The sequence below is a fragment of the Elephantulus edwardii genome, unplaced genomic scaffold (assembly GCF_000299155.1).
Source record: "Elephantulus edwardii isolate Elephantulus edwardi_28Jun2011 unplaced genomic scaffold, EleEdw1.0 scaffold00106, whole genome shotgun sequence".
In the NCBI taxonomy this organism is placed as follows: domain Eukaryota; kingdom Metazoa; phylum Chordata; class Mammalia; order Macroscelidea; family Macroscelididae; genus Elephantulus; species Elephantulus edwardii.
The window spans coordinates 1,234,253-1,456,010 of record NW_006399856.1 but is presented as its reverse complement, the minus strand read 5'-3'; the positions used below and the strand labels follow the sequence as shown (position 1 = coordinate 1,456,010).

At 49.1% G+C, this 221,758-nt stretch overlaps 1 protein-coding gene across 1 annotated transcript; it reads right to left on the bottom strand.

The window, feature by feature from the left end:
- Nucleotides 1-47,631: 47,631 nt before the first annotated feature.
- Nucleotides 47,632-168,140, bottom strand: TNS1 (tensin 1). Its single transcript, XM_006891909.1, has 31 exons — nucleotides 168,111-168,140; nucleotides 161,956-162,005; nucleotides 159,822-159,993; nucleotides 154,815-154,865; nucleotides 153,622-153,744; nucleotides 153,182-153,246; nucleotides 151,271-151,354; nucleotides 145,520-145,632; nucleotides 145,022-145,082; nucleotides 144,726-144,801; nucleotides 144,014-144,143; nucleotides 141,121-141,186; nucleotides 139,890-140,006; nucleotides 97,956-99,527; nucleotides 84,142-84,338; nucleotides 82,549-82,624; nucleotides 76,897-76,989; nucleotides 75,722-75,745; nucleotides 75,215-75,253; nucleotides 67,103-67,301; nucleotides 62,075-62,562; nucleotides 61,325-61,918; nucleotides 58,397-58,483; nucleotides 57,300-57,431; nucleotides 56,826-56,918; nucleotides 55,401-55,478; nucleotides 54,180-54,251; nucleotides 53,761-53,929; nucleotides 52,844-52,912; nucleotides 52,437-52,469; nucleotides 47,632-47,776 (listed from the first exon to the last, which is right to left on the bottom strand). Exons 3-31 carry the CDS (start codon nucleotides 159,987-159,989, stop codon nucleotides 47,632-47,634), a joined length of 5,214 nt encoding a protein of 1,737 aa, XP_006891971.1. The 5' UTR covers nucleotides 159,990-159,993; nucleotides 161,956-162,005; nucleotides 168,111-168,140.
- Between the last annotated feature and the right edge of the window lie 53,618 nt (nucleotides 168,141-221,758).

Below are 221,758 nucleotides of genomic sequence, written 5' to 3'. Positions count from 1 at the left end.
TGGGTTTGGTTGGGTTTGGGTTGGGTTTGGGTTTGGGTTTGGTTTGGGTTTGGGTTTGGTTTGGTTTGGTTTGGTTTGGTTTGGCTTGGTTTGAAGTACCTTTGACATGGCAATGTAACTCCTTATCATTAAGTCACTAGAGCTTCTTACAGTGTTGTTGTTGTATGTTGTCAAGTCAGAACGGACTCGTAGCTGACCCTCCAGCAGGTTTTCTGGGGCAGTAAATCATGTGGAAGGAGAATGCTCCTCTTCCTCCTGCAGAGCAGCGGGCGGATTTGAACAGTGTGCCTTTGGGTTGGCAGCGTAGCTCCTAACCACTAGACCCCCAGAACTCCTATGAGTCGGACTCAACTCAACAACACCTAAGAATAAAAATAGTCTGGACGCCTGGCCCTGGAATCTCCTAGTCGGGGCTGTCTCCTCCTCAAACTACAGGAAAAGGTGGGCAGTGGTTGGCAGCGGAAGCAGAGGATGTGGGTATTCGCTGTGTACCAGCTTCTGTGTGGAGCTCTGCTGACCGAGTCCGGAGGGAGCTGCCTGCTAACCTGAAGGCTATATCTCTCTGGCAGTTCAAAACAACCAGCAGTTCTGTGAGAGAAAGATGGGCAATCTCTTCCCTCAACAGTTACACACCCTGAAACCCAATGGAGGGTCAGCTGTGGAGTCTGTTCTGATTCAGCAGCAATGTGTGAATGAGGAGCTGCTGGTGCTCCATGGGGAGCTCAGAAGTGGCAATTTTAAATTCTCCTCCACATTGTAGGTGATCAAGAAACATCATTTTTTAAAAATTCCTTAGAGCAAACAAAATCTGTCTCTGGACTCCTCTGCACTTAGAGGCAGGAGGTTGTGTCTCAGTCATTAGAGGAAATCTTCCCAGCATCCCCATCAGCGGGGTCATCAAAGGGGCACCACTCCCTCATGGTCATTGGTGCCTGGTCCCCACCAGTTATTGCTAAGATGTCCTGTCCAAGAACACCGAGTCCCCAGGAGCACATGGCTCTGAGGCTTCTGTGCCCACTAGTGACCACAGGGCCAGATCCTTGACACACGCCATGGTAAGTGCCCTTGGTTGTCCTGCCCATCCTCGTGCACCATCAGAGAAGGGGGTACCAGGGCAAAGGGGCACTTCTCCAGCCAGTGCCCACACACACAGCTGGTAACACTCACATCTCAAAGGGCTTAGGCTTCCAGGAAACAAAAGCCAGCACAGCCTGCAAGCGGTTCCTCCCCAGCTGCAGTGCCAGACTGCCCAGAGCCAGGCTCCTAAAGGAACCACCTCTGCTCCTCGGAAGTTGGGGACAGTGGAGGGCACAGCCGAAAATGGATCACTCTCCCCCATGCAGATGGATGCCTGGTCAAAGAGATGACTTCTAAGGGACACAGTATCACCTCCATCAAGTCTCCCTCATCCACAGCAAAGGAAGCAGCCAATCGCTTGGTCCAGGAGAGAAAACAGAAATTTGCTTCATTCACTCAACAACTTCTAGTAACCATGCAGAATGAGGGCCGTCATTCTCTATGGTAAGGACAAGACACTGAGATCCCTGGAGAAGAAAGAGTCACACAGCCACGTTGTGAGAAAATACTCAAGCAGCATGTGATGATAATAATATCAGGGCCTGTATTACCACTACTATTCCCATTTAATAGACGAAAAGCTGAGGCACTGAAGATAAACAGCCTCTGAGGAGGAGGAGACCACCTCTGCAGCCTGAGCTCTCCAGAGCTTCATTTTTCCACCTCTCCTGATGGGCAAGTGATAGGAAAATCCTATCAGCTCTGAGAATGAATTATCCGACTGGATTCCTGTGGAGCAAAGAAGCATTACGAAAGAACTCCAGTGGCTTAGTGGTAAGGAATTGTGCTGCCAACATAAAGCTACGTTGTTCAAATCCACCAGCTGCTCCACAGGAGAGAAAGATGGGCAGTCTCCTCCCATACACTTTAAATGCGTCTAAAAACCCACAGGAGGGTTGATTATGACTCGATGGTACACAACCACCACCACCACCACTGAAGAATAGTGATGACATTTTAGAGAATTTAAAGACTCAGATTATTTTGAAATAAAATCATGACAAAAAAATGAAAACAATTACATGTGTATGAAGGAGCCCTGGTAGCATATTGCATCCATGTCGGCCTAACTTGTGAGATCAGAAGTTCAAATCCAGGAGCTGCTGTCCAGGAACAAGATGGACAGTGTCCTGTCGGAAAAGAGTCACAGCCTCAGGAATCCTGCCTGAGGGTTGCTAGCCTCTGAACTGACTCAGTGGGCGCAGCCTTGGGGTTTGAGGGGGCTTATGTGGTTTGGTTTTGCTTTGAGAAGATAAAACTTCTCCATCGCTGTTTCCTTCCTCCAAGCCATAGGCACCCCACCTGAAATCAAAGGTCTGCAATCCTTTACTCTTTAATAAACAGGGATATTTCTAAAAAGAGGGCCCAACGCTATGGAGCTTCACAAAAGACCACAGATTAAACAATGGGAAAATGCCTCCATTGGACGGAGAAGCAAGCTGAGACTCTGATGACAGAAAGGACTAGCGCACGATCTAGCAGACACGTGCACACCTGGGCACCTGCACGTGCGCGCGCGCACACACACACACACACACACACACACACACACACCAGAGCACGCTCCGCTCTGGAGTACAGGCACGTGCCCTCCTGCACGTACACACACCGGTGAGTGTTCCTCAGACAAGCACTTCCCAGCCCACCCCTTACAAGCCCCAGCTGTCAACTCACACACGGGTAAAGAGCACACCCTGCTGGACACGGGAGGCATCTCGGGCCTGCAGACGCAACGCTCTGAACTCCTCCTACCCATCAGGGCTCCCCTAAAATAAATACCATCCCTGGTACCCAGAGGATGGCTACTCTGAGAATTGGGCTATGATTCATAGGGCCAGGACTTCCGGGGGAACCGTAGGAACAGGGAAAGAACAAACAGGAAAGATGATGTTGAGACCCCGCTCCCTGAAAAACCCACTCCGAGGTGGAGATTAGCCAGCAGGAAGTTTAACTTTCTAGGGATCTACACCTGAGCAAGGAAGGGGCAAAACCAGACTGGGCAGAGGGAGGTGGAGCTGGAGCTGGAGCTGGTCACCAGAATGCCTCTCTGCCTGGATATGGCAAACAAAATTAGAAGATGCCCCATTAAATAAGCATTTCTAACAGATGATACATCGTATCTTTAGTATAAGTATGTCCCAGGTAAGATGTGAGATGGCTTTGCAAGAGTGTAGGGGGCAGGAAGAACCATTGATGGAAGTTGGTTACAGACAGTAGTTAGACAAATACATAAAATTATTAAGGTTGGTAAAAACCACGTTTCTTGCTATTGGACATGGGAATAGGAAATAAGGAAAGAGAAACAAAAGTCTTTGGTATTGGTTGGCATTAGAAATATTGGAATAAACTCATGGGTTTAAGTACACAGATAAGAAGTGTGTGTGTGTGTGTGTGTGTGTGTGTGTGTGTGTATGTCTAGAGTTTACTGTTGGTTGTAAGGAGCCACTGAGTCGACTCCTCCGCAGAGATCTCACGTACAATGAATGAACCCTGCCCCATTGTGTGTCACATTCATAAACCCTGCTGTGCTTAAACCTGCTGTGCCGGTCGCTGTGTCTATTCATTGACCACCATGGGTCTTCCTCTTTGTTGCTGACCCTCTGCTTTTCCAAGCATGATATCCTTCTCCAAGTACTGGAACCTCCTGGTAACATGTCCAGAGGATGTGAGTTCAAGTCTCACTTACATCCTTACATCTAAGTTTTCTGGCTTCACACCTTCCAAGGCATATCTGTTTGTTCTTTTTGAAGTCTATGGTGTATGCACTATGCTTTACCAATACCACAATTCAAAGGCATTAATTCTTCCTTCTTGTCACTGTTCTTATGTGCTGTCAAGTCGCCTGTGACTCATAGCGACCCTGTGTACAACAGCCCTAAACCCTGCTCTATCCTGTGCTAATCTTTTTGTCTCTGACACACCTATCCCCATTACCCCAGTGAGGAAATCAATCTGTCTCATTGAGGGTCTCCCTCCCTGCTCTGTCCCTCCATCCTCCCAAGCATGACATCCCTCTCCAAGGACTGGTCCCTCCTTGCAACATATCCATATATGTCAGACGAAGCTTCATAATCCTTGCCTCCAAGGAGCAGTCCGGCTTCACCCTCTCCAGGACAGACCTGTTTGTTTTGCCAGCAGTCCATGGTCTATTCAACACTCTTCTCCAGCACCACAGCTCAAAGGCATCAATTCTCCTTCTATCATCATTAGTCGTTGTCCAGCTCTCTGATGCATAGCAAGTAATTGCAAAGACCATGGCCTGTATCAGTCGCACCTTAGTCTCTAGACTGACATTGTTACTCTTCAGTACTTTGGAGCGATCTCTGACAGCAGACTTATCCAATGCAAATCGTCTTTTGATTTCCTGGCTGCTGGTACCAAGAGTGTTGACTGTAGAGCCAAGCAAACTGAAGCTGTCAACAATCTCAATCTCTTCACCATCTGTCATGATGCTGCCAGTCAGTCCAGTTTTCTTTATTCATTGTTCAGCTTTCACGTACACTTGAACCAGTTGAAAATAGCATGCCCCTTAATCTTTAAATGGACATCCTTGCTCGTAAGCACTTTCAAGAGGTCCTTAGCAGCAGATAATGCCTAGTGCAGTAAGTTCTTTGATTGCTTTACAGCTGTTTCCATGGGTGTTGATTAGGAATCCAAATAAAATTAAATCACTGACAACTTCAATCTTCATCTGATATGATGTTGCTTTTGACAGGCTAGTTTTCAGAATCTTTGTTGCCTTAATGTTAATGTACAATCCACACTGAAATCTAGAGTCTTTGCTTTCACTCCATACTTCAAATCCTCTTCACTTTTAGCAAACACGGTGTGTCAAGTGCATATCACAAGTTCTTGATGAGTCTCCTTCCCATCCTGGTGCCACATTCATCTTCATATTATCCACCTTCTTGGATTATTTGTTCACCACACAGATTGAGTGTTGTTGTTGTTGTTGTTGTTGTTATGTGCCGTCGAGTCGCTTGGGACTCATAGAGACCCTACATAAAACAGCCCTAAACTCTGCTCTGTCCAGTGCCAATCACACTGTCTCCAACACACCCATCCCAACTACCCCAGTCACTGAATCAATCCACCTCATAGAGGGCCTTCCCCTCCTTTGCTGTCCTCCACCCTCCCAAGCATGATGTCCTTCTCCAAGGACTGGTCCCTCCTTACAACATGACCAAAATATGTCAGACAAAGCCTCAGAATCCTTGCCTCCAAGGAGCAGCCTGGTTTAACCCTCTCAAGGATAAATCTGTTTGTTTTTCTAGCAGTCCATGGTACCCTCAGTACTCTTCTCCAGCACCACAGCTCAAAGGCTTCAATTCTCCTTCTATCCTCCTTAGTCACTGTCCAACTCTGATGCATCACAAGTGATTGCAAAGACCATGTCCTGTATCAGATGCACCTTAGTCTCCAGAGAGACACCATTGCTCTTTAGTACTTTGTTATTGTTAGATGATGCTATCTAATTGTATCAGATCATTGCAATTCGGTTTAAAACATGGCCCTCTCCTGCCATCCTCATAATCTTCATTGTGCTCAAACTCATTGTTGTGATTACTGCATCCATCTTTTTTGTTGAGAGTTTCGTTGAGACTCTTCCTCTCTTTCACTGAACTTTGACCTCCCCAGCATGTCCTTTCCCAAGAACTGCCTTCTTCTCAATGTTATGCACCATTTATTATGATCTACCCAGTCAATTGCCTTTGCATGGTCAATAAAATATATGTTAGCATCTTTCTGTATTCTCTGCTTTAAGCCATTTTTTTTCCTTCTTGTGTACTATCGAATTGCGTCTGACTGGCATGGGAGGAAGTTGAACCGTCTTCTCCAGAGGAGCATCTGGTGGATTCAAACCACAGAACTGTTTTTCTTAGGGTCGCTATTGAGTCACGGTCAACAAAGGCCTCTGACAACAGTAACGCCAATGCCTAGGGTATTAATCCTTATGATTTCCTTTTCATTTTTTTGACAACTTGCAATTCTTCTAAATGTTCCAATTACTAATGTATGTTCACAGCTCTTTCTCTTCATATTTCTGTAAACAGATATCCAATTTTGCCAGCATCATTTGCTGAAGGGACTATCTCTTCCCCATTTAATGCATTTTGAAGCTTTGTGAAAGATTAGCTGTTCAAAGGTGGATAGATTTACCCTGGTTTTAATTCTGTTTCGTCTGTCCATGTGTCCATTACAGCACTAATACCAAGCTGTTTTCACTACTATGGCTGCCTAACAGGTCAAGAACTGTGAGGCCTCCTACTTTATTCTTTAGTGGTACTCTCCTTATTAGGGGTATTTTTCCTTTCTACATAAAATTGGTAATTAGTTTTTCCATTTATTTAAAGAATGATGATGGAATACAGGTCGGGACTGTGTTAATAGCTGAAAATCACTTTTGGTTGTTGCTGTTGTTAGGTACCATCCCACTGAGCACGAGTCATAGCGACCCTATGAAAAACAGACCCCTGTCCTCTCCTCTTGCCATCCTCATCAGCTCTGACACACCGGAGCCCACTGCAGCAATCACCGTGTCAACTTCATCTCTTTTCTAATCCTCCACTTTCCCATCATGATGTCCCTTTCCAAGCAATAGCCTTTCCTAGCAACATGCCCTAAGTGTGAGAGGTGAAACTTTGCCATCCTTGCCTCCAGGGAGCACTCAGGCAACACTCATTCCAAGACATATCTATTTGTTCTTTTGACTGTCCATTGGATATTCAGTACTCTTTTTCAACATCACAATTCTTAACACATTGATTCTTCTGTCATCTTTATTTGTTGTCCTGCTCTCAGATGCATAGCAGGTAGTTGAAAGATACTGTGACTTGAATCAGGCACACCTTAGTTTTCAAACTGACATCATTGCTCTTCAGTATTTTTGCGTGATCCCTGACATCAGACTTTCCCAATGCAATATATCTCCTGACTGTTGGTACCAACGGTGTTGATCATCTATCCAAGCAAGATTAAATCACTGACAACTTCTCCATCAATTACAATTTTGCATATTGGCCCAGTGGTAAGGACTTCTATTTTCTTGATGTTGAGATGTAATCCACACTTAAGGCTGTAGTCCTTGATCTTCTGCTGCAAGCATTTCAAGCCCTCCTTACTTTCAGCAAGCAAAGTTGTGATATCTTCGTAATGCATGTCACTGGTAAGTCTTCCTCCAATCCTGATTCCACTCCATTTTTCATAGAGTGCAGCTTCTAAAATTATTCACTCAGCATACAGGTTGAATGGATATGGAGAAAGGATTCTCACTGCTGGCATCTTTTCTGATATGAAACCATACCGTGTTCTCTTGTTTTGTATAGATATCAGCTTCTTGTTCTTTGTAGATATTTTAAATGAGAATAACTGCATGCTCTGGGGTTCCATTTTTAGCCATAATTTGTTATAATCCACAACATCAAATGCCTTTGCATAGTCAATAAAACACAAATCATCTTTATGGTATTCTCTGCTTTCAGCCTAGATTCTTCTAACTTCAGCAATAATATATCTCATTCCACAGCCTCTTCTGAATCCATCTAGAATTTCTAGCAGTTTCCTGTTGATGTAATCCTCAACCATTTTTAAATCATCTTCAGCACGATTTTACTTGCACGTGAAATTAATGGCATTTGAGTCACCTGTGACTCGACGGCACTTAACAACAATAACATCAACAGAGAGAGAAAGAGAGAGAGAGAGAGATCAGCTGGCCCAGCGAAGAGAAAACGATGTGACCAAGACAAAGGTGGGTGACTTTTCGTTCGCAGCCCTCAGGCAAGTCTTTCATTGTTTTTGTTCGGACATTCCTCTGGGTCATATAGCCCTGGTGTACAAGTTGCAGTCCATGGCCACTTGTGGTTGCTGTGAGGCTGAACACTGTGACACTGATGTGTCAAATGCGTTAATGGTTGGCTACCCAATGCATACTGAGAGTGGGGTGGAGCTCCCCGATTAAACAAGCGTGGAAGGAGGAGTGGCATCCACTTCCATAATAGCTTGCCTCCGGAAACCCTATGAACTTGGAGAGAGGATGAAAGGCACCCAAGCGTCAAGGACTCTCCTTTATAGGGTCGCTATGAGTCGCCTGCGACTCGACGGCACTTAACAACATTTATAAGGCAAAAGAACCCAGGACAGCAGCAGCAGTGCAAAATCCACACAGTTGAAAAGGCCCAATCTCTCCCTGCCCCGACTCCTACTACTCACTAGGTGGTGCCCCACAACCCTGCCACTCCTTCATCTTCCTACCCAACCCCCACCATCCTATTACCCCATTCCCACCCTATCAGAACCTTGCTTGGTTTTGTACTGTTGTTGTTTGGTGCTGTCAAGGGGAGGTATGACTCATAACAACTCTATGAACCTTGTTTTATCCTGTGCCATCTCATTATCTCTGACACACTTGAGTCCATTGCAAAAACAACACGTCAATACACATAGAAGGTCTTCCTTTCCTTCGCCATCCCTCTGCCTTTCCAGGCATGGTGTCCCTCTCCAAGCCTCTCCTTACAGCATGTCCAGAGTACGGGAGAGGAAGCTTTGTCATCTTTGCCTCCAAAGAGCATTCTGACTATACTTTCTTGAAGACATATCTGTTTGTTCTTTTGGCAATCTGGTTTTTGTATGTTGTTTTAGTTGTTAGAGGCTGTTGAGTAAAACTCATAGTGACCCTATGAACAACGGATCTGAGCTCTGTCCTAACTTGTGCCACCCTCACAATCTCTGACACTCTCAAGCCCATAGCCGCACTGACTGTGTGGATCTGCTTGGCTGAGGATTCACTTCTGAAGTAATCGACCTCGGAAAACCCTATGAACTAGCAGAACATGGTTCCTTATAAGTTGCTTTATGTTGAAGAATTTGCCTTTCTATTCTTATTTTATTGACTTTTTTATCATAAATTGGTGTTTCAACTTGTCAAATGCCTTTTCTGCATCAATAGGATCGGCTGAGGTAGGGATTTCCCCTCCCCCCCTTTGTGTTATTCATGTGGTGGATTTTTTTTTCTATACAGGCCATGGTCTTTGCAATCACTTGTTATGCATCAGAGAGTTGGACAATGACTAGGGAGGATAGAAGGAGAATTGACGCCTTTGAGCTGTGGTGCTGGAGAAGAGTATTGAATGTTCCATGGACTGCCAAGAAAACAAACAGATTCATCCTGGAGAGGGTTAAAACAGGCTACTCCTTGGAGGCAAGGATTCTGGGGCTTCGTCTGACATACTTTGGACATGTCATAAGGAGAGACAGGTCCTTGGAGAGGGATGTCATGCTTGGCAGGGTAGAGGGACAGCGCAGGAGGGGAAGACCCTCTATGAGGTGGATTGATTCAGTGCCTGGGGTAATTGGGATGGGTGTGTCAGGGGCAGTGCGGTTGGCACAGGATAGAGCAGGGTTTAGGGCTGTTGTACATAGGGTCGCTATGAGTCACAAGCGACTCGACGGCACATAATAACAACAACAACAACGCTGAACCATTTTACATATGCTTAGTCTTGATAGGTTATTGGATTCACCTGGCTAGAATTTTGCTGAGCACTCTTATGGCTCGATTGGTGAAAGATATTGGTCTGTAGTTTTCTTTTCCAGTACTTGCTTCCTGGAATGAATTCAGGAATACTCTGTTCATTTCTGTTTTAGAATAGTGTTGGGTTATAGTTGATGTCTGTTTTTCTCTGAATGTTTGGTAGAATTTCTCAGTTGTCTGGGTGGGACTTTTTTTTTTTTATAAACTGTCCAGGTTCCTCCTTTGTAATAGATCTGTTCAAATTTTGTACCCCAGTATATATTATTTTGGGTAGGTGTTTTTATAATTTGTCCTGCTAAGATGAATAGCTGACTATTTATGAGATGTCTCAGGTCAACATAGTCCCAAATGCTTAACCAGCTGTATTGTTATGTGTCGTTGAGTTACCTGAGACTCGGAGCAACCCTATGTACAACAGCTCTGAACCTTGCTCTATCCTGAGCCAAGCTTATTGTCTCTGACACACCTACTCCCATCTCCCCAGTCACTGAGTCAATCAATCTCATTCAGGGTGTTCCTTTCTTACACTGTCCCTTCACCCTCCCAAGCATGATGTTCCTCTCCAAGGTCCCTCCTTGCAACATGCCCAAAGTATGTCAGAGGGAGCTTTAGAATCCTCAGCTCCAAGGGGCAGCCTCTTTTTTCACCCTCTTTAGAACGAGCCTATTTGTTCTCTTAGCAGTCCATGGTATATTCAATACTCTTATTCAGTATACCACAGCTCAAAGGCATCAATTCATGTATCACCCCTAATCATTGTCCAGCTTTCTGACGCATAGCAAGTCATTGCAGACTTTCCCAATGCAATTTGTCTTTTGATTTCCTGGCTGCTGGTACCAAGAGTATTGATTGTGGAGCCAACCAGCTGTATGTGTCCATAGTTTCTAACATGAACAGCTCCACCCATGGCTCAGTTCCCCAATTTCACTATGGGCCTTCACATGATTCACATGGCCGTAGGTATGTGGGCTGGTTTAGGAGAAACTGGTAGGCAGTGGGCCAAGACCCTGTTGACTGCCACTTGTGACCCAGCTAGATGGTAACTGTGGGTGAGGCAGGCTGGTGGTATAGAGACTGGTGAACAGCTGGAAGCCGTGTCCCAGGAAAGCAAACTGTTCCAAAGGGAAAAAGCATCTGACACTGAGATCCCCATGAGTTTACATAAGCATCTAGGGGGGGTGGGGCTTATATCCCATCCTAATCCTCTCTCCTTAATGCAGTAATTACTTCAGCACAAAATAAACAGTTAATCATTGGCTAGAAAAGACATCTGAATGTTAAACCTTAGCCACCTAGAGTAGGTCATGTATCTCTAGAAAAGTGTCTGTTTCTTCCAGGTTTTCAAATTTGTTGGTGTCGTCAACAGTACAGGTTGGCACAGTGACTGCAACAACGGACTTAACACAGCTGAAGTGATGAGGAAGGCACAGGGTCAGTCAAATGCCAATGTCCTGTGCATATGCTATCGGTGGGAACTGACTGACTGCACCAAATAAAACCGACACTTCTTCATAGCACTGATTTTACCGTTTTCATTTCCATTGACTCTCTTGTCTTAGTGCCATTTCCTTTCTTGTTCCTATCATTTTCTATAGGGATTATGTTGGCCGAGGCAGAAGCCGCCTGGGTTAAAAGAAAGTAAACTAAACACTATAATTAGGGCAAAAGAAAATACCCTGGGATGTGCAAAACCTTAATTCTCCCACTGTCACTGCCTTCTGATAAAGACATAGTTACAGAAACACGGAAGGTCAGCAAATAAGAAAAGAGACAGTACAAAGCATCTTGAAGTTCAGTTAACATGTATTACTGCTTATGTAATAAGGAAAACTTCTCAGTAAAAGGTATGAAGACGTACAGGTCAGGAGGACCCTCAACCATGAGTTCCTCTCCCTTCACCCCTCAACAGGAAAATCTTGAGTAGTTCATTCTGTCATCTAGAACGTTCCTGCTAGTCAGAGAACTGTGACATTTTCCTTTTCCCCTACTCTTTTGTTTAATTTACCAGTGTTTTGTTAATTTTATCAATCCTTCAAAGAACCAACTTCTAGTCTTACTATTTTTATCGGATTTTTAGTTTTCAGTGCAGTTGTTTCTATTTGAAATTTTATTCTTAAAAAGGTATCACAGGACTCAGGATTAAAGCGCAAAACCATAAAGATCGTAAGAGACAAAAAGGAAGCAGACTTAGAAGCCCTAGCCTGTGGAAATAGGTCAGAAATGTACAATCAGGAGAAGATAACATCAATGAAAGAGACCTTCTAAAAATTAAGTCCCTGTGTGCATAAAATACTTTTCCCAAGGGTGAAAGAAAATCCACATACTGGGGAATAAACATTTGGCAATGACATCTCAGACAAAGGTTTCATAACGAAAGTCTACAGAATCCTACAGGGGTTCCACAAGGAAAATCCTGATAATCCAATCACAAAGTGGGCAAAATACATGGAAAGACTTTTCACAGAGAAGACATTCAGATGGCTAACAACACATGAAGAAATGCTCAAAATCACTGGCCATAGAGGGATGCAAATCAAAACCACAATGAGATACCATCTCGCTCCAGAAGCAGTGGCAAAGTTTAACAGGACACAGGTACTAAATGTTGGAGCGGATGTGGAGAGATTGGAACTCTCATGCACTGCTGGTGGGATTGTAAGATGGTACAACCACTCTGGAAGGGAAATTAACATTTCCTCAAAAAGCTGGACATAGCAAGTCCATGTGACCCAGCTATTCTGTGAAATACCCCAAGGAAAATAGAGCTGAGACACAGAGATTTGTACACTGATATTCATAGCAGACACAATAGCAAGAACATGGAAACAGCCCAAATGTCCATCAATTAAATGAATGTGAAAGTATGGTCATTCACACAATAGAATACTATGCTATACGAAGGATCAACGAGTGAGTAAAATACTGTATAACATAGGAGAGTCTAAAGAGCATTATACTGAGTGAACTAAGTCTCATAAGAACAAATACTACTAAGACCATTATTATAAAAATAGGAGGGTAACTAGAAAGATGTGTATGAAATCCCCAAAAGGGGAAGGAGAGGAGGGACAAGGGGCAGAGCATGACGGGGGGTAAATCACTAAGATAAGAGACTTTGGTGAGGGAAAGGAGAGGATGAAGAAGTTAGGAAAGATTCAATGGGGACCTGAAAAGTCAAGGCAGTGGTGGGCAGAGATCAAAGGTGATGAAGTTTTATAAAACACAATGTATATGAATGGCTGCATGAAACACAATGTGAATGAAAGAATGTGTGAAGCACAACATACATGAATGAAACACAATGCAGATTTAGTATGCAAACCAATATAAATTTAAAAAACAAAAACATAAAAAGTATGACAGACCATACCAATTATCATTAACACATCTTGATTGCAAGTCTGGTCAATTTCAGACCGCAAAATTTGGTAAAAATCTTCAATCTCCTCCTCTTTGACTTTAGGTGTTAGGGCATAAATTTGAATAATAGTCGTATTAACAGGTCTTCCTTGTATGCATATGGATTATATCTTGTCACTCACAACATTGTTGTTGCTGTTGTTGATTGCCATTGACTTGAGCACAACTCATCGTGACCTTATGAACAAAGGACCTGAAGCCTTTCTCTAACTATTATGGTTTCTCAAAGTTCATAGTTTCCAAAGGCATGCGGTTTAGGAAGTGGATGCCACTCCTACTTCCAGCTGTCTTTTTAACTATAAATGCAACACCATTCTTCCTCTGGTTTTCATTCCCAGCTAGTATATCATGTGATTGTCTGATTCAAAGCTGTCAAAGCCAGTTTATCTCATTAGCAACTATGCACTAATTCCTAGAATGTCTATGTTCATATATTCCATTTCATTTTTCACAAATTCTAGTTTTTCCACATTCATACTTCATATACTTCACGTTCCAACTATTAAAGGATGTTTTCACCTCTTCTCACTTGGATTGACTTTCTATCTGGACTCAGCCTCTAATACTATAACTATCCATGTTCCTCTATTGTTTATAGGGTTTTGGAGGCCTGCTATTTAAGATGCGGATGGCCAGTGCTGCTTAGGAAATGGTCAGTGTTAATCTGGGAGCTCTGCTAAACCCTATCTACTAAGGGTGACCAATCCTGACGCTTGGCACACCTGTAGCACAGCTTTCAGCAACTCACAAGTTAACTCAGTACAGCGAACTGACAGACAAGTGGTATGTAAATAAAAGCAAGAATAAATAAGAATATAGATACGTGTGAATAGAACATGGACACTGCATTAAAACAGATGAGGGGAGAACCATCTGAAAGAATATATGATTATGCATTATATGTACGGAACAATCTGGAACAATGAGTGCATTGTGAGGTTGTAGTAGCAGCTTAAATGTTAAGCATTAGAGAAACCATTTTATATGTTAGTGTTAGAAAATCCATTTTGTTCTGATAGCCACTTTAAGAAATGTATGACTTAATAATTCTGGCAATAATATGTGTCACTAAGGTTTATGTTTCCTGGTACATGCTGACCCAACTGGGTTACTACTCCCTGACTACATCCTGTACTGGCCTGGGGCCTGGACGTCCACGAAAATCAGAAACAATAATTACTTCCAAAAGTGAAGAAATTTCAACTGCCAACCCCAAAGAACTTCGTGTAACCCCATGCACAATCTCTGTATGTAAACCCAAGCTTTGCTTTTCCTCTGGGTCACACGGTTTGGGCAAGAGCTGACATTCTTAACTTGTGCATAATAAAAGGTTTGTTAATCTTCAATATTGGCTGAGTGTTTAAATTTCGCATTTTCTGCCATAACAGGGTGAGCTGGAGAGGGGGAGGGGAGATGGAGGAAATATGCAACAATGAATAAATAAAAGAAGGGAGAAAGAATATAGATACTTAACGCTATAAAGTAGGGAGCGCTGGTGGCCTAGAGGCAAGAAGCTGAGCTGCAACCTCAAAGGTATGCAGTTTAAATCCACCACCTGCTCTGCAAGAGAAGGAAGGACAATCTCCTCGTGCAATTAACTGCCTCTGAAAACCCGCTGGAGAGTCAGCTATGGGCGGGTTCCTACTCTAAGGTTCACAGCAACAAGCTAGAGGTAATTAGCAAATGTAGACTATTCTCCCGATACAATAAACTGACAGATAATCTTGTATCTCCAACAGCAAATCAGCATACAAATATCATGTTGCTGGATCCACTTGAGGCCTGTGGCAGTGTGGCAGGGAAGGGACACTGGAGGGTGTTGACCATTCCAGCTGAGTCACAGCTGGCAGGTGGAGTAACGTCCTGGATGTGGATGGTGGGTCATAGTATTGTCTCTGTTGGTTCTCCAATGCTGGTCTAGAGGGGCGGTCAAATACGCTTCTGGGTCTACCATGCTTGAACCTAAAAGGATGAGCAAGGAGAGGTATTATTGAAAAAGCGGACTGAAAGAGCTAATGAACATTGGTGACTGGAATGCAAAAGTTAGGAACAATGAAGAAAGAGTTGCAGTCAGAAAATACAGACTTAGTGATCAAAATGAGGCTGGGAATAGAATTATATTTAATTTTGTACATTCAATGATTTGTTCATTGCAAAAACTTTTTTAAAGAACACAGTGGCTCTACACATGGACCTCACCGAGTAGGCTGCATAGGAATCAGATTGACTACATCTGTGGAAGGAATAATTGGAGAAGCTTAATACCATCTGTCAAAACCAGGCCACGTGCTTTTACTGTAGAACAAACCATCAATTAATTACTCATGTGCAATTTCAAATTGAGGCCAAAGAAAATTAAAACAAGTCCTTGAAAACAAAAATACAATCTTGAGTACATCCCACCTGAATTTAAAAATAAGAATACATCTGAAGCATTGAATACCAATTGCATACCAATGATTGGAGACCATATGAGTTGTGAAATGATATAAAGGATATCCTCCATGAAAAGAGCAAAAGGTCATTACAGAGAGAGAGGAAAAACCAAAATAAACTTCAGAAAAGACTCTGAAAATTTCACTACAATGTAGATAAGTCAAAACAAAGGGAAGATATGCTGAAGTAAAAGAACTGTACAGAAGACTTCAAAGGACAGCTCTAGAAGACAAAGCCAAGGATTAAAACAGAATGTGCAGCGAACTGGAATTGAAGGATAAAAAGGGAAGAGTTACTCCATGTTTCTCAAGCTAAAAGAACTGAAAAATAAATTTAAGCCTGGAGTTGCCATGCTAACAAGCGATATGGCAAAATATTGAATGATAGTGGAACCATCAAAAGAAGATAGAGGGGAATACACAGAATCACTGTGCCAAAAAGAATTGGCCAGGAAGAATAATATGATCAAGAGCCAGTAGTAATGAAGGAAGAAGTTCAAGGTGCACTGAAGACATTGGCAAAACAACAAAACCCCAGGAATCAATGGGATAGCAATTGAAATGTTTCAGATGACACGTGCAGCCTTGGATATGCTCACCAGTTTATGCTAGGAAATTTGGAGGACAACTGTTTGGCCAACTGACCAGAAGATATTCATATTTGTTCCCATTCCCAAAAAAAGTGTTAACAGAATGTAGAAATTATCAAACAATATCAACTTTCCTGAAAATCAATTTAAAATTTTTTTTAAAAGAAGTTAAAAAAACGAAATCAGAATTTAATCTATTTGGGGGTTTTTTGCTTTTTAATTTTTTAAAGACTTTATTGTTATTATTAAAAATAATAATACTTTTAATGAAAATTTACAGAGACTTTGGATTTCCATTCATCCATTATTGCACTTTTCTCCCCGCCCCCCAGTACACTCTTCTCTTTGAAAAGTAAAAGAAAAATTCTTTCATTTTTACCCAATCCCTCCCCCCAGGTCCACTCCACTGTGCAGCCTTCTTTCTGGACTCCTGTCATGACAATAACGCCTGATCACATATCCCTTTAAACAGTTTTCTCCCTCATCTGTTTCAATGCAGTATACATTATTTCTCCCATCTTTCTTAGTCTCCCCCCACCCCCAATCCCAATGTCAGTCCTGTTTTACAACAGTGGCACTATGCAGTATTTGTCTTTTTGTAACTGAGATATTTCACTCAGCATAATGTCCTCCAGGGTCACCCATTTTGAATAATATTACATGAGTTTCTTGTTTTTCAATGCAGTGTAGTATTCCATTGTGTGAATATACTACAGCTTCTCTAGCTTGTTTCCAACTCTTTGCTATTGTGAACAAAGCAGACATAAACATGGGTGTGCATATACCTGCTTGGGTGGCAGTTATGGTTTCTTTGGGGTATATTTCCAGTAGTGGAATAGCGGGGTCAGATGGTATTTCTATTTACAACTTTTTGAGAAAGCACCATATTGCCTTCCATAGTGGTTGCACCATTTTACGCTCCCACTAACAGTGAATAAGGGTTCCAGTTTCTCCACAATCTCGCCAGCGTTTGTTGCTTGCTATTCTGTTAAGTTTTGCTATTCTGACTGGGGTGAGATGATATCTCATAGTTGTTTTAAAACTTAATCCTAATTGTTAAGCAGTAAAAAAAGAATAAAAACAGAAAAGAGAGGAAAAAGTCCTCCATTCAAAATGAGACTACAAATAAAAAACCTATGATGATAGTTGGACAAATAACCAGAAAGATCTATGATTAAAATGTTAATTCACATTGTGTAAGACTAAAATTAGCAAAATATCAGTAAAAATCACTAAAATTAGTAAAAAATCAGTAACTAACATATTAAGGTATTTAAATAAATGAAAGACTATGTGGGTGGGAAATAAGAGGAATCTTTTGTGAAAAACAATGTATTCAAACTTAGTAAATAAATCAGAGTAAAATAAATTTTTTTTAAAAAAACCTGACAGAACAATACATAGAAAGCTACCCAAAGTTTATGAGACAAAGCTGTGTTAGTTTTGCCTCCAAGAAGCACTCTGGCTGCACCTTCTCCAAGAAACATCTGTTTATTCTTTTGGCAGTCCTCACCACTCCAAATTGTAGAGGAGTAATGATGTCAGTTTGAGGACTAAGGTACACCTGATGCTGGCTGTAGTCTTTCCAATCACTTACTACGCATGCAAGAGCTATGCTTCTGTGCACTGGACAATGAATAAAGATGACAGAAGAATTGATGTCTTTAAGCTGCAGTGTTGGAAAAAAGTACTGAATATCCCATGGGCTATCAAAAAACCAAACATGAATTTTAGGGAAAACAATTCAGTCCAGTGGTGTATCCTTTCTCCATACCTATTCATCATGATAGATGGAGAAGAGGTTTATATTGTCAACAATTTCATCTTACTTAGACCCACAATCAACAGACACGATCACAGTAGTCAACAAATCGGAAGACCGGTAACATCAGGCAAATCTGCTGTCAAGAACCTCTCCAAGGTGCTAAGGTGCAACAATGTCAGTTTGAAGACTAAGGTGCACCTGGTCCAGGCCATGGGTTTTTAGTTACTTGCATCTGGAAGTTAGACAATGAATAAGGATGACAGAAAAAGTATCAATGACTTTGAATTGTGGTGTTGGAAATTGTTGTTGTTATGAACTGTCGAGTCAAATCAATTCACAGTTGATTCTCCAGACGGTTTTTCACGGGCAGTAAACACACTGGAGGAGACTGTCCTCCTCTTAGTGGATTCTAACCACATGCCTTCTTCAGCCTAGCAGTGTAACTAACGCCTTACCTCTAAGTCCGCAGATACACTGCCGAAGGAAGAAACAAATACATCTTGAAGAAAATGCAACCAGGGTGCACCTTAGAGGAGGAGGATGAAATTTCCTCTCATACTTTGGGCATGTTGTTAGGAAAGACCAGTCCTTGGGAAAAGCCATCATAATTGGAACGGTGGAGGGTCAATGACAGAGAAGGCGACCCACAACAAGACGGACTGACACCGTAACAAAGGGCTCAGGAACGTCAGAGGTGGTGAGAATGGCACAGCATCGGACAAGGTTCAGACCCGCTGTTCATAGAGTCTCTTTGTGCCATAGTTGGCTCAAGGGTACTTTATAGCAACAACAGTTCAATCCATGACAGTATTTCTGTCCATTTCATTCTAGTTATTCTGCCTTTCCTCAAAAGTGATGAATTAAACTTTTCTACTATTTTTCAAAAATACTTAAGAGCAATGATGTCAGCTTGAAGACCAAAGTGTGCCTACTTCATGCCACGGTCCTCTCAATCACCTGCTATTCCTCAGAGAGTCAGACAATGAATAAAGATGGCAGAAGAATTCATGTCTTTAAGCTGGTGGTGCTGAAATAGAGAATTGACTGTCCATGAAATGCCAAAGAATAACAAAATAATCTTGGAGAAATTGCAGCCAGAATGTTCCTTGGAGGCAAAGACAATGAAGCTTCATCTCACATACATCAGCATGTTGCTAGATGAGGCTATTCCTTGGGAAGGGACACCATGCTCAGGAAAACAGAGGGTCAAAAAATGAGAGAAAGGCCCCCGAAGAGATGGAATGACACAGTGACTGAGTCACTCAAGTGTGTCAGAGATAATAAGGATGACACCGCAAAAGACAGGGTTCAGGTCTGTTATTCACAGTCACTACAAGTCATACTCAACGACACCTAAGAGCTCAACAACAGCTATTATTATTATTGCTGAGTTGTCCATTTTCTCATTAAAGTCTCATTTCTGTATTTTGGGACTCTGTTTTTAAATGCATAGGGCGCATTATAGGCCTAGTAGTTAACCCAAAGGCCACCCCAAAGGTAAGCAGTTCAAATCCATCAGTTACTCCATAGGAGAAAGATGGGAAATCTCTGAAAATTCTCTGGAGGATCAGCTACGAGTTGGTTCTGACTTGACTGCAATCAATAACAAAAGCATGGCACGTGTAGATGTCCATTATGGTTACGTCCTCACTGATTTAACCATGTAATCGCTACGTAACTTCCCTCCTTGTCTTTTTTGCTGGTTTTTGGTTATAACTTACTGATGCATATTTTTTTCCAGCCTTTGATTTGTTTTTAGCTTATCTTTGTCTTTGTGTTTTTGTAGGTGAACAGTGATGAGTCATGTTTCTAATCCATTCTGCTCCCATCAGTCTCTTAACTGAGGTGGTTATTGCTGTTGTGTTGTTGTTGTCAACTGCCATCGAGTCGTAGATGTCTCACAGTGACCCTATGAACAAAAGGCCTGAACACTAGTATAACTTTCATCCTTTCTCCAAGTTCATAGCGTTTCCAGAGGCAAGCTATTTTGGAAGTGAATGCCACTCCTGCTTCCAAGCTTGTTTTAATTCTGGAGCTCCAACAAACACTGTCCACCATGAGTGACCACTATCAGATTTGACACATCAGTGTCACAGTGTTTTGTTCTTAGGTATATTCAATTCATTTCTATTTGGTGTTTACTGTCAGGCATGAATTTACCACTGTTTTTTGCCGGAAATTTGTTTTGTGTTTGTGTTTCTGTTGGTTTCTTTTTGTTCTAGATATGTCTCTGTATTAAGTGAATTTTTTTTTACATATTTTCTTAACATTTCTTTCATTGTTGTTTTAGTGTTTGCTGAATCTTTGTAATTGTCTTGTTTAATGTTAATTTGGTGGGAAAGTTTCTTCTTTTTCTCTGAGGTTTCTCTGTAATTTACTTTCATGTTCCCCAGTTTAAAACTGTCTGTTGTATCCTGATGTCATTGTGACTTCGTCTCTACTTGGAAACTCTGTAATTACACCGTTTATCCCTTTTTTGTTGTTGTTGTTGTTGTTGTTGTTGTTATGTGCCGTCGAGTCGCTTGCGACTCATAGCGACCCTATGTACAACAGCCCTAAACTCCACTCTGTCCTGTGCCAATCGCATTGCCTCTGACACACCCATCCCAATTATCCCAGTCACTGAATCAATCCACCTCATAGGGAGCCTTCCCCTCCTGCGCTGTCCCTCCACCCTCCCAAGCATGATGTCCCTCTCCAAGGACCAGTCTCTCCTCACAACATGTCCAAACTATGTTAGACGGAGCTTCAGAATCCTTGCCTCCAAGGAGCCACCCGGTTTAACCCTTTCCAGGACAAATCTGTTTGTTTTCCTAGCAGTCCATGGTATTCTCAATACTCTTCTCCAGCACCACAGCTCAAAGGCATCAATTCTCCTTCTATCCTCCTTGGTCATTGTCCAACTCTCTGATGCATAACAAGTGATTGCGAAGACCATGGCCTGTATCAGACGCACCTTAGTCTCCAAAGAGATACCATTGCTCTTCAGTACTTTGGAGAGGTCCCTAACAGCAGACTTTCCCATGGCAATGCGCCTTTTAATTTCCTGGCTGCTGGTGCCAAGACTGTTGACTACAGAGCCAAGCAAACTAAAGCTGTGTACAATCTCAATCTCTTCACCATCCATCCTGATGCTGCCAATTGGTCCAGTGGTGAGAATCTTTGTCTTCTTGACATTGAGCCTCAATCCATATTGTAGGCTGCAGTCCTTGACACTCTGCAGCAGGCGCTTCAGGTCCTCTTCAGTTTCAGCAAGCAGAGTTGTGTCATCCACATAACGCAGATTGTTGATAAATCGTCCACCAAACTTGACCCCACATTTCTCCTCATAGAGCCCAGCCTCCCGGATAATCTGTTCTGCATATAGGTTGAAAAGGTATGGAGATAGGTGTTTATACTTATCATAATGTACAAATGAACATCTCTGGTTCCCTAGTAAAGAAAATCTCTTCTTGGAAGTACAGATAACAGGAAAGTGAATAATTACTGAGAAGAGATTCAGCAGAGGGAGCTGTGGTGGCATAGCTCACAGGAAGTTACGCTGCAACCAAAAGGCCAATCCTGTCTACGGGTTCGAATCCACCAGCAGCTCTACAGAAGAGGCGGAAAAATCTCTTCCTGCTGGAGGGTCAGCTGTGGGTTGCTTCCAACTCAATGGCAATGAGTGAGATTCAGAAGAGGACAAAGACTTAAGGAGATCCAGACCTCATGTTTGAAAACATATTTCCTTGAAGGATTTTCCATTTTTAGAGGAGTTTGATGAGAGACTGTTGGCTCTTTTGGCAGCATCTTGGAACCTGTGGAGCAGACATTATCAGAAGAGTCCTGGGAAGCTGAGTATGGATCCAAAACCTGCTCCTCCATAAATGCAGTGGAAACTCTGTCTAATATTATAAAATGCAGAAACAAAGAAGGATGTTTGAAATGGTCAAAGGGTTAACCCAATAAAAAGACACAACCGTAACGTGAAAATCAACTAAAGATTTGTAACTATTTGAAGAACATGTATCACATGGATTAAAAAAAAATAATAAATGGAACCCTCCCCCCAATAAATAGATGGACATCAGAGATGATGAGAATGGCTAAGGATAGAATAGGATTCAGATCTGTTCACAAAATAGCTTATAGGTCATACTGGACTCAATGGCACCTAACAAAAAATATGCATATATGTATATATATGTATATATGCAATAAATCATTTAATTGGGGACATTTTAAGAGCATCATTGCTAAACTGGAGTCCATTCAGGTAAGCAGAATCAATGTAATATGCAAATTCTTAACCATAGCCCTCTTCTAAATCTTGCTTTAATGTCTTTCATTGAATTTGCAAATGTCAAATTGCTTGAAACAGTATAATTTTTGCTACGTGTTTTGTTTTCCAAAAAGTAAATAATTAAAATATGAGAAAGTCATACGTACAGAATCATTTTAAAGCTGGGAGGACAAGCAGGAGTTGAAAATTAGTTACTAGATAATATTTATTAAGATGGGTAAAAGTAAATATTATATGTAATTAATGATGAAATGACACTGTGGGCATTGTAATAGATGTTTTGGACAGAATGTGCAAAAATAATTGACAAAAATTTATTTTGTAAGCTATAAGTCAAATTACAATAAAATGTTGAAAGTAAAAACAACAACAGCATCAACCAACAAGCAACATCAAGTCCATGGGGAAGAACTACTGGAAAGAGCCGAGAATGAATCATCTTGCAAATGGTGCTCCAAAGAAAAGCAAGGGAAGAATTAACTCCTTCCATGGAGTCCTCAGCTCCAACTTGATAAGTACATTGAGTTGTGTGGCATTAACCTTGCACTATTCTTATCACCCTCTCCCCAGCTCTATCAAAACCTTGAAAACCAAAAACTTTGTTGTGCCCACGAAATGCCCCTCAAAGAAATCCAGAAACACATCTGAAACTTCAAGAGCGTTTATTAATTTTTCCACGCATGGAGGCTCTTTCACCTTCCTCAGAAAGGTGGTGAAAGGAAAAAGCCTCGAGTTTTCCCTCCCACTTGCTTTTATAGCTTTTTCTTGGGTGCCCCTGCTAAGGCAAAGAGATTGGTGGGCCAGGGGGTCAGTCATTTGGTCGGCTTTTGATGAGCTGGTTACTTTCCCCACCTTTACTCTTTTTGTGTCATGTAGACACTAGTTAATTCCTTACTTTTTCAAGGACAGACTGGGTTTTACCCGAGGCTCTCGTGTTTGCCCTAAGCCAAGAATTTTTATGGCCCACTTCTGCTTCCAGTGCTAATGGGGTTTATAAAAAAAAAATGGGGTTTCTGCTGACCCTTCAACTTCACAACCAAGCATCTAAAGGAAAACACCATTCCTTTACAAAATCTTTTTAAAAAGTCATTCTGTGAAATCCACTGCCAAGACCAGACAAAGTCATCCCAAGAAAGCCTTAGACAAGCCTTGAGTCAGATCCTTTCTGACTCAAGATGCAAAAATTCTCAACAATATACTAGCACGCTATGTCCAGCAACACAAAAACAAGATTACATTACAGAATATAAGTGGATTTGTCCCAACAATGCAAGGGCAGCTTAACATAAAAATCCATCGATGGGAGAACAGGTGAGGCAGGAACATGAGGAACCACATACTCACATTCCCCTAAGCAAAACTGGGAAGCATCTAGCAGGTCGGGTACCATCAATGGCCTCAGAACTCTGGCAGCCAGTCAAAGCGTTACCTCACCTAAAGACTGCTAAATCCAAGAAAAGATGTCTTTCAAATGGTAGGCAAACTTTTCCTGCAACCACACATGTGTGTCCCTGCCCACCTCCCAACCCTTAGCTCCATGGCAATATGAATGTAGACTGAAGAAAGTCAGACATACATGCAAAGATGCCTTTCATTTGATGCTATCTGTATAAATTCCAAAATCTCAGCTCTAACAGTCAAAATGTAAATAGTGGTTATCACTGGAGGGAAAAGAGTAGTGATTGGGTAGGTCCTGCAGGGATCTCCTACAGCAATAATACTCCATTTCTTGACTTGAGTAATAAACATATATATGTTTGTTTTGCAGTAAACCCATTGCATTCTATACATCTCTGTTCAGTGCACTTAACTGAATGTTACACTCTTCCTTACAAAAATAGACTTCATGTATTGGTCCCTGTCCACATCCACAGCCTAATCTCCTTGCTTACAACCCCCACTCATGACATATGTATCTAGATCCACCATGGTTTCTCACACCTCCGTACCTGTGTTTCCTTTGTCCTGCGTCTGCATGTTCTTCCATACTTCCACCTTTGACACTCTCCATCTCCATTTCAGTTTAGACTTCAAATCTCAAGTTAGACTTCAAATCTCAAGTCAGATAGTTATTTCTCCTCTTGGGACCATCTCTGAACTCCTAACTCCACATTACTGTGCCCCCTAAGGCTCAGTTACCTGTTTCTCTTTTGATTTCTCATAACACAGTGTGTCTTAGCCAGGGTTTATCAACCTCAACGCTGCTGACCACTGGGCTGGACCATTCTTGCCGAGGCAGCTCTGGTGGCAGAGCCTGTAGGAGCTGCATCATTTGCCCACAGCTGACACTTCGCTGGAAGTCTGAATTTGCCAACCACTCCATACGCTTCCGGAAACTCTATGAACTTTGATAAATGGCCATAGGTGCAGAGTGGCTTCAGGCCTTTTGTTCATAGGGTCGCTAAGAGTCGTACTCAACTCAAGGGCAATCAACAACAACAACCAAGGGAGGAAAATGAGCAATATTCTCCCATGCAGTTTACAACCTCTACAAGCACATGAGAGGATCAGCAATGAGTCAGTCCCAACACGACAGCAAGGAGAGGAAGAATTCTTGTTGCGTTAAATCTATTCTTGAGATGATCTCTAAATTAAGGTAAGATATACAATTACTTGCTATGCAACAGAGAGCTGGACAATGACTAGGGTTGATAGAAGGAGAGTTGATGCCTTTGTGCTGTGGTGCTGGAGAAGAGTGTTGAAAATACTGTATATATTGAATATACTGGCTGCGCCAGTGGGCTCACACACAGCATTGCTTGTAGGGAAGATGCTGGAAGAGACTACACTTCACTCTGTTGTACCCAGGACCGTTAAGAGCTGGAGGTGACTTGACAATATCTAGAAGAAACATCAATTCTTTTTGTGAGGGGCTGTCATTTTTATTTTAGGGTTTGTGTGGGGGGTTTTTCTTTCCAAATCCTTGGCCTTTATCCATTAGATGCTAATAGCATCACACCTCACCCTTCCACCCAATTGTGACCCACGTCCTCTTGTGAGGATGAAATTACTGGCCACTGAGGACCTTTACTCTAGAGATTCGTTGTGACTTGTAGGTGCCATTGACTTGGTTCTGACTCACCACAACACAATGTATGACAGAGTGAAGCGCGCTGCCCTGGGCCAGCCTCACAACTCTGTTGTGTGTGAGCAGTACCCATGTGTCAGTCTGGGTCAGTGAGGGTCTTCCTCTTTGGTTTTTTTAGACCTTCTACTTTATGATAGGAAGCTCTGGTGACGTAGTGGTAAGGAGTTGTGCTGCCAAGCCAAAGGCAGGCTGTTCGAACCCACAAGCCTCTCCAAGAGAGAAAGATGGGCAATCTCTCCTCAGACTATTTACAGCCTCTGAAAAACTGCTGAGGGGTCATTTTGGACTTGAGGACTCATAACAACTACCACCTCTGGGGACAACTTGTTGCTGTCAAGTCAGAACCAATTCACCTAACCCTCCAGCAGGTTTTCAGAAGCTGTAAATTGCGTGGGAGAAGATGGCCCACCTTTCTCCTGAGAAGCTGCTGGAGAATGAGATGTCAGAGAATCTTGGTTTATCAGCACATTTCCCTGTGGACTCTGCCCCAGAGCTCTCCAGAGACAGGGCCCTCCTAATAACACGTCCGAATTACATGAGACAAAGTCTTCTATCCTTGCCTCCAAGGAACAGCCTGGCTATAATTCTTTCAGGACGATTCCTTTGTTCTTTTCTTCTTTTATTTGTTCTCTAAATCTAGAGATTTAGCAGATCAATAAATAGCATGTCCCTTCCACATTTGAGTTCAGCTGTCAATGGAGAAATTGCCCAAAGTCAGAAAGATGAAAATCAAAATGTCAGTGACATAATACAGCTGGCTGGATATGACGGCTTTGAGGTTGTGACCATGATCGCTTGCTCTTACATCAACCAAAATAAAGCCCTCACATCTCAGAGATGAGCAGCACTGAAGAGACACAGGACACAGGCACAAGACAGCCCCTCCTGTACTTGACCAAGGACACGCTTGCTGTTAGGGGCTGTTAGGAAGAGCTGGAGTTTTTGCATGATTTCTCCTCAAACTCCTCAATCACTAAGTCTCCTTGACATAGCAACACTGAACAACCCTCAGCCATAAAAACAAAGTCTTGATGATGTGATAAGGATGCAATTTAAAAACATTAAGTTGAGTGACATAAGGTAGTCACAACAGGACAAATACTATATGTGTTCCCTTATATTAAAATACCAAGACTAGGTGAGTGAATAGAGACCAAAAGTCCATTAGTTGTGCAAAGAACTGGTGTTGGAGGACAACAAGAAGAAAACTCGCTTGGCCTTTCGCACACTGAAGGAACCGAAAACAAATTCAGATCTTGAGTTATAACACTGAGAGTCACTATGGGCAAATCTTGAATGATAGAGAAGTATCAAAAGAACACGCAAGGACTTGTGGCCTAGTGGCAAGAAGCTGCCCTGCAATCGCAAAATCTCGCGGTTCAAATACACCAGATACTCTGCTGGAGAAGGAGGGGCAATCTCCTACTATGCCGGTCAGATCCGACTGAACGATACACAACTGGGGGGGGGGGGAAGAACATGGAAGGAACGCAGAGTCAATGTACTAAAAATAATTGGTTGACACTAAAAATGTTCCAGAACCATATGAGCAAGCAGCAATGACAATGAAGGAAGAAGTTCAAGCTGCACTAAAGGCATTGGTAAAAAATAAGGCCTCAGGAATGGAGGGGCTGTCAATATGTTTCAACTAACTGATGCAGCCCTGGACATGCTCATATCCAATGCCAGAAATTTTGGAAGACAACTACCTGGCCAACTGTCTGGAAGAGATCCATATTTATTCCCATTCCCAAGAAAGGTGATCTAGCAGAATGTGCAAATGATCAAACAATATCATTAATATCACTTGCAAGCAAAATATCACTGAGGATCATCCAAAAATGGCTAGGACAGAGAACTGCCAGATGTTCAGGCTGGGTTTAGAAAAAATGGTGGCAACGAGGATATCAATGCTGATGTCAGATGGGTCTTGGCTGAAAGCAAATACTGGAGGAATGTAAATTTGTGTTTTATTGACTATAGCTTTACATTTGACTGTGTGGATCATAACAAACTATAGCTAACATTTAGAAGCTAACATGGGAATCTCAGAATACTTAATCATGTTCATCTATAACCTGTACCTAGACCAAGAAGCTATTGCCTGAATTAAGGAAGGGAACTGTTAGGTTAGGTTAGGTTAGGTTAGGCTAGGCTAGGCTAGGCTAGGCTAGGCTAGGCTAGGTTAGTAGACTTAAGATTTCAGAGAGAATGGGAGAAAGCTTAATGCAGCTTTATTAAAGGGGGGAAGGGGAGCTCCTGGGTGAGTTCCTCATCCTGGAGAGGCAGAATGGAAAGTCACACTGTGCACTTATTGGGGAGGATTTTTATAAACAGAGTCGTTAGGGAGGGACATTCCACTCTGATTTACGAGCCACCTGCTAGCTCAGTCAGACAAGCAAGGCCATTTGCTCTTCTTATCAGCAGCAGACAAGGCCATCAGCATTTGAGTTCTGAATTCTTCATTCTTCTCTTTGGCCCTCTTTGCCCAGACTGACAGGAACTTTTAAACTGCATGGTTTAAAATCAGAAAAAGTGTGTGTCAGGATTGTGTCCTATCCTCATACCTATTCACTCTGTATACTGAGAAAGAATTTGAGAAGCTGAACTCTATGAAGAAGGCTCACAACAACCTGTGTTATGCTGATGACATAACCCCGCTTACTCAAAGTGAGGAGGATTTTAAACACTTTCTGCAGAAGAGCTAAGACTAGAGCCTTCAATATGGATTGCGTGTCAGCATCAAGAAGATAAAAATCCTTATCAATGGACCAATAAGCAACAACATGATAGATGGAGAGAAGATTGAAATTGTCAACTATTTCATCTTACTCGTATCCACAATCAACATCCTCGGTACAGAAGCCAGGAGACGTATTGCATTGGTCAAGCCATCTGTCTGAGACCTCTCCAAATTACTGAGGAACAATGATGCCCATTTGAAGACTAAGGTGTGCCTGATTCATGCCATGGTCTTTCCATCACTTGCTGTGCATATGAGAGCTGGACAGTGAATAAGGATTACAGAAGAATTGATGCCTTTGAATTGTGGTTTTGAAGAAGAGCACTGTTTTTCCCATGTTTGTGGGTGGAATTGTAAAATGGTGTAAAAGGCAGTTTGGCTCTTTCTTAAAACGCTGAACATAGAAATTCCATATGACTCAGCTATTTCACTACTTAGAATATACCCTGATAACATGAGAACTGAGGCACAGATGGAGATTTGTACACCAGTGTTCATAGCAGCATTATTCACCATCACAAGAACATTGGAAACAGCCCAAATGTCCAACCACAAATGAGTGGATTGAGAAATTATGGTACATTCACACAATGGAATACTATGCAGCACGCAGTAGCAATAACTTTGTAAATTGTTACCTAACTTGGAAGGGACTGGAGAACATTATGCTGAGTGAACTAACTCAGTCCCACGAGGATAAATATTGTATAAAACCGTTATTGTAGAGTGAGTATAAGGATCCAGGAGGGGTGGGAGAGGCTGGAAGCAGAGGGATGTGGACGTGCACGGGGAAGAGGGGATTAATCATTGGGTTGTACAATTTGATGGGGGTTGTGAGGGAAATTGAAAGAATTTATTCAAAGTTGTATTTGAATTTTTAAATAAAGTAGTAGAAAAATTTTTTAAAAAAACAAAAAAATTTTAAAAAAGAAGTGTGTCTTGGAGAAAGTCCAGCCGAGTGCTCCTTGGAGGTAAGGATAATGAAGCTTCGTCTTACACATGTAGAGTATGTCGCTAGGAGAGGCTATTCTTTGGAGAGGGACATGATGATCGGAAAGGTAGAAAGGGTCAGCAAAAGAGAGGAGGACTCTCAATGAGATGGACTGACCCAGTGACTGCAGCAATGGGCTCAAATGTGTCAGAGAGAGTGAGGCTGGCACAGGATAGGACAGGGTTCAGATGTGTCGTCCATAGGGTCGCTGTGGGTCCTACTTGACTCAATAGTACCTAACAACAACAATAGGGAGGGTGGGAGGGAGAGGAAAGGGGGAAGGGAATCATTGGTAGGGAACACTGAACTTCCGTTAAGGGTGATAGAGACTCTGGAAGCAGACAGTGATGATGGTTAAACATGCGAAAACATAATGTCATTGGATCATACAATTGAAAAGTGTTGAAAGGGAAAATTGGTTTTTTGTGTTATATATATATATATATATATATATATTCATCACAACATAATTTAAAAAAAAAAGATGTTGGGAATGGAGGAGGGAGAAAGGAAGGAGAATTGCTCAGGAATTCTTTCCCAAGGAAAAATGGCGAAGCCCCTCTCTACACTGGGTGGTCCCACTGTAGTCATGGCTGGCTCCTTGTCAGCAAATCTCTTGTCCTCCTTCGCCCTAGAGAAAGGAGAACATGACCAAGTGCTACTCATTTCTGCTCCTCCTGTGCCTGACTCTGGCCAGGAGCTCAGCCACATTCCCTCACTCCTCCAGTTTCCACTGTTGTGGTGAACCTGGAATTCTTAGGTCCTTAAATTACCCTGATGGCAACTCTGCTGTTTCGAATCCACCAGTGCATCACAGCAGAAAGACGGGTATTCCTCTCATGTGCGGTTTACAACCTCCAAAAACAGCCTTGCTGTTCAGCTATGAGTTTGAGGGATTAGTAGGTTTTGGGGGGTTTTTTTTGGGTGGGGGTGGAGGGTGGGGGGAGGTGTCAAAGTATCTGCAGAGTATCTACACACTCGTTCTGTTGCATCTGGAAAGCTGCCTGTGTTGCCTCGTGGACAGGCGGGAGGGAAGAGCTGGAGATGTTTGCACACCTGCTCACAGCGTGGTGGCCTCTGCACATCCTCTCGCCTCGCCTGTGCAGCACCACGGGGATGCGGCCACAAGGGGGCGGCGTTTCCTTTCCGATGCCTTTGCAGCCTCCACTCAAACCCAAATCCTTTCTGAGGATGAGCAGAGGCCGCTGGATTGCTCTCTTGCTCTTCTGAAGAGGGGGAGTCTGGGCCAAGTGACTGGCCTTGATGAGCAGCGGCTCAAACCCCAAATCCACTGCTGATTGGGCATAGGCTGCCTCTCTGTGCACCAAGACAGTCTTTTCTTGACATAGTGTCTTCTTGGCTTCCATACCTCCTCTGGGGGTTCTCTCCTGTGGAGCCCAGCAACATGCCCAACCCCTGCAGAGTCACATGAGGGGGGTAACTCCACTCCTCAGTGCTGTGTCAGGGCTGCCCAAGTTCTGGGTCAAGCAGGAAGGTCTAAGTTGACCCTCATTGGGCTTCCAGCACCACTGCTCTTGTTAAGGGTGGTACCGTGGCCTCCAGGGTCCTGCCTCCAGCCTGTTCTTTCTCTGCAACCTGTGAGCAGACTTTGGAGTTTTCGTAAATGCATCCTAGAGACATCATCGGCCCTATCGGCCTCTTTATTCCTGCTCTAACATTCAATCCTTGAGCCGGTGGCCAAATGACTGCAGGAAAGTCCCTCTCTGGATGTAGCTGCCTCCTCGCAAAGAGATGTGACGTCACCGGGGTTTCATGCACTCTGACCACCCTCTCCTCTCTAAAGTCGGCCTCCCACCTTAGCCACCTTTTTCTCATTTCACAAGAAATTATGACATTTCTCAGCTTGCCCTTGCCTCTTGTCTGCGTACTTCTAGGTAAGCCCAGTCTTCAGAGTCAGGCAATTTCAATCTTTGTGCCAATACTTAATAACTTAAGTGTCAAGCCTTGCTTTTCATTATCTGTAAAACGGGTGCGGTAGAATCCACCTGGTTGAGTTCCCACACACCTGACATAAAGCCTGGCAAATTATAGGCTCTCAGGCGATGTTATTTCCCTCCTCGGTAATTCTTCTAAAGCACCAGGTGAGACTTTCTACGTATACAATCTGTTAGTCCCATGTTGTAGCCCTGATGGCATGAAGGATGATCACTCAGTTGCTAACTAAAAGGTCAGTAGTTCAAACCTACTAGTTTCTCCACGAGAGAAAGATATGGCAAGACACAAAGAATTCCAGCCTTGGAAACTTTATGGCACGAGGGTGCTCTGTCCTCAGGGCAACTAAGAGCAACCTGGCATTAATATTCACACACAGTGAGTGGTCGGGGAGCTAGTACTATCCCGTTTCAGAGACAGGGAAACAAAGGCACGGGGAAGTGAAATGTCTGGTTGAGGACACATAGATCGGAAGGAGCAGAGCTAAACTTGACCCAAACTGGATGAACCTTGAAGACTAATCTTTCTCCAGCCTCGCCCTCTGCCTGCACCCATTATAGGTGGACAGAAAGTATAATGTGTTCTTCCCTTTGCTTTCCAGTCCATTCAGGGATGCATTGATCCTGCCTCTGTACCACTCCTTTCCAGTTCTGTTTTATTTGAATCAGATTCTAGTTCTTACTCTCGGAACCACAAGGTAGACCAGTGGCCCAAGAGTCCTCAAGGGAAAGGAAGATGTTGATTCCAACCCCTCCTTAATACCACCATCATTCAAATACATGCACCCACAACCAGGGCCAAAGAGGAGGAAATGGAAGATTCCTACCAGCTTTTGCAGTCAGAAATTGATCAAAGGTGCAACCAAGATGCATTAATAATAATGGGTGACTGGGATGCAAAAGTTGGAAACAGGAAAGAAGGATCAGGAGCTGGAAAACATGGTCTTGGTGACAGAAATGAGGCTGGAGAGAGAATGAATTTAGAATGATAGAATTTTGTACCATCAGTGATATATTCATGGCAAATACCTTTCATAAGAAACACAAATGATGGCTATACACATGGACCTCCCCTGATGGTCTACACAGGAGTCAAATTGCTTACATCTGTGCGAAGAGTCATTGGAGAAGCTTAGCATCAGCTGTGAAAACTAAGCCAAGTGTTGATTATGGAACAGACCATCAAGTATTCATATGGAAGTTCAAACTGAAGCTGAAGAAAAGTCAATCAAATCCACTAGAACCAAAATTTGACTTTGAGTCTGTCCCACTGGAATTTCAAAGCCATTTCAAGAACTGGTTTGAGCAAATACTAATGACCAGATAAACTGTGAGAGGAAATCAAGAATGTGATCCATGATGAATAAAAGGTCATCACAGAGAGAGGAAGAAGAAAAGATCATGATGGATGTCAGGAGAGACTCTGAATATTGCATGAGAGTACCGATAGCCAAAGCAAAGGGAAGAAATCAAAAAGTTAAGGAGCTGAACAGAAGATTTCAAAGGGTGAGGTAGCTCAGGAAGAGAAGCAGAGTACTATAACAAAACGTGCAAAGAGCTGGAATCAGAAAATCAAAAGGGACGAACTCATTTGGCATTTCTTTAGCTGAAGGAACTGAAAAACAAATTTAAGCCTCCAGTTACAATACTAAAGATGCTATGGGAAGAATATTATATGATCCAGGATGCATCAAAAGAAGATGGAAGGAGTACACAGGGTCACTGTCGCAAAAGGAATTGGCTAACACAGAAGACTTTCATGAGACAGCGTACAACCAAGAGGCAATGGTGATGAAGAAGACAGTTCAGGCTGCTCTGAAGGAACTGGCAAAAAAACAAGGCCACAGGAAATGATGGATTACCAGTTGACTTATCTCAGCAAAGAGATGCTGCCCTGGATATGCTCACCAAGTTGTGCCAAGAAATCTGGAGGATGGTCAGCTGACCAGCTACTGGGAGAGATCCCTATTTATTCTCAGTTTTAAAAAGGTGATCTAACAGAGTATGGAAATTATCAAACAATAGCACTAATATCGCATGCAAGTAAAATTTGCTGAAGATTATCCCAAAACTACTGAACATCAACAGAGACCTATCAGAAGTACAGCCTGGGCTTATAGTAGGCTGCAGCACTAGGGACATCACTGCCAATGTCAGATGGATCTAGCCTGAAAGCAGAAAGTACCAGAAGAATGTCTATTGGTGTATCACTCACTATAAAAAGACATTTGACTATGTGGATTACAGCAAATTGTAGCTAATCTTGAAGAAAACGGGAATCCCAGACACCTGATTATGCTCAAGCGAAACCTGTGCTTGGACCAGGAGGCAGTCGTCAGAACAGCGCAAGGAGACACTGCACGGTTCAAAATCAGGAAAGGAGGGTGTCAGGGATGAATCCTGTCTCCATACATTTTCAGATCGTTCAGGAGGCTGTATTTTATGAAGATAAATCAGAATTAGAGGATAATTCACCAATAATTTTAGCACTATTTTGCTTGCTGAAACTGAAGAGAACCTGACACACCTGCTGCAGAAAGTCAAGGACTGCAGTCTTCAATACGGATTGAAGCTCAACATCAAGAAAGAGTCTCACCATTGGGCCATTTGGCAGCACCATGACAGATGGAGAAGAGATTGAGATTGTCCACAATTTCAGCTTGATTGAGTCCACAATAAACTGTCTTGGAACCAGCAGCCAGGAAAGCAAAAGAAAAATTGGATTAGGAAGGTCTGCTGTCAGGGTCTCTCCAGACTGCTGAAGTGCAAAGATGTCAGTCAAGAGACCAAGGTGTGCCTGATGCAGGGCCATGATCTTCACAATGACATGCTATATATAAGAGAGCTGGGCAATGAGTAAGTATGACAGAAATAGTGATGCCTTTGAATTGTGGTGTTGGAGAAGAGTATTGAACATGTCATGGACAGCCAAAAGAACAAACAAGTCTGTCCTAGAGAGGATGAAACCAAGTTGTTCCTTGGAGGCAAGGATTTTGAAGCTCCTTCTCACATACTGTGGGCATGTTTCCAGGAGGGACCAGTCCTTGGAGATGGACATCACACCTGGGAGAGTGGAAGGACAACTCAGAAGACCCTGGATGAGATGGATTGACACAATGACTGGGGACATAGGGGCATGTATGTCAAAGCCAGTAGGACTGGCATAGGTGCATGTATGTCAGAGCCAGTGAGATTGGCACAGGATAGGACAGGGTTCAGGGTTATTGTACAGAGTGTTGCTATGAGCTGCAGGCGACTTGATGGCACATAGCAACACCACCAACATAGTGATCACTGACTCTAAAGAGGCAGAAGGACAATGTCAAGCCCAGAGAATAAAGAGTTCACACGTCAAGTTCTCAGACCCTGATCCCCAAGGCAGGAAGCCACTGGTTTCTATCTCCATAAGGCCTGGGGCTGCCAGAGATGTGTTCACACAGAAAGGAAGGAACAAGGGTGAATGGAGAAGAACGCCCTGGGGGCTAAGTCATTCAAAAGGCAAATGGAGCCAGCCGCTACCCCATAGCTTGACAGTGAATGGTGGGCCCACTACAGGGGGGTGGTCAGACTGGATTTACAGATGCAGGGAACCAGAGCATAAGCTGTCCTTGCAGAGTAGGGATCTGTGAGCCTCTGTCCCTACATCCTGTGTCTCCACAATCCCAACATGACAGAGAGGACACAGAAGATGTGAGTGGGGGAAGATCAGGTCCCAGCCACTAAGGTCTAGTGGCTCAGACAGGACGAAAACCCACTCAGAGCTCCTGAACGGTGGCTCCTGCCATCACCCACCACCTTTCTGGTTAGTGACCCGGCTCCAGGCAACCTTATCAGCAGGAACTCTGGTCTGGCTCCCATCAACCAGGAGTGGGATTGATGGTAAGAACAGGGATCATGGGGTCTCTGTCTTCACCACTCCTCTACAGCTTTTAATACATAGCCTGCTTCTAAGTGTTCAATTAGTCCCAGCGTCCAGCCCTCAATGAATCGTATCTCTCAGGCCCTCAGAAAGTTGGCTCAGCCAGCTACCCACCATGACCTCTTCTAAGAAGGGCACCTAGTAGCCACAGTTCCTGCGTTGGCCGCTGGAGGGAGTCTTGTCCATGTGACTGCACGGGAAGCCCTCCCTGCAAACTGGAAAAACCAAATCCCTGCCCAGAGGTTGGATTCTGGCCCATTGCAGTCTTCCATCAGATTTCAGAGGCTTCATTGGACCACTTGGTGGATTCAAACCACTGACCTTTCAGTTAGCAGCACAAATAATGCAGAGACATCATCAGAGTTCCTCAGACCTTCCTTGCTGAGGAATAAACAGAGTGAAGATGAAAACCGGAGGTTCTCTGAGTCCTGGCCCTGTCTGTGCATTCCAAAGTCCTCCTATTGCTGTCCACAAGCCATGCCTAGGCCCCTCCTGGTCTCTGAGGTCCCTGAAAAGGGAGGTTCCTCAATCTCCACCCATTGAAGAGTATTGTCAGCACTTCCATGTTCTCTCACTTGTGGTGGGGAGGGGTTGCCTGGGAGACAGAAGGAGAGAGATGAGATGGGACAGGAAACAGGAGAGAAAAGGAGGTGAGCAAATGGAAGGGAGAGGTGGTTCTTGTGAGCCATCAAGTCAGAACCAACTCATAACTCCAGTGGGTTTTCAGAGACAGTTAAAAGTAGCCCATCTCTCTCTCATGGAGCAGCTGGTGAATTTGAACTGCATGGCTTCAAGAAGTAGGGGGTCAATAAGAGGGGACAGAAAAGATTGAAAAAAGGAGGGAGAGAGAAAGGGAGAGGGGGAGAGGGAGAGGGGGAAGAGAGAGAGGGAGGAAACAGAATGAAAACTCTACCCTTCCAACAAGCTACAAAACGCAGCCAGTTGAGAGCTCCAGCTCCTCCCACGGTCGGTGTCCGCAGCTTCTAGGCCTGCCCTGTTTACCTCACCCAGCCCAGCTGCCCACGTGCTGCGCAGGTTTTGGGGTTATTAGAGGCTGGGGAGCGTGAGGAACAGGAGCTGGAGAGGAGGAAGTGCGGTGAGACGGTGTAACCAAATGCCCAGCTGCACAAAGCCAGCACTACCTGGCTGCATTACATCTTGGCCGCGGCTCTCACCTGATTTTCACCTTTCTTATCTCCACTTGGGATAGAGTTCAGCTGTTTTTCACTGTCTGAAGCACCATCATTCAGAGAAGGCATCTCCTTCGCCAGCTGACACCTGCTGACAGGCAGCAGGAAGGAGTGAGCTTGGGTATCTCTCGACTTCTTCTGAAAGGCTGTCCCAAAGCGGCTTCGGGTTTCCAGGACAAACCCCCACATTTTCTGGTCTCTGCCCTCCCCAGTCCACCTTGATGAACGTGCTACCTAAGCCAAAGTGATCATTCTGGAGCAGAGGGTAACGCTCAGAGAAAGTTCATTCAAGTGGGAAGAAGCCAAGGTGTTTGGAAGAACCATGTGTCCCTCGATGTCTCTTCTTCCTGTGTCCTCACCCACTCACCAATTCTACGAGTGTGAGCCTTTTAGGAGCCAGACACTGGACGATGCTCCTTTCTCACCTACCTTGGTCTCACCATCCCCCTTGTCCCCAAAGACAAGGATGGCATCTGGGTGGTTTAATTCAAGGACCTTCTCCAGAGCTCACTCAGCTTGATCTGAAGATGGTAGCCATGTCTTCCCTGTAGAAACTCTGACTTCTCTTACATCCATGGCACCATGTTCCAGGTTCTCCATCTTCCCTCCTGGGTATTCCAGCTTCTCCACATCTCTCTACCACCCATCTGCCTTACACACTGATGTCCCCTGTGCTCCATCCCCAATGCCCCTCTCTCCATAAGGCCCTAAAGGGACAGATCTCAGCCTGCAAACACACGGCCTTTCTGCAACTCCACTTCCCTTGTCCCATAACCTCTCCACTGAACCCCTGAGAAATGAAACATGTCCCATCATTGGAACTTAATCATGCATTGGCTTATCTGGCTACCAACTCCCCCGTCTCTCTGGGTCATCTCCGAGATGTTCACAATCTGGTTCACGTAGCCCTGCAAGTTAGACTGTTTTCTACAGGCTCTGGGTCACACCCTGGAGGCGACGCTGGTCCTCATCCCCTGGACCTAAAATCCATGACCCTGCCTTCTCTTTGTGATCTTGTCACCTCTGTAAAATAATGTTGAGAAGCCCATGGAAACACTCACCCTAGATCCCATATCCTCTATTTTCACATTATTCCAACCTTGGAGAATTTGGATTGTTCCCAGTTGAATCATATAACCACACCTGGACCAGTCAGCCCTCTAACTGAGCGAATGTTAGTGTTGCTAGATACCCTAACACAGTCATGGTCAGGAGCTGTGTGACTAAGGCCGGGTGGTATTGCAGCTATACTGGTGGTGTAAACAGCTAACACACTGGGCTGCATACTAAAAGGCTGGTGGCTTGAAGCCACCTAAAGGTGCCCTGCAAGAAAGACCTGGCAATAAACCCCACCACTCAAAATCACATGGGGCACAATTCTACCTGACATACATGGGCCTACTAGGGGCAGAGTCAATGGTGGCATCTTAGCAACACCTACTGAGTATGGCCCTTTCTGCCAGGGGATAGAACAGCTGAAATGTTGGGCCACTAACTGAAAGGCCAACAGTTCAAACTCACCAGCCTCCCTACAGGCAAACGAGGAGTCAATGTCCTGCTAAGGTTTACAGCCTCAAGAACTCGATGGGTGGTCACTGTGAATGGAATGTGTCTCCAGGAGAGTGACTTTGATTTTTGGTTTTGATATTACAAGTTGTTTTACAAACACAGACGTTCAATTCCTACCACTCCCAAGGTTTGCTGTGACGGTCTCACAGTCTATAGACAAGGCAACGGAAGCATAGCAAGTTCAAGCAATGTGGCCAAGGTCACACACTGGGAGGGGTGGAGACAAACTGAACGGACAGGCGGCAGCACATGCTTTGAATCCCATATTCCCTTCAAATTAACCTAACACAACAGTTCAGAACCTTGTTCCTCTGGGGAGGCTTACCAGGTTCAAGTGCACTGTGCCGTCCCCGGTCTCAGACCTTCGCGTAGACCATTCCCTCTTTGATCCTTCTGTGCTCAGTCCACAACTTCCCATCTTCTGGATGTCAGCTCCAAGTGTTACTTTTTTTTTTAAATTTTTTATGTGTGTGCCATCAAATTGGATCTGACTGGTACAAGAGGCTCCTCCTTCAGCAGAGCATCTGGTGGATTTGAACCATGCACCTCTGGGATTGCAGTACAGTTTCCTGCCACTCGGCCACCAGAGCTCGCCACCAAGTGTTACTTTTAATGGGACTCCTTCTCTGCTCTCCCAGGTAACAGGGACCTGACACATTCTTGCTGGCTTGTCCCTTCCTATCAATGAATTATGTTTGGGGTTTTATTTTCCTTTTTTAAAAAAAATAGTTTTGTTTTATTATTATTCTTCATTTTAATGAAAATTTACAGACTTTGGATTTCCATTCACTCATTGTTGCACTTTTCTCCCTGCCCCTCCCCAAGTTTGCTCTTCTCTTTGAAAAGTAAAAGAAAAATTCCTTCATTGTTAAACAATCCCTCCCCTCAAGTCCACTCCTCTATGCAGCCTTCCTGTGGACTCCTGTCATGACAATAATACCTAATCCTCCAAGCCAGTCGAGAGTGTCCTGACTCCTAGGACCCTCCACTGGGTCCCTGAGACTGTGAGTCACATGGCAGGAGGCTGCCCATCTTTCTTCCAGGACCCACCGGTGGATTTGAACTGCTGGAGATGGGTTAGCTGCACAACACAACTTGGGCGGTGTCGCCAGAACTCCTTTAGCTGGACTTACCACATTGCCATGGTTTCCTTGCTGAGTCTTTGATTGCAGTCCCCATTCCGCCTAGAGGCGCAGTGCTCCAAGCAGAACAGGGAGCTCTGATGACCGAGTGGTAAGAAGCCGCGCTGCAATCCCAAAGGCCCGTGGTTTGAATCCACCAGCTGCTCCACGGGAGAAGGATGAGCAGTCTCCTCCTGTGGGATCATCTGCCCCTGAAAACCCGCTGGAGGGTCAGCTGTGTTTCAGTTCTGACTCAACGGCACGTGACACACACACACGTGCGCTTGCCTCAATCAGTGCTTAATATGGAATCTGTGCACACCTGTCAGGTGCCATCAACTGTGACTCACAGCGACACTGTGAACAGATCCGAGCCGTGTCCTGTCCTGCACTATCGTCACCTCTGACATGCTCAAGCCCACTGGACAATCACTGCGTTAAAGCATCTTACGGAAGGTCTTCCTCCCTTTCTCTGACCCTTCCCTTTTCCCAGCATGCCATCCTTTTCCAAGGACTGGTCTCTGCTGACAAGACGCCCAAAGTATGTGACCTGAGGCTTCACCATCCTCGCCTCAGAACATGCCGGTTGCACTTCCTCCCAGACTGACTTGTCTGTGCACTTGGCAGTCGTGGGCTTCTCAGTCCACCCCTCCAACACCACGATTCACATGGTAGGTGGTCAACAAATATCTGTGGGACTAAGTAATGAATGTACCCCAGGGTATCCCCCAGGGCTCTCCAGTTTTAATACTCCCTCACTGGAGGTTTTCTCATCTCTAGGGAACCCCTGTCCCTGCCCCACGTGGCCCCAGCTCTGGAAATCCCGCCCCAGTCTGTCCTCTAGTGAACAGAGCTCTGCCAGGTAAGATTCCCCATACAGAATATGGAGCGAGGGGAGGACGTGGACTGGGGACACTTTCGTACTCCCTTGTTTCTACGGTTCAGACAGAGCAGTCAAGGAAGAGAGGAGAGGCTGAGAGGAGAGACTAAAACCTGGCCATGCTGTCTCAGTGACCAGAGATGATCTCTCAACCCCATAAACACTGGAGCCACCAAGGCGGCGCTGCCACCACACGCTGTGGTCTGGAGTCAGGAGCCGATGAGATCGATGTCTTCTGCAGAGGTTTTCTGCTGCAGCTGCTTCTCATTGCCAAGTCTCCCTGGGGCCCAGAGGGTGATGCAGAAGAGGCAGAAGCACGAGGCATGAGAGCCAAACACTGGCTTCGGGAAGGCGTCGGTAGCTGGCCGTCAGCAGGGCGTTGCCCTGGGTGGTGCCTGGTCTCAATGCTCAACACTCGAGCCCTCTGGAGGAGGTATCAGCCCATTGCACAGATGAAGCTTCCGGAACCAAGAGAGGAAAGCTGTTCTGATGTTCCAGCCAAGCCAGAACCCAACACTAAAGGGGCTGCTCTCTGAGGGGCTGCCCACAGCAGGGCCCAGGACTATGACCAGGAGGAGTATTAGGCACTTCTCGCTTCCCCACCTCCAGCAACTGGAGCTCCCACCTCCCAACGCCTCCCTTCCCCTTAATGAGCATTCCCCCCCATCTCTGACATCTTGGTGCCCTCACTTCTTCCATGCGGAGCCCAAAGAATGCCCACTCCCTCGTTCACGAGAGGCTGTCAGGGGGCTGCAAGCACCCCTTCATCCAGGAGACTATTCTCTCTCAGTTTTCCCAGCAACTTCTTAGAGTCTCTACTCACTGACCCATTACTACCACATCCCCTCAACTCTCAGAGAGCCGATCTGCAGAGCAGCCCCAATCCCTCTCACTCCCGATGGGAGCACCCCACCATCACTAATGGAGTCAGGGGCTGACTCCATGTGGGGGAACCCTGCCCCACTGCAGGCCCTCAGATCATGGGAACGCCTCATCCACCTCCTTGACATCAGAATGTTTGCTCAGCAGCTAGGAATGAAGACACCCGCAGACAGACCCAGCGTGGCAGCCAGGGCCCAGTGCACATCTCCACTTCCGGTCTTGCACATGTTAAGTTTTTAGAACCACCCCTCACTGCACCACGCTCTGAAGGGCTCAGAAGCTGCCAAGCACAAATAGTCCTTCTCACCAACTCTTGAAGAAATTTTGAACACGATTAGACAATGCCAGACGCTAGTGGGATTGGAAAATGGTGCAGCTGCTGCAGAAAGTTTGAAGGTTCCTCACAAAGTCAAGCATAGAATGACTGTAGGATGCAGTGACTCCACTCCTCGTTGTAGATCTCGAAGACCTGAAAGCAGAAACGAAAACAGGCACATACACGCACACTAACATTCATCACATCCCTCTTCATAGTCAGCCAAATGGGTGGAGACAACCCAAGGTCCCTCAAGAGAAAAATTAGCAACAGGCGGTGTGATATTTAGCTATGAAAAGGAATAATGTCATAATTCTCTGGTGGCATAGTGGGAAGAAGCTGCGCTGTAATTCGGAAGACACGTGGTTCAAATCCACCAGCCACTCCACGGGAGAAAGATGGGCGGGACATCTCCTTCCGTGCAATTAACTATCTCTGAAGACCCGCTGAAAAGTCAGCTGTGGGTCAGTTCCGACTCGATGGTACTCAACAATCATCACGGAGATGAACCATGACTTCATTCTTCCAAGTGAAATTAGCTAGTGCAAAAAGGCACATATTGTACAATACACTTACCTCCGGGTAAAGAACAGGCAAATGTACACAGACCCAAGGGGATTAGAGGCAGCCAGGAGATTGGATGGCGAACCCGAGAATGGTTACTGCTTACTGGTTATTAAACACGTCTGAGATAATGGGTAGGTTGGGGGAATAGTAGTGATGGTTGTGAAATGAACTTAGTTGAGTGTGATTAGTGGCTACGTTGTTGATGAAAAAATGGGTAAAATGGCATATTACATGTATTTTACCACAATTTTTTTTAAAGGGCAGGATTGTATTTCAATACCCATGAGGAGAGATTTCAGAGCCACCAGAACTGAGGTGAACCAGCCTGTTTGACATTTTCCAGGTCCTTCCTTTCCATTTGAGTCTTCAGGCCCTCATGGGGCCTGCTGGCTGGAAACACTGTGGAAAGGTCTTCCTCACAGAACTCCACCTATGGAGTCAGGGGGTTGCAAACAGGGCCCTGCCTGGACACAGGAAGACAGACATTGGACTCGTGAAGTCTCTTCTGAGCCTGGAATTTGTTAGAATAACAGAGACCCTGGTGACAACAGAGAGGACAACACTGTCCCACTCCAAGAAGAGTTGTAGGAAAGAGACTGGTAGCAAAGACTTGAATAAACCCAGACAACCCTTAGGCTAGACCAGGGTGTGAAACAAGGTTGGGAGAAAGGCTTATGGCACCTCACTCAATGTATATGAATGAAACATAATGTAAAAGAATTATTCTATAAAAACCAATTAAAAAAAACACTTTAAAAAAATCAAGACCAAACCAAACCATTAAGATTGTAAAAAAAAAAAAATTGTAAAAAGGTCCTAAGAACAGCAACCCCATGCAACACCCACTGTGCTGGGAGGTGGAAGATCCAGTCAAGGTGGGATCCACTGATTCCCACCTCCCTCTCAGCCACGTGCATTCTAACTCCACCTTCAGGATGGTCACACAGGGCCCTGCCGGGACACAGGGAGATGGACATTAAGACTCTTTGAGGTCTCTGCCAAGCCTGGGAATCCATTAAAATATCACGTAGGCTGGTTCCAACTGAGATGAAAGCATTAAAAAAAAATCCACAAAGCAGAGACCTGTGATTTGAGACTTTTCAATCTCCCAGAGAACCTGGTATGGTGCCTTCAGAGATGACACACTTCAATTTCCTGAAATCCAATTAATTCACCCCAGGACTGGGCCCAGTAAAGAAGGGATATATGTGTGAAAAGCCCCTGTAAGTTTTGCCTGACAGCTTGCTTCCTCTGATACTCAACACCCCTTCAGGACCGGCCACTGTCCCCTTCTGTGTGCCCCTAGTTTCAGAAGCTAGTTCAAGTCCTCTGGCTCCAGGAAAGACATGGGGCCCAGGTCTGGCCAGAGGGTGCACAGTTAATTAAATGCAGGCTCTAAGCTGAGTCCTTTCAGAACCAGTGAGTGTTTGTCCCAAGCTTCTTGCTACAAACCTTGGGAGAGGTGAGCTCTTCCATCGGGGTTGCCAAGCCAGCAGGATAAAAGCTGGAACCCGCAATGGCTCTATCTGCCACCACTTGGGTAAATCTTTCCTGAGAAGTACACCAAGTAAGAACCCAGGGAAGAAGTGAGGCAACTTTGAGGCTACTCTTTGAGGCCTTGGGTCCAGCTGTGCCCAGATTTCTCTGCCACTTCGATCAGTACATTTCTTCTCTCAACCAATCTGAGCTGGCTTTTTCTTCCAGCTGAAGAAGTCTAGATGAGTAAGATGTCCAGATGACCAGAATGGATACCTGGATACTGACACTGCTGGAAGGGCTGAGATGACAGAGGCATTTATTCCTGCAGCCCACACAGAATCCAGTGCCTGGGAGAGGCCCCTTTGTGCTGTGAAGACCTAGCAGACCCCTCTTCAAACAACACAGTTCAATGACAGCAGAGGATTTTTTTTTTAACTTTATCATTTATAAAGCCATACAATGGATCGCAAAGAAACAGAACAGCTGTACAGGGCGTGGGGCCAGCGTCAGTGTACAATACATTCATATCCAGGGTAAGTAGCATACATCAGGATTTATACACAGTGGTTATAGGCATGATGATACAAAATATAAAGTATATTTCCATCTATATAAATACACAGCCAGGGATGAGGACGAGGTTGGGTTATTCCATTTTTTTCTTGGAAAGGGTCTAGGATGGTAGAGGGAAGTAGTAAGGGATTTCTTAACTTTTTCTTTTTTATAATGACATGTCAGATAGGAGGAGAAGAAATGGGGAAACACAACAGATAGCACAGACATGCTTTCTCTCTTCACACACACACACACACACACACACACACACTCTCAGGAGAGTTTCAAACTGTTTAACACTGATTCAAAAACAACTTCGGGACATCCCTCCACAATAACCTGGCCTCTGGGAAGAGCTCTGAAAATGAACCAAGGTCCTCCAAAACATTGCAGAGTTACAACACAGGAGTCAAGAAGGGTTAGCGCTGCCCCTGCCCAGCCCCACACGGCCTGAAGCTCACCATCCCCATGACGAGATGCCACCAATCCACAGCCCGACATACCTCGCCTCCTCATTCTTTTTGCTGCTGGGTGAGTTTGAACCTGACAGCCCTTTGCTCACCTCTAACCTCACCTCCAAGTTCCTTAAAGAGATAAGCAGATTTTGCACACACACAGCCACACTTGCGCACACACGCTCACACCCACATCCTACGTAACCCTGACTCAGGGCACTCACATCTCATGACCTGGGTAAGGGGATTCCAGGGACGCTTTCCAGGACTCCAAGCCTCGCTAAGTAGATAGTGACAGGCAACCCCTGGATGGGTCATGGGTCCTTCCAATCTCCCAGGAGGGTTCTAAAGCTGGGGAAAACCCAGAGGGGGTGAAGCCCCCAAAGCAGGGCAGGTGGACCGAAGTCTGGAATGAAGGCCAATGATACTCACACTCAGAGCCTTCAGCAGCTCTGGGACAACCCAAAAGCCTGCCCAACCTCTGCTCAGGACCCTCAGACCAGGGCGGAGTCCACGCCTGAGTGCCTACTCTCAGAACAAGCTCACTTCTGCAGTCGGCTGTTCCCTTCTCCTGACTCACAGCTCCAGCCCCACTGTCCCTGCCCTCGCCTATCCCAGCCAGTAGGGGACACTCCCAGGGCCTCCTCCAATACAGTGGAAAAGCGCGTATGGCAGGGGTTGCCTACAAACTTTCCAGAGCTGCTGGGGGAAGGGCTCAGGGAAGGGTGTGGGATCCAAAGGCCTTTCCAAAATCCAAGCTATTAAACGTCTATCCCTCCAACAGCAGGGAGCTAGGTCACAGGCTTAAGAATAGGGGGGCTAGTCACCCTGGAGGGTGATAAAAATACTCATTTCCTCCACCTTTCCCCTCAGAGGTCACCTCACCACCGTCTCCATGGCGAACCCTCCCTTCTTGTTCCTTCTGGGAGCAGCCACACGGGAATCTCGAACTTCTGCCCCACTGAACTAGAGATGTCGCTTCTGTACCTTCTTCTCACCATACACCATTCAGCCTGACTGAAGCAAGGGCCCCGGCCTGCCTCAGAGGCCTGGTCAAGCCACGTGGATACAAGTGGTGGGGAAAGGCCTGGGCCTGGACCCATCAAGGTATGCGGTGCAGGCTTCCACAACCAGCTCTTTCCTATCCACTTCTCCCAGGCCTTTTCCTGCCCCAGCCCGTTCTCAAGCCCAGACAGCACTCTCTCGGCTGACACAGAGATTCAACAATCAACAACAGCAAACTGAGAGAGAGAGAAGAAGGGAAAGGATACACGTTTACAAAATAACAACAATAATTAGGAAAAGTGCTTTTTCTGAATGGAAATCTTTGGCAAGAATATATGCGTGCTGTGTGTGTGGTGTTGGTGTGCACGTGGGTACAGGCCCACCTGGGCGACAGTCTCCAACCAGGGTCTGACGGGGTGGGGGGGGGGGGTTGCTACCCGGAGACTGAGGGACCCTTCTCAGGAAAGGCCACGTGAATGCTGAGGCAGCATCAACCTTCAGGAGCTGGAAGCCTAGGAAACAAGCTCCTTGTAGGGGAAGGTTGGCGGGTCAGACCTGGCTCGGGCCTGGGTGGAGCGGGCTGGCATGCCGGGGAGGTGGGATGCTGGTGGGTGGTGGTGTGTGGTGAAGAAAGTGTGAAGGCTGACCCCAGGCTGAGTTCTGAGCTGGCCTGACTAGCCAAGGGCCTGGCGCTCCATCCAGATCAGGTGGCCGTTTTGCCCCTGGGGCTGCTGGGTGCATATTATAATTTGTACAAAGAAAAGGGATGGGGCAATGTCTCCCTCTGTATCGGATGAGATCTGGGGTTACCTAGGAAAAGGGGAGAATCCAGAGATCGGGTATAACTGTCTCAGAAGGAAGAGAACTCTGGAGAAGCCTCGGTCACCAAGCCCAGGGGTTCACTCTTTAGGAAGTCCCTGTTCCTCCACCTTCTGCAGACACTCTCCCTTCCAACTCCTGGAAATGAACGTCCATGCAGATACAGCTTCTTGGAGGAGAAATAATAAAGAGATACACATATCACCCACGTCCACCACTCACACCTCGAGTCCTTCGCACGCTCATAAGCTCCCCCTAGGCCTCTGATGATGGGGGCAGCGCCCAAACTGAAGAGCCACTTGCTGGGCTTTGGGCTTCCTGGGAAATAAAGAGGGAGCCCCCTCCTCTGCTGGGCCTTGAGCAGGGCCCATGAAGGCCAAGGATAGAGGGGAAGGCCCTGGATGCTCCATGGATAAAGCCTCCTACCTCTTGGGCTTTAGTTATTCATGTAAAAAAGACAAGGATTGGTTTATGCCTGGGAGGCAATAAAGCAATATGGAAAAACAATAAATACTTCTTGTTGATGTGTCTATCCTTTTTTTTAACCTTTTCTTAAATTTTATTAGCTTACAGATTCTGTCAGTATGTCTCAAGTATATATTATATATATATTTATATATCAGTACAATGCCTCCCTCTAGGGGACCCCCACAAGCTTAGGGAACACTCCAAACTAGAGACCTGGTGGACCTTACATTTCGGCTTAAACCCTGGGGTGGTTTTCAGAGATTTCTCCCCTGCCTTCTGCTCCTCACACAGCTTGATGCTGTTGGGGGAACCAAGGCAGGAGGAGAAACAAAGAGGTTTGACATTGAAGGTAGGACATGTGGTCCAAGGGAGCTAACGCAGAGCTCAGCTGTCACGCGGGCCCTGCCAGAGGATGCAGCAAGGCCCAGCCTCGAACCATGGAGCACAGGGACTCCCAGCTCTCTCCTCAGCCTCACAGGGTGGGGCTCCTGGATGCACATTTTCCAGGATGAGGCCAAGAGAGGGCACCTGCAGGGAAAAGTAGGAAGGCTCCATTCCCAACACCCCAAAAAAGGCATCATGCAGGTGGCAAGTCTCAGATAAGGCTGGTTCTAGGGTGAGAAACCCAAAATCAGAACTGGGGGGTAGGCGGACTAAGGCAGAGTCCAGAGCTGGTGGGAGCAAAGTGCCCATCTTCCCGCTGAGCAGGAGTGGCCATCAGGGTCTTTGGAGAGAAGCAGGGAGGGCTACCCCAGGCGTGTTAAGAGCCTGCCACCTACCATCTGGTGGCAGTTCCTGCTATGTCCCCTCCCTGCTATCATATCATTGACCTTAATGTCCTCCATAGAGGATGCAGGTGTGTGTGCAAACCCTAGGGACTCAGGTGTGGAGCTGTGTATACCTGGGGCTGACAGGGACAAACAGAAACCCCTGAGGGAGCACACAGGTGGGGATGTGTAGAGACCCACTTGCACAAGCGCATCAGAAGCAGGGCCAGGAGGTTGTAGGGTGCCTCAGGTCTGAAATACTTCAAACAGGAGAAAGTCACCGGCTTGCTTGAAGTCCCCTGCTGGCTCTGTTTGGTGAGGCAATCTACTTGCCAGGTAGCCAGAAAAAGATTTCTGTGACTCGCTTTCTCTCTGCAAAGCAGTCAGGTTATGGAGATGCATGTTTTCCACTTCTCTCCACACCAGGGGTCTCAAAGGCCACTTGTCGGCCTCTTCCAAGGAGCTCCATTCTTTCAGGGGCATGGAGGCAGAATTAGGGAGACCTAAGTGCTTAGGAGGCTTCAGGGGGGTTTGCGCTTTGTGTTGACCTAGTGGGATCCAAGTTACTCTCCTCCATCTCTCTCTCTCTCTCTCCTCTCCCACCCCTCTCCAAGACACTTCCTCTCCCCACGGTGCACTTTCTTCTCTCCACCAAAATTGGCCCAAAGTCCTCCTTCTGGATTCAAGGGTGGTCAGGATTCCTGGGTCCCCTCCCCTGTGGCCCCCTCCCCTGCTGCCCCGGCCCTGGGCAAGGCGCAGGGACTCATCTCTTCTGGCCAGCGCTCTGCATGACCTTGGAGACGAAGTTGACAATGGCGGAGGCCGGCTGGTTGGGGTCGAGCTCAGCGAAGAGGTGGCAGGCGTTATCCGTGGTGCTGCCCTGCTTCCGAGCCACAAAGCCGAAGAGCCTGCAGCGGGTGGGAGAGGGGACAGCGTGAGAGACGAGGAAGGACAAGCGGACAAACGCCACTCCAGACTAACCTCTGTCCTTGTCCCCTCGTGTCTCCCCGGGACTCACAGGCTGGAGGAGGAGCACAAGAGAGAATCTCTGTTCCACAAGAAGAAAAGTGCTGGAGGCAGTGGCCCATTTTGTCCAGGATGGGCTGAAACGCTCCTTTGATAGGGACAGGAAGGGGGAGCCAGGGGCAAACACAGACTGGGTGGGGGCATTCCTAGCCAAGCTTCCCTTGGTCCATCCCAGCCCCACCCTACCAGACTGTTTAAATGCACAGCACCCAAGAGATGAATAAAGCGTTGTCTGCCTACCACAGGGCTTGCCCCCCCACAGGCACTACAAGGTCAGGGGACAAAGGACAGGCAGGTTGTCCTCTTCTCAGCCTGTTATGTTCCCTCTGTACTTCACAGGCTCTGAAGCCAGGAGAGGGCAGTGGACCCCCACACCTGTTCTTTCCCCATCCCAAGCCTGGAGTGACCTAACATTCTCTCTTTGCAAAACAAAGTTAAAAATATGAGAGCAGAGAACAGAATGTGAGCTCAGGTCCCCTCCCAGCCGGCATGTTGCTAATTCGAGCAAGATGGGGAAACCAGGACAGCTGGAGACGCTGATGGAAACCCCTCTCCCGAGCCCTGCACCACAGGGGCTAAAATTAGCAAAGGCGGGCCCAGCTCACGACACATGTGCCTGTGAACACACACATGCACACACAGGTCCGCTCACACATATCCTAACACACACATACTCAGTCCTGTACAGACACATGCTCTCATACAACCTCATACACATTCTTTCACACTTACATACACATTACACACCACACTCAATTATACTATTTTCATATATTCATACACAACACATACATAATCTAATCAAACACACACACTCAAATACACCCTCACAACGAGGTCTGGTGGCCTAGGGGCAAGAAGCTGCACTGCAATCCCAGAGGTAAGCAGTTTGAATCCACCAGGTGCTCTGCTGGAGAAGAGGGGACAATCTCCTCCTGTACCAATCAGATCTGATTTGACAGTACACACACAAAAATAATAAACATAAAAAATACACCCTCACTCCTGCATAAATACATAAACCCCTAAACCACATCCACACGTTCAGTCTCCTGCATTTATACACATTCACATACAATCTCTCAAACACACACTCACGGCCTCTTAAGCACATTCATATACACATGCACTGTGCTGTTTCTCCCCACAGCTCTGCTCCCCTCAAGTGTGCTTCTGGAACTAGAAAGAATAATGCCAAAGACCTGGGAATAAGGGCTCCCAGGAGTGGGCAAGCCTGGGGTCCTTCAAGCCATGTTCAGCTGCTGTGAGGAGGTGAAGGAAATCAGAGTGGGAGAGTGGCCCCAGCTCCTGGCCTGTCATCTTTGTTGTCAACTTAAGCAGAGACCAGTCTTGAGCCTAGTTCACTCAGGTCAACTCCTGCCGACTGCCTGGGTGAGTGTGTGAGGCAAGAAGCCCCACTCTCAACAATCCGACAATCAACAAAGCAAATAGCAGAGGCTCACACAATCCTGAGAGGGAGGGTTCCTTATATTCCCACCCAAGGGGCCTCACTTGTCTCTTCATTCAGGCCTGAGTCCCTCTCACTGGCCTCCTCAGCCTCTCCATGCCACCTCCGGAAGGTCTCTTCTGGATGAAACTCAGCCCCAGAGGCCAGCGTGAGGTCGCCTTTGCAACAAGTGGGCATCAGGATCTATCAACGTTTTCAGCTGAGCCACTATGTGTATGACCTTAGCAAGGAAAAAAGTCCTTCCTGATGCTCCTCCAGGGGGACCCCTCCCCATCCTTCTCCTGCCTGTGTTTACTCCCATCTTCACTTTGAGGGACACAGTCCTGCCACAGTCCTGTCTGCAGGGTCTGTCTCCGCCCTCACATCCATTTCTACTCACCCAATTTGTACCTGTCTTTTCAGACTCCTTTGAAAACTGTCCCTTCCTTCCCATTGCCTTCCCCATTCTCTCTCTGCCAGGACACACTCCTTTGTTCACACTCGCATGTGAGGCCTGGACCTAGCTAAAGTCACACAACAAAGGTCTCAATTCTTTTTTTAAAGTGAAACTTTTCTTTCTCTATACAAAGCCAGGCAGTTCAAATTTACCAGTTTGCCTTATGGGGGAAAAGACGGGCAAATCTCCGCCCATGCAATTTACTGCCTCTGAAAACCCACTAGTGGTCCAGCTATGAGTTGGTTCCAACTTCACAGCATATAACAACAACAAACCATTCTTAATATGAAGTCTGAGTATAAAAGTAACTTTTTATTACTCTAAAGGTATCCAATCAAAATTTACTTCTTAGAAAAGGAAGGGAAATGGGGCTGTTTTGCTGGGTCTGAGTGAGGTGTGAATGAGACAGTCTCAGATCAATATTACTAACTAGGTTCTTCTCATACTTGGTTTTGTGATGTTCTGAAAACTCTGATTCACACAGAAATGACTGTGAACATGAACGGGATTTGAGTTTCATTTTCTTCTCAACAGTTCTGCAATCTGAGGGCTCTCTTTAGGCAAAGAGAGAAAGTGAGAAAAGTTTTAAGAAAGATTCGAGAAAGCAACAAGCTCTCTCTCATAGCAAAAGTGAAATAAAAAATCGAATCTCCTGATTGGCTAATATGTGGTACTGGGAGTATTTTGATGTGCTATTTATTCTGCTTTCAAAATTGTTTATACACACATGCTGTTAGGTGTCACTGAGTCAACTGTGACTCACAGTGACCTTGTGTACATAGGTACATAGACCAAACCCTTGTCCAATCCTGTGCCACCTTCACAATATGAGTGGTGAGTGTATATGTGTGTGTGTGTGTGTGTGTGTGTGTGTATATATATATATATATACACACACACACACACATACATACGTATGTATAGCTCCCTGGTTGACCCAAAAGAACTCAGTTCAAATCCACCAACTGCTCTGTGGGAGAAAGATGGGCAACCTCCTCTCACTGTCTCTAAAAATCCCACTGGTGGGTCAGCTCTGAGTTGGTTCTACCCTGATGGCACATAACAACAAAGATACTGTGTTGACTGACAGGCAGACTCTTCGCCAGAATTTGTACACAGATTCCCCTCACTCTCTCACTGCCGTCAAATCAGAACTGATGTGTAGATTGGGTTTCCCAGGGTATAAATTGCACAGGAAGAGAAGATTCGCTTTTCTCCCTCAGAGCTGCTGGTGAATTCAAACCACTGGAGAGGCTCAGCCTTTGGACCAGGAAGCAGCTCCCTATGGATGAAGCCACCAGAGCTTCCTGTATATCTATCTGTAAAGTGAAATTCAAACCACATGATGGTAAAGCCCCTAAACCCCTCTGTAGAATTTGAAGGTTCCTTGGAACATAGTTTCAAAACCACTACAGCATCTTCATGCTGTTCAGACATTCACTGGGGGCCGGTGCTAGGCCTGCTGAGGCCGGAGCTGATGCCCTAGCATTACCTGAGTCCTCCAGAGCTCAATTCTCCAAAGGCCCTTAGGACAGGTGAAGTGTATGACGGCACTGTCCAAAAAGTCCTAAGACCATCCCCAGAATTCAGACTTTGTGGGAACTCTCCTTCAATGAGAAGACTCGGTCTTACCAAGAGGTCCACAGAAGCCTCCCAAAAGAGCAAGATCAAGACGTCAAGATTCAGAGGGAGAGTTTAAACAGCTTCCACCTCACAGCTGTCACACACACACACACACCCCAAAACTCTCAGTCTTTGGGTTTTTTTTTAATTTTCTTTTTATTATTTGTTTGTGTGTGTACTGTCAAATCAGATTTGACTGGTACAGGAGGAGATGGTTCCTCCTTCTCCAGCAAAGCATCTAGTGGATTTGAACCACACACCTCTGGGATTGCAGTGCAGCTTCTTGCCACTAGGCCACCAGAGCTCGCTGACTCTCAACTTTTTGTCTCCACCTTCAGACCCCTGCTGCCTCTGATCCTGGAAGAGGGAGGCGTGCAAGATCCCAGCCAGGCCTTTGGCCCTGAGGCAGAAAGAGACTAAAGACCTGCCTGACAGGCTCACTTTTCTTCAAAACTCCACTATCTTGCTGCTTTTTCTGTAACTTCTTGTTCTGGGCTGTAAACATACCCCCCTACAACCCTTCTTTAAAAAAAATATTAAATTTATTTTAATGAAAGTTTACAGAGACTTTGGATTTCCATTCATTCATTCATTGTTACACTTTCCTCCCTGCCTGTCCTTCTCTTAGAAAACTAAAAAAAAAATTCTTTCATTGTTATTCAATCCCTCACTCCAAGTCTACACCACCATGCTACCTTCGTTCTGAACTCCTGTCATAACAATAATATCTAATCATATATCCCTTTTAAGTTGTTCTCTCTCTCAACTGTTTTAATGCAGTAGACATTATTTATCCCATCTTTCTCAGTCTCCCCCCCAAAAAAAAACTAGGTCAGTCCAACTCAAAGTGGATCAGGGACCTAGGACTAAAACCAAGGACTATAAACGTCTTTAAAGAAAATCTTGGAAGAACCCTATAAGTCCTAATCCACAACATAAACAACCCTTCTTCACAGAGCATAGAGAAAGACCAATTAGGAGGAGAGGGAGGGGGAGGGGGAGGAGTTAGACTTACTTCGCAGGGGCACCTCCCTCCGTTTTCATCCACCTGTGGAGGAAAAGATGGCACAGGGCATAAGTCATGATCCTTCTCCCCGAAGCCCAGACACATCGCACCCAAGCCATCTGCAGGAAGCCAGAAGAGACCCACATGGGGCATCCGGGAGGGAAGACACCATAGCCGCCCTACAGAGCTGTCCCTCCTGTGGAGAGCAGCAGACATGGACATGGAAGAGGGGACAAGAATGGCATCTTAGTCCCCGAGAGGATGTCTAGAACATTTTTTTCCACAAACGTGGAGGCCAAGATGTCCAGCACCATCCCCCCGACTCCCACAGACCAGGGGGAAACGCCACGTTGAATCAAACACTTATGCCAGTGTTATGGAGCTGGGTGCAAAGGGTGGTGTCCCCACTGACTTACTTTCTTTCCTGTGGATCCAGCGCACAGAAGGTGACAGTGTTGAGGGGATAGTGTCGTCTGAAGAAGAGCCTGTGGCACAGACATCAAATAGACAATGAGTGTCTAAGTGGACATTTCCCCCATGCGCCACCTAGATGTCCGGCTACCTTCCCACCATCTGCAGTGAGCATGGGCTCATACAGTCTCTGCTTGGCTTCTAAGATGCTCCACAACCACCTTGTCAGTACGAGCAAGGTGGACCTGAGCTGTTCAGATTGGGGCTGTAAGCAATGCACAGGCACAGACAAAGCTCTCCAGAATCCTAGGGACTGGCAAGGGAAGAGCTGGGTGACGCTGTGAGGGGAGGATGCAGAGCCTGTGGCCCACAGATCACCAAAGAACAGGAAGGTGGGAGGGGAGCCCTTAGAAGAAAGGAACTTCTATCAATTGAATTTACAGTCAATACAAGAGTATTTGTTGAAGGGTAAAAGGAAAGGTAGACAGTTCTATAAGTCGATAGAGAAATGAGAGAAGTGGGTAGATGAGGATTGATGGATGGACGGATCAGATGGTGAGTTCTGGAAGGATGGATGATTGATGGATGGGTGGATTTGATGGATGGATGGAAGGATGGATGGTTAGATGGATCAACTGGTGAGTGCTGGATGGATGGATGGATCAACTGGTGAGTGCTGGAAAAATGGATGGATGGATGGATGGATGGATGGATGGATATCTGAATGATTCATTCAAATGAATGTGGAAGAATGAAAGAGTGAGCAGCTGGAAGTGGATAGGAGATGGATGAACAGTGGAGGAACAGTAGAGAACTGGAGAAGATAAATTAATAGCTAATTGGGAAGGTGAGTGGACGGGCAGATGGAAGGGGGGATGGCAGGAAACCAAGCCCAGCACAGAAGCAGGTAGACCATTCTTACTTTCTCTGGTTGTCAGTCAGAGTGATTCCCTGGGCGGAGACCTTGAAGTGAACAATAGTGGCGGCTGGTGTGGGATCAGCAGCCAGCGTCTCAGAAGTAGCTTTGGAGATGGCCTGAGGCCCAGTGAGTGACTCCATGTCCACAGAGTTGACGAACAGCACATTGCAGGCTGGGGGAAAAAACACACCACCCACGTTGTCATGGGCCTGGAGTGGGCAGGGTCAATGTCGCAGCTCCCCTTTTCAGGAAGAGGACAGAAGTGGATTTCAGGCCAGCCTTGACCCAAGGCTTCACACACAGAAAAGGGGTCTGCTCGAAGGAATCTGGGAGTCGGAAACGTCCAGCCTGCAACTGCAGGTGGAACACGGGAGGAAGCAGGGAAGCCTTGGGCCGGGGTTCAGCCCCTGGTGGCCACTCACCTGCCCCTTGCTTCAGCAGGTCTGTGGTGGAGTTGGCAGAACCAGAGCTATCTTTCGATTCATCTGTGGGGTCTGAGACAAGAATTCAGTTAGTAACAAAGCCCCTACAGCTGGAAGGCAGCATGCACTGGGCTGGGCCCAAGGTGAGCAATGCAAGAAACCTGAGGCAGCTCTGTGGATACTTTCTGCAACAGATACTTGCTTTTAACAAAGAACCTGCTCACTGGCACGGCGCACGCTCAGTATGAACATCCAATGATAACTCCGAATATAAGCACACTGGTTAAGGACTCTGGAGCCCAACAGAACTGGCCTCACTGTATTTGCACAGATGTTTCATGTGCCATCAAGTTAGAACTGATTCAGGGCTGACCCAGCATATTTTCAGAGGCAATAAATTGCACAGGAGGAGATTGCCCATCCTTCTCCAACCTTTGCTGGGCGTCTATATATAGAATGGAGATGATGCTAATAGTCCTCCCAGTTCCTAGTTCTTAGACCTCACACTCGGGGTCTAGGAACCTTAAGAGGGGGTGGAGTACAGGGAGCTGTGTGATAGGAGAGCTTGTGGAAGCCACACACAACCTCCACGTTGGAACCTCTCTCTGAGAGATGCTAAAATCTCCTCCAGCCCCAGCACCTCAATGAATCTGGGCCCTGTGTGTGGGGATGCCTTTTGCTCCTACTCTTTCTCACCCTCTCCTCAGACAGTCACACAGCCTAGAAACTCCAGGGACAGCCTGGCCCTGGCCCTCTTTTTACTTATCACGTAGAGCCCAGCCTGCGGTCACCCTGAGCCATTCCTCGCGTGCACTCTTTGCCCTTTATAACCTTCCACACCCTAAATCTGCCTTCTACGGCCCCTTCCTTCTACCCCACCCATCATCCTCCAGGTATGGTCCTCCCTCAACTCTCTTCCTAACGCCCCCCCCACCCCGGGATACAGCTCACTGAGAGGGTTCAGTATGAACTTCTTAAAGCCTCCAGTGGAATTTCCAGGATGATCTGGCAAATCAAATATCTATGTCCTTGGAGTCCATTTTCTTAATTAATTTTTCCTTCTTCTTTATTATGCCAAAAGGAGAGTGGTTTTGAGTTACCCCAGACTGGTAAGATGACCCAACAACGCTGGCCCACGCTCCAGACTGACTGGCAGGGTTGAGACATGGAAGGAGGCCAGTTCAAGGACAACATGGTGAATGAGGAGTCTCACATTCCTACCTCGGTTTGGAATGACCAGCTTACAGGGCAGAGCCAATGGGATGATGGAGTGCTGGTAGACCAGGGCAGACAGAGATCCTGCAAAGGGGGAAGAAACAGCACATCAGAGCAGGGTTACAGGAGTGGGCCAAGGGCAGCATGCGAACCATCTCCTGCTGTATGCAATCTTTATCTTCTCTGTTACCTCACCCTCATCCAGCAACCAAACTGATAACCTATCCCTTTTTTACCCCCCTCACCCAGCAAGACTCAAAGAAGAAATGGTGCAACCACTCTGGAAGGCAGTTTGTTGCTTCCTCAAAAAGCTGAACATAGAAATTTCATATGACCCACCTATCCCACTGCTTGGAATATACCCTGAGAATATGTGAACTGAGGCACAAATTGAGATCTGCACACCAATGTTTATAGCAGCATTATTCACCCTCGCAAGATCATGGAAACAGCCCAAATGTCCAACCACAAACGAATGGATTGAAAAATTATGGTACATTCACACAATGGAATATTATACAGCACATGGGAGCAATAACTTTGTAAATTATTATCTAACTTGGGAGGGACTGGAGAGCATTATTCTGAGTGAACTAACTCAGCCCCACAAGGATAAATATTGTAAAAACCGTTATTGTAGAATGAGTGTAAGGATCCAGGAGGGGTGGGAGAGGCTGGAAGCAAATGGATGTGGATGTGCAGGGGGAAGAGCGGATTAATCATTGGGTTAAACAATTTGATGGGTGGGAGAGTGAGGGAAATTGAAAGAATTTGTTCAAATTTGTATTTGAATTTTGTAAATAAACTAGTAGGGGGAAAAAAATAAAATACAAGAATAGAACTTGAAGAAAAAAAGACGCCTAACAATTTTCCTTTACTTGAAACTTCTGCGGGCCTCTCTCGAAGACATCCCTCCAGCTATGTTTCGACAGAGTCATAGGTGTGTAAGGGGCTCTGGGACGGAGAACTGAAGATTGACTCCTAGGTTAGTCACTTATCCTGTACAAGAATTTGGGTAAGTTTAACCTGCCTGGACTTTCATTTGCTCCATTGTAAGATGGGGACAATGACGAGCATTCTTGTGAAGATCAGAAGTAATAACATAAGGCATCTAGACGGTGACTCAGGCATCGTAGGTGGGTAACAAAGGCAGCTGTTGTTCAACTATGAAGCTATCCAAGCTATAGTGATAATACAGTGTCTCAACTGGGACAAATACAGACAGGAATTACACAGAGCTAAGGAGCCACCGCGCAGAGGAGAGGAAGTCATTGCTCATTTTCTGCTCACTGTTCATTACCTTTATTATGAACAAGGAGGCCTGAGCAGACCTACAACAGAAGGCATTTAGATCAGAGTCCTCGAGGAACCGAGGCTAAATCAGAGCTTCTGAGAGCGGGCTCTGGATGCAAAGGCAGGCGGACAACTCACCGAAGTTTGGCTCATTGGGGCAGCCTTTGAGCTTGACTCCTCTGGGACCAGTCTCGATCAGGAAATGCCTCACCAGCTCATGGGTCATATCTCCTGGGATGAAGCAGAGGAAATAAGAATTAATCACTTCTCAAGGCCTCCTCCCTCCACCTCCCAAGAATGCTTCCTAACATCCCCAGTATGCAGATAAGAGAAAGGGTTCTGCAGGAAACATAGCAAGAACCTTCTGGAATGAAATGACTACAACTCCTATCTCACTCTTCATGGAAGCATAACTTTAGAGTGCCAAGAATCCTGTTCCTCCATCCTCTGATTCCAATCATCACCAAGCCCAAGACTTGCTCTTCTGAGGAGTCTCATGTAGCTGGGACGAATCAGGTCTGATGAGAATTAGAGACCTTCCTACTTCCAGGGTTTGAAGTGACTGTACAGATCACCTGGTCCTGGGACCCTTGTTCTTAAAGATGACACTACCTTTTTTATTTTGCTGCATGATGGTCGGAGGGGGAGATGACACCTTCATAGCCAGCCCATAGGCTCCTCGGAATGAGTGGCTGTCACGGATGATGAAGGCCCCCGGCTCCTGGTCCTTCAGGAGTGCAATGGCTGGTCGTTGAGGAGGGATCAAAGAGAGAGGAGGCAAGAAGTTAGTCCAACTGTGACTCTCGGCCCTCATGTATTCTTAGATGAAACAGCTTCTTTAATGTTAGAATTTATACATTCTTTAGAACGCTCCTGGAGTCAACTCATTGACAGGCTTAGCTGCTAGTCAAAAGGTTGGAGGTTCAGTTCCACCAAGAAGCACCTTGGAGGGCAGAGCTGGAGGCTGACTTCCAAAACCCATCCCCTGAAACCCGACAGAGAATACTTCCACTCCAAGACCCGAGACCCGGGGGGGTTACTGAGTCAAGTCAACTAAGCACACAGACCAGAGTCCCGGAGGAACCCGGGCCAGGACCTGAGCTTCGGGGACCGGGCTGGTAAGAGTCCTCCAGAGAAGCTCAAGCAAACATTATCTGTAAAAAGCCAGTCAGTAAATATTTTAGGGATTGCAGGCTATGTAGTCTCTGCTGCAACTACTCAAATCTACCACTGCAACAGTAAAGTAAGCATCAACAATGCATCAAAGAATGGGTGCGGTGGTGTTTCAATAAAACTGTATATAAAAAGCTGGCAGAGTCTACATTTTTTTTAACAGAGTCTACATTTGATCCATGGGTTGTTGACCCAAGTTCTACACTACATAATCTATTCTTCAGAGCTGATGTGGGCTTCATCTCCATCTCCACATCCCAATTCTGCTTTATCTTTAAGTGAAACCAAAGCTCTGTGCTGTTAAGGAACCCTCAAAGGACACTGGACAATCTCAGACTCTGCTGTCCCCGTGCTCCATCACGGGAAGGAACCATGCACCGCCCGACCTATCCAGGCCCCTCTCTGGCCACCCCTTACTACAGGGGGAATGAGGGTCTTCTCTGGCTGGTGCTCCTTGCTCAGGGAAGACCCAGGCCTTGAAGCAGCCAGTGGTGTCCACTGAGGACCCTCCGGTCACAGCACAGCCCAGCACTCACCCTGTTCTCGTGAGATCTCAGGCTTGTACCAATATTTGGAAGTGTCCTGGACAAACTTTACTTTAGCCCGCGTCTCAGGGCTGTTGTCTAAAGGAGAAAGAGAAGAGAAGTTAGTCTCTTCAAGCATTTGTAGGCAAGAAAGAGCCTGGAACACCTTCTCATCCATTTCCAGGCAGGAGGCACGTCCACCACCTTGGATCACTGAGCTGCTGTTCTCAGCTGAGCCAGCTTCCTCCCACTACTTTCCCACTTCCCTCGAAGACCCTGATACCCTCCTATTTCTACACTAGGTCTTTGCAACTTGCAGCTCCTTTCTTCCTAAGCTCAATTGCCCAACATCATCATAACAACTGGGAGGATGCAAGAACAAGGATCACTCATCTTTCTAAAGATGCATTTCTGACAGCTCCCCAGAACTCCCCCTTATCATCCATGGGCCCCTCTTTCCTGGCAGAGCTCCTTCCCTGACTCTCTCCACATCATGGTGGCTTTCACTGAACATTAGGTCCTGGAAGGAAGCATGGCGAGCATCTCATCCAATTGAGAGAGAAAAATAAGGATCAGAGAGTGGTCATGACTCTCCAAGTCACACAGACGGCTGACAGAAAGTTTTAGAAACATCTTCCCAAATAAGGAGTGTTGAGTACCATCGAGTCAGAACTGACTCAGAACTGACCCTACAGCGAGTTTTCAGAGGCAGTTCATTGCACAAGAGGAGACTGCCCATCCTTCTCCCGTGGAGCAGCTTGTGGATTCGAACCACATGCCTTAGGGATTGGAGTGCAGTTTCTTAGCGCTAGCTCTACCCAATCTTTCTGTCCAGGTATTAGGATGTGTGGTGTGCACTCTCCTACTACTTCATTTACCTCTTGGGGACAAATAAAACAGAAAGGGGTGAAATGAGAAAGAAGGAGAGGTAACGGAATATTCCAAGGTCAAATTCTGCTAGCATAGGTCAACAACAACAGTTGGTAGGTAGGGAGGTGCACCGCCAATGCCAAGGCAAGTGACTGTACTCTATCAGTAGCTCTGTGGGAGAAAGACAGGCAATCTCCTCCCACTCAATTTAGAGCCTCTGAATATCTGCTGGAGGGTCCGCTGTGAGCCAGTTCCAAGCTCAACAGCAATGAGGGGTTTTATCTCTTTCCTCCAGAGGATACCAGTGTTAAAGACGCTCTGGATGTTTTCTCTCCAGACTGTGTCCATTTCAGTGTAGGATCTGTGCTCCCCTAGACTTCTGGAAGAGCGCTCTGGTGGCAAGAAGTTGCACTGCCAGGCCAAAGATGTACAGTTCAAATTCACCAGCTCCTCCCTAGCAGAAAGATGGGCAATCTCCCCTCACGTGATTTACCACTTCCGAAAACCCACTTGAGGGTCAGATACGAGTTAGTACCAACTCATGGGTATATAACAACAGACTTCTGGGAAGGCACTCCGTAGTGCAGTGGTTGAACACCTGGCTGATAATTAAAAGGCTGGCAATTCAAACTCACCAGTGACCCTGCATTAGAAAGATGTGGCAGTCTGTTTCAGTCAAGATTATCACCCTGGGAACCCTCTGGGACAGTTCTACTCTGTCCTGTCAATTCACTGTGAGCTGGAATTGACTTAATGGTCCTGGGTTTAGACTTCTGGGATCTTCATCTCTGGGGCAGGGTAGCTCCCTTTCCGTACAGCTGTGCACAGCAGGAGGCAGCTGGGGTGCACAGTCGGGTCCTGCAACCGCTGCATGCTGCTCTTCTCTCTCTAATCCGAAGCCCCCAGGCCCCACCACTGCTCTGGCCTATTTAATGAGCTGTCAGAGGCAGCTACAGTCCCATGTGCCTTCCTGTGTTGATTCCAGTGGTTATTTTAAGCAGGGAAGATGGTGGGAAACAGGAAGTGCTTCAGCAACTACAAATTCTGCATCCTCTAAGGAGAGGAGCTGGGAACCAGATGTCTCTGGTGGGTGACAGGAAGCAGGGGTGTGCAAGGTCGCCATAAAGTGTCCCAGGCTGGCAGGCTCAGGGAAGGGCCTGGGAGGGACGCACTGAGAATGTGGGCAGCTGGTGCTCATCCCAGGGCTCCAAAACACTCTAAATGGCCTTGATCACCCTGGGGTCAAGTTGGAGATCTGGCCAAGAGGCTACAAGGCCTGCTGAGACCCTGACCTCTGCATAAGGCAACAGGCTCTTTCAACAAAGATAGAGATGAAAGTTCTGGGGACGAATGACGCGGTCACTGCGCGAGGCTGGGCAGGCCTCAGTAAAGCCAGGTGAGTACAGTCTAGATTCCAGTGCAAATGTCCAGTTTGTGGGGTTGGCTCATGTCACACTTCCGGTTGTCAGAACCATTATGAGGGGATGTGAATGCTACTGGGAATCAAAACATGGTTAACAGCAGGCTGTGGACCAACAAAGGCACAGAGGTCCAGGTTTGGAAAGAGTACTTTCACAGTGACACTGAAATGCAGGAACTCTCAAGCTTTGGAAATATGATTAAGACAACTCCAGCAACAAACTTAAGAGGACCAGTTTTAGGCAAACTTAATTGGATTTGTGACAAATACATGAGCTTCTCTAAGCTTTAGTTTTCTCTTGTGTAAAATAAAGCCCATCCTATGAGTTTACGTAAGTAAGAAATATTACTTAGTTAAGGGCCCAGATCATAGTATGTTCTCAATAACTGTTAGTGGCTGTGGTGGTGATGACAACAATCGTACCATCAGAATACGTTCATTGTCATCACCTGCATCTTCACCTTCACTGCTGAATCCCTGGTAACACAACTATTTGAGGACATCTAAAACTCTGGTTACACAGATATGGAAACTGAGGCTCAGAGGACCGGGGTGACTGCCACGGGATGTGAAATAGAAACCAGGGCAGACGTCCTGACTCTCAGGCATAATCTGTCAGGCAGGAGGTGAGAATGGGAGGAGAGGCCCACCTGGCATGGAGTACTTGGAGAAGTCAGGCAGAGTGTGCGAGAAGGAGACAGTGCTACCCCCGCTGGGGCTGGACATGCCGCTGGCGACAGGTGAGGAGGACACCTTCCCATTGATGGTGGCGTAGTTGGGGAGGCTGCCTGCTCGGTCTCCCACTGACATCCTCCGCTTCTCTGGCAAGGCTGGTGTTGGGCTCCCTTGCCGGAAGGCTGCTGAATCCGGCGAGGGGGAGGTGGCAGGGCTGCTCAGGCCAGGGTAGTAGGCAGGGGAGACCGGGAAGGAGGGCGTGGACGGGGCCTGGTAGCCAGAGGCACTGCTCTGCCGGGACAACGTGGGTCTCCGCTCGTCAGGAGTGGAGTAGCCGCCATAGGCCGCGTGCCGGTCCAAGCTTGGGCTGCCAGGAACCACCGATCCGGACCCTCCAAGGTGACGCCCCAGGCTGGGGCTCCCAGGGCTGCCTACTGCACCGCCATGGAGACTGGAGGCCAGGCTGCCCTGGTGGGCCCCAGGGTGCCGGCCCAGGCTGGGGCTCCCAGGGGTAGTGGCTACATTGCCATGGAAGCCTGAGGCCTGGGGGGCTCCTGCAGGGTGACGGCCTAGGCTGGGACTCCCTGGGGTGGTGACCATATTACCATGGAAGCCCGAGCCTTGAGTGGCTCCTGCAGGGTGTCGTCCCAGGCTGGGACTCCCTGGTGTGGTGACCACACTGCCAGGGAAGCCAGAGGCCTGGGGGGCACCTACTGGGTGCCGACCCAGACTGGGGCTCCCTGGAGTGGTTGCTGCACTGCTCTGGGGGCTGGAGATCATGTTACTATGGAAACCAGTTCCTACATTGCCATGTGGACCTATAACCTGGCGATGGCTCAAACTGGGGCTGCCAGGGGCAGCCATGCCGGGGTTGGCAGCACGCCGACCAAAGCCAGGACTAGAAGGAGTGTTGGTGCCCACTGTCCTGTGACGTGCCTGCGGGCTCCCAGGTGTCGTGTGGGTGCCGGTCACGCCAAACTGAGGCCGGGCCTGGCTCTCGGGAGACGAGTTGAACTGCTGGAGGGAGTAGTCGGTGCTGCTGTAGCTGCTGCCCACGGTCGGGAGAGGAGAAGAGCTCTGGTAACTTCTCTGGGCTGAAGGGCTAGGTTGCCCCAGGCTGCCGGAGCGGAAGCCAGAATCCAACAGAGGCTGGGTGGGTGTTCGGGGGCCCTGGTCACTGCTCTCCGCGGAGGGGAAACTGCTCACTGAAGTGCTGGGGGAAAGAGGGCAGATAGAGACGTCAGCAGAAGACATTTATGAAGCAACGCAGTGAACTTTCCCAGCCCATCAGCTCCTCCCTCCAACCACAAACACCTGTAATAACAGCTCTAGCCGCTGAGCACACGAGAGCCTTTACACATTCCATTTCAGAACCATTGCTGCAAGCCTGCAAGGCTGACATTACTGATCATCCTCATTTGACGAAGAAGATACTGAAGTTCAGAGACATTATGCTCAGGACCACATAGCCCATAAAAAGCAACTGAGGTTTCATCTCCTCTGTGCCAGATTCCAAACTGCGCCACTGAGGTGTTAACCTAAAAACTGGCTTTTAAAAAGCCATTTCGGTTAGCTGCCTCTGGTCTCCAGCTACCTTAACTGAAGACAATGGTCTTGCAGATCACCATGGTCTTAAAAATCAACAGCTGTGGGACTAGGGTAAGACAAAGAGGGCTTTCCACGCTAGGCAACAAGACTTGAGGTGAGAAAAATGTGAAGCAAGGCTTGTGGTGGCAAGACCCTGGTGAGAGCGAGACTCTGATGGTGGAGAGACTGTGGCATTGCTGTGGACTGACGGTGGCAAGGAGCAACCTGAGGCTTTTTGCATTTGTGCTAGCCACAGCTAAGGTCTGGCTGTTCTTGCTGGATGTTTGAAGGAGAAGCTGACTTATAACTGCTCTGGGGCAAACCTTGCTGGATGATTTGGATTTGACTACTGAACTAAAACCGGAGACTAGATTTATTGAAGAATTGTGCCTTGGAACTGCTGGTCTAAAACCTGGACTTGTTCTGGGTGATACTTTGCCTCCTCCACTCTCCAACTTTCTTCCCTAATGAACCCCATTGCTGGTACCATAACTGTGAGTCTGTGAGTCAACAACGAATAAACGAACCTCTTGCTGTTGACGTGGCTCCAGAGGCATCATGGGGCTGGGCTACAGGCTCTTGATCTGCTTTCTACTCTGGTAGAGGTACAGGGAGGGCCTGTGCTATTCTCACTCCCCTTGGTCCTTTCAGAGAGACTCTCATGGCCCTGTACCCCCATGGCCCATCTTCCCCACTTTAGACAGGTTTCGTCTCCACTGCCAGATTCTAAACTGCACCTTGCAGAGTCTTGAAGCCAAGTGAGGAGGTCTCTCAGCATCACATAAACTGAGAAGGAATCAGATTACCCAGCTCCTGTTCCTACCTGACTAAGTTTCTCCCCAAGTAATACTACATCCTTAATATCGCCAGGGAGAATGCTAGAAATAAGGGCCACAGAAAGCAAAATCAAGGGATAATGATGGAGATTTCAAAGGCTATTTTGGCTCATTATGAGGTCTACTTTCTAGAGTAGATCAGTCCACTAACAGAATAAGCTGTAAGGCACAGTCACAAGGCTTCCACCACCACTGTTGTTTACCATTGAGTGGAATCGACCCAGAGCTGACCCTCAGAGACCATTTAATCGCACAGGAGGAGACTGCCCATCATTCTCCCATGGAATAACTACTAGATTTGAACTGCATGCCTTTGGGATGGCCACACAGCTCTTTATACCACTAAGCCACCAGAGTTCTGACTCCCATCGCTAGACATATTTAAACACAGGCTGACAGACCTCTGGACCTGCATGTTGTGGAGACAACATGCACTGAGAGGTAAGCTATGATGAGGCTGACAGTCATCCCTAATTGTAAGATGCTGATAAAATTCCATTCAGGGGGGCTCTAGCTGGAAGAACAGCCACCACCTAAGTTTCCCCTCTGAAGAGAAGAGCAGGTTCTCAAGGGAACTCAGCAGAGGACTGCAATGGAATGGGAGCTTCAACACACGGATTGTCTTCACTAAAGTTTCCCCACGAGGACAATAAAGGTGCCATCATATCAGCTCTGACTCAGAGAGATTCTGTGTACAGGAGAACTAAACTCTGCCTAATCCTGTGGTATCCTCCCAATTGCCACTGTGCCAATCAATTTGATGAGGTAAAGTACCTCTCAGGCCTGCTGAAGCAGAGAGGACTGAGTTAGTCTTTGGCAGGGTAAAACCAAGTTCTCCTTGGAGGCAAGGATTTTAAAGCTCCTAGGGCATGTGGCCTGGAGGGACAAGCCCTTGGAGAAAAACATCATGCTTCGAAGGGTAGAGGGACAGTGGAGGAGAGAAAGACCTTGGATAAGATGAACTGACACTGTAACTGGTGTTATAGGGGTAGGTGTGTCAGAGTCAGTGAGACTGGCTCGGGCTAGGGCAGGCTTCAGAGCTATTGTACACAGGATCACTATAAGTCACCAATGGCTTGATGGTACATAACAACAAGAAGTCATTCCAAGGGAGTTCTGGTGGCCTAGTGGGTAAGACGTGGGGCTGCCAACCTAAAGGTATACAGTTCAAATACACCAGCTGCTCTGTGGGAGAGAGACAGGCAATAAAATCCCTTCCCATGCTATGTATATCCTCTGAAAGCATACTGGTCAGTTATGAGTTGGTTCCAATTCAACCACGGTGAATAAATGAAATTCTTTGAGGATAGAAGTTTGCTTCTATCTACAACATGGCAATTTCGACCCCAGGAGCCCAGTGGTGTCAGTGGTGACGGAAGATAAAGAGCCTCAGAACTGGCTGCGTAAGCTCGGGTCCCCAGGATGATGCAATATTTGGGGTGGAACTGGATGCTCTTGTGCCAGACAAGACAGCAAAGGGCAAGGAGAAGGTCAAAGTCAGAAACAAAGCCTAGCTAGTCCCCTAGAGAAGGGGCCAGGGTGACACACGACCTGGTGTGGAAACACTGGATGCTGAGAAACAGCCGGTAGAACTGAAAGCATTAGTCTGAGCAAGGCGGGGGGGGGGGCACTGATAAGGACTTCTGGAAAATTAGTTATCAGAGAAAAACCCATGCAGTTCCTGAGTCATGAGAATCGCCAACACTACAGCCAAAGAAATTTGGATGAGAAAAGTGAAGAACCTCAGACACCAGGGCTCACTGAGTGTTAATGGGGGGGAGGGACCACTGAGTGTTAATGGGGGGGGAATCCCTTCCCCTTGGCCCAGAGTCGGACCTTCTGGGAAACGGGAGCTGAATGGTTGTCTGTGACTGCAAAGGGTGAGGAGGGGGCCCCACACTTGGCTTAAGAATTCTCAGAACCCTCGGGTCACTTAGCCACTCTCACCTGAGAGTGGAGTTCATACAATGGACCCATTTAGGGTCCACAGGCAACCCAGACCAGTGGGCCTGGCCTATGAGAAGGAAGTGGCTGAGGCATTTCCCAGGCTCCTCCTGGCCCCAAGGCAGCCCAGGCTAAGGAGGGCAGTGGGCACAGGAAGGGAGGTAGAGGAGGATCTCCCTCCTGGGGGCACGAGTTCCACCCAGAAGAGACTAACTTCGTTCCCTTCCTGTACGGGGGACTCTGCACCTGGAGTTAACCCTCCCATTCTTAAGCTTCTTCCCCTTCCAATGTCCTAAACCTTCACCACTCCCTCCTGCTCCACACAAGGAGCTTCTCACTACCCATCTGAACACGGACACGTCACTCTGACCCACGCACAAGGCCAGGGCCCACCCCTCTGCGTAGTCCTCCTCCCCTGCAGGCTGCAGCCCTCAGCCCCCACTCCCACGGCCTTGCCTCCAGCCCACGTCCTTCCTGTGCTGGCCTTCTACAGCCCTCTCACGCCTCCTGTGCCCTTCACCATCCTGCGGCTCCTGCCAGACACCACAAGTACCTCCAGGCCCAGCAACGCTCTCTGCATCCCTGGCCAGAAATAAAGACTCCTCATTTTGAGCATCAGGGAGCTCTGGTGACCTAGTCAGAAGGAGCGGCACTGCCATTCCAAAAGCACACGGTTTGAATCCATCAGCCGTTCCATGTGAGAAAGATGGGAAATCTCTCGTTCGATTAAGCTGCCTCTGAAAACCCGCTGGAGGGTTGGCCAGCTATGGGTTGGTTCTCACTCGATGGTTCACAAAATCATCACTCTGAGGACAGGGCATGCCCCTGCTCCGGGGCTGTTGGGACTCTCACTCTGGGTGGATGGCCTCGGGTGCAGGTGGAGGTAGTTAGAGACCCAGACTCAAAACCGGATGCTTTAAGTCTGAATCCAGTTCCTGTTAATACTGATCTGTACTATCGAGAGCAAGGTGTTTTCACCTCTGTGGGCCTCAGTCTCTCCTTCTGAAGAATGGGACTAATAGCAGAACTCACCTTTAGGACTGTCATGAATAGAAACAATGTAGCTGTCGGAAGCACTAAGGGGTGTGCCTGGTACATAGGGGATACATGACTACAGATTAGTGACCACCGTTGTTAAAGCTTAAGCCCATCTGCCTCTGAGCCCACTATTGAATCTGCGCTGTTCTGGACAGATGGAATTGAGCTGAACCTGGAAAGTTGATCTTAGCCAATCCATGCTCCTCCAGGAAGCAGGACCTTGGGTTGCTCTGTAAACACGTGCTGGTGAGCTGGTTTATGGAGGCAGCATCTGGATGTGACTCCTGCCATTCACACTGTAGGCATTCCGAGGTTCGCATCTCCCACCCACCACACACCTCTGCTTACCTGTCAGCGCTGAGGATGGGGCTGCTGGTAGAGAGGGGGCTCGGAGAGACAAAAGAGCCACCCAGCACCCCATTCCTCAGGGGTGTCTCATGGCCATATGCCTGAGCTGCTGGGGCACTAAAGCTCTTGGGCTCAGGCTCCTGGGCTCGGGGCCCAGCCATGGCTGTCCTCGCCACAGACTCGACATAGCTCCGGGGCTCTGGAAGGGACAAGGAGACAGAGACTCAGCACAGATTCACAAGGACAAAGCTGGCCCCAGAGCCTGGCTGATGGGGAAGGGCATCCCAGGGACAGCGCCAAAATGACAGCCATGCAAGCCAATGACACTCTTCCTGGGACGTCTGCCTGCCCATGCCCACCCCTCTTCCCGGCTCCTAGAGAAGCTAGAAGCCCAACAGCAACCTTCCGCCAAAGGATTCCAGGCTCTGCCTCTGAACACAGCCCTCTGAGAGCATTCCCTGCAGGGGCCAGGACATCTGCTTGGACTGCTTCTGCTCCTCAATGACCCTGCTCTTCCAGGGTCTCCTGGCCTCCCCCGAGACTGCTATCAAGTGGGGAGCTCTATAGTGGGCAGAGTTTGGGTCCACCCTTGCCCATTTCTCAGGATAGTTCCAGGGTTCACACAGGCTCCTCCCTGTGCCCAGAATCCAGAAACAGGCTTGCCTGCCTAGCAACAGACCTGCCCTGGGAGTCATGCCCAGCCCTGGTCACAGCCAAGCTGCCAGCTCCGAACGTCTCTGACGCCAAGACACACCCACCCAGCTCTGCATGACACACTTAGCATTCTTCCCAAGGCGGTCACCAGCTATCTGCTCCTATAGGAACTGGACATTCTATCACTGCCCTCTCACATTTCAATAGCACTTAAGAGCCTACAAGGAACACTGTGTACACTCTCCCTCTTCTTGGCATGTGGAATGGAATACGCTCACAGGAAGGCAGGCAAATGTCTGAAGACCATTTCACGAATGAGAACACTAAGGCCTACAAAGTGGTGGCAGGCATGGGCAGGACGCAGGTCTCCTGATTTCAGGAACCCAATGTCTGTGTTCCCCACAAGGCCTCTCCCCTTTAAACCAAGTGCTCCATGCCTCTGTGTGGCCTAGAAAGGGGCCAGAGCGTCAAAGGAACTCCCAAAGCTGGCTGCCACCCAGACTCCTGCTTGTCCACACCATCCCCCCAAACCTCTGCCCAAGGCCCAGAGAGTCAGCCAGAAAAGAGCTAACTAGGGTTATTCATAAGGTTAAAAATAGCAATTATATGAGGAAAGTCGGGCTGGGAGAATGTAAATAACTTGCCCGAGTCACAGAGCTAGCAGGTGGCAGGGTGGGCCCAGGAACCCAGGCGGTCTGGCCGTGAGCCTGCTCCCTTACTCACTGCACACAGAGCCTGCTAAAAACCAGGGACTGATGGTTTCAATGTGCATCTTCAGTCTTACGGGGCTAACTTCTTGCCCTGGGGTAATGCCTCAGCAGAAGGAACCCTGGTGATCTACTCAGAGAAATGGCAAATGAGGCCTCTCTTTTCTGAAAACCACCCCCAGATTCTTACAGATGTGCACCATGGCTTCCCGTGGGTTCCCAACATGGGCGGTACCCCTCAGCTCCCCCAGGACTTCAAGTTGGGGGTCCATCTGCTCCCCAGCCACCGCTATACTCCTCGGGTGCCCAGAGCCTGCCCTGCTGACCCCAGAACCTCACTCAGAGCCTGACACACAGGGAGATGTCATACGTGTTTGTCACACAGTGAATGGATGTATGGCATGTGACCTCATGCAGGCATATGACAACAAAGGCCCAGAGCGACACAAGAGGAGCACCTGGGGGTCCAGAGGGTTAAGAATTCGGCTGCTGGTGCAACCACTGTGGAAGGCAGTATGGCGCTTTCTCAAAAAGCTGCAAATAGAGATACCATTTGACCCAGCAATTCCACTAATAAACCCCAAAGAGATCATAACTGACAACCAAGCAGATATATGCACACCCATGTTTATCTCGGCTTTGTTCACAATAGCAAGGAGTTGGAAACAACCTAAGTGCCCATCAACAAACGAATGGATAGAGAAGTTGTAGTATATTCACACAATGGAATATAATGCTGCATTGAAAAACAAGGAACTCATGCAATATTATTCAAAATAGGTGACCCTGGAGGACATAATGCTGAGTGAAGTATCCCAGTCACAAAAGGACAAATACTGCATGGTGCCACTGTTGTAAAACAGGACTGACCTCGGGGTTGGGAAGAGACTGAGAAAGATGAGTTCAAAAATGTATACTGCATTGAAACAGATGAGGGAGAAACTGTTTAAAAGGGATATGTGATTAGGTATTTTTGTCATGACAGGAGTCTAGAGCGAATGCTACATGGTGGGATAGACCTGGGGGAGGGTTTGTAAAACAATGAAAGACTTTTTCTTTTACTTTTCCAAGAGGGTAGTGACTGGGCGGAGAGGGTTGGGAGGGGGGAAAAGTACAACAATGAATGAATGGAAATCCAAAGTCTCTGTAAATTTTTACGGAAATTAACAATAAATTAAAAAAAAAAATTCGGCTGCCAACCAAAGGGCAGCAGTTCAAACCCACCACTGGCCATCATCCCCTGGGGGGGAAATGAGGCAGTGTGCTTCTGTAAAGATTTGAACCTTTGAAACTCCATGGTCTGTTCTACTCCTCTGCAGAGCCAGGATGAGTCACGACTGACTCAACGGTAGTCAGTTTGTTTTGGGTTTTATTATTATTATTTTAAGAGATACACATTCCTTTATCTCATTCCCTAGAGGTCCTGCTGACCCAGAATGTTCTAGTTTAAGCTGACAGAGGTCTGTGCTTGTCTCCAGTAACTGATGGTTCCCTGGTTTCTATGCTGTGTCCAGGGGCTGATTCTGTCTGTGTGCGTCACCAAGACCCACTTGCCCTGTGGCTCCAGAGATGGCTTTGGCCTTTGCCTAGTGGGCAGGACAGGCAGGAGATAACAGCGAGAAAGGAGAGAAAGATCCAGGTGCCAGTGGATTCACCTCTCTGCCCAAGACCACAGCTCCATTACTCCCAGTTCCTTCAGGCCCGGGGTGGGGCTGGCACTCTACATCTGCTGGGCAGCACCCTTGATGACTTGCCCAGGTCATTTAAAGCATCATTAAACTCTCCTTAGGTGTCTACGTGAGCCATCCTCTGTTGGCCAAGACTCTAACCCCCGCACTGAAGAAGCATCTCCCTACCTTACTCCCCAGCATGGAAGGCAGAGAATATAGTACACTACTTTTACCAGCAGAAGGGACATCAATGGTCAGGACAGAACCTGGGAACCCAAGTGCTCAAAGAACCAGGAGCTAGGACTCTGGGGTGTGAAGTGGGGACAGAACTGCTTGCCCAGTGAGAAGCAGCAATGGCGGCATCAAAAAACAGCCATCAGGGTGGAGGTGGCCACCGTCACCGCAGAGCACACCAGGGCCTCGAGCCTGGCTAGCAGTCTGCAAAATCTGGTGACCCAGCTCTGGTCCCCCACCTGCCGTCTTCCTGCTCTCCACCCCGTTTTCCTCTTCCCACCCAACCCTTTTCCTCTGTTACGTGGTCTGCATGGTCCTCCAACGGGGCCCTTTCCTGCACTTCCAGTCTCAAATCAGGAGGCAGGCCTGAGCGAAGCCTTTCACACCTCTCCTCTCCTCACAGCCTTGAGAACAGATACTCGGGCAGTGAGTTGGTTGCTTGACTTCCTAAGTTCATCTGCAGAACTGTTTAAAAAACCAAGCTTCCAAACTGAGTTTTTCAACTCACAGTTCCTTAATGGAAATCCTTCCTTTCTCTTCCTATCCCTCTGCTGTCACTCTCTCCTCCCCCACTCCAGGACAACAGAAGAGGAGGGGACTACTGGCCCCATACTCAAGGCCACAGCTCCTTATCCACTTACCAGAGAGGCCACTTAGGGCAGGCTGCTGAGCCTTGCTAGGACTCAGTTTCCTCATCTATAAAATCGCAATGTGGATACTCACCTGCTCAGCCACCATCAGGGTATCAGGGATGAGCAAGTTCCTTTTAACTCCTTCCTGCCAAGTCCATTGCCAGAGTCTCCAGGGTTCCTGCCAAGTCCATTGCCAGAGTGGTGCAAACTGTTAATGCACGCAGCTGCTAACTAAAAGCCTGGAGCTCTGTAGCCACCTCATGTGCCTCAGAAGAAAGGACTGGCAATTGCCTTCTTAAAAACAGCCACTGAAGCCCTCAGAGTACCCTAACACACACGGAGACTGGATGGGACCTGGTTACCGGTTAATTCCAATGCTAAGGTTAAGAACTAACCTCAATGGTACCCGTCTACAGACATGTCCCTAGGTAAGCCTACTCCCGATTGCCCCAGTCCTCTCTCACCCTCCTTTCCTCCAATCCTGGAGCAGCTACACACAGCGGTAGTGGGAGTATAAGACTGGGAGGGGTGGAAGAGGTGGGGCTAAAGCACATCACACAGACCATTCTAGAAGCCCAAACCCACTCCAAGTGGCTGCTGGCGCCTGAGAGCAGCTGGGTGGATCTAGCAGGCAGTGAGCCTCTGCAGGCCAAGAGGCCCATCAACTCTCCATCCACACCCTCAAATGCATTCTCTGCCTCTGAGGAAAGGTTCTCTGCCCAGAGAGAACAGTCCTTCTACCCTGAGGGAAATGAAGAGATGTGGGTGTGGAGAGGGGGAGAAATACAGAAACCCCAGAATCCTAAGTCCAGGAGCTCAGCAGTGCGGCCTTCTAGCTTAGGCCATGCGACCCTCCTCTGTGCCTCTCTAACGGTTCCTGCCCAAAATAGCACATCTGCCGAGCCTGAAACATCGACTGGCGTTCCTCTCAGCAGACAGTCCCATTCATCTTTATCTCCTCCGCATCTAGCACAGGACCATGCACACAGTAGCTGCTCAACACGTCTGCTCAACACGGCCCCTACATTCCAGATGGTCAAGTGCACCTGGGGCCTGAGAGCGGGAGGAGGGCTCGCTCCAGCCCGACGTCTCCCTCCTAGACATGTCTGTCCACACCTAATCTCCTCACCAGCATAACCTAACCTGAAATGTGTCCATGTCTTTGAGGAAGAAGTTTCAGCAATTTCTCTCCCTACTTTCTCCATGGGAAGGCAGTCTCGATGCCAACCTTGGCTCCTTACCACTGCAGGCTTTGTGTCTCTCCTTCTTGGAGAGGAACACCGGCCCCCACTCCTAGTAAAGCCACTGTCTAGTGATCTGAAGTATCCTCTGTATCCTGAACAATTACAGAGGAAGAGGTCACCCCTGATCGGGCATAGTCTCCCAGCCACACACATGACTGGCTGTGTGAGCCTGGGCAAGGCATCAACCTCGTTAAGTCCAACTCCTCATCGGTAAAAGAGGGTTCCTGCAATCTTCCTCTCAGGACTCCTGAGAACACTAAACAAGGTGATACAACATGACTCCATAGGGGCTGGTACCTGGCTGCCAAAACTCTCACTCCACAACATTCCTTCCCTTCTTCTAGCCTCTAGAAAAGAAATCTAGAAAAAAGGCTGTCCCTTCCCACCGGATCTCTGCACAGATCATCAAGATGTTCTTCCCGCCTCACCACAGGGCCTTTGCACAGGCTCTCTTTCTCTTTGTAAAATGTTCTTTTCTCATTCCAGTTATATCAGATAGCGTCCACTCATGCTCATATCTTGCTTCTTCAAGCTAGATCTGGTTTTTGTTTCGTTTTGTTCTGTTTTCCCGTAAGTTCTCACAAAGCTGAATTCCTTTCCCTCTGAGCACTTATCTCCAAGGGCACTTGTGAGTGATCATTCACTTTTCAGCTCCATGTGCTCTCTCATGTCCTCCATGACAGTGAGGGCCACATTTCCTATGGCATATCCTTGTATCCCAAGATACCACTCTACCCTCAGAGACAGACAAAAATATCAACCAACTAAATGAGTCAGTGAGTAGATGAATGAATGAATGCAGAGCGTTCAGGTCTCGAACAGAGCAGACCTCCCCTGGAATTTTCCTCGTCACTGATCCCACTTCTCCTTAGCTCTTGTGCCTCTGATAACTTTTCCACTTATTTCTTTCTGAGTTTCTCATCCAAGAATCAGCAAAGAAATCGGGCAGCCCTTCAGAAGGGCAGCAAAGAATGTGCTTCGGTCTGACCCAGGAGGCAGTACACAAGTCAGGAAATACAGAACAGGCTTCCTACGCTTTGCCCCCTGGCCCCTGCCCGCTCCCACTCGCAGCCACTGACAGCAATTCTGCCTCCTACACTGGAATCCCAGGGCGTGGTGCCTGGACACTTGGAAATGGCCACTTGGCTGGGAGACCATTAATTCCAATTTCAGCTCAGTGGCCTCCTAAGCGTGATCTTGGGCAGGTCCCCACCAGTGAAAATACTGCCCTGACCCTTATGACCCTTCCCCTTCCAAATGCTCTGTCTTGGGGGCAGATGCAGGGGACAGGCTTGGTTCCTTGTAGGCCAAGTGTCCTTCATGAAGTTGGGGGTCTTAGTCAATTCTGTCCAATCCATTTCTCTGAGAGTCACCTCACACTGGAAATACAACCACGAATTCTCAGCCTGTGGGGCAGGCCACCCCACGGACTTTCCTCCTCAAGAGTCTGAGGTCCCTCCATCCTTGTTTAGGTTAACCAACCCCAAGGAGTGCTGAGAGAGTAACCCCTGAAACCTGTGAACAACTGGTCAGAGTCCGGCTTGTTCTAGACTCTTGTTCCAATCCCAACTGTTCTACCCTGTTGGGAACATGCAGCCTCAAGTGTGGGGGAGAGACCCCTCTGTGGGTATGAGGTGGGGAGGCACCAGCAGAAACCATACCAGCCGACGAGGGCATGCCGTGCTCTACCCACCCAGGGACCTGTTTCTGAGGCTGCCTTCCTGTGCAACCCTGGCAAGCTGGAGTGGGCAGCACCTCTGGAAAGCACTAGTCATCTTCTCTGGGCACACATCAGGCCTATTTTGGGAGTTGAAAGTCAACACTGCAAATGTAAAGGCAAGTGGAAGTGGGTCTGAGAGAACTGGATGGAGTCTTTAAAAAACCAGGTTTTAAAAGCCACACACTTAAAGACACCAGCGGGGGGGAGTCAGAAAACCTATCACGTCAGACTTGGAAGATCTCTGGGCACTTCCACTGTGTCCCAGTCTCTCCTGGTGGAGACGGGACAGGCGCTAGAAGCCCCTGTTGGCAACCACGCTGACGCCCCTGAGTTTTACTTGCTGTCTGAAGCTTTGTGTGAACCCTGTTCCGATAAGTCAGAGGCCTTCAAACAGGTCACATCTCCTCTCTGCTGGCCCAGAGAATAACGAGGGCCTTACTGGAATCAAGGATTAAAGCTGGGGCCCACCAACATGTGAGCTCCCTGAAATTGTCTGCAAAATCTGTGGGCGTGGCTGTCCTGGTATATTTATATAGGGAGAATCCACTGCTTCCCTGAGATTCCCAAAAGTATTTTAGATCCTAGAAGGACAAAACTCCTTTCCCAGGTGACAGGGAATCAGGCAGGAGCTTCCACAAGTCAAATTGTAGTTCTCAACTGGAAGCAATGCCCAATCCTCATCAGAGGACATGTAATACAGACACATCTAATTGCTGCTATGTTACAAGTACCACTTATAATTATCCTGACTGGAGGGGTGCTCTCGCATCTAGTGGGGGTGGACCAGGGATGCAGCTGACTGTCCCACAGTGCACGTGAATTCCCCCAGTAAAGAGCAGTTCAGCCCATGGTATAGAGGTTGACAGTCTTGCTCTAGGGCAGGCATAGGGAGCATGCTGGGAAATAGCTACCTCCCCCTCGGCCCCTGCCTATTGGTCCCATGACCCTCTGACAGCACTTGCTGGTATGCCCATCAGGCTGCGGGAAATGACACTGAGAGAGGGACTATCTGTTCACAAGGTGACACAGAGCTAGAGCCTAACCATGCCCAGAAGCTCCACGTCCCCACCCGGGACTCATGTGGTGTCCAGGGTGACAGCGCATCTCATCGCCTGGGGATGGGGACAGGGAGGCACTGTGTTTATTTGAAACCAGGTCAGGAAAGTGAGCTGCCCCACAAGCCAGCCAGAACAAGCTTGGCGTGAAAAGCCATCCCCAAGGCCAGAGCTCAGGAAGCCACCGCACACTTACCTTCAGACAGCTCGGCCACCACCTTCCCCTCATCCTCCTCTGGAGGAAGATAAGAAGACAGGTGGGAGAGAGGAGAGGCAGGCAAGAGAGCAGGTAACAGAAGAGAGGGAAGAGCAGAAAAAAGAGAGAGAGAACGATTAACGGCGACTAGTGAGAAAGAGACTCTGCTGAGAGGAGGAAAGTGGACAGGTGAGTGAGGTGAGGGCAGAGCCCCAGGTGAGTGAGGCAGTGTATGCGGTCCCCAGCTCTAGGACCAGGACGAGGGTGGTGAACCCAGCACAGAGAGGAGGTGCTCACTCCTGGGCCCAGCAAGCCCCGCCCTCTCACGACCCCTGTGCCCAGGGCTTGTGTGGGCCAACCCTCAAGCAGATGTGGGAGAGACAGGCTCTCAGCCCTCTTCAAAACTCGTGACTCAGTTTCCCTGGCCATGCAGACACCTCCTGAGTGGGAGGCTGTGCGTGGACCATGTGTCTGGTGGGTCACAAATGCATGCCATTCCCCTCCTACCTGGATGGATCAGTTTCCTGGGGACTATGGGAGAAAGATAAGATTGGCCCCCTGGGCCCTGGCTCAGGCCTGAAACCAGAGCCCAGGGAGCGACTTCCCTGCTTGGAGGGGTTGCTAAGGGCTCAGGGCTGGCTCTGTCCTTTCCCACTGAAGGAGAGGGACTGTGGATGCCAGAGGTGTGAGACCGGGGCACAGGAGACCTTCCCCTCAGCAGGGCCCTCAGCTCTGCCTTCCACTCTGCAACCAGGACAGAGTGTCCTCAAGGCAGAGCCGGGGAGTGGCCCAGACAGGTGGCCTCGTTCCTGTCTCAGCCTCCAAGCTCCTGGGTGCCCTTTTCCCAGGTGCAGGACAAACTGCTGCCCAGCATCAGGGATGTGGAGGAGGAGAAAGCCTGACCAAGGCCAGGAAGGGCCAGGAGCCCAGTGGGGGCAGAGGTCAGGGCTGAGGGGCCAGGGCCAGAGAGGCATCTGACAGAGGTGGCTGCTGCTGAGTTCCTCAGGCAGGAGTTTGTGGGCAAGAGGAGGCAGAACACATGCGCACTCTGAGCTCGGCTGTTAGGTTTCTGGCATCGAGGATGCTCACAGCAGAGCCAGCAGGTCTGGAAGTGCGAACCGCGACTCAGAGCTAAAGTCACATATGGATGAGTGCACACGTGTAGCAGTGTGTGTGCATGCATGCACGTGTGTGCACAGAGATGCAAGAGTGAATGTATGTGCATTCATATGTATTTCTATGTTTGTGCATGTATGCATGTGTGTTGACATCTGTGTGCATGGGTACACGTGTTTCTATGCATCGGCATGAGTGTGTATTTGTGTATGAACACATACAGATGTGTGCGTATATTTGTGTGCCTGAACGCTAGGAAATGGGGAAATTGGGCTTTTGACAGAGAGCTGGCATCTCCAGGGAAACAGCCCAGGCCTTCAAATTCCCAAATCTGAAGGAAGCTGGGAAAGGACTTCCCTCCTAAGTCAATGTCAGGGAGACGACAAAGAGCCCCTGAGCCCTGAGCCCTGCACAGGAAGCCCTCACACACGCCTGGCTGGACCAGGGGCACAAAGAAAGCCCTCCACCTCATTCCCAGGAGCCTTCCAAGAACCAACCCCCGCTCCAGACAGAGGCCCAAATGTAGGGCCACAGGGTACCCCAGTCACCCTGCCAGAGTCACTTACCGCCTGTGGGGTGCAACAGGATCTCTGCTGGATTGTGGGGTTTCAGGCCCAGAGCAGACAGAGGCGTCTTGGCCAGGCCTGGAGGGGAGCGAACTGTACCGGAAACAAGAGAGACAGAGGGAACGAGTGAGAATGGGGGTCTGTTGGAGAGTAGGGGTAGGAAGGCAGAGGACCCCATAAACAAAAGTGTGTGGGGTAAGGGGAAGGCAGGAGAGCCAGCCCAGTGGGTTTCAGATTAACTCTGCTACCCTTTGCCTCTTCAAGTTTTTCCATATTTATGTGGTTTAAAAGCAAAGGCCGAGGGCACTCACTGGATGTGGAGGGGGGAGATGGTGTCCTATCAAACTCCTAACCTTGAGAAAAGAGATTTCTATGTCAAGGCCCTCGGTTCCTTCTCAAGGTCCTTTTACATGATCATGGTTTACCACACACATGCAAGCTTGGCCAGCCTCTGACTTTCTCTTGAATAGCCTCTCTTTCTCCTCCCTTTCTCTGACCACCCTCACTACAGTACTCCTAACAATGGATGTACATGGACTTGAAGGAACAATAAAGTATCAAGAGGACACATGCCGCAAAGGAATGGAAGAGGAGTGGGAGGGAATGGCGGACCACAGACCGGAAGACTGGCAACCCCAAGGCCTCTGGCCAGCGCTCAGCCCAGGGTCTGTGACTCCCCAGACCATGGCGGCCCTTAGAAAGTCCACAAGGCAACAGATGCTCACTGTGGGGGTGCCTGTGCTCTCAAACCTCAATGTTCTGGAAGAAAGAGTTTAGTCCTCATAATCATTGGACAGAGTACCACCCAACTTTACGGGTAACCCTGTCTTCCTCCCAAGCCATCCGTCTTGGCTGGCAGTGTCACATATCATACAGAGCTGAGAAGGGGCTCTCAGGCTTCTTCCCACAAGGCAAGGATGCCAGCAGACTCTGGACTGATCTGATAGGTGGTTGTTATGACCAATCACAAGATAGTTCAGTGATGGGTGCCACTCTCACTCTCTTCACACGCCTCTGAGAAGTGACAGAGTGAGCTATGTGTCTCCCATCAGGGACACTGAGATCCTGAAAAGGCTGCAGCACCAAGGACACCAGCCACAGAGGGACACTGCCTGCCCCAATCTCATGCTCTCAGTGGACTACGTGGCCAACAGACGCCCCAGACTCACAGAGCAGCTCCAGCTGTCCTCCTGTTGTTCCTTTACGCAACAGACATTGATGTACAGGAAACAAACACAGTTCTTCCAATGCACGCAATACATAGAACTTTGTGTCTGCGTAAGGGTGTGTGAATGAGTGTGTGTGTGTGTGTGTGTGTGTGTGTGTGTGTGTGTGTGTGTGTGTCTGTGTGTGTGTCTGCGGGAACAGCAGGCAGTCAAGGATCCAACCCTGTGGCCCACTCAGTATGCCACCCGCACTTGTTCCTTATATGTCCAACGGACAGAGAATGTAAGGACAAGCGTGGACAAACAGACCTGGCCAGGCATGCAGTAGGGTCTGAGTATACGGGTTTCTAACATTTCTCCCTTTCCCTTTACAAACATACATATAACACACACTCTCACGATTTCCTGCAATATCTAACATAATCTCCCACTCTCCACTTGTAATGTTGTTGATTGTGGTGACTTCCAAAGTGCTCTGACGCTGGAAGCTATGTCATCAGTTTCTCTAACACCAGCAGGGTCACCGATTTGTTATTGGTGGTGCTGGTGAGCTGACTACGATTTACTGAGGGTCTGCCTGTCTTTTGCTGACTCTCAGCCTTTTCTAGCTTGGCATCTTTTTCCAAGGCCTGGCCTACAAGGGTCACCTAAAAGGGGCAGGTTTCAGCAGAACTTCTAGATTATCACAGACTAGGCAGAAAGGCCTGGCAATCTACTTTCACAAATTAGTCCATGAAAACCCTACTGATCCTAACAGCATAGTGCCTGACACAGTGTTGGAAGATGTTCTCCCTAGGACGGAAGGCACAGTAATGGCTGCAGCTATGGAGTCATACTTCCGTGATGGTAAAGATGGCACAGGATTGGGCAAAACACAGCAGTGTCGTAGTCACAGATGCTTGTTTCTGCTGGTCAAGCAAAGGAAGGCTGACTGTAATTAATTCTCAAGGAATGGGTCCAACCTCAAGCACCTGCTCACGGAGGAACCATGAAACATCTCCAGCTCACAAGAGAAGGCAAAGCAGTCCCAGAAGGACTCACTCAGAGTCCTCCCTCCCTCACTCCACACCCTTCCCTCCCAGTTCCCCAGCCATCTGACCCCTCCTCCAAGGCAGATGAGTGGGTGGGACTAAAGCCAAGCAAGCTTTATTGCATCCCAAGAGACAAATTCCCCACATTTCTCTGCCCTCTTTCTTCTCTCCCCAGCGTGTGCATTTGTAAAACCTCAGACTTACTCATTCTCCCCACTGAGGCCCCAGGGTTAGCCAAAGAGAGGGTCGAGGAATGCAAACAGGCACATGTGGCAACAGTCAAGCCTAGTTCAGCCCAGATGGCAGCAAACAGGGCAAGTGTGAATGTGGAGGGTTAGGACCAGAGAGAGAGACTCTGAGGAGCTTTTTCTCTAGGAAGGTTAAAGAGCTATCTCTTAAATGTGGTCCACAGATACAACCCAACACTACACAGGCACAGAGAAAAAGAAATTGAATCTGGAAGACTTAATGCTGAGCAAAATATGTCAATCACAAAGGAACAAATACTGTATGATTAGGCCATATTTATGAAATGACAAGAATATGAAAATATATATTTACACCGAGATAGACAGAGCAATGGTGTTCACTGATCATTACCAGGGGTTAGAGGGTCATGATTTCCTAGGTAGTACTTTGTCCTTGTTGTCAGAAGGGACCAGTCCATGGAGTAGGACATCATGCTTGGAAGGGTAGAGGGTCAACACAGAACAGGAAGCCCTGATTGAAATGGACTGATATAGTGACTGTGGCAATGGGTTCAGGAGTGTCAGAGATGGTCAGCCTGGCTCGGGACGGTTCAGGTTCAGAGCCATTGTTCACAGGGACACCATGAGTCGTAGTCAACTCAACAGCACAAAACAACAACAGTCACTTTTAGTTTCTGGTGATGGGAACGGTAGCACGGAATGTGGAGGAGCTTTAAAGGTGGCACAGAATGTGAGGTAAAGTGTGCACAGCCTTACTAGTAAAAACAATGCCCTAAGTCATCTTTAAGAAAAAGGATTATTTGGTAAATACTGTGTTATATATAATTTAACAACACTACTACCGAGATAGAGGAATGCAGCTAGATATAGCAAATAGAAAGCACAGATACTTCTTAGACACAATCAATAACCTCAATGAGATTAGTTTTCTTGATCTGAAGTCTCGGAGCCATAGTTTCAGGGGTCCATTCAGTAAACGAGCATAACTTCATCATAAAGTCCATGTTCTACATATTAATTGGACAAGTACCACCTTAGGTCTTAAGAGTTTTTAGGTAGACATCTAAGAAACAATCTCTGGTCTATGTTTATCTGGGAGTAAAACGAGAATTAAAAAAAAGGCTAAAAATTAAAGAAGTAAAAAAAAAAAAAAAGAATTGTTTACATAAGACCAAAATAATTAGATGGTGCCTGGTTACTACAAGCAGATATTTGGATCAAGGTCACATGTACTCTGATTAAAAGGGAGAGAACTGTGGAACATAACAAAGAATCCAGACTTACTGGACTCCCTGAGACTCAAATTCCTAAGACTACTGCCCGAGAACACTCTTTCACGTAGAACAGAAATACCTTTTAACGAAATAACAAGTTAGTCCACAAAGTAAATTATTTTGCCCATGAGGCTTGCATTCTTTTAAAAATCAGCCATACGGGACCTAATGGAAAATAGTTACTCTAAAGTACAGATAAGAAGCCTGGAGAGATTGTGGTCAAATTATTAATAAACTGAAGAATGCAACCAATGTCACTGAACTTTGTGCATAGAAATAGCTGAATGAGATGCTTTTTTTTTTGCTGTGTGTACTTTCACCAAAAATATAATACATTTTTAAAGGGGGGGGAAATACTCGTCTCTTGAATAGTTAGCTTTAGGCTTGCACTGTGTAAGTTGTTCAGTGCTATCACGGAGGCCAGTAGCCAAATGTGACCAACTGAGCACTTGCAGTACAGCTCATCTGAAGCGAGGTATACTACAAACACAAGACAGACTCAATTTTAAAGATTTAAGGGAGCTCTGCTTGCCTAGTGGTAAGGAATTATGTTGCCAACCCAAAGGTAAATGGTTCAAATCCGCCAGCTACTCCATGGGAGAAAGATGGGCAATTGCTTCACATTTCATGAAACGTCTCTGAAAACCCACTGTGGGGTCAGCTATGAGTGGGTTCTAAATCGATGGTACATAACAACATTTTAAAGATTTAGCATTAATGTATATACACATATATTTTTCTGATTTAAATATATTTACGTATATTTTTAAGTAAAATATATTTATTTTTAAATATATATTTAATAAAAAAGATAATGATGTTTTATGTCACTAAAATGATATTTTGTGCAAAAGAAAACACTGATACTAATTTTACTTGTTTCTTTTCACATATATTTTTTTAAACTACAAATATCTCACTGATATTTTTTACATAATTTACCTGCTGGAAGGACAGGATTTGGGATGTTCAGGATTAAAATAACTATGTGCTGAAAATTAAATCTATCAGCTGTGTTTTACTTGTCTCGGTGTGGCTGTTAGAAAATGTGACAGGGCGAACGTGGCCTGGATTGTATTTCCACTGGACAGCATTGCGCCACACAGAACCATGGTTCCGGTCACAGCCTGGAATCCTACACAGCCGTCAACACCGGTTTTGCCAGCACACAGGTCAGGTGCTGCTGTCACATTCCCTCTCTGTGCAGGACAGCCAGCCCCGGCTCTCCTTTCCTCACCCCACCTCCTCTGTCCCTGTGGTAAATAAATGGACAGTTGGTTCTGGGCCCAGGCAATCCTACCAAGGTCTTCTGCTGTGACACAAGCCACTCCCAGGGACAGTAGATCACCCCGTGCCTGTGATATTCCACCAATGCTTCCCAACAACTACCACTTCCTGTTCCTCTCTAAAAAGGAAATCCAAAATCTCTGTAAATGCTCATTAAAATTATTTAAAAAAAAAAAAAAAAGGAGCAGCAGCCCGACCCAGGGCTCATTCAGGCCTCTCATTGGGTGGAAATGTCTCTGCCCTTTGAGGGTCTATCCCACCAGTTACTGCCTCACAGAGAGGCACACCAAATGCTCCTGCCGGGAGAATAATGATTCACGAAACAGAAACTCTATACACATGAGGATTCTGGACTAAATTAAAAAGGCAGTGGTAAGCCAATGAAGACAGAAGGGAGGTCCGAAACAAGATCGAAGGGCATGGCAGAGACTTCCACCAAGTTAGGAACAATCACCTCAGGATGGGGGATAGAAAATACTCATTTCCTTTCCATAAGAGCTCAGAGATCCCACAGGCAGTCTGGATGCTAAGACTAGTGCTTCTCCCTTTTCATGAACAAAGGAACATCTAGTGGCCTGGTGTGATGGACAAGAACAGGGAGGGAATGGAAGGAGGCCTGGCACTTATGGAGACTGGAGTCATAGGTGGAAGTGACAGGGAGACAAGTTGAGCAAGGAGTTCTTACCACCACTGGGTGGAGGGCTGGTCGGGGAGGTGGCATCCATCTCCTCAAAGGCCTCCTTGTAGCTATGCAGATGGGGCTGTGGGGGGAAAAAGGTATAAACAAAGGGGGTCCACTGGTGGCCATGTTTCTGAGGAGGACAGATTTCCTCTTCAGATGGCATGGGAAACAAAGACGGTGAAGTAAGTGGCCCACACTCACCTCCCCAGTCTGTCCACCCCATGCTCCTGAGGAAAACAGAGATGAAGTGAGATCTGGGCCACTCACTGTCCCACAAACTCCTTTTACTGGAGAGAATGAGAAAGTGTTTCCAAGGCTATTGTCAAGAGTGTGTGGAATTCAGTAACATCTACCTTGGAAGTATTTCAGAAGGAAAAAGCTAAAGAGAAGGGTGTGGGGGTGAGGGTCGGGAGAGAGGTGGAAAAAACTGGGTTCCCATCAGAGGGCAGGAGAAAAAGGATTTCCAAAAGCCATTTACACCCAGAACGGCTCTTCGGCCTGGGTTTTATAGAGCAGTTAGAATACCTCTACAAATGTGGTCCACAGGCCACCAGCATCAGATTCATCCAGGAGGTATGTCGCAAATGCAGATGTCTGGACCCATCCCAAGTTTCCTCTTGTGGGAATCTTTAGCACAGACTTGGAAACCTGCATTTCTAACAAACTGCCCGGGTGACTGTATACTCATTCAAGTTTGAGACTTCCAGCCTCCAAGTACTGAAATGTCTCAGAATGTGAACATGTTAGCGTCCACGTGTAGATTTCAGAGAAATCCTGTATAATCTGGTTTTCCATTTAGAGCCTGGGAGAAATATGGGCAGTCTCCTCTCACATCACCAACAACCTCAGACATCCAATGGGTTCCAACTCTATGGCAATTAGTTAACGGCACAACCATGGAGTCCAGCGGCACAACGGTTGTTAACTGAAAGGTATGCGGAATCAACCAGGGGCTCCATCAAACAAAAGGCGTGACAATCAGCTCCAGTAACGATCATAGCGTAGCAAATGCTATAGGGCAGTTCTATTCTGTCCTATAGAATCATTACAAGTCAGAAGGAGCTCTGGTGGCCCAAGTGGTAAAGGAGTTGTGCTGCCAACCCAAAGGCAGGTGGTTCGAATCCACCAATTGCTCTCCAGGAGAAAGCTGGGCAATCTCTTCCCACTTAATTTACAGCCCTCTGAGAGCCCACTGGAGGATCAGAGATGAGTTGGTTCTAACTCAATGGCCATGAGTTGCTGTTTGTTGAGGAAGTCAGAATGACCTCAACAGCACACAGCATCATGCCATACCCTGCTGCCTCGGTAACCAGCCTACAAAAAGGACTCCCTCTGAGAGTTAAGAAGGGAACTTCTGTCTCAGTGCTCGTGTAAGAGGTGCCGGGAATTGGAGGGATAAAAGCTCTTTGTAGGGTCAGGGGAACTAGGTCCAGATTCCACAGAACAGAGGAAGAGGACAGCAGGTAAGATGTTGGGAGGACAGACACGACTACAGGCTTCCTGACAGGCAGCCCCACCACACTGACTTTCAGGTCCCTGGAGCTCTAACACGGGCTCCACTCCTCTCTGTGGCCACGGAAGAAGCTAAGGACTCACCTCTTTGGGACGCCCTCCTGGATTGAGTGCAATGGTAAGAGCCAGCTCCGGAGAGACACACTGGACAGGGGAGCGAACCCCAGGGCTCCGGGGGGATGTGGGTTCTGGAGACTGGTTCTCATACTGTCCATCACTGGCTGCCCGCCTCCGGAGAGGGGCCAGGGGCTCTGTAGGCTGCTTCTCTCGGGCCTGTACCCCTGGGGAACATGGCAGGGTGAAAGGCCATAAGCAAGAAATTAAGAACTTAAGAAATTAACAACTGAGCCTAGAAACCACCCTGAGGAGTCAGTCATCTGAGCTCAGGGGTAAGTGGAATTAGGCCCATGCCCCCTCAGCACTACCCCCACCCCAGCCTCCCTCAGTCCAACTATGCCCACACTTGGGTTTTCTCTGAGAGGTGGTGGATCTGCTAGACTGGGATCATCCTTCAGCAGGAATCTCCACTCTACAGTGTGGTGGGCCAAGAGCTAAAAGGACTGATACAAGAAACAGATGTCAACTCTGCCCAACCCCTGGAGGCAGAGGCCAGAGCTTCCAGGCAAAGGAGGGAAAGTGGAGGGGGTGGAGGAGAGAGATGGTCTCCAAGGCAACGGCATCAACCAACAAGCAACATCAAGTCCATGGGGAAGAACTACTGGAAAGAGCCGAGAATGAATCATCTTGCAAATGGTGCTCCAAAGAGAAACAAGGGAAGAATTAACTCCTTCCATGGAGTCCTCAGCTCCAACTGGCCCCTGGGAATACTGGCCTTCTCCAGGGTTCCCCAAGCTTCCTGTCACTGGTTCCTCCTGCTCACCCCCTTTCCTGCTCCAAAGGGGCTGAAGCTCCAAGCAGACAGCAGGCGGAAAGCCCTGAAGCATGTGTCTCATCTGCTGTTCTGCACTTCCCTTCCCCCTATGAGGACATGTTAACCTCACCCGCCTTCCTTTTTACTCCCTCTTCCAACAGCTGGGCTGAGGCACAGAATCCATTGCCTCATTGTGTGGGCTTCCAGGATCCTAGAAAACTTGATCCCAAAGGCCAAGACCTCACCCTGCACCACTGGGAAGGGTGGACTCCTGATCATAATTATCTTCTGGAAGGAAAATCTCCACCCTCCCTTCACCATCATCAGGCAGGAAAGGGGAGAAAGCTGCCTGGTGAGGTCGGGAACTTAGCAAAGGTCCCAGTTATTTGGGCCTGGAACTGGGGCATTCACTCTCTCCTTATCTCTCTGCTGGCCCCAGAGATGCGCCAGTGGGGGGAGCGAAGCAGTTACCACCTCATTCAGATGAGACCACTTTCTACTATCCACTCTGGGGTCCTCACATGCCCAGACAGCCCTCAGCTCCCAGGGCATCCCCACAAAATGAGCCAGAAAAAGTTCCTTCTGATTTGTCACGGACAAACCACCAGTTGCCGAGTACTAAGACAGACAAACGGACACACATGGTCTCTTTGAAACACACCTTCACATTCATTCATAATTCGGGCTTCAGAGAGCCCACCGGAACAGCAGAAGGCATGGTGTCTGGACATAAGCGAGCATGGTCCTAGGGTGGGGGGTGGGTTCTCAGCCTCACTTTGAGCCCTTTACTATTCAGAGGCAGCCCTGGTATGTCCACTGAGAAGAAAACCTGCTGGGGGTGGGAGCTGGGCTCTGACCTCATTCTGCTGTCCATTCTGTCCTTTCCTCAAAGCACAGAGGCCTTCACACACCCTTATCTTCAGAAGAAGAAAATTAAGGCTGTCTTAGCCCTAACCATAGGCTGCTAAGAGCTTTAACTGGATGGACGATGGGACATGGTTTTGACAGGGCTGGACCTGGACAGTCCAGGCGGCCCAGTTTCCTAGCACAAGGACCCTGCACTCAGTCACCCGTCTCCCCCAACCCCGACGCCTACCCCCTCGGGCCTCCTGAAAAGCTTGGCCCAGAGCTGCTGCTGGTTTCATTCCTGGCATAAACATTAAAAGGAAACAGACATTGCCATTGATTTTCTAATAATAATTGTGACAAAGAAGGCCCATTTGGGAAAGGCTCTTGGGGTTTGGAGCGGAGCTCCAAGGTTAAAAGAAATGCATTAGGGCTGGTCTCAGCTGCTGGCCCGCCCACTCCTGGGCAGCCTCTCTCTGGCAGATTTCCTGGCCTTTTCAAGAAGTGGCCAGTATCCCTGTTTGGAGTTTGTCTTTGAAAAGTGGTTTAGTCTTGATTGGAGGCACTGAATCTCCCAAATGAGCAGAGAACACTGTCTGTGCTCTGCCAAGGACACCCTGTGTGGTTATGTGGTCACGTTCCAGAGAACATGAACACAGTGGCAACACGGAGTGAGGTAAGGCTGGCCTGCTAGAAGGCTCCCCAACAGAGAGCATGAGACACAGGAAGGAGGTCACTGGACCATCAGGGCATCACATCTTCTCCAACACTTTCTGTCAGGCACTTGGGGGGCAGAGGGGATGGACAGAATGACCCCCAAATTCAAACACACAGCAGGGTGGAGCCTCCCTCTGCAGGACAGGGCCGACCCCACATTTCACACCCAGGGGTGCAACCCTGACTTCACAGAACACCCCGCCACGCCCGTGGCCAGACAGGACCATCTCACAGTCTTTGGACACTGTCATTGTCATCCCCCTGGACAAGTCCAGAACTGCCCTCAAGTGTCTGGAAAGCCATGCTCCTCTCTCTTCCCTTTCATGATGGGAAAGAGGGGAAATGGGACATGGTGGATGGGGAACCAAGTTGGCCCCATCATTCCCCAGCCAAGCTAGACCATTGGGACACGAGCTGACCACCAGTGTCAGGAAGAGAACACCTGTCTCTTAATGTCCTACAGACAGATAACAGAAATGAGCTGGCTTCCCCCACTGGGTGTGCCCTCCCTCCCTCCCCCCCAGCTCCGGGACACTCTCAGTCTCTGCTCATGTGCACCCTCTAAGGAGCTTGGTCTCTATGCGCTCCCTCCATGGGGACACAGGTGCACACAGAGGCACGTCACGTCAAGTGTGCACAGGCCCCACCTTAATCCAACAGGAATGGCAATGGGACACTGGACAGGTGGAGCATTGTGTGAAGTCACTGAGGCACACCCAGGACACCTACAGTCAGCCCTGTCCCAGCAGGAGACCAGCCGAGGTCTGAGGAAGTGAACTACGAGAATAGGGAGCTTAGGAGAGCAGAGAGAATAGGGAGCTTAAGAGAGCAGAGAGAATAGGGAGCTTAGGAGAGCAGAGACGGCTGGCAGGTCTTGGTAGGGGGCTGGCGAGTGCAGCATTTCCCCCAGGCTGAGGGGTGGGAGGCCCTGGGTCTCTAGGATAGCACCTGATATTTCAAGAATTCCTTGTGATTCTCTAATGGCTGCTTCATGTGGTCCCTAAGGAGAGGCAAGGACCTCCTCCCACAATCCTCCACACAGACCTGAGGAGCAGCTCCCTTCCCAAGGAGGCCTCGCACTTCGCTCCAGGATGGTGCTGTGCTGAGGAAACAGCTTAGTTCAAGGCTCCCCCAAAGTGGGCTGGAGACAGCAACCTTTCATACATGAAAAGCCACCCACAACACACATATACACACAGAACTGCATGCCGGGAACTGTAGTCCTAATACAGGCCATACTCTCACAAGACACTCAAGCTGCCCACCTCCCGTGGGCCCCGCAAACCACAGTTATGTCTTCTTACATGCTTCCTCTACACCCCCCAAACCTGCGCACACACTCCCACAACAAACATATACACACAGAACTGCATCCTGGGAACTGTAGTCCAAAACCAGGCCGTACTCTCATAAGACACTCAAGCTGCCCACCTCCCCTGGGCCCCACACACCACAGTTATGTCTTCTTCCATGTTTCCTCTATACCCTCCACCCCAGGTGGGCCACCTCCATCCCACAGACCCAACTCTTCTTTTTCTCTCCAGCCTTCCGATTTCCAAAAGACTGAGTTCCTCAGCTCCAGGTGGTGAGGCTGGCTGTCCGGCTGCACGCCTGGGCTCCGGAAGCGAGGGGGTCCAGGAAGCTACCTGCTGGGCCAGGGCACCAGAAAGCCACACGGCAACCACACTACAAGCCCCAGGTCAAGCCATGCCAGCTCCCCTCAGGAGAGGTTCACCACCCCAGAGCCCACTACCCCAGGCCCCACTGAACACTGCACTCCCCACCACTGGGCCGAGACAGGGAGAAGGAGAGCAGGAGAGGATAGAGGAGACTAGAGGAGACAGACGTGAGAGCCATCTCCCGATTATCCATGGACTAGAGGTAGGGATCAGTGAAGGTCCTAGATGCTGCCAATGGGAGCTAGTAGTCCCATTGTTCTCTAAGCCTTTCTTGTTAACTGCTCAAGATCACAGCATGGGGCAACCTGAGCACCCATCTCCTCTCTGAGCTTAGCTTCCAGGCTCAGAAGAGCAGAGGGAAGGATGAGGCATGTTCTTTCAGGTGTAAAAGGCTATGGGCCTGTATGTGCAAAAGAGTCGGGGTAAAAAGTCAGGAGTCTACATCACCCTCAAGTAAAGCCCCTTGACCCCTAGTGAGTGTCTGCCCAGTCTGTGATAGGTCACAGTCATCTTGCCAAACAGGAAAGGTAGGGCTTGCATGCCCTTCATTTTTCAAATTGGGTCACTGAGACCCAAGTCATTCAGAAATTTACCAAGGCAGATCCCAGAGCTAGTCACTGGCATAGCTGGGGCCACCCACAATCCTGGGCTCTGACTCAGCCACAGGTCCTTAAATCTGAGACTCAGAAGAGGGTCAGCAGGACACTCGACCTGGGCCGTGTCCTACTCGAGAGGGACAGAGGGCAAGTGTTTAGGCATCACTCGTGGTCTGTGTGCAAAGTCTCACGCAGAGGATAGTACTAGGAGTGCTAGGCTGGCCCAAGACCAACGGGACAAGAAGCACCTCAGTTATAATGGGGAGTCCCAAGGCAAGTGTAGACACTCCAGACCCAGTTCCCAGCAGGCAAGGTCAAGGCTGGAAGCATGAGGCCTATATCCATGCAGAAGTGGGAGCCAAGCTCATGCAGAAAGGGCGAAAAAGGACGGAATTAAGGAAACAGAAGAGGGACAGTGGAAAAGGAGGAAGAAAGAAAGAGGTGGAGAGAGGCAGAAAAGCAAGGAAGAAATAGAGGAGACAGGGGAAGAATAAATCAGAGATGAGAATGAGGAAAAAGGTGGGTGAGAGATCCGCAGAGAGAAGAAAGCAGAAAGTGAGAGCTAAAATGAGACACAGAGAACTAACTACACAAGAAGAAGTGAGAAGAGAGGCACCAACCAGGGACGGAAGAGGACCGGAGCCGGTGGAGAGGAGGGTGCCGGAAGCTGATGCTTTGCCCAATGTCCTGCAGTTTGGCATTATATGCTGCCCAACCCCACCCCAGGGGAGCCGGCAGGGAGTGGGAGGCAGGCCAAAGGAGGGCAGCGGTGACGGGGAGACACAGGCAAGGAAGGCATCCCAAAATGGCACAGAGGACAGGGACACAGGATACATGGAGAACACAGGGGATGAGGCATTAAACGCGACACCACAAAACAAAAACAAAGAGAAAATCAGGATTAGTTGGTGAGGGCAGTGTGGGAGCTGGCCACACACTGGAGGGAGGCAGAGGGTGTGTGAGACGAGAAGAGATGGTGACTTTGGGGCTTGCTTCCCCAAAAGGGCAGGTGGCCCTCCTTCTGTCCAGCAGTACACCAAGTCTCTCTCTTCTCTACGTCCAGGATGGGAGGAGGAAGGAGGTGCTGACCAGGAGATTTCAGTCCTTGTCACTTCACACCCTCGTCCCCTCCTCACAGTCACCATGGCCTGCTCGGGTCTCTCCTGCTCTTGTCATCACCTGGCTCTTCCTTATTCAGCTGTGACCTGACCCAGTCACACTTCCTAGCATGCTAACATCCTTCAAGCTTTTTGCTCTTTAGCCAAACTCTCCTTAATAGCTCTCTTCCCCAGGTGTGCTTTTTGTTGTTGTTTTTTTTAAAAATAGTAAATGTTAAAGAGTGTCATTTCCATGGCCAGTGTGATGGGATCGGGGAAACGCAATAGTCCACAACCAACTAGCTCCAATATTTAAAAACAAACAAACAAAAAAACCCACGCAAAACTAGCTGTTCCTTGGAGGCAAGGATTCTGAAGCTTTATCTGACATACTGTGGACACACTGCACAGTGGGACCAGTCCTTGGAGAGGGACATCATGCTTGGGAGGGTGGAGGGACAGTGTAGGAGAGGAAGACCCTCGATGAGGTGGATTAATTCCGTGACTGGGATAATGGGGGCAGGTGTGTCAGAGACAGTAAGATTGGCACAGGCTAGAGCAGGGTTTAGGGTACATAGGATCACTATGACTTGCAGGTGACTTGATGGCACATAACAACAACAAAAACAGGAAAAATATTAAGTTCACGCATTATCCCCAGGAACGTACCCCTGCCCCAAAGTTTCACATGTCACCAAAGTGAGCCCGTTTGAATTCACTATAAGGACCTGCCATATTATTCACCTGTTGACTCTCAATTCCCTTTGATACCACAGATCTACACTAAATTTTCACACTCCCCAAATGATCAATCCCAGCCTCTTGACACGCAGGGTACCATGCTCTTTAGCTTTTCTATACCTCACCAATGGCTCCATTCCTGCTTCCTTTGATAATTCTATTTCATGTCTCCAATCTCTAAATGTGGGAGGCCCCAGGAGTCAACCCTGGCATCTCTTCTCCACTGGCTTCTATCATTCATGGGTGTTCAAAATCTCCACGCTCTAATCTTTTCCATTTAAAGTTCTCTTGCATTACAGCCTACCCATCTTGGATATTTTATGAACTCTACCCCAACAAATCTAAAATCACACTTTCAGTATTGCTTCTACACCTGATCTTTCTGCATTCGTACTCATCTTGCCCAGCGAAGAACAACTCAAAGAACCTTGACCTTCACCCTCCCTTTCTTTCACATCTCATCTGCAATTAATTCCCAAGTTGTATTGACTTCACCTTTCTTAATATGCCTACAATCTGAAAAGTTCTCACCACCTCCATTGTTATCACCCTAAACAGCAGCAGCAGACTTCTATCTGGTTTCCCTCCTTCCATCCTAAACTCACAGATGCCACTCCTCTGGCCCAAAACTTCCAAAGTCGTCTTAAGCTACGCAGAACAAAAGCCAGAGTTCTTATGATGACCCACAAGGACCACTGCAAGCTGGCCACCATTCTACACGCTCCTTGGCGTACTTGGTCACTGCTCCAGTCACACCACTGCCCTGCCCGAGGGCCTTTCCACGTGCTGCTTTTTATGGCCAATTCTCTCGTTTCTGAATGAAATCTTCTCTGACCTTCCTATGTAAAGTGTAACTATCACCAACCCATAGGACCTCCCACTGGCACTTCACTTCTGTATTTTTTTTATTATTATTATTTTGTGTGTGTACCATCAAATCGGATCTGATTGGCACAGGAGGAGATTGCCCCTCCTCCAGTAGAGCATCTGGTGAATCTGAACAGCATACCTCTAGGATTGCAGTGCAGCTTCTTGCCACTAGGCCATCAGAGCTCCCTCACTTTCTCCACGACGTTTATCACTCATGTGAGAGATTTCTGTATTTTATATATTATATTATGTTATGTTATGTTATGTTATGTTATGTTATGTTATGTTATGTTATGTTATGTTGTTATGTTACGTTATGTTATGTTATATATTTATTATATATTAACTATATATTATATAATATTAGAATTTGTTTACTGTCCATCTCCTCCAACTAGAAGAGAAGCTTCATGAGTATAAGAATTTGCCTCCTTCCAACCCTCCCCCCATTTTCCCGAGAGCCTAATCTAACTCTGATGGCCTAGACAAGAGGGAGTTGAGCTGCCAACCGAAAGGCAAGCGTTTCAAACCCACCCACTGCTCTACTTCCAGTCTCCACTCATGTGATTTATGGTCTCTGAAAACTCTGTAGATGGTCGGCTACAAGTCCGTTTCAACTCAGTGGCAGTGAGCTTGGGATTTTGTAGACTAGCACGTAGCCAAGATTAGGAGCACATGTTGATGAATGAACTCTGTCCTCATTTCCCAAGTCCATGATGAAATATGGCCATTCCAGCTCTCAAATATTGACATAATTGTTAAAAAATCTTTATTCATCTTTTAAATTTCATGAAGAGGTGTTTCATCTTGTTGAGTCTACATTACCCGTCTGAACTCCTAAGCGTCTCTCCCATACCTCCTTAGAGGCTGTATTCTATCACTTTATTTATTTCTCTTCTTTTCTCTTCTCTTTCCTCCCTCAATAGTCAATCTTTGCATATCCAACTCTAATATCTAAAAATATGCTGATTTCTATATTTACAAACGTGTTTCTAGTATCACACTCCCAAAATCACATTATCATAATTCCCTCTGTGGCTACCATTCTCTGCCCTTTTACCACAAAACTACTCACAAAAGCATTTGATATGTGGTCTTCACATCCTCTCTATTCTTAATCCCTCAGAATCTGGCTTCTGTCACCATCACTCTGCTGAAAACATGTTTTTGAAAACTGCCAGCAGCCAGCTAACTGGTATACCCGCTGAATTTTTCCAGCCCTCCTTTTGATGACCTCTCCACAGGGACGCTGGTGACCTTCACACGCCTCCTCTTGGAAATCTATCACTATCTGGCCTTCAGTGATAAATCACTGTCTTCAGTCTCCTCTCACTGTTCTGAAAATTCCTTCTTAGTCCCCTTCAGCCTCCACTTCCCCTATTCAAAAGTCATTTCTCCTCACGTTCAAAGGGTCAACTTTTAATTCTATGTCTCCAAAATCTAGAGCTTCTGCCACTCTTTTAAGCTCCAACTCACACATTTCTACCTAGAGGCTACACTGTCACCTCAAACTCTTATCTAACACGAGTTCTTCATCCTGTACCAAACCAGTTTTACTGGTTAAGGGAACAACCACTGTTTTTACTGATAGGCTTCCAGAATCCTTTTGATGTCTCCCTCTCCCACACTCACTAGTCAATCAACTTGAAAGTGTATTGGTCCTATTCTCACAGTGCCTTTGATTTCCATCTCATCTTTTTCATGTCCATAGTCAGCACCCTAATCCAGTCCTCCAGCGCCTTGTCACCGTCATGTGCCTTTGTGTTGGAACCAACCCATAGCTGAACCTCCAGTGAGTTTTCATAGGCAGTTAATCACAGGGGAGGAGACCGCCCATCCTTCTCCCATAGTGCTAGTAGCTCGTGGTTTTGAACTGTGTGTCTTTGGAATTGCAGTGCAGCTTCTTAACATTAGGATACCAGAGCTCCCTTCCAGCACCTAGGCTATCTAATAATCCTAGAACTTAAGAGAAGGCTTCTACTTTCCGTCCTTTCTGTCAGATACATCTTTCAAACAGACAACTCTGTTCTCCACATAGTCCCCTAACTAGAGCACATTTTTTGGCTCTCCATGTTGTTGCTGGGTGAAATTCAAGCTCTGTCGTCTAAGGCATAGAGAGATAGGTCTCGGGCCCCAGGCTCCTTGTCCTGACTCTTCCTATATGCTTTCAATCTACGTACCACTCTTCAAGTATTTCCTGTTTCCCTGTCTTCATGCAACTGTTCATCATAAACCTTCTCTCTCAGTGGCTTCACTATTTTCAGTATGTGGCCCACACAGTGCAAGACTCAGCTGAAAACTCACACTCAACACAGAATCTCTTCAGGCTCTCTAAGAGACCACTATCCTACTTCTCTTCATGCCTAGAACTTTCTCTGTACTTCTCTTATTACAAATGGCTTCATTTTAGTATTGTGTTGTTGTTGTCTATTACCGTCGAGTCAAGCATGGCTCATAGCAACCCTATGAACAAAAGACCTGAAGCCTTTCTTCAACTATCGTCATTTCTCAAAGTTCATAGTTTCCAGAGGCATGTTATTTAGGAAGTGGATGCCACTCCTGCTTCCATATTCTATATGGAAGTACTATATTCTATATGGAAGTACTATATTCTATATGGAAGTACTATATTCTATATGGAAGTACTATATTCTATATGGGAGTACTATATTCTCTTCCTTTTTCTACCAAACTCCTTAAAGATAACAGCCATCTCTGATTTCCAGTATTCACTGAAATCTTGACCTCTGAAGACACCAGAGATCAGTCTAGACACATAATCAAGAACATCTGGTAATTTGATTGGACTCACCAACTCTCTTACTTTTTTCTCTTGTCTTATTGCATTTACTAGGCCAGTCAATATATTGCTCAGTACCAGAGGTGTTAACTGACTTTATCTTATCCCTGACTGCAATGGAAATTCTTCTAATGTCTTCAAGAAAATATGCTGTGTTATAGGTTTATAATCCCTTAATCAAGCTAAAACAAAAACTGTCCCTACTTTCTATGAGTTCTAATGTGAAATAAGATTTAACGGGTGGTTGGGTCAAAGCAGAATGAATAATAGTGAGATGTGGAGGGCAGCCAAGGTGGAAAAGATCTAAGAAAAAAGCCAGGAGAAATCAGATCAAATTCTTGACCATAAAAAGGTCCTCCCTTGAGTCTGTCTTCCCAGGATTACTCATCCTGAAGCTTATTAAACAGCTTCTTGAAACAGCATGTAGAAATAATCAAAAGATGGTGCTGGAGTCTACCCTCACTGGCTCTCAGGCTGTTGCCCTGTCTATTCTATTTCTGTCCCTTTACCTGGATAAACCACTGCAGACCCCCTAAAAGGCTGGATCCTCAGAACTTGGGACTGCATTTTGGGACTGGAGGTGTAAGAAAGTCTGTTGATGACAGAGCATTAACTGAAGTGGCAACTTTGTAGCCCGTGGGCACAAAATACAATGTCACCTCTATACAGCTCCTCCCTTCTCTTTACTGAGTCATTCACAGCAGAAGAGGTGGTGGCCAGAAGGGATGGGGAATGACGACACTGTGTGCCAATTCTTACTGGCTGTGAATACTTGGCCTCCAAGGCCTAAGAGGCTAGAGGATATGGAAGTTGATGGTCAAGACCTTGGAAGCTGGCAGGAAAGATAAAGCTGAGGAGAGATTCACTACCAGGTGGACAGTCTTCCAAGGTCCATTAGGATTATGGTTTCCTCTTAAGCAAGCTTTGGACGAGCTCCAAGGAAAGACTCTGGGAGAGGGAAAGAAATCCATCTTGCTTCTAAAAAAGACGTCTCCTGAATCCTGCCCACCTCCTCTTTATTCCTCACACCATGGCTCTGTAAAATATTAAGAAATGAACTAAACCCCCAGGAAGTTATGGGTAGCCTCACTATCTTCCTTCAAAAACAATAAATAAGAGGGAAGGATCACTGTTAAATGTGAATTCAGGAGGGTCAAAAGCTCAGACACAGGGAGAAAAAGGCAACAATGAATGAATGGAAATTAAAAATCTCTGTAAATGTTCATTAAAATTAATTTTAAAAAAAGAAAAATTGAAAAAAGCTCAGACATCCAGATATGGGATAAGGAATGAATCAGCCGCCTCTTTGGGACCACTCCATGGAGCATACCATGCTAACGTTATATGGCAACTCATCCTATGTTTTGATCTTCAGGTAAAGGTAACAGTAGACCAGCCCTCCAGCAGATGAACTGCCAACTGCTGTGGTGTAAATGCTACTACTGTGATCAACTTAAAGTTATCCATAGTTTCACGACTGGCTCTGAAAATTTACAAATATTAAGTCATCTTCTCTTCAAGGCAGTATGAGTTGGGTCAAGTACACCAAGGGCTAAGGTACTCCCATTCCAGTTCCATCCAGCCATGTGCCTCTGACAGAGAGAGGAGAGTTAAACAAAGCTCTTGTTGCGCAGCCTGTGTCCCTAGATTAGAGACAGACAGTGGTACGGGGATAGTGAGAGGTAAGGAGGTTGACGGCCCTGAGACTTTCACCACCTTGTGCTATGCCCAGCAGGACTCTTCTCACTATATTCATGTAATCATCCTATGAGGTCCCTGCACATACTGTACAGGTGATGGCTACCAATGTGAACCTAGAACCATCATCTCCATAGAATCCAGTCTTTCCTTTCTACCTAACTGTACAAGTCCTCTGATTTCCTGGAGATGGAATCAGACCTTCCTTGTGAAAAGCTCCACAGACTTCAGAGAAACTTTTAACTCAGTGCAGTTCCCTTCCTCCAGCCAAATGCTCAATCCCAGACCAAGAGGAGCTTAGCCTTCTCTGGTGCTCACTAGGTATTTGGGGGTAAAAAACTGATTATTTGCTATTCTCTCCCCCCTGACCAGGTAACCTTCTAGAGATGAACCCTGACTCCAGGCAAAGTCTGGGGTCACAGGTATCACTGAGAAGAGCCTTCAAGGGCCTCTGAGGTTACACTGAAGTAGAGGAAAGTCCACGCTGCCTTGAAGGAGAGACTGGACAGGATGTCCTAAAGGAAATGGCTGGCCTAGGTCTTGATAAATCTCTAACAATGCCAACATTTAGAAGAAAAAGAAATGTGAATGTGGGCAGGAAGGCCTCCTACTCCCTGAACCTTGAGCACAGTGCAGAAGTCCAGGGTGGACTGGGAGACTGGAGCTCCAGGACAGGTCCCTGCATTCTCTAAGCTCTCTGGTCACCACACCTGGCACAGTGGGGACTGGAGCTGGGCGTTCTGCTCTGAAGCACAGGCAGAGGGCATCCCTGCCCTGCACCCAGGACCTGGATCCAACCCAAGAGCCAGCTGGCCTGCACCCTCAGCTGCTTCCCCAAGCCCACTTCTCATCCCCAGGGAGGGCGTCTCCTATCCCAGCAGCTGGCCTGTGATTCAACTTCCTTTCAATTCCCTAAATTTAGGAAAAGGGGTGGAGAACAGGCCAGCTGCTCTACTCCCCTTCTCCCTGAGCAGAGGGGTGGCACAAGACCCACCTAGGCCCGTACTCTCAGGTTCCACCCCTGCCTCATTCTACCTCCACAGCAAAATCAACCCACAATGTCACCTAAGCAATTTCTGGCTGCATCATGGAATGGTCATGAGCTTGGGCTAGTAGGAAAGGGAGACCTCAGCTGTCCTGCCCAACGTGGGACTGGACGCTTCGTCGTACAGGAGTCTTCTTTGCCTTTACCTCTCCAATAAGCCCACCACTCTCCTCTCTCTCCAGGGAGACATATCCATCCTCTGATAAGAAAATGGAGCTTTGCTTCTCACACAGGCTTGACCCACAGTGAAGGCTAGGAGAAATCTGACTGAGAAGGGTGATTTTGTCCTCAAAAGAAGGGTGATTTTTTATTTTTTTTTTAATTCAAAAAATGTTCTGAAAGACCCCTGGAGGGGGGCACTGGAACAAAGAACACCCTCTCCAGCTTCAGCAGCCTTAGGAAGGCTCAGGAGGGAAAGAGTATCTGTGAAGATGTCCGTCAGGCCTTCCTACTCATTCCCTATGAACTCAAGTGTGAGGATGGTACACTCCAGGCAGTCACAGAAAGTCTCCTCTCTGCCTAGAACATCTACAGCTACACTCTGGCCCCAAAGTCACCACCTCCAGGAAGCTTTCCCTGACTGCCTGAGGGGGTAGGTCTTGACTCCCCCAGGCTCTGGGCTTTTCCTTGCCCTCCCCCACAGCACACACTGTGCTCTTGTAGGATTATCTGTCTGTGAATCTGTCCTCTCACTAGACTGTAAGTCTGATTCTCATTGCCTGCTCTGGTGCCTTGCAAGCATGAACGCAGCGAGGCAAGGCCAGCTCAGGTCACCTGGCAGTCCCCGTTCAAGTCCAAGAAGCACCAATCAGGGGACAGTAGTGGTGTCTGTACCCCACCCTCCAGCAAGACTAGCTGAGACCAAAGAAAGTAGGAGCAGGCCGGGGGGGAATTAAAGAGGGGGGATAGTCAGGGTCAAAGGTCCCTGAGGCTCTTACCTGCTACCCGGTGGGCCACCAGCCCTTCCAGGTTCAAAGGCTCTTCCTCTGGAGTCCGGGATGGGTCTGAAGTCACCTCTTTCAGTGGAAGCTGAGGCTGCACTGTGAGGCCAGGAAGAGAGGTCGGCGGCTGCTGAGGCCCGGGAAGGGCATGGGTGTTCGGAAGAATGGCAGGCGAAGAGGAGGCGGCTGGGCTCTTCGGACGGAAACTCTGGTTAGGCCCAGCCGGACATGGCTGATAATCGTAAGGTGAATAAGACCTGCCAGGCGGGACGGACTCCAAGGAGGCCCGTGGGCCCAGCTCAGCGGTTCCCAAGGAATGCCCACTAGGGATGTAGCCAGATCTAGACTGAGTCAGTGGCTGGGACTGGCAGGAGGATCCAGAGAAGGGCTGAGAGGAGAGTGGGGAGGCCCCTGGCCAGGCCCCTGGGACGCTCTGGGACTTGTGCAGAGGGGTAGCGGCTGAGGCTGGCTCCAGGTCCAGCATCAGCATGTTGAGGGCCTCGATGGACTGCTCAATCTCCTGGCGGGAGGCTGCCCTCGGGAACTCGGGGAGACCAGGGGTGGGGGTCTCTGCCAGCAGCTGAGGGCTGGGTTTGCTGGGCCCTAGACTCTCCAAATGGGCCCTTTCCTGTTGGCGGGGAGGGGGACGAGGCTGCTGTTGCTGCTGCTGCTGCCATGAATTTAGCCCCCTCTGCACGGCCTCCCGGCTGCTTCCACTGCGGGCCGGAGCTGGGGGGAGCTGGCATTCAGTTTCCGGAAAGGACTGTGAGCGAAACATACTGCTGGGGTCATGGCCGTAGTGGGAGGCGGCCACTGGCTGTGCCCAGGATGGGTGGGGTCCCTCTCGCTGGTACCCAGCTAAGCTGTCTTGTGCAGAGTAGGAGGGCCTTATGGGGGCTGGGTGGGCAGCATGGGCAGGGCCTGCCCGGCTAGCTGACTCATAGTGGTAGGCCCCGCCATTGACCATGGGCTCCACTGGGTAGGACTTGTCTAGACCATTGGTCAGTGGGGACAGGACCTCCGGGTAGCCTCCCTCACTGGTGTTGGTGACCCCATCCAGGGAGGACAGAGTGCCCATGCTGCCCACACTGTGTCCATCCTGGTTGGGCAGTTCATCATCCAAGATGTCTGTCTCTCGCTCAGGTGCCAAGGCCCCGCCATTGACGTGCACCTGGGCTGGGACGACGTGGCGGCCAGTGGAGGACACGGCCGGGCCCCCCGCCTGGTGGGACCTGAGGTGCTGGGCGTGGTACATGGGGCCTCGCTTCTCTCGCTCTAAACCAAAGCCGCTGAGCAGGCGATCCAGCTCTTGCTTCTCCTCGGGACTCAGAGACGCGGGGGCTCCGGAGGGGCCCGGGGCGGGCTCATCGGTCTTGTCAGTCTTGGTGGAAGCTGTGGAGTTGCCCGAGTCGCTGCTCACGGACAGCGTGTGCTCCACGTGGTTTGGGGTGGCCGAGAGGGTGGGCCGCGCGGTGTTGACCGCCCCGGTGCTGCCGTGCAAGGAGTCCTTCTTCTTCACCTTGGCATAGAGACTTCCGTCCAGCGGCCCCTGCGTGTGTCCCACCACCTCTGCAAGGGAGAGAGCAGACAGAAGAGGTCAGTGGGGCAGGAGCATCTCCTGGTCTCTCAAGGAAGGAGCTAAAGCTGCCATTCCCTGGGCCTTAAAACTTTTTACCTCAATATCCTGAGAGTAGGGAAAGAGAAAGACAAAAGGATTCCCACCCCAGAGACTCTCAGTCATGGCCATGCAGGTGTCCAAGTGCACAGCCTATGCTGGCATTTTACTGTCCACCTAACCACAGAGCCATAAGTTACTCTCTGGGCCTCGGCTTCCTTAGCTGTACAATGGGAGTAATACTTGCACTGCTGTTGTTAGTACCCATTCAAGTCAGCCCCAAATTCATGACCTCATGCTCAATGGAGTGAAATTCTGGCCAGTCCTATACCATCCCCAGGTTTGATCGTAGACACACTGCCATGACCCAGAGGGTTTCAGTGGTTTGTTTTCAAAACTGGATCACCAGGCCTTTCTTCCTAGCCCCGTCAGGAAGCGCCACAAAAACCTCTTCGGCATCACAGTAACACACAAGCCTCCACTGACAGGGCAGTGTTGGTGGTGCCCTCGAGTTGAGTATGGCCCTATGAACAATAGCTCTGGACCTGTCCAATCCTAGGCCATCCTTATTATTTCGGACATACTGGAGCCCAATACAGCAGCCACGGGGTCAATCCATCTGGTTGAGGGTCCTCCTGTCTTGCATTCATTCTCTACCTGCAAGTTGTAGTGTTGGAGAAGAGCAATGAACTGCCAAAAGAACAAACAGAGTGCTCGCTTTGGCAGCACTTAGACTAAAACTGGAACAATGTCATGAACTGCTGAGAGGACAAACAGGTTCGTCCTAGACAGGGTGAGACCAGGCTGCTCCTTGGAGACAAGGATTCTGAAGCTTCGTCTGACATACTTTGGACATGTTGCATGGAGGGACCAGGCCTTGGAGAGGGACATCGTGCTTGGAAGGGTGGAGGGACAGCACAGGAAAGGAAGACCCAGGATGAAATGGATTGATTCAGTGACTGGGATAATGGGGGTAAGTGTGTCAGAGACAATAAGATTGGCACAGGATAGAGCAGGGTTTAGGGTTGTTGTACACAGAGTTCACTATGAGTCACAGGCAACTAACACATATAACAACAACAGACAAGATTAGCATGGTCCCTGTATAAGGATGACACACAGATTCATGAAATGTTCTATATTTTTTAAAAAACCAAAACCAAATAGACAAGGGAGTTCTGGTGTGGCAAGAAGCTGCACTGCAATCCTAAAGGCACGCAGTTCAAATCCACTACATGCTCCGCTGGAGAAGGAGGGGCAATCTGCTCCTGTGCCAGTCGGATCCGATTCAACAGTACACAACAAGGGGGGAAAAAAGAAAAAGCCCAAACAAATAATAAAAAACCCCCAAACAACCTATGCAGATTCCATAATGAAGAGTCATTGTGTAAAGACATTTTAACAGGATAGCGCAAAGCATAATAAAAAAATTTTTAAATTATAAAAACCCAAACACATAGATAAGTCTTGGGAAAAGAGAAGCCATGAATGCTGCTTGAAGGAAAACATTATAAACAGTAGGAGCTACACATGAAGTACACTGGCTGGAATCTAACTCCGATCTCCTTGCACGGGAGGCAAGAATTCTGTCCATGAACCACCACCACCCTCATCAAAGGAGGTCCAACCGATTGGAAATGCCAACATTCTATATGCAAAGCGGCAAGTGAAATGAGCCGAGTGGTAGCTGGGAGCCATGCCATCGCCATGGTCCTTATCAAGAATTCCTGGAGGATGGCTGTCTGACCAGAAAGCTTCCTTTTCAGCCCTGCTCTTCAATGGAATTCCCTCCAGAGCTAAAAGGAAAAACAGGAGAGGCAGCCACAGCCTTGAGTTCCCACAGGCGATGGGACACAATTCTCTACTCCGTGACGGGGAGGCTGGAGAAGAGCCTAGCAAGGCAGTAGGGGTGCAGGGGGGGGCTCACCATGCCTGGGGGTGGTGGGTCGAAGGCAGGGCAGAGGCTCTAAAACAATCTGCCCTCCACCTCTCCTCAGCTGAATTTGCTTCTTGCTCCACAAGAGGAATTTTCTAAAACCGTTCAGACATAAAATGCCATCCATCCCACCCACTGCTACTTTTCCAGAGGTCTTTTTGGAGTCCTCTCTCAGCCCTGCCCACTCCCCTCCTGCCTCTCTCTAATATGAGCAAGCCTGGCCCACCCAGCTGAAGCCTCAGGAGAGAGAACAGTGGTCAAGGCCAAGCAGGCTGGCAGGTTGGCAGTGTGAGCTTCCTGGGTGTTCTTGTTCTGAGACAGACAAGGTCTCGGAGGTCCTGGCCAAGGCTGGTCCACAAAGCCAGCAGATCTGGGAAGACGACACATTCTTTGAATGCTGGCATCACAGGGGTGTTGGAGTTGAGGATCAGAAGGGGTGCATCTTGGGGACCAAGAAAAGTAGAGGTTTCCATCAGAGAGAAGTGTCCCCAATGTCCTTTTGTCTGAAGACAGCTTCTGGAGACCCCACAAGCAATACTTTCTCTGAAAGGAAAAAGTGAGCGCTGGGTGGCTCACAGCCAAAGGGCTGACTCAGGAACTAAGAACGTCCCCTGCCCAGAGGAACTTGGTGATTTCACACCCATACAGTCAGCCGCCCAGCCTGGGGATCACACACACACACACACACACACACACACACACACACACACACGTGCGCGCGCGCACGCATGGTTATAACCCACACGCATACGTGCCTCCCCTGTCCTCACCCCAATCCAGGCCCCAGGTGGCAGGAAAAGAAAGCCCCTTCCCAAACATGGTACAAACTCCAGTGCAAAGACCAGGCAGTTCCCACCCACCCCCCTAGAAACCCAGACACAAGGATACACACACAGAAACCAGAAGCTATCGGGATCAGAAACAGCCATGTGCACTGACAGTGCATACCAGAGAGGTGTCCACACAGCACCCAGAACCATGACTGGAGTCATTTGTGTGTGTGTGTGTGTATGTATGTGTGTGTGTACACAAACACCAAGAATGGCAGCCACCACCTATTCACCTATGTCAGGCCAAACACCTTGCTAAGCACTAAGTCGTTGTTAGGTACCATCAGGTCAACTGTGACCCACAGTGACCCTGTGAACAACAGACCAGCACTTTGCCCTCACTCATGCCGTCCTCATGATCTCCATCATGCTCAAGCCCTTTACTGCGGTCTCTGTGTCAATCCATGTAAGCACTTCAGCCATGCACACTTCCACCCTACAAGACAAGCAGTATTGTGTTTCTAGCTTAAACAGAGAAACTAAGGCTCTGAAACATGAACTCATTTATCTGCATCAATATGGAGCCTGGTAAAGCAGGGATTTAAAATTAGAACTCATTTGTCTAGAAGGTAATTGTTAATCCACTACACTGCCTCGTATCACTCTCTCTCTCTCTCACACACACACACGCACACACACGCACACACAGAGATAAAACACATAAAAGGCAGAATATATAAAAAAAATACATTAAAAGCCACATACTACAAATGCTCCGACCATGCCCCAAAATCGAGCCTCAGGCCAGAGGTGCCAGCCTCCAAAAATAGACCCTCAGACAGCAGCCGAGGGCCAGAAACAAGGGATCAGACGACCACAAAACATGAACATCCTGATCAACACACACACGCAAACCGCAGGCCAACCACGTGACGTCACAGAGAGCTGCTGGGGAGGCTCGTCTGCCCCTCCTCACACACCGTGGGGCTGCATCTCTCCCAGAACCATCTCTCTGCCCTCAGTCCCCCCCTGCCCACCCCCACCCCCCGTTTTGGGCTCCCTGCCAGCAACTTGTCCAAAATGACACTGGGTCAGTGTCTCCGCAGCCCAGGGCTCGCAGGCAAGGGGACTGGTCTGAACTAGAAAAGACTGGAGCTTCTGGGCTGAAATACATTCTGATCTCCAAGGACCTGCTCCCTTGTGAAGGGGCCCCCGGAGGCCACCAAGGTATTTTCCAGGGCTGCCTCTCCCCACCTGGGATCGTGCCCCAGGGGTTCAAGCTACAGGAAGGCCTTCCAAAAAGGGTAGTCTTATTTCAAGGGTAAAGAAAGTTACGGAAGAGAGTGGATCCCCTTATATTGTGTTTCCCCCAAAACTAAGCTCCTTCTCCCAGACGCATCATGCAAAAAAATCATAATAAAGCCAAGCTTGACACTTCCAGGAGGGGAAGTGGTGAAGACAGGAGCCTCTCATACCTTGGTCCCAGGCCCTGGGCCTCCTCTGCAGGTGACATTAAGAAGTGCTTGGGTGTTCCACTCAGGCCTGTGGTCTCCTCCAGCCCCCCACACTCCTCATCCCTCAAGTCTGTGCTCACATAGTCTGAGCCAGGAGGGAGCAGTTAACAAGGCGTGGAGTGTCAATTTGTTGTTCCAACTGTACTCAGATATGGAAGGCAGTGAGAAACAAATACGCGAATATTCTTTCCTTCCAAGAGAAAACAGATCCACCCAGCATCTCACTAGTGGTTCAAACAAGAGATGTGGCTACTTGGTGCATGAGTGAGTTAAGAACACATCCCAAAGCCTGAAAGCTTCACGGCCACCGACTCATTCAAATCACACAGAGAGGACAGTGTGGAACCATCCAGTTAGACTGAATTATAATGGTCACAGGAGCAGACGGCCTTGCCTTCCTCCCAAAGGGCAGCTGGTGGATCTGAACCACCCACCTTTCTGTTAGCATCAGAGTGCTTAACCCCTGTGCCACCAAAGCTCTTTACCCCTGAAGCAGAAGGAAGAATCGCACAGATGACTGAAACCTGAGACGTGGGCCCTCCCTTGCCCTTTCTGAGATGGTCCCACTCCTCATTGATTTTGAAAATGTCAATATTAACTGTGTTCTGTCATATAATTCACCCTTATGTGGGCTACTGTTTGCGGTAGCAGCTGGAACAATAACCACACAGACACAAAAAATCTAGTAAGAAAATCAAAGAGGTGTGACCTGCTTAATGAAATGTTATTTATCAGATGCAAAAAGAAACTAATACTGCCGTCCTCAAAGAAGAGGCTGGTGCTGTATATCAGGCAGCCCAGTGCTAGCAGCAAAGGCTGCACCATTCCCTGTGTCTGGCATCCTCCCCAAGGGATCTTCCCGTTCACAGCATCTGGGGGTGCCCTGACCAGTCCATCCCCCCAGGAGAGCTCTGCCGAAATCCCGGGGTATGGATGTGACTGCCCCCCACACCTGAGATGGAAGGTGAGCACCCACTGCTATCCCTCACACACCGACACACACTCTTACTATCCACCCCTCCCTGCCACCACAGCCACTTTAAGAGCTGTTTACCGGGACCACAAGAAGCCGGAACACGATGCTGGTTTTGAATCTATTAAGGCAGGAAGGATAAAAGAGAGAGGCATGCAGAGTAAAGAGGCGGAAGAGAGGAGAGACTTAAGGGAACAGAGGAAGACAGCATTAAGGCTCTTGAGATGAAAGGTCACCACATCCAAACTGGATCGGCCATTCTAGGTAAAACCATCTCAGAAGAGAGAGACTTGGCCACCCAATGGGAGAGCACAGAGGGAGGAATCTGTCTGGTTGGGAACTGTGGGTGTTGACATGCGCTGACACTGGACTGGAAGGATGAACTGAAAGCTCCAGGTAGTCCACAGTGGAGAATGCCCAGGACCCAAGACCATGCAAGCCTGAGCGGTTTAGTTAAGGGGTCATCGGACCTAAGACCATGCGAGCCTGAACGGCTTAGTTAGGGGTCATCTCCCTGTCCCTGCAAAAAAACCAACCCAGCTCTCTGCCCATTTATCCGGGGAAGCTGAGAAAGCCACAGTATCTTCAAGGTTCTTCTTGCTTTGTCCAGGAACATCTTGCTCTTCTTAACAGCTGCTCCAAGACCCAGACTCCACCCTCCACACTCAGCTTGACTGCACCAAGGGGCCCTTATTCCACGGTGGCCGTCATCCAGATGTGCAGTAATGCTTTTGGAAGGAGCTGAGGAAAATCCCCAGCTGACTTGGAGGCCGACCCATTCCCCGAGGCTCCCTGTGAGGAAGTCGTGCGGAGGTGCGCACGGTGCTACAAGCACACGGCAGGCCAGGAGGCAGGAAAGGAGAGGCATCCATCTGACAGACACGACAAAGGGCACGCGGAGTAAACACAGATGCTAAGTTCTACGGTTTCAGGGCAGGTCTTTTCTATTTGTGATGCTCACAAGAATCTCTTCCTCTGGGGAACTGCGGAAAAAGTAGATTCCAGGACCAAAGCCTTAAGATTTGCCACCAGCCTGTCAATTTGTCATACTGTGGTGGCTAGGGTGTTGCTCCATCACCAGTATATCAGATTCCAGTGGGATATCACTGGTGTATCAAGTATCAGGGGGATATCACCTGTGTATCAGATACCAGCAGGCCACCTATGCTGAACACATTCCAGTGGAATTTCTAGACTAATATAGAGTAGGAAGGAGGATCTGGTGAGCTACTTCCAAAAATTAGTCCGTGAAAGCCGAATAGGACAGAGATGAACACTACCCTTGACAGTGTTTCCCATAGGCTGGAAGGCCCTCAAAATTCACAGTGGCTGCCACAATGAACTTGAGAATCCCAATAATCATTGAAGGTGGTGCACTGCTTCTATTGTACATGATGAGATCAGCGTTTCCCTGAGTCAGAGGTGACTGGGCTGGGGCAGGATCAAGACAGACATTCGAACTAGCTTTCCACACAGGGAAGGGTAACATCTTGAGAGGCCCTGACCCTGACAATCAGGACTCTGGACTTTAATTAAAGATTAAGGTCTCTCCCACTGATATGACATGAGACCATTCTGCTTATTTAGATGTCAGGACAGATGGTCCAACCTTGAAGAATACCCAGTCGCAGCCTGACCAAGTGCAAGAGAGGAAGGCATCCCTGCTTTGGAGAGAATTCGGTGAGGACAGCACCCTTCTGACCGTACAGCGGACCTGGTTTAAACAGCGAATGATTTATTAAGGTTTTCAAAATGGGGCCCTTCATGATAAAAAGCCCTCTGGGTCCATGTCCGGCAGAGCAGCAATTCATTTAAAATACATTACCCGGAGCATCAACGACCAATGATCAATGGGTACCAATAGGAGGAGGCACCCTGCCCATCCTGGACATAGTCTGGAGGCAGACTGGGACCCTAGCAGGTGAGAGGGAAGGTGAACTCCTTGAGTGTGGGGGTGGGGGGCAGCAACTGGAAGCCAATGGGAATAGGGGGAGGCAGGTAAGCTAGACAAGAACAGAGTCTTGGCCGATAGGCAGCCAGGAGAGCAAGCTCCGGACAGGATACAACTTTAGCCACCAACTCTACTCCAGCCATGGAGGCACGGATGAGGCCAGGGGCTGAGCCTGAGGTTCAGGCTGGGGTTATTTCAGGGCAACAGTTTTAGGGGGGCTTGTTTGTCTTATAATTATTTCCCTAAATATAAATTAAGACTCTCTCTCTCTCTATATATATATATATAATATATATACATTTTATATAATATATATACATTTTATATTATATACAAAAATAAAATATGTATATATAAAATATATATAAAATTTATTGATTTTTTAAAGCATGAATTTACACAGTTACTAAGGAGCCCTGGCAGCACCAGGGGTAAGAACGTAGCTACCAAAGGTGGCTGGAACTCAGCTCAAGGATGTGCAGAGAAACAAAGACCTGGCTTCCACTAAGATGACACAGCTCGCTTACGGCCGTCAAGTCGGAACTGACTCATTGCTGACACTCCAGTGTATCTTCACATGCTGTAAATCACAAGGAACGAGACTGCTTAACTCTGTCCTGTGATGCCACTGGTAGATTCGAACCACCGAGAGATGTGGCCTGCAATTCCCAATAGACCAGATCCCCAGAGCTCCCCTTCTGTCCTGATTACAGTCTCAATTCTGTCTCATTTGATCTCTGTGGGTTTAACTTGAGTCAAGAGCACCTAAGTAGGGAAAGGGAATTTTATATACATAATATGTTTAAAATACAGGGTGCTCTGGTAGCCTAGTGGTAAGGGATTGTGCTGCCAAGGCAAAGGCATGCAGTTCAAACCCATCAGCTGCTCCATGGGAGAAAGATGGGCAATTTCCTCTTGCCCTATTTACAGCTTGTGCGGATCAGCTATGAATTAGTTCTGACTCAACAGCACATAAAAACAACAACAAACATACGTATGTATTTATCTCCCATTTGTCACTTTAAGATATTTCAGATGGTATCAATAAGATTAATCATGTTGTTCAATGACCATACATAACCATCAGAGAAACAGCTTTTTTCAGAACAATGTCATGTGAGAGCCAGAGGATGGGGACAGGCAGGGAGGCTGCAAGCAATGAGATTCTGGAAGGAAACAGGGGAAAAGCCCCCTCCCATCCCATCCCTGGAGTCAGACACACCCATCACTCAAAAGAATGGTCCCATCTTAATGGCCACGTCAGCTCCCATCAACCACTTAACTTCTCCAAGCCTGGCCTCCAGTCCGTTAGATGAAGATTCAAATGCTTACTTGCAGCTTTGCTGAGTGAGAGGCTTTAGGATGTAAGTACTTAGAGGCAGGTCTGTACCCAGATACTCTGTATTCTCTTTCTAGCACCCCCTCCCCTTTTTTTTTACAGTTGTCAACAGCTCTGATCGCCCACAAGGTGAAGTCCAACCCACAAACATGCTAGACACCTCTTATCATCAGGCCCCTGGTCTGCTTCTCGAGGTCTCACTTGCACTGTCCTCAAAACCCCAAACACCCTCCACTCTATTCTTACTCCACTATTTTTATGTTCTCTCCTACCCTGTGTCTCGGCACATATCGTTCCTGTACCTGAAATATCCTTCCTTGCCCCACCACGCATGTCCCACCCCTCACTTCCCTAGCCAACTTCTTCCACTTCATTTTTAATTTCTCTGGGAAGCCTCCTTGACCTATCAGTCCTCCATATCCAGGTACCCTCTGTGCCCTGTTCCCACCATCACTCTGTGACACTGACCACACAGTGGATAGTCATAACTGTCTTCTCCACTAAGCTGAAAGCTCCTTGAGAGAAGGCTCTGCGCTCGCTCTCACTCTCTTTCTCTCTCTCTCTCTTTCTGCAAGTATTTTGTCTGATAGACACTAAATGATGGAGAAATATTAGCAGCTTTATAGTAAACAACTCAGAAAACTTCATATAGTCTTGTCAGCCACCAAGGTGGCAAATCAGAGGTTCAAGGTGGACTCTAAGCTTCTATCAAAAGGAAAGGGAAAAGAGAGGCAGTGTAGTAGAATGCTGGGACTAAAATATCATTATCATGGAGTGTCCCCCCATACTCAGCACCTCAAATGGGCAGAGGAGAAGCTCCTGTAAATTGGCTGAGCCCATATCTACCTACGTGACTTTCCACAGGTATTTCACAGGACCACAGTTATCCACTTTCTTAGACCAAGCATCCACTAGCATATAGTATAAAAACCCTCATTTTTCAGGGTTAAAAAAAAGAATGCACAACCATATAAACTTTGCACATAAATTTAGGGCATTAATGAACACCATCCTCATTTTTCAGGATAAGAAAATGCACAACCATATAAACTTTGCACGTAAATTTAGGGCATTAATCAACACCCCTGAAGGTCATCTGTGGATTTCAAGATAACACAGCCTTAACTACAGGTTAGGGTGTTGCTTCTGGGAATTCATTTTGGATCGCCCTGACCATTTATGATAAAACCCCAAGAGAAACTGAGAGCATACAAGAGAACATTCCAACTGGAGGACGGGGAGACGCAGCCTAGTCCCAGCATCCCATTGGATTTTCACTTGACAGGGAAGGTGAGCATGCAGGAACGCATGGGGATGAAGAGAGTGACAGAAAACCTCAGTATCAAGGTTTAAACGAGATCTGAGGTCTTCCTAGGACATGGTGTCATCGCCAGCAGGGACCTGCCATGGTTCGTTCCACGCCTCAGGCCTGTCCCGGCCTCCACCCCTGCCCTCCCACCCATTCCCATCGGTCACACACTGAGGCAGCCTTTGTTAGCCACGGCCTGGACTAAGCTCTGGAACTTCTGTAAAGGGGAACAGCCTTCCTCAGAGGCTCTCAGGACCAGAATTAGAGGTTGAGAAGTTCACAAGCTCTGAAGGGGATCCACTTAGGGAGAAGCCTGAGATGGGGGGAGCACAGGCAGTAGGTGCAGTAAAAGGGATTCCAGTTTGCCCTGGATGAAGGCCACTCATGCTGCATGAATGTGCGTGGGTGTGCTGGGTCTCGGGCCCTCGTGGGCAGGGGACAGAGGTGTCTAGACAAAATGACATCACATGTATATTTCTTCCTATTTCGCCTCCTCATCAGAGGAAACCTAGTGCATCTTCAGCATGAACGGCAGACAACACGAGACTTCTAAAGGCCACAGACAACCTTTTCACAGGTGACCCAGTCTCCTGCATAAGGGACCTCGGTGGTGTCAGCCACAAACCGGCCTCTGTAGGCCCAGGAACGGCCTATGAATGGTGATCAGTGGGGCTCCTCTTGGCAACCTTACGCCTTCTATTAGGACCTAAAGGCCGGGGTGGTGGTGGGGCGCGGGCAGGCGGCATGAGAGCCACTGTCCAGTGAAGCCAAAATGGGAATGTCCACTGTGGTCACTGAGAGCCTCGAAGATGGAGACAGGTAACATTCAAATCAAAGGGGTGAAATCTAGCTCCTTCTCCCCGGATGCTCCTCTGCCCGCTGCCCCTAGTCCCTCAGACACATGGCAGGTAGGCTTTCTGAGGGTCCTAGAGAGAGGACGTAAGCTGGACCAAGAGTGTATTCAAAAAACCATGGCATCTTCAGTGCTGATGTGCCCTACAGCACCAGTTAGTCCCTGGCACCCTTCATTTTACAGATGGGGGCACTGAAGTTCAGCAGTTCACGGGACCACCCAAGGTCCCATTTTCAGGAAGTTCAAAACAGACTCCCCCCAGCTCAGAGTTCAGAGCTTTGTCCCAAAGGGGCTTCAAGGTGAAGATGGCTGAATGATCCTGGTGGGGGAGGGAGGGCCTCTTCAACTAAGGCTGTTGACAAGAACTCAAAACAACATCACAAATAGGTTTCCACGCAAGTGACACTGATGGATGTGTCCCCAGGCCCGCCTCAGGAAGGACCACGCCACTGCTCACAGATACCATCTGATCTCAACTCACACTAATGCTTGCTTAGTGGGAGAACAGGAGCGGAAAATCTGATTGGGATCTTGGTTTCATTCTCCTGGGACCACAGGCTCAGAAGGTGAGTGACCTGCCCTGGGTCACAAGACAGCCCACGTCGTCGGCATCGGGAAGAGCTGGGACTGTGGCTGGGCCCTTGGCGACCCTCAGGGCTATAACCGGAGCAGGGCACTCCCACCTGCCCAGTCGCCCGCCCGCGGCCTGTCCACACCAGATAGGGCAGGCACCCCAGGCCAGTAAAAATAGCTCGCCACCTCACAACAATCCCGAATCCTACTCGGCCAGACCAGGGCGCCTGTCGGGGCACGCGAGATCCCTGGCCAGGGGAACAGGACAGTTGCCAAGGGCCCTGCCAGAATCAGGAGAGGACATGAATGAGAGCCTGCAGGAGACCGGTGGGGGGCGAGAAGGGCACGGAGGGGCCACCAAGTCAGGCTACAGGACAGGGGTACTTGACTGTGTCTCTGTCACACACTCCCTCGGTCCACTCCAAAGTGAACCAACACCCCCCAGACAGTCAGACTGACTCAGACACAAGGTCCCATCCCTCAGATCGGAAGCTGGGGGGTTCTCATGTTCTAGGCCAGGGAGACGGCAAGGTCAGCCACACACACAGGCCACCGCCTGCTCCCCCTGCTCTGCACCCGCCCTTCCCGGCCCCCAGCACAGGCAAGCCCTCACCCCTTCATTTCAGGTCCAGTGGAGAAGCATTCAAGGACTAGGACACACATGGACAAAACCAGACACTTACCCTGTGAACGGGGAGAGAGTTAGGCAAGGTCTGCTCGAATCTGATCTCAGTTCTTCGTGCTTCAAGTTTTAAATAATTCCTACATGGCTGCAGCTCCCAGCGCTGTCTGTGTCCTGCTCAGCCTCTGTCGGACTGTCAGGGATGGGAGGAGCGAGTGCCGCCTGCCTGCCCGTGAACACACCCCCTCACACTCACACACACACACACACACACCCACTCCCCCTTCCTCGCTCCCTCTGCTTGCTCTACCCTCCTCTGCTCTCTCTGCCTGACTCCGCTTGGAGGAAGCAGTGGGATAAAACTCCGTCTGTAATTTCAGCCAGCTGGGTCCCCAGGGCTTCACTTATCATCCTGTAGTTATGCAGCTCTTGAATGACATCACAGTGGCTTCCCAAGTGCTCCACGCCGAGAAGGAGAAGAAGCGGACAGCCCCAGTTTAGTCCACAATCCCTGCCCCAACACAGTCCCAGCCCAGCCACAGCCCAGCCACAGCCCAGCCCCAGCCCAGCCCAGCCCCAACCCAGCCTCAGCTCAACCTCAGCCCAGACCCAGTCCAGCTCCAGCCCAGCCTCAGCCCAGTCCCAGCTCAGCCCCAACCCAGACCCAGTCCAGCTCCAGCCCAGCCTCAGCCCAGTCCCAGCTCAGCCCCAACCCAGTTCCAGTCCAGCCCCTGCCCAGTCTCAGCCCAGTCCCAGCTCAGCCCCAGCCCAGCCTCAGCCCAGTCCCAGCTCAGCCCCAGCCCAGTCCCAGGCCAGCCCCAGCTCAGCCCCAGCCCAGTCCCAGCCCAGTCCCAGCCCAGTCCCAGCTCAACCTCAGCTCAGTCCCGGTCCAGCCCCAGCCCAGCCTCAGCCCAGTCCCAGCTCAGCCCAAGCCCAGGGCCAGCTCCAAGGTAGTGCCAGCCTCTGCACAACGCCAACTCTGCTCCAGTTCCAGCCCACTGCCAGCAGACCCTACCCCAACAACACACCAGTGCAGCCCAGTCTCAGCTCAGCCACAGTGCCCAGAGGAGACAGAAAAGAACATGGGAGCAAAGTAGGACTGAGCTGGGACCAGAGGAGTGGATACAAAGGCGAGAGAGTAAAGGGAGAAAGTTTCTAAGAAGGTATTGGGATTTATTTCCCCCCAATTTTTCCACATTTTTTTCCATTCTCAGCAAATGAAAGGCAGAACAGATGACAACAATTTTCCAGCTGTTGAACAATAAGGTGGAAATCTTTCCCCCCTCTCTCCTCCCCTCTCCTCCCACCACTATGGGCAGAGTCTAGGATCAGGACACTTCCTTAGCTTGGAAAGGGGGGGGAATACCCATAAGCCCCTGGACTCCCAAATTCAATTCAGGAAAACTGCCCCGTGGGAGCCAAAGGATGTGAACAGAGAGACTGGGGTGTTATCCAAGAAGACTTCTGGGAGGGGGTCTGTCCCTACCCAAAGAGATATGCTCAGTGGAAAGCTCTGGAATTCAACTCAGCAACCTTGATAATTTTTTGAAGACTAACATTGCCAACAAAAACAAGAGAAACCCTCAATAAAACTGACACAAAACCACAATAATGTGTTCAAACTGACGACAGTACAGGACCAGGCAACATGTCATTCACTGTGTAACGCACGTCACTGAGTTGGAGCTCTGGGAAGACCAGTAAGGCTCCTGGCCAAGGTACTGACCTGCAGGCCACCTGAGATAACCCCCAGTTGACTGGCTATTGGTATTCAATTTGCTGTCATCTGGGAAAACAATGAATGAGAGAGAATAACCTGAAGGTCCACCCTCATCTCCAACCTCCCAGCTCGGAGGCATCCCAGTCAGTCAGGGCAGAGCAATGGTGGGCACAGTTCAATGTTGATTCATTTCATAAGATATAATGTATGGGAATGACTGCATGAAACACAATGTGAATGAAGGATGGTGTGAAACACAATGTATACAAACTTTTGTAGGCAAACTACTATCAAGTAAAAATGTATTAAAAAGAAAACCAAACAACAATAACACAGAAGCAGCCCAGGATTGCTCTCATATTCACATAATTTCCTTGGGACTATCCTAAAAATAGTCACTAACCCATCAAAGGACACCAAATACCAGTCCTCATTTGCATGTTGTTTGTGACCTATTTGCATATCCATGGCATCTTTCAGCCCACTCTGTTGACTGACAGAAGATGACCAGGCTGGTGTCTTCAGCCAGGCCAAGTGGACCTTCAAAAACATTCCTCCTTGCATAGGACCCAGTCAGCTGGCAGCCCCAAAGTTGCTTATTGAAGAAACAGGCTTGCCAGGGGCTGCAGTCATGCCACCCTGTGGCCGGCACGTCCACGGCCAGATTTGGCACTGCAGGCTCTGGACAGAGAGTGATGCCAGGTACAGGCCACCTACTTCTCCTTCTTTACAGAGTGCCAGGAAATCAGACACCTCATCCCTCATCCTCCCCTCACTGCCAGCATCACACTCTGGCTGCTTTTTCTGAGGGTAAAAAAGGGAAGAAAGCAAGGGGCAGAATAAAATGGTACCTGGAGCCTAGGGCGTCAGCCTCAGCTCCTATCTTAACTGCACCATTACTGATTCAGTATGAACAGGTGGGAGGCCCCAAGTGCTATGCCAAAGACCCTGAGAAACCATTAAGAAAAGGTTCTACGGTCTTCTTTAAACCAAGTAATACTTTGGTTTCATGCATAAAGAACGTCTTCCTTGAGCACTGCACTCTAAAGTAAGTAGCTATATGTGATCAAACTGACAACAGCAACTCAAAAGGTTAGATGAGAAGCTTAGGGGGCGTTTGTAGTAATGGGAGAGGAACAAGTCAGAAAAGGTAAAAATGACTGCATAACTCAAAAAATGTAATCATGTCACTGAATTGGACAGGAAGAAAGTATTGACTTGGTGTATGTTTTGCTTTGTACATTCTCAACAATACAAAAGAAGAAAGGGGTCTTTGCTGAGCTCAGGCTCTGATCCAGAGAGCAGAAAAAAATGCAAGTGGTAAAACTGTAATCTGGAGAAACCTTTGCAATCAGCCTCCCACCTCCAAAGAGACTTCTAGAATTAATCAATAAACTCCAGATTCTTGTAAAGGTCACAAAGACCAACCACTTGCCTTCCCCAACTCCCAAACCACAAAAAGTGTTGACCTAGATTTTATTTGCACACAGAAATCACGCTTATTTGCATATTTAATTACTATCTATATTATTTTATAAGTTTAAAAAATAAGTTCAACTTAACTATCTCATTCTAAACATCAATATCCATGATCCCATAGATTTGGTGCGAAAGTTACAGACTTTGGTCCTAATATGCATTTAAATAAATACATCTAAAATTTTATCATATGCTATTATCAGAAGCCTGACCCAAAGCCCATATTTTGGAAACTCCATCATATGGAACGTCCTGGTAAATGCTAACCCAATCCATTATCATTCACAGACAGGCTGAACCAGAAGGACCTGAGTCATTTTGTAAAAGCAATGGATCCCTGGTACCACTCCCCAAAACCATGGAGTAAAATTGTCAGGGGCGGGGTCTTGGACTTTACAGTCCTACACCTCTCCACCTGAGAAGACAGACAGCTGAGTTTGGGAGAATGAGCACCGCTATTGTCAGGTGCTCCTAAGTTGGCTCCAAGTCACAGAGACCCTACACGCCACAAGATGAAACCCACCAGATCCTGTGCCGCCCTCGAAAGCTCTGCGCTTGCACTCACTTCCGTAGTCACTGTCAATCTGGCTGGTTGAGGGTCTTTCTTTCTATGACTGACCCTCTACTTTCTCAAGCATGTCGTCTTTCTCCAGAATCCATCCTCCTCTGCTAATACGCCCAGAATTTATGAGAAGTCAGCATCTTTTCTTCCCAAGAGCACTCTGGATACATTTCTTCCGAGACAGGTCAGCGTCCTCCTCGGCAGACCACGGTCAAGTCAGTATTCTTCACCAACACAACTCAGAGGCATCAGCTCATTTTCTATCTTCCTTATTCACTGCCTTTCAGGCAAAAACTTTCACATTCAAAAACTGGTCCTGGTTGTATTTAATTGCTTTCAGTTATAAGAGTCTTACCATCCTCCCATGGAGTTCCAGTAGTAAAACAATGGTTAAGTGTTCAGTTGTTAACCAAAAGGTCAGTAATTCGAACCCACCAGTTGGAAGAACTAGTGATCTATTTTTCCTGTAAAGATTTTAAGATGGGACTTTGTCCTACAAGGTTTCTAGGAATAAGAATTTATAGCACACAACACAATACCATCTTCCCAAACTGCCCGTTTCACCAGTTGGTAGCTCTAACAGGCAGATTTTAACTCAACTTAGGAAGAGATACTCCCATTCCCTGCTTTTCTACTTACTAGCCTTATGGGTTGTTAATCAAAAGGTCAGCAGTTAGAACCCACCAGCCTCTTTCAGATGAGGTAGTCTTCTCTCTCCTGACGAAAGGTTACCTTGACTCGTAATTGATTTGGTAGCAGCAGCAGCTTTGGTGTACTGGGGCCATATTGTTGTTAATGTTGTTAAATGCCATGGAGCCAACTCTGACTCATCGCGAGCCTATGAGCAAGAGTGAAACCCTGCTCTATCCTGTCCCATTCTCGTGATCTCTGACAAGCTTGAGTCTCATATTACAGTCACTGTCAATGCATCTCGTTGAGAGCCATAGAACAAGTCAACTCTCTCTCACATGAGAGCCCTCTGGGTACAGAGCATGGTGTGTGTGACCTCTTGAATCCCCCCCTGGATGAACAATTATCCAGTCCAGCACACTCCCTTGGACCTACCACACCCGCTCTGCTTCTCTTCACTATCTGGAGCAATCTCTGCCAGTGAGTCTGTCACTCTCAATCAGGAAATTTAACAACTCAAGTGAGTTCTCATAGCTAGGAGGAGTAAAAGAGGCCTATGATTCGGGCCCTGGTCTTTTTAATCACTTGCTATGCATCTGAGAGCTGGACAATGAATAAGGATGACAGATGAAGAATTGATGCCTTTGAGCTGTGGTGCTGGAGAAGAGTCCTGAGCCGTCCGTGAACGGCCAAGAGAACAAACAGGTATGTCTTAGAGAAGGCCAGAGTGTGCTCTGGAGGCAAGGATGGTAAAGGTTCCTCTCAGATACTTTGGGTATGTTTCTAGAAGAGGCTCTTCCTTGGAGAGGGACATAACACTTGGAAAAGGTGGAAGTTGGTGAAAGAGAGGAAGACCCTCAACCAGACGGCTTGACACAGTGACTGTAGCAACAGACTCTAGGGTGTCAGAAATAGTGATGATGGCATAGGTTAGGATAGTTTCTCATCAGCTGTTCACAGGGTTGCTATGAGTCATGTTTGACTCAACGACACCTAACAACAGCAACCACTTCTATTCTGGAAAGCAGGTTTTTGATTATTACAGTCAAAGGTCATACCTTAGCCCTCAGTCATTCATTGCTGAGTCGCCAAGCAGACAAAGCTCTGAAAATCCAGACACTACCACTTAAAACTGTAATGCAGCCCTGGGCCAATTAATTAATCTCTCTGAGATTCCGTTTCCTCATCTGTAATAAAAATAGTTCTATTACAGAGGGTATTGTGAAGACATTTCTAAAACATGCAGAAAGAGCTCAGCAGAGCACTCAGAACGCAGAAGGTTCTCCAAGCAAGGCAGCTTTGTACACCGTGTATACCACAACTACCAAGCACTGGCTTCATTCACGCCCTTCCGACTCAGTCTCACCGTGAATGGTTCCCCTGTGATCGCCTCTCTCAGAAATCGTCTTCTGGACACGCAATTTGGTTTTCCTTCTATTGATCAAAAATCATGGCATCAGATGTTCAACCAATGTAAGAGTCTCATCAAATGGCACCAAATACCTGAGGCTGTGATGTTCAATTAATAACATTATGACTGTCTCAACATTGATTACTGTCAACATCATGTCCCAAAAGGCCACTTCCATTCTCACCTTAAGAAATGGCTTCAACCAACTGCTGTCAGCACCAACTCCGATTTACTTAAAAACAACTCACTATACTAACACAGAAACGTCGAGAAATTCAAATAAATAAATACAATGACTTAAACACGTGAAAAATAAAGAAATCGCTTCAACACCAAAGGCGATGAAGGGAGAAAGATGGGCAAGACTTCCAATTTTTCACATAGTGGGAAAGGGCTTACTTCCCAGAGACCCAGAATAAAGGAGAGGGGGAGACAGATTTAGTTAGTTTAAAAAAGTGTATGCTCAGTTTTATCACATTTAAAATCTGTTAAAATAATGATCATAAAGACTTGGGGTGTTGTTTTTTGTTTCTTTGGTTTTTTTTTTTCATTAAAACATATTCTAGAAGATGGGGGTACAGAAGTCTTTCTGTAGGTGGTGAGTTAATAAAGGAAGGTGCTCCTGCAAGCCCTGACTTAGCTGGGAAAGGCGGTGAGGCTGCAATGTTCTCCAGGAGAGCTAACGATCTATGCACTCCTTCGGTTCCATTGACAAAGAAGACAAGTTTGTTTTTTGTAAGTTTGGGTTTTGTTTTGTTTTGTTTTGGTGGCTTCAAGTTTATTTCCACTTGGGGTGGATAAAACAGCTATGGATATTCGAAAAGCTCATGTGTGATTAGACAGTAAAGAATGTGGTTCTCTCAACTTTTGGGTCTTTTGCTTTTTTGAAAGAAGGCAAGTTTTGATGGCTCTAGAAACACATGACCTAGAGGCCTAGTGACCTCAAGGTGCCTTCAGAAGCCCAGGATTGAGACTTTAGATGTGGCACTCAAACACCAGTACAAGCCAATTCCTAGACTCATGGAATAGTCAGTCCAGAGGATGTCCTGGGTTCATCAGGCCCAACCCATTCACATCTGAGTTCATCCGTCAGACTCAGGGAGAGGAAGTTTCCCAAAATCATACACATGGTTAGAGCTGGGGAACAACTGGCCTGACCCAGGGCTTCTGGCTTCCTGAGGAAAGCCCTTCGCACTGCCAGCCCGGGTTAAGACACTGTGACTGATGGAGGTGGGGTCGGAAGGGACAGTGGAAGCTCTGTCACCCAAGAATCACAGGCATCTCCAAGTGAGTCAAACAAAGAACGGAAGGGACAGGGCCAGGCTCGGAAGCAAATACCCTGAGAGGCAGCCAGGGCCTGGATGCCAGGAGGGTTACTCCAGAAGGGGACTGTCAACTACCAGGCAGAGGTATAAGCTGGATGAAGGGTTGGGTATATCCGCTTGGCTCCCCCATCTCCTCCCACCCTTATTGCCTTCATCTCAGTAGTCATCCTCACTTGGAGAGGAAAGTAAATGAGGGGAGGCTTAAGTCTCGAAGAGTGTTATAGACCGAAACACGTCCCCCGCCCCAAGAAGAGCTCCTGAAACCTTAACCCCCAGCATTGGTGGCTCAGTACTATAAATTTCCCCCTCCCAGCAGCTCTCACATGCTGTTCATCAGTCAGCAGAGGCTGTGTTTGCCAGGATACTTACTGATCATGCTTCAGCAGAGCTTCCAGACGAGGACGTACTATCAAGAAAGCCCAGTGATCTACTTCTGAAGACCAGCCTGTGGATCGCAGAGTCCAAGCCGCTACTGACCACTGGGCTGATCCAGGGCTGGGCAGTACTGCATCCTGCCATTCATGAGTCATCACAAGTTAGGGACAAACTCTAGGGAAGCTCTGTTGCTGTTGTGCGTCGTCGAGTCGACCACAGCTCATAGCAACCCTATGAACAATGGCTCTGAACCTTGCCCTGTTTTGAGCCAATCTTAACCACCTCTGACGCATCTGCTCCCACTGCCACAGTTACTGTGTCAATCTATCTCATCCAGGGTTTTCCTCTCCTGCCCTGACCCTCCACCCTTCCAAGCATTAAGTCCTTCTCTAAGCCCTGGACCCTCTTGGCAACGTGTCCCAAATATGTGAGACAGGGCTTCAAAATCCCTAACAATAATCCTCCTGCTTGGTGATCTGACTTTGTGAACATGTGAAGATGTTATCTGTTAACGTGAGGCCATATCAGAATAGCACAGATCCTTATGCAATCTGAGTTAATATAAAGAGAAGAGACAGAGTAAGAACAGCATGTGAAGGAGGCACTAATGCAGCGCCATACGGTTGATTCCAAGTCTTGGGGACAGGCAGGTTCTCGAGGCTGTAAATCACCAAAAGAAGACACTACCCAACTTTCTTCCACAGATCTGCTGGTGGATTCAAACCACGGACCTTTTGGTTAGCAGAGTTACATGCTACACGATATGCCGCCAATGTCTCTTTGAAGATGCCCTTACAAGCCAAGAAAGGCTTCCCTTAGAGTCTCTGGAAAGAGCATGGCCCTGCCAATCCCTTGAATTCAGACTACTAGTCTCCAGAGCAATACGTTTCTGTTCTAATAAGCCCCCTACACTAGGGTTCTTTGTTACGGAAGTCCTGATAAATGAAGACAGTAAGAAAGAACAAAATAAAATATAAAGCAGAAGAGAATGGGGCAGGCAAGTTATCAACACCATGCCTTCACTGGAACCGGCCTTCTCTCGTACTCAACTGTCATTCAAGCTTGATACTGTTGTTGTTGTTAGGTGCAACTAAGCCACCTATGACTCACAGGGCACCAACGAACAACAGATCTGAGCCCTACACCATCCTGTGTCATTCCACCATCTCTGATAGCTCGATATTCTGAGACCCACAGTCCTGTAATGGGATCCTGCTGGCTCTGATGCTCAGCTTCTTACCATTTCTCAGAAACAGCAAGAGGATGAAATTTCTGAGAAAGAAGACAGAAATATTAGCAAGAGGAAGAAATTCCTGAGAAAGAAGACAGGTGGAGAGGAGTTAGGAGATGGCCGATGCCACAAGCCAAAGGGAGTGAAAATGACAGCAAAATCGCGGGGGAGTGCCATCCTAGCACAGTGGTCCCTGGAGTTCATGCATTTATCCAAATGACGGTTCCAGAGATAGCAGCTTTTCTAGAAAATTCTAGGGAACACAGGGCTGACTCGTGTTTGTGACCAGCTTATTTACTCAGTGTTCACATGTAAGTACTAGTTCTCAAGTTTTATAATGGCAGATCCATCACTGTTGTGTGCGGCTTTGGGCTGAGGGTGGGATCTAGGCTGCTCTGTACAAAAGAAGGGGGAGGGGGTGCGTGCAGAGGGCCCTTGGTGGGCCCCTGCTCCTCATCCCAAGTGGGTTCATCTGCTGAGTGACCAGGTGTCAAGATTCATGTGGGGTCTCTCTGGGGTCTCCTGGACAATCGTAGGCAAGCTCGAACTCGAGCACCTCCAGAGGGCAGAGGTATGGGCCAGAGCCCGAAATCCCTCCTGCAGAAGGGCATGGTAACAGTGACTCCCTCTGACCCCAGAAGTCAGGGCACCTCTGCCAGGGCCTTTTCTGTCTTTGGGTGACATGAGGAGCTCCTGCCTGCTTCCTGAAGCTTCTCAAGCAATGTACAGACAGAGGAAGGGAGGAAGGGAGGGGAAAACTGGAGAAGCTTTGAGCTTTCATATCAAAATCTGATCTCACTGCCCCTGGAGAAGGAGATAAACAAACACCAAAGAACATTTTGCTTCTAACAATTTTTTAAAAGCCATCAATGCAACATGAGGGCAAAGTATCAGAGAAGTAATGGGGCCATTGATGAGTTGTGGTGACACAGAGACCAGGGCAACTAGTTGAAGTGCAGAGTCAAATGCTTCTGGCGCCCACCACTTCTTAGACCTCAGGAAGCCCCCACCTCCAGCCTGGATAAAGGGCTTGGAATGTTGAATATGACATGCCCTGGGCCCACCATCTGGGATCCAGGAAGGCTGTAGAAGATTCTAACAGGTCTGCCATCTGGAGTGAACCATGTACCTGCCTAAGAATCTTGTGGATACAAGTGAGACGAGCAGAAAGGGGTGAGTTGGGAGGAAAGAGAGTTTGGGCTGAAACTCTGAGTTTTTCTAGCAGTCTTTGCTGGATTGAGTTTGGATTCCGGAGCCACTCAGGCAGGGACAGAGAGTCTAGGTCCCTGGAGTCTATCAGTGCTTGGCTGAGATGGTCTCTGACTTGGATTCTCCAGCATCTGGATCCAGGCAGCACTTCAGGGATCAAGAGGCCGCACTGTCCTACTGTACAGAGAGGTAGACTGAGGCCTGTCCAAGATCATCTGATCTCTTGACTCCCAACCTAGTAGCCATGCTGCTCGATAACACTTTCCTTGATCTATGCAAGAATTTAGGAGTCACTGAGAGGTGCAGTTTGTGCTTTCAGCAACTAACAGAAGGCTGGAGGTTCGAATCCATCTAGAGGTGCTTTGGAAGATTAAATCAGTCATAAGCAAGCGCATGGAGCACAGCTGTACTCCAAGTCTCTGTCCCTGCTGGGTGCCTCTGGACTCTTAAACTCAGTTCACTGCTAATTCAACAGCAGCCATGGAGCCCCTGGGGGCCAGGGCAGAAGCCAGGACTTACAGGAAGCCTGTAAAGACACGCCAGGCTGCGGGTTCCGTGGGCCATGCAGGCAATAAAGAGGTAGATTTATTTTCATCAGAGAAATGCTAAAACTCAACCCTGGAGTACACTGGCCTGGCAGACGACACCGGCGCGCCCCACATCCAGAGCAGAATTAGCAACTTCCAGCCTCAGAGCTTCACCAACATGGCCAGTGATGGGACGGGGCGGCAGAGAGAGGCCTGGGTTAGTCTGCAGGGGTCTCAGGGCCTATGACTGTAGATTAAACTTTCAGATTAAGGCAGTCCCAGTGCCCAAGGGAGCTCTGGTGCATAAGGACTTCCAACCCAAAAGCAAGTGGCTCAAACCCATCAGCTGCTCTGCGGGGAAAAAGATGGGCAATCTCCTCTCATGAAACCCTCAGAGAAGTCAGCTCAGTCAGTCCATCCGTCCATTCTCAGGCTCTCAAACCTTAGGTTGCCAGGCCCACCTGCCTGTTTGCAAGGAGCCAGGGCCCCTCCGAACTCCTGCTCTCTCAGAGCCAAGCTGAGAGAGAAGACATCAGAATGCAAGCTCGGTCTCTGAGGGGTTGTGTAAACATGAGTAGATTATCAAACTTCTCTATGCTGTATTCTCATCTGGGAAACAGGAGCAAGAATACTCAGCTCCTATTGGAGCCGTGACGAGGAAAGACATGAACGTGCACCTGACACATGGAACCAGCAGCTGTCGTGTTGACTCCAGCTCACAGGGGCCCCACGTGTGTGAGGAGAATGCTAGCACACAGCAGTCTCAACGGCTCACTGTAGACCATCAAGCCTTCGCTCGGCGGTGTCTCAGGTGGACTCATATTTCTAACTTTTGATTAGCGGCTGAGAGTATCTGCACCACCCAGAAACTCTACCTCACTATAAACCAGCTGCTATGAGTTGATTCTGACTTCTAGCAACACCCCCCACCCCGGCCCCCACCCCCGCAATCTGGTTTCTGTAAATATTAACTGAGGAGACTGTCATCTTCCTCCCCAGAGGGGCTGGTGGACTCAAACCACCAACCTTTCGGTTAGTGCCATTCACACTATGCCACTGGGCCTCCTTATCTCACCCAGAGAAATGTATAAAAACGGGGATTCGCCTTTCCTCTTAGTCCCCAAGCAAATCATCAGTTGATTGTGTCACTAATACAGATATTAAGGTGTCCTATTTGTCACTACTAAAGCGCAAATGAGTAACTAACATGTCAACACAGCAGGACCACTAATAGAAACGTGCCCTACAGTCTACACAAGCAAAAACAGCGTATGGACAATATCATCCACTGCAGCACTAAGATTGGAAACCATACCAAATACCCATCTTTCTAATTAATATACAGGAAGCTCTGGTGGCTTAGTGGTAAGGAGTTGTGCTGTCAACCCAAAGGCATGTGGTTCAAACCTCTCCCTGTGCAATTTACTGCCTCTGAAAACCCACTGGAGAGTTAACTATGAGTCAGTTCTGACTCAACAGTGCAAAACAATACACAATTAAATAAATGGCAGTTTAGTAAATCCTAACAGGCAATGGTCTTTGCAGTCACTTGCTATGCATCAGAGAGCTGGACAATGACTAGGAAGGAGAGAAGGAGAATTGATGCCTTTGAGCTGTGGTGCTGAAAAAAAAGAGTATTGAGTGTACCATGGATTGCTAAGAAAACGAACAAGTTTGTCCTTGAGAGGGTTAAACCAAGCTGCTCCTTGGAGGCAAGGATTCTGAGGCTCCATCTAACATACTTTGGACATGTTGCAAGGAGTCCTTGGAGAGGGGCATCATGCTTGGTAGGGCGGAGGGACAGCGCAGGAAGGGAAGGCTCTATGAGGTGGATTGATTCAGTGACCGGAGTAATCGGGATGGGTGTGTCAGAGACACTGCGATTGGCACAGGACAGAGCAGAGTTTAGGGCTGTTGTACACAGGGTCACTGTGAGTCACAGGTGACTCGATGGCACATAACAACAACAAGAAAGGATATATGTACAGTGATGGAAATCACGAAGGGTCTCCGTGTGCCTCTGTGCATCTTATTAGATGAAAAGGCTCAGGGTAAAAGCCACATCTCTACCACAGCTACCAGACCGTAGCTGGGCTGCTCCCAATACCTCTATCTTCATCTCCTCCAATCTACTCCATCCAGGCTTCTTTGCTGTCCCCCAGACATCTCAGCCAGGCTGTGGCTCCAAGGCCTTTGCACTTGCTGTTTGCTCTGCTTGGCCTACTCTTCCCAATACATTTGCTTGAATGACTCAATTTCTTCAAATGCACCCCCTCACCCATCACACTGAGGCCTCCATTTGGCCACCTCGTTTAAAAGGTCCACATAACATCCAATCCCCTCACTCCTAATCACCTTTACTCTCCTCTATTTTCTCCTGGAATATTTATTAGCTTCTACTACAAGTTCTCACGTTTTAATCATGTTCCTCACAAAACTGTCCATTGTCCTCAACTAAGGAGTCAATGGTGGCACAAACAGCTAAGAGTTTGACTGCTGACCAAAAGTTTGCCAGTTTGAACCCACCTAGAGACTCTGTGGGGGGGAAAAAGACCTAACTAATCTCCTTCTGTAAAGACTGCAGCCGAGAAAACCCAAGGGGCAGTTCTACTCTGAAAACTCGGGGTGACAACAAGTGGAAAGTGACTTTTCAGCACCGGAAGAAGATCTTCTTCCCCTGGAATGTAACCACAAGGACAAAGATCTCTGCTTCCTCCACTGTTACACCCTCAGCACCCAGAACAGCGATGGGTACTAAATAAACATCCATCAAGCGAATGAGCAAATGTCACTGAGGACAGCGGGCGCAGAGGAACATGGATGGTGAGCTAGCTTCCTCTGTCTTCAACAGAGCAGTCAAGGTTATGCCATAATCACGTCATTCTTCCTCCCCTGCATGCTGATAGACTTCTAATTTTTTTTTAAAGAAGGACCCGAGCAGCTACTTCAAGAGTCATCATAACCTACAGCATGGCCCTTACAGGTGCCAGGGGCCAGAGAGAGGGGAGTCCACGGAGCTTAAGAACTGGCGAGACTCTGGGAGCTAAGAGGGCCATGCCCCAGCTAGTGTGACCTCAGCAAAGCCTTCACCCTCCCGAGCCAAGCAAGGTGGGGTCTCACATGACTTGGAGCTGACAAAGAGAAGACGAGGAAAAGGTTCATAAACTCATCCGTCCTAGCGTGGTGGGAAGAGCGCCAGACTTGAAGCCACAGATGTACATCAAAGTCCAGCTCTGCAGTGGGACAGCTGGCAGGGGGACTGACTGACACACGGCGGAGCACTTTATAAAGCGCCACCAGGGTCAGCGGTGGTCACCATGACAGGGAGCTCCAGTGCTGGTGGCGCAGTCCACACGGAGTCGTGCTGCTAGCTCGCAGGCCTCACCTCTGTGGTGGTCTGCATCCACCAGCAGCTCCTCAGGAGAGAGATTTTTAACAATTCCCCCTGTGGGCTTTACAGCCTCAGATGTCCGGGGGGAGTCAGCTGTGACGACTCACTTCCCACCTGACAGCAGTAAGTCTTTACTATAACATATTATGCGCCCAGCACTGAATTAAACACTCACAGGTTCTCTCATTTAATCCTCAGTCCTACAAGTGAGGTGTTATCCACATCCCCATTTAGCCAAGGAGTGCTCTGAAGCTTGGACTGTGGTCAGGGGATGCCGAGATGTCGACCCTGCACATAATACAACAACACAATAATCGCCCGCCCAATCCGGCCCCGTCCTCCAGCTGTGCTTAGGCCCACTGTTCTGTCCTCCCCCACCCCCGTCAGCACACGTCACTCAGGGCTTTCCTCCTTCCCACCAGCTCTCTACTTCTCCAAGCAGACGTCGTTCTCCAAACACTGGTCCCTCCTGACAACATGCCCAAAGGAACCAAGACGAAGTCTCACTGACCTGGCTTCTAAGAAGCATTTCGTCTGCATTTCTCCCAAGACAGATCTGTTCGCTCTTTCGGCAGTTCCTGGGATATTCATTATTTTCCACCAATACTACAATTCAAAGACATCGTTTCTCTTTGGGTCTTCAGTATTACAGGGGCTTGTTGTTGGGGGTAGGTGTCGTCAGAGTCAAGTACAACTCATAGCAACAATAGGAACAAGAGGTCTGAACCCTGCCCTGTCATGTGCACCCTCACCAGCTCCGATACACTTGACCCCTTTGTTCAAGTCACCGTCAATCCACCTCCCTAAGGGTCTTCCTCTCTCCCGCTGACCCTGCACCTTTCCAAGCATGAAGTGCCTTTCCAAAGAAGAGCCCCTCCTAGCAACACACCCAAAGTATGTGAGATGAAGCCCCACCACCCTCACCTCTAAGGAGCACTCCAGCTGCACTTTCTCCAAGACAAACGAGTGTGTTCTCTTGACAATCCATGGGGTATTCAGTGTTCTTCTCTAACACCACAACTCAAAGACATCAAGTCTTCTTTTTCTGACAGCCTTATATTGTCCAACTTTCAGAGGCATAGCAAGTAACTAAAAAGACCCTGGGGCTTGAATCAGGTGCACCTCAGTCGTTAAACTAACATAACTGCCTCTTCAAACTTTGGAGGGGTCTTTGACAGCAGACTTTCCCGATGTATCACCTCTTCTGATCTCTTAACTGCTGGTCCCAAGGATGTCAACTACGATCTCAGCAAGACTGAATCACTGACAACTTCAGTCTTTTCTCCAAATAGCATAACGATACCTACTTGGCCCTGGTTGCTGACGTTGAGATAGAATTCATATTGAAGGCTGAAGTCTTTAGCTTCTGCAGCAAGTGTTTCAAGTCCTCTTCCTTTCCAGCAAATAATTTTGTGTCATCTGCATAAAGCAAGTTGTTGATGAGTCTTCCTTTGATCCTGATGTCACATTAGTCTTTGTAAGTCCAGCTTCTTGAATGATGTGCTCAGCGTATAGACTGAACAGGTATGGAGAAGGGATACAGCCCTAATGCACACCATTCCTTTTTTAAATTTTTTATTATTTTGTGTGTGGACCGTCAAATTGGATCTGACAGGTACAGGAGGAGATTGCCCCTCCTTTTCCAGCAGAGCATCTGGTGGATTTGAACCGCTGCACACCATTCTTGATCTTAAACTATGCAGTGTTCCTTTGTTGTATTCACACACCAGCCTCTTGGTCTAGGTATAAGTGTTGCACGAACACAATGAAGTGTTCTGGGATTCACATTCTTCTCAGTGTCAACCATAATTTGTTATGATCCACACACGGTGGCTAAATTATTTTCCCAAGGCCAACAGAAGGCGAGGGACAGAGCTGGGGCTTGAAGCCAGGCAGCTGGAGTCTTGGGTCCATACTCTCAACCCTATTGTTTCTTCACTACATCTCAAGGACATGGGTTAGCCCCTTTCAGGCCACTCTAAGAGTCTGTCCTTCTTCACTGAAATGGAGGCAAACGCTGAGGCTGTGTGAGCTCAGTGACTCTGGCAGGATTTGGGAAGGCTTCTTGCCAGGGAGGAGAGAGAGAAGAGAGAAGAAAGGAAGCGATTTATAGGAGATGAATCATTCACGAGATGCTGGGGAAGCAGAGAGAGGAATTCAAGGGAGGAAACAGCACTGACCATTCCCCAGATCCAAGGCCAGTAAATGGCCTCAGAACTGTCCATCTGACAGAGAGCCAAGACCTGGGGGATAAACCATAAAGGAGGGGCTCGCTGTCGCAGGAAGTCAAAGATGGGTTGCAAACAAGATGCCTCTCAAAGGCTGATGGAGAGACCAACCCAAAAGCCAGGCCGACAGTTCATGAAGGAGCTAAACTCTACCAAAGAGAAAATCAGCCTCGACGGACATGTGCAAGTAAGTGCCAGGTAAACTGATCTGGACGAGGAGAAAGAGGGCGCAGACGCCACCCTCCATGGCAGGAAGACCCCCGCGCCTGAACAAGACAGTCTGGATCCAGCAAGTAATATTACAGAAGTACAGAAAGTGCCTTTTCACTGACGCTAGATGCTTTCTGGGATGAAGGGAGAAGCTGGAGGGCCTGCAACTGGACAGAAAGAAGGCACTGCCCACCTGAGCCAGAGGTCAGGCCACACCAACACCCCTTGCCCTGGGCTGGGAGTCTCCACCAGGCTCAGCACACAGGGCAGAGGTAAGGGCAAGCCACCAGACGGGCCTTTGAGCTTTAGAACACTGGGAGTTGGCCACGTCTGTCAGGACAAGAAATCTGGGCTCTGCAGACTATCCACAGGGAGGGGGCTGTGATGCTTCCTTTTCTCTTAACCGCCAGGTAGAGACAGCTTTTGATAAACTGAGAACAAAACAACAGAGAAAAGGAGAAGTCTGATCTCCTGCGAGGGAGCAGTCCCTGCATGCTTTCAGAAGAGAGACATGGAGTGCAGGCCCCTTGCGGGCTGAGGAGGCCAGCTCGGCAGTGGCAGCCCAGGCAGAGGGAGTGCAGCCAGCACTGGTTCCCTCTCTGCTCAGCATTCAGAAGGTTCTCACTTCCTGGCTCTCAATATGTGGTTCCCTCACTTTCCCTTTCCCCAGTCACCAACTCCTATGTTTCCTATCCCCTCCGTTCAGCGCCCCCAGCAATGGCAGAGCCACAGTGTGACTAAGATGTGAGTGCTGTTCTCTCCTTCTACCTTCAGACTTGGAGCTATGTTGTTACACCTCTCTTAGACATCAAAACAGTTCTATTTACAGAGCCATCTCAGGCCCTGTTCCAATGGAGCTCTGCAAAGCTCTCACCTCTGACCACACCCTTTCTCCAGAAGATTCTGCTCTCTGAGAAGTCATGGTATCTGGCTTATAGTCTTTCTCTTGAGATCCTCACACATTCAGCCACGAGTCAGAATGGCTGAGACACAAGTCCATCCTTCCCTCCCTCCCTGTCTCCTGCTATATGCTCAAAGCCAGCATACTGGCTTCAGCAACACCGAAGGTGGTCAATACAGAGCTGGGGAAAGAAGAGAGGAAAGGTAGGAGAGAGACCAGGAAGGAGGACAGGAGAAAGGGTACAATAAAGAAAAAACTGCTTTGTTCGTGTCAGCGGCCACTGAGTTGCCGCCTGGTCCTGTCCCATTCCCATGACTGGCTGTAGATAGGATCACGGTCAGCCACTGCTTATTCACTGACCAAGAGTTTAGATATCAGTCGTCAGGAGTTTCTTCCGGATTCATCTTGGTCTGGAAGCTCTGCTGAAGCCCATTCAGCACCACAGCAATACAAAAGCCTTCGATTACAGGCGGGTGGAGTGCACTGGTCCAGACTCAAACCAGTCTCTCTACAGAACGTCAGACTGCCATTAAACCCTCAGTGTCTCCACACAAAGCAGTTTGAAAAGCAGCTTCCTCAGCTCTAACTCACTGCTCTCCAGTCAGAAAGAGCTCACAGCTGCCCCTCCAGTGGGCTTCCAAACCTGCGAGCCTTGCATGAGGAGATCACCCATCTCCCTTCCTTCCTGGGAGATGTGGTGGACTGAAGCCACCAGAGAGGTGCAGCCTTTGGACCAGCAGAGCAACTTTCCTGCGAGCCATGCACCAGAGCGTCCCTCTCCTCATCAACAATGAGTCAAGTCTTCACTTAGAGACTCAGCCAGGGCAGACTCTCTACTTGGATTATCATTTACCAGAGCATGTGTAACACTTTTAAACTACTTTAGAGTAGTTCCAAAGTATTTCTTATTCTATAGGAACATTATGATAGAATTGTCATATGAGAATTTGTAAAAACAGAGGAGGAAAGTTTTAAATGACTTAGAACATCCCATTAAGTATGACTATACAAGCCAACAAGAGTCTGTCACAACTCATCATTTTCTGTTAATTTTTGCGCGATTCTGTATTTATACAAAAACATATTTTTTCCTCTGACAAACTGTGCATAGAAAAATTTCCAATTAGACATGAAAAAAAGAAATGATGTAACATAAAACATATATGAACAAGTGTATGAAACACAACCTAAATAAAAGATTGTATAAAACAATGTACATGAATGGAAAAAAGTATGTACAAGAGCTAACAGTATATGAAAATATTGTTAGAAAAAAGAAGACATGAATAAGTGAAAATCTATCTTTACTGTAAACTTTGATTAAAATGACAATTAAAGTTAAAAAATTATTTAAAAAATAAAAGCAGCTTGGGGTGAGGACTTGGGTTAAAAAAAAAGCCCTGGATTAACAGAAGCATCAATTTCTTTCCTCGGCTGTGATTAGAGTCCATATGTTGCGGTTGGGACAGCGCAGCTAACTCACACTTGTTGACAGGTCTACCAGGAGAGGAAAAGAGGGGACAGTGCGCCTGCTCTCACCAGCCAGCCTGGAGCGTGATATTTGAGCACAACAAGAGGGCAGCCTGTGCCACTCGGCTGCTGGCCGAGGGCGCTGGATCCGCTCTGAGTGTGGCTCCAGCCCTCCTAACCTCCACCTGATGGCAGAGATTACAGAGGACCAAAGGCACATTCACTCAGGAGGGTGTTGGTTTACTGACCGCCCTGTGGGCAGAGGCTGCACCGTGAGCCTGCCAGCCTCCGCAGTAAGCAGGGCCAGGTAAGGGTCCAGGGATATCAGGATAAACCCAGCTCTGCCAGGTACAGAAGAGCACGAAGCAGGTGGCAGGAGACGCTGGGTCAATGCTATCATCTTTGTCCTCAAGGTCCGCTGGCCTCCCTATTTAGTCCTTGCGACTGCTCATGTCAGGAAGGGACTCACTTGAGGGAGGTGAAGGCGTGTACAATACTACTCAAGAAACTGTCACTCACGCTTCTGTCCCCACCACTATCAAGAACATCTCCTGATGAAATCTGCTCTCATGTTTACCAGCATCTCTGCCCAAGGGGACAATGAGCCAACTTCCCTGTCGCAGGTGATCTACCCTCTCCCACCTGGGAAGTTCTACCAGCTGAGTAACTCAAATTCCTCCTGCTGCAACGTGAGCCCTTTGTCCCATGTCACGTGAAAGAGCAGGAGCAGCTTTCGGGAACAGCTTTGAGTTTCTCCCCGCCCTGTCGATTCCCTCACCCACTTAGAAGTCACAGATCAGAAGGGCAGCTGGGTGCTAAAACCCAGGCTCTTAACACCTATTTCTAGAAAGATGCCCCCTGAAACCCTCTGCTTGAAGACAAAGGGCCCACCGAGGTCCCTGGATCCTCTCCCAGAATTACTTGGGACATTATGCCTGGAGAGGTGGAGGGTGGACATGGTGACCGCAGCAATGGGCTCAAGTATGTCAGAGGTGACGATGCTGCAGGACAGGCCAGGGGTTAGGTCTGTTGTTCACAGAGTCGCCGTGAGTCATAGTCAATGTGATGGCACCTAGTAACAAAAACAACTTGTAATCTTGTCCTTTCCATTTCTGCTGGCTCCACCCACATCTCACCGTAAAGTGCAGCAGACAGAAAGATCAAACCCTGGGGAAACGGTCAAGGGCAAACCGTTCCAGGGTCTCCCACCTCACCCAGAGCTGCCACAGCGCCTCTCATCCCTCTGCCCGACACACTCTGAATTAAAAAGGGGCCACCTTCTCTCATTGTCCTCCACCTGAAGTGAGCTAGTGCCACAGAGGTGCCCGGCGTAAACAGGTGGGCAGAACTAGTGGGCATTTCTGTTGCTGTGCCATCCAGAGCTCTTCACACTTAACCTCTCCCTCTGTGGAACGGGACACGCTTTCCAGGTCACTCTGGGCAAAAGTTCGAAGACCGGAAAGGGATCAGACCAGACAGCCGGGCGCATTTCAGGCTGTCAATGAGCAGTCACCTAGATCAGACCAGAAAATGAGAGTTGGCAGTGAAGATCTCTGCGCCTGGCTCCGGACACCCCCACTCTACATTAGAAGCCGGACTCTCTCATTCATTCACCTTGGAAATGGTCCTCTCTGTAACTTGTCTTGTCTCAATTTCCTCATCTATAAAATGGGAACACTGGCATAGTCAGGTGTGACTAGAAGTATTTGGGTCTCAGGGGCCAAAAGATGTCCTTTTAAAGGGACCAGGGATGAGATATGTCACATTCCAAATGCAAGGCAGGAGACCACCCACTATAATTCTACCAGGTGACTTGAGGGGACCTGGAGTTCTCAGATCTTGGCCAAGAGAGCCACCTGGAGGGGTAAATGAGCAAGAGGAGATCAGAGGGCTAAATAATAAATGCAGTAACCACCAGAGCACTTCTTGGAGGCAAGGATGAGGGGAGGCTCTGTCTCTCAGACTGTGGACGTGCTGCTAGGAAAGGCAATTCCTTGAAAAGAGTTATTCCACTTGGAAAGGTCATAGAAAGAGAGGAAGAACCCCAGTGAGATGTTGCCACTGTGACTGTGGCAATGGGCTCAAGGGTATGAGAGACGGTGAGGATGAGGAGATCCACAAAAGTACTTAGTAATCATCTATCTGATAAAGAACCTGTGTCCACAATATATTAAACTCTCTTACATCTCACTAATAAAAAGCACAATCTGATATTAAAAATAGGCAAAGGCTTTGTACAGGTATTTCTTTAGAGATAGAAACACATGGCCAGTTAATACATGAAATTATGTTCAACATCATTAATTATTAGGGATATTCAATTCCTTATTTTGATTCAGAAAATTAAAAGATAAAATTGCATTAGGTAAATCTGCTGTCAGGGAACTTTCCAGAGAACTGAGAAGCAACGATGCCAGTCTAGAGACTAAGGTGCACCTGCCTCGGGCCATGGTCTTCACAAGTACTTTCTATGGAGAGCTGGATAATGACTAAGGATGATAGAAGAATTGATGTCTTTGATTTATGGTGCTGGAGAAGTCTTGAACACACCATGGACTTCCAAGAAAACAAATAGGTCTGTCTTGGAGAAAGTGAAACCAAGTTCTCTTTGGAGGCTAGGATTTTGAAGCTCCATCTTACATACTATGGGCATATGGCTAGGATTGAATGATCCTTGGAGAAGGACATCATGCTCAGAAGGGCGGAGGGACAGCACAGAAGAAGAACCCAGATGAAATGGATTGATACAGTGACTAGGGCAATAGGAGTAGGTATGCTTGAGTCAGTGAGACTAGCTCAGGACAGGGCAGGCTTCAGAGCTATTATTGTACACAGGGTCACAAGCAACTCGATGGCACTTAATAAAAACAATAATGCAATTCAAAATCACAATACAATGCCAATTTGTATCTACTAAGAAGACTGTTAGGGAGCTCTGGTGGCCTAGTGGTAAGCAGTCACACTGCAATAGCAAAGGCACACGGTTTGAATCCACCAGCTGCTCCACAGAAGAAGGACAGGCAATCTATTCCCATGTGATTTACTGCCTCCGAAACTCTGTTGGAGGGTTGGCTATGAGTCAGTTTTAACTCGACCACACACAACAACAACAAGAAGGCCGTAGTCAAAGAGGGGAATAAAAACAAATTCTGGCAAAGAGATGAACTCAGAATCCTGACACACTACTGGTAGGAATGCAAAATGGTGCAATCATTTTGAAAAACCAATTGGCATCTCCTCAAGATGTTAACATTAAAGTACTACATGGCCCAGCAATCCCACTCCTGAGGGTGCACTCAAAATAAACTAAAAGTCAACCACAAAACTTACACTTGAATGTCCAAAGCAGATTATTTATAATAATCAAAAGAAATAATCCAAATGTTCATCATCTAATGACTGAAAATATCTACAAGTGTGGAGGACAAGCAAATGTAATATTATTTTTGTAATATTTTTAGTCATACAATGTAACATTATCCAACCACACAGAGAAATGAAATACTGATACACATTACATCAGAGGTCTGAAAACACTATGCTTTGTGAAAGGAACCAGATGGAATGGACTACATATTATATGACTCCATTTATACAAAACATCCAGAATAGACAAGTAGAGACACAAATAGATCAGTGACTGCCTAGGGAGACCTTCCCCTTCTCTGACAAAATAAGTTGAGGAGGGGGGCTGGGTGCCTGATGGAGTAAGGGCACTGCCTCCTCTCACAGAGCCTGAGGGCTACAAGGTTGGGCAGAAAACCAAGCTTCCTGGTTTCGAGCCCCTACTCTAGTGACAGCACAGGAGGAGAAGGCCCTCCATGAGGTGGACTGATTCAGTGACTGGGGTAGTCAGGATGGGTGTGTCGGAGACAGTGCGATTGGCACAGGACAGAGCAGAGTTTAGGGCTGTTGTACATAGGGTCACTATGAGTCGCAAGCGACTCGACGGCACATAATAACAACAACAACAACTCTAGTGAGACCACCTATGGGTTCAGTGGAGCTGAAGGGCGGCAGGAGGAAGAGGAACCCAGGAGCAGAGTGGATATCCGGGGCCCTCTCAATCTTCAGTCAGGTCAATGGGCCACCTTTCTCCACCTTGTTCTTCCTCTTGGTATCAGCATTCTGTTTCTCTGCCCTCTTCTGTCCAGCAGGAGTCTCTAAGCATGCTGTCCCCTGTGAAACTCCTCACCATCATAAGGGCTTGAAGAGGATTGGGCAGCCCTCCAAAGAAGGCCACCTCCAGAGATGTGTGAGGGCCTCAATGAAGAGTTAGCTTCTGGGTTTACCCAGGGTGAGAGGCAGCCCCCATCCCTTGCCTTGGTCTTGGGGCTGGCTTCCGAGAAGTGTCTTGTCCTGGAACACTCTAGAGGAATCTGGAGCCTTCTCTATTCAGTTCGGATAAAATCACAGCCCTGCTCCCCTACCCATGGGGCTCTGGGACTGACCCTGGGGCTTCAGAACGCCAGCCAAATCACTAATGGGGCTTCTGGAGGCCGTGAAATATGGTGGCAGCCAGAGTGCTGAGCTGGCAGACTTCAGACCAAACAGAGAGAGCGGGAGAGAGAGAGAGAGAGGCAAGAAGAAGGCTGGGTGTACCCAAACCGTTCCCCATGGTCTACCCTGGACCTTCACTTCCTCCTCACTCAGGATTAAAGGTCCAGGGCATCTGATGGCAGGTGTCCCTTCGTTCTCTGGTCTGCTGTCCCAAACCTAAGACTTCACATAGTCAGGAAGTTCTAGACATCAAGCTTCCATTCTATTCTTCGCCTTTTGGTACTTTGGGCACCAGCTGACCTCAGTACAGATTAGACATGGCGTTCCCCAAGCACTGCACTGATCATGCGGAGGCATGATGGGCCCTTCTCCCTTTCCCAAGGTCCTGCTCCCTGGACCCATCCAACAGTGAAGTGGGCTGTTTTCTGTGGTCAGGCCACTCCCAGTCACCATCAAGCCTTTAGGAGAAGCTGGGTAATTCTCCCAAAAGAGGTCACCTGAATTAAGGATGTGGAAGAGGCTAAAGGAAGTGATCTCCAAGGGAAGTATGGAGGGATTTGCAATCAGATAGAGTTCAAAACACCAACTCAATTCTTTACAGCATGACCTGGAGTAAGACTGCTAACATCTCCATAGTTCAGGAGCACTAGTGGCCTAGTGGCAAGAAGCTATGCTGTAAATCCCAAAGGCACATGGTTCGAGGCCACCAGTGCTCCACAGGGCAATCTCTTCCAGTGAGATTACTGCTATGGGTCGGTTCTGACTCAACAGTACACAACACACAACATCCACAAAATAAGGCTGGCACATGAGCTGATGTAGCCTCATACGCAGGGTTTTCCTCTCCTCTGGCAAGTCCCTTTCCATGCTGGGTATCAGTTTTTTCATTGAGGAAGAAGAACATTAGGGAGGATTTATGGCTGGCCCGAAGTTTGCAAGTTTGAGCCCACCCAGACGTGTCTCGGAAGAAAACTTCCCAAAACAATCCTCCACTGAGAACTCTACGGCTCACAGTTCTGGTCTGACACCCATGAGGCCTGCACCAATTTAGACGTCATGGATCACCGGTTTGGACCACCCCAGGCTGTGAGGTCTGCTTGTGAATAACCAGAAATCCCCGGATGGATTTTTCTTTCTTTATTTTGCAGCTGAGATGGTCCTAGGGTGTCCTGAAAGAGTGACACAGTGCTGTAAGCATCGCAATGCCACACACCTTAAATCTGAAAGCGGGGAGGTGAGATATAGCAGGCAGCTAAGAAGACGTTAAAGACAGAGCAGCTCCCAAGAGTGATGGTTAAGTCAGGGTCACCTGAGGGCTTCCCAGGGACCAGCAGCTCTGACCCCAGTGCTCATGCCTGTGACTGGTTGCTGAAGAGGACACAGGCCAGAGCAGCCCAGAGAGCCTGAGCCTGAGTCTCGGCACCTCCTGCCCGCCTTGACTCACCAAGGGGATTCCTGGCCTGAAACAGAAGAGGTGAGCCACTTCCGGACACATCTTTCCCTCCTTGGACACATGACCTATTCTGAGCAGTGACTCGCACCAGAGATATTCCCAGACAAATGGCCCCACCTCTCCTGCATGGGACAGGGGTGGGGAAGGGGTGCTGACCTCAGCTGTCCACTAAGTATCTGCCACAGGGCGAGGCTAGTGGTCTCCCAGGGTCCTACACTACATGCACCCCTTTGTCTAAGCCCCCCTCATATAGAGAGACAAGGCAGGTGGGAATCTCATCTCACAGAGGGGAGAGGAGGGCAGTCGAGAGAGGCAGACATCCACCCAGATGACACCATGAGGTCAGGGGCCTGGGATGCTGGCAGCCCAGGGTGGCACAGTGCTCAATGCTATGGCTTCACACTCAGCTCTGTTCTATCCTAACTTGACAGCTCTGTGCCCCAGCTTCCCCCTCTGGGACTGTTCATAATGTCTACCTTACAGGATGGCGGTGAGCATTGAACACGCGTCTGTCTATCAAGTTCTTGGCATGGTCAGTTCAGGGCTGAGCCCCAAGGTTAAGGTACCTGTTCTACCTGTGCTGCATAAAAGAGGGGTCAGATGAGGTGGTGAACGGAGTTAAAGACTCTGGTGACTACTGATACCACAGACTCACCAGGAAACAAGAGTTCCTCTCTGACTCCCCACAAGTGGCTCCAAAAGATGTGAGTCCCCATTGAACAGCAGAGAGAGCCAAACCCAAAGAGGGTCCTGTTTTGCCTAAAGACAGTTAACAAAGGCTAGGATTTGAATCCATATAGTCTGGCTCCAGTAAAACTTGGTGGAGCAATGGTTAAGCAGTCAGCACTTTGAACCCACAGACACTGAAGGAGAGAAGTTCTAGAAATCTGCTGTCATGAGGACAGCAGCACAGGAAATTCTACAGGGAGCTCTGGTGGCCTAGTGGCAAGAAGCTGTGCTGCAATACCAAAGGCACGTGGTTCAAATCCACCAGCTGCTCCGCGGGGCAAGGATGCAATCTCCTCCTATGCAATTAACAGCCCGTGAAAACCCACTGGAGGGTCAGTTATGGGTTGGTTCGGACTTGATGATACACAACAACAACAGCAATGACTGTGTCCTGTACGGTCACTATGCATCAGAATTAACAGTACACAGCCATGGGGCAACATTCTTTACCATTTCACAAAAACAAAACTGCAAAAACAAACCCCTCAAAAAGCTACAAAAAGCCAATTAACTAGATAGTCAACGTAAGACCGAGACACAGAAAGGCTAAATGGTTTAGCAGAAGACCTGGGATTTGAACATATGCAGAACAGCTGTAAAACGTAACTGTTTAACCACTGAACTATAATGTCTCAAGATGACTTTGCCTTTCCTGGTTCCAGATCTCTGCAGAGAGCAGGTAAAGCTGCTTTGAGTACTACCCTGCCTCCCCAGGCCTCCATCTCAGCCCTTGGTCCACTCCAGGAAATGCCAGATCCCTCTCTCCGCTCCAATATCAACTACCTCCTGAAAAACGTAGAGAACTGGGGATTAGTTTGCCAAATGCCCTTACCCCACCAACACATAGAGAAACTGCGGCATGGGGGACTTGTCTACCACTAGGAAGATAGATACAAGGAGTCAGATTCCTCTCAACCAAAGAATTAACCAGAGGAAAATGTTGGTGTTTTTTTTGTTTGGGGGTTGTTGGGGTTTTTTTGTGGTTTGGTGTTTGTTGTTTTTTTTTGTTTGTTTGTTTACCTCTAGACTCCAGAATCTTCCAGAAATAGCTGAGCTGAGAGGAGATGCAGATTTGGAATACTGGTCATTGGTCCTGCTGCACCCACCAAGGCCTCCTGCCCCAGAGCTGGTCATCACAGGGAGCTCACGGAGGCTCAGAAGCGGGGTCATCCCTGGTGACTGTCCAGTTGCAGAGCTCCTGGGCCCAGGCAGAGCCCAGTCAGGCAGAGAAATGGATGGCAGAGCCAGAAGCTGCCTTTCAGCCTCCCCTCCCACCCTCCAGGCACAGGGCCAGCCTCTCAGCCTCCACACAGCAGCCCCTCTGTCCCTGTCGGACGAGCTGACCTTTAACTGGCCAAAAGGTCTCCGAGATTCCATCCCCTGCCTGGGGGAGCAATCGGAGCTGAGGGACGGGGACGGGGTGGGCAGCGCCCAGGTCCTCGCCCAGCCCCTTCCTCTCTCACTCAGGCTGCCGGCTCTCCTTCCTCGTCTCACAGTTAACTCCACCCCAAGTCTGTGTTCCCACATCCACTTCTTCCTGCTCCTTAATTATTTTACCTTTTATCTGCCTGGCACTTGTTAGTTCCCCAAATGTTTTTACATTTATCATCGCACTGAATTCTCACCAGCGAGAGATGGGGAGACATTGAAAATTCCTTCAAATTGCCAAGTGTTCTTTTAAAAATGCAAACATCCCGGGACCATGAACGACTGGGCTGGCAGCCACTGGTACCTCAGAACTAATCATTTCATCAGCTGCTTTCTCCTCAGCCACTCAGCACACGAGGCGGGTGGGGGAGGAAGGGGAGAGCTTCCGAGGGCAGCCTCTCTGGTAGGGAGAACCTGGTGGGGGCATCTGAGGGCACTGGGCCCCTGGGGGAGGAGAGAGGTTACCGAGAAGTGACGGGGGTGATGAGGCAGGAAAGTAAGAGGACAGACCAGTAGCTTTGCAAGGATGCATCTTCCTTCCCTCAAGTCCCTGGATGTTAAGACTACCTTTTACTTCTGTTTCTCTCTCAATTCCACTGCTCTTTCTAGTGTCTCTGAGGTCAAGGTCAAAGGAAGGAACTTTAGAACAGGCCTAGTAGATTTTCAGAAGGATGCTGGCAAATACAAAGCCTCGGAGAGGGAAGCAGGAGGCAAGGTGGTGTTGAGGAAAAGGAACAGGCTTCTCTCGGACCCAGCTCTGCTTTGTGGTCATGTGTCTCTGAGATGTGATCCTACTTCAGCGCTAGCTTCAGCCGGGAAAGGCAGCCCAGAGGCTGGGTTCCAGCGGCCACCCACCCCACGTGGCAAAGGTGAACCAGGATATCCTCTTCCAAATGTCTCAATGAAAGGAGGCTGGACAGACACTGGCTGGCCACTTCCAACTCCTAACATTCCTCCATCCTACAACCCCACCCAGAAAACAAGCCTATTTCCAAGCTCCAGACAGCATGTCTGAGGACCTTCCAGAGCTCCAGTCATGTCACTTTCTGAAGATCCACCCAGCACACACATTCTCAAGCACCATAAAATTAAGCAGAACTCACAGTCGACTCTCCCAGGCTTGAGGTGCTGTCAATCAAACGGCAAAATAGGAGGATTCATAACTAAACTAAACATGTATTCACTACAAGTCTGCAGCTTTCTTTTCAAATTCAGGAGCCTACCAGCTTGTTTCCAAAACACAAGTACTTGCGGGGGTTGTTAAGAGCCTATAGGTCAACGCTGGGCTGATGGCACTGGGGTATCTCTAAAACCAGTAGTATCTTTTAAGTTCCCCTCAAGGCCACCTCCTCCAAAGAGTCCTCTGGGCTACTCCAGCTCTCAAGAATCTTTCCCCCAATGATCTCAGAGCACCCATTGCGTGGGACTCACCTAGCACCCCTGGTGCACTCCTGTGACACCCTTTTTTGTTTGGGCTGTTGACTGGATTATAAACCTGTCTCATTATTTAGTGTATGTGTATGTTTGAGTTTCAAAACCAAAGTTTTGAAGATGATGTTTTTCAGAGATGCCTGAATTTCTCCGCTTCACCCGCTCTGGGCTCCCACCTCTGCCTCCCCTCTGACCAGTGTGGTATCGGAGAAAGAAAAGAGATGAGGCCACGTGAGCAAGGACCAGGGGCCACTGCCCCCACCTACCCTCCATGCCATCCTCTCGATGCCCACTGAAGTTATCGTAGGAGTCCCAACGGATGAGGGGGTCGGAGGTGTTGTAGTCCACAGACACACTCGGCCCATTCTCCAGATGCTCCATGCCTGAGCCAACAGGAGGAGGAGGAAAACAAGGTCACCGACTCGAAGACCAGAGACAGCCAGCCCGCTCCCCCAGGGACGCTCCGCAGGGACTTCTCATTTTCTTGAGCAAGGGGGGCAGGGGTTGGGGGAAGCAGTTTAAGTTGGACAGAGAATTCAAGAGTCTGGTTTCCTGCATTCTTGCAAAGGCTCACACCAGGTCAGAGGGGTAAATCAGGCTCACACCAGGTCTCAGAGACCAGAGACCCCTGAGGACAGAGGTGGGAGGACCCTCTGGCAAAATAGCTGCCCCTTACTCTTCAAGGTATGGGGTGGGGGCATCGGGCAGTGCCAGGAGAGCCTGGAGAGTCAGTTCCAAGAGTCAGGGGAAGGTGTGTGGGATAGACTTGCATGGGGTCAGGAATAGCAGAGCAGTCACAGTTCTAACTCAGAGAGGACACTACATATCTAGGAGGTACGTCCCTCACCCTCCACGTAAGATGCCCTTCACACTACTCAGAAATTGAAGGGGACAGGAGGGGTCTCTATTATCCAGCCAGAGGAAGCCCAGGAATGAAGACAGCACACACTGCAAACCAGGCCTTCCAAGTCGAGTGGCCACCCTGGTCTGGCAGTCTTCTCTGTAATCTATCCAGCGGCCCTCAGCCTATAACCTAACTTCATTTCCTCCCATTCTGTCCTTAAATGAGACGGGCAACAACTGGTCTCCACATATAACAGTCTAGAAATTGAAAGGCTATTATTAAAGTGGCTTCTTGTCTTCAGGTTGGAACACCTCAGTTCTCATAAATACTCAGGCACCTTCAAGAGTCCCCCCCGGCCACTCCCTCTATCACCATAACTTCCGTCTCGGAATAGAACAGGATGATGACCTAATGGGACCAAGACACTTTATCCAGCACAGCGCCTCTCTGTCTGCTTTTTTATTTTTATTATCTAGTGATTAAGTCACAGATTTTGGTTTAGCTGGGGGACCACTCTGAAAATCAGATGTTCAGCCCCACAGTCCCAGCTAACTTGACAAACGTAGACTATTTAAGTGGGATAATGGCTGGACTGGGGTGGACGCATGTCAGAACAGAGGGAACGGGCCAGGACAACAGATGCAAGCTTATACCTTGAATTTTCTCTGGTCCGTAAGAAAAGACAAACTCCACTTTGCCATATTCTGGAAACCGATCATCTGAAAGAAAAGAAAACCAAACAGGGAATTCATTCCCCAATGAGACCACATAAACAGTTTTCTTTTAGGGAAAAAATTACAGTAATATGTGTATCATCAAACCCAACCCATTGCCATCAAGCCAATACTGACTCATGGCAAAGGCTTATGTTAGGAGATGAACTGCTCCGTAGGATGTTCTTAGTATTTTTACAAAAATGGTCGCCAGCAACTTCGTTACTTTCAGCCAGGATCCATCTGACATCAGCAATGATATCCCTGGTGCCACGGCCTCTTCTAAATCCTGCTTGAACTCCTGGCAGAGTTTCCTACCTATGGACTGCAATAGCCATTCTTGAACAATCTTCAGCAGTATTTTCTTTGAATGTGATAATTACCACTATTACTATTATTATGTATTCTTTCCACCCTAGCTCAATTCCTCCTTGTCTGAAATGACCAGTTTTAGTAATTTCTACTCTTCATACTACCAGCAGTTACCTCTAAGACTCTTAAATAATATCTTCATGCCTTATTTCTAGATATATTAATTTTCAATAGTTTTTACTTATTTGCTGCCATCTGACATATTTTGGACATGTTGCTAGGAGGGACCAGTCCTTGGAGAAGGACATCATGCTTGGAAAGGCAGAGGTCCAGTGCAGGAAAGACCCCCGGATGAGATGGACTGACTCAGTAACTGGGGTAATGGGGATGGGGGTGTCAGAGACAGTGAGCCTGGCTCAGAAAAGGGCAGGATTCAGAGCTATTGTGCATAAGGTCGCTATGAGTCGTAGTTGACTTGACAGCACATAACAACAACAGCAATAACAACATCACTCCTTCTAGAGCTCTGGTGCATAGTTAGTAAGGATCTGAGCTACTAATTCAAAGGTCAGGCCTTTCCAGTACTTTCAGATCGATCAGTGGCTCCCAGGGAGAAAGATGGGCACTCTCTTCCCATGTGATTTACAGCTTCGGAAGCCCGCTGGAGGGTCAGCTAGTTGTTGTTTCTAACTCAGTGGCAAGGAGGGGGGGTTTTTTTGGTGGGTTGTTTGGGGGTTTTTTGTATATTACCATTTCCTTTCTTCTTAAATCTGGTTAGTTTTACTATCAATTATTTATATTTGTCTATTGCTCAAGACTTTAAATACTACAGTCAAGTCTCTCATTGTTGACCTGTCTGTTGTAGATGGCATCTCTTGATTCCCACCTTGTTGTTAGTGTTACGTGCCATCGAGCTGAGTACAGCTCACAGCAAACCTAAGAATAACTGCTGGAAACCCTGTCCTACCTTGCACCATTCTCACTATTTAAACCACCGTGGTCAAGCCACTGCTGCAATCACTGTCACTTCGAGGAAATTCGATCCTTCACTTCCTCCTAACTGAGCCCAACTCACTCCTATTTTGTCAGTTTACTTCCCTTTTCCCTCTGGGTTCCCATTCTGGCTGTCATGTAAGTAAAGCCCATCTCGAGAGACCTCTTTCTCCTGCATGACAACACTTGAAGGGATAATGTCCCCTCTTCTGAGGCCTGAGTTCTAGTCTCTGTTCTCTGCTCCCCAGCTCTGTGTAGGAAGAGGGTACTATCCACTCATGGTTAGCTGTGTGCCTGCCTTGGAGCACCATGGGACTTGTGCACGTCTCTATCCATTCCCTTACTATTTCACAGACTCATATTTGCGTATTTCTTCTTCCTAAGAGACTGAGCTCCTTGAAGACAGGATCTGATTCTCTTTCTCTCTATATCTCCAGGGCCAAGCACATACCAATTGAATATAGACATGGACAGGGTGATTATTGGATGGATGGAAGGATAGACAGATGGCTAGATGTTAAATGAGTAGGTAGGTGGTGGGTGGGTGGATGGATGGATGGATGGATAGGAATACACTCTATGCCTAAGTGTGGTACAGCTAAAACCTCAAATGGATACAAGAGAGACACCAAGCCTTCCCCGACTACCTCCCTCTTTTGGAAAATGGTTCTCCCCTCACAGTTGCCCTATCAACCATAGTTCTTCTTGTTATGTATCATCGAGTGAGAACCGACTCATAGCTGACCCTCAGCAAGTTTTCAGAGGAAATTAACTACATAGGAAGAGACTGCCCATCTTTACTCCTGCAGAACAACTGATGGTTTTGAACCATGAGTGCTCAGGTTGGTAGCTCAGCTCCTTACCACTAGGCCACCAGAGCTCTTACTTGTTGTCAAGTTTCTCCAACTCATAGTGATTCCAGGAGTGAGAGCAGAACTGCTCCACAGAGCTTGCAATGGTTATAAACTTTCAGAAATAGATTTCCAGGTCTTTCTTCCAAGGTATCTCTGGGTGGATTTGAACCATCAACCTTTTAGCTACCAGCCAAGCACTTAACCATCTGAGCCTCCCCTGTTGTTCTCACTGTGTCATGGGATAATTATCTACTGCTACACCAGTCTCCTTGGCAGAGACAAAGCATGGAGGTTTCCTCAATCCCTACACTTACTATAATGCCGCATACAAGGTAAATGTCAATAAATGTTGAAAAGAAATGCTTGTCAACAGGACACATGGACTAAATGAGAAGAACAAGATGAAGGAAATAAAAGAAGAAGAAAAGGTTGTAAGAGATAAAACCGTCTGGTGGTTGGGAGAAGAGTAAGCACCTTCTTTATTTTCACTGACGATCTGAATTCTCAGACCACTCCAATCTCGAATATTCCCTCCCCCTGGCACCAAAAATACCATGCGATTTGGCAGACCATATGGCTCATTAACAATGGCCTCTGTGCCCAGCATATGCTCTCAAGCTGGGCTCCCCTTCCTGGCACAGGAGCCCCACCGAGAGCCCACACAAAGAGCTCACCTTTGAAGGCATCATCAAGGTCTTCCTTCCCAAAGACAAGCCCTAAGTCATGGATGGCGCAGGTGTGGAACTGCACGCGGAAGATGACGTCACGCGCTGGGCTCCGGAACTTCTTGTGGTAACACTTCAGCTGGGTGGGAAGGAAAGGAGAGATAATCAGGGATCCGAGGAAGGGAAATCAGATCCTAGGGGTCCTCTTTCTTGGCACCCCTCACTAGGTTCCCCCAGGCTCACCCCACACACAGTGAAGGAAGGGTCACCAGAACTATACAGGAGAACTCTCTGAAGGAACTTTGTGAAGAGCAGAGAGCTAGAAGCAAGTCTTGCTCTGTCCTCCCCAAAAACTCCTGCTTTTTTAAAAAAACATTTAAATTGCAGCAGTAAGGACAGGCAACAGAAATTAGGAACTCCTTGTCATCCGTAAGATGCCAGAAGGTAACCAGCTTATGCTGAGAGAGTTCCTCAGAGATGTTCCAGAACAAGAGACAAACACAGAAGAAGGAATGCCCAACTCAGAGGTGGAGGAATGGACAGTAGATCATCTGAGGCTGGAAGACCTTGCAGGAACCCTGAGGGCCTATGCCTCTAAGGCTAGCAGCCCACCAAGGTGCCTGGAGAGACATGAAGGCGGTAAGAGGGCCGGAAGAGGAAAGAAAGAAGTGAAAAAAAACCCAAGTGAAAATGAGTTCTGAGTCACAGGGGCAGCACTCACCAAGATGTCACCCTTCAAGAGCAGTCCAGGCTCGATGGTGATGCAGATGCTGGTCTGGCTGTCTCCTTGGACGTTGCTGGGGAGACAGGTGGGCACAGGGAGAAAGGCCAGTGAGGGGGGGGACAGGAAGCACATTTCCTGTCCCAGAGAGCCTACTGAGAATCCTCACTGACTTCATCCCTCCAATTCTCTCTGCACGAGAGTTCAGCTGATGCCAACTCCTGGGTACCACCATCCCCTGGTCCTCAGCTGGGGCACTGGGCATCCCTGGCCTCTAGTTCCCATGGAATACCTACTAGATGCCCGATGTGTAAACGGGTTGCATGGCTTGGTAGATCCGGAGAAATGGTCGACACCCTGTAAGGGAGAGATAGGTGTCAGCCAGGAAGGGGATGTTAGCTAGGAAGGGGGGAAAAGGGGAGACAGAAGGGGGAGAGGAGGAAGAGGAAAAAGCATGGGAAAGAGGCTGGAAGGGGAAGAGGAAGCGCGGATACGACGGGCCAGTAAAGGGGAAGGAACACCAAGTCTTCATTCATAGGCCTTTTCTTTTAGCAAATGCTGCTATATCACAACATGCACTCCAGCTGCAGCAGGCATGGTCAAGCAACCCCATTCTGCAGATGGACAGACTGGGGCTCAAAGAGAGCTCGGGGTTTTCTTAGCCACTGGGGTATATCCCTCAGAGTCTCAGGACACTACAGCTGACAGACTTTTTACCTCCCCTATCAGCCTTGGAAGAGAAGCAGCTTGAAGGAGGCAGAGGGGAAGGGAAATCTGAGGGCTTGAGAAGGTACCTCCTTTAGACTCGAAGTTGGGGATGCCGTGCATGATCACGTGATGCAAGAACAAGGGCTTGTTGTTCATTTTTATGGAGCCGGAGAGGAGGCCGCTGAAGTAATGCACATACCTACAGCAAGAAGGGCGGCCCAGTGAGGAAGACCCCACCACCACCACCAGTAGACCCTGGCGGAAGCAGCAGCCCCAGGCAAACTTCTGGGAGGCGAGAGCAGGATGGCTGCTCCTGGCAGGCCCAGAATGCCAGGGCTTCAGTCTCCAAGAGCTAAGGCTTCTCCCCACCCAATACTCCTCAGAGAACCTGGGCACTGCAAATGGTTAACTTCTTAGGCTGATAATCAAAAGGCTGGAAGTTTGAGTCCACTCAAAGGTATCTTGAAATAAAAGTCTGGCCATCTGCCTCTGAAACATCAGCCACTGACAACCCCATAGAGCCCAGTTCTGCACACACGTGCGGTCCCCATGAGTCAGAATCAACTCCACAGCCACTGGCTTTAGGGTCTAAACAAATGGGCCAGAGTGGTACCGACAAGGGCTGAGCACCAGGAAGAATCTCTCAAACATGCCTCACCACCCTCGAGTCAGAACCAATTCATAGCTGACTCAGCACACAGCGCATTTCGAATGGCTGTAAATCACACAGGAGGAGATGGCCCCTGGAGCCAGTGATGAATACCAACTGCCAGACTGGCATGGCCTTTAGGTGAGCAGTGCAAGTCCCTACAGACTATGCTATGGAAACTGCCTAAAAGGGACAAAGAGACGCAGGCGCTATAAGTCTCAGTTGGCACAGGAAACTCCATCAGTTGTGGCATGCTGTGATTCCTTCTCTGGGGACTCAAGAACTGAGAAACCTTGTCTAACCAGGCTATCTGCAGCCCCAGGTAGAAGAGCTAGCAAGTACTTCTCCACCTGGAAGCTAGTGTGGCATCCCACTTGGGGATCTCCAGCACCCCCTGGTGGTGAATATGCACATTTCTTTCGTACTTCACGCAGCCCAAGAATCTCACTTTGCACTAAAATCCTTTTACATGTTCCCGGCAGGTGTCATTTAGCTGTGCCCCCACTTGCACAAGGCAGGTTGATGAAACAGCTCTCACAGCCTTAGATCAAACCCAAAATAAGTTTGCATTAACATTTGCAGGCTCTGATATAACCACAAGGTCACCAGCTTCATCAAAGTCCTACAGATAGTGAAAATGAGCGCAGTAAGCATAATTCTTTTTTTTTTTTTTTTCATTTCATTCTAAATAAAGTACATCAAATTCCACTATTTGGTTTTGTGAGTATTTTAATTCTTCTCAAGGTCCAACGTGCCCCAACTCTTTCTATTGGAAAAAGGCACGGATTAACCCACCTCCATTTTTAGATAGAAAATTAGGTCAAGTAAGGGTTGCTGGCCACACAAGAAACACATGCAAACCTGGGAGTGGGTGGAGAGGGAGGAAAGGAGCCTAGAACTCCACTCATTTGCTATTGGTTGGCTGACACCCCTACCTTTTCTGATTGGTCACAGAATGCCAAATGGAGTCAACTACACCAATCAGAATGTATCCTGAAACTACGCAGGCGTCAATAGGAACTCTTTGAGGTAGGTGGGACCAGAACTCATGTGACCATGACAAAGTTCCCTTCCTGCCTCTTGTCTCCTTGGCCCACCTCCAGCCCTGAAATCCACTGTCCCCCAGCCTGGGTGGGGCCACCTTGGACTACTCAAGTGAGATAATCTGATGGGCACCACTAGCCCCTATTCAGGCTCCTGTCCAGCCTCCAGCCCTGTTTCTCAAACCGGAAACCTGGAATGGCAGAATTTCTATCAGATCCCCTGATCGTGCCAACAGGATGTGTCTGTGTGCTGGGGACAATGAGTCCAGGGGTGGGGTGACAATGAATGGGGGTGCTGCAAGCAAAGTCCCTCCCACCACCTCTCCTCTGACTGCCCCATCCTCTGCAGGCAACAAAGAAGACAAGGCGGGAAAGTGCAGCGAATGCAAAATGAACAGTTGTGCTTTCACATCTGGCCACAGATGGAACTACCCACCCATAAGCAGCTGAAGTTGCAGATAAGATCTGCAAGGTCGGCACAGATGATATAAATATTCACATGCCACTGCCTGTTTTGTAAGCATATTCCAAGCATAAAGCTATTCCCAAGAGATAACCTTGATCCTTAGTATCCAGACTTCCACTGTGGGGCTCCAGAGATGGGATTGCTCTGCCCATCCTCTCCAAGCCACAGAGTGTGGTGGTAATGGCATACTACTCAATTTGCATCCCTTTTCCTTCAAGGTCAAGGGCCACATCCATGCTCAAGACCACAAGCTCTATGTGGCAAGCTGTGGTCTGAGGAGGGAGCTCGGGTGGTTTGGTAAGAAGTTGCACTGCCAACCAAAGACAAGTGGTTCAAATTCACTGGTTCCTCCATGGGAGAAAGATGGGCAATCTCCACCCAGGTGATTTACTGCCTCTGAAAACCTAGTGGAGGGTCAAGTACAAGTTGGTTCTAACTTGATGGTACACACCAACATGGTCTGAGTTGCCAGTATTTGACCAATAGTTGGGTTCCCTGCTCCCAACTGAAACTTCTATCCTTGGATAACTGGGACTTTGAACTAATTTGAACAATTTCAGTCATGGTTGTTGTTGTGTGCCGTCAAGTCATGGGAGACAACAGCAAACTCAGAATATCCTTCATTTTGTTAGAACTTGAGAATATGGGACTAATAATTAGAGCAGTAAAAAATAATGTTTAAAGCACTAGAATGGGCCACTAGAAGAGGTATAATGAGCCCTTTCAGAAGCCTGATGCCCAAAACTGGACTACTGCCAATACTTAAAAGTGCTATAAATACACACACACATTCAAGGTGGTCACCTCTGAGCAGGGCACTGCTGTTTTCTACTCTCCCTGTCCAAGAGGTTTGGTTACTATGCAATGTATGCATTTCCCCTGTCTTCTATGAAGAGACTCCATTTCTAAGAGAGTGACTCAATTTTTCCCATTATGATTACTGCTTTGCTACATCTGTACAAATTTGGTTACATTCTGGTTTCACCTCATTAGTCATAGCTAAACCAGGAAGAACCTCTTGGAAGCCCTGGAGAAAACGTCTTGATTCACAGCTGCTGAGTCTTTGGATCTAGCCACGATTTTCTGGACCTAAGTATAACCATTCCAGAGGCAGGTCACCAGCCGTCTTGGGCCAATTTTAAATTTTCAGGATGCTCTTTTTTGTTTTCTTGGACTTCCCACTACAATGGCTAAAGTAGCCCCTAGCTGTGCCAGCACACGCCTAACCAGCCAAATAGGAAAGGAAGGAATAGGGTCTATGTTGAAGGGCTTCCGCAAAAAGAGGCTGGGAAGATGTAAGTCGATGTAGCCATGGAGTCCTTCCTGCCCACTTAGTGCTTCAGGGCTCACAGAGATGCTGCTGCTGCCACTGCTGGTCAAGAAGTAAACGGGCATTTGTGGCCTCTTGGCCTTTGCCCTTTACTGTCTCCTCTTCCAGAATCCTTCATCTCAGACCTTCCCTTGGATGTAACCTTCTCCCTTTCAGCTCTCACCTCATGTCACCTTCCCAGAAAGGTCAGAACCCAGCTCCCACTCCTCTCACTTTCTAGCTCCATTTCTCCATTGTTTGTTTCTTTTTTCCCTGGAAGGTACTGAGAACTTTCTGAAATGGTCTTCATTTATGTGGACTTGATTATTATCCAATCCCCCCATTAGTCACTAAGCTCCATGGGATCTTCCTTGTCTGAGAAGCTCAGTAACATGTCCTCTGAGCGTTACACAGTACAGACACAGCAGAGCAGGAGGATGGCAGGTCCACAAATCCTAGCCACAACAGGAGAGGGACCCATGTCCTACTTCCTAGTCCTCCCGCTGGGGTTTGAGATTCCCAAACCCAGGCTCTCATTTCTCAGCTGCATTCCCCAAGGAAAACCCAATCCTGCTAACAGCCCCCCACTTTCCCATGGATGTGGCCCCATTACACATGTCACCCACGGAACAGTGGGGCAGTGAATGGCAAAGCCCAGGAAACAGTGGAGACCCCAGAGTTCCAAGGTCTTCAGGCAGATTCCACTTGTGAGGTGTCCTGGCCACACCACACCCCTGCTCTAGAGTCAGGCAGGCTTCTCATCTGTAAAATGGAATGTTCTACGTCTTCTTAGGGGACTCGTCCTTATTCAAATCTGGGGTCCAATTCACTTCCTCTCAGATGTATTCCCTGACATCTCATCCCACCAGGATGCAACGTACTGGTCCCACTCCTTGATAATAACACTTAGCACCCTCTGAAATCGTCCTGTTCGTACGTTTAGTCAGTTAATGCTCCTCCAGCTCAGTGATTACCAGCTCAATAGGCAGGACTTTGTTTTGTTTTGTAGGTATCTTCTGTGCTTGCAACATTGTTGTTGCTGTTTGTCGTTCGTTATAAATTTGAACATGGTTTTGCTGTTTGTTGTTAGTTATAAAGTGCCACTGAGTCACCTGTGATTCACAGCGACCCTATGAACAACAGATCTGAACCTTGCCCCATCCTTCACCAACCTTAATCTCTGATATGCTCCATCCCATTGTTACAGTCTGTGTCAATATATGTGTGTGTGTGTGTGTGTGTGTGTGTGTGTGTGTGTGTGTGTGTATACAAACACACACACATATATACACACAGAGAGAGATGTGGTTGTTATGTGCCATCAAGTTGCTTGCGACTCATAGCAACCCTACATACAATAGCCTTAAACTCTGCTCTGTTCTGTGCCAATCATACTGTCTCTGACACTCCCATCCCGATTACCCCAGTCACTGAATCAATCCACCTCATAGAGGGTCTTCCCCTCCTGCGCTGTCCCTCCACCCTCCCAAGCATGATGTCCTTCTCCAAGGACCAGTCCCTCCTTACAACATGTCCAAATTATGTTAGACGGAGCCTCAGAATCCTTGCCTCCAAGGAGCAGCCTGGTTTAACCCTGTCCAGGATGAATCTGTTTGTTTTCTTGGCAGTCAATGGCACATTCAATACTCTTCTCCAGCACCACAGCTCAAAGGCATCAATTCTCCTTCTATCCTCCCTAGTCATTGTCCAACTCTCTCTAGATAGATATAAGGTATTTCTCTCGCTGACCCTCCACTTTTCTAAGTATGATGTCTTCTTCCACTCGTCTCTCCTGATAACATGTTCAAAGAACGTGAAACAAAGTTTCACCATCCCTGCCTCTACAGAACATGCTGGAACACAGCAGAGGGCCTAAAATGTGCCAAATGAATCCATCCATTCCTCCTGCCTTGCTTCCTTCCAGGACTACTGTGAGGCTACAATGAAACCATGGAGTGGAGAGCCCTTGGTTAACTCTCCCAACAGAAGGTGACCCTTATCATGAGTCTCTCTGACCCCCCCCCCCCGACAGGCTGCTATAATGTCAGTCTTCTAAACATTTACCAAGCAAAGATCAACCAACGACTCCAAACTACCATTCTTCCCCTTCCAGTGACCTTGCTGTCCTCTGGCATGAGTCTCAGGAGCTAAATGGCATACCAATCAGCCTGAGCATACCACTGGTCCACAGGTTCACCGTGTCCCAAGCCCACACTACCACAAACACCCACAGGCTGATATCTGAATGCCTGTACCTGGCACAACCCCACCTGGGCACGCTCGGCCCTTCCTGTGAATACACTGACCCCCACATGCAGTAAGTACTACCCACACATGCACCAGGCTGGGCTGCTTGCCCTGGAGACCCACCTTCTCTGGGATGGCTGACCAATGGGAACAATCTTATCTTCATAGAATCGCTTCATTGCAAACCGGTCCAGAGCCTGGTCTGCACTGCAAGGAGAGACAGGTGGTCAGAGGAGAAGACTCTCACATCCAAGTGTCCTTCATCCCTTACCCCTATGCGTCCGGCCTCCGGAGCCCTCCTCGATGCCCAGGGGAAGGGCAGCCTTCTTCCTTCAGCCAGCTTGTACCGAGAAGTTTCCAGGGAAGCAATCTTCCACATGTCTTCATCATACACCGTGCATCATTCCTCATGGGGGCTTTGGACCAAACAGCCCATAACCCCATCTCAAAACCATCCCTGAAGTTCCCAAGATTCAGTCTCATGCCCCACACACCACAAGCTATGTGTCTGGGGACGTGACTATCTCTTAGGCACTTCATTTCCCTCTCCTGTCAAAACAGGTGATGTGCACCCTCTCCTGCGGTAAGTACTCCTTCCTCAAAGGCTGCAATGGTGCTCGAGGGAGATACAGCTGGCACACAGTAGGCGTGCAGGAAGTGTTCAGCATTAAGCAATCATTAGGCTGGGCCAAGCTTCTTAAGAGTCTTAATTGCCATGCTACTTGTAAGGCCCACGCAGAAGCTTTGCTCCTTCCCCATGGAGCGCTTGGAGTCAATAGCTCCCTAGCCCTCATCTCCAATGACTTCCCATCACTCTCAGAATACCCTTCAATCTTTAGCAAGCCTACAAAGCCCCAGGAGCACTGCCTCCCACTGTCTGCCAGCTTCACCTTCTAATGCTCTTCCCCTCCATCTTTTCCCTCCACACATGCCAGTCCTCAGACAGATCTCAGCCTTTCCTTTTCTCGCCACCTGGAAGTCTCATCTCCCAGACTAATATGACGCAGTACTCTCCATCCCCATATATTAATGCAAGCTTCTGCTTAAATATCACCCCCTTCTGAGGCCTTCCTATGATTACCAGGCCACCTCTTCTCCTACTGTCTTCTCTCTGCTCATTCTTCCCCAGAACACATCTCAGGCAATGCTAGGTTATGCTTCTGCCTAGTTCTTTGATGCTCATGAGGAAAGCAGCTTGGTTTTGCTCACTTTTCTAGAGATCTGCAGCACCAGAACACTGCCAGGCACAGCAGATGTTCAAGAAGCATTTGTTGACTGACTGAAGTGAATGGAGACAGAGGGAAATCACAGGGTCAAACAATTCGGTGGGTGGAGGGAGGGGGCAAAGGAAATGGGAAGGATCGGGTGGGGGGGACCTGAAAAGACTGGGTAATGGTAGGCATAGTTCAGTGGTGATCAATTTTAGAAAGACACAATGTATGAGAATGATTGTATGATTGTATGAAACACGTGAAGGAAGGAAAGTGGGAAACACAATGTGTACAAATTTCTTCTGCAAACCAATATAAAATAAAAATTTAAAAAAAAACTAAAAGGGGAAAAAAGTGAATGGAGTCAGGAATGAGCTCCATCACTAGCGGCTTCCTATTCTTACTCCAAAACACCCGAATGGAAAGAGGTCCCCGCTGGTCAAAGGCAAGGGACACACAAGACAGATTCTAGGTGGCCAAGCTGGCCCCAGAGCGAATCCATTTCTTCCTGACTCCTATCTGCTTAGCCAGGGAAACCAAAGTCCGTCAGGCAAGGAGAAGCAGTTCTAGGAAGCTGGCCGATGGGGTGCCCATAGCTGGGTCTGCCCCATGAGGTGACCCTCATCAGCCCTCAGATGGACAAAGGGTCTCTCAAGGGTCTCTCCTCTCTTCTGTCACTTAGCAGCAGACTCCTCCCTCGGAACTCTGGGCAGACACCTACTCTTCGGGGGGCTCCCTACCCCTACTTCACTTCCTGCCCTATCCTCTCATCCTTTCCTCGTGCTGACAGTGTTGAGAAGCTGGAGACTCGGGTCCCACCTACCTGGCGGAGATGTTGCTGTAGTGCATGTAAGCCGCGATGACGACACCAATCCTCCCTCGGTTTCCCTGAAAGAGCCCAAAACACAAAAGCTTTTATTCCCAAGACCAGCCCTTCCTGCCCCCGAGTTCACGCAGAAGCCAGGGAGGAAAGGAGGCAGGCTCTGGAGACAAGTGTGGTGCTAGGGGACAGTCTAAGAGAAAAGGGGGATAGAGTGGAAGAAAGAGGAGAGACGAGGCTCAAACAAAATAGTTTTCCTACTAATCAGGGCGACCTTGCTACAGAATTTAGCATCACCTAAAAAGACAAATAGATACAGATGGATTTGCATACAGCAGAAGGGAGACACAGACACGTAGACATAGTCATGGCGGGACCCCTTCAAGGTCCCATGCGTGCTTGTGCACACGCGCTCACGCACGCACACGGAGCTTTGCTCCCACCTTGTTGTGGAGCACGACGACATTGTGGGGGTCAGCGTTAAGCCAAGTCTCCATGGCCTTGCATACACTGCAGATCTTTTCCAGGGCAGGTGTGTGCAGGTCCGGCCAGCCAAATTCCAGCACCTAGGGTCCAAGCCACAAGTGAGAGGCAGGCGGGAGCCCAGGAGAGCCAGCCAGGGCAGAGAGAGCAGCACACACAGCACGTGCGGAACGGAGGATACCACCAGCAGTGGCCCAGCCTGGCCCTGGCCCTGGCCCTGGCCCTGCCCCTGTGCCATCAGCCCCAGAGCAGAGATGATGGGACTCAGGTTTCAGTTCTGATGTCAACTCACTGTAGAGGCTCAGACAAGCCACAACCCCTCTCTGAGCCGCCGTTTCCTTGTCTGTGAGTCAAATAAGGGCTTGGAGACAGTAACTTCAAGGTCTCTTGTAGTTTAACTTGACCTCAAAGTGTGCTGAGGGACCCCAACTTTGCCCTCAAGTCCTCCTTCTCCACCTGGCTCAGGGCCAGGGCAGGACTTCCAAAGAGCCCCACGATGGCTGTGGTCTTATCCAGACCTGGACACATAGGCCATCATTATTTCTACAATAAATGCGAGTTTTACAAGCAGCCAAATGAAGCCCAAAGGACAGGTGGGTAGATCTGAGTAACAGGCTCAGGCTTCTCCAAACTTTACCAAAATCACAGAACTTTAAAGTTAAGGAGAATTTCTGCTGTGAAGGACTGAGAGCACTTCTGGTGAGCTGGGCCACTTTGAGAGGCACAAGCCGAGGCCCAGGGAAGTCGGCTGCCTGCCCTTAGTTCCACTGTGGCGGGCCACAGGGGCCAACAGTGAAGGCAAAGCTACTCAAGACCCACTGAGCAAACACAGTAGGAACATCTAAGCAACCATTCCCAGCCCTTTCAACCCAAGACACTTCTCAGGAAAGCAAACACTCTCCCAAGTCCTGTTTTACCCTAGAGGTTCCATGGGCCCCCAGAGGCACAAGCCTGATGTGAAATGACTGCATCCAGCTTTGCTCTGAGTAATTTGTACGATGAAAACAAGAAACAAATTTTTTCCATTTGCCAAATGCAAGACGGTTCTGAACTTTGAATTGACCTTTCATACTGTCATAGAACTCCTCATAAGAGTCTAGCGTGCCCCCTCCCGCCAGTGGGCATCACCAGCCCTGTTCTCTCCACTGTTCACCTTGGTGTGAAGCTTCGTGATGTCAGGTCTCTGCTCAGAGAGGTTGAAAAGCTAGAAGAAAAAGAGAGAGATCATGGATGAGAAGGGTTGAGGAGAGAGGGATTGTCATGGCAAGGAACCTACTGGATCATACTGGGGAACCTGGTGTCATCCCCAATTTCCTCTAAAGGGTCTTCTTCGCTGATGGACCTGACAGAGCCAGGGGTCTGAGTCATGTGCCGACCATGATCTACCTGGACACCAGTCCATCTCCATTCATTCTCTCTTCCCAACCCCCATTTCTCTCACTCAATGGAAGTTCTATCCATACTTAAAAATATAGTGGCATTCCATCAGACATGTATTGACATACAGGAACTCATCTGTAAGTTCTCAGAAAAAGAGAGTGAGCAAGAAAAATATATGGTCAACATTCCCATCAGGGACCAATGTCTTGAACTGACATCGAGAAGAAGGTAGAACTAGCTTCCGGCTCGACGTGCCACTTCCAAAGTGGCATCTCAGCACAACTGGTGCTAAATTATAACCATTCAGACCATCAATCTCTGAGTCTCCCCTCCCATGATGACTTTAGAACATCCTTCTATACAAGGATTGCAGTGCAGCTTCTTGCCACTAGGCCACCAGAGCTCCGTCTGACATACTTTGGACATGCTGTGAGGAGAGACCAGTCCTTGAAGAGGGCCATCATGCTTGGGAGGGTGGAGGGACAGCGCAAGAGGGGAAGACCCTCTATGAGGTGGATTGATTCAGTGACTGGGGAAATCAGAATGGGTGTGTCAGAGACAGTGCGATTGGCACAGGACAGAGCAGAGTTTAGGGCTGTTGTACATAGGGTCACTATGAGTCGCAAGCGACTCGACAGCATATAACAACAACAAAAACAACATCTATACAAGATATAGCTTCTCTGAGGTCAGATACTCTCCATGAAAAGGAGCAAGCCATTCTGGGTGGGGTTTTCTGACATCCTCTGCCAAAGATTCCCTCGGAAACCCAATCATACCCTCAGGAGCTCCACAACCTCACCCCCTTAAGAATTTCCCAGTGAACAGAACTGCTGACTCTATTTCCGCAGGAAGGCGCTCAGGTGCGACAGCCTGAAGGGAGTTCACTAACCCAAAGATCACAGGTCTTGGTGGTTCAAATCCACCAGCAGCTCTGTGGGAGAAAGACGGGCAGTCTCCTCCCATGCAATTCACAGCCTCAGAAACCCAACAACAGTTCCAAGTTGACAGCAGTGAGTTTACTTTCAAGCAAAGCCTCCAGGACTCTGCACCCCCACCCAGCTCTATTCATAGCTAGCTGCCTGGTTGCCATGGATTAAATTGTGTCCCTTCAAAATACTTATGTTGTTTTTGTTATGTGCCATCAAGTTGCCTGTGACTCATAGTAACTCTATGTATCGTTCTAAACCCTGCTCTATCCTGTGCCAATCTTACTGTCTCTGACATACCCACTACCCCAGTAACTGAATCAATCTATTTCATCCAGGGTCTTTCTGTCTTGCACTGTCCCTCTACCCTCCTAAGCATGATATCCCTCTCTAAGGATTGGTCCCTTCTAGCAACATGTCCAAAGTGGGTCAGACAGAAGCTTCAGAATCCTTGCCTCTACGAGCCTGTTTGTTCTCCTAGCAGTCCATGGTACATTCAATACTCTTCTCCAGCAACACAGCTCAAAGGCATCAACTCTTCTATCATCTCTAGTCCCTGTCCAGCTTTCTGATGCAGAGCAAGAAATTGCAAAGACTATGGCCTGGATCAGGCGCACCTTAGTATCCAGACTGTCATCGTTGCTCTTCAGCACTTTAGAGAGGTCTCTGACAGCAGACTTTCCCAATTCAATTTGTCTTTTAATTTCCTGGCTGCTGGTACCAAGAGTGTTGATTGTGGAGCCAAGCAAACTAAAGCTGTTAGCAATCTCAATCTCTACCCAATGATATAATGTGGAAGCTATGTACGATCCTCAAGATCTGACCAAATAGTTGCAGGAGGATTAAGGGCGGAATGTAACACAGCCCTGATTAGATGTAGGAGGAGTGTCCTCAGGGTGTGGCCTGGCACGTCTTTCTTCTCACTAAACATTAATGGGTAAGAAAGCCACCTGCCAAGAGAGGACCTCAGTACAAACATGAAATAATCACTAGGAATGGGGGGCATCCTTTTCGACCTGGATCCCTGTGCTAGAAAACACTTGGCACTGGAGAAGACCAAGACATACAAAGGTCTTCAAGGAAGGCTTTGCCTATCGATGCGACAGGAACAAGGACTTTGCTCCACAGCCACAGAGAGAGCGCCATCTGGTGTGGGAGGGCAGTATCACACAGAGACCCACAGGAGACCAGACTCCTCAAAACTGGAAGCATCCAAGATGCTTCTAGTTCACTGACATACCCCTAGAGGGAACATTATTACGCTAGCCATGGTTATAATTCAATGAACGTTCACCACCTGCCAGCCTAGTGCTAAGAATTTTGTATCTAGATAGCTGGCTTCATTCTCACAACTGTAAGAGGCAGTAAGTGATACTATACCCATTTGACAGACGGGAAACTTAGTTTGAAGTGCCCAATATCATATGATTACTAAGAGCAGAGCCTGAATTTGGGCTTAGGATTTTCTAATGTTAAAAGCTGCTGCTGTTGTTGTTAAGTGCTGTCGAGTCATAGACAACATAGTCATAGCTACCTTATGAATGACAGACCTGAACACTTGTATAACTATCTTCGTTTCTCCAAGTTCATAGGGTTTCCAGAGGCAAGCTGTTTCAGAAGTGGATGCCACTCCTGTTTCCAAGCTTGTTTTAATCGGGAAGCTCCACCCAACACTGTCCACCACAGGTAACCATTATCGCATTTGGCACATCAATGTCACAGTGTTCAGCTTCAAAGCAACCACGAGTTACCTCTGTACAGCAAACAGACAGACCAGTACTAAACCAATTAGAAGAATGTTTGACCAAAAACAATTAAAACCAGGCCTGAGGGCCATGGATTAAAATCACCCATCTTTGGTTAAAAGTTAGGCTCTTAAAAATGTCCCAACACCGTTGACAGATGGGGTTCTGCAGTGGTTAGATCTGCTGCTGTTATTTGGTGCCATCAAGTTGGAATCAACTTCTAGCTGGCCCTCCTGCAGTTTATGGAGGCTATAGACTGCATGGGAGGAGACTGTCCATCTTACTGCTGTGGAGCAGCTGCTGGAGTCAAAGCCCATATGGCAGCACAGTTCCTATCCCTAAGCCACTAAAGCTTAGTTGGTTAGAGATGTTGTTGTTGTTGAGTGTCATCGAGTCACCTGTAACTCACTGCAACCATATAAATAACAGCTCTACACCTTCCCTACCCTGTACCATCCACCTTTGATACAGTCAAGTTCACTGTTGCAGCCACTGTGTTGAACCATTTCTTGAGAGTCTTCCTTTCTTTCTCTCACTGTCCACCTTTCCTAATACATGTCCCCTTCCAAAGACCAGCCCCTCTTAACAACATGCCCAAAGCATGAAGTGGTTTAGACAGTGTGCCCCACAACCCATGTCCACCTGAATTCTCAGAATGGGATCTTTCTAGAAAATGAGATTTTTGCAGATGTAATTAGTTCAAGATCTTGAGATTAAATCACCCTCGATTTACAGTGAATCCTAAATCCAATGACTGGGGGGGTCTTCATACAAACAGAAGACATTGTACACAGATAGAAATGTCTTTCCTCAGATTCTCTAGTGGGGTTTGGCCCTGCCAACACCTTAGTTCAAACTTTTACAGTCCAGAACTCTCAGAGAACAAATTTCTCTTTTTTGAAGCCAGCATGCCTGTGGTAATTTGTCACAGCAGCCACAGGAAACAAAATACAGCTGCCTCCATCCGACTGCACTCAGGTGCCAGACAGCCTCTCAAGGTTGCACAGATTCAGTCCTTGTGGCTCTTGGAGTCCAGGATCATTCCAACCCCTCGGGCCAATTATTCCAACAACAGAGGGGACCAGTGCCAGTAACCCTCATCCACTCTCCACTCAGAGGTGACTCCGCTGGCCCAAGTGTCACACGGGATGCCAACCATCTAAGGTCCTTTATGAGAAACATTGCCTCGATTTCCCGGAAACTAGTCAGAGGCCCTGACATCGTGCCAGCTCTGCCACTACCCGATCCTGTGACTTGCGGCAAACAGCCCCATGGCTCTGAACTCCAGTACACAGCTGCTTTCTGAGGGTTCTCTGGAGGCCACACACAGAGAGAGCACGCAGACAGGGCCTCGTACAGCAAGCGCTCATGACAAGAGAGGTGAGATTCTCTTCTCCTGGTCAACACTTTCTCTTAAGTACACTTCTAGGCACACAATTTGGGTTCCAGAGATGATTTTCCAATCACAGAGACATTGCTTATCACATTGTGAGGCTGAAGAGGGAGCAAAGATTCAGACCACAAGAGATGCCCAGTGTGAAGGACAGAATAACAAAAGCTAGGGGTTGTGGACAGAATCATGTGTCTCTAAAAGATGCAGGCCTAACCCCCAGTAAGTGTGTCCCTATCTTTGGAAACAAGGTCTTTGAAGACGATATCCATTAACATGAGGTCCTACCAGCGTAGGAGTTCAAGCTGAACGTGTGTTCTTATAGAAAGGATAAGTGACAGAAAAATGGACAGACACAGAAGGAAGAAGGCTACATGAAGATGGAAGAAGAGAATGGAATGGCCTCTAAGCCAAGAACTCCAAGGATCGCCAGCTGCCAGCAGAAGCCGGGGGAGAAGCCTGGAACATATTTTTCCTCAGAAGGAATCGTCATGGCTGACCTCACGACCTCACGTTTCCAGCCTTCAAAATGGTAAGACCGTAAGTTTCTGTTTTATAAGCCACTTGATTTGAGGTACTTTAGTTAAAGCAGCACAAACAAACTTTGGGACAATGAACAGGTAGCCAGCAGTGAAGAGAGGACAAGCAGATGAAAAGGACAAAGGGACAGTGTCAGAGGGACAGAGGGGACAATACGCTGGAATTTCCCCCCTCACCAAGTAGTTGCCTCCATGTTTGGACTTGAGCATCTGGGCCACCTCGCGGAGGTTGCTCCGGAAGTTCTCCTCGTTGGCCGTGCTCGGGAAGGAGACGGCGATGATCCGCTCTGTGATATACACCAGGTCCAGCTCACAGCTGTCCTCCATGGTCTGGCTCACACTCATGCTTCTGAGGACACAGGGGGTGGGGAGGAGAGAAATCAGAAGTCAGCCCTCCAGGGCACACCTGTACCCCAACATGCCTTGTGTGACCCCAGGCTGCTGGGCTGCCTGCTGACCACTACCAAGGGTGAAGATTTCCTGGCAAGGCCAGTGCCACCAGCTGGCCAGCCTGGGAACATCAAGAGAGCTGAGTGGGCAGGGATGGCAGTGACTCAGAGCCAGAGGCCGTAGCAATTACAGATTCTCGTCCATCCAGACTTTTAGCCTAGGGGTCGAGAGGTCAGGGCCAAGATCAGAAGTGACCAGTAACCCAGCAGTCAGGCTCGGCCTCCCAACACACCGTGGCTGCCTTGCCAGGCGCACGTCTCCAGGAGGCCGGCTGCTCTGGAAGAGGAAGGAAGCCTATGCTGGTTACTCTCCAGCATCCTGGAACCTTCTGCCAACCTCCCAACCCCCTCTCTGAGGCTGTGGCGTGACTGAGGGACCCTGGCTGCTCAGGGGACAGGCTTACTTGAGTCCCAGGTAAAGCAGCCCGTAGCGCATTCCAGCCCTCGCTGGGGGCAGGTCCCCTCCAGGCCTCTGCCCTTTGTTCTCGGGCTCTCTCCCTAGGACTGGCAGATCCCACCCTAGCAGGGCTGCCTCTTGGCAGTGCATCCGGCTTCTAAGGGCTAGAACAAGGAACCAAGAGGGCACTGTGCAGGCAGCTCCAGAGATCCCCATGCCATCTGTGCTTGTCAGAGCCACCAGCTAACTCTAAGTATCCACCCTCATCTTCCAAAATCTCTTTGTCTGGGCTTCAAAGAAAACACTAGAGTGTTGGAAAAATTTGCAAGCTGAGTTCCTCATGTTTCCAGGCTCTCGCACATCACAGAAGGGACAGCATGATGCAGAGAGGACAGCAAAAGAGGGTGGTGAAGAGGGTGAATCAGACCACATGCACTTGAGGCCCTGCCCTACCCAGGGTGATTGTCGTTGTTGTTAGGCGGAGTTGAGACAAGTAGGACTCAGAGTGACCCTACAAACAACAGATATGAACCTGTCCCTCCCTGTGCCGGCCTCACAATCTCTGACAACCTCAAGTTCATTGCTGCAGTCACTTTGTCCATCTGGTTGAGGCTCTTCCTCTCCTTCACCATCCTGCCACCTTTCCAAGCACGATGTCCCTCTTCAAGGAATAATCTCTATAGCAACATGCCCAAAGTCTGAGACAAATTAAGGAGAATGTGCAGGCAGAGCAGCACCACCACCTGGACAGTCTTGATAATACATCTGCCAACTACCAGCCTCTAAGAGTAAATTCTCAGACAGGACAGGTTAGGGACCCTCCAAAGTGCCGGCCACCTGCAGGTCTGTAGGATGCTGGTAAGGAGTCCAAGGGCAGCTACAGACCTGACCCTTTTCAGCTGGGGCTCCTTTCCCCCATGGCCAGATGAAGCTGGCATTCTCACCTACCTTGGGAAACAGGGGGTAAAGAGAGAACAGGGACCGAAGCCACTGAATCAAGACGACGAGGCAGGGGGTAGACGCTGCCACAGCGAGCCACGGAGCTCTGCTGCCATCCCCCACGTTTGCCTCACTTTCCTTCTATAAGCGACTCTCCCAACATTAGCCAATCCTCGTCAGTCTCCTGATGGTTGACTTGCCTTCCACAAGTCACCTCACGTATCTGGAATTCAGCTTCTTCATGGACCAAATGACAATAAAAGACTTACCTTGAGGTGTCGGGCCTAAACGAGATCATGCAAACAAATAACAAATCTAGTTCAAGGTTAAGAGTGAAAACTGAGAACCTGATATCTCCCAGTGACCACGAGCTGCCTCCTGTCACTCTGTCTGTCTCAGTCACCCGTGGTCCCTCCCAGGACCTTTACAGCAGTCTCCGGGGTCCAGAGGCAAGACACGAAGGACACACCCATGGCACCTTCACGGTCTGTAGCCCTTCCCCCTCCCCACTGGGCTCCAGGCGTACCTGACGGGCAGAGGATGGGACTGGACACTCGGAGTGACTCTAGTGGAGCCCTGGAGAAAGAGACAAGAAAAGCAGAATTATGGAGGGGCAGGCAGGGCAGAAGGACATGAGTAGCCAAGATCTGTCCCTGGTGGCATCCGGGGCACGGCCAAACTCAGATCCTCTTCCTTCTCTGCCAGCATCCTAGCCCAGGTCCCCTGAGATCCTGGTGGCTGAGCAACCCAAAGTCACGAACAATGCCAGTCTGCGTGAGCATGCCCACCTGCAGGCGAGCCCAGGGATGGGGCTTCCCATCCTGGACCTGAAGAAAACCCCAAATACCTGGAATGAACTAAATCTGGGCTGGGCCATCTGCACCAAATACTCCTTCCGTGAATAGCTACTGAGTGACTGAAATACGTTAACACTGATCCCCTTATACTTTTATAATAGCACCCCAAGTGGAGACAGCGACGGCACCCACAGAAGAGAAGATGGGAGAACAGCGCGCTTCTAGCCTACCACGCTTCTAGTCTAGGCCCGGAACTGCCTGCGTCCAACCAAAATCATCCTGCACACTTATCAAGCTGTTCCATCAGAAATTAAAGAGAACAGCCAGCCATGGACCACATGAACCATGACAGGGCCTTGGCATCAAGTAGCAATGGCTCCGAGGGACCCACCACCCTCTCATCCAATCCCATTTGCAGGGCTGCAAGTCTGTACAGAATTAGGTGGAGTGACTCCCTCAAAGTTCTTGACCCACTCAGGGCCCCTTAACACTCTGAGGCAGCCAGACAACGGTGGCCAAAGGAGAAGGAAACAGACTGTAGTCTGGACACTCTCTGGGGTTCAGTAATGTTACGTGCAAAACGGGGAAACCTCATGGGATTAAAGGGTACACACCGAAGGCCCTTTAGATAATGCCTGACATATAAAGCCCCACTGCCTTCAAATCTGCTCCACCTCACACGGACCTCATGTGCATCAGACAAGAACTGTGCTCCGCAGGGCTCTCAATGGCTGGTTTAGGGAAGGACTCGTCTCTGGTCAGCAGCTGAGAACATTACCCATCTACCCCACCCAGGGACCTGACCACACCTATAAATGACGCTACAAGGCTGCCGTAATTATTGTTGTTATTATCACATCAAATACATACAGAAGAGCAGGTAGTTACAGATATGGACCAAATATTATCTTCAGAAATCAAAAGCCCTGCCTCTCTCAGCAGCCACATACCCTGCTGTCCAGCTCACGCGATGCCTTGAGCCTCTGGGTCCACCAGCACTTCCAGACACTCCTGTGCCCCCCAGAAAGCAGTCTGCATCAAGCACCAACTCCCAGGGGCTCTCAGAGGAGACAGCACTCATGCCTGGCCAGAGCGGAGAAGCTGAGGCATGGAGCGACTTACCGCCAACTACCCAGGAAGTCACCCAAGCACGACTCAGGAACAGACTTGGGAATTGACTATCAGGGCCCGGAGCAGCAAGCAGCTCCCTTCATCCCTGGCCCTGCAGTTCCTACAAAGTGGGGTGGGTGGGCTCCGGGTCCAGCTCCCCGCTGCCCCCAAGATCAGGGCAGCTCCAGCAAGCGGGAGGCTCTCCATCTAGCCTTCTCAGAGAGCTGTGGCCACTCTCTGCCTGCTTCTTCCCTGGCCTCGCGGAACCACATCAGCAGGCGGTGGGAGAACACCGCCAAGTGGGGCTATCAGGGAGGAAAGATTCCCACGTCCACAGCTCCTGTGGCCCCAAGGACTTGGGTTTGCATGAGTCAGGCCAGGGGGTGGGGGAAGGCTAGGAGGAGCTGTGTTTGGTTTTCAAGCCCCAAACCGGGCTGTTCCAAAACTCCCCACCCAGAGGCATGCCGAAACCCAACACTTCATCCATCTCCCCTCCCTGGGCCCTGATGAGGAGTCATTGAGCCTCCCCAGGCTGAACCCCTGCTCTGGCCTCGGGGCCACCCTGCTATAAATAGCCCCTGGGGTTTCATCTGCTGCTGATCCAAAGTCATTTGCAGCCGAGGCCACCACAGCTGCTTTGAACAACTGGAAGCCACAACTAAAGCCAAGACCAGCAGCAGCAGTGGGGCCAAGTACGGCCAGGAGAATGGGTCCAGGCACAGGGATGTGGACGGAGACAATGGGACATGTTGAAATGGACTTGACGTAGGAACGGGGGAGCCAAGGAAGTTGGGGAGCCATCTAAGGTGCAGGGGGAGCAGTCTGGCTCCTGTTTCTCCAGCTCCTCCTTCCAAACATTACACCACACCACATTCCTCTGCCACCCCACCTCAAAGAGCCAGGAAGATAAATAAAAGCTTGGCCTCCGCAGAGCCTGGCCATGCCACCTCAAAGGTGAGAAAGGCAAAGTCCACCACCCCTTGGCTCCGTCAGGTTGACAGGGGACTGGGAGGAGGGAGCTTCCTGGACAGTGACTCGCTGCAAAGGAGGGGGACCAACAGCTGGACCTGATGAATCACTGGGCTGCCCTCGAACTGACAGGGCTTCCTGTTTTCTAGTTTGGGGGCATGTGATACTTGCTGGCAGTGAGCAGACGGGCGGGATGGGACACGTCCGTGTGTTGGTGTGCACAGGACCCCAGGGCAGCCTTAGAGGACAGTGAATGGGGCTGGTGGATGTGTGGTCAAACAAACTACACGTGAGCCAATGGTCCCAGACACTGTGGTGTTCTCACTCCGGAGGCGTGGTAGGAGCCTGGAAAGCCTGCAGCATCGTGCATGCCTTTCTTATGATGGGGAGGAGAGAGTGGCGAAGTCCCAGCATCTCTCTCTCTCTCTCCTCCACCGGGTTTGTCTCCTCACTCGTTGAAATGACCATCGAGAGGGACCTCCTATATGCCAAGCACCCTTCCAGGAACCAGAGAACAGAGGCCCCCAAGTCCCTGAGCACAGAGCTGATATGCTAATGGGGGAAATAACCAGGAGCAGATGTGATGTGAGAAGTAACCACTGTGCCTCATTTCTGCATGTGTAAAATTCAAAGGCCCTGCTCACATCACCTCCTCCTTCTCCTCCACTTAGAGCCTCCAGGGGAAATTACTAGACGGCTTTACAAGCAGTACTTTAAAGACTTTTCTTCATGAACAAAACTAAAGCCTCTCTTCTAGCTATTAAAAATGACAGTTGCCAAAGATTTGACCATAATTCCTGGGGACTACAGACAGACACCCAATGGTCCCCAGGAATCCTTATGTATTTCATCCTCTTGGATTTGAACCTCCAACCTCTCGATTAGCAGTCGAGGTGTAACCATTTGAATCATCCAGGGCCTCAGCTCCATCTCCGCCCACTCTGTCTCTCTGCAGCTCTGGAGGAAAGCCCTTACCCACATGGCTTTGAACTTCTCACTCTTCCCACCGCAGAGATCAACGATAGGAGTCTTGGTCCAGCTCCCAGACCCCAAGCAGAACCCTCCCTTCACCTCCTCGTCAAAACACAGTCTCCTTTTCTGAAAGGATGCCCAGGGAAGGAGATTCCACAGATGCCCGCAAACGCCCACCACTCTCAGCAAAGTCCCTCCTTGGCCCTATTCTCACCACTCCAGCACCAGATCCAGCCACTGCTTTTTTGCTTGGTCCTCACTCAGGGGTAGGCAGCTGGACTCCATTGAGATTCTTTCTAGGGTGCTCAAGGCCCTTGACCCCATGCTCCACTATCCATCCCTTTCTCCCACCATGTAGCAAGAAACAGAAGCACTAGAACTTGGGCAGGGTAGGCCTGGCACAGTGCCTGTGTGGATAACGTCCTGCCTTCCTCTGAGGTCCACAGACCAAACACCACAGCTCTGCACCAGAAGAAAAGCCATTTCCTGAGCCTCAGTCCCCAGGGGGCACAGTTGGGAGGAGGGTCTGTAAGCCAACACCAGGGGTAACACCAGGCAGCCTGAGAAGGAGAGAGGGGGAAGCAGTCTACGTCAAGGACCCCACCCCATTCCACCATCTCCTCCGGGGGCTGTGGCTGACCCCAGCTCCCCATTCCCTCCGGCCACACCTCTTCCTCTCCCCTTCCTGCCCACTAGTCTGGATTTTTCCAAAACAAAGTGCGACACGGTACACCATTCGCAAACTCCAGGCCACACCAACTCCACGTACGGAAAATAACCCCTCCAGCCCTGTGAGGCCCTGGCCATGGGCCAGAGACAGGAAAACATTGCAACAAACAGGCACATTATTATCACTGCAGCAGCCCTGTCTGCTCCACAGTGCTTTGAACAGGCCGGAGGGAAGGACACAGACTGGAGCGGAGGACCAGCTCAGGCGACCTGGGGTCACTCCAGCCCATCTTGACACACATCTAAAAAGCTGAAAGAGGTTTTTCAACTTTGCAATAGATATGCAGGCCATCCTGAATCGGCTTTATGTGATTCCTTAACTAGACTAACTAGACCAAAACTCATCTCATCTCTCCTCTGAAATTCAGGCAAGACACCAAGTACCCTTGCCCATCCCAACCAACTACTACTACTACTACACACACACACACACACACACACACACACACACACCCCTTCTAGATTAATAAAATGTTCTTTTAAAAGAACCCTCCAGTCCTGACTAAAGATCACCTCTTTTCCAAAACCAAGGTCATACACACCCTCACAGTCAAAAAGTTCTTCATGATGTCTAACTTCACTCTCTCCTGCTGTAGCTCCTGCTTACAAGCTCAGTCTGGCCCAGGCTGGGGAAGTACAGAGCTGTAGCTCTTAAACTTGGCTTATAAGCAAGCTCAGACCACTGACAAATGAGCTTGGCTCATAGACAGTCTCCCTCGCCCCCCTGCCAAGGGCCAGAAATCCTGGATCCCACCAGGTTCAAACAGCAAGCCAGGGAAAGGATGAAGAAAATGTTCTGGGAGTCATTGGCTGCTCGGAGCCTTTTATTTCTTGCCTATAAAACGGCGCCACAGCATCTCATAGTGAGCTGCCAAAGGATCTAGAAATACCAGGTTCGGTTTCTGGCCCTTAGAGAAAATAACAGTAAAGAGAGCAGCTAATGTTTATTGAGCACATATTATATGCTTCACATGCATTAAGCTATTTCATCGTCAGTAGTATGTACCCGTGAACAATGTGGCCTCATGCACCCCAGCCCCAGAAAGCTCACACACCCAGAGCTGGAGCTTGCCCCAGCACAGAACCCCATGCCCTTAGGCACCCACACATACCTTACACAAGGCCGTCCTCGCTACCTGGAGGGCCATGCTCCTGAAGGGCCTCTGGGTGGCCCTCCAAAGCCTCCACTCTATGGTCCGGGCCAGTAGGCTGCCCCAGGGCAATGTGGCAATGGTAGCTGGCTCCCCCTTGGTGTGTGGCTATCTCCAAGAGTGGCCTCCTCCTTCTGCCCCCAGCACCGCCCTCCAGGCCCCCCCACAGTGGGTCAGGCAGCTGTCAGATGATAGGGCCTCATGCCATCAACAGCTCCCCCTGTGCCAACCGCCAAAACCACTCCCTGTTCCTCTGGAGATCTGGGCAGCGGGTGGAGAGGCCAGCGTGGGGGCAGGCCCTCAGGGAGGGAAGGGAAGCCATAGGAGAGAGGCCTCTGTTGAGGGTCTGCCCCGGGGGCATGAAGACAAGCCAGATGCCATCTCTGGTCAAAAAGGGCCCTAGCTAAGCCACACTGCCCTGCTCTGGGTCCCTGCATTCAAGGAACTGAGGAACTGGCCCAACTGCTCCTCACCGAGAATGAGGAGTCTCGGAAGATGGACAAGGTCAACTTCCAGCTTCTTCCTGAATCTGTGGCTTTGAAGGCACACAGAGGATCTTCCTCGTTTCAAAGACTCTTCTCTAAAGAAACAAACCTCACTTTCCCTTAGGACAATGACCCTCTAAGAGCGGGAGTCCTTCATGTCCAACCTCAGTTGTCGCCTCCCACCCCCATCACTCTGAGTCTTGCCTATTTTCAGTATTCCGTCTGAGATTGTTCACCACCACCACCCCAGGCCTCATTCAGCCCAAATGCCTCTGCCATCCTCCTCACCCAAGAGCACTGAAGTCTGGCAAAATGGTTGGGCAGATGCTCTCAAGACTCAGCTTACTGGGGGCCATGGCTATGCTGAGGGGGCCCGCTCATCATTTCTTCTAGAAAGAAGGCCCCCACCAAACCAGGCAAGGCTGGGATTCAACCACCTCCTATCTCATCCCATGCCTCCATACTTACGTCTTCTTCAAGGCTTTTCCGTGTGTTTCCACCCCGGAAGGCTCCTTCCTACAGACAGGAAGAGAAAAGGCAGCTCGTGAGGGGCGTCAGGGAAAGCAAAGGGCAGCCAGGTTTCTCAACCGCTGGACTTGTGGGAGGAGGGCTTGGGAGGGAGCACTGCCAGAGAGAAACTCGGGAGGGGCCGGTGTTTGTTTAACACTCCCTTATGCGTGAAGACCCTCCCACTTGTGTCTTGCAACCACTCCTGGGAGAGAGAATTATTATTCCCATCTTGCAGATGAGAAAATGGGAATGAGAGAGATTATTCCCATTTTGCAGATGAGAAATTGGGAGCCTTTTGCAAAGCTGACGTGAAATCAGACTTGTAACTTGCCCACAGTTACACAACCAGAACCTTGATGGAGTCAAGATTTGAACCCGAGACCTCCAACTATACACCACGACTGTATGCCAGCTAATGCCAGAGATGCCTCTAAGCTGCTCACCAAGTTTCTCTACTTCGAGACCTGCCTACTCTCTTCCTCTTCCTTGCAGCCTCTAGGAACTGTCCCGTCTCAGACCAGATCAGAAAGACTGGATGACTCTGCTGGGCTCTTTCGCCGTGTACACATTTAACAAGGAAGCGCTCTTCCCCACTGCCTTCTCTCCTCTCAGCGGCCACTCATCCGCCTGCCTACTTCCCCAGCAACTCACTTCCAAACACACAGGGACGGCCAGATGCTCAGCTCCCAACGTCACTCATTTCTCTTCAAGTTCCCTTAATCTACTGGAGCAGGATTTCCCCAAACGTTATCTCTTCACTTTCCCCAAATCCATCTTCTGTCTTCCGGCCTCGCCACCCTTGGTCACGCTGCTGTCCCCACCCCACCACATCTGCTGTCACTCACCGTGTCCACTACATGCTTCTGGGCGCTCTCCTGGTTGACGGGCTGTGGACAGAGGAAGAGAATGCTATGAGGTCTCAGGTCACTGGGATGGGCTCTCTCCCCAGGACCAGTGTCCCTGACAGACAAAATGCCTCTGTAGGCTAAAGAGGGCAAAGCCTGGCTCCTCTCGAGTTTGGGACATTGATATTGGCAACTAAAGCACAGTGCCATGGAGACCAGAGCCACCTCCCCAGACACCCACATAGACATCGAGCACTGGCCTCTGAAACAGTCTCTGCTCCCTCAGAAAGGAGAGAGGAGAAATGCAAGGTGTGCCTACCACTTCTGCCTAAACGGACTTGCAATTTCTTACAACAAATACCCACCAAGGCAGGTACCACTATCACCTTTTAGCACCATTTTACAGATAAGGAGACTGAGGCTCAGAGCTCTTAAATGAGCCAACCAAAGACATCAACTAGTAACAAGGACACTAGGATGTGACCCCCAGTCTTGGAACTCTCTATGCTTCCTGTAGCATAATCACAGTAGACAGGGAGGACAAAGTTTGGACAGAGTGGTGACTCTGCAGTGGACATTTAAGGTATCTCTGGTGGCCTAGTGGTAAGGAATTGTGCTGCCCACCCAAAGGTATGTGGTTTGGATCCACCAGCTGTTCTATGGGAGAAAGATGGGCAATCTCCTCCTATGAGATTTGCAGCCTCTGAAAATCTGCTGGTGGGTTAGCGATGAGTCATTTTCAACTCGGTGGCACTCAACAACAATAACAACCCCTCCACTGGAGAGCTCCGGTAGCTTAGTGGTAAGGAGTTGTGTTCCCAATGCAAAGGTTTGCAGTTCTAATCCACCAGTTGTTCAATGGGAGAAAAATGTGTAGTCTCTCACATTATTTACAGCCTCTGAAAACCTGCTGGCAGGTCGGCTATGAATTCCAACTTGACAATACATTATAACAACAAAAACCCTGCCACCATCACAACAAGATAAAGGTAAACAATACAATTGGAAAATGGGCACAGGATATGGACAGACACTTCACCAAAGAAGACATTCAGATGGCCAACAAGCACATGAAGAAATGTTCAAAAGCCCTAGCTCTAAGAGAGATGCAAATCAAAACAACTATGAGATATCATCTCTCCCCAGTCAGAATAGCAAAACAGACAGCAAGAAACAAACACTGGCGAGGTTGTGGAGAAACTGGAACCCTTACTCACTGGTGGGAGTGTAAAATGGTGCAACCACTATGGAAGGTGGTATGGCACTTTCTCAAAAAGTTGCTAATAGAGATACCATTTGACCCAGCAATTTCACTACTGTTAATATACCCCAAAGAGACCATAACTGCCACCCAAGCAGATATATGCACACCCATGTTTATCGCAGCTTTGTTCACAACAGCAAGGAGTTGGAAACAACCTAAGTGCCCATCAACAAATGAATGGATAGAGAAGCTATGGTATATTCACACAATGGAATACTACGCTGCATTGAAAAACAAGGAACTCATGCAATATTATTCAAAATGGGTGACCCTGGAGGACATTATGCTGAGTGAAGTATCTCAGACACAAAGGGACAAATACTACATAGTGCCACTGTTGTAAAACAGGACTGACATCAGGGGGTGGAGGGAGACTGAGAAAGATGAGATAAATAATGTATACTGCATTGAAACTGATGAGGGAGAAAACTGTTTAAAAGGAATATGTGATTAGGTATTATTGTCATGACAGGAGTCCAGAAGGCTGCATAGTGGAGTGGGCCTGGGGGGAGGGGTTCTAAAACAATAGGGAACTTTTACTTTTCAAAGAGAAGAGAGTACTGAGGGGGGAGGGTTGGCAGGGGAGAAAAGTGCAACAACGGAAATACAAAATCTCTCCAAATTTTCATTAAAATTAATTTTTAAAAAATTTTTAAAATCCTGCCACTTGTCCAAACTCAATGCAGACCTCAGTTTTTATACACAAAAAGTTCCTTCCTGTCCAGACCTGCCTCGTAAACCCTTCTCACTTACTCCCGTATCAAGCTCTTTACCTGTGGAATGGCTTCTCCTCTTTTCTGTGAGCTCTCTTCCTCCACGAAGCCCTCCTTGAACACTCCAGCATACAGGTTCCCTGCTCCCTCCAAGCTCCAGCGAGCCTTGCTGTCCATACCTCTTACCGGGTCTTTCTTGTTGTTGTTAGGTATTGTTGAGCACAGTACGACTCACTGTGACCCTATGAACAACAGAGCTGAACTCTGAACTGTCTGTGCCATCCTTGTTATCTCTGACACAGCTGAATTCATTGATGCAGTCACTGTATCAACTTACCTCGTGGAGAGTCTTCCTCTCTTTCCCCAACCCTCTACCTCTCCGAGCATGATGACCCTTCCCAAGAAAGAGGCTCTTCTCCTAACAACACGCCCAAAGTATGTGAGGTGAAGCTTTGTCATCCTTGCTTCAAAGGAGCCCTCTGGCTGCACTGTTTTCCATGACATACTGGTCTGGGTTTTGGTTTGGTTTTGGCAGTCCGTGGTATAGTCAGTACATTCTCTAACACCACCACCCAAAGGCATCAGTTCTACTGCGGTCATCTGTATTGATCGTTAGCTCTCAGATGCACAGCAAGTGATGGAAAAGACCACGGATGGTCTGAATCAGGCACAGCTTCGTTTTCAAAATCACATCACTGGGGGGTGGGGGAAATTGGAAGAATCTCGTCTGAAAAACAATGTACTCAAATTTTGCAAAAAAACTTATTGTTGTTGTTGTTGTAGTTGTTATGTGCCGTCGAGTCGTTTGCAACTCATAGCAACCCTATGTACAATAGCCCTAAACTGTGCTCTATCCTGTGCCAATCTCATTGCCTCTGACACACCCATCCCGATTACCCCAATCACTGAATCAATCCACCTCATAGAGGGTCTTCCCCTCCTGCGCTGTCCCTCTACTCTACCCAGCATGATGTCCCTCTCCAAAGACCTGTCTCTCCTTGCAACACGTCCAAAGTATGTCAGACGAAGCCCCAGAATCTTTGCCTCCAAGGAGTAGCCTGGTTCAACCCTCTCTAGGATGAATCTGTTTGTTTTCTTGGCAGTCCATGGTACATTCAATACTCTTCTCCAGCACCACAGCTCAAAGGCGTCAATTATAATTTTTTTTAAAAAATACATCATTGCTCTTCAATACTTTGCAGCAGTCCCTGACAGCAGACATTCCCAGGACATAACTCTCTGGATATTCTGACTGCTGGTAACAAGGGTGTTTTGACTGGGAAAGACTATGTCTCCTAGTGACCCTAGGAACAAGAGATCTGAACCATGCCCCACCCTGCGCCATTCTTGTCATCTCCGAGATGCTGGAGCCCACTCTTACAGTCTGTATGTCAATCTATCGTGTTGAGGGTCTTCCTCTCTTTCTCTGACCCTCTACCTTTCCCAACATGATAATATTTTCCAAGGACTGGTTACCCCCTGATAACAGAAGAAGCTATACCATCCTTGCCTCGAAAGAACACTCTATTTGTCCTTCCTCCAAGACATAATTGTTTGTTCTTTTGGCGGTCCACGTGACATTCAGTACTCTTCTCCAGCACCACAATTCAAAGGGGTCAATTCTTCTTTATCTTTATTTGCTGTTTAACTTCCAGATGCACAGGAAGCCAAGTGAAAAAAACCATGGCTTGAAGCAGGCACACCTTAGTCTGTAAACTGACATCCTTGCTCTTTAGAATTTTGGAAAGGTCTTGACAGGAGATTTTTGCCAATTCTGGTCCTTTGCTATGAATATTACTGTAGGGGTACATTTTCTTTTCCCAGCTATTGTTTCCTTTGTATTCTTATGCCACCTTCATCCAAAACAGATTCATAGCATGGTTACCAACTTAGTACAAGCTTCCTCATGCCAGTCATTCCTCGGGAAACACTAATGACTGATTCTGTCTCTCCCCCCAGCACCATCCTTCCTCTCCTCAAGCCAAAAGTGGGCTTCTTATTAAAGGTATCCCCAAAAGCAGTTTGCCACAAAATAGGAAGGCACTCTTCCCATTGCAGGTTCACCTCTTGCTGCCCAGACCAATCACGGACCGTGTGGAGTGTTTCCAATTCAGGAAAGTGGGTCTCGGGTCACTGAATTGTACAGAAGGACACTGAATTGTACAGAAGGACACGACATGATTGTGGTGGCTATGAAACAAGTCTTTGCAAAATTGAGTTCTGACTGTATGAAAATATAATGTAAGATGAAACAGTGTATAAGACAGGCAGGAATGAAACACAATGTAGATGAATTCTTATCTGAAAATCTACTAAAAAAAGAATTCTTAAAAATGAGTTCAGATGGACTATTTTTTGGAATAGGAACCCACTACACTTTACTCCCCAATACATGGGATTAGAGAGATAAGCCATTCGTGGCTGGAGGCAGGTAAATGGACACAACGACCTCTGAAGTCTAGGTCGTCCAGGAAGGAGGACTGGGTCAAAGGGGCATGGTAGAGGGGAAACGGCTATGCAGAAGGTCTAGTGCTCTTTCTGAAAACAGCCCAGCTGCTGTTAGGGACCTCTCCAAAGTACTGAAGAGCAATGGTGTCTCTCTGGAGACTAAGGTGCATCTGATACAGGCCATGGTCTTTGCTATCACTTGTTATGCATCAGAGAGTTGGACAATGATGACTGAGGATGGTAGGAGAATTGATGCCTTTGAGCTGTGGTGCTGGAGAAGAGTATTGAGGGTACCATGGACTGCTAGGAAAACAAACAGCTTCATCCTGGAAAGGGTTAAACCAGGCGGTTCCTTGGAGGCAAGGATTCTGGGGCTTCATCTAACATACTCTGGACATGTTGAGAGGAGCGACTGGTCCTTGGAGAGGGACATCATGCTTGGGAGGGTGGAGGGACAGCGCAGGAGGGGAAGACCCTCTATGAGGAGGATTGATTCAGTGACTGGGGCAATCAGGATGGGTGTTTCGGAGACGGTGCGATTGGCACAGAACAGAGAGTTTAGGGCTGTTGTACAGAGGGTCACTATGAGTCACAAGCGACTCAATGGCATATAACAACAACCCAGAAGACAAGACGTGGAGGCTGAAATTCTTTGCAGCAATGAAACTTCCTGAGCAGTTCCTGACCAGGGTAGGTGAGAGGGGCAGGGAAAATAGAGGGCAGGGAAACAGCTGGTGAGGGAGGGACATCAAGCACCACTCCCACCCCAGTAGTCAGCTCTTCGTTTAGGGATAAAGCCCTAAGAACAGGGTCTGCCACATACCAGGTTCTCCATGTGGATGTGACGGTTAGGTGAAATCAAGCTGGTCAGGGCTCACAGCAACTCTCTGAACAACAGAGCTGAACTTGACCTACTCTGCACCAACCTCACCATCTCTGAGAGGCTCAAGTCCACGGTTACAGTCACTGTGCCGATCCACCTTGTTAGGACCCTCCACACGTTATTACTTTATAATTTGTACCCTCCAAGCATCACCCTAAATGCCCTCAAACCCAAGGCCCTCCCACAGCCCACGTTGGCCCACCCCTCCCAGTCTGGCTTGATCTGAACCAGGGAGCTGGAGTCAGTATCTGAAACCACAGGGCTTAGCAGAAGGAGCGCAATTCTCCCTCTTGCCAGCACACAGCCATCCTCTGAGTGACGCCCCGGCCTCGCACCAGCCAGCTGGAGGCAGGCCACAGGTCGGAGCTTGCCAGAGATCTGCACTGAAGCCTGGTTCTGAGGAGCTAAAAATTTCCAAGAGCCCCTCCCTAGCCAACCCCCCAGAGTTCTTACTGCCGTGTTTGCAAACATGGCCCAGCATGCGTGCTACATCCCCAGTCTTCCCACCCACCCGGTCCTCCAGGGACTAAAAGGATGCTGCTGTTCCCAACATTTCTACTACCAGTGCCCACTGTGGCCAGCTCCAGGGCCCCTGGGGGTGAAAACAAGGCTCCAGTACAGCAACTTGAGGGTGGGGTCTCCCCAAGGCTGCCCCTGCCCCTACACCTTGCAGGGAGGCCTGGTCATCTGGAAGCTTTGAAGCCATTAGGGCCTCTGAGACAGCAAACCTAGAGCGCCCACAGCAAGCGCTCCTCTCCAGTTGCCTGGATTTCAACTCCCGGGGTCCCCAAGCATTCCACAACAGAATGTAGATTTTCAGAGCTGTGCCCTTTCAGAGGTAGAATGCCAGGTCTTTCTTCCAAGGCAACTTCGGGTGGGTTTAAACTACCAAACTTTTGGTTAGTAGCCAAACCCTCTGCACCACTGGTAATGCCTAGGGACTCACTGGGTCACAACTATCACCCCACCTCCACCCACAATCCCCCTCCCAGACACGCATACACTTTCTTCCTCCTCCCTGGTTGATTTCTCCTCTTTGAATTCATCACTCTCCAACACAGGACCATTTCTTTGTCTCCTTCAGAATCCTATCCCTAGAGCCTCAGAGTAGACTCCAGATCCCAGAAATACGCTGAATCCATTAAACAGGAGGGCTCTTCACTATCTCCCCTGCCACTCTGCCATGCTCTGCACCCACAGCTGGCTACAGGGACCCTTTGGAACTAAGGTCCCCAACTTTCGTGTTTGCACTCTGCCTGGATCTTTGTGCACATCCCTCCCCCTAAAACACACATAATATTCTTGCAACTGACTCTGCATATGGAGATTTAGACATCTCATCCATCCCCATTTCACAGATAAGAAAGAATGTGTTGAGAAGTTTACCTGCCCAGTGGAAGAACTAGAACTCACACCCAGGCCTTGGAAAGGCCACCACCAAGCTCATCTTCAGTCCCCAAACCCACTGCGGACCGGGTTACTGGGCCCCTCCCAGAAGGCTCTGTACTTCACATTAGGCACAGATCAGATACAGAAGATAACGCAGAGGGAGCCCAGCTGGGACAGCCATCCCTGGGTCCTGGGCTGCCTGAACCCAGGACACAGATTGGTCTTAAGAGCTCCAAGCTTTCCAAAGCAGTGGGCTACTGATCACCAGCTCTCCAAGCCCCAGCTGGGGAGCAGCGGTACGAAATGGTCCTGGAACTCCCTGGAAAACTAAGCCTTGCCCTTGGTGAACCCTTCTGCTCAAGAATCTCTGGACCAGGAGTCTGGACAGACACAGGAAAAGACAAGGGGGTGCACAGTTCAGGGTTCTGCAAGTGCACTCTGCAACCTGAGAGGGAGAGTACCTCCCAAATTCTGCACCCCAGGCACCTCTCGTGCCTCACCCTAGCCCCAGCCCAGGACTGGAGACACCTTTTTTACACAGTTATTCACTACGTGCCCTTGGGGTCCCACGCAGTGTTAGGCTCTTTGTTTTCATACCATCCTTATGGTTTATGTTTTCAGTCTTTACGGCCAGACTGTGACGTTTAAAACTGAAGCAGCTATTTTCTCAAGGGGACAGAGAGTGCAACTAATGAGCATGTGAATGGAGTTAAAGGTTCAAGTCCACCTAGAGGTGCCTCAGAAGCAAGGCCTGGCAAACTCTTGCCCACCCCCCCAAAAAAATTAGCCATCAGAAACCTCACATAGCACAGTTCTCTTTGACTCACCCTGAGTCAGAATCCACTCACCAGCACCTGATTGCTGATACTTCCCTAAGGCTACAACCCCTGGCCCCCAGGTGTGGTCTTCCATTCCTCCTGATCTTAGCGAACTTAAACTTTCTGAGCCTTAACAGCTAACTGCAGCAGCCCCTCGGTCTCAGGTCCCTAAGAGGAAGCGAATTCTTCAACACGCTTCCAGAGGAAGAGTCGGAAATGAGCTGCAGTCGAGAGACTGAGATCAGACACCAGAGAGAACTTCCTGAATTTGACGGACTGGGAACTGCGGGGCGGAGAAGGGAAGCTGCACATCCTTTCCTCACATGTGGGGGACATGTAGGTGGGTCCCCTGGGTCCCCCCCCCAACTCAGGCCTCACGTGCCCTTTCTATATTTGCATGTATTGCGGGACTCCAATGCACAGACCAGAAGAAGGGCAGTCTGCAGGGGGCTGGAAAGTGACTGTGAGGACGGCCTATAGCTTCAGTGTCTGACATGCTGGTGGCCTGCAGGGAGGGTGGGCCAGCAAAAACAAACAAACAAAAAAAAAAACGCATCTATGAAGCCGGTATTTGGGAGGAAGGAAAAGGCAGAGCGTTAAGGCGGGAGGGGGAGGTGCCCAGGCTGGAGCCTGGAGCTGGTGGGGGGGGGCAGAATGCGAACTCAGCCTCCAGAGGAACATTCCGTCCAGAAATTCCTCACTCCCGCCCCCTCCCACCCCCTCCAGCTTTCCCCACTCTTGCCCCCTGGGAGGCCTGGAATCCAGGCAGCTTTCTGCGCCAAGACGACCCCGTGACATCACAGCTACTGCCATGGTGGTGCACTGTGAGGTCACAGGGACACAAGGTGGGAGCGAGTGGTCAGGGCCAGTGGGGGGCAGGAATGTTCTCGACCACAAGACCCGGAGAAAGTTATTCCAGGCTCACTTGTTCCAAAAATAGAATCCTGGGCAGATGCAGGGAGGGGGCTGAAAGTGAAGGGAAACGCCACTGATGGGGCACTTAGTGGGGGAGTGGCGGGCAGGGCAAAGGCACATAACGGGCGTGGTCTAGGTGACAGCCCTTCAAGGTAGGACTGTCCGCAGTAACAACAACAGCAGCACTTTGGCAGTGGCAGACGGGAGCGAGAACACGGACTCTGCCTTCTTGGGTGGTACCTCATCTGGGGGCCTCTAGACCCTGAAGGAGGTGCTCTCTGTCCCTTCTGACCAACAAGGAAACTGAGTTTCCATGAACGTTAAGTATGAGCTCAGATCTGCACCTCCAGAATCCGTCCCCTCACGCACCTGCTCCATGCCACCTCCTAGGACAGTAGACAGGGGACTCGAGAGAGGACGCTAAACAGGCAGGGCCAGGGCCAGGCTGGGGTGGGAGGGAAGCCAGCAGCTAGTTTGATCCCCAAAGTGTTTGGGTTCAGTGGCTCCAAGGGTCACATCCTCTCCCAGGCCAGCCAAGGCCACCAGAGGAAAAGCCCAGGCTGGACATGATTTAAGTGGAAAGTTATGCCTGATTCTCCCTGCATACCCCCTAGGTGAGGGAGGGGCCAAAGTAAACCCACTCAACTCGCCCCCAGGGACTTTGCACCACAACGCTGGCTGAGGCTGGGCACCAGTAGGCATGTTGTATCGGAATGGCTCAGACACTGGTACTCAGCTGCTGCCCCAGACAGGCTGCTACAGTCTAACCCCCGCCTGCAGCACGTTCCCTCTGGATGATGTTGGCCCTGCAAAGCCAGAGGCTGGGAGGCCCTGCTCCCCGAGCTCCCTCTGCCCTGGCTTCCCCTAGATCCTCCCCATCCGTGTCTGAGCCTCTCTACCAGCCTCATCTGGGAGATGTCTGTCAGCCCCTTCCCCCAAGCCATCCTGCAGCTGGCACTCCGCTTTGAGTCACTCCTCCTCTCAAGTACCCGTTAATGGCCCTTAGTGCTTAGCACATCAAGTTCAAGTTCCCTAGCCTGGACACTGGCCTCTTCCTCCTGCAGCCAGCCCCACTGACATACCTTCTCTGTTCACAGATCCTCACTGCTCTCCACACAGCCATGACCCCTCCCACCTCATTCCTGCACTTACATTCTTCCCACTGAATCCCTCTGAATCAGAAGCTACCAAGGATGTGCTAAATAAGACTGCAGACTCCCCTCTGGCAAGGGAAGGCTCGCCCCAAACACTTAGACTGGATGTGCCCCATGAGGTTCTCCAGTGTGTACCTACCCCTCCTCGGGTTCAGCTCTGCCCCCTTCTGGAATACTCTCCCTCCTTCCTTCTATTTGCACAAATCTTAAACTGGATTTGGAATAGGAGGCACACTCGTCCAACAGTCCCTAAGCGATACCGATCGCTCCTGACCCTGAACCTCAAGGCTGCCACTGGACAGCACCCGAGAGAGTCTGGCATCTAATTCGTTTCCACAGTTTGCACTCTCTCTTTCCTGCTCAGGGCAGAGCCCTGTGATTGCCCGACTTGGGCATCTCCCAAGGGCTTCTCCCGGAGGAAATCACAGGAGGTGTTCAGCAAGGACCTTATCCCTCCACATCTTCAGGGCAGGACCTCCATCCAGACACCAACCCACAGGGTCACTGAGGAGAGGCCAGTGCTTGGGGAAACGCATCCTGCTGGGAAAGGTGGAGGGTCAGAGAGGAAGACCCTCAACAAGATGGACTGAACAGTGACTGTAACAGTAAGCTCAAGCATATCAGATTACGAGGATGGCACAGGATAGAGCAAGGTTCTGTTGTCCATTGAATCTCTCTGAATTAACAGCGCCTAGTAGGTAGAAAAGACCTGCTCCCAGCCAGATGGTTCCTCTTTAGAACAGTCTCCACACACTAATTCTACTTTGAAGAGTAAAAGGGCACATTTGTTCTCATTTTCATCTGCCTCTCTCCGGACGAGATAAGCCCAGGTATTAAACGAACTGGGATTATCAACTTCCTCCTCTGTTTCTCCCAGAAAAGCACATCCAGAATCTGTGTCCCCATCCTCCACTCTACCCACGCTGTCTTTTGAAAACCAGAGCTCTGGCCCAGCCCTCCTGGCCTTGACCTATTTCCCATAATTTCTCAAAGGTGGCTGGCCATGGCAGAGTGCCAGAATGAAATTGTGCAGTATCTGGAGTTCAAACTCAAGGAAAGGAACTTTGCGTCAGACTCCGGGACAAAGAGCAAGCGCCCCCAGACTGATGGCTTTGTCTGGCTTTAGAACCAGGCAACCCCCCCCCCCCGCCTTTCTCTTCTTCCATGAGGCAGCACGGTACCCCTGGTCCCAGACCTGACACTGGGTGACTTTGGAAAAGTCATTTTAAAATCTCAAGATTTCTGATTCCTCACTTGCAAAAGAATAGTATTGGATTAGATGGTATCTGACCAAAGCTCTCTCTACTCGGTGGTTTCCTCGCCACTTTACTAGGGCTGGTAATGTGCCCACAGCTTAGTACATAAAACAATACCTGGCACAATACAAGGTATGGGTAAAACCAGCCTGATATGTCCACTCGCTCACTTCTCTTCACACAGACTTCTCACCTTGACCCCACTTGATTCTTCAAGGGCAATTCCAGCAGTTGTGTGAGGCCCACCTGGCATGACAGGCCAGCAGGCCTGGCCACACACATGGTGTGTGGAGGGCCGGGCAGCCTGAGACCTTGGTGACTACTCTCTCTGGTAACTGTCCTCAGGAAACTCCTTTTGATTTTTGGGGTTTTTTTTCAGGAGCTGAGAAAAGCTGCTTCAGCTCTTTCCAAGGATCAGGGGTAGCCCACGACCAACAAGCCCTCTCCTCTCCATCCTTCCCCCACCACTGAACCCCCACAGGAGCAACGTGACCCAAGGACCCTCCTACCTAGGGCCTTGGGCAACATGTGTTGAGTAAGATAAAAACATGAGTTGAAGATTAAGCCACTTTGCCCTGGCTGGCCCGGGCACAGGCTGGAAAAGGTGGCCGGAAGGTCCCAGAAATGCTGTGCCAGGGAAGGGGGAGGAGGAGGCCCAAGGGAAAGTGAGAGTCAACCTGATATGTGAAAGTCCAACAGATAGATGACAGACACACAGACAGCAGACGAACAGCTCTGGGGAAGGGGGAGGGCAGGCTGGAGGCCCTTGTGAGCAGTGGCATCCCTGGAGGTGGTGTCACCCTGTTCGCTGAGTCACAGGGTCACATATCCTATGAACCTCCTCCTGCACCAAACCACACAAAGTCCTTCCCTCACGCACTCACTGCCCTCAAACCAGAGTCCACTCACTGCTGGCCAGCCACTGGGATTCCAAGGCTATCAAAAGGACGGGAGAAGATTAACATTACTTCTTCATTTTCACCCCAGAATATTGTGTGACCAGTGTCGTTCTAAATTGCCTAGATGTAATTTTTTTTAGAAAATTTTTTATTTTAATTGTGATTTTTACAAAAGTTTGCAGAAAACTTGGATTTTCATTCATTCATCGCTGCACATTTTACACTTCTCCTGTGATTCCCCCAGCTCACTTTTTTAAAAATGTAGTATTTCTTAAGATTTTATGAATAATAATGGCAAAATTGTTTTGTAAAGTCTTGCTAAACTCAAAGGGAGCTCTGGTGGCTTAGTGGTAAGGAGCTGCCCTGACAATACAAAGGCCGGCAGCTTGAATCCACCAGCTGCTCTGAGGGAGGAGGAGGTGTCCAGTCTCCGAAAGTCAGCTGGATGGTCAGCTTTGAGATGGTTCCAAGCCACTGGCAGTAAGTGTTGAGTGTTTTTCTAAACTGAATTACAGCATTGCATTATTAGTAACTGAGCCTTTTTTCCCTTTAAAACAACTAATTGATAAAAGCTCACAAATACTAATTAACAACCTATTTATTAAAGCATTGGGCAAATGTGGCACAATCAGCAAAGTATCAGCATTGAGAAAAAAACAAGAGAGCAGGCTTGTAGCACAGACAGATGAAATCGCAGGACTCCAAGTGTCACGTTAATTAGGGAATAATGCAGGACATCAGAAGGTCCGATGAGAGAAATCAGCACAGCGTCTCAGCCTTGTAGGTACACGGATAGATGCAAAATTATTTTGTTGTTCTAAGTAACTATTGGTATGGGGGAGGGGGGCTTCAGGGCTATGTTGGGTTGTGGTGTTTTTTTGTTTTTTTTTTTTTATACTGGTTTACATACAAAGTTCACAAAGTTCATATACATTGTTTTTCACACTGGAAAGATCCAGGGTTTTTTTTGTTTACCAACTGCTCCCTCCACCCATCATATTCTGCAACCTTATGATTAAGCCCCCCCCCTTGGAACCTCAAACTTGTTATACAGTATTTGTCCTTATGAGACTGAGTTAGTTCAGTAGTAGTTTCTGCATAAACACTGCACAAAATCATTTAGAGACAGACATTTTGTTGTCATCCCCCCAATAGTGTCACTTGATACAGTCCACACCCCTCCGCCTCCCCATACACCCCTAGTAACACCCCTGAGCACTCGGAGGGCTGAAGGGCAGGCCGCAAACAGAAAAGGAAGGAAAAATGCAAACCCACCCTTTCCTCTCTTGTGACCCTGTTCAAAGCACTTGCCTCGCCTGCCTGCGAGGAAACAGGTGCTCAGTGCTCTCTGGGAGAAGCCCAACTTTCTCTCCGTTTCCCCTAAGCCACTTTCCCACTCCCCAGGGACAGCCTCAGAGCCACCAGCAGGCTCCTCTGATAGATCCCACCCTGGGCATTCAAAACTCTATCCATTAGCCACCCAGAGAACAAGACCAACAGCAGGTTAGCTTCCCAAGTGCCTCCTGTGACCCAGGGACTGAGCTGAATGTGTCACTTCCAGCCATGAAATAAACATGTACTGAGTCCCTACCAAATGCCAGGCAATGGAGATGTAACAAACAGTAAAACAGATCAAAACCTTTTTTTTTTTTTAAATTCTTTATTTTTTTTGAGTGTGTGTACCATCAAATTGAATTCTACTGGTACAGGAGGAGATCTCTGGCCCTCCTTCTCCAGCAGAGAATCTGGTGGATTCAAACTGTGCACTTTTGAGATTGCAGCCAGCTTCTTGCCACTAGGCCATCAGAGCTCCCTGGATCAAAACCTTTTGCATGCACAGAGTTTGCATGAAGTATGGGGGTGGGCACTATATAAACAAGATACACATTGTTGTTGTTGTCAGGTGCCATCAAGTGGAGTATGACTCATAAAGACCCTATGAACAACGTACCTGAACCCGTCATATCCTGTGCCATCCTCATCATCTCTCACATACTTGAGCCCACTGCAGCAGTCACTGTGCCAATCCATCTGGCTTGAGGGTCTTCCTCTTTTGCACGACCGCCCTCTCACCCCTGCAACCTTTCCAAGCCTGTCCAACCTAGCCAAGGGACAACCTGTCCTAACAACACGCCCAACATATATGAGACAAAGCTTTATCATCTCTGCCTCCAAGGAGCACTCTGGCTGTACTTTCTCCAAGACACACCTGTTTGTTCTTTGGGTAGTTCATGAGATACTCAGTACTCTTCTCCAACATTACAGCTCAAAGGCATCAAACAAGATAAATACACAAAATATAGAGTGCTTAAGTAAAATCTGCAATGTGTCAAAATGTTAGACAGATAAATAAATTTTTTTTAAAAAGCTGAAAAATCTTGAAGCCACCAGCTGCTTTGCAGGACAAAGTTGAGGTAATTTGATTCTGCTAGGATTTACAATCCTGGAAACCCAGTGAGGGCTGCTCTATTTTGTTCTACAGCATCGCTGTGAATTTAAATCTTCTGGAGAGCAGTAGGTTGGGCTGGGCTGGTTTTTATAGCATGCTGGCAGTGATAAATGCTAGGGGCAAAAAATGCAGGGAAGGAAAATAGGGTCCCTGAAGAACAGGAAATGCTGACATCTGAATAATAAAGACCTAGGGGAGGGAGAGAGCCCTGGGGATCTCAATACTGATAATCAGAGGAAGAGCATTCCAAGCAACTGAAATGGTAAGTGCAAAGGCCCTGAGGCAGCACTGGGCCTGATGTGTTCACAAAATAGCAGGAAGGCTAGAGTAGCTACAGCAGTAAACCAGGGAAGAGTCCTGAGAGATGAGGTCAGAGAGGACACCTGTTGGGTGGGGCTGTGCAGTCAGTGGCCAACATGTGCCTGGACTCCCGAGGTGTTGTTGTTGCTGTTATATGTCATCGAGTCGCTTGCGACTCATAACGACCCTATGTACAACAGCCCTAAACCCTGCTCTATCCTGTGCCAATCGCACTGTCTCTGACACTCCCATCCCGATTACCCCAGTCACTGAATCAATCCACCTCATAGAGGGCCTTCCCCTCCTGCACTGTCTGTCCCTCCACCCTCCCAAGCATGATGTCCCTCTACAAGGACCTGTCTCTCCTTACAACATGTCCAAAGTATGTCAGAAGAAGCCCCAGAATCCTTGCCTCCAAGGAGTAGCCTGGTTTAACCCTCTCCAGGATGAATCTGTTTTCTTGGCAGTCCATGGTACATTCAATACTCTTCTCCAGCACCACAGCACATTTCCTTCTCCTAACAACTTACACGATGGTTGGTTATTGGTCATTGCTGCTGAGTGAGTTACAACTCACAGTGACCCTGTTACCACAAAATTAAATGCTGTCTGGTCCGGCACCATCCTCCCTCCATGGTTAAGCCCATGGCCGTGGTCACTGTGTCATTGGGTCATTGACCACTGTGTGGTCAATCCACTGTGTGGTCAATGCATCTTGGTGAAGGTCTTCCTCTTTTTCACAGACCCTCTACTTTAACATGTATGACACTTCTTCAGGGACTCAACTTCAATTCATCGCAGTCAGAATTGACTCAAGCTGACCCTCCGCCTGGTTTGTGAGGCAGTGAATCGTGTCAGGAGAGCCCACCTTACTCCTGGGTTGCTGTTGACGGGTGAACCACCGAGAGGTGTGTGTGGACTGTGGGTTAGCAGCACAACTCCCCTGTGAACTATGTCACCTGAGCTCCCTTCTCCAGGACCTCCCCCTTCCTGATAACACATGCTTCCAAAGTCTGTGAGAAGACATCTCCCAAGATGGGTGTGCTCTTTCTTTTGGGTACAGAGCTGGTACCACTACTGATTCCCATTTGGGAAAGGGGAACTTGAGCCCATGAGTTAAGCAAAGTGCCCGGCGTTACATGTCAGTGGGTGAGGAAGGAGAGAAAGAATCCAGAAGAAGGAATTCCAACTCCTTTGCTCTTGACCGCTGAGGGGCAGAGGGCTGTGACTCAGGTCAAGGCAGCGGATGGAGGGGAACACCTGATGATGGCTGATCCACTTTGCTCCAAGGTCTGCACCTCTCACATGGGCACGCCCATCACAAGAGATGCATGGATCCCACAGCTTTGCTCAGACAGGAGCCCTATCGCAGACCTAATCAACCCCCTCCAGTTGGAATACCAACCTTTCCCTTTTGTCCTGGCCTTTGACCTCTCTTCATGTAAACAAACCTCAGGAGACTCTCCCTGGCAGTCCCTAAATCCCGGACCCCCCAGCCTCTCTGGAGCAGCCAAGGACATTCTGTTCTCAGCAGCTGGCAAGGTGGCAGTTCAACTGGAATGATGAGAGGCGTACGCCTGCCCTCCTGCCCTCTCCTCCCACCCTCCTCGGACTCCCACAGTGTCCCTTCGCAACCCCAGCACTGACAGCTCCAGCCTCAGAGCACCCCACCACACTTGACTGCGGTCAGATGACCTGGACGGGCTCAGTGCGATTAACACGGCACATCTGGAGCAGCACGGAAGGGACCAGTGTGCCAGGAAGAGAGGCTGCAGTGGAGGTGACTAGATGGGCCAAGCCTGGAGGTAGACAGGGCCCTGTGCTCCCCGGGGCACCAAGAAGTTTAAAACTCCTCTGCATATTTGACTATATCTACTCTGGACCCTAAGGCAGGGGCCATGTGGGAGTATTTGCAACATTGAGAAAGCCAGTGAGGTAGCAGCCCTCCCACCCCAGTGACAGAGAGAGAAACTGAGGTCCAGAAGGCCAGCAGATCGAATCACTAGGACTGGAGATGTTCTAAGAGAGAGCTCCGATTGAACATCTTATTGCACAAGTACGCCAATCACCTGGATCCTCCCAGACACTCTCTACCTGCCCCTGATTCCCACTAACATCACGGTGTGTGTGTGTGTGTGTGTGTGTGTGTGTGTACACACCCACCCCTCCAGCTTCCAGAGTCCCGCCTGCATCCGGAGGTGACCTGGGAAGCAGGAGGGACCACTGAAGGGTAAGAGGGTCATAAGAGGCCAGGGAGGGAAGCTCCAACATTCCAAATTGGCCCAACTGGGATCAGTGTGGGCCAGGCATCCCCTCCACACACCTACTTTAAGGCAACCCATCCCTGCCCATGCTACTCCGGAAGCCTGATGATGGAGCCAAGGGAGCAACTGAGAAACAGCCCAAATCCAGAGTCAAATGAGATGAGGTCACCTGGATCTGAGAAGGTGCCCAGGTGGACGGACTCTGTGGGCCACGCCATCCATCCCCTGACCTCCCAGCCAAAGGGTACCTGGCTTGAGACCAGGCCGAGAGAATGAGATGTGACAGCATCCCCTGGCCCTGTGAGGCCGAGACGCCAGGCACCGTCAAGCCTCGACACTCAAGATGCCCTTTTATGGGTTTTTCAGGATCCACGTTTCGAGATTTGGAAACAGGAGGCCCTGCATCTCATCAGAAGGGACCTCATGACTCATTTCCTCCAAGGCAAGCCTCAGACCAGCACGGTCACCCCCCTCTTACCTAATTACCCGGCACCCTTGCTACCAACACACTGGGCTCTATGGTAAGCTCCCGCTGGGGAGCTGAGGAAGGAGGGCAGAGGAGGCCCGCTGGGCCAGGAGTGCACTCACCACCAGTTCATGGCTGGACGGAGGAACGCAGGGGGCAGCCACCTGTGGGAACAATGAGAGGACAGGTCAGCATCTCTGATGTCCATAGAAACCAAGAGCTCCCCAAATCATTCCAGGCCTCCAAGTCCATACTGGACACCCCTCCCTCAGCCCAGACACCGAGCCCTTCTTGTCCTTCAGAAGACAATGTCGAAACATGGAAAAATGCTCGGTCAACAGCCCTCACAGGAGGCGGAGCAGGAGGTGAAAATGAAGTGTCATCGCAATGAAACAACCATGAAAAAGAGGCACAGGCCAAAAAGTGAGATGGAGGCCACAGTCCAGCAACTCTTAGAAAAGGATGTCTGTTCCTGATGCTCTCTGCCCTCTTCTCTGATTTTTCTAGCTCGGTGGTGGGGATGGTTGCTTTCCAGTAGATTCCAACTCATGGGGACCACAGGAGGGCAGAGGAAAACTGTCCCATAGGGGTTAAGACTCCAAATGTCTGGAAGCCAGGCCTTTCTTACCCGACACCTCTGGGTGGGTTCAAACTTCCAAACTTCTAGGTCATAGCTGAGCACTAAACTCTTGGTGCCACTCAAGTATTTAATTAAAAATGTTTAAGGTCTCTGGAAAAGGAAGTCAACTCCTGCTGCTTCTTCAATGTCAAGGTATCTCACTCAAAGGTCAAGGCTACAGAGGTCTCCTTACTCTGGTAACACTTCCCAGAGCATGTGAGGAACAGAGTGCAGGAGATCTCTGCCAGCCCTCTGCCAGAGACAGCTGGCCACATGATGGCTGAGGGCTGGGGAAGGCTGTGAGGCCCAGGGGCACCCTGTTTAGCCAAAGAGCTACTAGTGTCAACTTCCTCCTTCTCCTCCTCCTCTCGGATCCAGGGGAGATGGCAAGTGGGGCCTCCAGACAGAGGGCGGGCGGGGGCGGGTGAGTGGCAGGCAGGGGAGGGCAGGCGGGCTAGATGGCTCCCTTCCGTGAGATAACATTCCCCCTGCCAGCTAGGCAGCCAAGCCATTACCCTGACAATTAGCAGGGGCATTTATCAGAGACTAGATGGGCTCTTTTTTCCTAGCCTTTTCCAGCCAGGACACGTTTTTCTTGGAGCTCAGTCCTCAACCTTGGCTCCAACTCCTGACCCAAACACCGGGCAGGGCCCCAGACAGGGGCCCACACAGGGGACAGAGGGCTGGAGAGTCATTCTCCCTCTAGCAGGAGGGCGTCTGGGCACGAGCCGTTTGATGACCAGATGGGGGCCTGCCTCCCTGCAAAGGGCACAGTGCCCACTACCCCTCTGGGGGAGTGGTACAGTGAACATCCACAGCCCAAGCAGGCGGGTCACACTCAGATGGACCCTCTCTGCCTGTCCCTATCCTGTCCTCTCACTAGTCTAAGGGACATGCAGGATTTACGTTCACACACAACCCAATGAGAACACCACCACCGCTGGGTCCCTAATCCAGTCGGGCTGCAGAGTACTCATTCTTCAGCAAACAAGCCTAGACTGAGTTTTCATATCTTCACCATCTAATCAATAAGTACAGGACTACTGGAAGGATCATATAGGAGACCACACACGCACACACACAAAATACAACAATTAAATGGAACAATATCTAATATGTCTTATAATAAATGTTTTACCATGGCTAAGTCATTAAGTCTTTCAACACTCTGATGAAGCGAGCACTATTTATTCCTATTTGAAGTTTCAAGAGCACAGAGACGTAGTCAAGAGCACAGGGTAGGCTATTTACCCAAGGTTCACAGAGTTGGCAAGTGACCAGGATTTGAACCCAGGGAGTCTGAGTCCAAGGCTAGGAAAGAAGGGTCACATAACCCAAAGCTTCCCTTCAGGGGGGTGGAGAGACTCAGGGGATATGCGCTCAGAGTCCCCAGGCTCTCCGCCTACACAAGTAAGGAGCCAGGAACAGCAGTTTCCTTAGATGAGGCCGTTGAGGAGAAAGGGCCCAGGGTTGGGTAGGGAGTATCCTGTGAAAGATCACGGGGGAAGAGGCTGCATGTGACCCTTGAGACTCCTCGTCCACCAGCCTCAAGGACTCTGGTGTCCCTGCTAGACACCTTCAGGATAGGAATTCCCAAATGCTACTCTGGAAGCTTCAATATATCAACCCCACAGTGTCTCCTTCCCCACACTAACTAAGATTCCTGAGGATCCCAGGTCCAGGGTGGGAGCTCCCGTTGCTGTGTTCCTGTCACCCTCACCCCCTGTCTCCGGCTCTGAGAAGTCAAGGTATGTTTCTGGACCTCATCAGGGGCAGCACGGGCAGGTGTTCTCAGAGGCACTTGTATAGATAGCAGAGAGAATGGAGATCCAGGTGACGTGGCCTCAGGCCCCTTCCTGTCCCCTCTAAGAACATCAGTTTGGAGGTATACTACGAGGCCTTGGAGCTGTGGTGTTGGAGAAGAATAGCCCATGGACTGCCAAAAGAATGAATATAAGGTGTGTCTTGGGAAAGGTGCAGTCAGGGTGCTCCTTGGAGGCACGGACTGCAAAGTTCTCATGCTTTGGACATGCTGCTAAGAGAGGCTTTTCCTTGGAAAAATGATATGATACCGTGCCTGCAAGGGGGAAGGGTCGGTGAAAGAGAGGAAAACTCTCATCCAGATGGATTGACACGGTGACTGCATCAACGGGCTCAAATGTATCAGGGACGGTGGGGATGGCACAGGATAGGACAGGAGTCAGATCTACTGTTCATAGGATCACTAAGAGTTATAGTTGCTGTGATGGCATCCAACAACAACAACACCAACACTGAGCCTGCCGCCTGGGCGCCCCCCAGCGGTCGACTCCACCTTCCACCCACAGTTGTGCATTCCAGGCCCGCCCACTAACTGTTGTGTGTTACAGTGTTTCTTCTCTCTCACTCTCTTTTTTTTTTTTGCGGAGAAATGTTTCCTTAAAAGGCTCTCTCCTTCCCTCCGGCACCCTGGCCCACGGCCACCTGCTCAGGAGCCTGGAATGTGCCAGGGAGGGCCAGCGCCCCTGCCACTCTTCATCATACCCCATGGCCCACAGGCCTGGTGACAGTGGTGGCCGCCACCCACACCCTTTGGAGACCCAGTCTTGAAACATGGGAGTATATACAGGAGTGTCACTGCCCACCGCACAAGATTCTGGGGTTTGGACTCTGGAAATCAGCCCTGAGGTGAGGCACCTTCTCCAAGGTATCTCAAATGACCCATCCATACATTAGAGACTGAGGGGCACGCAGTCTCAGCCTCTGTACCTGGAATAGGATAATAATACAGCAAACAGGTAATATTTAAGGAGCTCTAGTGGCCGAGGGGTAAGGAGCTGTGTGTCAACTCGAAGGTGGTGGCTGTTGCTGTTGTTAGATGCCGTTGAGTCGACTACAACCCATCGCGACACTATGCACAACAGCTCTGAACCCTGCTCTATCCTGCGCCAACCTCAGTTACTGTGTCAATCATCTCAACGGGGTTTTCCTCTCCTGTCACATTCGAATCCACCAGCTGCTCCACAGGACAGAGATGGACAACCTCCTCCCAAGCGATGTACTGCCTCTGAAAACCCTCTGAGAAGTCAACCATGGGTCAAGTCTCAACTCCATGGCACGTGGCAACATGCACCAGGCAGGCATCTCTGGGTGGCACAGTTAAATGTCCAGCAGCTTACCAACAAGTTAGAGGTTCCAGTGCACTCGGGTGCCTCAGAAGAAAGGCCTGGTGATCAATGCCTATAAAATCAGACACTACCAGCCCTACAGAGCACAGTTCTGCTCTGACACCCGTGGGATCAACATGAGTCAGCACTGACTCCAAGACAACGGTTTCGGTCCTTTTATGATGTCAGGTCCTATTCCTAGACTTTTGTGTAAATCAACCCTTTCCATTCTCACAACAAGCCCAAGCATTAGTATTACCATCATCCCCATTTTACAGACAAGATGACTGAGGCAGAGAGTAATTACTGATCTGTCCAATGGAGGAGCCAGGAGACAAACCCTGCAGGCTGTGATCCAGGCTGTGCCGAGTCTCCCGGAAACAGCCATTTCCATCCAGCCCCTACAAGGTCAGTACTGACAGAGAACCCCAAGTACATCCATGTGCCTGCTCCCGAGCTAAACACACTGCTCTGATTCATCTGGTCTTAATTTTTAAAAATTTGACGTAGATACTATTATTATGATACCCATTTTACAGATGAAGAAACTAAGGCGTACAATTGGCACTGAGCTGCCCCAAGCCACTGTAGCTCAGCAGCCTGGCTCCAGTTAGAGAACTCAAGAGTACAGCTTAGCAGTGGGAGTTCCCAGGCTAAACCCCTGCCCCATAGCTGATCTCATTACCCCCTCCTCCCACTAGTATTTTCTGAACTTCCAAGGCCCCCAGCACAAGTCCAACAAGAGCAAACACACTAAGGACTCCAGGGTCTGAAATGGCAGCTAAAAGACAGCCCAGGAGGGGGACTCCCTGCATGGCCTGGCCCTGTCCTCCTAACTACCTGCAGATTCTATCCCATACTTCTATCCAGGACCCCAAAGCCAGATACAAAGGGTGAGTGTCTTCTTCAAACACAAGTTTTAAGCCTCCTCAGGGCCTTTTCATCTGCTGTTCCCCCACCTGCAGCCTTCTCCCCAGCTCTTTACTAGCTGAGATCTTCTCTGAATTTTACTTAAACATCATCACCATTCTCAGGCCTTCCCAGGCTCCCCTAAGTTGACACACACACAAATACACAGACGTTGTTCTCCCCCCTACACTCATGTTCCTTTGTAGAATTATCTGTTGTTACTAGTTGTCATTCAACTGGCTGTATCCCGCCCACCTTATGTATAACCTTAAGTGGAATGAATCCTCACGCAGCCCCGTGCCGTGTTCATGACCCCTGGTATACCTGAGTCTACTGCTGCAGCTATCACATGGCGGCTTCCAAACTAGGGAGTGCCCTTCCAGAACTCTATCGGGCCATATTCCATTGTGATGCAGGCTTTCTCCAGCTTGTTTTGATCACCAGGCTTTTCTTCCTAATCTGTTTTACTCTGGAGGCTCTGTGAAATCTGTTCATCATGGCTGATCCTGCGGGGATTTACCCCCTCAGTGGCATGGCTCTCACCGTCATAACGACACACAAGTTACCACAGAAGCCCAAACTGGCACACGGCTGGTTAGGAGACCTAATTACCATGTGTAATTGTAGGTGTGTGTTTCCTTGTTTATAATCTGTGGTCTCCTCAAGGACAAGGGCCATGAGAACAGGGAAGGAATCTTGTTTATCACAGCTGTCCTAGGGCAGCACTGAGCCTAGCACACAGTAGATGCACATTGTATTTGCTGAATGAACGCAGGACTGAAGGGGTGGGGGGGGCACTGGAACCAGAGGGTGGTAAAATCAGTGCTATTTTGCCAGACATTGGAGCTGATCCTGCCATATGCTTGCTCTCTCTGAGACCCTCCAATCCTGCAGAATCAACAACACTGGCCCCACTTTGCAGATAAAGAAACAGAGGCTCAGGGAGGTCAGGAAGCTTGCCCCCGGTCAATCAGCTGCGAAGAGGAGAGCTGAAGGCAGGGATTCTGGTCCATGGGTCTCAGCCTGGAGGTACAGCTGCAGGGCTAGAGAAAGCGCAGGGGCCACCTCCACTGCCCCCAGCACCCTACTACCCTCGGCCCAAACTGGGTGACACTCCTGTCCTCAAAGTCCCAGGTTAAGACCTAATGTCTCAGTCATGTCAGCATAGAATACCAGGTTCAACTGCCCAGGCCACTAACAGGTCTTCCCCTCCCATCCACACCAGGCCTGTGGGCTGCTCAGGACAGCCCTGCTCTGGCCAAAGCAACTGCCATGTCCCAGCTGCCTGAGAGCATTCATGCTGATACCGTACTCACATCCCTGCCCGGCAACTACTAACTCCCACCCCCAAACGCCACGGGGGGGGGGGGGGGAGAACGACGACACAGGGTCTGCAGCATATTACTGCGTGGCAGTGGAGCTGGGTGCTTTATACACATTCTTTTATTTCATCTTTGTTTTGTTATCAAGGTGAAAGTCACATACCATAAAAAGTAACTGTTTTTAAGTTAATGAAGTGCCACTGACGGCATTCGCAATGACGCACAACCACCATCGCTATCTGGCTGGTAGGTGCCACTGAGTCAAGGGCAACTTATAGCAACCCTATGAACAACAGATCTGCCCTTGTCCTATCCTGTGCCATCCTCACAGTCTCCAACACCCTCAAGCCCATTGCTGCAGTCACTGTGTCCGTCCATCTGGCTGAAGGTCTTCCTCTCCTCTCCAGCCCTCCACCATTCTAAGCATGATGTCCCTCTCCAAGGAATAGCTTCTCCTAGCAACATACCCAAGCAAGGTTGTGTCATCTGTATAAAGCAGGTTGATGAGTCCTTCTCCAATCCTGAGGCCATATTCCTCCTCACAGAGCCTAGCCTTCTGGAAGATCTGTTCTGAATATAGATTGAAAAGGTGTGGAACTAGGCTGCATCCCTGACGTACACCTTTTCTGGTTTTGAACCATGCGGTATTTCCCTGCTCTGTTCTGACAATGGCCTCCTGGTCCAAGTACAGGTTTTGTACAAGCACAATCAAGTGTTCTGGGATTCCCACTGTTCTCAGAGTTTGCCACAGTTTGTGGTGATCCACACAGTCAAATGCCTTTGCATAGTCAATCAAAAAGAGAGAGAATGTCCTCTGGTACTCTCTGCTGTCAGCTAAGATCCACCTAACAATGGCTCTCATATCCCTAGTGCCACAGCCTCTTCTAAACCCAGCCTGTACATCTGGCAGTTCTCAGTCATTTTTGGATCATTTTTCAGCAGGATCTTGCTTGCATGTGATATTAATGATACTGTTTGGTAATTTCCACAATATGTCGGGTCACCTTTTTTGGGGAGATGGGAACAAATATGGATCTTCTCCAGTCAGTTGGCCAGGTGGTTGCCCTCCAGATTTCTTGGCACAACTTGGTGAGCGCGTCCAGAGCAGCATCTGCTTGTTGTCTTCCCTACGCCCTTGGTTAGCCCCCAGGATACAGGGAGCGCACTGGACATTAACATGAACCATTCTCCGGGCCTGATGCTCACTGGATACAAGGGTGAGGTTTTGAAAGACAAGAAGGAAGAAAGCATTTCAGGTGAAATAACCACCTGAACAAGGTGTGGAGGTTGGAACACTTAGCATGTTAAGAAGCCCCTCAGGCTGGGATACAAGATAGAAGAAGGAAAAGAAGAAGGGCGGACAATGGAGGGAACCTGGATGGGGGATGAAGGCAGAAGACGGGCCATAAACTATCTTTCTAGATTTAATCAAAGATTTAAGGGGAGCTCTGGTGGCCTAGTGGTAAGAAGCTGCACTGCAATCCCAGAGGTACACAGTTCAAATCCACCAGACGCTCTGTTGGAGAAGGAGGGGCAATCTCCTCCTATACCAGTCAGATCCAATTTGACGGTACACACAAAAAATAATAAAACAAAAAAAAAAATAAAAAAGATTTAAACCTTCCAGCTGCCAGGACTAAGAAGCCACTGCAGAAGGTCTTTGAGTAAGAGGATTAGGTTGAAGCTGTTCACCAGGTCCTAGTAAGAGTCCTAGGGACAGGTGAGGGGACAGGTGAAGGATGGTGCATTCAAGACAAACAGGACTTGTGCGATTATAAAACCATAAGAGGGAGGGGGAGAAGAGGAGCCCTGAAATGCAGAGGAGATGAACCCAGGATCCCTCAGCTCTACCTCCAACAAAACCTCCTCCAGCCCACTGTTCTTTGCTCTGGAGCATGGACATGGTTCCCCTACACCTGCTTACAAGACTGTCCCCCTTTGCACCCCTCCCAGCTCCCATGCCCAGGGCTCTGCCCACTGCTCACCCTCTGAGCCTCACCCAAGGCACCTGTGGCCAAAGCCCTCATGATCGAGGTGACAGAGGTCAAGAATAACCTCCTGACCTGGAACTGATGGGATGAGCCCAGAACTGTGGCCACCACCACGTCCTTTATAAGGAAAGAGCCGGGTGCGCCTCCTCTGTGGGCAGGCCCAGCTCCTTAGAGGGCCCACTGAGTGCACAGAGGCCCCAGCAGGCCCTGAGGACCAGCCAAGTGCAAGCTGGGAGATGGGGCTGAGAGGACCATCAGCAACTGGCCTGGAGACCAGGGTGGAGGGTGGAGACCAGCCCTTCAAGCCTTGAGGATACGCAGCAGAAGAAAGGGATCATATTCTGCCTGCAGGGACGGGCACCCAAGGGGCGGAGCCTTTCTGGCCAGACCTCGAGGGAGGTTACTAAGGTGGGCACTGCCCTGGGCCATGCCCTCCCCACTATGCAGCACACCACCTGCCTCCCCACAGCTGGCTCCAGCCTCTCCTGGCTCCCTGGCCTGCCTGCTCTTTCCTTCCCTTATATAGCATTCGGCTCTGGACTCGGAAAGGAAGTGCATAAAGTTCCTGAAGGCAAGAAGGGGCCTGTTCCCAAGGACACCTTGAGCCAGGGTGGCGTGACACGCTGGAGGGGTGGGAGGGCTGGGAAGGGACAAATTAGCGTCCTTCTCTAGTGCCAGCTTCCCAGCCATGGACAGGTAAAGGCCATGGTCCTTTCTCCAAAGGCAACACAGATTCGGAACCTATGGGCAGACAGAACACAGGGACTGGCTCTGGGCAATGCTCTGTAGTGTTGCCCCAGGCCCACGCTCTCCCCAAATCCTCCTGGGCCTGAGCACATCAACCTGCCCTCGAAGTTCTAGCGACACGCCCATCTCCCCAGTCCTTCCTCTGGTCTCTGGGTCCTCTCTTCTCAGGCCCCAGAAGCTCAAGTGGGAGAGAGAGTACATGTTGGGATAGTATAATACATGTTGGGCTACCAACCAAAAGGTTAGAGGTTTAAATCCACAGTCACTCCGTGGGAGAAAGACAAGGAAATCTGCTCCTGTCAAGATTTATCAGCTTCCAAACAGAGGGTTGCCATGTGCTGCAACCAACCGACAGCAGTGGGTGTGGGCTTGATTCCACTGCCTACCCGACCCCACTGGCAGCTCCACACCCACCACCCACTCACAATATAAGCTCGCAAGTTAAAGAGGTGTCTCCTCAAAGCAAATCATCCCCACCTCTAAGCACACCCACCCCAGAGCAGCTCTGAGCCTGAGACCAGAGCTGTTCACAGCCAGGGCTGGACAGGAACGGGCAAGGCTGGGGGTGCTGGTCCCACAGAGGCCCGGCACAACGAGAGTCCTCATGGTAATCTCAGCCAGAAAAGCCCAGCAACAGCAAAGAAGCTGAGAGTGGGCCTGCAGACCAAGCAACATGCTCCTCAACCCTCACGCCATCAGTCCTGGGCCCCACAGACGGCCCACCCACTGCAGCCAGTGCCCTTCAAAGCTAGCCTGAAAGATGGCATACGAAGCACTCAAGTGGCCCACTCTGGAAGTTCAGCTGGTCCTAAAACATCTCCGTGAGGATCCGCCTCCTTCGAAACCCAAGTTAAGACCCCAAGTGTCCAACTCAGTAGTGACATCCATTCACACCCATGATCAGTGAAGGCAGGGGGCTTAGGCTTGGCTTATTCCACATCAATTCCAGTTAGAGATGCTTGACTCAACAGGGATGGGCCAAGTCCCTGCTGCGTGACAGGCTATCGTGATACAAGAGACAGCCAGGGTATGAGAGAAGCCAGACAAGAGCCAGAACACAAGGCGGGCAGGCAGGATCACAGAACGGTGCTGAGAACTGGACAGGATCGGCTTCCTGGAGCCAGTCCTGCCTCCTCGGGGCATCTCAGCCCAGCCAGCGACAACCTCCTCGCACCCTCCCATCACCTCAGTTATTCAGTCCAGAGGCCGAGTGTCCTCATTGCGGTTTCCCTCCTCCCCGCACCTCCTAACCCCCTCAATTGTTCCTCCTCAACCTGCCCCACTGCAGTCTGTAACCACAGAGATTACTGCAACAGCCTCTTAGATGCCTCCCCCTTCAGTCTCACCCTTCCAGTCCACTTAGCAGCCAAGGAAATATTTCTAAAATGCACCACCAGTCTCCCCCACCTGAAGTCCAAACACCCTAATAAGGCCATCTTGGCCCTCCAGGACCAGCTGTGGCTCTCTCCCAGTCCTATTTCATACCTCTCCATCTCAAAGCCTTGGCTCCAGCTAAAAGGAAACACTTTCCGGTTCCAATTCAGCAAACTCTGAGATAAGGATTAAAACCCATTTTACAGATGAGGCTCTTAGAGGTCACACCTTAGTACAAGGCCACCACCAACGTGTAATGGAACCAGCTTTCCATTCCAGCAGTGCCCTAACCCTCACCTCTGCCCCAGCCCAAGCCATCTTCACCAAGTTGGTGGCCACAGGAAAAGTTTCCTAGAGGGATGACTTCTGAAGATGCCCAGGGCAGGGGAGATGCCCAGGGTAGGGGAGATGCCCAGGGCAGGGCAGGGGTGGAGAAGAGAGAGGAGACCAACTGGTTGGGTCAGAGGTACGTATGACAAAATGGAGAAAGCAGGTCAGCTTGGGGGACCTGGAACAGCCTGATGCCTCCAGGGCCAGCGAGAGGGAGCTAGAGGCCGAGTATATGATCTAGATGCAGAGGCTGCCACTGAGGTAAGAAGTGCGGAGGGCTGGAGCTGGGACAGGGATTAGAGGAGCGAGATTAGGAAGGGAGCTTGTAAGAATCTAAGAAATAGAGGTGCAGGGGCTTTAGAAAAATCAGACACAGCCTGGAGGACTCAGAGACAGTCCTGGTCACATGTCTGCCATCAAGCCCATCTCAGCCCACAGCAATCCTGCAGGGCAGAGCAGAACTGGTGCCGAGGGTTTCCACAGGGGCAATTTCAACCAGGGTGCCCCTTGGAGGCAAGGATGGTGAATTTTTTTTTTTTATTTTTTTTTGTGGATGGTGAAATTTCATCACGCATACTTTGGGCATACTGTCAAGAGAGACCAGTCCTTAGACAATGACATGATGCTTGCAAAGGTGGAGGGTGAGGAAGATCCTTGATAAGATGCACTGACACAGCTACTATAGCCACGGGCTGAAGTATATCAGAGACGGTGAGGATGGCACAGGAGAGGGCGGGGTTCAGATGCATTGTTCATATGGTTGCTAGGAGTCGCATTTGACTCAAGAGCACCTAACAACAACAATTTTTGTGGAAGTGGGTTACCACATTTTTCTCAGTGGATTCAAACCACTGACCTTTCTCTTTCTGCTCAGAGCCAAGCACTTAGCCATTGTGCCACCAGGCTCTGTTAGAGGCAGTCCTCTGTTACAGGAGTGGAGGGGTTGAACTGACACTTTGAACCGCAAGCAGCCAAGGGTTCTCCTGTAATCCTTAGGGCAGGGGAAACCCCCACACCTTCTTCCAGGCCAGGGAAGAGTGGCTTGGCCTGAAGCAGGGGGCCAGGTGACACGGCCTCTGGCAACCATTTCTGGCAGCCCAGAGAACACAGCTTCTAGGAAGTTCCTGGAGGAACCTGGTCAGGGAAAGGTCTGTGGGCTGTGGTCAAGGTTCTGGTGGAACTAGGAGCAGGGGAGGTGACAGACCTGAGAAGCAACACTGTGCATTCACATGACATTTACTGAGCACTTTCTTAGTTCCAAGCTCCCAGTCAGGGAAGCAAAGGTGAAGAAGAACAGCCATACCTGGGGTGGGGGCATAGAGACAGGCATACAGAGAATCAGACGCCAGCCAGTAACTGCTCTAGTGGAGGTACAAAGAGGGTTGTTATTTCACTGGGATTCAAGTCCATCTATTTTTCCAGGAATTACACCCCAAGGGAGGCTGCTCATCCCACCCCTAATTACACACACACACACACACACACACACACACACACACACACACACACAGAGTTTCTGTCCCTTGATGAGAACTTTAGGAGCAAAAGCCTTTGACCCTAAGCTGTGCTAGAACAGTAAGACAGGAAGGATGCATGGGGGGAGGGGGGGGGGAAGAATTTAAGTGCAATGGGAAAACCAAGGAGTCAAAGGTCTCAGGAACTGCCGAGGAATGTGCTAGCTGGCCACTGGGAAATGCCCTGGAGTGGGCTGGGGCCAGGGGCAGTAGGAGGAGGAACGAAAGTAAGCCAGTCCCAGAAAGAGAAGGCCAAGGCTGGGGGCACACTCAAACTCATACAGACACGAGTGATTCTGTCCCATCTTCTTAAACACAATCACCTTCTGTATCGTGGGCCAGGACACAACTTTCAAACACACACAGAGATTCATGCCAACAGCAAGTGTTTAGTGACTTGTTTCTTCATCTCAAGGATGACACTGATTGTATGGATCAAAATCAACTACATAATAGCTTTTGAGGGGGAAATGCTACACTCGGTACACACTCAATTGTGAGATGCATTTCCAACTCCAGAAGCATTACGGACTAAGAGACATCCCCAGTGTGAAGAAAGGCCTTCCGTTTGCATTGATTTCTCTAGCTCCCAAAGCCGCCCGTGTCCTATGCTGCTGACAACCAGGAAACCCTTCCTGATGTCTCCCTAACTCCTTTCTCAAGAAGTGAAGGCTTGTCTAAAGAAGGAACCTGGTAAGAACCAAACTCACCTGATGAGACTCAGAAAATAATCCCAAAATCCATCTGTAGCCTTTTCTCTGTAGGTTTTTCTGTTCCCCAGAACCCTGCCCTTCTTACTATCCAGACAGAGCTATCCCAAAGCAAAACGTAAGAGCCAAAATTTTGTAGCTCTAGTTTCAAAACATCCTAACATCTTGTGTTTGTAGATCCTCACTTCTGAATTTATGAACACACCAAGAAGCCATGAAATCCAACAAAAGGCTGGAAGATGGAACAGAAAAAGCACTGGACTGGAAGTCAGGTGTGGACTCTAATACTAGTTTGGCCAGAGACCAATGACTGTGACCTGATTTCCTCTCTCTGAGCCTCCACGTCCTCATCTGGAAAATGGGGATAATGAGATCTACTTTGCAGGGTGGTTGGGAGAACTAAAGAAAGTGGGCTGAGAAGGTGTCAGGGAAACAGAATGTGCTCTCAGGAGACTTTTCCCAAACGGAGCCTTCTGTCAAGCTGATTCTGATTCATTGTCAGAATCCACTGTCAGCTTCCAAGTCTACAAATCTTAAGTAGACTGTCCAATCTTTCTCCTAGGAAGTAGCTGGTAGATTTGAACCACTGAACTTTCAGGAAGCAGCCTAACACTTTACCCACTCACTATGCACTGTTACTCACTGCTATCAGAACCGACTCATAGCAAACCCTCCAGCAGATTTTTAGAGATTAAAAATTGCTAAAAGGAATGTATGATTAGGTATTATTGGCATGACAAGAGTCCAGAATAAGAGCTGTATAGTGAAGTGGTCTGGGCTGGGGGAGGGGGGAGGGGGAGGGAGGGAGAAGGGGAGGTGGGAGGAGACAGGACTGTATAACAATGAAAGAACTTTTTTTCCAAAGGAAAAAAGCAAACTGGGGGGGAAGGGAGCAGGGAGGAAAATGTACAAGAATGAATGAATGAATGAATGAATGAATGAATGAATGAATGAATGACTGGAAATCCAAGTTCTTTATAACTTTACAATAAAAACAAAAGAAGAAGAAAGAAAATTGTGCAGGGAGAGATTGCCCATCTTTCTCCAGTAGAGTAGGCAACTCTGCTGGGCTTTGAACCGCACACCTCTGCGTTGGCAGGTCAACTCCTTACCACTAGGCCACCAGAACTTAGTTGACTTCTATTTAGCCTGGGTGCTAAGGCAACAACACCTCACGAAGTCTCAGCATCTTCATTTACAGATCAATAAACTGTTACTATGTGTCACCATCCTAACCATTCCCAGACTCTCAACCCCTTTTAATCCTCTCCTCAACCTCCTTCTAAGGTAAGTTCGATTCTTACTTTCATTTTACAGAAGAAGAAACTGAGGAACAGCAACAGAATACAGGGGTAGCTGGTTTCGAAGGAACTGTCTGAATCAAAGGGTACTTGAAGTATTATCATGCACAGTAAGAGGGTTCCATCAAAACACAGCCACCTCTCCCCCCTAAGCTTTATTTTTCCCCTTTACTCTTCCACAGCACATGTTTGAGCTATTTGAAAGTTTACTCATCTGGAAACGCCCGGCCCTGGATGGCTGCTGTGGAGGAGCACACAACTGTTCCGTACAATTAGCGGGAGTCCAGGGCTGGTGTTCTGGAGCCTCATCTGGTCTGCTGGCTGAGGCTCATCAGAAGCCCCGGAAGCAGGAGGTCCCCAGAGCAGGGCAGCCTAGCTCCGTTTTGAGCCTTAAATCCATCTGGGGCCGAGTCGCAGGAAGCCCCCCTCTGGTTCCCAATTAGCCAGCAGCAGAGACTTGAAGTCAGGCCAGCAGCACTGAAGGCCAGAGGAGGCCTGGCTGTCACCAGCATTGTTCAGCTCCATCTGACGCATATCCACCCCCCTGCGATGTTTCCTTGTTCCTCAGAGACGCAAGCATCTGAACCAGGTCTGGAGGGGAAGGGGGCGGGGCGGAGGAACCGAAGACCTGGCTCTGTCTGGCTGATTTTCAACAGGCAGAGAAGACAGTGTTCATCAGACAGACGGGGGGTGCAGAAGCATTGCTGCTGTGTCCCCAGATAGCTCAGGACACCTCCAGGCACATACAGAGGGCAAGGTTAGGCCCAGATACAAAGTCACTGCACAGGCATCTCGGTCCCAGGCCCAGCGGAGAAGCATAAACTGACAAACACAAACACACCAACAGTTCATTTAAGGAAGCAGCAGGGAGAATCAGTACGTGTGAGGGAGGGATAGGAAGGGGCAAGGAGGGAGGTCCCTAAGGAGGAGGAGCCTATGAACCCGCAGGGGTAAGCGATGCAAGAGCAGTGCAGAGTGGCCAAAATACACCCAGATTTCCAGGGGCATCCTTTCCAAGTGTCCACAAGAGCCTGGCTTCCACTTCAGACGAGGCAAGTGACAAAATCTCCCTGGACTTACCCCTTCCCTCCCCCGGATGAACCGTGGAGGGACACACAGCACTGGAAGTCAGTAGGAAAGCCTCCTACATTGGGGAGGTCCCTGAAATCAACCTTCACGGCCTCCTTCTGCAAAGCAAACTGTTTATTCTGCCACTTTGGAGATGGTCACTGGAGAGGCAGGTGCCCTACTGGAGAGGTAGGTGGGGCATCGCTGATCAGGAGAACAAACAATCTGAAAAAGGATGGGCTGGAAGCACAGGGAGCAGGAATTTTAGGGGTGGAGGTGGAACAAAACCGAGTGTAGGGCTTGTGGGACAACCATGTTTATTCCTGGAACAGCTACAGTGCAGGGGTGACTTCAGACACACACTATCACACTTAAGGCTTAAAACAATATGCACAACAGACAATACCCTCTTTGTCCACAGGAGGCAGAGAGCAAACCCAGCTCACACAGCCTGCCCAAAGCCACGCAGCTCTGAGTGGCTGAGCCAGGACTCAAACTCCGGGACGGCCAGAGGGCAATGCCTACACGCTCGTGGGCAAGCCATACCACTGAGATGCGGAGGCAAGACCAGGCCAACAATAGGACCAGGGACAACAATGGGACAGGGACTGTGACGGTGGGGATGCTGGAAGGGGCTAACATGGGGGCACAAAGAGAGGCATGTGGAAAGGAGCTGGGGGTGTGGCCAAGGGGCGGGGATCCCCCAGCTGTAAGGAGGCCAGGCACAGGGCACATGGGCTGCTGTGACTCAGTGGCTGGGCCTCCCCATTTCCGCAGCCGCAGACAACTCTGCTGGGTCTAGAAACCATCCGCCCACCCAGTAGGAACACTGAGCCATTACTCACAGTTTACTCACTTTGTCTCTGTCCCCCTGCCACCCAGCACGTCATTCCCTCCAACTCCATCCCCTAAAGGTGGTGCTGAGGGAGCTTCCTTCTGGAACCATCTTCTCCAGTAAATGGTTCAAATCCTACCCAAGCATCTCCACCTGAGTCCCCACTGGAAGATCCCAGCTCACTCCACACAGACAGATGTTACCCCAAGTCCTGTTGCAAGAAACCTCACTGCCAGAAGGAGCGGTCATTCCAGAGAATGGACTTCTCACCCTCAGGGCTGCAAGGGACCTTCCAACGTCTCGGCTCAAGTTGCAGCAGATGCCTACAGACCCGACAGGGCCCCATCCTCCACTCCAGACCCCTCCAACGGCTCCCCCAGAGCAAGGTCCGCTCTGTTTGCAAAGATCTATGGACCTGCTGGGTTTCGACACTGACTGGGAAAGGAGAGGGAACGCTCCTAACTCCAACCTCTCATTTTACAAATACAGAAACTTAGCCCAGAGAGGGCAAGAGATTTCTCCAGGGTAGCACAGAGCTGACGGGGCTTTAAACAGGCTGCTTGACTCCAGTGCCACTGGTCTTCCATGCCCGGCACAGGCCCTTCCCCACAAACGGAGCTGCACCTGTTCCAGGAACCAGCCTCCCACGTTGAGAGGGTCCCTGAAATCAACCCTCACGCTCTCCTGCTGCAAAGCAACTGTTTGTCCTGCCACTCAGGAGATGGGGCTCTGAAGGCAACCTAAGGAAGGAAGGAAGACAGGCACACAGCTGTTACTGTACTGCAACCACTTCCTAATAGTAAAGAGGCCTCGGGCTCCCAGCTGCAGGTCCGCACAGGCTGCCCAGAGGCAGGGGGGACTCAGCGAAAGACCTCTAGAGGTTTTGGAGCTCAAAGGTCAGGCCGGGAGGTGATAGAAGGGATGACCTGGGGAAGTCCTGGCCCCTCTCCCTACTCTTCCACCCTGCCTCAGCCCCACTCTCCCTTGCACTGACCTGGAATTCAGCCTGGCCGCTGCCTCCGCTCCCACGCTCAGCTCAGCTGGGCTGCTGCAAGAGGCAGCCACACGTGGGGTGGCCGAGGCGGCTCACCAGCCATCAGTGAATTCCTCACAGGCCTCCAGAGGAGCCTCATCTAGGCTTGCCTTCTCCCACCCCACAACGGGGACGGTCAGCATCCCTGTCCCGCCCACTCTTCCCTGCTGCCCCATAACAGTAACAACAACACTAAACAAGGGCTGTGCACCTATTACATGTCAAGCACTGCTCTGCTTCCCCCACTTTACGGATGAGCAAACTGGACGACTGACAGGTTAGGTCGTCGTTGTCCAAGCCTCACAGGGCGCAGGCTCTGGACTCAGAGGGGTGGCTGCACAGACTGGGGTCTGATGCCCTGTGTTACACTTCCTCTCGATGGGCATCCACACTAGGAAAACAGAATTCCTAAAATTCACACGCCACTCCCATCTCTTCCTGGTGGTGGTGAGGTCCCCCCTCCACCTCTCTGTTGTTGTTAAGTGCCATCAAGTCAAGTTCAAGTCCTAATGACCCTATGAACCACAGATCTGAATCCTGTCCTATCCTGGCCATCCTCATGATCTCTGATCCACCTTAAGCCTATTAAGCTGCATCTCCTCTTCCTCCTGGTGGATTCAGACTGCCAGATGTGAACAGTCTTCAGTTAGCAGGACAACTCCATGAACCATGCCACCAAGCTATCCAATTCCCTTGGTGGTTCAAAAGCACCTTGTTTAGTCTTGTCCAGTCATTTGGTGGGAGTCACAAGACGACAGCAAGAAAGAAATCTGTCATTGAGCTGGACTCGGGTCATTACTGACACCCCCCTCCCCAGTGGGCTTTCAGAGGCCATACACACATCACACAAGAAGGGAATGCCTTATTCTCCTCAAGTACAGTGGCTGGGGATTCAACTCATGAGACTTTAGATTAGCAGAGCAACTCCTTACCCACCAGGCCACCAGACCTCCTATGACAAAAAAAAAAAAAAAGCCGTATAAAAGTGACCAGCTCTATACACTATACAGTAGGCCACTTACAGTTAGAGAGGGCAAACCCACTGAAAATACACAGCCTCCTCTTGACACAGCACTTGTTCATTCATTCACTCAACAAGTTCTGAGGATCTTCTGTGTGGGAGCCGGCAAGAGATGCCCGCCTCCACCAGGAGGTTCTCCTGGTTCCTTGGAAACAGATGCTCCTTACAGTCTACCTTCACTCTCGCCTGCTGTAATCCCTCCACTGTGTGGGAAGCCTTGTCAAGAGGGCTCTCCACCGGCCTGAAACATCTCCCAGGAAGGAAACTGCAGTGCTTCCTCGGCCTCTTGATCCCAGAGGGGAGGACAGTCCATGGGAAGAAGCCCAGAGAAATGGAATGACTCAGGCAAGGGTTTCCCAGCCCAGGGGCTGAGACATTTGAACACAAGACTCCAGGGACCCAGCCTCTGGCTTTTGAGCTGTCCCTGGCCTTCCTGACCCAGTACAGTCTTCAGAGCTGCCCAAAACACCCCCCCTAAGCAACAGCTCACCCTGTTTCTATTATGTTAAAGTCTTCTGTGACTTTCCTCTCTTACCAGGCCCAGAATCCTCCCTGCCCCCACTACAGCCGAGCGGCAAGCAACACTTCCAGCCTCTGTCCAGAGCCACCCTTTACCACACACGCCATTTTTATGCCATCATTTACTGTGGACATGCTCCGTGCCAGGCACTGAACTGGGCACGTCACAAGGAGTATTTCATTTCACCCCCACCATAACACCACAAAGGAGCCCTGGCAGCAGAGTACCCCTAAATGCTGGACCACTAAATGAACAGGTCAGTGGTGCAAATCCACCAGCTGTTTCCAGGAAGAAAGACTGGAAGTTTCCTCTCACAGAGAGAAACCTGTAGGGAGACTCAACAAAGGGTCGCTACAAGGGCAGCAGCTTTCGGGCTTTTAACACTGTGAAGTCAGTGGTCAGCAGTTCAAATCCACCAGTGGCTCCAGAGGAGAAAGATGGACCATCCCCTCACTTAGAGATTAACAGCCTCAGAAACTCAATGAAGGGTGTCACGAATGGAACTGACTGGACAGCAATGGGCTGAGCTTGGGTTTTAGTATTTGGTTGATGCCTTAACCCCCTTACAGATTCATACACTGAGGTTCATCCCCTCGTGGGGGGCCGGGGGGGCTGGCATCCATGCCCAAGCTGGGCTGCCTCTAATCCAGGGCTGGAACAGTTCTTTAACCTGCCCCACAAGTAACTACCCTATCTCTGTGTGTGTTCTCCCCTGTCCTAAAGAACTCCTTCTGAATCTTCAAAACCCATTTCAAATGGTACTTCTTCCAAACTTTCTCCACTCCACCAGCTCCTGTGCCCGCTTCCTGCTTAATTTGTCTCTGTTGTCTTGTAAAAACCTCTGTCTACCTTCTTTATCCCACCAGATAGATTGTGTCTCACTGGCCTTACCAGCCCCATACTTGGCACCGAGCCTGACACAGGGTGGCTGCTCAGAGAAGCTTCTAAAGTGAACAGCCAGGGGCCCTGTGTGCCTGGCCAGGTCCAGCTGCCGCCCACGCAGCCTCCTGCACTTAGAATATGGCCCTCACCCCAGCCAAGCAGCAGACCCCTGGCCTTGCTCATCTTTCCCACTCTTGAACTCAAACAGGCGCTGAGGGGTCCCCCGTCACACCCCATTTCACAGCCCTGAGTGGGGGCTTCTCCCATGCCCGCCCCCCTGCCTGGCTTGGCAGCCCCTCTCTGCTCCACCAGCCCTGCTGTTTCTGGGAGTATCGGCTGGTGATTAGGTCCCTAATCAGCAGGACTTCCTGCCAGGACTGCCAGAGGTGGGGGTGGGGCGGGGAGGGAAGCAAGGTCAATCCAAGGTGAAGTTCTAAGTCTGGGGCCAGGCTCTCCAGCTGCAAGAGGGGCTCACACATAGTTCCAACCAGTTCTCTCTCCAGGTGAAGACACAGGCCAGTGAGGGAGGGGTCACATCCCTGGCCCAGGGACAAAAGTCAGGGCTAGACTTGGGGAGGGGGGTGAGGAAGACCTCCAGCCCTTGATACTTCCCCTGAAGCCTGAGGCAACGCCCTATCCCCAAAGGGTGTTGGAGACTAGCGTATTGCTCCAATCTGGTCAAGGTCAAGGATCAAAGGTGAGGGCTACCTCAAGATGAGCAATGGCCCAGAAGAGAGGCAGAGGTAGAGAGGGGAAACAACATCGGGCTGGGCTGGGCTCAGGAACCTTCCCCAGCTGTCATCATCATTGACCAAGCCCATTCTTTTTTCTCTGAAAAAAACAAAATGTCTTTTGCAGCTGCAACAGGGCGGGCCAGGGTCCGGAAATGAAGCTCACCTCTGACCCGGAGCAGCCCCAGCCTCGCTGGGTGGGAACCGGGGCTGGGTGGAGAGTGAGCACGGCCTGGCAGCCCTCGAGGGTTGACTCCTGCTAAAGAGGAATGTTGAGGGCACCAGAAAGCAGAGGACCCCGGAGACAGCAGAGGACCCCAGAGACAGCAGAGAACCCCAGGGACAGCAGAGGACCCCAGAGACAGAGACAGCAAAGAATCCCAGGGACAGCAGAGGACCCCAGAGACAGAGACAGCAGAGAACCCCAGAGACAGCAGAGAACCCCAGGGACAGCAGAGGACCTGGAGACAGCAGAGGACAGTGTGCGGAGAGAGGGGGCCAGGAGCCCTTCTCAGGACCGTGTGGGTTCAAATTCTCAGAGCCCATGACTTGACCCAGAAAAGGCTGAGTTCGTCTCTCTACTACTGAGGGAGGAACCAGGGCCAGAACTTAAGCTGCAGCAAGAGCGATGCAGGTTAGACTTCAGAGAGACCCAACAAGGTCCCTATACTCACTGCCCTCCATTCAGTGTCGATGTGCACAAAATGTGCATTGCTGACTAAATGGAACCTGCCCGCTGACACTTCACAGGTTCTCAGAGGCTGTAAATCACACGGGAGGACTGCTCCTCTTTCTCCCTCAAAACAGATGGCGGATTAGAACCTCCACCCTCCGGACTGGCAGAGCAACTCCTTTCAGAGGTTGTAACTCTTAACTGAAGAAGACTGCCTGTGTTTTTCCCTCTGAGCTGCTAATGCGTTCAAATCCCCAGAAGCAGGCAACCTTCTGGTGCGCAGGGCCACATGTTAGAGACCAGGCTACCACACAAATTTTCAGCAGTTATTTTAGGAATCTCACTTAAAACAGAGATGCTACCCCTACGAGTGTGTGTGGCCTGTGGTCAGTCGTGGGGAAGGCTACTTGGAGGGCAGGTCTGGGAGCCTGGGATTCAATGATTCTCAGCAAGGATGGGATGGGCTCCACTCAGGGGGGCAGGGTCAGTATATAATAATGCATCTTGTTTATGGTAAGGGCAACTTTCTCAGAGTTCTGCGTAAACACAGCTCCACAGAGCTTCCTCCCCCTCCCCTCTCCGCAGCCACCAGGAGAGAAGTGAAAAAGAAGAGAAAGTGGAGTCTCCCCAAGGCAAAGATGCTAGGTTCCCTGGGGGGAAGTGATGTCACCAACTCCCACAATTTTCCAACAATTCTTCCATTCTAGGGAGGGAACAATAATGGTCAGTGAGAAAGAGTCTGAAATAAAAGGTGAGACTCCTGAGTGCACATCAACAATAATACTGCTCTTGGCAGGCACTAATGGAAGTGCTTCAAACAAACTAACCACCACTGCCATCCCACCTTACAGATGAAGAAACTGAGGCACTCAGAGGGCCAGTCATTTGTCAAGGCCACAGAGCAAGTAAGTGGAATAGTCATGAACCAAGTCAACAGTTGGGTTCCAGGACCATCTCTTTGGCCTCCCTGGAGACCTGTCAGTGAACACTGCCCGAGAATCTTCCTTCCAGGTCTCCCGAGTCCTCGGCAGTGCCATCCCATCCCTACCCTTCCTCAGTCATTCGAGGAGTGCCCTGGAGGGAGAAGGTACAAGCGGGCCCTCAAGGAATTTGTACTCCAGCTAGAAGGAAGGAGCGTACCCAGGAAACCTGTGAGAACTGGAGGGGTGTCACAGTCTCTGCTGGAGCTGATGGGAAGGTTCCTGAGGACCACATCGAGAACTGGACCCCTAGAGAGGCAGACAGGTAGGAAGCCCACCCAGGCACTTCTGTGATGTGTTCTCTGTTATCATCTGCCCCACCCTTTGCGCTCACCCCTCCTGCTTCCCACACTAGGCCAAGTCTGAGCTAAGGCTTCCAGCCCTAAAAAGGCAGAGATTGCAAAACCCAGACGAGCCCTGGAGCAAGCAGCGCCAGAGACAGGCTGGAACCCACTTAGCACCCTCATCCATGCAAACTCCACCTCGGGGAGATCGGCCACCGTACTTCAGGAGGAGCCAAGTGACAGATGATGGCCCAAGTCACCGAGTTGGCAGAGGCAAGCGGGCAACCCCACCGCCCAGGGAGTCTCAAGCCCCCCTCAGGGGTGGGAAAGCGCCTCGGGCAACCTGAGAGAAGGACGGAGGGGAGGGATGAATGTGACCATGCATAATTGGAGGGGACACCTGGAGGTGGGGCCTGGTCTGTGGGGCTGGCAGCCCCGCCACCCCTATCTCGTTCCAGCTCGCTTGTGCCCACACCTCTGCACGCCTAATAGCTCCAGGGAAATCTAAGAACCAGCCAGCCAGGGAGCCACAGAGCCAGGAGGCAGTGGACTGGGGTGCAGCTCTGGGGGGCAGGGGACAGCACAGCGCACAAAGTCAAAACTAGTCCCTCCCTTCCCAATCTCTGACACCAGCCTACTCTCTACCCTAAAGCCACACCCAGTTCTGATTTGCTATTTTCAGTCTAATCCACAACCCTCAACGGAGTGGCAGGTTCCCTTTCTAGGCGCCTCAGTTACCCAGTGCTGTTATAACAGAAATACCACAAATGGGTGGTTTGAACAAATAGAAATTTATTTTCTCACAGTTCTGGAGGAAGAGAATGCCTTGGAGCTGGGGAGCATCTCTCTAGAGCTGCGGCCCCTTCTCAGCTCCCAGGCAGCTTGCTTCCTGTCCAAGCTTCTTTCCCCTGCTGGTTTAGTCTCATTTACATCTCAAAGTAGATTGATTTAAAACACAACCTACACTAATCCTATTTTGTTAGCATAACAAAGACAACCAATACCCAAAGATTTACAACACATCTTCCTTTCTGGGGTGCAATCCAATCAATAACATGGAGTTAAAAAGACTTCAACCCAAAGTCAAACCCACTGCCATTGTGACTCACTGTGACTTCAGGACACAGCAAAACTGCCCCCAAAGGACTGGGACCCTCCCATGGAGAGCTGGTTAGCAGTCCAATGCTTAATCCACTATGACACCAGAGTGCCCCAAAGATCTTCAAGGTTCCAGAAGAAGCAGAGAAGCCAGATTTGCTGGCAACCAAGGACCTAGTGGGCCACCCAGACTCTCTGGCCAGCTCCCCTGCAGGCCGGCAGGCACAGTCAGTGTCTCACACCCGACCCCAATCCATGCTTCCCTCCCTCGCTGGTTCTCGATCAGACCAGAGGGAAGACCGCAGCCTCATCTAGCCCCTGGGGTCAAGGCAAGGACCCGCAATTAGGCATTCATGGGAAAGGACTTGCTCAGATGATAACCAAATTATGTTTGACCGTAGGTGACACAGAGAGTGTGTTGCACCGCCAACTTAAAGGTGCACAGTTGGAATCTACCAGCTGCTCTGTGGGAGAAAGATGGGCAATTACAGACTCTTCCCATGCCATTTACAGCCTCTGAAAACCCACTGGAGGGCCAGTCAGCTATGAGTGGTTCCAACTTTGATGGCACATACAACAGAAACCTCAAGATACATCATTCAAATCCACCCAGGGTCACAGAAGAAGAAAGGTCTGGTGAACTGTTTCCACAAAACCCAGTGCTGCTGCCTGTCATCAAACCGAGTCCCGCTCACGGCAGCCCGGCGGGGAATGGTAGGTCAAGCAACTCTGCGGGGTACTTACTTATCTGTTACATGTGGGGCCGCCCTAAGCTGAAATCGATCTGACAAGCAACAGGTTTGCTTCTGCTTTGGTTTGGCACGGGAAGGGGGAGATGCCCCGATTGGAATGCCCTGAGGTGACCATTGGTGACCCTCTTTCACTCTCACCTCTAAGGAAAGAGGGAATCAAAGGGCATTCAAGGAGGGAGTGTGACCAGAGAAGGAGAGCTGGGACAGGAAGCACGCAGGCCAGGGGTGGTCTTCACAGCCACCAGGACCCTCTCAGCAAGGGACGCTGAAGCCAGGCAGTTTGATTTTCAGAGATCTTCAACCCCATTCCAACCCACCTTCTCGTTGCCCACAAGAGAAAGCAGGTTTGGAGAGCTCCTCCCCACCCCCTCCTTGAGGTGCCCTTGAGAACTGTCTCAACCACCTCACACACTGTGACAAATGAGCCCTGTTATTTTCTAGATTTGGAAACGGAGGTTCATGAGTCCCCACCTCAATCTCAGGCTGGGCCTTTTGCACCTTGCATCTTGGTTCGGCTCCTCTATCTACGCACCCAGCCAGGCTTGGGGACCCATGTGGAGAAACTAAACTGAATAAGGGCTCATAGCAGACCCCCACTTGCCAGCACACTGGCCTGTCAGCCCATCAGTAGCGTCATGGGCTTTAACGGCCAGAGGCCAAGGACTTCGGGGCTATCTCCTCCATTCTACCCCACGTCCTAAGGGTCAAGGGTCTGCTGCAGCCCTTGAAGGGTTAACCAGCAGGGTAAGGTGCAGAGTGGGACAGAGGAATCTGAAGCAACTGGGAACCTTTGCAGGAAGCAGCTGGGGGCAGACCCTGCACACAGGTTGAGCAACAGGTGAGAGGGGAGGGGCCCGGATGGAGCGCAGAACTCTGCCAGGCGCCAGACAGCAAGGCTGCTCTCTGTCCCCCAAAACCAAGGGCAGGAGGAGCACCTCCATCTGTGCCCCCACCCCATCCCAGACCAAAGGCCATCGCCTTCCACTCCCCCATTCCAGTGTCAGAGAATTCCCCAACTCCAAGAATCCCAGGACCTCAGCATCCCAAGAGACCATAAAGTTCATCCGTTCTAACCACATCCCACTTTAGGAATCCTTCCAAGATAGCGTCCAACTGGTCTGAACTCCCCCTCAGACGAGCAACTCACCACCTTACAAGGCAGCCCATTCTTCCTCTGCCCAGATTGTTGCTAAAGTCCTTCCTTGAACTAAGCTGAGGGTTCGCCACTGCGACCTTTTCCCTTCAAATCTGACAAAAGTTCATCTGCCTGTTCCTACTGTCACGTAAACAGGACTCTGGGGTCACCAAGTCTCAAGGCTTCAGTCACAGTCCAGGAAAGTGACCAGGAGGTCAGAAATATGTGATCCTGTCCCTGAGCTCATCTGTACTCCCCCCTCCGTCATACCCGTGACCACCAGCCTCTCTGTGATTGTAACTCCTAGATACTCCTATCCCCATGGGACTCTGAAACTAGGGCTTTGAGAAAAGTTAAGGGTGAGCAAGCGTAGGATGAAAGGAAGGGGAGCTGAAAGGGTTCAAGGCCATGAGGTTCCAAGCAGAAGGCCCTGGGTTACCTTGTCCACCTTCCAAGACTCCAGCTCCGGATCCAAAGCCCTGGCTCCCCAGTTCTGGCGGTTCCATAGACTTGCGGAGACCCTCCCTGAGAGCCAAGAGCGGAGAGCCGTGTCTACCACAGGCAGAGCAGCTCAGACCAATCGGAGCTGGGATGCCCAACATCAATCCCATTTAGGGCTCAACTCCTGGTCCCAGATCCGCCCTCCCTCCCTCTCACTCGGCTTGGGACAGAGGGTGGCTCATCTGTAGCAAACTTTAAGGACCTGGGGGAGAGCTGGGGTAGGGGAATCAGGAGCAGCCGCCAGTTGGCCGGGGCAGGAGTGATTTAAGACCAAGTCTGAACCACAACGGTCCCCACCCCACCCAGGCAGCCTTAAAAAGGGGCCCAGCAAAATCAGCAAAGAGAGTCATCCCTCTCCCTGACTCCAAACGGGGCCACTGGTGGCAGCAGAAGCCCCTGCAAACAGATATTCAGGACCTCACTTTGCAGTTTCTCCTCCTGGTCTACCCACATGAGCGCCATTGCCACCCTCTCCAAGCCAGCTCCTGCCCCACCCAGCAGTCCCCCTGCCCCCTCCCTCATCTCCTTGTAGAAAGTCCACCTGGGGAGCAAAGCAGCCTCTTCAGGACACCCCTTGGACCACCACCCTCCCAGGTTCCTCCTTGATGTCAGCGGCCACCTAAAATCATCTATCTGGGTAGGCAGTCTTGGCCCCAGGCCCAAATGTGGGGGGGCAGATGCTGAGGTTAGCCCTGTGTGGACTCTCCACCTTGGGGGGGCTGGGCCCAGGCAGCAGAGGGTCAGGGGAGGAGATGAGGACTTCGGGAGAGGAAGGAGGGGGGTGGTAGGCAGCTGTGTCTGTTCATTAACCACCTGGATTAGCCATTTCTGCCCAGAGGGGTAAGCAAGGAGTAAAGGGGGGCGCGGGGCACTCATGCCAGTCTCTGCCCATGGGCAAAGAGCAAGGACCTGAGAGGGGGATGGAGTACAGAAGTGCTTTGAGTCTCTACTTCGCAGCCGACCAGCCGCCCCTCCTGTGTAGCCCTCTAAAACAAGACTGGGTGGGGAGCAAATGGAGGGAGCCCCAAGGAGGAAAGAGGTGCCCCACTAGATGGCAGCTCCAGAGGGTGACAGGAAAAGAATCCAGAAGAAAATGCTTTCCCGCTCTCAGTCCTCTCCCCTGCATGGCTCAGTCGGTACCAGGCAGGCTGGGAACAGGGAGCCCTGCCCATTAGACACCCCCTGGGTCCCTCTTCACTGCCTGCTGCTAGCCTTGGTCCCAAGACACCAGCAACTTCCTCAACAACCCAAACTCAAGAGAGACTGTGCTCTCTCCTCTCTCTCACTCCCTCCTCGCTCTGTCTCTCCTCAATCTCTCTCTCTCTCTCTCTCTCTCTCTCAGGAGGAACCACCACACCCAGACATCCCCAAGAGCCCCAGACACATGGGAAGGCAAAGGAATGACAGGTTGGCCACTAAGCAGCCTGCCAAGCCCAATGACAAGTGACCAGGCCGCACCACTGACCTCACTTTCCCCTCATCAGGGGTCCCGCAGCATCAGTAGACAGCCCAGCGGCCCGGGCAGGCCCCAGACCCCCTGCTTGCGCACACATATTGTCACTCACCTTTCCGGCTGAGGAGCTACTGGATGGGGTGGGAGTCTGGGCCAAGGGCTCTCAGTGAAAGGAAGGTGGGCAGTGGCAGGGCGGCAGCTGTGTCGGGCAAAAAGCTGGTTGCCAAGAGGAAGGCGGTGAGTAAGCTTAGTGTCCAAGTGCAGAGTGGGGTGCAGGGCGCAGAGCTGGTCCCAGGGCCACAGCTGGGAGCAACTGAGCGGAGGGCGCCGCTGGCCTGGGCTCCCTCCCAGCAGCGGGCGGGCGGGACAGCGCACCGCCTCCTTCCCGGAGCCAGCCAGCAGCCGGCCTCCTTTAACCCCTCAGGGCTCGGCTGGCCACACTCACAGCCAGTCCCACCCTGTAGTCTGCTGGGGCAGGGACGAGCTCTAGGTTTGCCCCACACCCTCAGCGCCTGATCCAGCAGCTTCTCTGCTCCCAGCACTGGGTGGGAGGGGTCGGGGCTTGGGGGGGCGGACAAGGTTGGGGCAGGAAGATGTCAGGACACCCAGAGGTTCAGAACCCCATTGAAGAAACGGCTGTAGAGAAAGAGCCTAACTGCTACTGAGTGGAAAGATGTTTTATGTGACAATGATAATAATAACTCCTCACTTCTGGAGAGTACCTGTACTTTAAGCTCTTTCCAAATCAATCTGTGGCTAGAAGTCAAGAATCTTACTTATGAACCTCAGTTTATGGGGCGTGCACATGTGCGTGTGCGTGTGTGTGTGTGTGTGTGCGCGCGTGCATTTTTCTGGCTGTCTTTCTGGCTGTTCCATTCAGGTTTTAACAATCTTTGCTTTTGTCTCTCATCTGGGCTACGACATTTGCAACTATAAAGTCAAAAGCGATTTGAACTAAACTCCGGTTAGTGAAATGTATGTTTTGATTATCTCTGAAATGTGGGGGAAACCCAACACAAGGCAAAACAATCAGGTGGACTGAAGGATGGCGAGATGGACAGACAGACTATAAAGGAAATAGAGTATCACGGTCATTGTTGAACTGAGCATGTGCAGTCTATAATTCTTCCAACTTTTCTATATTTGAAACTTAGAGAACGAAAACGTGGTGCCCTGGTGACCAAGTGGTAAGGAGGTGTGCTGTCAACTGGAAGGCCAGCAGTGTGAATCCACCAGGTGAAAGACAGGCAATCTCCTCTCCTGTGATTTACAACCCCTGAAAATCCGCTGGGTGGTCAGTTAGGAGTCAGTTCCAACTCAATGGCACATAACGATAACAACAATATGGGGAAGAAAGTGATCTGGAGAGTTGGGAGTCCTCTATTAATATTTAACATGAAGAAGTAGATTATTTTAAGAAAGGGAAAAAGGCATATTTGCTGTGCACTTCAATGCATACTATCTCTCACTTAATCTTCTACTCATTCTCGTTATTGTAGTGGAAGACTATGACCTCAAAGGGCTACAGGACTTGGAACAGAGCAGTAACTAGGCCCCAGGGAGGCTCGTTCCTAACAACTCACAATTTCAGGAGCTGAAACACCCTTCTGAGGCATTTCACCATCTGGGCTGCCTTCTACGTGAGCTCCTGGACTAATGATATGCCATCTCCCATCTCCGAGCCTCAATTTCCCCTGCTGTAAAACTAATTAAGACTGAATGACCTTTTACATTCCTTCCAGTCCTAATAGTCACTAACTTTATGAATGCAGCCAAACCCTTCCCCAGGACTCAGCTTTCCAAAGAGTAAAGTGACAGGGGACAATCAGAGGAGGGGCAAATGGCCTAAGGAAAAAGTCTGGGGGAACATAGGGCCAGAGTCACCGAGGGCAATGACAGGCCTTGTAGAAGTCTGTCCCTCAGTAGTGCAGGGTCTCCCTTCACTCTCAATGTGGAATGGGGCAGAGGTGGAAACACCACGCTACCATCCACACCTTCAGGCCTCTGGAGGAGATGACCTTGCCCTTCCAGGAGACAGAGTCTGGGACCCCATAATCCCAAATGTCAGCATCTCAAAACCTAGCAGGCTTGACAGAAACCTCAGCTTAAGAGAATAGGGATCTGGCCTACAGATGAGGATGGACGCACCTCCTTATTGAAGGACTGACTGCATCAGACACACACACACACACACACACACACACACACACACACACACACACACACACACCCTGCTGCCAAGACCCTCCATCAGGGCTCTCAGTGAGGCCATTCATTCCACAATCATCCTCAATCAGACATCAGCCACTGAAAACACTAGACCTTGAGGAATGTAATCCTCAGTACAAGCGATCATATGAGACTAAATGAGAAGCCCTGTCAAAAACAAAGTTTAAAAGGCAGGAATTGGAAGGAAGGCAGGAGAAAGGGAAAGAGGAAACTCATGAAGAAAGGAGGAGTGCTGAAGTGCGGAGGAGTTTTCAACAAAAGCCAAGTAACAAAAAAAATGTGTAAATTGTTAAATGGGAAAATAATTGTGCGTTTGTGTGTTGTAGTCAATATTAAATGGACAGTAAGATATATCTGTACAAACCCCCCCCCAAAAAAGACTCTCCATCATTGAATTCAACTGGCTCTTAATCACTTCTCCTGCCTGTCCCCCAGACTCTCTGCAGACTAAGCCCCCCCCCATCCCATCCTATAACCAGCCCTGGTCAGGAAGGAAAGTTAAAAAATTCTGTGTCTGCTCCAAAGGGGGGGGGCAAGAAGTAGGGGGAGGATGTTATAAAATTAGAATAGCCCTCCCACTCACAGGTCACCAAAATAGCAGAAAACACCATCCTCCCCGCCCCCCTTCCTTCCAACCTACACCCATGATCATGATTGACAAGTGGTCCCTGGTTCCCGCCGTGGTTCCCACTGTGGACCCAGCCCAGCTCTACAGTGGGACACTGGCCCATTCTACAACCCAGGCTCCTCCTCTCCACGAACCGCTCCTCACTCCCATGCTCTGCCACCAACTTCCGTAATTCTGCTCACCCATACTCTCTTCTCTCTGGCAGTATTCAGGACTCAACCCAAAAGCAACCTTTTCTGTGGAGCACTCTCCATCTGCACCATTGAGTAGACCTCGTCTCCTCCTTAGACACCCATGGCTTCTGATCAAACTGCTGCAATGCTTTCAAAGCCAGCAGAGTACTCTCTGTCTCTCCCACTAGCTGGAAAAACATTCTTCCTCCTCTTCCTCCCCTTCCCCATTTGCCCAGGGTGTAGCACAAGGTTAGCACATTTCACAATAAATGTGTAATGAATGCATGAATGATGGAGTGTAAAACGGATAAATAAAATGGTATTTTTTAAGTGCTTAATTCTGCACAAGGCAGTACCAAGATAGCCACAAAGAGCCTTTTATAGCCAAAGCAACAGAATCACAGACAAAAACTCCCACACCAAACCAACTGCCTTTGCTGCAACATGGGACTACACATCAGATCAATACATGTAAAGATATTCCAGGAGGGAGCCCTCCAGACCTGTGGCAGAACTAAGGGTCCTGAAAGACCCTTTCCTCCAGCTGACCCTCAAAGAACTTTCAGAGGTTGTACTGTCTGTCCACCACCCCAGAAAGCTCCAACACCTAGACATGGAACCCCACTTCTCAGCAAGTCTTTAGAAGCCACTCAGAGAGGAAGTCAAGGAGCCTGAGAATTTCAAAGAAAAGAGCAAACTTCCTCCTTATTTCCAAGAAGTACTCCATAGTAGACGATCCACCCCCAGTTTTCTGCAGCCTCGGTCCCACCATCATTCAAACACACACACACACACACACACACACACACACACACACACACACACACACAGCGCTAGCGAACCAGATTCTCTCTTCCCTCAGGAGCCCTGAGTCCTCTGTTCTCCTGCTAATAAGCCAATAAGGATTTAAGACTGCCAGAGTTTCTGATCTCTTAGCCCCTGCCCTCTCTGCTGCCTTAAATTCGACCTTGCCCCTTCCCCTCCTCTTTCGCTCCCATCCCCAAGTGTAAGACTGCACATCTGGTTCCAGTTGTGGTTGGTCCCTTCAGGGGTAAACCCGAGGGTTTCTCACCAAACTGAATAATCCCAGTGTGGAGCCCAGTGGAGCTAGTGGGGAGGGAAAGCTAGAGCCTGAGGGTGGGGGGAGGGAGAGAAGACACTGTAAGGAGCCACAGAGAAGCAAGAAAGGAGGAAGGCAGTGCCTGGCAGGGAGGAAGCCCTCAAAGGACACTTGTCAAGTGAAGATAGAAGCTGGAGAAACAGATGGCAGGAAAGCCAGGAGGAGAGAGAGCAGGGCAAAGAGGGGGTCAGACACAGAGATGCAGAAGGAGGAACGAAATCGTGCTGGGGCGGTGGGACAGTGCCCTGAGTAACAAGAGAGCTTATTGAGAGGAGCAGGGAAGCATGAATTGTGAGTGTCGGGGCCAGGTGCTGAGTTAGGCACTTCCAGTGGAAGAGGAGGGACATGGCAAGGATAGTGTGAAGCACAGTGTATACAACTTTGTAAGCAAGCCAATAGAAAATAAAAATTAATTATTTTTATTTATTGAGAGAGAGAAAGGGAGGGGGAGAGAGAGAGACAAAGAGACGCAGAGAACAAAGCGCACGGATAAAGTTGAGAGAAAAATGGGCCTAGGAATGTCAACCAGGATCCTCAGTGACTTGTCAGGATGGTGTCAGGTCCTCCTTAGAACTAGGCATAGAGAGAGGGAGCTCTGGTGGCCTAGTGGCAAGAAGCTGCACTGCAATTCCAGAGGCACATGGTTCAAATCTACCAAATGCTCTGCTGCAGAAGGAGGGGCAATTTACTCCTGTACCAGTCAGATCTAATTTGATGGTACACATACACAAAATAATAAAATTTTAAAAGTTATAAATAAATAGAGCTAGATACAGGGGAGACAGGGCTGGGGAGTTAGCTCAGAGCTGCCCCTAGTTTGTTCCTTTATTCCATTGTGATCAATATTGAAGAGTCCATTCTTGGCCATTTCCCAGGCGTTTTTCTGGATCTGAGGTGTGTACACACACACACACATACACCAGTTACCACTGAATTGATTCCTGCTCACAGTAGCCCCATGCTCTCTCTAGAGTTCTCATGGCTATGACCTTTCAGAAGCAGATCCTCAAGCCCTTTTTCCAAGGCGCCTCAGGTTGAGTTCAAACCTCTAACCTTCTGTTTAGTTACGGCTGTGGTTGTTAGGTGCTCTCGAGTGGACTATGACTCACGGCAACACTGTGAACAACAGATCTGAAACACGCCCTAGCCCCAGCCCTCTCACCACCTCTGATACACTGAGGGCATCGCTGCTATCCCCGTGTCAATCCATCATGTTGAGGGTCCTCCTCTATTTCTCTGGTCCTCGACCTTTCCCCGCATGATGTCTTTTCCCAAGGACTCGTCCCTCCTGACAACGTGCCCAAAACACATGACACAGAGCTTCACCACCCTCGCCTCTGAGGAGCACCCCCATTGTACTTCCTTTAAGACGGACTTGTCTGTTCTTTTGGTCGTCCGTGGGATGGAGATTCAGTACTCCAACTCAAAAGCACCGACTCCTCTTCTCTCATCCTTATTCACCGCCCAGCTTTCACATGCTTAAGAAGTGACTGTAAAGTCCTCGGCTTGGATCAGGTGCACCTCTGTCGCATCTTTGTTTAGGAGCCCAGTGTTTAACAAGTTGCATCCTGCCCGGCTGAATTCCCACCTTGACCTTATCCCGTTACTATCTGCAATACTGTTGCTGTGTCCCATCGAGTCAGAACCAACTCACAGCCGAACCTTTAGTGGATTTTCAAAGGCTTCAAATCACATGGGAGGAGACTGTCCATTTTTCTCCCAGGATTCAAACCATCCTCCTCTGAGTTGATAGCTCAACTCCTTACCACTAAGCCACCAGAATTCCCCTGGGAAGTGGATCTATTTCTTAACAGCCTTAAGGGAGCTCTGGTGGCCTGGTGGCAAGAAGCTGCGCTGCAATCCCAAAGGCGTGTGGTTCTAATCCACCAGATGTTCTTCTGGAGAAGGAGTGGTAATGTGCTCCTGTGCCAGTCGTGTCCGATCCGACGGAACACAACAAGAAAGAAAAAAAGAAAAGAAAAAAAACCCCAATAGGTTACATAGCCTTAGAGATGGGCTAAAAGTACTCAAATGATTGGCCCAAAATCACAGAGCAGCTGATGACAGATACAATTTAAATCCAGGTCAATACTCAAGCCTGACACTTTCTGTCACCACATGACACCACTGGAAATCTCGGGTCCCAGCCCAGCACTCCCTGTGCCGGGCACCTGGCACCACAGCCTTGCACCATGGTCTCTGGTTAGACACTCAGATTCCTCTAGCATCAAGGAGAAGATCCTGCCGCTTGCACCGAGCAGGGAGGGCTCCCTTGGCAATGTCCTGGGTTGGGGAGGACACTGCCCTCCAGAGGGGTCACTAAGGCCCCCTCCTTTAATGCCTTGCTCCCTATGCTCTTTCCTCTCTCTCCACCCCAGAAAGGCAGGGTCACAGCTTAGGCTCCACTCTGCTTCCTTCCATGAGCTTCTAGGGGAAGGGGCTGTACTTGGTCTCAAAACCCTGAAACCCTGCAAACCCCAGCACACAGCTGGCTGGGAGCCAGAGCCTGGGAGGCACCTTAGGTATTGGGTCAGTGTCTGCAAATTTGGGGTACATCATCTCCTCAGGCCACATCCCCTTTTGTCAGTGATGAACTGGAGCTGTGTCCCAGGATGCTTCCCTTTCAGGAATGTCCTCCAGGAAGCTAACCACTCCCCCACTGCTGCCCCACAGAACTCCTTCCTCTCCTTCCCCACTGCTGGGCTCCACAGCCCGACGTTTCCTCTTCTATTTGTCAGATCCAGGCAGTAGACAGGCATCCCTTCCTTACCACCATGTAGTCAATTTGCATCTTATTTGCATGCACTCTGGCATCTCTCAGAGAGCAGAAATGGACTCAACATCAGGACCCTGGCAACACATTCCCCCAGGGAGGTAGAAGTTCAGGTTAAGCACATTCCAACTTGCTACTCTCAGATCTGTACACAGTCTGGAGGGAGAGGGTCAAAGAGCGGGGGTGGCAAGGGTGGAAAGCCTGTCAACTACCCATCCCCAAGACATACTCTTGTCAGCCCCTCAGTCCCCTGACCTTGCCTCAGTTTCCAGCATGTAGAGGCATTTGGAGCCAAGAAATAACTCTGGACTGTGAATAGGACCCAGAGGCCCATCCCTGCCCAGTCATCAATGTCCTTGAGACCCAAGGTACACACCTCAGTCCTCCTTGCTTCAATTTCCTACCTGGTGGCCTCAAAAAGTCCACTGGTGATTCCTGGCAGAAAGCCACTAGCCAGCACCATGCACTGCACACAAATCCCTCACCTCCCCTGACGAACAAGGTTCGAAAGCTGGAAGGAACCCCAGGACTTCGCCACCCCCAGCACAGATCCCTCTCAGGCTAAGCCCAAGAGACTCACCTAGCTTTGGGTCAAGTCTCATCCTGGAGCCCACAGCCCCTCATTCCCTCCCACAGCCTTCCCATCACACTCACCCCACAATTTCAGGGCTCCTAGCTTCCCTGGATTTCAGGACAGCACTGGCAAGATCTGTAATCAAATGCTTGGAGACAAACTAGAAAGCTGAGTGGATTCCTAACCAGCTAGCAAAGGGTGTTGATTAATAGATCAATGTCAACTTCCTGGCTTGCCAAACACCTCCGTCCTCTGCCCTGGCTTGTTCAACATACTTATCAGTAACTCAGACGAAGATTTAGAAGGAAGGCTCCCCAAGTACATGAAAAGAAAGGGGGGGGCGGGGGGAATTCAGAAGAGCTAAGGCACTGAACGAAACGCAAAACTTTTTGAAACAGGCCAGGATTAGCAAGGAAATCTTTATCTTGGGGTCATTTAAAGTCCTAAATCAGGGTCCAAAAGCTATCAAAAACCTGAGTTAATAAAGTGCATGCCGAAAGTAGTGCAGGACACAGTGCAAAGAGTCACTCAAGTCGGCTAACACTGGATATGGCCGCTCAGAAAAGGTCCACGCACTTTGAAGTGCATTAAAAAGAGGCGGTGGTTCCCCTTTGCGCTGCTCAGACCCCGTCAGCAATGTCTGCTCTGGACCTTACAAACCTAAGACCACTCAGATGTTGCTGTTGTTGTTATGTGCCATCAAGTCACTAGGACTCCTTGCGACCCTATGAACAACTGACCAGAACCTGCACCATCCTCATGACCTCGCCACGCTCAAGCCCACTGTCACGGTCACAGTCACTGTGTCAGCGCATCTTGTTGAGGACCTTCCTGTCTTTCTCTGACCCTCCACGTTTCCCACTATCAAGTCTCATCCCGCGAACTGCACCCGCCCGCCGATGACATGATGCTTAAGATGAGGGCAGCGACAAGTGTTCCAGAAAAGTTTAACAAAATTGGACCAGTTAGAGACAGGGTGCATGCATAGGAATTACTGAATAGAAAACCAATTTGTTCTGTAGACGTTCACCTAGAACGTGTATGAATTGTTGAATGACTAACTGACCTGCTCTGTAAACTTTCACCCAATTCATAATCAATGTTGGGAGGGAGGGAG

Bases quoted from the DNA above. Each gene is read 5' to 3' on its own strand.
- TNS1 (XM_006891909.1), bottom strand. From the start codon at position 159,989: ATGAGTGTGAGCCAGACCATGGAGGACAGCTGTGAGCTGGACCTGGTG. The intron at 153,745-154,814 runs GTGAACAGTGGA...CTTGGACCCTAG, and splicing joins TCACGAAGCTTCACACCAAG to GTGCTGGAATTTGGCTGGCC. The intron at 76,990-82,548 runs GTAAGAACTCCT...TTTCCGGTACAG, and splicing joins CAGCCCTCCACCCAGTGGTG to TTCGCTCCCCTCCAGGCCTG.